The following is a 255,215-nucleotide window of genomic DNA, read 5'->3' on the forward strand; positions in this document are numbered from 1 at the left end:
ATTGTTGAAAAAGCTAATGTCCTTTACGATCTTCTATTATATTTTTAATACAGTACATCATTTGGAACGACTCAGTTTTTTCTTTTTCCTTTTTAATCTCTTTTTTTATTGCATATAGTCCAATTATTAAGCTGTTAAACTTTACTTTTTCTTGAAAGTTCATAGAAGAAACTTTTTGGAGGAATATCTTGCATAAACTAGGTCTTGATTCGAGCCGTTAAATTAGTCATAAATATTTATGTTAAAATAAATCGTTTAAGTTATAGTACATTAATATATGGTCTTTCTTGAATTCAAAATATTTCGTATATCTAGCTATTGAGAATTGTTTGGAATGAAATTGTTTTCTATAATGTGATTTTGTTCTTTTCATTGACCTAAATACACTAATGATTGCTTAAAAGAATTTTACCATTTAAAGTAGTGCTTGAATGGTATATTAGCACAAAAAATGGACACAACTCATGACTCGAATACTATGTTAAGATATTAAAAGAGATCTTAAGACTGACTTAACTCTGAAAATTGACTCGTGGTGTGAGATTATTCAAGATCATACAAGTATACGTACACAAATCATATTAATATGTTTTTTATAAAATTAATTAAAATAAACGCAAGCTCATTCAAACATCACAAACTCACAATTAAAAGCAAAAGTTTTTATTATTTAGATATGCCATTAATTACAATGCTTGATCCAATTATTTCTTGAATTAGAATTATGTGACTATATGAAATTGTTTACGCGGCACAAATTATTACTAACTTGACCAACTCCATCATCTAGAAGGGAAACAAATTAACACTCCAGTCGTTTCAATTTATTTGTCTTACTTTTCTTTTTAATTAGTTTTGAAAGATAATTACTTTTTTTTTTTACAATTCTTTAATTTTAATTCTTCACATGACATGCTTAAGACCAGACATTTTGATAGTATATCTTTAGTTTAACGTCATAAAATTTAAAATCTTCCATCAAATTAAAACAAACAGAGTGGTAGACAATAAATCATTTACCAACAAGGATTGTGGTGAAGTGAAAAATACTTATTCATTCTTAACCAAAAGTCTCAAGTTTGAGTCTCTTTAGGTACGAAATCGCCTTTATTAGGGAGCACTTTATCCTCAATATAAAATTTTCTAATGCGAATCTAGATTTAGTCGATTTCGAATATGAATATCGAATACTGAACGGAGAAAATAATAAATTCATTTTCTAAAAATGAATCCAATGTCCCAAAAGATAAGTTATGCATGGACCTAGTCTATAAGGCTGTAATATAATGGGGACGAATAGAAAGTAAAGTCCCTTTTGTAGTACAAAGCAAGCTCCTCTTTTGGGGTCCAATAAAAATGTAAGTTAGGATTAATATTAGGGATATGTGACTTATAGAGCTGGCAAATATTTTTAAAAAATGTTTTTCTTTTATATGACAATCAGACAAGAAATTGACAGGAATATCCTTCAATTTTTCCACCACAAACATAACAACCTTAGGTCACATACAATGACAATTAGGACCTAGGGAAACCACAGGAGGTTGTGATGGAACGGATATGATCCCTTCATTCTTTATTAGAGGTTTTCCGGATGAGTTGTAAGTAAGATTGGAGTCAAAATTTAATGCTTGTGGGTTTTAAAGTAGCGAATAGAAAGAAAGTCTTTGCTGGGCTGACAAAGATCACTAAGTCATCTATCTTTATATTTGATATTTTAGTATGAATATAGAGTCTATGCAAAAGCTATTGGATTCGTCGGAACCCCCATGTAATACAGTAGCTCTGCCCCTGGTGGTAAGTATGAAAAAAAAAATCCTGACAGAAAGGGATTCTCTCTCTGATTGATCTTATGTGATGTGAATTTCGAAAGAAGCTCATCTATTCTTAATGATGTTTGCGCTTTTACCCAATAAAATCTTTCATATTTGATCGATCAGTGAAAGGATAGCCGAACTCGATTTAGCTACTTTCTTTTTAGTTATTATATCTTTATTTTGAAGAAAGATGGATCTATAGGGATCAGACAAATTTTGTTAAAGTCTCGTCCCCTTATTGATCAAGCAAGGTCGTATTGATACGGAAAACATCAACTAAACACTTTCTTACTCCCACAGATTAGCTAGTGTGCAATAACAAACACCTATAACATTTTCCTTTAACGGGGATTTTTTAGGATCGGAGCTCCAAAACAAATACCAAAACAGATAGTATAAGAGGAGAAACAATGGAAAGGTTATTTACCCTTGTGTTTTGAAATAGTTGTTACTTATTAGGGATATTTATTAAAACCAACTTCTGTCATGGGTGATAGAGAATTTATTACAATATTACTTTATAGGGTTAATTACTACACCGAATTATTGAATTAAATGGCAATTAGTACAACCTACTCTTCATGATGAAAATTACACTTAATTAAAACTTCTTTTCTATTACTTTTTTTTGTCAAAGTATACATCACTCTATCTTTCTTCTTCACCTTTGCTCATAGCTGTCCATTCAATACTTTTTTTTTGTTTCCCACCCGGTGTCCGGAGCCCACATTGGAGCTTCGACTGAATTCGGATCGCGCTCTGCAGGGCCCATTCGGGGGTGGGCGCTCCCAACAGGATTTTCTCCATACCCAGGGCTCGAACCCGAGACTTCTGGTTAAGGGTGAAACACTCCCACCAATACACCACAACCCATGTTAGTGTCCATTCAATACCTTACTTAACATTAGAAATGATAGTCCCATGAAAAATATAGAGTCGTAGTAAAATGAATAAGATTAGATCAACTATAACTAGAAATTTTGATAAAGAGTGTTTCCCTGACTCTTTTACTATACCCTATCTTGACTTAGTCGAAACTTCAAATACAAATATTAGATACCGAGTGATGAAAGTAATCTCAATAGGTAAAGGGTGAACTGATACCACAAGTAATAAGATTTGATTTAAATATCGATACCGAGTAATCCAAGATTTGTTTGCATAATAATTACCTAAATAATTGATTTGGTTATTTTCAATTTTTCACAAACATTGACATGTTCATATGGGTACAGTCATACAGTTGAATTTATGTTCATCAAATTATATTATATGAAAAATATCATATTATATAACACCCCCCCCCCCCCCCCCAAAGGATTCCATAATTCATTAAGAATTTCACGTGAAAGCATCAAACACAAATCAGACAGACAGCAAGAAAAGCAACAAAAACATATCCCGTATTATTTTTTCCTCTCTCCAACATATTTTTTTGGTTGTTTCCTATAAAAATCATTCAAAACAAAAAACGACAATGATATAATTAATATTTATAACACTAAATTCACAAACAAATCCATTTATATTAATTTCCACAAGAAAAAAAAATGTACCCCCAACCCTCCAACAAAAAATAAAAAAAAGGTTCACACTTGGTGAGTCGAGTAGACTCACCACTCGACTCACCAAGTCATTATGGTTTACCACAACCATGCCGGGAGAAACCGATTCTCGATCGATCTCTATCGAATTCAAACATGAACCCTTGTTGCATTAGGTTTCCAATAACCGAAAACCCTGAAGACGCCGTCAACGGTTGCAATGCAAGACATTTAACGTCCTCCGCGGTATCGATAAAGTAGTTCCCGGATGGTGGGGAGAGGACCGAGTTTCCACTTAGTTTGAAACTCATTTTCGGGAAACTCGGTCGCGACTCCCCCGACACGTTGACGCATAAGTCGAACCCGACAGTCGGCTCATCGGCTTCCGGTAGCGTAACGAGCCGTTTAAACACTTGGACTATACGCCGATAAGCCGGCTCGGCGAGAAATGTCAATGTTGTCCCTGAATCCATAACAGTCCCTCCATTTCCTAGCTCATCAATTGCCCAAACGGAAGGGCGTATTGGTAATTTCACATCTTCAATATAAACACTTTCAATCCCAATATAGTAAAACGTTGAAGCAAACGGGTTACTTATAATCGGCGTGTAATTCATTTTCTTCGGATCGTTGACCGCCGTTGACCGGCCGATTAATAAATAACTCGTCGGAGTCGGCGATAATGTGTAATCCATTAAACAGTAAGAAAATTTGTTACCGAACCGGCGGCCGAGTTGACTCGATAACGAAATCGAACCGCGGCCTAAACCCATTACTCCCTGAGCTCCGTTGAAACTCGGACCGGCAATGCTTGGACCGGTAGCTTCAAAACTACAACCAAAAGCCAAATTCCTAAACTGCACCGGTCGACCGGAGCTGGCATTAAGCGTCGTCGTTTCAGTAGAGAAAAAACCTTTAGTTTCCGATCCATCGGAGTAAGAGTATTCGTATCTACAGGGGCTATGGAGGCGCGTGTGGTTACACGCGACGCCTGTAGGGTTAGGAACGAGCCTACATTTCTTGTCGTAGCAATGATAAGGGAAATAAGTTGAAGAATGCCGGGCGAGGAATGCGGAGTTTGGAGGGCGGGATGAGCAATTCCGGCAGGCGGAGCAACTGACCCAGACTAAATCACTACCGGTGTCGGCGACGAGGAGGAGGCGTTGCGGCGGAGTACCCAATCTGAGATCTACGAAGTACTGCCCACTGCCGGTAGTTGCACCGGAAGTTAATGGGAGTTTGGCGGAACGAGTAGTGCTGCGGTGGCCGAGGGAGGAGTAAAGGGTGTTTAAACGGCGGATATCGGAAGAGAGTGACTGTGAAGGAGTTGGGGGAAATGTGTCTTTGTGGAGTAATGGGAGTTTTAGGTATTCTAATTTTGTAGGGCGGTTGACAGCGGCGGCGGCGGAGATGAGGAGGAAGAAGAAGATTACTCCGGCGGCCCTTTCTGCCATTGAAGAAGATTAAATTAAGATGTGAGAAAAGAAAGAGAAATATGTAGGTATGGGGTTGGTTACATTTATACGTACGTGTTGCTCTCTCTATTGATTAGTATAAGATTCCATCACCAAGAAAACATAACATGCTCGACTTGGTGCTCTCTTAATCAGATGTTTCGAATTCAAGCTTTAGATATGAAAAAATTATTGATAGAGAATGCTTTTCTCTAAATGAAATCTACGTCGTGTGAATTTGTAATAGTTGAGCTTCAATACGAAAACCAAATATCAAGTGAAAATCCCAAAAAAACAACATAACATGCTTATTTTATATAGATATGTGATCTCAGTTTATTTATCGAATTTTTCCTTCAAATAAAATTTAAGAAAGTAAAAATAATAGAAAATTGAATTATTTGATCATCATATACTCCCTCTGTCCCATTTTATATGAGGTACTTTGACTCGGCACGAAGTTTAAGAAAGGAAGGAAGACTTTTAAAACTTGTGGTCCAAAATGAATGATAGAAATTTGTGTGGCTGTAAATCATTTCATTAAGGGTAAAATAGATATTTTATAGCTAAATTGTTACTTAAAATAGAAATGTGTCATTCTTTTTGGGACTGACTAAAAAGGAAAGTAAGTCATATAAATTGAGACAGAGGGAGTATTTATTTTTTTGGTTGGGGGTGGGGGGGTTTAGATGTGGTGTGATAAGGCATCATTCTGTTTTGCTAGGAACCAATTTCGATATGTCAGTTTAGATATCCTCATCAAACGTTTCTCAAATGGTCGAATGATTCTTCCAAAGAGCTAGAAGTGTAGAGTTATACTGATTTAATTCACTCACAAAATTCAAAAAGAAAAAAAATCAAGTAAAATGTATGTTTAAATAGAATTTCAAATTTCAAAAATCACAATTTAAAAAACTCAAATTTTCAACTTTAAAATCTATAACTATGAGACAAATTAAAAATGAATAGAACGGAGAGTATATATATTTTACATTAAACCATATTACTAATTAATACTTCATATGTAAAATTATTCCAAATTGTCATTTTATTATAAATAGTAAATTATGATCGAGTTAATACTTAATATATATGATGTTTGAATAAAGGTTTACCTTATACAGTCGAACTCCCTACAATAAATGTGTTTACTTTGATATTTATTATTTGCTTAACGAAATATTTTTATAGAGAATAAATTCAATAATTTAACATAAAATGAAACATCATTGCTACCTAAAATATGATTGTTATAGAGAATGAAATGTATTTGTTTATAGAGAATGGTTATTAAAAACATATATTTTTTTTAATCTATTAAAAACATATTTGACTATACTATAAGCAATTCATAAAATTTAAAATTAAATAAAAGTACGAACAAATTACTAAAAACAAGAGATGTCTATAGAAACATTAATTTAGTTAGTCGTTACCCAAAAGCCCAAAACAAACGAAAGCTGTCAAGGGAACAAAGCTAGGTCCTAACTATCGTACATATTATACTCGGTATCGAAGATTGAAATTCTTAATCAAAGATTTTAGGATCAAAGAAGTCTTAGGAATAAAAGCAAAATCTAGTAAGAAACACTTTCGTTATTATAAACTTTATATAATGCATATTTAAATTAGTTGAATTCTATATGAATATGAAGCTATTGAAATAAAGGTAAGATTACGGCATACAATAAATCCTTGTCCACAACTATAAGTTCACCAATGTCATGTATATTATATATACATGATCATAATTATAGTTTTTTTTTTACGTATACAGTGTATAGATACTGAATTTTCATGTATTTACTATTCATACTATGTTTTTTTTTAACGAAAATTTTGACTTCGCAGCTTTACGTACGACTAAGATGACATGTAAAACAAATGTCCCTACATTTACCGGCGTCTACTATTTGTCTGCCCTCTTACCCAGCTGTCACTCCCCGCATTTCATGGCTATATCTTCTCTGACGTTTGTGGTGTGTTAGGTTTCATATTATTACACTTTCAATTTCCAAAATAATTAAGAGAGAATTATTATTATTTGTTTATTTCCTTATTATTTTTAACATATTTTTGAAAAGGTAAAGTAATCGATAGTCATATCAATTATTTTTACTTATCACTTTTAACGTATCAAGAAAATATAAAATAGTCAATGGTCTGCTAAGTATAAATGTGTCAAGTAAAAGTGAATCTATTCAAACTACTCCCTCTGAAGGTTCTTCGTTTCATTTTAACTGTGTTTTAACTCCAAAAGAATTATAATAACAACAATATATTTAATATAATTCTATGCCCTCTATATTTTTGTAATTTTTTTTTATATTGTTTTGATATGTTATGATACTTTATTAGTTAAGGGTATTTTAGTAAATAACTTTTCTATCTTCTTACGCAGGAATGAGATTCACGTACATTTTATTTTTCTTAGACCTCACTTGTAAATATTTGTATGTTGTTATATATATATATATATAAAAAAAAAATTAAGTTGAATAATAACAAAGAAAATATTAATATAATCACCGTTGTGTAACACATCATGATGAGTGTTGATTCAAATTTATAAACTTGGATTACAATATTTCATTTTATAATTTAGTCTAATGTAAGAGTTGTGTATGAGTGAATATGACATGAACTTATCTTATAATTTTATACTTTAGTCTAAAGTCATTGATTAATTGGACATTTAATTTGTTCTCTCATTCACGTTACATTTCTTTATCTATTTTTTCCAACTCCTTTCCCATATCTCCCCTTATTTTGTATAATCAAGGAGATCAGATAAAGTTAATACACAATAATAATTGAATTAGAGATCAAATATTTATAGAAATTTGATAAATTTTTAAATATTTATAGAATATGATCACGTAAACTTCTAGATTATACTGAAGATCAGTCTCAAAATAATTATGCCCTCAATGATAATTGCTCTATTTCAAAAGTCAAATGGTTTTGGTATTTTCTTAACTACTACTTTATTAATATAAATAATGTAAAATTGTTTTCATAATTCTTTAGCCATATCTTTCTTGATTTGCATTATCTAGGAGACACATTCTCATATTCTACTGCACTAATTATGCACTCAATCACAACTACTCAATTTCAAAAGTCAAATTGTTTATGGTATTTATTAACTAATAATATAATATAATACTCTAACAAATAATTTAAAGTGGATACTTAGTGCTACATTTGGCCTCATGCATGTTATGTTTCATTATTTCATGAATTGTCAATTTTAATTTTGATCATTGTATTATGTAGTGCATTTTAAGTTTTTAACCTCCATTTATATATAAAATATGTTATATTTAGATTATGTTTAAAATTATATTACTCTCATATATGAAGTAACGATGCTGCTTAACATAATACATAAGTAATTAAAATGTAATGTATTACTAATTTATTGAATTTGTGATGATTCACATCACATATTTCAATTAAATAAATATTAAATATAATCAGTTAGATATTGCTAAAAGCTCAAATTCTCCCTTATTTAATGGCCAAATCATGTGTGAAGGAGAAATAATTTCTTTTAAATATACAATAAGTTTACATGTGCTCCTTGAATTAATAAATCCAATGGGCCTAATAGAGGCATACACATGGATATTACAAGATGAGCATTTAAAGTGATAGTTGATTTATTACACCCATTATTATACAAAAAAAAAAAAAAAGACATTTGAATAATCGGCTTGATTTTATCTCTTTTCATTTTGTTTGACTTATGAATCAAATACCATCATGACATGCGTATGCAATATCTAATCCTACTTGAAAGTATTTAAGGGAAAAATGACAAATATATCCCCGAACTATCATAAATAGTATGCAAATACCCTCCGTCATATTTTTGGGACATTGGTGCCCCTGTCGTCCAAAAACTAGAGCATATATACCCTTTATACTAACGAACATACAAGTGTCATAATCTTATCCATCGACCCAACATTTATTGAATATTAGATCAACGGGATAAGATTGCGCCACGTGTCCCTATGTAGTCTTCCGTTAGAGTGAAGGGCATATATATGCTCTAGTTTTTGGGTGGTAGAGACACCAATGTACCAAAAGTATGACGGAGGGTATCTGCATATCATTTACGATAGTTTAAGGGTATATTTATCCTTTTTCCAATATAGTATCTGATTTTAACTATATGTGTTATGTGTTTTTAAAGCAGCATTTGAATGTATATGAACGAGTGAAGAGGTTAATTGTATCATATGTATTATGACTAACTGGATTCAATATATGTGTTTCAAACTGCAAAGTAACTTCACTGCATATGAAGAATATGTAAAGTGTATGAGAAATTAAAATTAACACCTAAAAATATATGTTGTAAATATGTTATACGTGTATATCAAATATAATTTCTTGTTGTCTCTATTGAGTGTATTCACTACTAAGATTTTTTTATACACAAAATATATGTGCCTTATGGCTCATTGTTTAACCAATAGTGATCCAACATTTCTTAATCCAAATAACCTTTACAACCCTTTATTAAGTAAACTTAGTTTAATCTATTCAAATTCAATCTAATTCATTTATTTGACATCCCTTATACTAATTCATGATCTCATTAATTTTCCTACTTCTAGATAGTATGAAATATCAAATATTCATATATGTAAATGTTATGATTCGAAAATGAATATGATGACACTCATCTTATCTCACCAAGACACGTCAGCCTGAAACTCAATCATTACGATAAAGTGTGGAAATAAAATAAAATAAAAATAAAAATAAAATTTTAATAACAATTAATAATCGACTGATATTATGATTCAAAGGACTTGTCAAGCAAAAAAATAATACCTATACACAAGGTATTTTCTCCTTCAAAGATCTAAACCTAATTTTGGAAATATAAAGTTAATTTTGGACCCACTTATTTGTAAGCAATCACGTTGAACAAAGACAAGAGTGATTTTGGGATTTTGGTATACATGAATTAATTAAAGTACACACTAATTGGCATTAATTATGAGTCTTATACCTAAAAAGAAAAGGACAATAATAGTACTTTATATGTCTATTTTAGCTAACTATTTACATGAACATGTGATTGGGGAGGCAAGTTAGCACATGCACAGAGATTTAGGTTATAATATATATAGTCAAATCATTTTATAACGACGTTATTTGTCTAGATTCATAACATAAAAATTAATTGTTATAATAAGTGTTATTATATATAAAAGGTATATAAAAGATGATTGTTATAGAAAAGTCTAAGTATCATGACAATCTAATTTGCATAACTTGTATTTAATAATTTACCTATCAGTTATTGTGCATTACAAATCAACGTTTTTCTAAATAGATTTACCTGTCAGTATAGAACAATAACAAGAACTATATTTCAATTTCCAATAAAATGAGTCGATATATGCATCCTTATGTTTCTTCATTTAAGTTCATCTCATCAATATATTATACAAAACAATAAAATAAGTAGATCAATACATTCAAATAATTAAAAAAATTATATTTAAGAAACTAAATTTATTATAACCTGAATTTTCCAACAAACTCAACAATATCGTAGTTATAATGCATGAGAAAATTCACATGGCCAACTGCTGATATTAATCTTGTTTGTAGTGGCAAATGATTGGTGAATTGTTGACCTTTTCTGATTTTTAAAATTAAATATTTCAAATTTTATAATTTGAACTTTTCTGTGGGCTCAACTTTTCATGATCTCATCTTTTTGGCCACATAAATTATGTTCATGGAATAATATTTATTCATGAAACTATTGATCCAATTTTATGACATGATCTAACAATCAATTGCATGGTCATTCTATAAATTAATATTTTTATTCAATGGCCCCATGAAATTGATCTAATTATTAGTGAGGAGAATCTAGATATGAAGATGTAGGAAATAATACTCCTTCGTCTCAAATGATCTGTTGTAATCATTTTTACACATTACTAATTAATTAAAAGAGATTTTTTTTTAAATTACATTATCAATTTTCGAACAATAATAACATCAACTCTAGACAATTATTTTTTAAAAACACTATAGATAATTTGATACAAAAAATGTACCGACAAATTAGGTTTATTTTGGTCATGCAAATATATAAAGACTATTCTTAATAGAGAAAAATTTAAGTAACATAAAGTAGGTAAATGGATGGAACATTGATTACTTGATCTTTAAATTTTATGGAATTAAATTCATGTCTCCTTATTTATTATTAAATTCTGATAAGTCTATTCCTATCATTTAATGGTCACAGAGTTTCCTAATATTTATAATTGAAGCAACATCATTTTTTGTTTAATATGTGAAAGTACATATCTATTCATTCTTTGAGATGATTTGATTTTGCCAAATTCATGTAATTGACATCTTAAGTTTCACATGAAACATGAATTAGGCAATATTTAATGATAAAATTTACACCTAAATAAACACAAGAGGAGTGAATGAAATCATGAATTTCTAATAATTTTTACCTAACTTAAACTTTAACTAAGTTTTCTGATAAAATATTCATATTAATCACATGGTAATTTCACAATAAGTTATGTCTCGATTGCTAAGTAGTAGATAGTTTTGAATATTTGTCCTCGCTTACCTCATAGGCAAAGCAAAACTTTAAATTTAACAAGGCAAGCAAGAGTCAAGGGTAAAGTACCCTCACTAGATAAGAAGCAGAACACGCCATCACCTACAACCTTTTTCTCTATAGGATACTTTTGTGAAATACAAATGGACGGCATCGTTGTATTCTCCACTTTTGTTTCCCCAAGCATTATTAAATATTTTATAGTAACCTCATTAGATGGTATATCTAGATAATATGTAGGAACATAAACTGAAAAATTCTCAAACTACACATATAGTTATTAAATCGTTAGCACCACATAAAAGCATTCCCCGACCGCGTTATATTTGTGCAATTTTTTTCTATTTAACGGTGAATGGACAATCAAAATGGACTTGTGATCAATTCTAAACAAAGTTAATTTTGGGCCTCAAATAATCTGAAATAGCCTACGTGGGCTTGTAATGTACTGGGCCATGATGGGCCTTCATGATTATGAGCCTGCTTATCATTTGCAACCCATCTTTGCTATTATGGGCCATAACAAAATGACCTTAGTGGACTACCAATTTGATTCTTATTGGATCAAAGTATCGATTTGTGATATTTTTTTTATTTTCCACTCGGTATCCAGTATCCGTATTAAAGCTTGACTATTTCGAACTTATACCGCATAGAGCCCCATTCTAGGGAAAGCAATTCCAACCAAGGATTTTTCGCGTTGATTTGTGATATTACTTGTAAGAGTTTAACTTATACACATTAGGTTTCTAAAATCTACTCTATTATATGAGAGTACGTTCATTTCTCGCGTCATTTACAACATACACTTTATCACAACAACGATAACAAATCAAGTATAATCTCAAGAATAGCATTTAAAAATAACAGAATGTACTCTGACCTTACACCTATCTTTACAACGTAGACTATAGATAAATTACACCTCCATCGTTTTTAGTACCTTTGAACGAATTGAACAATATGTTTATTTGTCGTTAAAGTAATATATCTTATTTATTTATATTATATTTATCTATTGCGATAAATATTTTTTTCTTTAATTTTTCCAACCATTTTCTACCCAAAATATTTTTAGTAATTGATGATTTATTTCCGTGGGTATAATTTGAACAGTATGGTAAAGAAACTTTATGGTCGGTCCAAATTAAAAGAGTATTATTGCTGCATTGAAGAGCAGAGAAAAATATATAATATATAATAATATGTGGTTATAAACAACTTATATTAAAAAAATTAATAATATTTTCATGTGGTCCCTTCTATTTTTTTTTTTCATTTAAGAAGCATCAATGTCTCTTAACTATCAAACAAACATTTTTGTCTCTGCAAAATTCTTTACCAATTAGGGAGATTCTTAGGTCCCATATAATTTTTGGAAATTTTTTTTTGTATTAAATCAAATCACATAATAAGAATTGTTAATCCCACGTTCAAATTTGCTTGGTACAATTTGACTTATCACAAAATTAGGAAAAAAAAGAAAACTTCTAATAGTATATTTGTCGTAAAAGAATGATTTGATGCGATGAAGTATTCTATATTCACATGATTCAAGAAAGAATAGGATATAATCCATGCAACTAATTGCTCTAACTTATGAAGCGTCAATGATTATTGATTCTATACTTCAAAACTCATGACTCATAAGCCATAAGGAAATTATAATTTTACCCGTTACTCCTAATCCGATAAAGAAAGGTTTTTGATAATATACTTATTAGAGGCAGATTACAAGATTAATAAGTATCTTGAATTCATAGACATATACACCTTCCTAGAAATTAAGTTTTATTACGTTTGTCTAACAATTAAAAATAGTTGTTTTCAACAATGATATTAGATATAAATGGTACTCCTCTCCCTCAAATTATTTATTGTGATTTGTAAAAACTGTTATCTCAAATTATTTATTATTTTATAAGTTTATAATACAATTAATTATTTTTCCCAATTTCACCCTTAATTAGATTATTCATGAACACTACCATCATGACCTCATTAGAGTAAATGTTTAATAAAGAAAAAAATATACTCTTAAGCATAAATTAAGATAAAATGCTAAAAAAATCCTCCTAATTAATATTTTTTTTAAAGGACATGCGTAAAAAAGAAAAACAGATAATTTGAGACGGACTCAATATAAAGAAAGAAAAAAAGTTAAAATTAAATTATGTCGACACAAGAATACATTCATTGTACTACACACAAATCAAGTCAAACGTGTAGCATATACTTTCTTGAGAAGTAATTGATATACATACTTTTTAGGTCCTACACATTAAAAAGTATATAAATTCCATATATTTTTGGGTCCTACACATTAAAAATATTTAAGTTCAATATTTAATAAAGTTTGACAAGGAGAAAACGAATTCTTATATATGAGGACAAATTCTTCAGTCTAACTGTCACAAACACTATTTATTGTTTCTGAATATATATAATAAAATAAATTATAACGAGGCAATTCAATAATGACCAATAAATTTCTAAGATATGTTGTCTTTTTTTTTTTTACACTAAAATTAAAACCCCAAATTTATCATCAATGTCACGTATATAGTAAGGCTAGGTGTAAACAAAATGTTATACTATTACAAATATTTAAGAAGATAAAACATGATTATAATTGGAAAAATGACACATTTCCTATTTTAACTGGTTAAAAATTATGGGAAAATTGTACTATATTGTATGATATACATAGAATATATATTTCTTAATACAAAATAGTGTATATATTTTTTGTATATTTGACTTCAGATGTAATTAGTTTGATCAACCAGCTAAACATGTAATTACTTCCCCTTAAAATTAAGATAGCATAAAAATTATAGTAAATGCTATTAGTACATATATTGAATTCATTTTCAAATACTATTGTTGTTGTTATTTGCTCATTTGATGGAACATGTAACATGTTCCTAGTAATTGAACCTATGGTCTTATCTCACTTAGGATCAAATACTTACTATCATGATTGTACGAGATCGATATCATATGATTTCTTACTTATATCCAATAAGCATATACCATGTTTGACTATGACTCCCATGTATATATCCAAACTATCTCCCCACTTGAATCTAACCAAAAGATTAATTAATAGCATGTGCACTAAGTCGCTGCTATAATATGTGGAGGAAACAATCAGACCATAAGGGCCCACTATACATAACATTATTCTGCATTTTAACTAGTGACAATTTTCATCGTTTGAATTTGTGACCTTCTAATCACATAACAATAACTTTACCAGTTACACTAATATACTCAAACCCCTTCCATACTTGGACATAATTAGCATTGCATATCCAACCCTAATAATCCATTACAACCAAATGTACAAGTGTTTATATAAGAGAAGCCATTACAACCATAACTTGAAATTTTTTCAAAACTTTTTATATAAAACATAACAAGTTTGATTTTAGAAAATTATTTACTTGTTGCATTGTCATTCCTTGTGGTTGTGGATTAATGTCTTAGTTACATTGCATGTCCATAAGAAACAAATAAAATGTAATATTTGGGAAAGTGACATATTAATAGACAGCCAGTCAAAGGTGTATGACTTTCAAAGTTGCATATGTGCTATAAAGCAAAACAAGTTTGATGTTGCCTGAAATAATTAGTCCTCCTTTTTAGCTTTCATAGCTACCAATAGGTTTGGGCAATATCTAACTTCTTTTTTTTAATACTTTTCTTCTATAATTTCAACTTTTCAGATATCACGTTTAAGATCATAAGATTAAATTACATTTTAATATAGTTGACATATTTTTGGTTTAAGATGGTCAAATTTGAAAACCTTTTTTGTTCTCTTAAACTTTATATCAATTCAAAACAAGACAAACAAATTGAAACGTTGAAAATATTTTTTAATTTTTTTAAATTAGAGCTCTACCAAAGCCCCACAAAGAAAAAAAATATCAATGTATCTTTCTTGCTCCCTTTACTCACCCCCATGACATGACCTATAAACTAGGTCCAGTTACTTCTATCTCTCACCTTCTGCCACGTCGCAGTGTCACATACTCACATTAATCTTTTTTTATACTGAGTTGTGAAATGTTTTTTACTATCGAGTCATCTAAATGATAATCGCAAATAAATGTTTGTAAAAGTAAATTGGTAATCTGAAAATAAGACAAGATTCGAATTTCATGAGTTCTAGTTTGAGATATTTTACCATGCCTTATTTGATTTATTGAGTTCGAAATATTCAATTATTTATACTTACTTACTAAGTTTTTAACACATATACAGTATCGAGTCAAAAGTATTTAATTTATCTAAATTCATACATGATCACCTTCTGCATTAGCTCAAGTATGTATATGTATGTACTGATAATGTAAAAATTATTTACATTATCCATATATACAAGTTAGATGCAAATTTAATTTCTTGACACAACTTTTAAATATAAATATGGGTACTATTTTATTTTTTTACTTGCAATAATATTTCCTATTCTAGGATTCCACCATCATATAGTTTCTTCTTTTCCTCCTCCTTCTTCATTCAAATATATTAGTCAAGCCCTAGTCTCTACCCTAGTATACCCACTCCCAAAGCTTCATCTTTTCCTTTTCTTTATTCCTCTCATCAAAGATATGTTTTTTTATGGAATAAAGCAACATAACACCTAAGGTTCTTGATATCTATTATCTTTGAAAGATTTATAATAACCAAAACCCTAGTTTGATTGGCTAACTTTTGGAGATTTGTCTTTTTTATTCTTACAAAACCCTATTTATGTTTCCTAAAAGCAACATCATCCATGACCCTTTTTCCTTCACCTCACAAGAATTGCTTAAACAATCTTATAATACACATGATCAAAACCCTAATTCACCTTCAAAAGTAGTAGAAGATGAAGATCATCCATTTTTCTTGAATAACTTCTTCCCATCTCCATTTCTTGATGACCATGAACTCCCACTAAGCCAAATATTTTCTCAAAAGCATCATCAAAAGCAAGAGGTTAGTGATAATAACCATGACATTAATCTAGACAACACCATCAAAGATATTGACAATTCAAGATCTACCCTACTCAACATGAAAATCATGGGAGATCAGAGTTCAAATCCGGCCATATTATCATCACCATCATCAAAGAAGAGAAAACAAAGTGCAAAACCACGAAGGAGAACAGGAAAAAAGGATAGACATAGCAAGATTTGCACAGCTCAGGGTGTGAGAGATCGAAGGATGAGATTATCCCTTCAAATAGCACGTAAGTTCTTCGATCTCCAAGACATGTTAGGGTTTGATAAAGCAAGTAATACCATAGAATGGTTGTTTTCCAAGTCCAAGAATGCCATCAAAGAGCTCTCAAGAAACATCCCACAAGAGAATAATTGTAGTGATCAAAACAATGATGATGATGATGATGATGATCATAGAAAATTGAGAAAAATTGGTTCAAGTGACAAGCCAATAAGAGAAAAGACAAGGGAGAAAATGATGATCAAATTAGGTCACAACAAAATGTGTAATCAAGAATTGGATGAAACAAACCCTATAAGTAGTACTATTGATCATAAATTAGGGTCAAATTCAAAATCTCTTGAACATCAATTTGCTAATGTTGGGATCATGGAAAGGTACTTAGGTGGAGCAAGTTATTCCTCTATTACTTCTATATTTGATTATGACAACAATGGAGTAATCAAAGGAGACATAGATATTTCTAACAATATGGGGATTCTTGAAAATTGTTCAATGACAAATGAGGTTCAAATCCCATTTTCAGGTAATAACCCTAGCTCAATTTATTTGGACAATTCAAGGTTTCATCAATTTTAGATTTTTGGACCAAGAAAATCATTTCATCTGCAGGTGTTAAGACTAAAAAGGATAACTCGATACACTAGGCTTCAGCTATGTGCGAGATTTCAAGAAGGGCTGGACCACAAGGATATTAAGACTTTTTTTTTTGTTTGGTTGTTGATTTATGGAATATGGCAAAGTTTGGTATTTTTGAACTTTGCTACTTGATTGTAGAAAGGTTGAGAATTAATAATAAAAAATATCTTTGTATTACTATTTGGTTTTTTGTTGATTTGGGATTCAGGTATATATATAGTTATTAACTGCTATGCAATTGTTTAAACTCTTCAAAAATATTGTGATGTTCGAGTAAGATCTTTATGAAATGCACTATTTTTAAAAAATCTGATCAACACATACAACACACCAATTAATCGCGACATTTTTAAAGATCTCGAGCAACCTTATACTACAGAGTTGTACATGCTTCTTAGAATTACTTCCAGAATCCATATACTAACATTAAGTAGTTAGTCAATTTTTTATACAAAGAATAGTGTTTGTATTAAGGTCAAGCACAGTTTTCGAAGTTGGAGGTTTTATTATTATTTTTAAAATTGTTGTAGTTATTTTTGTTTTTATGTTTTTGAATTTTGTCAGAAGAGGATATTATAACTGAGCTGCAGAAAATTATTGTATACTTTAAACTAGTTGTGCTCAATCATATGAATATTCCATTTTATATGTTTAAGACAATTTTTATTATTTAGAAGATTCATTAATGTTAGACTATAATTATATTAGTTGTCAACTTAATGCAACCCACATCTTCTATCTAGATTTAGAATCTATGGCATAGCCACATGTATGATAAAATGCGATCTTGAACACTTTTTATCGAAAAATTATCTATATATATAATTAAAAAAAGTCACTCATCTTCCATTCTTATCAGTATTCAAAAGCTAAATTAAGTTATGGATTTTTTTTATGTATGCACGACACTTAAAAAGATAACATGTTGGATTTCTTTTTTCTCTCAACATAAATAAAATATCTACAACTTTTATCAATATTTTACCATTACTTCAGAATTATCCCTTCATATAGTACAATGGAAATGTCCAGGTATAGCACGAAGCGATGCTTCAATAATTCAATTTGTGTTTGATCTTTAATTTTTCCAAACTAACACTAATCTATCTCAACAAAAAAAAAAGTGTTTTTCATACATAGCTTATTATTTCATAATCACTTCTTAATTACTTAATTAACTCTTAATAATAAATAGAATTAATTGAAACAAAAAGTGTTTTTTTATGCATGACTTATATTATTTCAACAAGTCAAATGAATTTTTTTCTCTACCTACAAATTTAAGAGACATTAATTTCCTTGTGGTATATTTATTGCAAGTGTCAGATGCCCCACATTATTTAACATTGACTTTTGTTTTTGTATCCTCAAATTCATAGTCGTTATATAATATAGTCAAAGTAAAAGAAAAGTCACGTTCAAAATAATAAATATCAGTACATACAATTGAATGAAACATTAATTTGCAGACAATATTCATTTGTTTGTTTTTACGCTATCAATATAATTTAACATGTATAACAAATTATTCGTCATATCAATTTATTATAAACAATTATATTTGTTATTGTAGGTGAAAAGTAACCTGATACGTAAAAATATTATATTAATTATCTGTCAATGTCAATGTATATAACTTAATTTGAAATTTAAATATCAACCACAGATGCAACTTTCCAATTTGTACATAAAATTTTAGTAGTCAAAAGCAATAAATTGCAAATAATTAATGGTGCATTAAATGAGGAAATATAGAGGAAAAATAGTCGAATCCAATTTCCATCTTATTCTATTCTGTCTAAATTATTCTCATTTTCTGCTATTCTAGTTATTATACCTCTGAATAATATAAACTGTTCGAATTTTATGGTAAATCTTTCAAAAATGCATAGCTGTTGAAGCATTCATACCCAATAATATTATTGGAGAGCACAAAAATCAAATTGTTACTATGGATGCAAACGGGGTCGGGGTGGGAGTGGGGGTGGGTTTGAAATATTTTTTAGGCAAGGTGGGGCGGATTGTAAGCAAATTTTCTTGATAGGTTGAAATCTTCACGAGTTTACGTGGATTTGCCTTGCAATCAATCACCCCTCCTCACACCATTTGCCAGTAATGAGTTAATAACTTTGATGGTCACTCAATTATCAACCCAGAGACTATAATGAAAGATAATTTCTAAATCTAGATAAAAGGAAAGGAGGAATCCATTATAAATTCCTACTTAATAGAGATATTGAAATTGAGAAATTAAAAAAAGAAGATGTTTAGGAGAAAGAAGGAGACAAAAGAGAATGATTTGGGGAAACTAATGGTAAAATAAAAAGTTCAATATCATATTTTTAACGGGTCGGGTTAAATGGGGCGGATCATTAAATGGTTTAAATGGATATGTATTTGGTTTTTAAAATTTTGGTTAAAAATAAAAATTTCACGTTAGCAAATTTTAGTGAAAAAAATAATTAAATAGTCTGAGTGACTTTCTATGCAAAGAAGTCATAGTTGAGTGACTTTTGAGTTTGAAAATGAAAGTTCAGTGACTTTCTGTGAAAATAGTTGATAGTTGAGTGACCATCAAAGTTATTAACTCATTTGCCATCCCTAATGGTTACTACATAGATTTTGCCTTAGTATCCGCAATGTGAATATTTTTTCTTTTCCACCTCGATATAAAGGATTCGATTAAATTTGTGTTTGAATCGAAAAGTTTTTTATTAAAGATGAAGGATGTTTCCTAATAAAACACAACTCCATATCCAGAAATCAAATTCGAAATCTTCGACATAAACTTGAGTGTGTGCTAAAGTTCCTCAATAGTACTAAATTATTGGCAGTCATGTACAACAAAGAAAAAAGACAACAATATTTCATGGATCTAATTACATTTGTTGCAATATTTTTAAAAAATTGTACTATAGAAAAGAATAAAAAGAATTTACATATTACAAGTCAATCTTTTGGGTTGACTATAGTAAATTCATGGGGTAACCAACTCAATAAATTCATTAAATAGAGTCAAAGACATCTCATTTAAGTTATTTCTCCATGACTTTCACATTCAAATATCATGTTACATATTATTAGCTTTGACTCAACAAATCTCATAAATTTATTTCTTAATAAGCTATATATACTATATATTAACAATCTAAAAGTGTGTACTAACCTAGAAAAGTCTGTCAATTATTCTTTGTGATTTACTCTCATCGATCCGTCCTCTGTCATGGACATTACAATGAACCAAACCAATATTATGTCACCTAATTATATCAACAATTGATTCAATAGGTAATATTTGAAATTTTGCACAATGGCAAATAATTGGATTCTGTTTTATCGATATCACATTTACTATGACTAGAATATATACACACATTATTTTAGGTTTAATACATCAATAATTAACTCCTTAAATTTGTCAGTAGAATATTCCATTTAAAACATTCAAACTACGACTTGATTCAATTAAACACCTAAATACACAATAAAATAGTTTGATAATTAAATTAACCACACAAAATGCGTCACATCTTTTCTAATTGACTGAAACCATTTGTATGGACCACGAAAAAGAAATATCTCTTTCAAACTTTACCTACCATTAATTTCACTTTCATTTTAATTCAACTTCATGAAAATTTGTGCCTCTTTTCTTCAATAATTTTTTCACTATTCTGACACTTTGGACTCAGATCAGTAGTAGTATATAACAAGAAAAAAGTGATACCAATAATTTATGCTTTGATATGTAGTATTAAAAAAAAAATATATCATACAATTAGATCACTTATAAAATAATTAAGGATAAAACTCTTGATTATAAGCATTATAATTGGTAAACTAGTTACCTTGTGATATATTTTCATTTTTAATTAGCACACTCCAAAAAGAAATGCTCACTTCTATATATGACATGTTCTAAAACAAAATATTTTAGATGAAATTATTTCTTTCTTAAATTCCGTACCAATTCTAACGGTAAAAATGATAACTAACCAACTACCATAGGTTATTTATAGATGGTCCCTTTATATATATATATATCGATGTGTAAAAAATCTTTATACTGTCAGTGTACATTTGATAGAATTATTGAGCATTTATTGCCTTTTTCACCAAATTGGGTTCTGCTAGAAAAAGCACTATCCTATTCTTAAAATTGATTTTTGGAAGAAATCAGAAGCAGAACATTGATAGATGCAACATGTTATGTCAAAGGTTGTTACTTCAGTTGGAGAGACAAAAGTCTGTTTTTGTGTGTGTTTTAATATAGAATGCTCCTTAAGTTCCATAATATTGTGTCACATATTGATTCTTCATGTTCTTTTAAGTAACCCGTGGATCCGATTACATTCAAATTCGTAAAAAGTAATTTTACATTAGAAGGTAAAATGCTCTTTAAAAAAGCAATTCCATTACTCTAAGAGAACTCGAATCTGAGAGTTTTAATTAAGGATGAAAACTTATTTACTACTTCACCATGACTCTTAATGGTTGAATCACATATTGATTCTTTGTGTTCTTTTTCTTGATTTCCGATCCCATCTTGTGTTTAGTTTTTGTATTGGAGTCTGACTAAATTTAGATTCAAGTCATACACTAGGGTAAAATGCTTCTTAACAAAAACAACTTTGTTACGCTATATAACTCAAACCTAAAATCTCTGATTAAAATAACAAAGTACTTACACCTCTACCGCGACTCAGATGAATAGTGTCACTTATTGGTTCTAAATGTGTCTTTTTTTTTAAAGGAAAGTAACTTTCTATTTTTATCTTTACCCTAGTGACACTGTCAGAATTGAGGGACATTATTATTGATGGGGCCAGCCGGCCAGATAACTATCTACTCTGCACATGATTTCTTTTCTTCCTTTTTTGAGAAAAAAAATAATTGAACAACTTTTCGAATACTCCCTCCGTCCACAATTATTTGACAGGTATACTAAAAATAGATGTCCAAGATTAATTGTCAATTTAAACAATCAAAAAATAATTAGTCACGTTTTTCCAATTCTGCCCTTAATGATAGTGTAGTTCAATTGAAAAGTTATGTGGACTTTTGGTATTCTTGGTATAGTAGGGTTATATTAGTCAAATTACACTTTGTATTAAATTTTCCTTGAGGGGTGTGCATGACCTTACCCTGACAAACAATTGTGGACGGAGGGAGTACTTTTTTTTCCTGGAGATGAATTTTGACAAGCTTTGAATTGAATTTTCTTTCCACTCATACATTTTTACTTTTGCATATTTCGAACACAACTTCAACTTTTAAATATATTTTTTTTCCCTTCAAATATCATATTTTAAAACAATTTAGTTGATGATATTGAAACTAATCTGATAAATAAACAATTACGTCTTTAGATAAAAGCGTACAATCATTTTATACCCATTATATTTTGTAAAAGATATAACGGTTGCGTGGTGAATTTGAAGTGTCAGGTGGCATAGACTTTTTAGGTTAAATTTTGGAATTTAGTATAGGGTAATAGTAAGAACATAATAGGTTAAAACACAATCAACACGAGATTTTTTTTAGAGTTGTAGAGATGGGTAGAAAGCTAAGTTGTTCGAACTCGGGTGCGAGTGTCTGATATGAGTGTAAATTTAGAGGTCGGATTCAAAGGTACGTATCCTACACCCACATTGTGTCCACTGAAGAGTCCGAGCTACGTAGGAAGAAAGTAACTTCTTGCATCTTCCACAGCTACACAATTTATCTGGCACTTACCTAAACGAGTACATTTCTTTCAATCAACATATACTTTGTACTGTTCTAACTTTGCTGTGATGGATATAAACTCTTTTATTCAAAGAAAATACAAACACAGTAAAAAACGGAACAAAAATCACTCGACGAACATCAAATCTGTACAAGCAAACTCAACAGCCTACCCGAACGATTAATAAGCAGGGAGTCAACAAATCTCCAACTCAATTTTCGACTGGTAGGTTAACAAATCTATCGGCAGGAATGGATCATATTGTTAAATTCTCCTTTGTTTCTTCGATGGAACAGTAGCTTCAGACCATGACGAGGGCTTAAATCCTCCGACCAACAGCTTTGATGCAGCAGAAGCGTTGATTTTTCTCCTCTTAGATTCCAATTCTGAATGCTTAGAAGAGCCAGACGATCCAAAGATTGAACCAGAGTAAATGATGGCTCGTTTATCTCTTCTGTTCTTATCGAACTTATGAGCAAATTTAACTGTTGCAGCAGTTGCAGCATCCTCTGTAGAAGGTGGTAGTAACCTAATACCAAGTCCTATTTTCTTAGCAGCAGCCTCTTCTTCGGCAACTCTTTTCTTTTGACCCTGTGTACATGCCAGAGGATGATAAGGACTATTTTAAGTGTCGGGTATAAAGGAATAAAGGAGAGAGAGTGCAGAAAACCAGTAATAAATAAAAAACATACCCTAAGCGTGGCTCGAAGAGCCTTGTTCATCGCATAATCATCTGAATGTCTAGTATCAGATACTCGCTGAAGACGAACAAGTAAAGGCTCAGCTTTTTTCTTCTTCTTCAAGTCCTCCTCCTGGTGCTCAAGGCGATAAAAAGGATCCACCAACTTACTTTTATCTGGATAGGAGAAAAGTAGATCAGTTATGAACAAAGTGTAATCCTCCTAATAATTACAGTTCAGTACGATAAATACTGTATGGTAAATTGCAGAGAGACTTCTATGCATCTGTAAATGCAATAGCTTCCCTAAGTGTAATAGCAACATGAATTCATCTAGAAATGCACCAAACAGTTCTTCAATACAACTATAGTACTTACCTTCATCTACTGGGAGTACCAAGGTTTCAGCATCTTCAGCGTCATAGTCTTCAGTCTTCTTTTGAGCTCCACTAATAATAACATACGCACAGTTTTTTGGATCTGTTTGAATGACAATCTCATGCTTGCAGCATGCAGATTTCATAGAAAAGCTCCATATCTATCACAAGGAATTACAATTAGCAAACAAAAAACAAAGAGTCACTTGAGTTGGCAAATTTTGGCGTACAAGTGAAAATTTTCCGTTTCATTAACTGCATCATGAAAAAAACTTACCTTTGTGGAGTAATAATTCCCTACTTGCTTTTTCTCAGCATTGAACCTCACACCCTTGGCAATCATCGACTCACATCCCCCACACCAGATATTGAATGGCATCTCAAACCTATAACAAAAGGATATTGGGTAGTGAGTAACGATGCTCATAACAGCAGAGATAGAAAATAAATAATGCATGAGACTACTAAGTAAAAAAAATGATGCATGAGCAAGACACTTCATTTTCCTTCTTTTGTAACTGCACAGATACCTACAATCATCATTTCCGAGATACTAAACTCAGTTTACTAACAATGTTATCAAGCAGGTACTTTCAAAAGTTTTCGGTTTCAAGTATGCATTTCGAATCATCATATGCTTACCAATGTCAACTGAGGCGAGACACAGCCTCAAGCTAAAGTTCCAACGCGTTAGGTGATTCGTAATATTTAATTTAACTCTGTTAAAAAATAAAATCATGCTAATAAATTCTACTCCAGGTTAAGCAATTAAAAACCCAAGGAAGCAAGTCCGACTAAGCCTCTTTCTTTCTTCCTTTCTTTCTATTTAAATAAGTACTAATATGCATTACAATGTTTTAAGACGTACATGAACGCTTCCCTGAAAAATAAGGAAGGTTTTATGAGATGTTCATTGAAGTTAAAGTTAACATCATGGTAAATCCCCCCTTCTATTTTTTATTTTTTTTTGGGGGGTAGGGGATAAAATTGGATAAAGAGAATAAAGGCAACAGATATCAGATGCAATGCAATGGTAAACATCACTTAAAATTCTTCTACCCAAAAATACACGTCTGTTTTGTTTTTCTCCTCATCCAGATTATTGGTTACTGTTCAAAATGTTTGCTTGGTCTTGGCATCCCAATGGACAAGTAAAAATACAGAATTTCATAGTTCAGTACCTTATAATTAAAATGCCCTGGTCTATCTTTCTTGCTCTCTCTCGGAGAGCATGTTGACCATGGAACTTGTTCAGTGAACCCTGAAAAGAAGCATGAATTAGTAACTAGAACTCTTTTTTGAATCCAATACTCCACCAGATACAGAAATGTAAGAATAAAAAAAAAGTTGATATCTATTTACCTTCTTGGGAGACCATTCTGGAGGATAGTAAAAGTTGTCTGCCCTAGCAGCTGCAAGTGAAGACTGCAAAACACATAAAAATAACAAACAACAGTTTAGCACCAGAATTTCGACAGTTCAAAAAAAACAAGCGATGGAAACTCAAACCAAAAGTTTAATAGGTGCTAAGGCAGAGTTGCGCTGTAAATTGTGTTACTGCCTACCATACAGGTAGTTAAAGTTAAGTCTTTCGCACACTTATTTAACACACAACAATTGCTAAGATAGACGAATACAAGAAAATTACAGAGCTCACTGGTGAATTATAAAGCATTTCACAATGTTGATGGGTGAAAAAATAAAAAGATAACTAAAAAGGTAAGAAGGGCAAGAATAAAAAACGGAGAGATACATGTCATATCTGCTAGGAAGAAATGACTGGAAGGCCTTACACATATAAGCTTTCTCAACCTCTCAAAAAAGGACCAAAAAATAGAAGAGTACAACTTCCCCACACCTTTTACAATCTTAGAAAAAAAAAGTGGACGCAATAAAATAGTTCTCAAGAGGATCAAATGCAGGCCTTACATGAACCGAATATATAGTAGAAGGAAGGGATCACAATTTCAGACAGCCTCATAGAGTTTGATATTGAAACATATGAACTAAATACTACTGCCTAAATTAGTAATCAATTGGAAGATAGAAACCATGATCAAATAAATCAACCATGAAGCAGCAACTAACCGCATCTCAATCTCAAACTAGTTGCAGGAATCCCATCTATACAACTCCATTAGACCCTTTAACAAATGCAGACGATTCCTAAAAATTAACTATTCCTATGCCGACTGTTAATAAACCATAACCCTCATCCTTTTATCTAGATTTGAGGCCAGCTATGCATTGTGTAACTTACATAGCCAGAGCTAGATACCCTAATCAAACATGACCAGCAAAGAAATTATGTTTAATTAGCTCTGTAAAGCAACTTTTATGAAAAAAAAAAACTTAACTTTTAAGATATAGTATATTTTTTTTTACAACCATGCTGTCCAGGCCACCTTGCGCGCACATAAACTAATTTCACGGATACCTCCAACGTCCCACCAGCACCTAGACTCATGGTTCTCAACAGACTTCATAGACCACTATGCCACACCCTCAGTAACTTCTAATATTCACTAATACCCAAACTGGAACCATTAATCATAAATCAGCTCAAAAACTCTTCCTAAGGTAAATTCATAACAGTGTAATTCAAAATCTTCCCAACACCTTCTATCATATTCAATTATAGATAACTCTCAACAAATAACAACTCAAAATCCAAAAAATAACAATCAAACATTGATATAAACCCTAGATGTTGAACAAAAACTGGAAAAATCACGAATTAATCATAATTAACCAAACATATCATGATCTACGTACCATTTTTTGACCTTCAAAGCTTCGTTTATCTGATCGATCGTTTGGATCCTTGAAGATTCAGTTTAGGGATTTCGCGTTTTGATTGTAGTTTGGGGATTGTTTGATGATTTTATATGTGAACAAGACGACACCGTTTAGTTAATGGATTCAGGCGGCAAAAAGCCCGTAGGCGGCGGTCAGTTTTATTGATGGGCCTGGACCAACATTGGGCCGTAATTGATGTATTGTACAAATAGCCGATATAGAGGTTGATTTACGTAAATGTCCTTTTTTTAAGGTTATTATTTAAAGAGCAACTTTCATATATAGCAAACACAAAATTCATTTATATGATATAGCAAAGTTTGCATAATTCCGCTCCATAGCAAACATATATATATAATTCACTATACATATACAAAAAAAAACAGTTGTATAATTCGCTATACATATACAAAGAAAGCAGTTGTATAATTCGCTATACATATACAAAAGAAAACAATTTTATACAAAAGATCAATTGTATAATCTGTGTATGTATAAAACGAGAAAGACAGAAAGGCAAAAGAAAACTGGGCAGGGAAATATTTGTATTGTATAATTATAAGTGTATAGGACGAAGATATATATATTTGCATGTGTATATATACAATTTTCTCTCGCTTTATACAAACAAAAGCGCAATTTATACATTTCGTTTCTGTTTGTATAAGCGAGAGAGGCGAGGGTGGCGAGCGAGATCTGGGAGAAGGGAGAGAGGGGAACGAAAATGTATGTATACATACAATTTCCTCTCGCTTTATACAAACACAAACGCATTTTATACATTTGTGTTTGTATAAAAGCGAGAGAGGCGAGTGAGATTGCCACCAAACGAGAGTGGCGAGTGAGATTCCACCAGGGAGAGTGGCGAAAATAGCAATAGTTTGCTATAGGGTACAATTAAATCAAAGTATATTTATAGCATTTAATTTGAATTAACAGTTTGCTATTATGTACAATTATCCCTTATTTAAATTTGTCCCTTTTTAAAAAAAGTTGTGTGAATATAATCTTCGAGAAATAATCATTGCGTACAATATTAGACTAGGGGTGTCAAATGGGCTGGTTGGGTTGAAATTGGAGATATTAAAATGGTGGGTTGCAATAGAAATCGGGTTGGGTCTTGACCCGTCCAAGTTTACTTTGGGCTAAAAAATGGGTTGGGTCTTGACCCGCTTAATCTCAATTATTTTAACATAGTGATATTTAACTTTTATAATCACAATTTGAATTTTAACTCTTTTTTTTTTTAAAAAAAAGTAACAAATGGATAGATAAATCCTAAAAGATATTAAATAGATAATAATTCATACCCTCAATATAGGAACATATATTAAAAAAGAGTTTTAAAACGGGTTGAAATTGGAGATTGAATTGGGCTCAATTGAGGATTCTCTTAAAATGGATTAGGCTTGAATGAGTTGAGATTGAACCCAATTCAAATTATCTTGAGCCCAACCCTTAAAATTTTGGACGGGTTGGACGGGTTACCTATGTTTGAGTTCATTTTTGACACCCTATATTAGACTATTGTTCTCATGTATTGCTTAATTTTACAGATAAAATATTAAATTGTCGTATAACATTCATGACAAGATATAAATTTTCTGATAGTAATATTTTCTTAGGTTTTCGGTTTTCTCTGAATAAATTTTTAGATTGTTGTCTAAAAGGTTCTAGATTGCAAGAAAAATAAAATGGGGTCATTTACTAAATAGAGGTTACAAATAGGGACGGGTGATAAGATTTTATGGTTTTCATTTTTTCAAGACTCATGTTAAGGCATAATCGTAGTATATAAATTTTTGTAAGTTTAATCAATTTGAAATCAACTTTGGAGTTTCGACGTACATGATCAAAGTTGCAAAAATTTGTGTGCTAGATTATAAATTATTTCCGAAGTTTGACACGTTACTTGTCCAAACAAAACTTTGAATATTTTTGTCTAGAGTTTAATAAATACGTTAAAAAATTGACTCGTCAAAACCTAACTTCAATCGATTGGAACATAAGTAAAACTTAATTTTATTTTGAATTTGGCTTGATAGTCTCAAAATTTCACACATGCACTTCTTGGTTGATCTTCTTTTGTCATAGTCACATAACAAATATTTCTTTTTTGTTTTCTTTTCTTCAATATCATAATGAAGATTTTGGGTGGTATAGAAATGTGAAAACCATTTTAGATAAATACCACTAAAAGTGCACTTATATTATTGCTTATTATTTGTTTCCCATATATATTATACCCCTATACGACACCATCAATACATTATAACTAGCTTCACTTTTTCCAAATAGTGTGTAGAAGATTGCTTGGTAGAATGATAATATGGAGTACACTTGTTCCCCCACCATAGAGCAAAAGGATTTAGCAATTTAGTTGAAACCTATAGATGCATGTTCTCCTTATAGAAAGAGAAAAGAGAGAGTTGACTTTTATAAAATATTATTGTTGTGGTCGGTCCTTTTATATTTTTTTAGTTCGAGCAATAATTATTGAAAAAATAGATACCAGTAAAACTGATTTTTAACATGAAACAGTTGGTGTTCATATCGATCTATATATATATATAATACACCTCATACAATAATACCTCTTGATTTCAAAATCTATATGGTATAATTCAGGGGATTTTGAATTTTACATAATGACCACTTTTATTATTCCTTGAAATCTAAGTAACATTTATTGGGAAAAGGGTCTACCTCTCCCATTTCCTTTAATTTCCACCCAACTACTCACACAATATCTCCACCTTTCCTTATTATACACAACATTAAATTTTTAGCTTATTCACAAGTCTCACATGTAAGCAAAAATCCATTAGATTCAAGCTGTCAATCTTCAAAGTTTCTCAATCTCCAAGAAGTGAAAATAAATAAAATAAATTGATCCTTTATTATTTCATTGATGATCAATATTATTATCCATGTTTCCTCTTGTGATCACTATTTTCTTTCAACATGGGCTTAAAGGTTCCTCATGTAATATGTTTTGTTCTTTGGTTTTCTATACTTGTTCTCTTATTTCAAGAATTCAAATTCTTGAAAAACAACAACAAAGTCATTATATATAATGATCATGATCACCACTCTTTGTTTGGTCAAAGAAAAACACTTATAGCAAGTAATTTTGACTTCACACCTTTTGTGAAACATGTTCACCACCACCACCACCACCACCATCACCATCACCGGGACGATGTCTACGAGCAACCGGAGGCTGAGCCAGCCGGAAGTCATGAGATTGATCAACGATATGGTGTCGAAAAACGACTCGTCCCGACCGGACCGAACCCTTTGCATCATTAGGGTTTTGGAGGAGGGTTTTATACAAAAATAATGAAATCAAGCTTCCTATTGTTTTATTCTTGATCAAGAACATGGTGTATGATCTAGTAAGTCTTTTTTTTTTTTGGTGTTTTGTGTACATTTACTAATGAAAATGCTTTGATGTTATAACATTTAGCTTATTTCTTTAGTTATATTTATTGTTAACTTGAAAACATCTATATAAGAATGTCATGATCATTTTAATATTAATCTTATAAAACTATGATGTATAATAAAACACTTGCTTGAACAAAAAATAAATTGTTCGAAAATCATATCAAATTTAGGTTTTTCTTTTGTTTTCTATTTGGTTTAGTATATGAAAGTTACATTTTAGAAATAAACACATTCTAACAAAGGCGACTCTATTAATTTCAAAATTTGAATCTGAAATCTCTGATTAAGGAACGCGGAGGGAGGGGGCAAAATTAGGTTTGGTGAATGTTGTTGCATGGGTGAGTTGTGAAAGAAAATTGTCAAGGGAGCAGATGAGTAGCTGTAACGGCACGGCAAATAGAGAGGAATATTAGACTACTTATTAGCTATCATAATAATTATTATGAAATTAATTAATGTTGTTTGTTAGTATAGTTGAAGGCTAAATGTGCAATGCACGTGAAAAGTTGGGTAATTAAATATATATACTAGCAAAATTAAAGTCCCATAACTATACCTAAAGGTTTGTCTCCAAAAACGTCCTAACTTTTTTTATTGTAATGCAGTAGATTTTAATTAGAGGCGAAATTAAAATTTTGAATAAATGGTGATATTATTAATTCTGTTGAATTTTATAAGCATTATGATATCTCACCACCTCTAATTTTATAAATGTTTAACACAACAATTTCACAAATATCATATATCAAACATAAAAACATTCATCTCAAAGACTTACACAAAAACATTTGATAAGAGTTAGTGGTGCTTTTTTTTTTTCCTATTCGATATTTAAAATATGTATTGAAATTTGATTAAAGTTAGATTTACTCATTACATGATCCGTTTCTGAACGCGACACTCTCAAACTAGCGGTGCTTTAATTTCTCTTAAACAAAACTCATGATTGTAATATTTCTGAATGGAAAAGAACATGAAAAAGTTAAAACATGATGAAAATTAATTGCTTGAGAATGCATAAACCATCAACTGCAAAAAAATATATGCAATTATGCTGAATCTTATAAAAGTTAGAAATGTGACATTGAAGTTTAGACAACAATTTACTTTTGTGCTAGTAATTTTTTTATTATTCATGATGGTGATGTTTGTCCAGAAAAAAACTTACTTTCCTGCGTGAAAATATTAAATGATTAGCGGCACGTTATATACTACTTTGTTCATTTTTAATTGTCATATTGTACTTTTTAAAAATTAATTTGATTAATTTTCAAAGTGAAATTAGAATACATTAATTCAATAATTTAAACAAAAAATTTAGATATTCAAAAATAATATGAAAAGTATTACAAATTGCAATTTTTTGCATATCAATATGATGAAAAAATACATCATAAAATATATCGTGTTCACGTAGGATTCATACCTTCGAGGAAGGGTCACATTTTAAAGGTGTGTGACGTAGACAACGTGTCTATTCTAATGTACATAAGCATTAGACGTGGTTGCTTTCACCATTCAAACTCGTGATTTATAAAATTTAGTTACTCTTCCTTCGTCCCAAATTAACAGTTACTTTAGCTCAAAAAATTATCCAATAAAGCAAGAATAATCATGATTAAGTCATAAAAAGTTATATACATGTAAAACATACACATATCTATTCATGAGTCCTTAAAATGATTTTTTTAATTGAAAATAGACTTTACAATATTGCATCTAACCTTAGATCTTATCATTCAATATACTTGAAGCAAAAGCACCAAACATACTCTTTGCATTTAATTCTTACGTAGCGTTTAATTTATACCTCATTTGATTTTTCTCTCCCATTTACAAGACAAAATAATTGGGTTTTTTTTTTTTTTTTTTTGCAGATGGAACTGTGGAAAGAACATGGAAATTTTGATTTTTTTATAAGGGGAAATTGTATATAATAGCAAACTATTAATTCAAATTAAATGCTATAAATATAGTTTGATTTAATTGTACCCCATAGTAAACTGTTGCTATTTCACCTCTCTCCCGGTGAATCTCGCTCGCCACTCTTGTTCTCTCCCTCGCCTCTCTCGCTTTTTATACAAACGCAAATGTATAAAATGCATTTGTGTTTGTATAAAGCGAGAGAAAATTGTATATATACATATATTTCCGTTCCCCTCTTCCAAATCTCGCTCACCACTCTCCCAGATCTCGCTCGCTCACTTGCCTCTCTCGCTTTATACAAAAACGCAAATGTATAAAATGTGTTTGTGTTTGTATAAAGCGAGAGAAAATTGTATATATATACATATATTTTCGTTCCCTTCTGTCCCCTCTCCCAGATCTCGCTCGCTCACTCACCTCTCTCACTTTATACAAACACAAATGTATACATTGTGTTTGTGTTTGTATAAAGCGAGAGAAAATTGTATATACAAACATAAATGCATATATTTTCGTCTTATACACTTATGATTATACAAATACGATCTCCCCCTACCCAGTTTTCTTTTGTCTTTCTTTTTATAATGGTTGAGTTCTAACCACTTTGTCGCCCCTCAATTAATTTTACGAAATATATGTCATCTTTCGCCAGCACAAATATCAAGTAAAGAAAAGATATTTATAGGTGTCATTTTAGTTTGTTAGCTAAAAAAAGGTATAATAAACTATATATTGCAAGGAACAAAAAGAAGATGATGTCTTTCTGTCCCACCTTTCCTCCTCATGATGGTTAAGGTAGAAAGTTAATTAATTGATTCTTAATTAACCTTCTCATTGGTGGAACAAAATAATTAAAGTGAAATGTCATTTTCTGTGTGTTGTTAATTACCCAACAAATTATACTCTCTAGAAGATGCAGACCATTTTTTCTTTTCTTTTTTTCTTTTGGTTTCTCCTATCGAATGTTGTATTAAGATTTCATTAAATTTGAATTTGTATTGAAAAGTCTCATATTTAAAAGTAAAAAGCTTCCTAGCTAACAAAGGTGCCTCTAGTATATGAGGTTTCGGGTTCGAATCCAATCCCCTGAGTATGAGGTTACCTATGTTAGGAAGCACTTTATTCTCTAATGTGAGACTTTCTCGCACAAATTTAAATTTGTTCTAGCTCCAACGTGAGTATCAGATAATGGACGGAAAAAAAAACTACTAGTACTACCATAAAACTTTCCAATTTCTTATCATGGAAAGCACGTAGAATCACATGAAATTTGTATCAATTATAATAATACATGCATCATGATTAGCAAAACAAAAGTCCACTAAGACTAGTGTCTATATATATATTATTCTTAAGTTCGAGCTTTTTACGAAATGAAAATAAAATATGATTGAAAGTTTGCATTAAGAAATTTTATAATGTGCAAATTTAAATTTAATTAGGTTTTAATACGAGTATCAAACACCAAACAAAAAATTAATAAATAAGGATTTCTCGGTGAAATCACAATTAGGGGTGTTCACGGGTTGGTTTGGATCGGTTATTGGTCAAAATCAAAACCAAACCAACTTAATCGGTTTTAAAATTATCAAAACCAAACCAAACCAAATATAATATACATTTATCGGTTTTGTGATTAGCGGTTTCAGTTTGGTTCGGTTATTCGGTTATTAACCATACACAAAAATAAAAGAAACAATTCATTTAAAATGTGAAAAAAGTGACAACAATCCATTCAAAACGGAAAATAGTTAGAATGACTTAAATTACTGAACTTTCGATCACTAAATTTACTATCAATAAAGCTTTAAAATTCACTATATTGGCCTAGAAGGAAGAAACAATAACATTTTCAGTCCGACAAAGAATTGTCATAGACACTCATATACATGAAATCAATAAGATAAATGTTTCATCTTGGGCATTTTTGCTTTCAATAAGTAAATTATAAAGAAATTTTAATGAAAATATGTATAAGATCTTTAAAATTGTTTATAAAAACAATATATTAAGTATGTATATTAATAAAATATATGTGTATAATTCATCGGTTCGGTTCAGTTATTTCTTTGATTTTTTAAAAATAAAACCATAACCAAACCAAATACTATCGGTTTTCAAAAATCTAAAACTAAACCAAACCAAACCCAAATAAAATCGGTTTTATTTTATCGGTTTGGTTTGGTTTTTCGGTTTGGATCGGTTTTTATCCAAACCGTGAACACCCCTAATCACAATTATATTCAAATGATCTTATTATATAGGCGGAATGACCTGAAAGACCCTTGTACTTGGCTCCGTTTGTCAGTTGAACCTTCATACTCATCACTTTGCCAACTAGACCCTTAAACCCATCAGAATACAACATTTTAAGCCCTTTTCTCCTCCAGTCAATGTGATTGTAATGGACGCGATTACACGTGGAATTCCACATCATTTTTTAGTGCCACATGCGAAATTAAGTACTAAAAAAAATAAAATCAAATAGATCAATTTTTTAATTTAATTTCTTAAACTTTTCAAATAGTCATCTTCTTCATATTTGGTCACAAATTGAGCACTAGATTCATACCCATTAGATCAAATTCTTCTTGATTTAACTTGTAAATTCAATTACAAGTTCACCAACACAAACTCAATGAACCCCAATCAAAAAAATTAATTAATTTTACAAATTCACAAGACCCATTTATTATTTTTTAAGCTCTTTCAAGTTTATCAATGGAGTTTTAAAATTTTCAATAGTCACAATCATCCTTCACATTATCCACATCTCCTCGTTGAAACCATCTAATAAAAGAATGATACTAATATTTTTCAACCTAAAAAACAAAAATTTTAGAAGAAGTTGAGGCTACTGATTTGTATAAAAGAAGAAGAAGAAGAAGAAGAAGAAGAGGCGGAGAAGTGTGAATGTGGGGATGGAGAAAGAAGAATGGGCTGGAGAAAGAAGAAGGTTGAGGGTTGTGGTGAGGGGTGGAGGAGAGAGGGCTGGTGGAGAAGAAGAAAGGGTGGGTGTGGGTGAAGGAGGGTTGAAGAAGATGAATCTTATTTTTTAATTTTGTTAAATTGATTTTTTAAAAAGTAAAATATTGTTTTAACTCGCTTTCAAACGCGTGTAATCACGCATATTTCCAACTCACCAATATTAATGTCACATAAGCTCGGTCAATGATCAGAAGGGTTTAAAATATTGTGTTCTGGTGAGTTTAAGGGTTTGGTTGGCAAACCTCATATCGAAAATTTGAATTTAGAACCTCTCCATTGGATACAAATTGTTATACCAACAATATTTATTTGCAATGCAATTTTATTTTTTCCTTTATACGCTATAAAGTCCGCGAAATTTATTGATTAAGTTAATAAATGTTTGATTAGATTAATATAAAAACTTAATCAAGAAGAAATTATAATATAATAAGTAGTTCCTTTTTGCGTGATGGTTGTTAATTATTTAGTAATCACATTATAAGATTTAATTTAGGTAACATAGTTTAAATAATTTTTATACTATTAGATTATTTATTTACCTGTATACAAGTAAAATATCATATTTTAGGAAGGTTTTATACAAGTAAAATATCATATATATTCTAAGAAAGTTACTCTGAATATCATTTGAATGGTTTGACAAATTAATAGATTATTTACCTTGATTTGACAATATAAAAGATTATTTACCTTAACGGTGATAAAAATTAAACTCAATATATTCTAGAATAATTTTTTTGTCATAAGAGTAGGTGATTTTTAATTTAATGTATTTGGAATATTGTTCACTTAATAATGAACAAACCTACATATAATTAATATTGACCTAATCCAAACTTAAATAATTGATACACACGTCTTCAATGATTTCAAAAATGAAAAAAGTGCTTGAATTAGTCAAAGCATAAATTTGCAATTAAATATAATACCATTAATAAAGCATGAGTTAGTAAAGACTTGGTAAAAATTCATTAGTTGTTAAGCTTTACTAGTAAAAGTCTTCAAAGAAACAAACCATGAATTAATTTCTTAAACAAAAGTGATTTTTCTTTTCGTCTTGAAATTTTTTTAATTGACTTACTTAATCATAAAATAAGAAAAGTATATATAAATCCTCATAAGTTTAATGATTGAGTCATTAAAATAATTCCAACGCAAAATTAAAAGTTGAAATTTTTTTCCTACCTTGCAACTACTACAATTATAGTGTTGAAATCACTACACCATAAAATAAAATATCGTTTTAAGGTATATACACTGATGATATAAAAGTTCAATTATACTATCAATATATCTTAACCTATTGTAAAAGATTGCTTTCCATTAATTATTAAGGTTATTAATTAACGTTTGTACCAAAGACTTATCTGCAATTATCTTTTAAGTGATCTGTAAATATTTGTACGTAATATCGATCTAAATAAAAAACCCCTCCCCACCCCACCCCCACCCCTATTTATATACTCCTTACTCTTCAAGACTTTAATTTAACCATTTCTTTAATTAGTTTCTTCTTCATCTAATCATTTCCTAGCTTCTTCTCCCAACTTGAAATTTATCAAAATACCCTAATTTTGTTTAAAATGGTTCGTTCAATATTATTACCAAGAATTAATGGTGATAATTTATGTACTTCTATGCCATTAGCAATTGGTTTGTTTTTTTCAATAATAGCCATTGTAGCACTATGTGCTAAACATGCAAAAAAATCTTCAAACAAATCCAAAACTAATATTATAAGTGAATCCAAAATTGTTCCAAGGTTTTCATCACCACAACAATTTAGCCCTAACATGACCAAAAAAGGCGGTGAATTTTCCTATGAAGTTTCCGGTGAAGTGGCCGGAGAAGTGGCCGGAGATAAAAAAGGTTTGTGGCAAAAGACAATTATTATGGGTGAAAAATGTAAACCACCACAATTTTCTGGTGTGATTTATTATGATTGTTCTGGAAATAGGGTTTCTCAACTTCCAAGATCACCAAGAGCTAGTCCATTACTAAAATATGCTTGTTAATTATTTTAGATTTAATTATCTATATAAAATTTTGTTTTATATAATATGTTCATGTTCTCTCCATTTGAAAATTATTGCAAAATGTATGGTGCACTCGTGCTTTTATGAGATAGTGATAGAGTCTGCGTACATTATATCTTTTTCAGTATTCATTTGTAGGATTATACTGAGTATGATGATATATGATGCACCTATATGATAATTTTTCCTTCTTTTATGAGATAGTGATAGAATCTGCGAACATTATATCATTTTCAGTTTTTATTTGTAGGATTATACTGAATATGATGGTATATGATGCACCTAAATGATTTTTCCTTCTTCAGATTTCATGTGTGGCCGTTGAACTTTTGCAACATTAGAATAATTGAATTTTACACTATGATAATAGTATTCCAAAACAATAGTCTAATGCTAAAATGCTATTGCAATGTAAATGGTTAAACATCATATTATCGACAAAAAAATCTTGTACTTTCATGAGGTAGGGATTTAGTTTGCATACATTATATCCTTGTACGTATTTATTTGTAGAATTGCACCAAGTATCTTGGTATATGATGCACCCTATATGAGTTTTCCTTCATTCTCCATATGTTTCCTTGAATGTTGTTAGTTTCACGTATGATCATTGAACTTTACTCGTTATAATTTTTACCCTATAATAATAGTATTTCAAAACTATATTGTCGTGTTAAGGTAACTAATTTTTATCAATTAAGTAAATAGTATTTCAAAACTATATTGTCGTGTGAAGGTAACTAATTTTTATCAATTATTAGAGTTATTTAATGTGGTTATGAATAATTTTTTGATTTTATTGTTATAATAATTGGTAAAACTCAATAACCATATATGCAATTAACTTGGGATTCTCTCTCTCAAGTTTGTTTGCTTGTTATTTTATTTAGGTTCTAAAAATTAATTAATTCATTTAATTTATTATTCACTTTTGAGAAAAGCTAAGAGGAGTTTAATATAACTTTTCATACAATATAAAAAGATATTAGACTCAATCCCTTTTCTTTTAGTATAAATAAAATAAAAAAAGGTGACACCTTTTTGGGAATTGATTAGGAGCATTATAACTTTTTGATCACAAATTCCAACAATTATAAGAATATAAAAAAATATGAAGACGTAATGCATAAATATAAGTATCGGAATTAATTTTAATATCAAGAGTGTTATATTATATCTTGACAATTTTGATGAATTTAGCTTCAATGTTTTTAAGAATCAGTTTGATAATTATATTATTGATGTATGTGATACTGATAACGGATTCTCCAATTAGATGAATTTGGTGAGCTTTTTAAAAAAAATATAGTTGAACAAGAAAATATTTTTAATTATTCTCTTGGTATTTTGATTTGTGAAAGACTTGTTGGCAACAAGGTATATTAAAAAATGACTAAATATTTCATATTAATTCTAATGAGTTTGTGAGACCAAATAATCCATGTGACTTGTGAGTAATATTATTGAGATTCTAAAGTTCATTATATTATAATTTTTATGATGAATGTGTAATTATATAAGGATAAATAAGATTAGAAATGACGATTCTTAATAATGTTCGCAAATAAATATAACACACATTCTCTCTTCTTCTTTTTTTCATGCACCAATCATATGTAAGAAATAGTAATTAGCTGTCAAAAATATTTATATATATTTAGAGAACTTCTAATTCTAAATAAATAATCTCTAATTTACCTTAACATAATAATTGTTATTATTATAAGTGATAAAGTGAAATAAGTCCAACAAAAGCATCCATAAAGTTCACATGGTTAACTCCAACTAGTCAATTGAGGCAAGTTATTTAATTAATTACTAGTAACTAATAGTTTTTTTTTAATAATCAAATTCAAATGCTACTATATATCTTTCTTGTTGACATTTATTTGAAAGGAAAAAAAATTAAGTGGGGGTAATGTTAAATTTTACTTCAAGGAGCAAAGTAAACAATTTGACTTTTTTACTCAATCAATGTTTAGAATCAGTCAAATCTACCTAAATTTTTGTATACAGAGATCTCGGATTTGATTCCTAAAAATAAGTAAAAAATAATTTTCTTTTAATGAATTTTATGTAATATATATACAAATAAATCAATGTTTCAAAATATAGTTTACGTGAATAAAAAATAAAAATATATAAATAACTATAATACAGAGTTGCTAGAAATTTCTCGTGTAAGTATAAAGACAAATCTATGAATTTTGAAGAAAAAAATTTGATTAAACACCTTATATTTTAAAATAAGTGTTGTTTAAAAAAGCAATAAACACATTTAGCCTTCTAAAATTTTTGCCCAAAATTGTTTATGCACATAAAGGGATTATTTTGCACCTAATCTCAAATAGTAAACTATTTTGTTATTAGTTCTGTCTCAACTTACACGATACTATTTCTATTTTAATTTATTTTAAAAAGAATATTATTATTTTTATATTTAAAAACAATTTACTTTTATGAAATTATTTATAATCAAATAAATATTAATTTATTTTAAATTTCTTCTCAAATTTTATGTCTAGTCAAATGTGGCACACATCAATTAATACGAAGTGACTAGTAACATAAAGATAACCATATGGTGCAATAGATGGGGGCATGGGGCTAATAATCTCTTAACCCGAGATCTCGAATCATGAATATGGAAAAATCCGAAAGCCCTACTCAGGTTTATCATAGCGAATTTGAATTAGTCGGGCTTCGGTAAAAAAAGAAAAGAAAAAAGAGCCTATTCACTCATCTCCTTCATCTTTCAAAACTCTCAATTCAATTGCCATCTGCAACTCTCTGATTAAACATCTTTCACCCATAGAAAAAAATGTGGAGTTCCAGTATGCAAATCTTAACAGCATCTTCATTATTCTCCACCAAAAAGAACCAATATTCTGAATTTTTCAACCAGTCAGTGCAAAAGATAGAATCTTCAGCTAAAACTAGAAGAAGAAGGGGAGCAAGAATGGAGATTTTGGGCATGGCTAGTGATGATTCAGCTAAAAATGAAAAACCCACTAAGCTAATTACCTTTTTGGGTAAAGGGGGTTCTGGGAAAACTACTTCTGCCATTTTTGCTGCTCAGGTTTGTCGATTAAGTGGTCAATTTTGCTGTAAAGATTCTAACTTTATGTTCTGTTCAGTCTTTTATAAGCAGTTGATGGATGTTTTTGTTGTTTTGGTTGGAAACTTGGGGTTGTGTTATTTGGGTGTGTGTTGATGATTCTTTAGTCATTTTTGGATTTCCCACTGATGTCCGGAACCTGCATTGGAGTCAATTGATTTCAGATTTGCGCTGGAAAGTCCACGTTGGGTAAAGCATTCCCTAACAAAGGTGATACTGTAACCAGGGAGACTTGAACATGAGACTTTAGTTAAGGATGAAGGAGTACTTATAGTCCACGACAACCTTTGTTGGTGCTTCTTTAATCATGTGGGACTGAATTGAAGTTGAAAATTTTTCTATCCCTGGTTTCTGTGAGAGGATAAGATCTGTTTGTTTGTTGGATATGTAAAAAAAAATGGATTGCTTTCATTTGCTCTATGTAGAACTTGTATATTAGTATTGAATTTTGCTTGTAGAAGGCATATGGTTAGTATTGAGGAAGGTTAGATGAGAACAGAAGATTCTCAATCTGTATGGTGTACTCGACGTAGAAAAGTAGTTGAGTGAACTGTAAACTTGAATTTTAAGGTCAACATTCATACACTTAAATTCTGAGTATAGAAATCAAGAAAAGATGATAACTTTCTGTTAGTAAGAAATAAAGTTGTTAAATGCTATATAGTCTCACTGTTGAAAGAATATATAGTTTTGGAGTTGAATAATTTTGTCCATTTCTTGTTTTATATAGTGAGCAATTGAATGTTAGCCAAAACTAAGCAAAGATTGAGTTTTTCTGTTGACTGGAGTATGTGCTTTTAAATGAGTCAAACTATGCTTTATGAGGTTTATGTCAAGACAAAATATATTCAACAAACCTCAGAATAGAAGAATGTCATGATATTTCATCGCAGTTACTTTCATGATTTTTAGTTCATTTGTCTTCAACTGTCTTTTCTTTACAAACTGTTGACTTCAAGGCTTAGTTGCGTAGACTCTTCACTTTTGATACTGCATCCGTGTCGGATTCTCCAAAAATATACTACTTTTGGCGAATCCGACACGCATCAGTTGACATTTTTGAAGAGTCTAAGCAACATAGCTTCAAGGAGGTATACCAATTTTTAGGCCCCCAAGGCCTAGCTCAAGTGGCAAAAGGTGGAGGATTTGTGGCTTAGGTCGCAGGTTCAAGCCCCACACCATGCAAAGCAAATCCTGGTATTTAAGTGGAGAAGGGTAGAGGGGCGGGCCCATTATCCACCGAGTTTAGAAGGCTGTAATTGGTCCAAAGGGCGGGTCACAGATGGATTTCTCGGTTATAAAAAAAAAAAAAAAAGGTATACCAATTTTTAGTTACATATTCAAAATCAAAACAGCATAGTTTCCAACTTTAATACTTTTATTCATGAAACTGCAAGGAAAGCACGAGCAAAACCACATTCTCTCTTGTCACGAGTTGATTCTCTTGCTTGTCGGAAGGAGAACTCATTACACTTTGTCTTCCCTTTTCTTTTCCTTTAGACTCTGTGGGCAGTGGAGCAAAGAATTGAAAAACGTCCAGGAGTGCAAGGGAGGGGGTAGGAAATGAACAAACCTCATGAATTGTTTAGAAGTTTGTTTCCGAGGGATCACCATAAGGTTGTTCTTTTAGGTGAATTTATTTTCTATAAGATATCTTGACAAAAGCTGTGTTCTGTATGTGATGATGACACATACATTCAGTGCTCACGCATAATATTAACACTATTCATTGATCACTGCATCTCTGGCTTCATTTTCCCCTATAAATTTTAACAGCATGTTCTTCATTTAGTGGTTTATTATCTTGGCACTATCGCCTTGTTTTCTTTGTTTTTCGCCTTTCATTTTCAGTGTATGTCTCTGATATTATTACATGTTCATCTAGTACTTGCACATATAAATAAACCAACATTCTGCATCAACCTTGAATCTGCTTATCTTTTCCCCTTTAAACCTTAACTAATGCTGTATCATATCAGGAATTACAGTCTCTCCTGCATATGATAAAGTTAGGTAGACTAACTAGCAAGTTTCTTTTCTTACCAGCATTATGCAATGGCAGGGCTCAAAACCTGTTTGGTGATACATTCTCAAGATCCGACAGCTGAATATCTTCTGAATTGTAAGATCGGGACATCTCTAATTATATGCAACAACAATCTTTCAGCCATTAGATTGGAAACTACAAAAGTCTGTTCCTGTTTGACTCCTACTTCACCTATCTTCCTGCAATATTGAGATATACATTTGGTTGCAATTCATTTAGGCTGAACAATTATCAGTAATTGCAGATGCTCCTTGAACCTCTCAATAAACTGAAGCAAGCAGATGCTCGTCTTAATATGACTCAAGGAGTTCTTGAAGGGGTGGGTATGTAACTTAGTGGTGCGTTTATCTGGCATTCTTTTGCCAGAAAATGGATGTGTCGCTCTTTGAGTAACTTTCTTCATGTAGTAGGTATTCGGAGAAGAGCTTGGAGTGCTTCCTGGAATGGACTCCATATTTTCATCCCTAGCACTTGAGCGGCTTGTAGGATTTTTTGAAAATGTGGTTCAACAGAACAGCAAAAAAGAGAAATTTGACATTATTATATATGATGGCATGAGTACTGAAGAAACAATTAGGATGATTGGTGCGACCAGCAAAGCAAGGTTAGATCTTCTCCAAGACTTGTCAAATGTCTTATGTCTCTATGCCAAAACTGATGTGGAGTATCATATCACTATTTCCACGTGCAGATTATACTTAAAATATCTCCGCAATTTTGCTGAAAAAACTGATTTAGGAAGGCTGGCAAGTCCCTCACTTTTGAGACTTGCGGAAGAAGCCATGACTCTAAGCGGTAGAAATCCTAATCTGAATGGGAAAATGAATTCAGAAATTTGGGACCTTCTAGACCAAGTATTGGAGGTACACCAGCTGCTAATCTGTTTTCAAGATGCCACTCTATTTTGAACTAAAGGTTCTAATGATTTTGCATGCTGCAGAGAGGGTCTACAATATTTGCAGAACCAAAAAGGTTTGGTTGCTATATTGTGGTGGATAGAAACAGCCCCATGTCTATGGCTTCTGCTTTACGTTACTGGGGTTGCATAATCCAGGCTGGTGCACAGGTTTCTGGTGCATTTGCACTTGCAAAGCCAAATTCGAGTGGAGAAGTAGGGGAAACGATTGAGGACTTTTCACCTTTGCCTTCTGCTTTTGTTCCACATATCTCAGTCGGAGCCCATTTAGATTGGGACAAAATTATGCAGGATAGTCATAGCCAGAGTGCACGGAATCTTCTGACTGTAACAGCTCATAAGGCCAGCATTCCTCCAGTTATCTTTGATCCAACCAACAAAATCGTCACACTTCTCATGCCCGGTTTTGACAAATCAGAAATCAAGCTATATCAAGTATGTAGTATGGTTTGTTTCACCTTTCTGCATTATCTGTCTGCTATGATGCTAAAAATCGATCCTTTTGTGAACTTCAATGCAATGAAATTCTTCACTAGATAATAGATATTATTTTGGTAATAGACAGAATAAGCATTTACTAATCGATAATTTCTGTGGCATTTGCCATAGAAATTATCAAAAAGTGGTCGGCTTCTTCGGGGTGTAAGACTCTCTTAACTGCAATGAACACTGACTATGAAACATTAAACAAATGCTTACATTTACATGAAGCACTATAATATGTAGTTGAGTGATTAAGAGCATTCTTTGCTTGCTGTTCTACGATGTGATAAGATTTTTGCTGTTAATATAGCACGTGAAAAGTTCTACTGACATCTAACTTGCTTTGGTTATCCAAGTTGAGATCGTTTGACATCTAACGATGACCAAAGGCTCATTGTTGTTGTTTTTCTCACCATGTTCTTACTATTCATGCTACTGAAAACCAAATTATGGTGAAATTAATTAGAATTTCTGGCAATTTGCAGTTTAGAGGAGGGTCTGAGTTGTTGGTGGAGGCTGGTGATCAGAGACGTGTGATTCGTCTACCATCTCAACTTCAAGGGAAGGTTGGAGGTGCTAAATTTACAGATAGAAGTCTTGTCATCACAATGCGATAGCAGATGAAATCAAGAAACCTCACCTACATATTTAGCTACAAGCATGCAGAAAGAGTCACTTCACAGCAAATGTTGTAACATCATTGATTGTATTAGTTTTTACATGAACAAGTATTGGAGGTTGTCCATGTCCATGCCCATGTGATGATTGAGTCACCACAGATTAAATTCTCAAGTTTCTTGTAGATCATTTGTATGGTCATATTCACAAGTCGTTGGGGATAAGTTAATTTCGAATAAATTCTCGAATTGCTTTATATTCAATAGTTATATCAACTAGAAAACTTGCAGGACTAGAGTGTGTAAGGTATCCAAGTGTTTGACACTAATTGTTGCCAGGGTAATATACTCAAATTTCACAGAAATGAGGATTTTTGCCTTGTGCCCTGAAGGAGAACGCGTTTCCGCTTTTGTTTCTGAAGCAGAACAAAGAACATAACATCTTCTTGGAAAGTTACTGCATTTTATTTCTTTCTCATGAATTGATGAATATGGAGGTCCAAATTTCACTTATTGTTTAGTGAAGTTTTCAAAGTGTTTTACCCTACAATGTTTACTTCTTTTAAACTAATCTGTGTTATCTGATATTCTCCTTGAGTTGAACCTTTTGAATTGTACAAATGTCCAAGATAGAATATGTTTTGCTATACTTGGAGAAAATGATGAAATATACAATGACCAAAACCAAAATACAAATATTCTCACGGTTCTTGTGTATTCTCTCCTCCTGTTTGTGACTGAACACGACTCCTTAGTTCTTCAAACGCCTTCATGCTTTCAGCATCAAATCCTCCAGCAAACTGAAAAGGGAAAAAAAAAGACGAAAAAGAAGGATTTTCAAAGTCAAACTTATGAATTCTTCAATCTGTATCTTTACTAAAACAAGTGAACTAAATGCAGGTGTGGTGTATATACCTGATGAACTCTGAAAGCAAAACGAACTCCTTGTAGAATCAAAAATTCTCTGTTTGGTTCCTTCTCGGGTCCATCCATGGCATCAAGCTCTGATGCTACACGTTTCATGTACTTCCTCGCCAATTGTACTGATGAAAGCTTGATCTGCAGAAGAGAAATAACATAATGGATCATTTCTCTGCACACTTTTGTTATTTCTTTTGGATGTACCATGAAGTGAAATCGTATTGTATGTTAGTTATAGAGGTTCTTGATATTTGTGAAAATATGTTATGGAAACTTCACATTCTAAGGTTTTCTTGCAGCATGGTTCTTGGTGGAAAAGTTTGCGCTTTTATGTTAAAAAGCCTTGAGAAAGGACACCACAGTGACGTTTCTAGATGAGAACGTACCTTGCCAACAACACCTGAATCTTGCAACCAATCAGTAGGAATACCAAATTCTCTGTATCGTGATGCAGCCATTTCGCGAGTACGCAATAGTGCATAAACACTCTGTTCCACCCTGGCATCCAGAATAAAAAACTGAGTTAGCTATAGATAAATCTAAAATGAAAAAACAAAAAAGAACAACTGCACATGAAAGGATACTACTTCCAATTAAGTTGAAGTTTCAATATGGTCTGGAATAACTTGTTTAAAATCTCAACCATTTTCACATCCTACCGGTGGTGGAGCTAGGATTTTCACTAAGGGGTTCAAAATACGAAGAAGCCATAGGGGGTTCAACATCGACTATATATACATAAAAATAATTTTAAGCATTTATAAACAGTGTAATTTCCACCGAAGGCTGATCAGATGAACTCCTCGTCCCTACCTGGATTCCCCGCCCCTGCATCCTACCAAACCTAAATTCTCTAGTTTAAAGACAAGAGACATAGATATCATTGGAGACTTACTTTTCAAGCAACCTGTACATCTTTTTCAAAGCCGCATCACATTGAAGATTTGGGTCATCCACAAAGGTGGTTACTTGCTTTTCTAGTTTCATTAGATCTTGATATTCGAAAGCAGCCTCTCTCAACGCATCCGCTTTTCCCTCAGGCCAGTCAAAGTGCTTGAGGACAGCTCGTTCGTCAACCTTGAAAAGAATCAGTGAGATACACAGTTAACAGATGCTGCAGGTACATAATGCAGAAAGTGCATGGTCCTTGTCGCTTGATAGAGATAAATTAACCAATATTTTTCATATCCACCATACAAAAGTATGATTAATAAGTCTTATTTAAGGAATAGGGAATTTGAAGGTATAATGTCAAAGAGGCAATACCAAGAAAGAGAGTTCTTCATCTAGCCAGTTCACAAATGCCACTAGATCCTCAATATTGGTAAAAGAAGCAGCACGAACTTCAGTTGCCAATGACTCGACAAATTCACCTTGACTTTCCACATCAGCTTTCACCTGGTTTTGCACAATTATCATTTGAGTCAGAATGGGGTAATAGGAACATGCATTTCATCAAAGAAGTGAAAGAGAAGTTCTACATACAGCTAAGAGGAATGTGGATCTGTTCTCTATCTCCCCGATCATGTTATTTCTTGCATCTGATGTGTTTGAAGTAGCAGTTATCAAAGCTGATGATGTGTCCTTCTTTGACTCGCGTTTCATCAATGATTGGTAGAATTCAACTAATTCAGGAGCACGATGGACCTTGTCACCTCCAGCTCCTCCTTTCATTAAAGATCCAGGAGGAGGTGGTGGTCTAGGAGGTCCTCCGCCAGGTGGAGGTGGCGGTGGTGGAGCACCAGGTGGAGGAGGTGGTGGGGGTGGACCTCCAGGTGCTCCACCTGTAACAGTATTACTAGCTGGAGCTGAACCACCTCCTGATCGTTTAGGAGGTGGACGAGGAGTCCTGGTAGGTCTTTTCTCAATATTAACAAGTTTCATTTTGCTCACAGCTTGAGGGTCGGTTTTGCTATCACCGGACTGCTCTGCTGAGTCACCAGAGGCGGAGACCACCGGCAAAACTGGTACTGACCCTGGCAGTGATACCGGCTTCTCTTTCAATTGAGCAAGTTTTGGAGGCAAGGACTTCTCAAACCTTGCTGCTCTTGCCTGCTCAGCTTTAACCTTAATTGTCTTCTCTCGTTCTACTGCCAGCTTATGCCTGTCTTTGAATGCCGGATACTTCTCATCTAGAACTCCTTCCACTGATTTTGACATTAGAGTAAACGATGATGCAACTGAATTCAGTGTCTCAGCAGAAGATTCTTGTGTCCTAATCGGTGGAAGCTTTGGTGTTTCTGGGGAACCATATTCCTCAGCTGTTCCAAAACTAGTGATGGCTACACCATCACCCGCGTTCCTAAGCATTAGAGATTCCAGAGGACCCCTTGGTCTTACACTCATACTCATCCTACCAGGAGATGCTCCTCCAAGAGATCTTGCTGGTGAAGACATAACACTAGAATCGTCTTTACCACCTCTGCTGCCCCATTTCTTCAACTTCTGGATTAAGTTGGGCTTTTTACTGAAACTACTAAATCTGCTAGTGGAACTGTCTATAGAAGCATTATCAAAGTCTTCACTACCGGGAGAAGATGGCTGAGAAAAATTGCTTTCGAGATCTGTATCTCCTTGGCCTCGTTCGGATCCTGCATATTCTAACATCAACTGTTTGGCCTTCTGCTGAGATTTTGGGCTCAGATTTTTACTGAGATCACGAGCGGAGACTTTTCCTTGAGGTGTTTGGTAGTTCCGAAGTTCAAATCTTAAGCATGCATTGACCCAACGAAGATACACTAGCTCTTCAACTTCACTGAATCTGTTCATTTGAAGTCCTTCTACTTGCTTTAGAAGATCATCATTTGTATGCTTCAAATTAATTACTTCTTCCCTCACCTGGGCAACCATTTCATTCTGCAGAAGCATGCCAAACAGGAATTGTCAAAAACATCACACAATCTTTCTCATTAGAAGCTGTGAATCTCCAATAATTCAGTGGTGGGAGTGAACCACAATTGTCAAAATTAGGGGCGGAGCTACAAGCCCGTCTAAAGGTTTAGCAGAACCTAACTTTGGTTCAAGACATTGTATTTGTGCTTCACAATTTACTTAATATATATAAATAGTTTATCCAGAACTAGTAAGCTAATCTTTTCTAGAAATCAGAACCCATAAAGTCAAAATCTTAGCTCCGTCTCTGGTCAAAATAGAAGAAACTAAAGAGCATGAGAAACAGCAAAAGAATTCTCATAATTACAAGAAATCAGAATATGACTATAGTTCCAAAATATTTTTACAAACTTGAGAATAGAAAGTAAATGCATAAAGAAAGAAGAGCTATAAGCTATAAAGACACACAGATTGTCCTAAACTTGATCAGTGACATGAAAATACTGGTATCAGGAATTAAAATTTACCTCCGTCATATTAGACAACTTTGCTATTGTAGATTCAGCAGCATCCAATTTAATAACCAACTCTCTCTTTTCGTGCTGAAGTTCTTTGTTCTTCCTCTTAAGCTCCATAACCTCCACTTCCAACTCCTTCACAAGTTTAAGCTTCTTGTCAACCTCGGAATCTCTCTTGAAAGCTTCCTCTTCCTTTTCTTGAAGTCCAGTAACATGTTGTTTTAGCAACAACAACTGAGCTTTCGTTTGGTTAGCTTCGAGTTGCATCTGCCTTTGCAGCTCCTTAATCTTGCTTCTAGCAGCTTCTAGATCTTTCCTAGCAGTAGTTCCATGAAAAACCTCCTCTTGAAGCTTTTGTTTCTCAGCCTGTAACGTATTTATCGTGATGTTGAGCATGTCAATCTCAACAGACTTAATCTTGAGCTGCTTTTGTAACTCGAGAATATCCGATTCTTGTTCCTTCAAACCATAATACTCGAGCAACTCCCCTTCAAGCTTCACCTCCCTTTCCTCAAGTTCCTTAACAAGGTTTCGCAATCTTTCAAGTTCGTTCGCGTTGTAGGCCATCTCAGTTTGGTAAACCCTCTCTCTCTCTTCTCTTCCTGTATCATACTTGTCACTTGGTAACGGAAATTCAATCTCCCCGGATAAAAGATCTTCAAATTCAGGGAAAAGATCATCATCAAGATCAATCTGGTTACCCTGTGCTGGATTTATAATTCCATTGATTAATTTAACTTCTTCTTTCTCTTCTTCCTCATCCTACAATTCGCCAAACGAAAAAACAAAAGACAAATTTCCAAACACAATCAGACCTCTTCATAACAACATTTCACTATAACAATCACATTTTCTGCTGAATCGATCTTTCATGTTATGTTATATTATATTTTCTCTATAACACCATTTCACTATAACATCCAAAAAATGTTCGAAACAAACATTGTTAACTCAGTATCAAATTGTTCCTAAAGAAGATATCAACACTATGAAGCAACAAAAGAGTACACAAATTTCTCCATACTTACAACCACTTCTTTGAGGCCATCCGTCGAATACAAGAGCTGCTCCTTTTCATCCCCTTCGTCACCTCGTTGTTCAAGCAACGGTTCACCATTTTCTATTCACCAAGTTCATAAAACAACAACACAAACACAAATTAGCCTCAAAAAAAAACTCTAATCACCCATTTGGATGAATTTTTTCATTAAAAATTGAATCTTTACAACAACTGTTCTATCAATATATAAAACCAAATAGTACTTATTAGCAACCAAATTGAAAATTACCTAATGATGGCTTTGAGGGTTTTACATTTATCTGCTTAACTGCATAAGCAGCTATAGAAGCAGCAACCAAGAAACCTACCCTAACTATCATGTAAGTATTTTCAATGGAAAAAATTGAAGCTTCAACTCATTTAATAATAAAAAATAATCCCCACCCATTTTTTATGAAACCCCATAGCTCAAGAATCAATCCATGGCCTCATCAAAAATGAAAAGAAATGAGAACCCAACAATTGGAAATTAGTCTAATGGTGCAGTTCTTGAAGGGGAAGCGTTATAATCTTATCAAGAAAGAAAAAAGATTGGATTTTTTTGTGCAGAACTGTCAAAAACAAACACATAGAGCTACAGGGAACCACCAATTTCTTGAGTGGCCAATGTTTGGCCAAAGAAGATTGACATTTTTTTGGATATAGGGCAGGGGTCAAAAACTTGTTGATATGAAGAAGAATATTTAAGAAGAAAGGGACTTGAGTACAGTAAAAATATGAACTTGGGAACAGATGACACCCTAGATTTCTGCATTCTCACTCGAAGTGGTAAAGTAATCTTTTTATCATTAATTAGACGTTTCAAATTTGAATGTGAATATGAATTTGTTTGTATTAGAGGTTAGAATATAACTACGGAATTGCATTTGTAAGAGAGTTTATCCCTTAATTAGATATCTTAGATTTGAATCTGGATATAAGACCGTCTTTGTTAGAGGTTAGAACCTGAACATGAAGTCACGTTTGTTAGAGAATATTTTACCATCTCGAATATGAATAGAAACCAAATGATGTGTGACTTTCAAATTAATTTGATGTTTAAGTATAGAAGAACATAAAGACTCATTATTTATCGAGTCTCAGATTTGAACATGGATATGAACTCGTCTTTGTTAGAGGTTAAAATCGAATGGAGTCGCATTTTCTAGAGAGTTTATTCTTAATTTGAACATGGATATGGAGTCGCATTTGCTAGAGAGTTTATTCTTAATCCGAACATGGATATAAAGTCGTATTTATTAGAGGTTAGAACCTGAATATGAAATTGTATTTGTTAGAGAGCATTTTACCGTTGCAAATACAAATAAAAATCAAATGATGTGTGATTTTCAAATTAATTTAATATTTAATTAAATATGGAAGAATATGAAGACTCATTATTTATGGAGTATTAAATTGTGTACCATTAGACAAACCCTTTAAGATTTCTCAATTATAAAAAGTAAAAATAAATGAAATTTATTAGTTAAAATCTTTTAAGATAAAGAATTGGAGTAAAAATTTGTCTTTAATTGCATGAATGGTGTCCAATTATTCTTTGTCATTGTGCAGCTAATAAGTTGTGACTTTTTGTCCATTTATGGGTTCTCCAATTATGCAGGTGGAACTTAGATTACAATTTACAACCACAAGAGTCAATTTTTAACTATCTTCTTCTTTCCCTCGGATTCAGGTAAAAAAGTTTCACATTAGAGGTAAAATATCTCATTAGAGGTAAAATATCTTTTTATCAAAAGCAATTTTATATTCGAGACTCACACTGAAACACGTTATTTAAAAATGAATGAATACTTTTCACTCTATCGCAATCTTTGATAGCCAAATTTTAACTATCAGAATGAAGGAACTTAATAAATTAGTACCTAATTCATCTAATCCCTAATTAAAATAATTTTTAGAGCTAACTTAATTATATGTAACTAAAGTTTTTTTACTTATTTATCAATGTTCTATATGGCGCGACTGAAATTAAAAAAAAAATCGGTCAAGGGTGCAAACATACCTCAATTAGGATCGATTATATGAATTTTCATTATTCATATCGCTTTCATTTAAAATCTGTTTATATCTACTATTATTACTTAAATGTACCAACTAGAACTTTGATTAGGTCAATTATATGTACCTGATTAGTGTATCTTGCTTGATATGTCCAATAATTAGTTTATTGTTGCCAACTAATCAAGATACTAAGATTTCCCTCTATTTTTTAATACTAGAGATCATTCTCAGAATTAAAGATATTAATTTGAATAAATAAAGATCAAGAAAATATTGTGATATTAAAGGTGGGGTCCAAATGTAGCTGTTGGCATAACAATAAAGAAGAAAAAAAGAGCAAAATTGGCATTTAATTTGTGCCTTAGCTTGTATGGATGGATTTTTATGTATGGACTATATTAATCTACACATAAAGCATATTAGTGATAACTTTACACAATTTTGACAAATATTTTTTTTTGGATGAGAAGGGAAATTCGCGGCCACTATTCTTTGAGTGTGCATATGGTAAAACTTATGCAATAGCTCGCAAACCACATAGGAGAGGTAACCTACACTAGGCAAGCCCGATGCGACGAGCTTGGCAAATCTCTTGCTTTCGCTGGCAAGGAGTTTCAAACTTGAGACCTCCAACATGGAAGTCCCAAGCCCAACCCACTGGGCCACCCCGAAGGGTCAATTTTGAAAAATATCGACCAAAGCACAAGTTCCTTTTTGGCATAATTTGTGGGGTCTTTTGTCTCTTCTGTTATATTGGATAGGTATGGATTTATGGATAATGTGATAGGATAGATAAGATTTCTTCGTTGGTAACAATAATATAATTAGTGTAATCTTTTTTTTTTTTTTTTTTTTTTTTTGATAAAAATATAATTAGTGTAATCTTATAAACTATAATCTGAGAGGTGTAAGATGTATAGAGATTTACCCTCATCTCAAAGACAAAGATTGTTGCCGATATATCATCGACTTAAGGAAAAAGGACCAAGAAGTCCAGAAAAAATAATAATGGAAGTGTGAAAAAAGATCACGCCGGGATGCGCTACATATCAGAATTAGTCGAGACTCCAATAGAGATAACAACAGACACCGAATAGAAAACCGAAAAAATAAGTTTAGATGTAAAGCTATTAGGTCCCTGCAATTAGATTGGAACTCAAGAGATTCACTTTCTTAATAAAGCAATTCATTCTTCAAAATACAACAAAAAAGTTACTCTTCAATTGCTTTCTGCTTATGACAGAGATCAACAACTCTTATATAGTTTACAAGATGCTACCAAGAAAAATTTTAACAAGAAAATTGATCATGACAATGACAAAATGTACATCAAAACAGATGGATTATTTAACTTATAGGAAAACTTTTTTCCTATTGCTCCTCCCATTTCCACCTTCGTTCAACCTCCTCGAGAACTTTAGCGCGAGCTTGACTTCTTCTCGCTTCATCCTCGACCCATGATCTGTTTCAACAAAACATGCATTGTCAACTACCTAAACATTATCTGGAGTCGAAATTTCTACAGTTTCAGGATGCTTAAGTTCCTTCTACTGATACAAGTGTAAATTGAAACAGAAACTGCAACCATCACCGAACATATCCTGGAGTTAACAATTTCAAGATTCACAAAAGAGTTGAAACCGAGAAATGAATGGAAGTTCTATGTGAAGACATGGAAACTAGTGTAAACTACATATGCAGTATGCATCAGTCCTCACCAGAATGTATAACGGTTTGCATCTTAGTTACATTCTTGCCATTATCCTCATCTCAAGATTACTCAGCTACAGAAGTATTAGAAGTATTAGAAGTATAGATACCCAAGATTAGCATATTCATGGTTCAGTCAGACTATAGCACTCCCATCTTAAGTCCACAATCATCCTTAGAACGTTGATAATCTTTTTTTGGGATTGGCAATTTGACCGAATTTGGTGAAGTGCCCTTCTATTCTGTAATTAATCTTTGCATCCAAGGGATAAGTTGTCTAGCAAGGGGAACATTATGATCCCCTATCATGAGATGCATATTATATCATTCTTTCCCATTTTTTGCAGTGCTTTTTGCAGTGCCACCCCAACCTTATTGCTCCACCATTTCCCACTCAGGCAACCTCACCAAAAGAAAAAGTATATTTTTGGTTTTTATTGCATAATTTCATGCCAATTACAGACTACGAGTGTTAATGAATTATCAACCTCTCTGGTAATACCATCCTTAATTCAGATATCATGTTTGTTTGATTGTTATCGAGATTAGTCAAACTTCCTAAAGCTATTTAACATTCACTGAACTTCTACATGTTGAAACTCCATAAAGCTATTAAAGGCTACAACAAGACAAATTAAACAACAGTTACCATTTCAGAAAAAGACAGAAATAAACAAAAGCTACAATTAAGTGATTAACACATATTTGTACCTCAGTTTTCGCAAAGCTTCAATCTTAGCTTCCAACATAGATTTTTTGTCAAGCAAAGCTTCATGCTTAACCTGCAATTCATGAATCGTACCACTTAAATCACACTGCTCATCCACATGCTTAAACTTCTCACGTTCAAGCTTATTGGACATCTCATCGACCTCTTCCTTGAGACTAGAAAGTAGCTGTTTCTGACAGTCTAGAGCTGCCTTCTGCCTCAGAAGCTCAGCTCGAGCATTCTCTTGTACAATTCTTTCCTGTTCTAAATCTCTAATCGACGCCAAATACGCACTATCTACCTCTAAACCACGACTTTTTTCTACTTCCATTTTACTCTCCCAAATCCTTTGTATTTCTCCTCTATCAAGTAGGTCAGACTTTATTTCTTCCATTGTCATTAGTCTCGATAAATTTTCTGCTTCAAGTTTTGCCAGCTCACTTTGTATATATTCTTCCATTCTCCCACTTGTCAGCGAAACAGCTGCCTGAGCCTTCGTGGATGGTTTATCAGGCTGGAATCGTTTCGCCTGTCCTGTAAATGATACATAGGCGATCAACAAACTTCTCAATCTAAAGCTTCGGTGTACTTAACTGTCTTGCATTCACTAAATTCCTCCTATATCTTTTAATCCCAAATGATTTGAGTGAATTAAGTAATTTACTAAGATGTTTGTACATGTCAAAGAATGCATGGGTGCCATGCAAGTATTTTTTGCATAGAAGTGGTGACATTTTTGCCACGGGGATCTCATAAATCTAATTCTTTGTGCATTAACGCAAAACAGAGAAAGAAAGAGACCAAAAACTCTCCGAAGAATGCTCTGTTCACCAGCCCGTAAATCCACAAAAAGTTCCACCAAAGCTTCAGAATTGATGTCCCTTACATCCAGAAAGCCTATGTTCTTCCTTGATATCTGAACTGTACACAGAGTCAGATATTCAGGCAGATAAAGGGCATCAAAATCTCATTAAAGTTGGAACAAGCGCTGGAGCGCGGTTTTTCCCCTACCTCTTTGTCTATCCCTGGCATGACTCCATACTCTATTTTGGCTTTCCAACTAAATAGATCTTGGCGAGACAAAAATCTGAAACAACAAAACAGACATTAACTTAAGTAGAAGCATAGACGAAGGTAACAAAGGGATAAATGACATGAAGTGGCAAAAACAACAAAAGGGATAGGAAAGGAGGGAGATATAAACATCATAGTACCTATCGGGGAAGAAACAGACACCCTGATCTTCTGAAACATTTGGACTGGAAGCTAACTCCTTATCTGACAGCTTGCTAGGAATAATACCAGCCTCAGCTAGGGCTGGATAACATTTTTTAAGCAAGAACTGAAAATATTAGCTCCTTCGACAATGACATATATTATGTTTGGGTAACAACATGTCAAGCTTACATTGAATGGTCGCAAAATCAGGGTCTTCAACACTCACATCATCAAAGGCGGCAATTGTAGAACCAGAAAGCACAACTGATGGAACTATCCGATACTTTCTACTCCTAGAAGTCAAAAAAGAAAATGGTTAGAAAAACTAGTCAGTGGTACTAACATTTTCGTCTTCTTCCAACAAAAGAACTGACCAAGCAAATGTTGTTGACCAAAAGTACCTTTCCAGTTGTGTATTTTCTTTAACTAACCATCTTGCATATTCCCTCCTTGAACATAGTTCATCTGCTTTAACATCATCTTCAATCATCTGTATACTTTAGATTATAATGGTGAAACTATGCTTGGAACCAAATCTAAACGATCGAGTGAAGTCAGAGTGGCACAGATAGTGCTACAAGCGTAACGTCACAATAGTTGACGATAAAACTATAATATGGTAGTCTAATTTCCAATTATACCTCACAGCATAATGCCAAAGCCATGCTTAGAACCAAACCTAAATAATTGAGTGAAGGTTGAAAAAGGAGCAAATAACATTATCAAGTAAAATCACAATAAACAATAAAGACTACAAAATGTAACAGGCTACGTTTCACAACTAAAAAATACATTATCCGTAGTCATATACTAAAAAGGAGAGATAAGGAAGGAACTACAGTCTAGTTTGAATGTGCAACCTACTAGCTTAATTACATTTCGTTTTCTAACAGAAGTATCTAGCCAACGTCACTTCTCTGGGCTGCCTTCCCAAGGATGTTACTGTACTTCCCAAAGCCTCCCATCTCACAGTCATCACAAAGAAACATGAAATACTCATGATTCCACATGCACAGCAAAAGGTTCTCTCTGAAGCTGGTCATTAAAGTTTTGACCAAAAATAACTTTAAAACATCAGAGCCATCCAATAACTAAGCTACACCACATATCTTGGAAAATATGCTGCTTTTGGTTTGATGTACTAGTGCAAGTACAGCAGGAAATCTTATTTCTCTCAAATGGAATAAAGGTCAGGCAACTATACCTTGAGTTTCTTCAACATAAAAAGAGCTTCTTCTTGAGTAGAATCTACAGCAAAGGGAATTGTAATACGTCCAAGTACTCCTCTAGTTACTCCTTTAGTTGAAACATGGCTTGTCTCTTCAAAATGACAATGAACCGGAAGTTTTGGCCAGTGAGGAATAAAACTAAAATCAGAGCTAATGAACAGAACTGCTATCATTCTAAAGTAATTCAAAGAAAGAGAAAATGGTACAAACTATTACTGCAAGTACATTTTTAAAAAAAAAATACTACTATTAGCACCAAATCAAGCTCAAAATAAAATGAGATAACATGGGTGAATACTGACAACAATTGAATGAGGATTCAATTGTCTTCACATATCATTACTATTTCAACTTTCAGATGTGAATAAAATGAAAAATGAAATTTGTAAACTTTAACTTGCATGTTAGAACTAGCCATACGAGTTTCTTTTACTGAAATGAAGAAAAGAACAGAAGAAATCTGAATATTGTTGGTGTACACTTCCTAGGAGAATCAGGTGTTATTACTGACTTGTCTATCTGTTCTCAATTGTTTCAGGGGTTCTTTTATTTATCAGCTTCCTGGAAAATGCACCAAGCCTAACAAAGTAGGAGCATATGGAAAAAATAAAAAGAGAAGAATGGAATCAGAGAACAAGCTTCTGAACAGGAAATTACAAGTTTGACCGCAAAAATGAAAAGGCTAAACAGCTGCTTCTTTTTTTATGGATGATGGTGATGTTGCACCTCGACTATTTCATCAAGTGCCAGCACAGAAGCCAGGTAATTCTGCAAACCAATGCTAGAGCAGATGGGACTCTAGTGATTTTTCCTTCCCTGAGATTTGAACCTGAGTCCTCGTGATTTTCCACCCATTTAATTGACAACTAGCCCACACCCTTGGGTGCTAAACAACTTAAATTAGCACATTGGTAAATAATCATACATCAAGGATGGAAAGGGAGCAGGCAAACCATATTTTCCAAGGAAGAAAGAGACTCTAGAGAGGTACCATAACATAATAAACAAATTACTCTGATAGGTAAGTTACATGATTCAGATATTTTATGCAAATATTAGCATTTCTCATGAGACTACACCAAAGGAAGAAAGAAACAAGAGAATTCCCTTTACAAGCATTTTATCTAGACTATTGTATGCACAACTTATTTAAACAATCAAACAACATAACAAAGTTTAGTTAAACTCGAAAACCTTACCCAAGACAAGATTTTTATCATCGAAATCAGAACCTCCCTCCACCATTTCAGAAATCTGAGCACTTTCCATGGACAAATCAACCGTTTCACCATCTTCTCCCTTATTAGCAGCCTCATTAGATACTAAACTATCACGTGACTCATGGAATGGCCCAGTAAATTGAATTTTGAATCCTATAAGAAGCACAAAGTACACCAAAAATTAAATTACACTTCTACAAAGCACAGTAGTAGCACTATAAACTACCCAACTAACAAAAGCAATCCCAAAAATCTCACCTTTCTGGTATAGTGAAAAGTAGGAAGCAACACCAAGTCCAGCAGCAAGAGACACTGACATACCAATAACCAAAAATTTCGACAAACCTGCAAAAAAATCCATCTTTTAATTCCCTCAATTCTCAAAAAATCTCAAGATTAATTTTTTATTCACCCGACCACCAACAACAACAACATATCCAGTGAAATTCCACAAAGCGGGGTCTGGGGACAATAGAGTTACACAAACCTTACCCCTACCTCATGGAGATAGAGAAACCATTTCCAAAAGACTCTCAACTCAAGAGAAGCAATACATGGCAACTAATAGGAAAGCAGTGCAAAGCAAGGAACAGTAACAATCAACAACAAACAGATGCTAACAGATAACAAAAGCAATAAACTACATCCTCAAAAAGTCAATCAATCAGCTTAAAACTTAATCTCAAATTAGTTGAGGTGGACAATAAAAATACCCTTTTTCTTCTTCTTTTCAACTGGAGGTTCAACAAAGTCCCAACCATTATACTCATCAAAAACATTTGGATCAGAAATACCCCAAGAAACTTCTGCAACTTTTTCTGAAACTGAAGCAGAAAGGGGAAACTTAGGAATTCTAGTCCTTAGGAGAAATGGGTATGAGGTAAAAACCAAATCTTGACTGTAAATGAAAGGGGATTTAGGTGAAAAGGTAAGAGAAGATGGGATTACAGAAGAACACATTTCTTGAATTTTTTTTTGTTAGGGTTTTAGGGTTGTAATTGTAATGTATTGTAGGGTTTAAGATTCAAAGGGGTAATGGAAAAAGGGAAATTTTAGAGTTGAAGTTCATCTTCATCCTTTGAGCATCAATGGAAAACCTAACTTTTGATGCTCTTATAATCAATGGACTCCCAAAAGAGTGCATCCATTAAATTGGGTATTTCTTTTTGTTGGTACAACTTTAAAAATGATTTTTATGCAAATTTAAATTAGTGATTTTTTTGATAGTTTTGGTGTTCGGATTAGTTTGCACGATTTAGTTAATTTTATGAAGATGAAAAAATTGTTTGTATTCACATCAAATCATATAAATTTATTGTTGTTAATTAACTATAGTTTAGAACCTAAATGATAAATTGTTATCTTATGTGTAAGAGGTTACGAGTTTAAGTTGTGAAAATATTTTTTTACATTATAGGGAATAATATTGCGAACAATAAATCTTTGTGGTTTGATTCTTCCTCGAATCATGGACATAGAGGAAGTTTGATGCACTTAGCTGTCCTTTTTGGTTCATTAATAAAAGGGAAAATTACATTTCAAGTCATGTGTAGCGTGAATATAAAATGTCGGGATAAGTTTTTACCTTTCGGATATTATTGTCTTTCATCAACACATGTAATGTTCTGACGGATAATTCTATCCATCAAAAACTTACATAGATGAAAGAAATCAACCACAAAGTACTTCAGATAAAATTTGAACTCAAAATTTCATGATTGGATTAGTGTATTTTGATATGAGATGATTAAATGAAAAAAAAAAATGAGCTTTGAAAATAAAATTTGTTGACATGGTTTAATTGTCTATTCAATGCAAATTAATTGTCCAATAATTTAAATGGTGTATACTAGCGTATATTGTAGGTCACAACACAAAACTTCTCCATTGTGAATCTATCACATGGTGAAATGTAAAAGATGGCACTCACAAGAATGATAATCAAGGTTCTTGAGTTGCAGGTATCTCGTGGAATTAGTTGAGGTGCGTGAAAGCTGATCCCGACACGCAAATTGACTCACACATCATGTCACAGTTATCAAGAAGTGTGCCAAGAACACTGAAGAAGAACCAGCAAGACTGGCATACCAAATTGCAACAAAGATTTTGAAAAAAAGGAACTTGTTGGACCTTCTTCATTTTATAAACACCACCGATAAATAGCGTATTTACATGAGAATTATCGCGGTATATTCATGTATGAAGAACTTAAGAATGTAGCTTATTACTAGAGTAAACACTCTTCGAATGTGGTGTTTGATGCTTTGGTAACACAGCAGCAAAGATCACCATGCCACTGAGGAGAGCTAAACTGAGTCCCATACCATTTACGATCATGGACTCTGTGCAACGTTTCTGTACAGCTCCGTTTGTTTGCAAGAAAGTTAACTTCTCTAGAAGTCCTGTTTCTGCTGTTGCCACTGCCAAGCCATATGTGTAAAGACCGAGGAATACATGCCATGGGAGAATACGTATTCTTGTCATTCGGACTTCTCCTCTGTGCCAAAAGCTTAAGAAGCCCATCAGCCACTGCAGTTACATGAAACACCATTACAAGCAAGTAAACTTCTTGTCCGGTTACAAAAGGTGCCTTATAAATCAATCTAAATAAACAAGTTGAGATGCTAACAGAAACATTGTGCTCGGCTATTTCACTAGTTCTCGAATAGATCCAAAGTTTCTATGAAATTGATAGACAGTGGGAACGAGTTGGAGTGTTAAGTTGTCAGTTAAGACCAAATTGAGGAATCTTTATGTGCATACTTAAAGTTGGAGCGTTTACTTGCCTGCTTAGGCAAGTTTAGTGTCTGTTTTCGACTATTTTGTGTTGTACTTTAGTGCAAAGCCACTCAACTTCTACTTTACCTCATGGTGGACATTTTTACTTGCTAATCTCCTTGAGCAAAAAATGTAGCTTGTCGGAGTTGGATTTTGGCTAGGTGAAGGAGCAACACGAACAAGTATAATAGCAATTATAACCAATTGTTGTGTCAAGAATTTAAGTGTGCAATGCCTAATGAAAGATGACACTATTAACCCCCTCCCACTCTCACAATGCAGGTATATATAGTCTACAATATCTTTTCCCCGGCACATAGTGTAATGTGTGTGATTCCGCGATACATGTATCGGAACCATTTCTTTTAAAAGCGGATTAATGTACCTCATGAGTTCACTCCGTGATCCATTATTGCACTCTTTTTCAACTCTAGAGCAGAAGAAAGTTGTGCATCCCAGTAAGGTATGTGCTAAATTTGTTATTGTCTTGGCTAGTCAAAAAGGTTCTCAGTACTCTTAACCTGAAGCACGTCCTCATGACCTATGTTGCTCGACCTCCAAAAATACTACCACCCTCATGTCGGATCCTTCAAAATTGCATTTCTTTTGGAGGATCTGACCCACCTGGCAACATTCTCTAAGGATACGAGCATCATAGCTCATGAATGCTCTAACCTGAAGCATGTGTAGTCCATTGAAATATCAAGCCTCGACCAAATATATTTACTGGTACTACGAAGTTATAGAAGAGACACATATAAACATATCCCAAAAGCAAAAAACTGCTAGGCTAGAAAAATATCTACTGAAAAAACTATACTCTTGCACTCCAATTTTTCAAGACCCCATTTGTAGGACCAATTCTACGTCCCCTTAAATATCACCTTGCTCAAATTAACACGTAGTACATCTATCAAATCTCTAGGCCACGTTGAAGCTTCTCTATGCACAAATCACAATTATTGCACTAATAAGTGACTTTATCCTAATTACATAGATGTGACATGCCACCAAACTACTCCCTCCCTCCGTTCAATATGTTAAGTCTTACTTTCTTGTTTAGTCCGTTTAAAAGAGAACATGTCTTTCCTTTTATTTCCAACTTTCCACATTTTAGCACATTCTACATATCTTGAAGATTCAAAAGTATTATTTACTTTCGTAAATTTCATGTCAAGTTAAAACCAAACGAACAATTGAAACGGAGGGATTACTATAATAGGAAGTGAAACCAGACTACATGATAAGATACTCTATACTTCAAAAGGAATAAACAGTACTAATGGATAATAAATTTACACTTTATGCAGAATCATATTCAATGTCATGCTTGAAACTTTTTAATGTCATTTTTTTAAAATTTAAAGAAAATTCTGACCAAAAAGAGATGAGGGAACAAAATGTGCAGAAGAATACCTGAGCTCCAAATAGGGAAACACAAATGATACCCATCCAAGAATGCAAACTATAGAAATTAGCCACAATCCCATCTCTGCTATGAAATTTTGTCCATATCCCAAAAATCCCACAAGCCAAAGCCAGTCCTTGCAGACACAAATGCACTGATTTCTTCAAATTTCTTGAACCTGGCAACCATCTATGCACTAAAATGGCTACAATACCCAAAAAAAATAAAATTAGATCTTTAACAAGATATAGAAAGAAAGAAAAAACCCCACTTACTAAAATCCAAAATCACTTCCAACATAAGAAAAAAGAACAGATTTTTAACAAGATATACCAAGAAACAAAACTCCCACTTACCATAATCACTTCCAAGATAAGCAAAAAGACTGGATTTTTAACAAGACATAGCAAGAAAGAAACACCCCACTTTCTAAAATCAATGATCACTTCCAAGAAAACAAAAAAGAATGGATTTTTAACAAGATAAAGAAAAAACGAAAGAACCCCACTTTCCAAAATCACTTCCAAGATAAGCAAAAAGACTGGATTTTTAACAAGATATAGCAAGAAAGAAAAACCCCACTTCCCAAAATCAGTGATCACTTCCAAGAAAACAAAAAAGAATGGATTTTTAACAAAATTAAGAAAAAAAAAGAAAGAACCCCACTTTCCAAAATCACTTCCAAGAAAAGAAAAAAGAATGGATTTTTAACAAAATCAAGAAAGAAAAAAACACTTTCCAAAATCACTTCAAGAAATATAGAAGTTGAGCTCACCTTCTCCACTTATAAGAATGAACCCAATCACCATCAATAATGGATGAAGCACCTACAAAACCAAAACACAAAAGAAGTTAACTCAAAACCCCCAATTTTTTTAGCTGAACTGAAGTACATTGAAGGTTAAAGAATGTAACTTTACAGCATAAATAAGGTCTTCTTCTTGAGGAGAAGAAGAATGAGGGTAAAAGCTAGTTTGAAAGTAAAGAGCCCAAGTAAGAACAAGAAAAGCAACAATGGAAGCTGAAAGTCTTGCAAAGACAAGTAGTGAAAATGGTGAAAATGAGTGTGCAGCAGCCATGGCAAGTGAGTATAGTAGCTTAGTGGTAGTGTTCCAAGTATTATTTGAACTGTGGCACCGACACCTACAATTGATATTAAGTTGATCAATATTTATTTTCTAGTTCGGGATGACTCAGATGGTTTGGAGGGTGTTTATCTATACGGATAATTCGGGATCGATTCCTCCTCAATGCCTTCTGAGTCAAGTATGCCGCATAGGTCTTGTCTAGTGCGATTTACATTCCTTGTGGTTTGCATGCTATTACACAGTGGGGGTTTACCCAGTGCACACCCGAACGGCAGATGCTCTGTTATAGCGATTGCGGGTTATCCTGAGGTTCGAAAAAAAAAATATTTTCTATCGATAATATGTATATAGGTTAACTCAACATCAAGTTATGTCTTAATATAAAAAAAAGTGATAATTGATGTAAGAAACTCGCTAAAAATATTACTTGTTTAAATAAGTGTTGAGTGTCCCACATCAGCTAGGAATGAAAGATTTGAATAATAATTTCCTCGTAAGTTAACTTTTAAATATGAATCAAGTGATCTATTTCGTTATATAATATCAAAGTCAAGCTCGTTACATAGTCTCTCTACAAACTTGAACAATCCTCCATTAAAAAAAGGGTTAAAGATATGACTGAATTAAGGCCACACCGTTTCCTTTTTACTTTTTTCACGAGTATTATTATAAAGTATGTGGTCACCTTCTTTTTTAAAATGAGATATATACTTTTGATGATAGTTTCTTTGTATGTTGTTAGAAGACATTTTTTTTATGAAAGTCATTCTATACTAAATACATAAAATAAAGTAAAGAGGGTCCAAATTTAATCATATTATATGAATTTTCAGTTATTTTAATTTTATCATGAGTTAGAAATGGTTAATAAGATAGGCCATTTCATTGTGACTTTTAATTTATTTGTTTTAATAGCATTCGAAGTTTACTACAGCTCTCTTCTTCTTTATAGTGGGAGGTTTCAAACATCTTCTCTGCCGAAAATTGTAATGCAACATGATGTTATTTGAGTAATTATTGATTGGTTGATTAAGTCGGTTCATGGCCTCTGATGATCAGTATGACCTACCTTATGAACAAATTACCCCGAATATATAGTGATGAGAAAATCCTCTTTAAAGCCTATATTGCATTGTTTAAGACATAGTAACTATCTTCAATGTTAGATTTATAAAGTTGTCCATTCATTTATTGAAGATCAAAGTTTGGTCGATCTTAAGCTATCACCAAATTAAAAAGAAGGTGATACTACTTTGATTTCGATTCGAGTCCAAAGAAATACTATATCTCTTAAATATATCATTTATGTCGAAAAGATACGAAATTGAACTAATTTGGATACAATTTTTTAAGAGAAAAAATACAAATAGGCGAAAAAACTACAATTAAACATTGAACAGTATTTTGCGGAGTAATTTAATTTGCATTAATGAAGATATTAACTTCTTGCAAATTAATGTCACTTCTTATTTACGTTTTTGTGCCAAGTAGCCAAATTGAGTTTTTATAATAATTTGTTGAATTAAAAAAATACCTTAGGGGTCCACTTTCTTCTTAACAATAGTTGTTTTCCTAATTACTTTCTCCGTTCATTTTTATTTTGTGACTTAGCACACTTATTTAAGAAAACAATTATTTTCTCTGCCCAACAATAGTTATCTACGCCCTCTGTCCCTAATTACTTGTTCATTTTTGAATTGGCACACCTATTAAGAAATCAATGATTGACATAGTGAGTTTACCATTTTATCCCTATTAATTATGAAGTGGATAAATTAAAAACTTAAAATTTTCAAATCCTACCTTTTTCAAACTAATTAATTGAGGGTATAATAGGTTAAAAAAATTGTTATTTCTTGATTTGTCAAAATGGGCAAGTAAGTAGTGACAACTAAAAAGGGAAAAGTGGACAAGTAATTAGGGACAGAAGGAGTACTATACTAAAAATAGTTGTCCAACAATACTTGCCAATTTAGAAAATTAAGAGCTATTAAATATTATGAATCATCTAACATATTTTTCAAAGCATTAAATTTAATAAAGTTAAAGGTTAATATAGTAATACTACCCCTATTATTTATCGTTTCTTAAGGGATATGTCAAATCAATAGTGCACAACTATTGTTGAATAGAGAAAGTATTGATATAAGTATTTTACTACACTATCCTTATTAATTGATGTTTAGTATTAGGACTTGAAAGATAAATTGGAGAATAAGTATTTAATGATAAGGGCAAAACATGAAGAAAACTAAAAAATAATACAATTTCTTACATGTTTCACAATTGACCTCTAAAAAATAAAATTTTAAGTCATTATCTATTAAATTAATACAACTTAAATGAAAAAATGAATTTTATTTTTATTATCAAACTTAACTAGAAAAAGAAAATATAAAGGTCTATGCACGGTGGGGTAGAGAGGAATGAAAATGAAAAAAATTGTTATGCGGAGCGGATTAAAAATTTTACTAGTTAAAATCACCCCACCCCACTCCCGCCCCACACCACCCCATTGGCATCCCTAATTTTGTAGCATATGCAGCCCTGCCCCCCCCCCCCCCCCACCCTCACCCTCACCCCACTTAGTAATTTATAATCATATCGTTTTTATTTTGTATATCATTAAAGAGAAAGATAAAATGAAAACATTAAGATTAAAGAATTTTATCGATAAAAATAGGAAAGTGTATCAATTCTTTTCGAAATAGATTAAAATGTTAATAGTACTATATAAATCCTAAGGTATAATTCTCTTAATACATCATACTTATTATTATTCATAATCACAATTTTCTTGTAGGTCCATTATTAATTATTAATATTTCTTAGGCTTTCCTGAAAAATTCCTTAGTTATTCTTTCTTCAATCTACATATAATATTAGGATTAAGTAGGAGCACTTAATTCCATAAGTTAATTAATAAATTAATCACATATATGTTTCCTTGTTACAGTTTGATGCCAACAATGTTACTGATTTTTTTTCAGGTAAAAATTAAAGCTAAGTACAAATTGGACCTCAGTTTCTTATGTCTTAGAGACAGCTATATATATTCATAAGCTAATAATTTAATTTACTTAAAGGACATCAATAAAGTTGACATGATGTTTTATCTCAGATCATTTTTACTTGTTCAATTTATTTTTTATATTTCTTAGAGAACATCAATTAAGTATTATTTTTATTTAAGGATTTTCTTTAACATAATACATCTTTTCTTGCTACGAAGCATGCAAAGGAGTTGTGGATACTATTCTACTGATGCTAGATATTTCACTCACGAACTTATGAAAGTACGTAGTTCAACACATTTTTGCACATCGAATGAATAGTAGCACCATCCGATGGTCCGAGGTATATATTTCTATGAGTTCTCGGAATGAGATAATGTCGGGAAAGACTTTTAGTCAAACATTAATTGACCGTGTATTAGATGATGTGTGTGTTGGCACTAGTAAAATTCTAAGTTTGATTATTAATGTTCTCCAATTAATATTAGGTTGGAAAATTGTATAATTAGGGAATGGATGGAGTTTTAAGAATATATAATTAGCAAGATTATACCTCTTTTTATTTTTCCCCTTTTTGTCATTAAATAATCTTGTAGTTGTTTACCAAGCAAAACAAGAAAACTTAGTTATATTAATAAAAACAAAATGACACAAACAAATACACCAAACCATAGTTTAAAAATAACTAATCACACAAAGACAAATGAAGAACCCAAAGACCAACATTGTCCATCACCACCAAATCATTATTTTGATTCCTTTTTTTCTTCTATAAATACCATAAATCCCTTCAATTGCAATTCAACAATCCATTGCCAAAAAATCAAGTTTTTATTTTATTTTATCAATTTACAAAAAGAAAAAAAAATGGAATACAACTGCAAGGATTTTAAAGTGGGAAAATGTGAAGGAGAAAAAATTGTTGATGGTGAAATTATGCCATTAGTTCTAAATCCTATTGAACCAAATAACAAGAATGATATCAATTCATTACTTGAATATTTGGAAAATAATAAGGATTGGTTTGATAATATGATTACAAAAAATAGTGCTGTTCTTTTAAGAGGATTTGATGTGAAAAATGCACAAAATTTTAATGATATTGTTGAAGTATTTGGTTGGGAAGATATTAGATATGTTGGACCAGCACCAAGAACACATATTTACAAGAGAGTTTGGACTGCTAATGAAGGACCCCTTTCTGAATTTATATATTATCATCATGAAATGGTCCTTGTAAGTATATCGTATTATCTGTCTTTTAAGATTTTTGCATATCCATTACTGAAAAGTCACTATTTTTTCCATTGAAATTTTTCAATGAAAAATGTTCACTGACTATTTCTAGTGAGAAAAAAAACCAATAGTATTTTCACACTGAAAAATTAGAAAAAAAATTCACTATTTCAATGAGAATCATATTGTCACTTAGCTTGGGCATGGTCTTCAATTTTATTTTAATTTTATATGAAGATGGCTAGACGGCCTAAAAGGGAATTATATTATATTAAACTTGATTAATGATTGGAGGAGTACTAAATGAATAATACTAATAATACTTTGTGTTGTCAGCTTCCGCATGACACATAATTATTTCGGTCCAAACAGGTTAAACCATAAAACTTGGCAAACTTTTTCGCAACTAAACACTCCAGCTCGTTCTCACTATGTCTCGTGGACATTCGATGCTATTGTGACGCATAAATTTTGAAAAGTGTTTAGATGATCATTTTGTAAGTTGGAGTTATTCAACTGACACAGTAAAGACGAGTTGATGTGTTTGGATGATCATTTTTTCTATGACATACTTATTTGTTATATATGTAGATAAAGGAATTTCCAAAGAAAGTGATATTGTATTGTGAAATACCACCACCAGAAGGAGGGGAAACACCATTTGTTCCAAGTTTTAGAGTAACAGAAAGAATGATAGAGGAATTTCCAGAAGCTGTTGAAGAAATTGAGAAAAAAGGACTTAAATACACATTTAGTGCTCCAAGTAAGAATGATCAAGGTTCAATGAGAGGTAGAGGATGGGAGGATGCTTTTGGTACTTCTGATCCTATTGAAGCTGAAAAAAGGTAATTTAATCATTTATTATTACAACTTTTTGGATTTTTATACGGTGTTCGATATCTACTTTGAAGCTCGATGAATTTGTGTCTAGAAGTAATAGAAAGGGGTAAAGCGCTAGCTCCTTATCAAAAGAGATCTACTTCGTGATACTAAAGGCTTGAACTTGAAATTATTGCTTATGACAAATTATTTTACCCAATATTGGTAAACGTATAATACTGAATATATACAATCATAAAAGTTTGCGAAATTGCCTAAGGTTTGGGCAAAGAGTTGCTCGATATTTGTGTTAGTGGAAGGTGATAGATATCTGATAGAATGATCGACATGTTTGGGATGGAAACACTACTATTATCACAAAAAAAAAAAAAGACTTTTAACCTTTTGGTTATTCTGTATGATTCACATATAAGTTAGTTGGTCTCTAATGTTACGACAAGTAGTTCTATGACTTTACTTTATAATGAGTAAAACTCAGTAATCATACGTGGAATTAATTATCCTTCGAAATAACTACCTTATTAAAAAAATTCTTGATTATAGGGCAAAAGCACTTGGAATGGAAATGGAATGGCTACCAAATGGTGGTGTAAAGACAATCTTAGGACCAAGATGTTTAACAAAAGTGTTTGATGGAAGAAAAGGAAGAAGAATGTGGTTCAACACATTGGTTGGAATGTATGGCAAAGACATAAGCTCAGCCATGATGTTTGATGGAACAGAAATACCACAAAACATAGTAAAAAGATGTGAAGAAATAATTGAAGAAGAAAGCATACAATTCAAATGGCAAAAGGGTGATGTTCTTTTCCTTGATAATTTGGCTACACTTCATGGTAGAAGGCCTTCTCTTCCACCTAGGAAGGTCCTTGTTGCTACTTGCAAGTAAATTAAAGTTTCCGAGCTGAGCTGAGAATTTTCACATGTTCAATCCATGAAAAGTAATAAGATCGTCTGATGAAGGTGTGTCGAAAAATGAATTGATCATTTCAAGTTGATATTATTAGAATATCAAAATAAGGAATGTAAAAGACTTTGGAGATGTATGATTATTCTTCAAGAGTTTATGTATTACAAAGCTTTTGTTTGTGAGTTTGAAATAAAATGTATTACTAAATTTTTATAATAAATGAAATATACTTTGAAGATGTGTCATTTTGTTATCTCAACCAATATGCACACCTACTTTTAATTAACTAGTATAAAATCCATTTAAATTTAAAGACTTGTAATAGGATGATGCATTTTTTTGGCAATCTATTATCAAAGTAGTCAACCAATTAATTTGTACAAGTGATCTTATGTAAGGCAATCCTTCCGTCTGAAGTTTCGAATTTGAGTTCTGAAAATCGAAAAAATTCTAAAGGAAAGCGTTTACCACTTAATATTTCTTAAATCATACAAATTTGAATTATTCACGTTAGTATAGTTAGAACACCATATTATATAACAAAAATATAGAAAATGGAATATAATTTACGACTCAATTGAAGATTTACAGATAAACAAAAAAAGAATAAGCAACAAAGAGTTGTATTCTATAGATATCCAAATTTGAATTAATTAGATTAGTGAATTTGAATACGAGATGATTAAAAAAATATATAAGAAAATAACATAACCATAATTAACTTGAAGATTTAGAGATCACCAAAAACAAGAAGAAATAAAAAACTTTTTTGTTAAAAAAGGAAAATGTACTCTATAAATATCCAAACGCAGCCTTAATTTTTTGGCGCTTTAAATCTTTCAATTCAGTTTATACAGTTTTTTCAACAGAGAAATGCAAAACGAACTTTCAATTTCTGTTGATTCTCACTTAGCCATGCTCCGCCTCAGCTCCGCCGCTGACGCCACTACCGGAAAATTCTCCGGCGACCAATCTCCTCTTCAGCAATGCCATTCTTATCGTTCCGTCAAGAAAATCCCACATTTCTCACCTGAAATTTCCACCACCACCATCGCCGCCGCCATTGAGACACCTGCCACGTCATGTAAGAAAACTACCCTTTACGGCGGCGCCACCACCACTACCAAGGGAAAGAGACACTCAAACTGTCGTTTCTCTTCTTCTCTGGAAGAGCCCTTTCCAAAAAGAACTGTCACCGTTCTACCACCCATTTCCACCGCCGCAGACGGCGGCGCCGTCGTTGCCGCCGACCCCTACAACAACAATAACAGTAACCATTTCCAAGGTTTCATAAAAATCCCACTTCAAAATAACCAAGAATCTCCGGTGACTCCATCGCCTACACCATCTCCGGCGAAACCACCATTAGCGCCGCCATTTCCTCGACCCCTTTATCGGACTACCTCAGATCCCACTGGAAAATCCCCTAAACCCCCATCTCACCGTACCCTCACAAGAACATCTAGCTGGTCACCAAATGAGCTCAATTTCAACAATGGAGAATCTCCTACTACAATGGTTTGTTTGTTTCTAAATCTCGTTTTTTTTCGAGTTTTCTTTCAATTTGTTCCTAAATTTTAACAATTTCTGTTTCTTCATTTTGATTTTCCAGAAATCCCCAACTCACTCTGCTGTTGCAAGAACAGCTAGCTGGTCACCAAATGTTCAAGTATTAGGTGGTTCAGTTAACAATGGAGAATCTCCTACTACAATGGTTATACTCCTAAATCTTGGCTTTTCAGTTTCAGTTTCTTTTTCTCAATGTTGGGTGTTTTTTATTGAAAAAAAAAGCCGAGGGTCTTTTGAAAACAATCAAGGTAGTGGTAAGGCGCGTACACTCTACCCTCTCCATACCCAACTTTGTGGGATTTCACGGAGTTTGTTGTTGTTGATTTCAATGGAGATCTTACGTTTTGTTTGTTGTGATATGCAGAGGTTAAAGAGAATGAAAGATGGAATGAGAGAAATGAGACAATGGTGTGACCTTATGATTCAAGAAGAAGAAGAAACTTCCCATGAAGAAAACAAGATTGTAAAGGTATATTGAATTTTTCATTTTCTATGTTTACTGGTGTTGTTGCTCATCTGTTTAATGTAATAGTGCAAAAAAAAATTGACCTTTTAATCACTTAAAATTAGTTGTGTTTACTGTGATTAGGGGTTCTTGCTGTTTTGGTTAATGTTCATTATAGAGCAGAAAAGATCTACCTTTTAAGCATTTAGAACTAGTCTTGTTTACTATGATGTGGTTCTGCATTTGAGTCGAGGGTCTTTCGGAAACATGTCTCTCTACCTCCACTCTACCCTCCCCAGACCCCACTTTTTCGTTTACTAATGGGTGTTTTTTTCTTGGTTTCGACTAGGATGATGAGACAGATAGTGGTGGAGGAGAAGCATTGTGTGAGGAGGCTGTATGGGTGGAAAGAATGGGGAACTGTCTGATCCTTCATTTCAAGTGTCCTTGTGGTAAAGGATATCAGATTCTGCTATGTGGAAATAACTGCTACTATAAACTCACCAATTTCTGAAACTTTGTTTCACTAAAGAAAGGGACTAAATGGGATCAGATTCACTTAATGATCATACAAGTCTACTCTAGCTGCGTATCATTTTAGTCAATGTGTAAACTTTGTTTCATTCCTTTTGGATTTGTGTATATGTATGCATATAATGAAGGAAATGAAGTATACTTTGGAACCACAAGAATATCAAAAAACTTGTTCAAAGCTGGAGTTGTACAAGAAAATTACTGAAGGAAAATGGGAAATATGTCAAATTTTCACATTGCAATCGACAAGCAAATTACATCCAATGACTACAGCCATTGTGATTGTGAAATTTGCAGCTAGAAAAATGAGCTCTATAGCCCAAGGAAAGAAAACTGAACATACGTTTACAGCCTGAATTTATTCTTCGGAAACGCAGACAAAAGATGCACAAAAGTTACAGGATTAGATAGTACTAACAATATCCTTGCCTAAAAGAGGCAGATATTTGCTTCTAGCTCAACCTTGATAATACACCTATGCTTTTACAAAGTACGGGATGGCACACCACGGCCTCTGCCCCTACCACCACCATAACCATAACCATATCCATTTCCATTCCCGTTTCCATTTCCGTTTCCATATCCATATCCACCTCCATATCCACCTCCACCTCTTCCATAATATGAACCTCGAGAACGTCCACCACGTCCAGGACCACGACCACCCCGGCCGCCCCTGTATCTTGAGAAATCTCCGAATGTCTGCACCCATCAAACAAGATTAGTTTCTTGAAGAAGAACCATACTTGGGAAAGTAGAGCATAAGAATCAGATATACCTCAACATCTATCTTCCTTTGCTCGGAGAACCTGGTCCTTCCATGATTTGAGTCATGGTCAAGTGCATTACTTGACAAAGAGTCGAAAAAGTCGTCCTTATTGTAAACAGGCTGCAGGAAAGAAAAGGTAGATTAAACACAACACACAAAACTAGTACCAAAATTCATGGTCAAGGGTATGCATTAGAATTGGGTTCGAAGAGAATTTAAGTAAATACCTGGACATCAATCTTAGGAAGATCATCCTCATATTCGTTGTAAGAGATATCCTCATCACTGCCATTTCCATCTCCTTCTCTGTTACTTTTGCCAAGATGACCCCATACTTCATCTTTCTTGAACTTCTCATTCATGGCCATAAAATCAAAATCTTCTTCGAACTTTGTTACTGGTCTAGAAACCTGGCAAGGAAGATAATCAACCTATCTCATTAACTACACCAAGCAAAGGCCAAATCCACTATAAATCACAAGCCCGACCAAAGCAATTCAAAAGTCAATTAACTAAAGGACTGCTCTAATGCATTAAGATTAACCTTAGTAAATCCATTTAAGCAGCGAGTCAAATGATGGAATGCACAAATTATGGACTTAAGATTCATTCTTCAATGTAAGACTACATGAAAATATTGTACGGTAGAGTCAAAATACTGATAGCAAATCCTAGAAAAAAAGAGAACATATAAATATATATATATCGCTAGCTGTCATGTTCATATAGCAGAAACCCGAACAAACATACTAGTTTAGCCAGTATAACAACCATCACAACTGCAAAACAGGGTAAACGACAATGAAACTCGAGCGATCAGACAAAAGTGGGGATCATGTACCAGTCTACTACTTGTAATCAAACCTACCCACATAACTTGTATCGCCATGCACACTCAAATGCTTGGTGATGCCACCAGAACTAACAACAACTACTAGCAAATCAGTGTTCTAAGAAATACTCCGCCTACAGAGTTCCCTACAATGCATGGATATATTGTGTTAGTGTTTGAATTAACTCAACTAGTTTAAATTGAATGCAAGAATCTTGGACTAATCCCCCTTTGGCCATTCATCAAAGAAAAAGTTCTCATTGAAAGGGGCAGATTTGGAATTTGTGACCTCCATTAAAGGACTTGTAACTCCAGACTGAAACTATTTACAAAGAACAAAATAGATTAAAATATAAGACATCAGATGCAGTTATGACTACAATGCCATAAAAATGTATGGGCTGATAATGGCCGCTTAAATATGCACATAATTCATTACCCCCATTCCTCTTCCACCACGCCCTCTGTAGTTGACATAACGCGGCTGATATGGAGCTCCATTTGTCTAGAAGAAAAGAAAATGAAAGAAGATTATTAGCTTCACAAACAATATCATATGATTTTGCCACCACATCATTGTGAAGAACATCACCAGTCTTGCCCTTTTTATTCTGGACGGGTCTAATTTTCTTGCTAATGATCCATGATGAAGAAATGGAAGCAATAAAGGGAAAAGAATAGAGGCATTCAGAGCAGTGCAATGTTAAGAATGATTAAAAAATTGGTCACTAAAAGTATTTTTCATAACCAAGCAGCTCCTAAATATTCAACACGCTCCGGCATAAGTGTGAGCATCAAATACAGTCAAGGTAGACAAGAATTATTACTATGTCACTCAAGTGAATCCTCACCAGAATTCTTTCTCTTAATGAACTTCCTTCATGAGTCTAATTTTATTCTTTAAAATAGATTCTTTTTTTTGTTTTTTGTTTTTGAGAAATGTAACAGATAGTCTATATTTATCCACCGGTATACTACCTCAAAAGTGTAGTTCCCCTCCAAAAACAGATTCTTGATAAAGAGATAGCAGCAATAAAACAGAAGTAGAAGTAAATGTACCAAGAGGACTACAAGTAAAGATTGACAGGAAACTGGACACCATATTAAATACAATAACCATGGTTATTGTCTAGAGCAGACTGCATAACAACCTTATAGAGGCATCTAGCCAAATTCACCCGATGTTTTATAGAATTATCTCCTTCTCTCACTATGATAAATAAACAAACTATCAAATCAAAAGACTTCATTAATATTTGCCAGAAAAGGCAGTTAAAAAGTATGCTAACTGAGAACTTAGTCAAGTATTCCAGCTTAATTACAGATAGCCCCTTAAGTCGCAAGCATCCGCTATTGATTTTTTTCAAATTAAAAGTTCAAAAAAGATAACAATACCTTGGGAAATAGGATTTGATTAGCCTAATACTGTCCACACAGGGAAGATCAAGAATGCAAAATAAATGAATTAAGTAGATAAAATAACACTTGGTAATAGAATGAATAATCGTAAAAGAGCACCTTCTGCACACGTGTCTGGGATGGTAATGGTAATATTGGTGGCTGAGCTTCTGTTTTAGCAGGGGCTGGAGGTTCTGAAGATGGTGCAGGCAATACTTGAACCACTTCTACATCTCTTTGAGATGTCTGCATAGATTGAGTTGATGGAACATCAATTGGTCCAGATTGCAGTAGCTGCCCTGGAGTTATCAGCGACGGTGTGGGTGTCTCCACAATAGTAGATACCGATTGAGACAAAGCTGGGCTAGGTACTGGATTAGGTTTATTAGATACTGGCAGAACAACGGGATTTACATCAGGACTTGTTGACAAAGGAGGCAAAGTCGGTAAACTAGCACTTAATGTCGAAGTGGGGTTAGCAGAAACAGAAGCCTTCTTTGAAATTGCGCTGGATATTGTTTCAGTCACAGGTACCACAGGTTGCAGCGATGGCACAGTTGAAGGCAAAGTAGCAGCGGGTAAAGAACTAGAGGTTAAACTAGTAGTTGTTGGCATCAATGAAGAAGGGTATTCTGGGAAGTTTGGAGCCTGTAGGCTTGATCCTCCAGTTGGCAAAGACGAATTGAAACCAGAAAACTGCATCTGCGGCATGGAAGGAGGCATGGCAAGTCCAGGAGGACGAAGCAAAGATTGTTGCTGCATTTGTGGTAATCCATTGGGTGCACCATAAAAACCTTGCCAATACATTGGCATAGCAAGTCCACCAGCACCGGCATTTGGAGGAGGAGGAGATGGACCCCAAGATCCCATATTACCTCCAGGTTGATACAAAGGCAGGCCACTTTGGAATGTTGAGCCAGGATGTCCCGGCTGTGCAGAATGGGAACTTAGATCAGTCAAAGATCCACCAACAGCAGCAGGTAAACTTGCCGATGTGGTAGGTGGTCGAGGATAGTGAGACTGGAAGGTTGGTTAAGAGGAATTAGAATTCAATCAAAACATAATAATAAGCATTTGTGCAATTTCTTTTTACTTACCTGTATAATAGCTGGGTCGTTATTTATAGGTGGTGTAGGTTGAAGAGGTGGCGAAGACTTAACTTGTAAATCCTGCAACAAGCAAAACACTTAATTGAAAAGCTGGGCCAATGCAACTCATCTATGAAACACTAATTGTGCAAATATAAAGTCTGCATTTAAAGATACTGACCTGACATGCAAATATATCCAATATGATGCACGGTATGATTAATAATTTTTCTCTCAGCCTCTCACCCTTTCTGAAAAAACTAAAACTTTTTCCCACCCTTTCCTTGAGTATTCTTACTTTCATCCACGAAAATCCTCTACCTACCTCTCATGTTTCTCAATTATTAGGTACCACTTTAAGTAGGGAGACCAAGTTTTATACTTTAAATTCTCAGGTTGCTGAACAAGTATATCTAGCTCTACATTTTGACCAACAAGATTCCTCAACTAATGCCAACTCAAAATGCTACAAAGGAAATGACTTATAATGAATATCAGTGCACGTGGCCTCTTCTTCACTTCTCCATAGAATTGCTAATCCGATGATCACATCAAAAGGATATCGGCACTATCATATTACCTAAGGACCACGCTAAAAAACAAAAACTCGGACTTAAGGGTCATTTAACCAAATGTAGCGGCTACATAGTGTAATGAACTTGTGTCTTGACCACAAAGATCAAAAGAAAGGTAAGAGCTAAGAAGAAAAACAAGTCTAGGCTTTTATTTAATGCCTTTTGTCTTTCCAACATCAACCCCGAAGTTAGGTTCTTCATGTAATGGAGAAAATTGCATATCTCAGAGTACCATAAAACTGAAGAGAAGCTTGCTCCAACTTTTGAAATAAGCTTTTGAACAATTAAAACACTAGAAACTCTTTGAAGATATAAATGGACTTAAAACATCTACAGAACTATTAACTAATAAATAAAAGGAGAGAGATCTCATAGAACCAACAAAACAATGCCAGGAACTAAATGAAGGCATTTCAGTATAACAAGCAACCAAAAAACATAAAATCCCATAGCAGACTAAGGTCAGAGCATATTACCTTGATATCACTTCCACGAAAAAGTATGTATTCATAAGTCTTGTCACTTGGAGGTACTTGAGGCCCATCCTTTTTTCTTCCCTCTGTTCCAAATGATCTTACTGCAATGACAAATCATAACCAATTGCCAATCCTTTAAGTCACTTTATACTTTCATTGAACACATTGTTAATAACAAAAGTTCAACCTAGAAAACACTATGTTGAGTGCAATAAAACTCAAATTTGCTAAATTTTCCAATCTTTCTCCTCCTTTAGTTGGAGTGTTGGACAAAGCTTAACCTTTTTGCTTGACTTTCAAAATAGCTTTACCCCATCGTCATATCAATATCATGATAGTTCAGAAAGTAGGGCTATAGACATGATTCAATGTAGGGATTGATTTCACAATGCCGCTTTGAATTTGTGAAACAACAAATACACATAAAAATTAACTTAGTTCCAATTTTTCTCTGCAATAAATTATATTAACTGACCATCACAAGTTCAATTTTGTTACAAAGAAAGCAACCGCCTCCCTGATACAACTTTGCAGCAATCATGTTAATTCTTACTAAGGTCCCAACTTTATATGCTCTCAATTCTACATGCATGAGCACATCCTTACACGAACACACTCAAAAAAATACAAGAGAACAATTCTCAAAAACTCATCAAAACGCCTAATTTAGATCAAAGCTCATAATTCAATTCAAGCTTCCTATTAAACAGAAAAAAAAAACTAAAAAGGAAAAATCTCAACTTTCAATAGCTTTGAAAACAAAGCACATAATTTAACTCAATTTTTCTCCTAAAACAGAAATAGAGAAAAAGCTTTAAAACTTCATTTTTCAACCAGCTTTGAGGTAAGCAAGTAACATCACCTAAAAACACAAAATCAGCTAGATAAATCAATCATCAATCAAATCAACAAGGATCTAACTTCAAAAAATGATAAAATCACCAAAATTAATAGGAAAAATCTCATTATTTAAAATCAGCTTTGAACAAAGCACATAATTCAACTCATTTCCTCTCTTCAAAGCTAAAAATTCTCAATTTTCAACTAGCTTTGCCCTAACTCCTAAGCAAGCAACATCACCAAAAACATCAAAATAGCTGGATAAATCAATCATCAATCAAATCAACAAGCATCTAACTCCATAAAAATCACCAAAACTACACTAAAATCAACAGATAATTCAAAAAAAAAATCCGGATAACAAATAAACAAATGAAATACCATTGCGTAGACCGATACTGGACTCATCAGTGTTGATGTTATAGAGAATGCCTTCATACCGGATCTCACTCTTCGAAGTCAAGCTAATCAAACTACCGATATACGAATCCGCCGACGATCCACTAGATCTGGCCGATGAACTCTCCGCCGCCATAACTGTTACTAAATCTCCACTGAAAAACTCATATACCTGGAAAAAATCTAGAGAGAGAAAGAGAACGGAGGATGAGAGAGAAAGAGTTGACTAGTTGAAGATGATTATTGTGTGTAGGGTTTTTTCGTATTTCTAATTTTCTACGGCGTTTTATATTTCTTTTTTTTCATGTAATTATCGAATTTTTTTAAAGAGCTATCAAGTCTTGTACATTGTGTAAGGTGGATTGTACCTTCTGCTGCTTTTAAAATTGGATTTTTTTCTAATTTTGGAGTAAAAATCCGATATGATACATAGGTGAATTAAGAACTGATACGTGGAAGAAAGAATAGATCGAAAATTACTCAATCATAATATATGGATGAATCATGAATCGATACGTGACAGAAAAAATAAATCGTAAAGACTCAATCAGGATACAGGAATCATGAATCGATACGTGGCAGAAAGAATAAATTAAAAAAAAATACATGGGTGAATCACAAATCGATACGTGGCAGAAAGGATTAAATTGCAGAAACTCAACCATGATATATGAGTATGAATGATACGTGGAAGAAAGGAAAAATCGAAAAAAACTCAACCACGATACATGGATGAATCACGAACTGATACGTGGCAGAAAGAACAAAACCAAAAAGGCTCAACAAAGATGATTTCAAATGTTATTATCAAAGTGTGATCGAAAAAGGGTAGATAGTGTCATCTCAAGAAAATTTGTCTAACTTCGAAAGTATAGGGATCGAACATTAGATTGTGATTGATTAAAATAGGGTCAAAGTCCTAATCAGATATCATATCCGGATGAATCACGAACCGATATGTAACAAAAAGAAGAGATTAAAAGTGAAATAATAAAGATAATATCAAATGGCATTCTAAAAACATGATTTAGAAGAATAATTATATTCATGAAAAGATCAGAAGTTTAGACAATATTAATCATGATTAATGTTATTTCAATATAACTCGTATGACTCTAAAAGAACAGGGTCAAACATCAAATTGTGATCGATCAAGATAAGGTAAAAAAATATACTTAGTTATTAGTATGAGATCTTCGCCGTCTGTGTAATCATTTAATAACTCAACATTATCACATAATATTTATTTAGTTATTTATCTACTAGTCAATTTCAGTGTAATCATTTAGCTTATGCATGTGTTACAATGTTAAAAGAGACAAATAATGTCTAATAAGTGATTTCTTTTCATTCATTCAAGTTTTAGTGAACAGAATTATTTAGTACATGTTACTAACAAAAGATGACAAATGTCTTATGAAGCTAGTTGAGATATGTGCAAGGAGGTCCTAAATATCATAATTATCAAAACAAAAAAACTTGTGAATTTTTCATGTTTCAATTGATAACAGAGATCTTTTACTAATATAAGTGTTATTTAGTGTCCGAATTTAATTTTGCAATATATATTGAGATTTTCCCCTTAAAATACATAATATTTGCGCGCAACCAAATATCTAATCCTAATTGAAATCACGCGAATACAATGTCTGATTTTAACGATATGTGTATGTATGTGTTTTCAAAGCAAAAGTTATTAAATGTATACGTATGAATATGAAAACATCAAATGTATGTGAAGGAGCACTGTTCTGGGCTACATAAAGATTTCTTAATGGGCCACAATATTAGGCCCTTACATATATACATGAACCCAATGAATGATAATTTGAAAACAAAAGCCCAATAATGGTAACAAAAGCCTCTTTCTGTTCAAAAGAAGGTTTTATGGGATAAATTCATAAAATAGTCATGATATCTCGCTCTCGGTAACAAGATTGAAACCTATTGCGATAAAAACTTCACTAGTCTAGTAATAATATTCTTGAGTTATTCTCGCCAGAATACAAAGCTACTACATTATGTCGAACCCACAATTACCATTGTGGCTCCGCCCCTGATTGGAGTGCTTAGGTTTCTATATGGTAAATATAAATACCTATACACACATGCCACTTGATGTTGATACCGATAACCATGTTAACTCACCATGGTTAACAAGATGATAGTATATATTAACTAACCATAATTAAAGTAATTGAATTTTATGTATAGACACATGTCATATATTAATTGATTTAATATAAGCATAGACACCGCACGGAGAAGTTTTACCCTAGGGAGGTAGTTGAGGGTGTTTTTTAATTGATTTTTGTACAAATGAAGGGTTTTGAACCCTAGCAACCTTTTTTTTTAAAAAAAATTCTTACTCAATGTTCAGTATTCATATTAGAGTCCGATTAAATTTGAATTCGCATCAAGAAATCCCACATTGGGGGATAAAATGCTCCCTAACAAAGACGACTCCATACCCAAGGGGACTCGAATGTGACACTTCTGATTAAGAATGAAAGAATACTTACCACTTCGCTATAACTTTTGTTGATAACACTAACAACATTCATGTCCAAAGCATGATGTCTACTATGTGAGGCCAAAATTGAGAGGGGGGAAAGAGAGAAAATGACTTATCAACTAAATAGGCCTGACTTGCAAAAATTAGTGTGGGCTACTCCCCTTTGTATAGCCATTAGCCTGTCCCTCTTCACAATATTTGTGGTCCTAACCATACAAGTTCCTTTCCTACATTAATATATCACCCTTCATCTATAAAGACATAATAACCCCTAAAAAACATAAAAATCAAGTTTGTAATATCTAATTAATAGTAGTTATATCCCCCCCCCCCCCCTTCTAGATAATAATTTCTAAAGTATTGTGATTATTGTCATTAGGATTTGACTAGATGATGTATGGTCAGTAGATAAGAATTGAATTTTTAGCTAAATATTATTACACCAGCTTTAGTTGCTTCCCTTTCAATAGTTACCTATCATTCTAGATCCCGTTCGATCTTCTGAAGGAACGATAGAAATTATGAGATCGCCTCACATGTTTTTGATCTTCTGAGTATGAACTTCTTTTTCTTATTTTTTGTTTTATTCTTCTAAATTAGAATTTGATGGATCAGTTGTGTTTTTGGTGAAGTAATTTTTCAATTTTAACGATTTTTATTTTTTTTCAAATTACAAGTAAAAGAAAGATCTATGTTAAAGAAAATATTTGGGTTTCTAGGTCTTTAATCACTATAATTAGTGTCGTTTCTACAGTCCATGCTCAAAGTAAAAAGTGTTAATCACTTTTCAAAAGATTAAGAGAAAAAAATTGAAAACAAGAAAATTATTGGGGACTATACTGTAAATAGTACTGGGCCCATGTAGGCAAAATTATAAGGACTCTATGTTCATACTACTTCCCTACTCTTACATAATGCTAGTAATATAATGAAATGAATTTATATTCATATATTTATCTTCATATTTTTTTTCATATGATGACAAGTGTATGTATTGAGTCTTCGACTAAATTCATATTTATTCATTGTATAATTCATTTTTGAGATTGATACTTTCAATAAGATTTTTTTTATTTTGAAAATTTGAATTTAAAATCCTTAATTAAGGATAGATGGATCTTAGCTACCGCACCGATCACCACAAGCCAGATTGGTACATCTATTTTCTTGAATAATTGAAGATCATTATTTATCGTCTTGCCCTACTTTCATTTAAGGAGGGAAAATGAATACTCATAGGTCATAAAAAGGACTTTATTGCAATCATTGCATCAACTTTAAATATATACCAAGTTTTATACACGAAAAAAATAAGTGGAAATGTAAAAATCATTAGTATTTGTAAAACGGTAATAAATATTGGTTTGATTATAGTTATCCCCTTACGAGTAAATAAAAACTTTAAAATTATTTAGAGTGTATCATTTTTAAAAAAAACATTAAGAAAAATCACTCTTAAACTTGATGCGAATTATTAGTTTCATTTCCGAAGTATTGATTGCTTTAAAACACCCATTACTTGACTAACTGAATTAAATACACCCTCGATTTTGCAACATGAGTGAAATACACCTTAAATTCTCACCTAGTTTAAAAGTGTTTTCAACACTTTTCACGGCTTTTTATTAATGGTCACATGCTTCTACGTACAAGAGTTTGAGAACACTTGCTATTTATGTAGCAGATTGGTGGTGTATCAAAGTTTAGTTTGTCAAGTAGAGAGTGTTTTTAAAGCTATCAATAGTTCGAAGACGAAATTAATAATTTACGTCAAATTCTTGAGCGTTTTCAATACTTCACTTTTAAAGAAAATGTCACACAAACTATGACTAAGAGATTAGTAACAAAAAAGATGTCAAATTTAATAAGTCAAATTTTAACTGTATTTTTGAGTTAAATAAAATTAAATTTTTTAGACTTGGGAAAGTAATGTAAAATATTAAATTAGTCTGAATATTTTGGAATATATTTTTACTAAATCTAAAGCTATGTCAAAGCAAGATCAAGTTCCAAAAAAAAGTAATGAAGCACTTTCTAAAGATTATTGAATTATGTATTGTCTTTTCAATCTGTTAAAAATGTAAATCCAACAACACAAAGGCATTCACCCAAAGACAAAAACTACTTTTGTCTTTCATGCATTTACATGCACCTTCCCTAACATCATGGTCCCCCTAACCTCCAACAAAATCAAGAAAGGTGAAAAAAAGAGTGAAATCCTACCTACTTACTATGTTAGGTAAATTCAGAGGCGGATTTATAATTTAAATTTTATGTGTTCGAATTTCAAGCTTGACAAGAGAAGAAGGTTGTCGAGAGTCAATCAATAAGGATAAGACTGTGTATGTTTACCCTCCTAAGACATCACTTATAGAATTACACTGAATTACATGTTGAATTCTTCGTTGAAGTATATGATCATCTTATCAAAATGTTTATGTTGTTAGAGAGAATACACTTTTATTAGTTAATTATATTCTCAACACGCCCCTCACATTCAAGCCTGATTCTCTTTCACGGGCCAAACACGTAAAAATTCTTTTTGATATGCATGATTGTGTGATTCATCTCAGAAACTCTGTCTGTTTTGATATTATGTTGAAGTGTGTGACCATCTCATTTTAAAGTTTAAGTCAGAATTAAAGAGCACATTATTATCAGTTAATTATATTCTCTACATTCTTTAGATCTTTCCATACGTTTACTCCTTTATATTTTAACCATTACTTTCAACATTCTTCACTAGTACAGTCGTACTACTAGTTACTAATGCCACACTTCAAAAGTTCAAATATGACACAGTTGGAATCGATACGAATTTTTCACTAAAACACCTTAATTAAGCCCTGAAAATCACGCAAATTGCTAAGTCAATAAAAAGGTACAATTCAATGAAATCTTACAATTTTTTATTCTGCTATGTTCAACTTTATGTATTCCTTTATCCGTAGAGTACATTGAAGGAACAACTACTCTATGAGAAATGTTTTTATGCGATGCTAATGACTTATGACTTAATTAAAGTGTCTAAGCGTAAATTTGTGTCAATTTTTGAATCTCACCACATATATTCAATCATAAATTTTTGTTTTATGAAAACTTTAAAAAATCACAACTGTTTTAGTTGAGATTCCCTTAATTGCTTTTAATGTGGAGCATTGAGAAGTGTGCAATAATAGGCTTTTTTTAGGTGCAAAGATCCTAGACTTGTGTTATGTCCTCTGTGTTTCCCTTCTGGCTTTCTGCCACTCTACTCTTCTCTTTTTCTACCTTAGCTTTCTATAAACATTTTTAACAAGCACCTTCCTTCTTTACTTCTTTGTTCCCTCCATTTCCCTGTTTGATTGGATACTTTTACCATTTTCCACCACAGCCCCAATAAAACAAAAAAGTACATTTTTTTTTATATTTATGAAATGAAAGCATTTTAAGATACCCCTCTTGGAGTTTCTTCAATGTTTTAAGTTCTAGTTTGGCTTTAAACACTTTTCTTGCATAGTTGACAAAGTTTATTACTTTCAAGATTTTGTCAACTCAACTCATTTTCAAGCATTTTTTTGGGTTTGAAAGGGTGATGGGGGTCTTCAAGAACTTGTTTGTGTGATAAAGTTGTTTTATTTGTACACTTTGTTAACTCATTTTCAAGATTTTAGTTTGTTTATGTGATAAAGTTGTTATCTTTGATCACTTTGTGTACTCATTTTCAAGAAATTTTAGCTTCAAAAGAGTGATGGGGGTCTTCAAGAACTTGTTTGTGTGACAAAGTTGTTTTCTTTTAACACTTTGTGAACTCATTGTGTGATAAAGTTGTTATCTTTGAGCACTTTGTGTACTCATTTTCAAGAAAATTTAGCTAAGATAGGGGTCTTCAAGAATTCTAACTAGTTTGTCTATGTGACAAAGTTCTAAACTTCCAAGAATTTGTCAACTCATTTTCAAGAAACTTTTTTGTCTACAAAAAGTGATGAAGGGTTTCAAGAATTCAAGATTGTGTGTGTTAGTTATCTTCTTTCTCCTCCATTTTGGTGTTTGGTGCAATGGTGATACTGAAAACATGGGAGCTCAAATGGAGAAAAATGAGATAAATTCTCTTTACTCAACCATTCAAGGCTTTGTTGGTAAATGGTGGAATGGTTCAGATCTTTATCCAGATCCTTGTGGTTGGACTCCTATACAGGTAACACAATTTTTTCACTTTTTAGTTACTTTTCTGCTTTATGGATTCTGTTTAGTAAAAGGTAAAAAAATAAATAAAAAAAAACTAACTTTTTTGTGCATATGGTTCTAATTGTCCTTTTTAATATTTTGTGGTATACATGACAAGATATGACTTCTCATTGTATATAGATTGTTTGAAAGCTTTGAGTGGAGATTTTATACTATGACAGATAATCAAAGAAATTGATAAGTTCTTTTTTTTCTTTCAGATTTAGTATATTTGGAATGATAGCTAATTAGCCATAGAAGTTTGATGAACCAAACTTCAATAATGAACATCAGTACAATCTTGGCTTGTTTTGTTTAGCAGTTTTGACAGACCAACAGAGACAGAATATGTTTTAAAACACAATGATAATACAGGACAGGACAGAGCTTATACGAAATATAATCCGTTCGTTTCAATTTGTTTGTCTGGTTTTAACTTGACACGTAGTTAAAGAATGTACCATAGTTTTCTTTAATCTTGTGGCTTTAAACATATCATGTAGAAAGTAAGACGAACAAATTGAAACGGAAAAGTAGTATAGTTGATGCATTATACTCATATTTCTGATTTGTTTTGTTTCTATTTCCTCTGTCCAGGGTGTATCTTGTGACCTGTTTGATGGTTTTTGGTATGTTACTGACTTAAACATTGGACCTATACATGATAATTCTCTAAGTTGTGCACCAAATGTGGAATTCAGCTCCAATCTATTCACATTAAAGCACCTAAAATCTCTCACATTTTTCAATTGTTTCGTGTTGCCTCGCCATCATCCAACTTCAATCCCAACAGAGAGGTGGGAGTTTCTTGCTAGTAGTTTGGAGTCACTCGAGTTTCGATCAAATCCCGGTCTCATTGGCCAAATCCCAAGTACATTTGGTAGACTCATAAAGCTCCAATCTTTAGTACTGGTAGAAAATGGACTCTCTGGTGAAATGCCACAAAGTCTTGGGAATTTAGTGAACTTGAAAAGACTAGTTCTTGCTGGAAACAAACTCAACGGCGAAATCCCGGATACTTTTGGAAGGTTCACTCAACTTTTGATATGTGATTTAAGCAGAAACAAACTATCTGGTGTCTTGCCTAAATCATTATTTGGAGGGTTGATCTCACTTTTGAAACTTGATTTGAGTTGCAACAACTTACAAGGCAAAATCCCACAAGAGATCTCACAAATGAAGAATTTAACACTTTTAGACCTTAGTAACAACAAGTTATCAAGTGGATTACCCAAGTCAATTCAAGAAATGACATGTTTGGAGGAGTTAGTCTTGTCAAACAACCCAATGGGTGGATTCTTGGATGTTCTTGATTGGTATAACATGATAAAGTTAACAACTTTGGATTTGTCAAACATGAATTTGACAGGTGAGATACCTAAGTCTATAGTAGAGTTAAAAAAGTTAAGATTTTTGGGACTTAATGACAATAAACTCATTGGTAAAATCCCAAAAAATCTTGAAAATTTGCCTAATGTAAGTGCTATTTACCTATATGGTAACAATCTGACAGGTGAACTTCAATTCTCTCAATGGTTTTATAGGAAAATGGGAAGGAGATTTGGGGCATGGGGGAATCAAAATTTATGTTACACTTTTGGTTTGGTGTCAAGTGATGTTCCATTTGGGGTAAAACAATGTCAACAAGAACTCAAGTTTGTTATTGATGTTGAGATGAACTCAAGTTTTGTGGATTTTCAATCTTCAATGGGATATTTGAATGATTGTGGGATTTGGAGATGTTTTGTAGTTGAACTATTTATGGTTATTCTACTATTGTTGAAATGAAAAGAAGGAATTTGACAATAGTGATTTACCTTTTCTTTTTTTTTGATATTTTGTTGTTGTTTTACTTGAAATGTACCACACATTTTGGTTTGTCTTTTAACATATGAATGAATGAATGTACATATTTTACCCTTGTTGGACTTTGGAAGAAATTTCATTGAATTGTGATGGATTTTTCAATAAGTGAAGAACAATAGAGGTATATTTCCTCCGTCTCAAATTATATGTCGTGATTAAGGGTGCTCACGGGTTGGTTATTGGTCAAAACCGAATCAAATCAATTTAATTGATTGTTAAATTATTGAAACCAAACCAAATCATATATAATATACATTTATCAATTTGGTTGTTATTGATTTTGGTTTTGAATTGGTTTGATTATTTGATTATTAACGATACACGAAAATTTAAAAAATGCATGTTATGTAATGAGATTGTTATAGTGAAATGTCGTTATAATGAGTGTTATATGATTTTGCTCAAGGTGGAGGTCAATTAGCTCAGTATTGTCACCAAACTGATAAATGCATAATATGTATTTGCATCTTAACCGTAGTAAATTGAATTAATTTGATATAACTACCTGATACATGTAAGTATTTTCCACTCTTACACCTCTATTATTATATAGTGTTGAAATGAATTCAACTAATATTATAAAAGATGTGAAAAATTATATATTTCCAATTGCTTCTAAATATTTAGTCTTCCTTTATTTCTTACTTATCTCTAAATTTATACTCTCTCCATCTCAAATTATTATCGAGGTTTCCAAAAATAGTTTTTATTGGTACGGTAAATAAAACATAACGGACCAAGGTAACTAGTAACTGTTCATTTTTCTTACTCTAGGAACTATATAGTTTTTTACTTTTTACATTAGTTACCAAAGCAGAATGTCATAAAGCTCCAAAATAAATAAATTATGTACACTTTTCTGCCACATAAATGAATTGAGTCAAAAAATTTAACTTCAGTTTTTGGCATCTTTTTTTCTTACCTACCCTATTGAAACACGATCAATAATGTTTCCACTTATTCTCTAATTGTATTTAAAGTTTGATTTGTCAAGTTCAAACTTCAAACACGATTTTGTTGGCTGGTGGAATGTCTATTTTTTCTAGCTTCACCTCCCTTCATTTTTGAAGGATAAAGTTGTCTATCTTTGCGTTATAATCGGAAGCTAAGGTCAAGTCTTCTTATAACTTTCTTCCTGATTTATAACACCCCAGACGATCTGGAAAAATTTATATCAAAAAAAAAGTTTGAATACTAATCTTCATTCCTGCCGATATTTTCAAGTTTTTCCAACAACATCTACCTATTTCATACTCAATTTTCACATTCAAAATTCAAAACTCACTACTTCAACTTGTAACAACAATAATTTTATCTGGCTACACAATATGAATCTGAATTAATCAGGTCAATAGATTTTCGAACCTTAAATACTAGTAGCTAGAAGATGCTATATTATAAGTTAGATGTGGCAGTACTATTTTGTTGGTGTTTAGCAAATACAAATCATTCTTGTTTATATTGAGTAGATTTTCAACAGTCTACACACACACACACTATATAATATAATGCATGCTGCATATATGGTACAATTTTTTTGAATTGTGGTCCTAACTAGATGATGATGATGAAAGGGAAGGACTATATCTATATAATGTACACTTTTTTCAAGATTAGATGAATTTAAAGATGTGTCAGCTTAGCTACCACACTGCTTCTTTGATCCAGGCTTATCTTGTTCTATAGTTTGTTTAGTGTTTGATTGTATATATTTCGGATTTCGATTGATTTGAATTTGTATCATATAAATTTCATTAAAGAAATAAGCGTTCAGGTCTTTTTCATTTTCATTATTTGAGTTTGATATTTTTTATGACGTACCCGTGATGATTATTATTTTTTCTATATTATTTTTATGTGTTAGACTTCCGAATTTGATGTTTCTAGCTAAAGATAACGAGATTTAATTATCTATTCAATCACGACTCGTGATGATTATTACTCTCTCTAATTCAATTTGTGTGGTACTTTCCTTTTTATTAGGTCACTTTAAAAATATATATACTATATATCATATTTTCTTATTTAGAAATTATTTAATTTCAAATGGTATATTTTGCATATTATGAGATGAATGTAGTCATATTAATATGTATGTCTTGGTTTATATTGCAAGTACATATTTTTTTTCTTTCTTCATTAAACTTTATGTATAGTTAAATATTGATATTCAGCTAGAAATGTGTATATATATATTAAGTAGGGATATCAAATAAGCTAAGTGAATTGAATTTGATCATATGAAAACCGATTGAATTTAATAAATAAGAGGAGATATTAATCCGTCCAAAAGTTATATGAGCTAAAAGGATTTAAAATTTGGCTATAACTTAATTCGTCCAATTTTTACTAAATTTTAAATTCCTTGTTTGTTTTCTTATAATTTGTTTGAGTACCCAATAATACTTATTTTCTTATATTATACAATATATAACAGATCAAATAAAAAAAAAAGATTTTTAAAAAATTTGTAAATAAAATTTCTTGTATGTCAACCCTATTTTTATATATAAAAAAATATATTGAATTAAGTGGATCAAATGGAGCGAAGCTAGTAAAATAAGTAGGTCATTGGCTAATTCAAACTTAAACAAATTAGACGAACCATGATTTCATATGCTGATTTTTCCACCCCTAATTTGAAGCTACATTTCACACCCTACTTTGAATGTTTTAATTGTGTTTGAGTTTGACTATGAACATTTAATGCTTAATATGTGTGTTTTATTGTGTAAGATATAATATAATTTCATTCAAAGGAAATAATTTGAAACAAAAACGGATGAAATGGAGCTTCAATGTCTCAAAAGTATTGAAAACACTTTTAATTTAAACTTAACGTAAATTATTAGTTTTATTCCTGAACACTATTGATAGTTTTAAAAATATCCATCCACTTGACTAACTAAACTTAGATACACCCTCGATCTGCCACATGATATAGCAAATGGTCTCAAACTCTTATAGGAGCATGAAACTCTTAATAAAAAATCGATAGAAGTGTTGAAAACACCCCTAAATTTGGTCAGAATTTAGGAGTGTATTCACTGATATTGCAAGATCGGGGATGCATTTATGTCCAGTTAACCAAGTAAAATGGTGTTTTTAAGACTGTCAATAGTTTAAAAATGAAATTAATAATTCACACCAAATTTATAAGTGTTTTCGAAAAATACACTAGCACGACGTGCCAAGATATTTTTGAGTCTGTCTAGTTTGAATTGACCATAAATATATACTATGGTCCGACTAATATTATGATTACCATTGAATTGCTCCGTTGATACATTCAAATTTTGGTTTGGGGTAAGAATTCCTACGACCAAAAATAATTATTGCATTTATATTAAGACTTGGTAAAAAATGATAATATAATTCCAACGATTTCTTTATTTTTAACGCCTTCTAATCTACTTTGCGATCGAAATATTTTTTAATGAAAACTTTGACAAACAAAGGTGTTAATTAAGTAGTAGTTTAGAAGTCTAACTCATTTTTATTCTTAATTAATTAAAATATTTAGTGGAGTGGTTAATTAAGTAATTGACTTATGATCATTATATTGAAGAATTGTCCAAAATTAGGAAGCAACTATATGGTTGGTCTTAAGGGACCACCATCAACCTCTTTGAATTCTTCTAATTAATCCTTTTCAATTTTACCTTCTTTTTTTGTTTTCTAAAGTCTAAGTCTAAGTCCATGTGAATGGATTTTCCTCTTCTATTGGTCAGGGATAATGATGTTCAATTAAATTTAAACGATTTAAAATGAGTTGAGTTAAAATAAATGTTGGATCTAACTGAATTCGAAAAGTTAACTTAGGCATCTTAAAATAAACAACTTCATCTGATATCACTTCATCGATTTTTTAAAAACTAAATTGACATTATAAGAATTTGAAAACATAAAAGTAAGTATAAAATGAAGAAAAAATAAGTATAAATGATATACACGTATTTCATCATGTATGGATGAAATAATTGACTAAGTTTTTTTTTTTTTTTTTTTTTCTTGGGTTGGTAGAGCTTGATGAACTTTTGTATATGACCAAGAGAAATAATTAAGCATCTAAATTAAATTGTCAAGCAATATCTTCATTCAATTACTGAATTAAAAAGATTTATCAGATATAATTTTTTTCTTTTGAGTTTAACGATATGATATCTATAGACCACAAATTCCAAGTTCTATCTCATTTAAGGTTACTAACAAGGTGAATCAAGAAGGGTCGAAGAGCTCATTCGAATCAATGAATCTCGATAATCTAAATATCTATTTATGTATTTAATCCAATCTCTTTCAAACATTATCGTTTGTTCAGTTACTTTTGATTGTTATAGCAAAATGTTGTTATAGAGAACATATTATCTAAAATAACATGAAAGTTTATTCTAAAAAGAACTTATCCGTTATAATGAAATGTTGTTGTAGAAAGAATGATTGTTACAAAAATGTTTATGGTATATAGTAAATGTTAAAATTTCATGGATGAGAATCTTATCTTCGCCATTATCCACTAAAGGGTACTTATTTCCTTCTTTTACCAAAAAAAAGGAATTTAAGATCTCTAATTAAACGTGTGTAAAAATTCCGATCATCCGACCACATCGTTCAGTACTACTGGATATGAAATTTCTCATAAATCATAATCAAGAAAGACCAAAATAGGTTTTTATTATAGTCCAAAGTTTACTATTTTATTAAACATCATTATCCAATGTCGGTCTAATTCCGTTCAACTCTTAATTAACGGTCCAGATTTTAAACAAAATCGTTGACTTTTGACTTCTTAACACCTATCATGGCCCCACAAACCTACTTATCAAATTCATGACGTGACACATTATTTAAATTATTTTTTTCCTTTTTTTTTTCTTTCCAAATTTCAACTTTTCTACTAAATAGAAGTTTTTTTTTTCTATACAGATCACAATATTTTTTACTTAATAAAGACCTTTTTGATTAATTTATTAAATTATTTTGTTATTATAGAGTTTTGTATTGATACTCTATTGAGGACTTGGTCTATTTTTATTTTTCAATATCGTATGGCATCATCTGAGTTGAGAGAGTTGAACATATTTTATTAATTAAAAAATGTTGGTGAATAATATAAAGATTACGTTCGAAATACAAATGTCAATCATTGACGTAATGTTTGAAAAAGTAATTAAAGAAATGGAACACTAATTGGTTTTCTTAGTGTAGTTTCCCACGCAAAAGATACACAATATAAGTGGAAAAATTATTGGTGATGTGTATGAGGAAACAAGTAATTATCTTGATTAGGCCATTAATAATTGATCACATTAGGTATCAAAAATAAAGTGTTGATAATAACAAGCATAAGTTTCAGCCGGTAATTACTTTTAATTCTTAACGAGAGGTCTTAGGTTTGATCTCGATATATGGAGTTACTTTTAAAAGGAGATGCTTTACCTCACGTCCAAGGTGAGACTTTTCGGTAAAAAAACAAATTAATCGGACTATAAAATAAGTACTGAACGCCAAAGGAGAGACTCATGTTTTTAAAAATTATTATTTATAATTGTTGTCCGATATTAGTAGCAGGGTCCGACTAAAATGATTGTTAGTTTGATTTTTCATTCGATATTTGATATATGCATTAGAAACCGACTAAATTCATATTTTCTTATTGCAAAGTCTATTTCTGAGAACAGTGCTACCAACAAAGGTTTTTCCATTTCGAAAAACTCAAATATAAAATCTAATTAAAGATTGAGGGAGTGTCGGAGCGATACAAACCATCCCACTGTAATGAATGTTGGTGATTTTACAATGTTAATTTTTTATTTTCTGTAACTAACTTAGAATTTTTGTTAACAAACTAATATCCAAATTGGAATATTAAATTTTGCAGACCCCAATGTATATATTTCAACATCAAGTGCACCTAACACAATTAAACATAGTATTCTCCATGTTAGTTCAAAACCTTTTTTTTTTTTTTTTACTTAATGGACAAGAATTCAATGTGTAATTTTCTAATATTTGACAAATTCTAAGTACACCATGTGGCATCATATATATAAATAATATAAATAACTACTAATTAATGCTTGCAAATTCTGAATTCCTCTATTTTTTCAAACCAAACCACACACAGACAAATTTCTAACGTAAGGGAAACTCATGAGAAAATCCCTAATTTCATTGACTTGAAAAAGAAGTGAAAAAAACAATATTCAAACAAGAGATATAACTAATCTACCTATACTCACTCGATGTTTACATCAAATTATATCATTTTACCACGATTAATGAATTCAAATTTTAAAGTTTATTTTTTACATCGCGATCTCAAGTTAATGAATTCAGAATCGATACTCTAGGCTAGCCAAATCGTAATCAATACCTAAAGGCATTTAGATCCTCCCCTTTAGGTGACGATATATATTAGTTAATTACGATTAAGCAATAAATAAATTTTATACCAAAACATATATACATCATGTATTATCACTATAAATATCAAATGTGAGTAATTTCCGGCCCATTTTATTTATAAAAACATAAAAGAAAGAAAATTTTCTATGCCGGCACTTTCAAATCTTTTTTTATTTTTTAAATTTACCAGTTGACATTTTATTTAAGAAATAATTTAATTTTAGTCAATTGCCGTGTATATCACTTAATACCCCACCCCACCCTACTCCCTCTTTCTCAACATTTTACAAAATTCAAACTCTCTCATTTCCCCATGCATATATAAATAAACCTACTAACATATACTCAAAATTATAAAAATCAATTTCAAGAATCCCTTTAGAAAATTCAAGAAAATATAATCCTTTCATCAATGGCTTTCTCTTTTTCTTCTTCAAAAACCCTTTATTTATCAAGCAAATTAATTTGTTTGATACTTGTTATTTCTCTACTTGTTAGTTATGATCATAATATTGTTGAAGCATCAAGATTTGGGAGAATGGTGATTATGGAGGAAAATCAAGAAAAATCAAGAATATTTTCATCACAACATATGAAGGTATACAAAAAAGAAAATGCATACAAAGTTGATAATTTGTTATATACTATGTTACCAAAAGGGATTCCAATTCCTCCTTCTGCTCCATCAAAGAGACATAATGCTATTGAAGACTCTACACCTCAAAATTGAAAGAAATTTATATATTGGTATACTTTTTTCTTTTCAAATATTGATCAAAAAGGGTTTTGCAAAGGATAGTTTTTTTTTTTCTTTTTACATTAGTATAGGTTGTTTGGTTTGTGATTTTTTGGTTTGAAATGTATATAAACATTGATTTATTGATATATATATATATATATATATAATATGTTACTATAAAGAATGGTGATTCATGGAGCATGATGTGGAAGTTTATTTTTCTTTTGTATTTGGTTGTGGGGTTTGATTATGTTCAATCATAGCTAGCCCTTTGATTGAACCATCTTTCCCAATAGGCAAATGAAGATCGATCTACATAATACTGGTTTATGTGAATTCAATAGCTTTTGTTTGAATTATGTATATCTTTTAAGAAATTTACAATATATATATATTTGATTGCGAACTAAGTTATTACTGTATATAAACTTAAGATAGCAAGCCGTAGGAATCCATGTTATACTTCAAATTCTGAATTCGTCTCATCGATGATGGGAGATTCACTTAATCTTCTTGATTTAGAGTACTATTGTGTGCGTGTTGACTTTTTCATGTCATCGTTGAGTGTAAAAGGTCTTATATAATATGGTTCATCATTTTTCTTTTTGATGAAAGAGACATGAAAAAAGCAACCAAAAAAACTACTCTTTCCATCTCAATTTATATGACATATAGTTTGATTTGTCACACGTTTCAAACATTTTTTTTCTTAAATTTTATATCAAATTAAATTACATCACATAAATTGAAACTAAAGAATAATTTATGTAACAAGTCATAAAAACTGCCTTAGTTTGTGGTCATGCTTGGCTTGAGATAAAGGCAATTAGGTATTGACTCTGACTACTAAAAATCAATCTTTTGGCTGTCTCTTCTTTACTTGCAAGATTTTTCTACTTTCCAAATTCCTAACTTTTTTAGAACTATTTTTATATATACACATTTTATTAGTGGGAACTTTTAATTTTGTTGGCCAAGTTCAAAGGCGTTAGCGTCTTAAAACAAAATGATCGAAAAATCGGAAAAATGATTCATTCACCCTTTTAAGAGAAGGAAAATCTTTGGTTGATTTGTCGTTTTTTATTTGTGATTAAAAGTTAAAGGTGACTGAATAGGCATGTCACACTATTAGAAATAACATATTTTTCCGCCATAAATTAATGAGAAAATTGTGTTATATAAAACATGATTTTTCTATCGAACCAGTTCACTAGGAAAGCGGATGGTGGAAAATAGTTTGTCATTAAAATACTTGGAAGCCTCCTAGTCTCTCCGTGTGAAAACAATCCTATTTTTTCTTTACTCGCTGATTCAATCAAAATATATGTGGAATTAGCGACTAAACATATTATAGTAATTTTTTTAGTAATGCAAAAAATGATAAAATTATCGGTCCCTTATGTTTGGGAATTTGTTCAAAATGATACTTTAAATATATTTCTGAGAAGTTTGTAAATATCAACATCTTATTCAAATATTCTATAAAACTTTAAATATATTTTTGAAAAGTCTGTAAATATCAACATCTTATTCAAATATTATATAAAACTTTAAATATATTTCTGAGTAGTTTGTAAATATCAACATCTTATGATACTATTGTTCGAATTATGACAAATTACATTAACAATATTCTCCTATTAATCAAGAATTGCCCACAATTACATAGTGATGTTTTTCTCATAAAGAAAATTAAAAGACTTAATAACACCAAACAATTGGAAAGTAGAAAAGACTTCTTGCTAATTAAGTGGTTCAAGAAAATGGAAAAAGAAAAGGTACCTATATACCATGTTACTAAAATAATATGGAATATCAATATTTAGTAAGATTAATTAGCTTACTTAGTTTAGTTCTAACTTTCTTAAGGTCACTCAATACATGAATGTCGTTGTACAATGAATTTAGATGCATGCACGCGTTGTAGGATAAATCTGTCTATTTATTCAACTTTATGATTGTTTAAGTGTATACTTATACATATTCAAAGTTTGACGGAAAAATGTGAATCACATGGTCCATATTTTGCATCTTTTGTCTTCGACACAACATACACGAATAACCACACCCCAAAAACTAACAATTGAAATGAAAGAACGTAAAACTATACAAACCAGAGTACATTAGCTCCTTATTAAATCGATGTGAGAAACCAAAATACAAATATTTGTTTGAAATATAGTTTATGAATTTTTTAATTAATCCCCCAATGTGAAAACCTACCACATGCTTTTACAGGATTTGGTTTTTTCATGTTTTCCACATAATTGGTCAAATATTCCTTGAATTTACAGATATTTGCTTGAAATATAGTTTATGATATATATATATTTTTTCTTGTTAAGAATATAAATAAAATTATTGAATCACGCGTGTCGGCAAATATTTAAAGAGCATGTTGATGGAAAATGTCAACCTTAAATCTAGGAATTTGTCCACAAATTATGTGCTCACTTCAACCTGAAAAAAGATAAACATGTAATTTAATTTTCTTGAAAAAAAAATTGTTTGTAAATTACTTGTAATTTTGAGAAAGTCAATGTGTAAGAAAAAACGTTATGGAATTAAGAATTTCTATTTCCAAACACACCGATAAAATCATCCATTATAGCACATATACCTGTTACATAGGAGAGTGACAAGCAAAATGGGAGGGAAATACAGTGTAACTAAAATAAATTATACATAACTTTTGTCATACATGTATCTAAATATAGGTGGACGCATCAAAATCTGATAAAATTCATAACATGAAAGAGATTATATATAGGTTATATCTGAACATGCATATACATATCTAAATGGTGAATGATCTTCATGCTTTCACCATTCCCTGTCTACTTGACTTCCGTTACCATGATATTTCAATATCATTTGTATCACACGACATTTTCCCTCTTCAAGTAGTGATTTGAGGCTAATGTCATGTCCCGTCACTTTGTCAGTCAAATTTTGCATCGGAATAGGGGAGAAAGAATCTAGAGTTGTGGAGAGGTTAATAGAATACTTTAGAACTCCCTAGATATTTTCATGAATGCTTTAAAATTTCCCAAAATTTGTAGAATTTTTTTAGAATATAGGCTAAAGTGTAAATATATAGAAACTTGTAAAGTAAATATTATTTATACTTAGCCCCTAGAAAGTAGTATATATAGAGGGTAAAGTCTTCCTTAGTTGCCTGCAATCACAAACCAAATAATGTTAACAATGCTATATTTTATTAACAAGGGTAGAAGTCAATATGAAAGTAGTGAAAAATAATAAGACGAGAGGGCAGAATATAAAAGAATTCTTGACAAAATAATTAAAGTTCTAGTAGCCGAAACTAAATAAATAATGGTAGGCGAAATTTGCATCAAACTCTTTAATTTCTTTACAAATTTGATGTGCATCAATCTCTTTAATTTCTTTACAAATCCGATGTGCATCAATCTCTTTAATTTCTTTCGATCAAACTTTCCGTATAAACAAAACCATCCATAAAAAATGAACGTGGATCAATATCATCAGAATCAAAAGACCATATTCGATCCTCACATGTTGTATAAATAACGTTTGTTACAAGAACTTTTCTATCAATATCATCTCGGTTGGTATTGATATCGAAGTAGCACTTTACCATCAAAAAAACTATACATGGGTATAATTGAAAACACAAAGCATATTTGCCAATATAAATACACCCATTTCAATAGTCACGTCCCATTTAGGTTGTTTAGGGAATAAATTCACATTTTTTGGTAAGGATATTCTCCTATATGTATCATCTAAAATATTTAAAGAACTCATGGAGTTCTAAGGACAAATATTCCTCACCATGCAATATGGTAGCATCATTCCCAAACCTCACAAATAAATTTTTCTCGAAGAACCACTTTTTAGTGTGAGAATTTCATCTTGTGTATCGCCCTCGTTGTCAACCCTAAGGACTATATAATCATCGCTAGTTGAGTCATATCCCAATCCATAAGTAGAACGTCGTTCTAGCAATTCTAAAGGGGAAATTGTATTGATTCTGACGTGGTGTGGTTCCATAGCAATAACATTGAAGGCTTGCCCCGAGAAGGTCCAGGTCCAGTCCAAATCCCGATGAGAAACAAGGCATCGCAACAACAATAGACTTTAGAACTACTGGTTCGTTCAAAAATAGTTGGCCAAAATACTTTATGTATATGTCGGCCAAAATACTTTATGTATATCATTAACAACTAGTCGATGATTTTGGGATAAACAAGTGGAATAGAAATTAAAATCCCTTTTAGCCAGAGAGGACCCCCAATAAGCAATTTTTGGGAATCACGTCGATTTTTGGCATGATTGTGATGCTTCTTCTTAAAGTAAGGCTCACACATAAAGTATTCCAAGATTTTGAAACACATTTGAAACGAAAAAGAGACTTAACAAGAAGTTTAGTGAGAATCTCCATAAGTATTCCCTCTGGAATATTGTGAGTTGCCATTGCCATAAGTATGATTTAATCCTGCTATGTTGTTTAGGGTTAATCTATTTATAACTTGGTAGATCGATACAGATAAACCTAAAAGGATTCAAGTACTAATTAGGGTTTTTGACCTTCATTATAATTAGGGTTACTCTTGTTTCAACTTTTTGACCTTTATATTAATAAAATAACTTGGAAACCTAAAAGGATTCAAGTAGTACTAATTAGGGTTTGTGAACTTTTTGACCTTCATTTTAATTAGGGTTTTTGACCTTTATTAAAGTATCTTCTTTAAACCAATAGGGTTTGACTATTTTCAAACACTTAGCTTAGAAAACTAATAGGGTTAACACAAGCATTAAAGATCATATATATATATATATATTTGATGATCCTTCTTCTTAAAACAGGAAATGTCACACTCAACTCAAACACAAATACTAGCAAAACTAGAAAGATCATACTCTAGTTAATTTGATAATCCTTCTTCTTAATTAAAAGAGGAAATGTCATACTCAACTCAAACACAAATACTAGCAAAAGAAAGATAAGCACTCAAGAAATAGGGCTGACTTAGCTTAATATATATAGAGAGTAAATAACACTATTTGTCTTATGTATCCCGAGATACATGTAACTGGATGCCTAATCTGGTAAAATTTAGTATAATATTATCAATTAGAGTGTAACTAAGCAATTAACTCATAAACTAGTGAGATTTTTGTAAATTCTTTCCTAAAAACAAAAATAACATTAATTTAATTACATACATAAACAAATGATACCTTAAGGACATTATACTATAGTCCCACAGAACACATTATGCTTGTCGCACTTTTGGGCCCATTTGGGCCTTTCTTTACATTGGTTGTAGCCTTGGGCCTTATATGGTTGGCATACAGCATTAATGGGCTGCAAGCCCAGTATCCTTACAAGCCTTTTATCCTTTCTGAAAGTTATTGCTTTACTAGTAGTAATATTTTGGGAAAATTTCATAAGTAGCGCTATTACTTATTAGTACTTATTTTGGTAAAACGTAGCGTAATATATTGTATCCACGCGCATATAAAATCTAGTCCTAACGGATATAGTATATCATTTTTTTTTTTCTATATATATGTGGCCAACTGTATATGGATATAACCGTTTTGAAAGCAAATTCCAGATGTTGTGATCAACTATATGTGTATGTATGTGTTTTCAAAGCATATTTATTGTCAAAAATAGAAGAACGTGAATGTACGTGAAGACATCATGGTATGTGTGGCCAACTGGATCAATATATGTGTTTTCTAGTAACCTTCAAAATTAGTGACTTCAATGAAGCATATCGATTTTCCAACGAATATCGATATTATTATTTTTAGAAACCGCGACAAATAATTTGAAAAGGAGAGATTAATTCATTGTTTTCTCCAATTTGTGGTTATGTACTTATCATTATGTCTAATCTTGCTTCGAGCTAGCTGATTTCTCATTAATTGTTGAGATTATGGAATTCAAGGGTGATTATTACAAGGAAAAGGTTCCCATCAATCAAGGTCACAATAAGACATGCACAAGAAACAATAAACATCATTTTACCCATGCATTTGGTAGAAATGTTATAGCTTTACATGAAAAAATTGTAATCCCTCCGTTTTAAAAAAGAATGACCTAGTTTAACTTAAAACGAAATTTAAAAAAAGAAAGAAGATTTTTAATCTTGTGGTTCTAAATTAAAGTTATGTCAAATGTACCAAAATGTCCTTTAATCTTGTGGCCTTAAACATGTTACGTGGAAAGTTAAAGTTAAAGTGTTGCCAAAAAAGAAAATGGGTCATTCTTTTTTAAACACACTAAAAAGGAAATTGGGTTTTTTTTTAAAAACAGAGAGTACAAATTTTAATAGAATAAAGTTAATAATCAGTTTGATACCCTTATCACTAATAAACACATCTATAGAGTAAAGAGATATAGTCAAATCGCTCAAATCAACAGACGATATATCACACTATATTAAAATCAACAATTTTGCAAATTTAAAGAAAAAAGAGTTATGATGTGGGGATTGACTTAATGTCTTTGCCTATCTACAAGTCTTACATTTTTTTTTTCTTGTCATGCAAAATATAAAAAGGTCATTGAACTTTGATAGTCATAAATATTTGATTGACATGAGTAGCGCATAGTTAATATCAAATACACCCATAAGATGATATGTCATATGAAGCACTCTTTTTATTTTCATAAAACTCGAAATTTCTGATTAAACGTAGAGGGATGGTCATAAATTTTACCTCATCCTTGCTTGGTTATGTATTGAAAGGACATTAGTTGGATATTTTTCCATAGTGAGAAAGAGAGAAATTATAGATAAGCAACAAAAATAGAGAGACAATGACAAATAAGAAAGCTAAACAAAACAAGATCAAGTGGTATACCCTAAGTTGAACCCTATAAAGGAGACCAATTGATTGTGAGTATTCATCTACTTTTTCCCACTCATAAAACTATGTTTCCATTGTGTATATAACACTGACATGATGTTTACTTGATATAAATTTGTCATTTCATTAGTCAAACTATAATTATTTTTTTATAAAAAAAAAAGTAGTATGCCAATGAATAGAGGAAAGGAAAACAAAAAGAAGTTAAAAGTCATTTACAACCACAACAATAGTATTATAGGATTTTTTTAATTAAAAAAATAGGGTATACATTAACGTTACTTTAACTTTATCGAACAGAAAATTATTTTTAATAGACAATCAATTTTTAAAAAATTACCAAACTAATCGAGTTGGTAATTTTTAGTAGTTTCTTTGTATAACTAACTCGGTATCTAGCTTGATTATTAATCTGGATTTATGTTGTGTAAAATTTATTTAGGAAGAAAGTGTTTTCTATTGGAAATTTGTTCATTTCAGAACTTGATATCTCAAATATTTCAAATAGTTACATACATTTGAAAGTTGGTTCATTTATTGTTTTGAAATATGTATAATAAGGATTTGATTGATACGATCATAACAATCGACATAACACGATACAAAAGTCTATTATTTATTATATCTCTTATAATCGATTGATTAGTTATCCATTTAGTTTATCCTATAGCAAAGTTGAAATATTCTATGTTTGACAATAAATAGTAAAGTTATAAACTTAAATTAGACAAAAAAAAAAAGAAAAAAAAAAGGAGAAGACAAAAGTGAGATAAATAGATATAACCCTTTAAGTTTGTAAGACAAACTTTTGATTCAGCCTAACAAACGTGAACATATTATATTGAAATCAAATCACCCCAATTATAAAGAGAACAATAAAAGTAAAAAAGAAAAAGCGAATAGGGAAACCATGGATTATGGTGTAGTAGTAAGTCTGTTTCATTCTTAATCACAGATCTCGAGTTTGAGCCCTAAGTATGGAAAAAATTATATTGGTAGCGCCACTTCCAAATAAATCTTGCAGTGTGTGATCTGAATTTAATCGGAGCTTTAATGCATACTTCAAACACCGAATGAAAGAAAAAGAAAAGTCAATTATCAACTATAGGCTTCTAATTCAAGAAAAGCACACATCAACACACGTGTTGGAGATAATTGGAAGTGAATTATTTGGTTCATATAATCATGTTGCTATATTTGTTTTTATCAAAATCCATGGCACTATCATATCTAATGGAGTAATCAAATATGGTTCTCCTTTTTGCAAGAAATTAATTACTTTATCTCCATCACTTTCCTTATTAAAATTATAATTAGAGTCTTCTAGTTTTCTTAATTCCCTTCCAAACAAGTTATTAGTGGATTATTATATTTGGATGTGTTACATTGTAATTGTCTTGATGGTGAAAGGAGATCGTTGTGGTAATCACTAGAAGGCCCTCGTTTAGGTATATGTTCTTGTAAATCTTTTTTTCTTTGGCGGAATAGTTGCATAATTTATACTCAATTTTGAAATCACCATTCAAGCCATATTTGCACGTCATATAAATTTTCAAGTCTCGTTTCAGACGTTATATCTGAAGTTTCACATGACTGGAGCTCAAGCGCTTATGACAAAATAACACTAATTGACTAGGGTTGATATACCTTTTGATCATGGTAACTCTATCCTAGTGATGAGAAGTTTGTGACATTAACTTAAATAGTCGCCCACTCAAAAGATAGTCGACTTATATATAATATATAAGTATATTAACCAGTGATTATAAATATTTTTGATCGAATAACGGAGTAGCTTCTCCAAAGAACAATAAGGCAACAATGAAATTCATCACCTAGATTTACTTCATTGGTGTAATCTTGTAGAAAAAAGTTCAATTCCACCTTATCTCATAAATATAAAAAATATAAACAATAGACTAGATCAAAATGAAAAAAAGTACAACTCACTTAACAAAATCTAAATGAAAATAAGATTCATAAACTTCTTATAGGAAAAAGAGAGTACCAAAGTTTACTTCATCATCTTTCACTTCAACAAAACTAGAAAAACATAATCTATACATATATAGTTCACACCCCCCTCCATATCTTTAATTTGTCTTCCCCATACCCTGATAGTACATTAAAAGTTTAAAACAAACCAAAAATACATAATTATACCATATTCCCTCCCTCCAAACTCATCATAAAAAACTAACTTCTTATGTCTTCATAAGAACTTATGATCATATACTAATACATATATAATTCAACCCGAACATAACAAGGTACTCAGTGAAATAGTCGAGACAACACAAGTTGACTAGAACGCCACGGTTTAAACCCTAAGCAAGTAAAGGCTAAGTTCAGGACCACCATGACCATCAGGATTCATCATGTAAAAGGCCTCAGAATCTTTTGACCCAACAACTCTTTCAAATTTAGCCCTCATATACATTAATTCACCTTCTAACCCAATTCCATCACCATCACTTGGTAAAACTCCAGCACCCATTGAAACAGGCCCAATAGAGTTCAAAATCTTCCATTCATCAGGCCCACATTCTCTTTTCATTGCATAGCCACATTTTCTACCATTACAATATGTCCTCCAAATTGGCTCTTCTAGCAATTTTACCCCTTTTTTCCCTGTCCTCTTATCTGATTCTAATGCAATTCTAACCAATCCTGATGCCATTTCTCTAACTAAATGACTTGTAGGAGTGGCCATTTCTACAAAGAATGCTGGGCCCAATTTAGGATCTTCTTGAAATGCAAAATGAACATGTCCTCTTCTATAACCAAATAAAGTACCAACAACTTTACTCCCAAGCCCTATTTGTGTTCGGCTCTTACCAAAAGTAAGAGCCGAACGAAGCTTAGAAACTGTCGAACGCGACAGTTTCTTGCTTACTGTGGATGCATTCGCTGTAGAATGCATCCCAAAATACTCTTCCTCGCCTCTAAGCGAGGAAGAGTGGAAATCATTTAAGTAAACTTCATCATCATACTCTTCATCTTCAACTTTTTTCTTGAAATTGAAGTACCTTCTTGAAAAAGAGAAGGACTCATGTTGGTTTTTAGCCATTATTGTTCTCATTTGTTTTGAAATTTGAAGTAAAACAAAAGAGACAAAGAGAAGTTGAGGAAGTTAGGAAAATATGAGAAGTTGTTTTTGACTCTTTTATGTTTTTTTGGGGGGTCTAATATTGTGGTTTTTATGGGGTTTGAAAGTGATTTTGTTTTTTTTTTTTAAAATATATTTTTTGAATCAATTTGTTGGACTTTGGGAAATAAATGAATTTTAGTAGCAGAGAGAATCCTGACAAAAGAAGGTGAGCAGCCCTACCTAACTGTATCAAGAAAAATGGAGCACAGAGAACAAGAGAATGTGAAATTGGGAAAAGATAAATAGTAGTGGTGGAAGGTAAAGATTGAGAGATAAAAGGATCTTGTTTCGTAGTTTTAATTTGTTTGTCTTATTCTGACTTGATACGGGACCAGAAAAGTCATAAAGAAGGTCATAAACTAAAAATATGCCAAATGTATAGATATTCGACAATTTGATGGTTTTAAACATGTCATATGTCAAGTGGAAATTGAAATTAAAGAGTTGGCAGATAAAAGAGGCATTCTCTTTAATACAGACTAAAAAGGAAAGTATGATAAATAAATTGTAACGAAAGGAGTATAAGACAAGATTTTTTTATTTTTCATTCGGTTCATTGAAGCTCGACTAACTAGATTCATGTTGCGTATGACCTATTCGAGAGAAATGCTTCCTACAAAAAATTATTCATATTCAAGACTCTAATTTAAAATCTCTGATTAAAGAAGGATACACGTTATCTATTGCACCAAATCTCGGTGGTGTTATCTTTTGTTTTTATCAAATGGTGTTGTAGGTTGTATTAGTGATGGTGTTTAAATTAGTTTGTATGCATCTGATCTATTCGATTTTGAACCGCCCTATATAGTAGGAATGTTTGTTAATTAGACACTTCATTACTTAGTGTAATTCTTAAACTTAATGGTGTCTATAAATATACCATTATGAATATTGAAAGACATGTACTAAAGTCCTAAAAGCAGCTAAATTTACGATTAAATATTTTCTTCAATTAGAAGGATTTTTAGGTTGTGAATAATGAAAATAAATTTATTTTATATGAATTTCTGATTATCAATAATACGTATTGTGTTTATAATTTAAATACTACGAGAGCTTAGTACATCGAACGAACGTTATCAAGTGACATATACATTGAAAACAACTAAACGACAGGTGAAAGGCCAAAACCAAACACACCCACTAGGGACTTTTGCAATTCAAGATTTAGTAATTAAAATTCAAAGATAGAAAAAGAAAAACTCAAATAATGTTTGCACATAAATCTATGAAATTATATAGGGACCATTTAGCCACCATTGTGTTGTGTAATTTTCTTTGCTTTTAATTTTATCAGAATTACTCCATTAAATTATTTGAATTTTATTCTATATACATGCACTGTGTACTATACTATATGCAGTCTGTATGTGCAGATACAGAAGCAGTAGGCGTGGTCTAGGAGGCACAATATAGTACTACTAAATTGACAATAGCTTAATCGAGCTAGATTCAGAATATAAATTTCACAGGTTCAATTTTATAATAAATTCATTATGCCATTAAAATTTTGAGTTCATATATATTTCATATATCAAAAGTTATAAATTTAGATGAACCTATAATCGAAAGGCTCATTCTAGTAAAAAATGATGTTTCATGACAAGTTAGAATTTTAATATATATAAATTGGTCCTATTGCTACAAATAGGAGTAAAATCTAGTATGTTTTATCATATTCAAACTTCATTTATAAGATTATATTGAATATATTAATATATTATCGTTATTATTATGTTTTTATATCATAGGGATCTCTTATACAAATAGTTATATGACTAAAACAACATTTATGAGCCACAATGGGTTCTGTTCCAATATGTGGTACATTTACCCTATTAGTTTGTTCTAAAAAAATGTCACTTTTTTTTAATAATTAGAAAGACTTTAACTTAAAATTTATTGTTTATTTTTATCAAAATATTTTATAGTCATATAAATATTCGAGATTTATTTTAAACAATAAATTTTAAAAGATATTTTTTTTCTTTCAAAAAAATGTTTTCTTATATCAAGTCAAACAATATTACGTAAATTAAGACATAAAAGAGCACTAATATGGAGACTGCTTCACCCTTAATAAAAAAATTTGAATTTAAGCCATGAATATAAAAAAAATTTATTAGAAGTATCACCATTAAATAGACTCGGTAATGCGTAATTTAAATTTAATCAAAACTCTAATATAAATTCCGAACGAAAATATGAGCTTTCAAAAAATATCAAGTCATGTCAATAAGAATGGTAGGTATTATAGAGTGTGAAATTGCAATTAATAAGATGAAACATTAGTGTCAGCAATGTTATCAAAAAGAAGCCAACAATGTCAAAAAGTAATGTAGTAATCATGCTTGTTAACATTGAGCCAATAAAATATTGGAAATGGCTTATCAATTAAAGATTATGGTAGACAGGTCATAATGGTTAATACAAAGTCTTCCCTATTGTTGAAAATTATAAATAATATAAATATAACATATGGTTTAAAAGTCAATAAGATTCTTGTATTATTTCCTCCACCGACTGTTCAATTTACACCACATGTGAGGTAGCCAGTAAATAAACATATATATAGATAGGGTCAAAAACTTTGTTGAATTTCTAGTTACACCACTAATCTATCAACAAGTGATTGGTTATTATAATTTTTAAAAAATATATGTAACGATGATGTTCAGGCCAATTTATGCGTATTTTAATTTAGATTATAAAGTTTTTGCTATCTTTCAATAGTAGATATCGACTGAAGTGGAACAAAGATTTGAACTTTCACTAAAAAAACAGGAATTAGCGACAAACAATTTTATGTAGTCGCTAATTCTATTTAGCAATACATTGTCAAAAAGTATGTTAGCTACGAGCAATATCAGCAACACATTAGCGATGAATTTCATAGTTAATTTTAATTTTGCGAAGTGTTTACGAATTCTAAATTCAAAAAATAGTTATATCAGATGTTAGTGACTTGATTCTGCATTTAATTACTTTACATATTTAATGAATTTATATATACAAATATAGGGGTTGAAATATAGCTCGATCAAACCCATATGTCAGCTTCTACCTCCGCTTCTTGTATCGTATAACTCTATTCGTCAAAACTTGGACATATAAAAAGAAATTACTAGTGGTTTATTCAATAAATATTTTAGTATTAGGAAGGGAGAGGGGTGTGATTATGGACCTAAATGTCACGGACCAACTAATTTTCATCTACAATCAACAACTAGGAGATTAATTAAGGACAAAAGTATATATTATGTTGAATAAGCTAGAGATGTCAAAATCAAGATCTAAAACCAAAGAGCTTAAAATCCAATTAACAATCTTGAAAACATCTTATAATTGATAATAGTTAGGTGATGAGTAAGCATGATATTGCTTTATATGAACGATTAAGAATTAATTTTTTAAAGATGGCGTGTTTAAGATATAACTACTTTTTAAATATTATTAACCCATCATCCCCTTGATGATGTACAAACAAATATTGATCCTAATTGGAAAAATTACATGATATTGCAAATATTTAGATTGTATTTTATGATATACAATTACAATTTCAAAAAATTGGATACATAGTTTTATTTTGGGTTTTGTAATAAAAATGCAATACACACTTGTACATATACAATGTGTTGTTCTTCCTGATACAACTGGTACCTATCGCCTAAATACAACTCGTTCGCTGATACAATTAATATCTATTTGATATAACTCTTCCGCTTGATATAATAACTATAGCTATATTTTATAATTACGCTCTAAACTAAAGTTATTTATGAATATTTTTCTTCCTGATTTTGACAAGTATTTTCAAAGTTGTGAGTTTCAATAACTTTTCTTAGTTTAGTCAAGATCAAATAAATAGAATTGGGAAGTCTTGTCCTTCTTTATAATGACTTGGATCAATTGTTTGTTAGAAATAATAGCCCCTTTTTAGAAAGAAAATTAGGTTAAAAAAACAGAAAGAAAACATATAGTAAGACAACCTAAATTTTGCAAAGTTCACCCAATATAAAACAAATTTTAATCTAAAATAAGTTTCACAGTGAATCTCCCTTACATTCTTCGGGACTAAACGTCTTCGTTGAGATTTGGCCTGGCTACACAATAAGTATCTCGTTGAATCTTGAATTTGTCCTTACACGACCCCCAACCTACTCCTCCTATTATGATACCATTTTTTCACGGCCCAAACCCAATTGCAAGGTATTGTCTACTTTAGCCGGACTTTTCTAAGCAACCTCAAGGCCTTTGAACCTCGCAATCTTGGAGTTTTAATCGACTCAAGATACCTCATGTTATCAGAAATTTACACACCAAAAGGATGTTGCAGAGGGGCATAACATCATAAATCATCAACATTTCATATTAAATAGATATTATATTACTACAAATAACACAGCATATTCAAGAATCACTTGCCATTACAAAACCAAAAACACTAGTGTTGGGATAGTTAGATGCTCAAAGCATTCCGCTATTATGTAGAGTCCGTGGAAGGACTGTACCACTAGAGGGTGTAATGTAGACAAACTACTCTAACACAAACATCAAGGATTGATTCCACCGCTCGAACTAGTGATCAATCCTAGCAACATCGAATCCTAAATACTTAGCAAAACAGTTAACTATCAAGTAGTTGGAAAAGGATTGAAGCCACTTTGGACCATATCTTCTAAAGGACCAAAGAGTGGTTTAGGGAGATTGTTCCATTCATACCAATCCCAACCAGCACATTTCTCAGGTTCAAGTGTTTCAGGCTGCTGGTTAACATCAGCAGGGACTGCTCTGATGAATACGCAAACGATGTGCACTTTCTCTGAGATGACATTGTTAGTTACCGTTAGAAACTCGGTTTTATCAATTATCAATCCTGTTTCCTCCTTCACCTCCCTTGTTGCACACTCTTCAAAACTTTCCCCTGTAACAAATACATGATCAATGTAAATAGACATGTTCCACATGTTTTGAGCCTCACTTCAGAGCTTAAACGCACTTTAAGCGCGCCTTTAACAACACTGGACAACTATTGCCTCAAAACCATGAGGCTTCTATCAAATCAAAGTTGCAGCAGCATCAGTTAGGCTAGGCTATGGACATGATTACTTATTTGATCATATTGCTGAACTCAAATATGAATACATTGTGTTTTCAAATATGTCTTGAATTAAACAGAACCAAGTAATCCTTCCGTTTCAATTTGTTTGTCTGACTTTCCTTTTAGTTAGTTTAAAAAAGGGTGTCTTTATTCTTTTCAGACAACTCTTTAGTTCTAACTTTCTGCGTAGCATGTTTAAGACAACATGATTAAATGACGTTTTGGTATCTTCTACCTTTCTTTAATTAAAGACCACAAGACTCAAAAGTTTTCTTTACTATCTTAAACTTCGTATCAAGTCAAAATCAGAAAAACAAACTGATACCGCTTGTGATAAGCAACAACTAGAGGACGTACAACTTATGCATACTTTCTAGGTGAAATGGTCTGCTATTACTCCATAGGTCCCAATTTACGCGGCACAACTGAAATTTTGAAATTCAAACTTCTAAACTTAGATTTGTGAATTCAAACATAAAAGTTTTAAGTTTTCTGAAATAAAATCTAGTATAAATTTAGAAACAACGTAAAATCACACTAATTAACCACGAAACTATATTGCAATCAGGCAAGATATTTTTTCAAATAAAGGTGATTGTTTAAGTTTTTGCAAAAAAATAAGTTTTTTTTCATACTCCAATTTTTCTTCTTTTCAGTTTAATAATCTAGCAATAAATCACTATAAATCTTAGATCATATAGCAAATAAATCATATCATAAATCATAACTAATATATGAATTTAAGCTTCGATAAACAACGGGAAGATATTTCTAAGTACTCACCGAACTCCAGATGGCCGCCGGGAAGTGCAAAGGTGCTGTGGCCGACGGCGGAGAGGCGTTTCCCCAACAGAACTTTACTTCCTTTCAAAAGGAACACCGCTACGCCTACTTTTGGCATCGGAGGTGACGGTGGCTTTGTGGTGTCCGCCGTTTTCCATTTCTCCGGCACCGGAATAAATTTAACGGGAAGGCGGAGACTCCGTGTGGAGTATTATGTATTTGAAAAGGGAAAAGGGTCATTTATGCCCCTAAACTATTCGAAAAAGTCTAGATATATTCCGTTTAGAGCTTGCGCTCACTCATGGCCTTACCGTCCAACTTTTGATCTAGATATGCCCTTATGGCGTTAGTTGGCCTGCTGGAAATTGCCACGTCATCTTTAAATGTCAAATGAAATTCTCAGGTCATTTTTACATTACCACGTGACATTTATATTAAAAGGGAAAAGGGTCGCTTATGCCCCTAAACTATCCGATCCACTTTTAAAACACCTACCCGACCCATAAATCACCCCTCTTTTAAATAACCTATCTGACCCGTTTTCAATAATTTTGTTTAATTTTTATTTTATATTTGGTAAATCTCGAAAATGAGTAATTGATTAATAAAAAATAGGAAAAATATGAAAAAAAATATAAAATTAACACAAAAAATTTACAAATAAATATAGTAACCTTAAATTCAACAATTTCAATAATTTTTTAAAATTTTTATTTTTTTTAGTAAATCCAAAAAATTAGTAATTGATTAATAAAAAATATGAAAAGTACGAAAAAAGATATAAAATTAACGCAAAAAATTCACAAATAAATATAGTAACCTTAAATTCAAATTTTTTTTATAATTTTTATTTTTTTCGGCAAATCTCGAAAATGAGTAATTTATTAATAAAAAAGGAAAAATATGAAAAAAAATATACAATTTACGCCAAAAATTCACAAATAAATATAATAACCTTAAATTCAACAATTTTTTTAATTTTTAATTTTTTTGGTGCTGATGTTGAGGCTGGAACTGATTTTTGGGATTTACCAAACGTGGGTTTATAATTAAAAATCAGTTCCAGCCTCAACATCAGGACCAAAAAAATTAAAAATTAAAAAAATTATTGAATTTAAGGTTACTATATTTATTTGTGAATTTTTTGGCGTAAATTTTATATTTTTTTCATATTTTTCCTTTTTTTATTAATAAATTGCTTATTTTTGGGATTTGCCCAAAAAAAAGAAGAATTAAAAAAAAAAACTATTGAAATTGTTGAATTTAAGGTTACTATATTTATTTGTGAATTTTTGGCGTTAATTTTATATTTTTTATTAATCAATTACTCATTTTCGGGATTTACCGAAAAAAAATTTAAATTTTTTTTTATTGAAATTGTTGAATTTAGGGTTACTATATTTATTTGTAAATTTTTGGCGTTAATTTTATATTTTTTTCATATTTTTCCTATGTTTCATTAATCAATTACTCATTTTCGGGATTTACCGAAAAAAATAAAAATTAAACAAAATTGGTGAAAACGGATCGGATAGGTTATTTAAAAGAGGGGTGATTTATGGGTCGGATAGGTGTTTTAAAAGTGGTCGGATAGTTTAGGGGCATAGGCGACCCCTTTCCCTTTTGATATAATGTCACATGGTAATGTAAAAATGACGTGACAATTCCATTTGACATTTAAAGATGACATGGCAATTTCCAGCAGGCCAACTAACGCCATAAGGGCATATCTAGACCAAAAGTTGGACGACGAGGGCATGAGTGAGCCAAACTTTAAACGGGAGGTATATCTAGACCTTTTCTAATAGTTTAGGGGCATATTTTGACCCTTATCCCATTTGAAAATTTTGTAATTGGGTCCCGCCAGTAGTAAAGTAGGCCCAATAGTAAGAAGCTCTTGGGCTTTTTTTGACTGACCAGCCCATTCAAACTTGTGTGGATGGGAGGTTTGCACAAATAGACTATTTTGTGTCATTGTTTAAATTTTAACCTCATTTAATTTATTCGTATAACCTAAATAAACAACTTATTTTACCATATTCTTAAAAATTTCCTATCATTTGAAAAAATTACAAAAATCCTACTCTCTTCTATTCTCGGATACATCACTTTACGCGATGTATCGAGATGTTGAGTGATGTATACGAAATCGAGACGCGATGTATCATGACGTTGAGTGATGTATCGAAACCGGCACACGATGTGTCAGGACGATTTGGGATGTATTCGGATTCCACCAAATTGAAGGAATTTTTGTAATTTGAAAAAGAGTAGAGATAAAATATAATTAGCTCTTAACACTACGAGATTTGTGTAAAATTCCCCAAAAAGAAACTTTTGGATCATCTTACGAGTCTTAACGGATCGTCACAAGTTCGAATGGATACAACAAAAATAAAGAAAAAGATGTTCGATGGCATGTGCATGCCTTGAGCACGAAATTTGTTAAGTATTTTCTTGCCTCTTCAAAAGCTATTGACTCAATCAGAACAAATCGTAGTTAAGATATCGTCTAAATAAATTTACTAACAAATTTAAGAAACAATCGATGAATGTATTTAACCATTTAACAAATTTACATTCTTTATTCCTCATAATTTGGGAACTTTAAGTACTGGAAAAAAAAAAGGATAGAAAAAAAGGGGATGGAGGAATAAAATTTTAAATGGCCTTGATATAAATATATACCATTCAATATTATTACATAAACTTTCACTGAATAATTTTGGAAACAGATAATCTTGAACTTTGTTAACTCTGGCTTATCGTGAATCTAATAACTAATTAAACGAGTTATAAAATTCAGTAATACATTCAGTATTCTTTAAATTTCAAATTCTAACTTCGACTTGCTACTGTTATAATTTTAATTTAGGGTACTGTGGTGCGAACACATCTCTCACCAGAATTGCAGCGTCTGACTGCTGGAGGGTAGCTTATACAATTGCCATACACCTTCTCATTGCATACGGTCACTGTTTTTTGCATTGAACGATAGATTATATGTTGTTGTGCTGCAATTTTAATTTTTAAAAAAACGATTATTATTTTTCGGAATCAAACAAAATGACACTTTTCTATTTCTAAAAATAAATTATAAGTTTCTCATTCGACGTTTTATGACAAGTTTTTATAATCATAAGTTCATAACTCATAAATATCTTATCATGTGATTCATAGTCATTACCACAAAGTATAAGAAATCATTAAAAAAAAATATTAAAAATTGTGTCTAATCAAACATTGTTACGTAAATTAAAAAGGTCATTTGCATTTTTCCTTCTATTCTGTGCCGGTCTTTAATCGTTGTCCCTCAAGGTAAAAAAATAAATAAAAAATCACAAGATATAAATTCATATTTGTACATAATAATAGTTTATAAGTTATGTTTCGCGCTCTTAAATAACTTTTATTATGTTACAAATGCAAAAATTAAGATTCAACTTATTCAAATGATAAAAAATAAAAATCGACTCAGACTACCACATATGCATGAACTAATTTGCCGCGCATATTAATAGTAGTCCGCATTAGGGGGTGCGAAGTTTAAAAAATTAAAATTAAAATATTTGATTCTCAAATTTTGAATTGTGACACGTAAATTGAGAGAAGATTCGAGCAAAAATTTACCAGGCGGTGGTTGGGTAGTTGCTGATCCAGCTGGTTTAGGTCGGTGAGGTTGTATTGGCATTTTACTATTTCCCGAACCTGTTATTCAAATAGTTTATATATATTATGCTATCAAATAATCAATTTATCTCGAATATAAATAATTTGATTGTATAAATACATAGAATTTATATTCAATTCAAACAAAGAACAAGCACTTTTGGGTAGAAAATTGTTTTTTTTGTTTGGGGGGTGGGGGATAGTGGTACTACCTACTTGTCTTTGTATTTTCTTCCCATTTGGTCAAATTGATAAATAAAAAATTAATTTTTTAACCTGTCCAAATTTGGTATCCACTTTATTTTCAATAGCCTTATTATTTATACTTTTATAATCTGTTTGATCAAATTTGGAAGATTATTTATTTTTAAAAGTATTTTTATTGAAAGTGTTTGTTAATTTTATATATATATATATAATAGCAATTTGTATTAGACTAATTAATTTAAAAAGACTTGATCTAGAGTAATAGTTTATGCTTGACTATATTCTCAAAAGTGTTTTTGGAAAAAATTAAATTCGTATCGTACATGACTTATTTAAGGAGAAAATGCTTTCTGGAGGCATTTTTTCATATTGAAAATTGAAACTCGATACCTCAAATTAAAAGTAAAACCCTTTACAATAAACGAAATAAGAAAACAAGAATATAGAAAAAAAGGAAATGAAAAAGAAAATTGTTATAAAATGTTACATAACAATATTTCTATTACTTTCATCTTCTAAATCTCTTGTTTTATTTTGCTTTAGTTTTTTTAAAAAAAGTTTATTAGTCCAAATTAAATGTCATCGTACTAATTAGAATTCTCAACATGGTATATCTTAAACTAATGAATTTGTTTACTTCCTTCAACTGAAAATTTAGGGGAAAAAATTTAAAATACATTAAAATGAAGGGATAAATATATAATTTTTTAAAAGAGTTCTATTTATGCAAATAGGTCGATTGGAAAAATCAAACTCTCCATCTTATAATAGAAATGATCTTTATGCTTTTATCAATAAAAAAGAATTATTATTCTATAAACAATAATTAATTTTTTTTCTAATTATCTTATTTAATATATCAATTAGAAAAGCAAAGAGATAAAACCTGGTAATATTCTTAGAGAGGCCATCGTTGACGATAGACAAAAAATTAATACAAACAATATCAAAGAGAATGCTTTGTAATTCATGGTTTCAAAAAGCTATGGAGGAAGAGAGAAATAATATGTTGTGTTTTTTTGTTTAATCAATAATAATCTTATATAAAATTTTCCTCAAGAGAAAAATAAATAATTCAAACGTGTTAACTAAATCCTTTAGAATATTAGAAAATTCTCACTTCGTTTATAACCCATTTTATGGTTCTTGACTTTTGAAGTCTTCCTTGGACTAAACATTTATGACACTTTAGCTTTTGTTTTTTCATTCACGATTCAGTATCTATATTGAAATTCGATTAATTTAAATTTGTATTCTCATTCAGAAAAAACACATTCTATCAAGAATTTTTTTTATATTGGAAATTTAAAATAAAAATTTCTGATTAAGAAAAAAACAATCTCATCTCATGCCCCGCAACCTTTGTGATTCATGACACTTAGTTGGTCCACTCTTAAGTCTTCTCATGCTGATATGTTGAACGAGTCATTACTCAATTAGCCTTTTTTTACTTAGTTTAGAGAGTTGAGTTTTTTTTTTTAAAATAATTTCTACACAACAGCAGAAATTATTTTTCATAAGTAGAGCAATTTTTTTTTTTGAATTTTATGATCTTAAATTAAAAATATATCAAATTATCATATTCATAAAAAAATAATATAATAAAAATTATTAGTTTATTGACAAATAAAAAAGAAGTACTCCTGAGTCCTATGGAGTCTTCATGACAGTTGATTTGGTCAACTTATAGCGGTCTTCTCAAGTTGTGTAGTTTGGCTCCAATTATATTACAATTGGGCCCACAAAGATACCATGGTTTTTGATTCCCGCGGTTAACAATTATTTTTTTATCGGAGACTTTATAATAACAAAACTTTTATCTTTCCATCTTCGTCTGTTTAGTTCAAGTTTTTATTAATGTGCTCGTCTGCGAGCTATACTAATTCTGTAGAGTAATGGCTCGCATCGGCATGTCTTGTACTTGTTCGTAAATGTGACATTTCCATATTTCAAAATGCAAATAAGTTTGTTTGTGAAATTTGTTAAGTATTTTCTTGCCTTTTCAAAATCTATTGACTCAATCAGAACAAATCGTAGTTAGGATATCGTCTAAATAAAATTTACTAATAAATTTTAAAAAACAATCGATGAATGTATACTCAAGCAATTAAGAAATTTACATTCTTTATTCCTCATAATTTGGGAACTTTAAGTACTGCAAAAAAATAAAAATAAAAAGGGATAGCAAAAAGGGGATGGAGGAAGAAGATTTTAAATGGCCTTGATATAAATATATACCGTTCATTATTATTACATGAACTTTCAATGAATAATGAGGTTTATTGTTTACAATTTACCGTCAATCCAATAACTAATTAAACGAGTTATAAAATTCAGTAATACATTTAGAATTCATAAATTTTCAAATTCTAACTACGACTTGCTCTGCTGTTATAGCTTCAATTTAGGGTACTATGGTGCGTTTACACCTTTCACCTAAATTGCAGCGTGTGTTGGATACTGTTGGAGGGGAGCGTATACAATTGATATGCGCCGTCTCGTTGCATACCGGTACCTGATTTCTTTTTAATGTACCATAGGATACATATCGTTTTGCTGCAACTTTAATTTTAAAAAAACGATTATTGTTTTTCGAAATCAAACAGAATGACACTTTTCTATTTCTAAAAATAAATTATAAGTTTCTCATTAGACGTTTAATGACAAGTTTTTATAATCATAATTCACAAATATCTCATCATGTGATTCATACTCACGACCACAAAGTATTTGATATCATTTAAAAAAATTCTTTAAAAATTGTGTCTAATCAAATATCATTACGTAAATTAAAAAGGGTCATTTGCACTTTTCTTTGTATTTTGTGCTAGTCTTTAATCGTTGTCCCTCAAGGTAAAATAAATAAATAATCGCAAGATATAAATTCATATTTGTACATAATAATAGTTTATAAGTTATGTTTCATGCTCTTAAATAACTTTTATCATGTTATAAATGCAAAAATTAAAATTCAACTTATTTAAATGATAAAAAATAAAAATCTACTCATTTGAAAGAAAAATCATGCAATTAAATGAAAACAAGACTATACATATGCATGAACTAATTTGCCACACATATTAATATATAGTAGTTCGCATTAGGGGTTGCGAAGTTTTAAAAATTAAAATATTTGATTCTCAAATTTTGAATTGTGACACGTAAACTGAGAAAAGGTCTGAGCAAAAATTTACCAGGAGGTGGTTGGGTAGTTGCTGATCCATCTGCTTTAGGTCGGTGAGGTAGTGATGGCATTTTACTATTTCCCGGACCTGTTATTAAAATAGAGTTTATATATATTATGCTATCATAATAATCAATTTATCTTGAATATAAATAATTTAATGGTATGAATACATAGAATTTAAATTCAATTCAAACAAAGAACAAGCACTTTTGGGTAGAAAATATCCTTTTTGTCAACCTACTTGTCTTTGAATTTTCTTCCCATTTGGTCAAATTGATAAATAAAAAATTATTTTTTTTAATCTGTCCAAATTTGGTATCTACTTTATTTTAAATAGCCTAATTATTTATTGTCTATTTGATTAAGTTTGAAAAATTATTTATTTTAATTTTATTTTTTTTGAAAGTGTTTGTTAAAGTTTATATATATATATATATATATATATATATATAATAGCAATTTGTATTAGACTAATTAATTTAAAAAGACTTGTTGATCTAGGGTAATAGTTTATGCTTGATTATAATTTCAAAAGTGTTTTTGGAAAAAATTGAATTTGTGTCGTACATGACTTATTTACAGAAAAAATGTTTTCCGAAGAATTTTTTCATATTGAAAACTGAAATACGATACCTCAAATTAAAAGTAAAACCCATTACAATAATAAACGAAATAAGAAAACAAGAATAAAGCAAAAAAGGAAATGAAACAGAAAATTGTTATAAAATATTATATAATAATATTTCTATTGCTTTCATCTTCTATATTTCTTGTTTTATTTTACTTTAGTATTACAACAAAAAACTGTTTATTAGTCCAAATTAAATGCCATCGTACTAATTAGAATTCTCAACATGGTATATTTGTTTACTTCCTTCAACTGAAAATTTGGGACGCGGGGGGAATAAAAGACATTAAAGTGAAGGGATAAATATATAATTTTTTAAAAGAGTTTTATTTATGCGAATAGATCGGTTGAAAAAATCAAACTCTCCATCTTATAATAGAAATGATATTTATGTTTTTATCAATAAAAAAGGATTATTATTCTATAAATAATAAATAATTTTTTTTTTAATTATCATATTTAATATATCAACCAGAAAAGCAAAGAGATAAAACCTGATAATATTCTTCGAGAGGTCATTGTTGACGATAGACAAAAAATTAATACAAACAATATCAAAGTGAATGCTTTGTAATTCATGGTTTCAAAAAGCTATGGAGGAAGAGAGAAATAATATGTTGTGTTTTTTGTTTAATCTTATATAAAAATTTCCTCAAGAGAAAAATAAATAATTCAAACGTGTTGACTAAATTCTTAAGAAAATTCTCACTTCGTTTATAACCCATTTTATGGTTCTTGACTTTTGAAGTCTTCCTTGGACTAATAAACATTTCTGACACTTAGTTTTTGTTTTTCATTCACGGTTCGGTATGTGTATTGAAGCTCGACTAATTTAAATTCGTATTGTGTAAGTCGGCACATTCGGAAGAAAATGTTTTTTATCAAAGTTTTTTCTATATCTGAATTTCGAAATCAAAATTACCTCGAAATAATCTCATTCGCTACATCGCAACTTTTGTGCTTCATGACACTTTGGTCTACTTTTAAGTCTTCTCATGCTGATATGTTGAACGAGTCATTACTCAATTAGCCTTTTTTGCAAGAACATGTACAATATACTCCCTCCGTCCCTTTTTAGTTGTCCACTTTAGAAATGACACACAGATTAAGGCAACAATGATTAGCACAGTGAAGTTACAATTTTACCCTTATGACAACTTTTCACTTCAAAATTACAACCACTTATTTGAATTAAAGTGAAATAAATTGGAGGGAAACAACATACACTTTTACAATTTTCAAGAAGTGTAAATAAGGGTATAATAGGAAAAAATTTGTTGTCCTTTCTTGATTTGTCAAAATGGACAACTAAATAGGGACAACTAAAAAAGGAAATATGGACAAGTAAATAGGGACGGAGGGAGTATCAAAGTAAAGTGACTTTATAATTTGTTTGGCCAATTTTTTAGAAATTAATAATGTTTTTTTCTTTCAATTTTTTTACTTAGTTTAGAGAGTTGAGTTTTTTTTTAAAAATAAAATAAAAATTTCTAAACAACAGTAGAAATTATTTTTCATAAGCAGAGCAAATTATTTTTTTGAAATTTATATCAAATGTATCCTATTCATAAAAAACAATATAATAAAACTTATTATTTTATTGACAAATAAAAAAAGAAGTACTCCTAAGTCCTGTAGAGTCTTCATGACAGTTGATTTGGTCAACTTATAGCGTCTTCTCAAGTTGGGTAGTTAATAGTTTAGCTCCAATAATATTACAATTGGGCCCACCCACGGAAAGATACAATAGTTTCCGATTCCCGCGAGTTAATAATCATTCTTTTTATCGGAGACTTTGTAATAACAAAATTTTGATCTTTCCATCTTCATCTATTAGTCCAAGTTTTTATTGATGTGCTCGTCTGCGAGCTATAATAATTTTGTAGAGTAATGGCTCGCATGGGCATGTCTTGTACTTCTTCGCAGTAGCGGAATCAGAACTTTTAATGAGGGGTTCAAAATCTGAAAAAATAGAGACACGAAGTAATCGAAGGGGTTCGACATCTACTAGATATACCTAAAATTATTTTAACCATACATAAATAATATAATTTTTCGCCACCATTGTGTTGTGTAATTTTCTTTGCTTTTAATTTTATCAGAATTATTAAATTATTTGAATTTTATTCTATATACATGTACTGTGTACTATACTATATGCAGTCCGTTTGTGCAGATACAGAAGCAGTAGGCGTGGTCTAGGAGGCACAATATAGTACTACTCCCTCCTACCACAATTGTTTGGCAGGTATACTAAAAATAGATGTCCAAGATAAATTGTCAATTTAAACAATTAAGAAATAATTAGTCACTTTTTTCCAATTCTGCCCTTAATAATAGTGGAGTTCAATTGAAAAGTTATGTGGACTTTTGGTATTCTTGGTATAGTAGGGTTATATTAGTCAAATTACAGCTTGTATTAAATTTTCCTTGAGGGGTGTGCATGACCTTACCAGACAAACAATTGTGGACGGAGGGAGTACTAAATTGACAATAGCGTAATCGAGTTGGATTCAAAATTTAAATTTAACAGGTTCAATTTTATAATAAATTCATTATACCATTAAAATTTGAGAAATTTTTATGAAATAGCAAACTATTAATTCAAATTAAATGTTATAGCCATAGTTTATTTTAATTGTAATTCGCAGCAAACATCTCATTTTTTTGCCATATGATTCGGTAAACAATTAGTCATTTTATACATTTCGGTATAAAGTGCGTTTGTGTTTGTATAAAGCGAGAGAAAAGTGTATATATAAGTACAAATACATATGTTTTCGTCATATACACTTATAATTATACAAATACAGATCTCATTATACAAATTACAATGTATAAATGACTTTATAAAAAACAGAACAATTTGTATAAAACTGGATGTTTCTAGCGAATTATACAAATCAAAAGCTCCATAGCAAACAAAAAATTTGCTATGGAGCGCAATTATTCAAATTATAGCTATAACATACAAATATGATTTTTATGTTTGCTATATGTGAGAGTTGCTCTTAAAATTTTGAGTTCATATATATTTCATATCAAAAGTTATAAATTTAGATGAACCTATAATCGAAAGACTCGTTCTAGTAAAAAATGATGTTTCATGACAAGTTAGAATTTTAATATATATAGAAATTGGTCCTATTGCTACAAATAGGAGTAAAATCTAGTATGTTTTATCATATTAAAACTTCATTTATAAGATTATATTTGAATATATTATCGTTATTATTATGTTTTTATATCATAGTGATCTCTTATACAAATAGTCATATGACTAAAACAACATTTGTGAGCCACAATAGGTTCTGTTTCAATATGTGGTACATTTACCCTTTTAGTTTGTTCTTAAAAAAAAGTCACTTTTTAAAAATAATTAGAAAGACTTTAACTTAAAATTTATTGTTTATTTTTATCGAAATAATTTATAGTCATAAAAATATTCGAGATTTATTTTAAACTATAAATTTCAAAAGATATTTTTTTTCTTTCAAAAACACGTTTTCTTATATCAAGTCAAATAATATTACATAAATTAAGACATAAAAGAGCACTAATATGGAGACAGCTTCATCCTTAATCAGAAATGTTGAATTTAAGCCATGAATATAAAAAAATTTATTAGAAGTGTTACCATTAAATAGACTTTGTAATGCATGATTTAAATTTAATCGCAACTCTAATATGAATTCCGAACGAAAATATGAGCTCTCAGAAAATATCAAGTCATGTCAATAAGAATGGTAGGTATTATAGTGTGAAATTGCCATTAATAAGATGAAACATTAGTGTCAGCAATATTATCAAAAAGAAGCTAACAATGTCAAAAAGTAATGTAATAATCATGCTTGTTAACATTGAGCCAATAAAATCTTGGAAATGGCTTATCAATTAGGGGTCGTTTGGTGTGAAGGATAGGTACAAATAATTTTGAGATAATTATTTTGTGGCACTTAATTTAGTGTTTGGTTGGGAAGTTTGGGATAACTTATCCTGGAATTAATAATTAGTATCGGAATAAGTTATTCTTTCCCATGGGTGGTATAGTAATCTCGGGATAACTTATCCCGGAATAAAAAGACTAAATGACAAAAATGTCCCTTTAAACACTTTTTATACATTAATTTTCACATCCATGAAGGATATTTTAGTAAACTTATATGTTGTTCTTAAGATTTATTATTTTGAATAGCGACAAACAATTTTATGTAGTCACTAATTGTATTTAGCAATAAATTGTCAAAAAAGTATGTTAGCTACGAGCAATATCAGCAACACACTAGTGATGAAATTCATAGCTAATTTTAATTTTGCATAGTGTTTATAAATTCTAAATTCGAGAATAGTTATATCAGATGTGAATGACTTGATCCTGCATTTAATTATTGTATATATTTAGTGAATTTATATATACAAATATAGGGTTTGAAAAATAGCTCGACTGAACCCATATGTCTGCTTCTACCTCCACTTCTTGTATCGTATAATTCTGTCTGTCAAAACTTGAACGTATAAAAAGAAATCACTAGTGATTTTTAAAATAAATTTATTATTAAGGGGAGAGGGGTGTGATTATGGTACCTAAATGTCACGGACCAACTAATTTTCATCTACAATCAACAACTAGGAGATTAATTAAGGACAAAAGTATATATTATGTTGAATAAGCTAGAGATGTCAAAATCAAGATCTAAAACCAAAGAGCTTAAAATCCAATTAACAATCTTGAAAACATCTTATAATTGATAATAGTTAGGTGATGAGTAAGCATGATATTGCTTTATATGAACGATTAAGAATTAATTTTTTAAAGATGGCGTGTTTAAGATATAACTACTTTTTAAATATTATTAACCTACCATCCCATTGATGATGCACAAACTAATATTGATCCTAATTGGAAAAATTACATGATATTGCAAATATTTAGATTGTATTTATGATATACAATTACAATTTCAAAGAATTCGATACATAGTTATATTTTGGTTTTGTAGTAAAAATGCAATACACACTTGTACATATACAATGTGTTGTTCTTCTTGATACAACTGGTACCTATCGCCTGAATACAACTCGTTGGCTGATACAATTAATATATATTCGATATAACTCTTCCGCTGGATATAATAACTATAGCTATATTTTATAATTATGCTCTAAACTAAAGTTATTTATGAATTTTTTTTCTTCCTAATTTTGACAAGTATTTTAAAAGTTGTGAGTTTCAATAACTTTCTTAGTTTAGTCAAAGATCAAATAAATAGAATTGGGAAGTCTTGTCCTTCTTTATAATGACTTGGATCAATTGTTTGTTAGAAATAATAGCCCCTTTTTAGAAAATAATCGGACTAGCCCAAACAGAAAATTAGGTTAAAAAAAACAGAAAGAAAACATATAGTAAGACAATCTAAATTTTGCAAAGTTCACCCAATATAAAACAAATTTTAATCTAAAACAAGTTTCACAGTGAATCTCCCTTACATTCTTAGGGACTTAACGTCTTCGTTGAGATTTGGCCTGGCTACACAATAAGTATCTCGTTGAATCTTGAATTCGTCCTTACACGACCCCCAACCTTCTCCTCCTATTATGATACCATTTTTTCACGGCCCAAGCCCAATTGCAAGGTATTGTCTACTTTAGCCCGACTTTTCTAAGCAACCCTCAAGGCCTTTGAACCTTGCGATCTTGGAGTTTTAATCGACTCAAGACACCTCGTGGTATCAGAAATTTACACACCAAAGGATGTTGCAGAGGTGCATAACATCAGAAATCATCAACATTTCATATTAAATAGCTATTATATTACTACAAATAACATAGCATATTCAAGAATCACTTGCCATTACAAAACCAAAACACTAGTGTTGGGATAGTTAGATGCTCAAAGCATTCCGCTATTATGTAGAGTCCGTGGAAGGACTGTACCACTAGAGGGTGTAATGTAGACAAACTACTCTAACACAAACATCAAGGATTGATTCCACCGCTCGAACTAGTGATCAATCCTAGCAACATCGAATCCTACATACTTAGCAAAACAGTTAACTATCAAGTAGTTGGAAAAGGATTGAAGCCACTTTGGACCATATCTTCTAAAGGACCAAAGAGTGGTTTAGGGAGATTGTTCCATTCATACCAATCCCAACCAGCACATTTATCAGGTTCAAGTGTTTCAGGCTTCTGGTTAATATCAGCAGGGACTGCTCTGATGAATACGCAAACGGTGTGAACTTTCTCTGAGATGACATTGTTAGTCACCGTTAGATACTCGGTTTTATCAATTATCAATCTTGTTTCCTCCTTCACCTCCCTCGTTGCGCACTCTTCAAAACTTTCCCCTGTAACAAATACATGATCAATGTAAATAGACATGTTCAACATGTTTTGAGCCTCACTTCAGAGCTTAAACGCACTTTAAGCGCGCCTTTAACAACACTGGGCAACTATTGCCTCAAAACCATGAGGCTTCTATCAAATCAAAGTTGCAGCAGCATCAGTTAGGCTAGGCTATGAACATGATTACTTATTTGATCATATTGCTGAACTCAAATATGAATATATACATATTGTGTTATCAAATATGTCTTGAATTAAACAGAACCAAATACTCCATCCGTTTCAATTTGTTTGTCTTACATTTTGAAATTCAAACTTCTAAACTTAGATTGTGAATTCAAACATAGAAGTTTTAAGTTTTTTGAAATAAAATCAAGTATATATTTGGAAACAACGTAAAACGTACTACAAATCACACTAATTAACCACGAAAGTTATATTGCAATCTTGCAAGATATTTTTCCAAATAAAGGTGATTGTTTAAGTTTTTGCAAAAAAATAAGTTTTTTCATACTCCAATTTTTCTGCTTTCCAGTTTAATAATCTAGAAAAAAATCACTATAAATTTTAGATCATCTAGCAAAGAAATCATATCATAAATCATACCTAATATATGAATTTAAGCTTCGATAAACAACGGGAAGATATTTGAAGTTACTCACCGAACTCCAGATGGCCGCCGGGAAGTGCAAAGGTGCTATGGCCGACGGCGGAGAGGCGTTTCCCCAACAGAACTTTACTTCCATTCAAAAGGAACACCGCTACGCCAACTTTTGGCATCGGAGGTGATGGTGGCGTTGTGGTGGCCTGTGTTTGCTGAACGCCGTTTTCCATTTCTCCGGCACCGGAGTAAATTTAACGGGAAGGCGGAGATTGCGTGTGGAGTATTCCCACTTGAAAATTTTGTAATTGGGTCCCGCCACTAGTAAAGTAGGCTCAATAGTAAGAAGCTCTTGGGCTTTTTTAGACAGACCAGCCCATTCAAACTTGTGTGGATGGGAGGTTTGCACAAATAGACTATTTTGTATCATTATTTAAATTGTAACCTCATTTAAATTATTCGTATAACCTAAAACACAACTTATTTTATCATATTCTTAAAAACTTCTATCATTTGAAAAAATTACAAAAATCTATACTCTCTCCTATTATCGAATTCATCACTTTCCGCGATGTATCTGTCGAATACATCACTTTACACGATGTTATCGAGAAGTTGAGTGATGTATATGAAACTAATACGCGATGTATCGAGACGTTGAGCGATGTATCCAAAATCGAGACTAAATGTATCGGGACGATTTGGGATGTATCCAGATTCCATCAATTTAAGGAATTCTTGTAATTTGAAGAGGAGTAGGGATATGATAAAATAAGCTCTTAACAATATGTGCTTTGTGTAAAATTCCTAAAAGGAAACTTTTGGGATCATCTTACAAGTCTTAACGGATCGTCACAAGTTCGAATGGATACAGCAAAACTAAAGAAAAAAATGTTCGATGGCATGTGCATGCCTTGAGCACGAAAGTTATATTGCAATCCTAGCAACATCGAATCCTACATACTTAGCAAAACAGTTAACTATCAAGTAGTTGGAAAAGGATTGAAGCCACTTTGGACCATATCTTCTAAAGGACCAAAGAGTGGTTTAGGGAGATTGTTCCATTCATACCAATCCCAACCAGCACATTTATCAGGTTCAAGTGTTTCAGGCTTCTGGTTAATATCAGCAGGGACTGCTCTGATGAATACGCAAACGGTGTGAACTTTCTCTGAGATGACATTGTTAGTCACTGTTAGATACTCGGTTTTATCAATTATCAATCCTGTTTCCTCCTTCACCTCCCTCGTTGCGCACTCTTCAAAACTTTCCCCTGTAACAAATACATGATCAATGTAAATAGACATGTTCAACATGTTTTGAGCCTCACTTCAGAGCTTAAACGCACTTTAAGCGTGCCTTTAACAACACTGGACAACTATTGCCTCAAAACCATGAGGCTTCTATCAAATCAAAGTTGCAGCAGCATCAGTTAGGCTAGGCTATGAATATGATTACTTAATTGATCATATTGCTGAACTCAAATATGAATATATACATATTATGTTTTCAAATATGTCTTGAATTAAACATAACCAAGTAATCCTTCCGTTTCAATTTGTTTGCCTGACTTTCCTTTTAGTTAGTTTAAAAAAGGATGTCTTTTTTCTTTACAGACAACTCTTTAGTTCTAACTTTCTACGTAGCATGTTTAAGACAACACGATTAAATGACGTTTTGGTACATTCTACATTTCTTTAATTAAACACCACAAGATTCAGAAGTCTTTTCAACCGTCTTAATCTTCGTATCAAGTCAAAATCAGAAAAACAAACTGCTACCGCTTGTGATAAGAAACAACTAGAGGACATTCAACTTATGCATACTTTCTAGGTGAAATGTGCAGCTATCACTCCCTCGGTCCCAATTTACGTGACACAACTGAAATTTTGAAATTCAAACTTAGATTGTGAATTCAAACATAGAAGTTTTAAGTTTTTTGAAATAAAATCAAGTATATATTTGGAAACAACATGAAAAGTACTATAAATCACACTAATTAACCACGAAAGTTATATTGCAATCTTGCAAGATATTTTACCAAATAAAGGTGATTGTTTAACTTTTTGCAAAAAAATAAGATTTTTCCTACTCCAATTTTTCTTCTTTACAGTTTAATAATCTAGCAAATAAATCATAACAAATAGATGAATTTAAGCCTCGATAAACAACGGGAAGATAGTTTTAGGTACTCACCGAACTCCAGGTGGCCGCCGGGAAGTGCAAAGGTGCTATGGCCGACGGCGGAGAGGCGTTTCCCCAACAGAACTTTACTTCCTTTCAAAAGGAACACCGCAACGCCAACTTTTGGCATCGGAGGTGATGGTGGCGTTGTGGTGGCCGGTGTTTGCTGAGCGCCGTTTTCCATTTCTCCGGCACCGGAATAAACTTAACGGGAAGGCGGAAATTGCGTGTGGAGTATTTCTATATTTGAAAATTTTGTAATTGGGTCCCGCCACTAGTAAAGTAGGCTCAATAGTAAGAAGCTCTTGGGCTTTTTTAGACAGACCAGCCCATTCAAACTTGTGTGGATGGGAGGTTTGCACAAATAGACTATTTTGTATCATTATTTAAATTGTAACCTCATTTAAATTATTCGTATAACCTAAACACAACTTATTTTATCATATTCTTAAAAACTTCCTATCATTTGAAAAAACTACAAAAATCTCTACTCTCTCCTATTATCGGATTCATCACTTTCCGCGATGTTTTGGTCGAATACATCACTTTACGCAATGTTATCGAGATGTTGAGTGATGTATATGAAACTAATACGTGATGTATCGAGACGTTGAGCGATGTATCCGAAATTGAGACTGAATGTATCAGGACGATTTGGGATGTATCCAGATTCCATCAAATTTAAGGAATTCTTGTAATTTGAAGAGGAGTAGGGATAAGATAAAATAAGCTCTTAACAATATGTGATTTGTGTAAAATTCCTAAAAGGAAACTTTTGGGATCATCTTACAAGTCTTAACGGATCGTCACAAGTTCGAATGGATACAACTAAAAAAGAAAAAGATGTTCGATGGCATGTGCATGCCCTGAGCACGATATTTGTCAAGTATTTTCTTGCCTCTTTAAAATTTATTGACGCAATCAGGACAAATCGTAGTTAAGATATTGTCTAAATAAAATTTACGAACAAATTTAAGATACAATTAATGAATGTATTTAACCATTTAGGAAATCTACCTTCTTTATTCCTCATAATTTGGGAACTTTAAGTACTGAAAAAAAAAGGGATAGCAAAAAGGGGATGGAGGAAGAAGATTTTAAATGGCCTTCATATAAATAAATAACATTCAATATTATTACATGAACTTTCACTGAATAATGAAGTTTATTGTTTACAATTTACCGTCAATCCAATAACTAATTAAACGAGCTATAAATAATTCAGTAATACATTTAGATTTCATAAATTTTAAATTCCAACTGCAACTTACTTTGTTATAACTTCAATTTAAGGTACTATTGTTGCGTTTACATCTATTACCAAAATTGCAGGGTGTGACTGTTGGAGTGGCGCGTTTACATCTACTATAATAATTGCAGGATTTGGCTGTTGAATACAGTCGCTGATTTTTACCAGGAGGTGGTTGGGTAGTTGCTGATCCATCGGCTTTAGGTTGGTGAGATCGTGATGGCATTTTACTACCTCCCGGATCTGTTATTAAAATAGAGTTTATATATATTATGCTATCATAATAATCAATATATCTTGAATATAAATAATTTGATGGTATGAATACATAGAATTTAAATTCAATTCAAACAAAGAACAAGAACTTTTGGGTAGAAAATATCTTTTTTGTCAACCTACTTGTCTTTGAATTTTCTTCCCATTTGGTCAAATTGATAAATAAAAAATTAATTTTTTAATCTGTCCAAATTTGGTATCTACTTTATTTTCAATAGCCTAATTATTTATAGTCTATTTGATTAAGTTTGAAAAATTATTTATTTTAAAAAGTATTTTTGTTGAAAGTGTTTGTTAAAGTTTTTTTTATACATATATATGATAGTAATTTGTATTAGACTAATAAATTTAAAAAGACTTGTTGATCTAGGGTAATAGTTTATGCTTGATTATAATTTCAAAAGTGTTTTTGGAAAAAAATGAATTTGTGTCGTACATGACTTATTTAAAGAAAAAATGCTTTCTGAAGACATTTTTTTCATATCGAAAACTGAAACGCGATACCTCAAATTAAAAGTAAAATCCATTACAATAAACGGAGCAAGAAATCAAGAATAAAGCAAAAAAGGAAATGACAAAAGAAAATTGTTATAAATTATTATATAACAATATTTCTATTGCTTTCATCTTCTATATTTTTTTGTCTTATTTTGCTTTACTTTTACAACAAAAACTGTTTATTAGTCCAAATTAAATGCCATCGTACTAATTAGAATTCTCAACATGGTATATCTTAAACTAATGAATTTGTTTACTTCCTTCAACTGAAAATTTAGGGGGAAAAAAATTAAAATATATTAAAGTGAAGGGATAAATATATAATTTTTAAAATAGTTTTATTTATGCGAATAGGTTGATTGGAAAAATCAAACTCTCCACCTTATAATAGAAATGATCTTTATGATTTTATCAATAAACAAGAATTATTATTCTATAAACAATAAATATTTTTTTTCTAATTATCATATTTAATATATCAATCAGAAAAGCAAAGAGATAAAACCTGTTAATATTCTTCGAGAGGCCATTATTGACGATAGACAAAAAATTAATACAAACAATATCAAAGTGAATGCTTTGTAATTCATGGTTTCAAAAGGCTATGGAGGAAGAGAGAAATAATATGATGTGTTTTTTTGTTTAATCAATAATAATCTTATATAAAAATTTCCTCAAGATAAAAATAAATACTTCAAACGTGTAGACTAAATCCTTTAGAAAATTCTCACTTCGTTTATAACCCATTTTATGGTTCTTGACTTTTGAAGTCTTCCTTGGACTAAACATTTATGACACTTTAGTTTTTGTTTTTTCATTCATGATTCAGTATCTATATTAAAGTTCGACTGATTTTAAGTTCGTATTGTGAAGGCATACTTATTCGAAAAAAAGTATTTTTTATCAAATTTTTTTCTATATTTAAATCTCTAAATCAAAACCTCGAGACAATCTCATTTATTACGCCGCAACCTTTGTGATTCATGACACTTTGGTCTACTCTTAAGTCCTCTCATGCTAATATGTTGAACAAGTCAATACTCAATTAGCCTTTTTTTTTTTTTGCAAGAACATGTACAATATATAAAGTGATTTTATAATTTGTTTGGCCAATTTTTTAGAAATTAATAATGTTTTTTTTCTTTCATTTTTTTTACTTAGTTTAGAGAGTTGAGATTTTTTTTAAAAAATAATTTCTACACAACAACAGAAATTATTTTTCATAAGCAGAGTTAGGGGTGTTCACGGGTCGGTTTGGATCGGTTATTGGTCAAAACCAAAACCAAAACCAAACCAACTTAATCGATTTTAAAATTATCAAAATCAAATATAATATACATTTATCGGTTTGGTGGTTATCAGTTTCAGTTTGGTTTGGTTCGGTAATTAATCATACACAAAAATAAAAGAAACAATTCATTCAAAATGTGAAAAAAGTGACAACAATCCATTCAAAACAAAAAATAGTTAGAATGACTTAAATTACTGAACTTTCGATCACTAAATTTACTATCAATAAAGCTTTAAAATTCACTATATTGGCCTAGAAGGAAGAGACAATAACATTTTCAGTTCCACAAAGAATTGTCATAAGCACTCATATACATGAAATCAATAAGATAAATGTTTTCATATTGGACATTTTTGCTTTCAATAAGTATATTATAAAGAAATTTTAATGAAAATATATATAAGATCTTTAAAGTTGTTTATAAGAACAATATATTAAGTATGTATATTAATAAAATATATGTATATAATTCATTGTTTCGGTTATTTCTTCGGTTTTTAGAATAAAACCATAACCAAACCAAATACTATCGGTTTTCAAAAAATCTAAAGCCAAACCAAACCCAAATAAAATCGATTTTATTTTATCGGTTTGATTCAATTTTTCGGTTTGGATCAGTTTTTATCCAAACCGTGAATACCCCTAAGTAGAGCAAATTATTTTTTAAAATTTTGTGATCATAAATTAAAAATGTATAAAATATATCATATTTATAAAACATAATATAATAATAATTATTATTTTATTGACAAATAAAAAAAAAAGTACTCCCAAGTCCTATGGAGTCTTCATGACAGTTGATTTGGTCAACTTATAGCGGTCTTCTCAAGTTATGTAGTTTAGCTCCAATTATATTACAATTGGGTCACAAAGATACCATTGTTTAACGATCATTTTTTTTATCGGAGACTTTATAATAACAAAACTTTAATCTTTCCATCTTTGTGTATTTAGTTCAAGTTTTTATTAATGTGCTCGTCTGCGAGCTATACTAATTCTATAGAGTAATGGCTTGCATTGGCATGTCTTGTACTTGTTCGTATATGTGACATTTCCATATTTCAAAATGCAAATAAGTTTGTTTTTTTTTTCGTAATATTTTTTATATATTTTTAAAAATATTTTAAATTATCAATTATTTAATTTATAATATATTTTATATAATTCAAAAATATAAAATTTATTTTAAATAATTTTTTTTTTCATATTCAAATTCACGTAATTTGGAACAAAGGGGGTACTAATTTTTGCATTTTAATTCTTTTTTTTTGTTCATATTTGATACAACTGAAATTCCTACCTCTTTTGTTATTGTATTTATATAGCTAAATTAAATATGTATATTAAAACTAATAATAAAGTAGATGAGGTAGGAGATTATGAATATATTGAATTGATTCTAGTATTTTTCAGTACAAAGTATATATATATATATATATTCAAAAGTACAACATGTTCAACGAAAAGAATAAAAAGAAACTAAAAATTGAATTCGTCGATTTTTTTTTTAACTCAACTTCACCGTCAAAATACATTCTCCAAAGATAAAGGGAAGTTTGTCTTGAATTGAATACGTCTCTAGAGTCTCATAAATTTTTTATATTTATGTAATATTTTGAAATAGTCGCTCTGTCATAAAATTTTTTTTTATCATTTTTTTAATATACACACCTCATAAAGTAAAACATCAATTAGGAGAACGTTTAACTATTTTATTCTTATTATATTCTAAAATATAGTCTTTCTTCATTGAATATATTTACTTTATTTATATGTCATAATTTATGTATTTATAGTTTTTAAGAATAATTACAATTAAAGACAATTAACCTGAGAAAAAAATCTTTATTTTATTTTAAACTTCTAAAATATCAATATTTTAAATAAGTACAACAAGTATTTTGAGCGAAAAGAGTATAAAAAGGACCATTCACAATAGAAAAAATTGAAATATTTTGTGTGGTATCCTCTTTTGGGAGATAATTTAATGAAATAAAATGTACCCATCCAGTACAAAGTGGAGTTCTAAAGTTTATAAACCATCTATTTAATTGATTAATTAATTATCTAAAGCATTGGTAATAATAATACTACATAATTTATGGATCATTTTAACATATGTTATAATTCTTGCAGAGATCCCTATTTACTTGACGACGTATACAATTTTCTAATTCTTGTCGATTCATTCCACTGCATCCCGTTGGGGTTGCTGCAAAATAACAATAACAATAATAATAATAATAATAATAATAATAATAATAATAATAATAATAATAATATAATTTTTGTTGATAGTAGGGTTCAAACCCACAACTCTAGCGTGAAAAATGTTTCCACGATCTTTTTTTGCCATCGAACTGTCTTTATTTAATTTTCTAATACAAATATAGGGTCAACGAACCCCCACTTAATTCCACCCTGCTCATATGTGATATATCTTTCTCACAAAAAAAAATTACTTATAAAATATTGTGATTTTTAATTAGTAGTTTTATATTTAAATTAATATATATATATATTTATTTATTTATTTTTATTTTTTTATTTTTATTTTTTTCTTTATTTTTTTTTTAAAAAAAAATTATTTTTAAGAATATTCCACTAAGGTCCCGTTCCGTCCGGTCCGGTCCTTTCAGTTATTGGAGAGCCATACGAAAAGAATGAGACTATAAATGCACGAATTCATATTTAGTTGGATATTAATATAAACACGAGATATTGAGTGAAAAATTGAAATTGGAGAGAATTTTACCAGGGGGTGGGTGTATAACAGCAGGTGGTGGGTGTTGATCAGTTGCTGAATGATCTGGTTTAGAGGAATGAGGTCGCATTGGAGATCCAACATACTCTGTTATCATAGAAAATTAAATTAAATTCAATCATATAAAATTAATTTATCTAACTTGATAAGTAATTTAAATTTATTATATAGATTCTCGAAATATTGAAAAGCTTCCTAAATTTTCTGTATGAAAAAATTATCAATGTTTTTCTCACTAATTCAATTAAAATATTTATAAAAATAGCACTGAATATTTCTTGGTGAGAAATTATTAAGTTGTGCAGAAATTCATATTGATATAATATGGTTATAAAATAATAATTTTGATACTTTAAATAGTTAAGGAGGATAATAAGACCCATATATAGAATAAATATATAGTTAATTATTCTCAATTATAAAACAAGAAAATAGATTTTATCATAACACATAGCTAATCGAATAATTCAATACTTAAGAATTTATTAAATTTATAAATATCATAATAAAAAGAATCAAAATTGTACATATAATTTGAATTAAAGATTAAATATATTTAATCAGAAATCACAACGATAAAAATAACAAAGCTTATATTTTAAACAAGCTAAAAAATTGAGATGGGAGAAGTTTACCAGGTGGTATTGCTGGTGAGCTAGCATCATTATAATCATTATTATTATTATCCTGATAATCACCATTATCATCATCAGCCATAATAGCCCTACGTGCTGTAACAAAGAAAATTTATGTGACTTGATTTAAAGTATTAGGAAGTCAAACTAAACATAGAAATAAAAAAAAATATATATATCCAATGTAAGTTTAGTGTAATCTCATAAAGTAGGGTTTGATGATGGTGAAATATATACAGAGTTTACCCCTAGACCCGTATCATAGAGATAGAAATGTCGTTTCTGATAGACCCTCGACTCAAGGAAAAATAGTATGGAAAAATAAGTACTTAACAAAGGTAAAGAAGTACTCAAGGCAAAATACTATAAAAACATGTGATAATTAATCATTTCGAACAGTAACTACTACAAAATAATATAATAATCGAAGTACATAAAACAACAAATAGTAATAGAAATTGGAGGACGAAAATTACAGATGCCATGCTACAAATACTAGTATGGAAGAATAAGTAAGACTATACTCAACTATCTACTAACATTCTACCTTAATTTGTGTCCCTCCACGAAAATAAAATTTACATGCATATCTAAACATTATATAAGAATTATGTAATATAAATCATTATAGTTAACAATTCAAAGTATTTGAAAAAAAAATCATGGTTAAAACACAGGGAGTTAGAACAACAATTAATAATAAAATGAATAGTAATAATTTAGGGGAAAAAACAATTATATTATAGAGTGAAGGGATTAATAAACCTTGTGATAATCTTGTAGAGGATGTTCTTGAGGATAGACAAAAAATTAAGAAAAAAATAGCTATGAATAAAAAAGAAAATGTTTTGTGAATCATGGCTTTTAAAATCTAAATGATTGAGGTGTTTATTTAATCAAATAATAAGCTTATTAGTTGACCCATTTATACAATTTTCTTAAAGATTGCAATATTGAGAAGGAATTTGAAAATGTATGGACAACCATTTATTAGAAAAATCTTATTTTCTTTGCCCAAATTATGTGGCTTGACTTTGGAGTCTTTTGCTATAAGTTAAAATTTTAATTCATATGTTAAGTTTCCTCAAGTTGATGGGAACTAGTCAATAAATAAATCTAAAGTATCACTATAACAACAATGTAAGGTCACAAAATTAGTTACGAGCTTCATCGCTTATCTGTTATTAGATATTTTATATAGCTCACAATTTTGTTTTTATTCCATGTTTCCAGTCTGTCGTTTAATATGATTGATAATAAATTTGTCTTGCTTAGAGATAAAAGTTATTTATCGTGCTAATTTCTATTTTTATTATAGTGTATTAAGGGTGTGTTTGGTATGAAAGGAAAATGTTTTCCAATTTTCTCATGTTTGGTTGGGTTAAATGTTTTGAAAAATGTTTTCCAAATCAACTCATTTTCCTAAAATTTAAGGAAAATGACTTCCCTTCAAAACTTAAGAAAAACATTTTCCAAAACTCTCTTCCAACTTCAAATTACAATTACTTTTTTGTTGAAAAAATTAATTTATTTTGTCCCTACCCTCAAACTAGCCCCCCAACCCCCCCCCCCCCCCCCCCAAAAAAAAATAGTAATTTTAAAGCTTGTTTTTAAATTCAATTTTTTACCCCACCCTCACCCCTACCCCCACCCCCTCCAAAAAAATATTAAAAATTGTTTTTAAAAGATATTTCTAATTTCAATTTTTTATTATTTTACCCACTACCCTCCCCCCCCCCCCCTAATCAGCCCCCCAACCTTCTTCAAAAAGAAAAAAAATTAAATTTGTTTTTAAAAAATATTTTCAACTTCAAATTTTTATCTTTTCATCCCGATCCTCGATCACCCACCCCCCTTCCCCAGCCAGCCTCCCCCCCCCCCAAAAAAAAAAAAAAAAGAATTTCATTTTTTTCACCCCCTACCCATCCCCCACCCACCCCCCTACCAGCACCCATCCACCTCCAAAAAAAAATTTAAGTTCGTTTTTAAAAAATATTTTCAACTTCAAAATTTTATTTTTTCACCTCAACCCTCGACCACCCCCCCCTACCAGCCCCCACCCCCAAAAAAAAATTTAAGTTTGTTTTTAAAAAATATTTTCAACTTCAAAATTTCAATTTTTCACCCCTACCCTTGACCCCCCTCACCCACCCCCTACCACTCCCCCACCCCCAAAAAAAATTTAAGTTTGTTTTTAAAAATATTTTCAATTTCAAATTATTTTCTACTCTGGTAAAAATAAAAGATATTTCTCAAAAATATTTTTCATTCATAAATCAAATACTAAAAATATTTTCTACTCACCAACCAAACCTGAAAAAATAAGTTAAAAATCAACTTGTTTCCAAAAACATTTTCTAGAAAAACATTTTCCTTCGTACCAAACACACCCTAAGGTAAAATTCAAGTAGGACCATGAGGTTGTTTGTAAATCTACATCTTACATAAAATAATACATCATTTGGTTGGCAATATGTATAAAATAATATTTGTATTAAGTTATGGAAAAAAAAATGTATTTTCTTATGCGATGGGATGTGGAATAAGAATTGTGTGTTAGCAAATGAGGGGATTTAAATTAATATTTAAAGACAAATATAATCTTTTGATAATGTTATTTTAGGTTGGTAAAATAGGAACATTTTGATGGATATGATATAGTGAGTATGACTCACTCATTAGTGGTATATAAGAGGCTTTATACATTGGGTAATTTATAGAAATCTCACTAGTTTAGGGGCTAATTACTTAGATTCATGCTAGTTTGCAATATTATGAGTCTTAACAAATTTTGTTCTTCTGATACATATATATGGTTCATCCAGATGATCAAAATTAGGTGTAATTTGTTTTAGATACAATGTATCCAAGTGACTCTCTCAATCGCCTCTCGTATCTCGCTCGCTACTCTCCTCTCTCCTTATATCTAATATTCCAGATATATATATTTGGTGTGATTTGTATATATATGAGAATCTTACTTGCGTCTCTCCTTCTCTCACCCAACTCAATACATGAGCATAGGGCTTAAACTCAATATACATTAAATATTGGTGATTCGAATTGAATGATTGTAGTTATATTACATGGAGCTAATTGTCCATTGGACATTATTTGGTTTAGCTAGTGTTCTTATTCTTGTGGGAAGGATAAGTCCGTATTTTTTTTCTTAAGCTGAGCGACTATCATAAATAGCCTTTAATTTTTTATATCTCACGTAAATAGGAGTAAGGTTTGTATATAACCAATCCTGTTCAGATCTTACTTGTGGGATTTGACAAGATTTGTTAGCTGAAGTCGGTACTATGTGGTTGGAATATATAAAATAGGATTAACTAAAACTTGTGTTATTAATATTTTGTCAAGCGCATTATAACTTTCAGTTAACTAATTAAAATGTGTGCTGTCGGTCCCACTAATTAATGATTCAACATTAAATAATTTGTTAAACTCACAACCGGAGGGATCAAAAGTGTGCAATACCATTAAATTGAAGACTAAACATGCTTATACCAAAAATCAAAAGGTCCAAAATCAAAATTTACGTATTATTTGAAGGACTAAAAGTGCTAAATATCCCTAATTAACATAAGTATTAATTCCTTATTAATTACAAAGTGCAAAGCATAATTCAACTTAATTAACTTAGTATTCTTTAATGGGAAGAATGCACATGCTGAACTATTTAGGATCATTGTAGCTGGTACCGTGCATACGATATGGCAGGAAAGGAACAATTGAGTCTTTTAGATCAAGAAGAGAAATTTTGCGGTTCTCTCAAGGTAAATTATTCAGATGGTGATGATGTGAGGTAATTTGAAGGTCAAGTTAGCTAGTCGGACCGCAAAATTTAATTACTATCCTGGAACTATAACTCCTGTGTAGTTGCTTAGTTGTTGATATGTTGGCACTATGTCCAACAACGAGATACTCGATTCATAAATTCCCTACTTTGATATATATAAAATGTCTTTATTACCAAAAAAACAAACATAAGTATTCTTTATTATTACCTTAACTCCATTGAAGATCTATCATGGAGATCCAAACATACAATTGTCCATCTCAAAAAACATATATAAATATAATATAAAGTTCTTGCTCAATAAAACTTTTTTGTTACTCAATCTCTGTTCATGCTCCAGGAGCCGCAAACATGTAAAGAAGAAATGGTGTAAATAATGGATCTGTAATCTCGAAAAAAACATAAATTATATAAATCGTTAATGTATATAATTTTTAGGTATAATACCTAAATAAACATATAAAGTTGATTACAATTGTCAGTTGATAAGTAAACACTTCAAATTTTGATAGTGTACATCAAGACACCATTTGTTAGTGATTCCTTGTGTGATGCATATTCGATAAATAAAGTAATTTACTTAAAAAAAATAAAAAAACTCTATGAGAAATACTTTTGAGAAAATATATACAAAAACACCTTTTAGAAATTTGATCAAATACTAATTGGCCAAAACAAATAGCTCCTCACCAAAAATGCTTGTTCAAAAATAATTTTTTCACATAAAAATACATTTCAAAATAAGTTTATTTTAAAAATTAGATCAAACAGATTAAATTATGTATTTCAAAACCAACAAAGATTACCATCTCTCATCGATCATACCATGTTTTTTGCAATTTGAAATATATAACCCTTCCAACTCGTCCAAAATTTAATGGGTTGGGCAACTAGATATATCAACTAATCAATCCGTGATGTAACATACACAATAACTTATTTTTTCTCCTTTAACCTTTGCATATAATAAACTATGCCAAATAAATTGAGACGGATAAAATAATATATTTTGTGTAAAACTTTACCAGGTGACGATATTGAATCTGGGGAATGAATTTCTAGTATCTGAGGATCGATAAAGTAGAGGGAACTACATGGTGGATACGATTCTTCTTGAGATTTATAGCCATTGCAACTATAACCTACATTCAAAGAGGAATTAAGTTATACATCACAAATTTTTACGTAGGACACATTTTTTTTTTAAATGTTTAGTATGTATTCAAAGTTTGAGGACATATATGTTAGTTGAGGCCAAGTTAAAGAGCATGTTAATATATTATGTCTTTCGAGAAGCTAGTAAAATCACCCAACTTGATTAATTTATCTGAAACATATAAAAGAGTAAAATCTAAAAATAGATAGTATTAGATCTTATATACGAGCTACTACGTATTATTGCAAATACTTTTCACTTTATTTGAAACTTTTTAAGTTGAAGATGAAGCTATGTTTAATTTTATTTTCGGAGAAGGGTCTAAAATACCCTTAAAGTATTGAAATTGGTACAAATATACCCTTTGTTTACCTTTTGGCCACAAAATGCCCTTGGGGTTAACCTTTGTGGCCCTATAATACCCTTTTCACAAACAGAATAAATAGTCCATTTAATTAGCATTTTCATTTAATACGTGGCACTGTCTGATTTGTTGTAAAAATTAATTAACTAAAACTAAATTAACCCAATCCAAACTCGGATCCACCAAAAAAAACCCGACCCATCTTCTAAAACCCAATTATTCTAGAGTAAAGTCTCCACCTACTCTTGTTTAATCTGCATATGTTGAGTTGATATAAGTAAATTTGAAAAGATTGGCATCAATCAAGAATTAGGGAGTTGAGGCTTTGCTCAAGTACTGAAACACCAGCAATTGCTCTAGCAGCATTTCAAGAGTTAGCAGAACCGGCAGGGGTAGAACCTATGAAACAAAATTGATAAAAAAGGGATGCTGCAGATATGGAGGCAGTGCTTAAATTCGGAGTGTAACTTTATTCAAGGCTAGAAATCGTGAAAATCAAAGAAGTTTCAGTGCAGAACTAGATGTTAGTGATAGGATGAAGATGCGCTTAGATAGTATAGATATCTCTAAGGAATGTATTTGATGTTCTGTTGCACAGTATGCATTATGTTGTAGTTTTAACTATATTTGTAGTTGATTTCGTGATTTGATAAGTACCTTATTTGCTAATTTTATTAATGACATTCAAGGGAGACAAAGTCATGCTCTTGGGGGTGCTATGTATAACACTTTGAGTATGAGAATGTTGGATGGTTGGAAATGCCTTGTCCAGATTTATAATACATCTCTTCTTGAATCTGTATAGCTCATGGATTGTTACATTTTTGAATGTTAGAAATGCATTTGAATAATTCAGTTTCAGCAGTTTGAAGAAAATAATTTGGGTTTTTTCCTTTTAGAATAATTGAGTTTTAGAAGATTGATCTGGGTTTGGATTGGGTTAATTTAATTTTAGTTAATTAATTTTTACAATGAATCAGATAGTGCCACGTATTAAATAAAAATGCTAATTAAATGGACTAATTATTCCGTTTGTGAAAAGGGTATTATAGGGCCACAAAGGTTAACCTCAAGGGCATTTTGTGGCCAAAAGGTAAACAAAGGGTATATTTGTACCAATTCCAATACATTAGGGGTATTTTAGACCCTTCTCCGTTTTATTTTTTATAAATAATATTTAGCTTGTTTTATTATACTTTTCCTACAAAACAAAAAATGATTTAAACATGAAATATGTTTTAAATGAAGTTATTGTTATAAAAATAAAAAATTTAGTATAAAATAAGAAACTAATGGTACAATTACATTACGAATGATGAAGTCAGAATTTTCATTAATATAAAGAAATAGACACACAAAATAAGAAGTCAATGAAGGTTTAACATCTTCTATATATACGTAAAAAGTAATAAGTTAAACTATATATAAAAAATATAATTTTCTACTAAAAAACCTCCTCGATTTTATGTAGCTCCGTCCCTATACAACATTACAATAAAGGGATTAATACTACACCTGCCAATCTTCTAGAGGTTGCTGAGAATAAACAGAGGATTATGACAAAAAAAAGCTAAGAATAATGCTTTGTGATTCATCGAGATCAAATTGGAGCAAAAAGGAATTAATTTTATTATCTTGGGAAGTCTTGTCCTTCTTTATAATGACTTGGATCAATTGCTTGTTAGAAATAATAGCCCCTTTTTAGAAAATAATTGGACTAGCCCAAACAGAAAATTAGGTTAAAATAACAGAAAGAAAACATATAGTAAGACATTCTAAATTTTGCAAAGTTCTCCCAATATAATACAATTTTTATTCAAAATCCCTTACATTCTTAGGGACTTAACGTCTTCGTTGAGATTTGGCCTCGCTACACAAAAAGTGTCTCGTTGAATCTTGAATTCATCCTTACACGACCCCCAACCTTCTCCTCCTATTCTGATACCATTTTTTCACGGCCCAAGCCCAATTGCAAGGTATTGTCTACTTTAGCCCGACTTTTCTAAGCAACCTCATGTTATCAGAAATTTACACACCAAAGGATGTTGCAGAGGTGCATTACATCAGAATTCATCAACTTTTCATATTAAATAGATAATTATATAAATATTACTACAAATAACATAGCATATTCAAGAATCACTTGCCATTACAAAACCAAAACACCAGTGTTGGTACAGTCTGGTGCTCAATACATTCCGCTATTATGTAGAGTCCGTGGAAGGACTGTACCACTAGATGGTGTAATGTAGACAAACTACTCCAACACAAACATCAAGGGTTGATTCCACCGCTCGAACTAGTGATCAATCCTAGCAACATCGAATCCGAAATACTTAGCAAAACAGTTAACTATCAAGTAGTTGGAAAAGGATTGAAGCCACTTTGGACCATATCTTCTAAAGGACCAAAGAGTGGTTTAGGGAGATTGTTCCATTCATACCAATCCCAACCAGCACATTTCTCAGGTTCAAGTGTTTCAGGCTTCTGGTTAACATCAGCAGGGACTGCTCTGATGAATATGCAAACGATGTGAACTTTCTCTGAGATGACATTGTTAGTCACCGTTAGATACTCGGTTTTATCAATTATCAATCCTGTTTCCTCCTTCACCTCCCTCGTTGCACACTCTTCAAAACTTTCCCCTGTAACAAATACATGATCAATGTAAATAGACATGTTCAACATGTTTTGGGCCTCACTTCAGAGCTTAAACGCACTTTAAGCGCGCCTTTAACAACACTGGACAACTATTGCCTCAAAACCATGAGGCTTCTATCAAATCAAAGTTGCAGCAGCATCAGTTAGGCTAGGCTATGAATATGATTACTTATTTGATCATATTGCTGAACTCAAATATGAATATATACATATTATGTTTTCAAATATGTCTTGAATTAAACAGAACCAAGTAATCCTTCTGTTTCAATTTGTTTGCCTGACTTTCCTTTTAGTTAGTTTAAAAAAGGATGTCTTTTTTCTTTACAGACAACTCTTTAGTTCTAACTTTCTACGTAGCATGTTTAAGACAACATGATTAAATGACATTTTAGTACATTCAACATTTCTTTAATTAAACACCACAAGATTCAGAAGTCTTTTCTACCGTCTTAATCTTCGTATCAAGTCAAAATCAGAAAAATAAACTGCTACCGCTTGTGATAAGAAACAACTAGAGGACATTCAACTTATGCATACTTTCTAGGTGAAATGGGCAGCTATCACTCCCTCGGTCCCAATTTACGTGACACAACTGAAATTTTGAAATTCAAACTTCTAAACTTAGATTGTGAATTCAAGCATAGAAGTTTTTAAGTTTTTTGAAATAAAATCAAGTATATATTTGGAAACAACGTGAAAAGTACTATAAATCACACTAATTAACCACGAAAGTTATATTGCAATCTTGCAAGATATTTTACCAAATAAAGGTGATTGTTTAACTTTTTGCAAAAAAATAAGTTTTTTCCTACTCCAATTTTTCTTCTTTTCAGTTTAATAATCTAGCAAAAAATCACTATAAAATTTAGATCATCTAGCAAATAAATCATAACAAATAGATGAATTTAAGCCTCGATAAACAACGGGAAGATAGTTTTAGGTACTCACCGAACTCCAGGTGGCCGCCGGGAAGTGCAAAGGTGCTATGGCCGACGGCGGAGAGGCGTTTCCCCAACAGAACTTTACTTCCTTTCAAAAGGAACACCGCAACGCCAACTTTTGGCATCGGAGGTGATGGTGGCGTTGTGGTGGCCGGTGTTTGCTGAGCGCCGTTTTCCATTTCTCCGGCACCGGAATAAACTTAACGGGAAGGCGGAAATTGCGTGTGGAGTATTTCTATATTTGAAAATTTTGTAATTGGGTCCCGCCACTAGTAAAGTAGGCTCAATAGTAAGAAGCTCTTGGGCTTTTTTAGACAGACCAGCCCATTCAAACTTGTGTGGATGGGAGGTTTTCACAAATAGACTATTTTGTATCATTATTTAAATTGTAACCTCATTTAAATTATTCGTATAACCTAAACACAACTTATTTTATCATATTCTTAAAACCTTCCTATCATTTGAAAAAATTACAAAAATCTCTACTCTCTCATATTATAGGATTCATCACTTTCCGCGATGTATCGGTCGAATACATCACTTTACCCGATGTTATCGAGATGTTGAGTGATGTATATGAAACTAATACGCGATGTATCGAGACGTTGAGCGATGTATCCGAAATTGAGACTGAATGTATCAGGACGATTTGGGATGTATCCAGATTCCATCAAATTTAAGGAATTCTTGTAATTTGAAGAGGAGTAGGGATAAGATAAAATAAGCTCTTAACAATATGTGATTTGTGTAAAATTCCTAAAAGGAAACTTTTGGGATCATCTTACAAGTCTTAACGGATCGTCACAAGTTCGAATGGATACAAATAAAAAAAGAAAAAGATGTTCGATGGCATGTGCATGCCTTGAGCACGATATTTGTCAAGTATTTTCTTGCCTCTTCAAAATTTATTGACTCAATCAGGACAAATCGTAGTTAAGATATTGTCTAAATAAAATTTACTAACAAATTTAAGATACAATTAATGAATGTATTTAACCATTGAGGAAATTCACCTTCTTTATTCCTCATAATTTGGGAACTTTAAGTACTGAAAAAAAAAGGGATAGCAAAATGGGGATGGAGGAAGAAGATTTTAAATGGCCTTGATATAAATATACACCATTCAATATTATATGAACTTTCACTGAATAATGAAGTTTATTGTTTACAATTTAGCGTCAATCTAATAATAATTAAACGAGTTATAAAATTCAGTAATACATTCAAAATTCATAAATTTCAAATTCTAACTGCGACTTGCTCTGCTGTTATAACTTCAAGTTAAGGTAACATCTTTCAGCTGAATTGCAGCGTCGGACTGTTGGACGAGAGCCTATACAATTGCCATACACCTTCTCGTTGCATATATTCGCTGTTTTTTGATTAAAAAAAAAAACATTGATTATTATTTTTTGAAATCAAACAGAATAACACTTTTCTATTCTAAAAATAAATTATAAATTTCTCATTAGACATTTTATAACAAGTTTTATAATCATAATTCACAAATATCTCATCATATAATTCATACTCACGACCACAAAGTATTAGAAATCATCAAAAAAAAGTTCTTTAAACATTGTATCTAATCAAATATCTTTACCCAAATTAAAAAGGGTCCCTGTATTTTGTATCGGTCTTTAATGGTTGTCCCTCGAGGTAAAAAAATCATAAGATATAAATTTATATTTTTACATAGTAATAGTTTATAAGTTATGTTTCGCACTGTTAAATAACTTTTATTATGTTATAAATGCAAAAATTAAAATTCAACTTATTTAAATGATAAATTTTTTTTGACTCATTTGAAAGAAAAATCATGCAATTAAATGAAAACAAGATTATACATATGCATGAACTAATTTGACACACATATTAATAGTAGTTTGCATTAGGCGGTGTGAAGTTTAAAAAATTAAAATTAAAATATTTGATTCTCAGAATTTTGAATTGTGACACGTAAATTGAGAAAGGATTCAAGCAAAAATTTAACACACATATTAATAGTAGTTTGCATTAGGCGGTGTGAAGTTTAAAAAATTAAAATTAAAATATTTGATTCTCAGAATTTTGAATTGTGACACGTAAATTGAGAAAGGATTCAAGCAAAAATTTACCAGGTGGTTGTTGGATAGTTGCTGATTTATCTCCTCGAGGGTGGCGAGATCGTGATTGCATTTTACTACTTCTTCCCGGACCTGTTATTAAAATAGAGTTTATATATATTATGCTATCATAATAATCAATTTATCCCAAATATAAATAATTTGATCGTATAAATACAAAGAACAAGCACTTTTGGGTAGAAATTTTTTATTTTTTGTTTGGGGGGTTAGTGGCACTACCTACTTGTCTTTGAATTTTCTTCCCATTTGGTCAAATTGATAAATAAAAAATTAATTTTTAAATCTTTCCAAATTTGGTATCCACTTTATTTTCGATAGACTAATTACTAAGAGTCTGTTTGATCAAATTTTGAAAAAATATTTATTTTAAAAAGTGTTTTTATTGGAAGTGTTTGTTAAATTTATGATAGCAATTTGTATTAGACTAATTAATTTAAAAAGACTTGTTGATCTAGGGTAATATATAGTTTATGCTTGATTGTAATTTCAAAAGTGTTTTTGGAAAAAAAATTGAATTTGTGTCGTACATGACTTATTTAAAGAAAAAATGTTTTTCAAAGACAATTTTTTCATATTGAAAACTGAAACACGATACCTCAAATTAAAAGTAAAACCCATTACAATAAACGGAATAAGAAAACAAGAATAAAGCAAAAAAGGAAATGAAAAAGAAAATTGTTATAAAATATTATATAACAATATTTCTATTGCTTTCATCTTCTATTGTCTCCCTATTTTTATTGCTTTCATCTTCTATATTTCTTGTCTTATTTTGCTTTAATTTTACAACAAAAAACTGTTTATTAGTCCAAGTTAAATGCCATCGTACTAATTAGAATTCTCAACATGGTATATCTTAAACTAATGAATTTGTTTACTTCCTTCAACTGAAAATTTAGGGGGAAAAATTAAAATACATTAAAGTGAAGGGATAAATATATAATTTTTGAAAAGAGTTTTATTTATGCGAATAGGTTGATTGGAAAAATCAAACTCTCCACCTTATAATAGAAATGATCTTTATGCTTTTATCAATAAACAAGAATTATTATTCTATAAACAATAAATATTTTTTTTCTAATTATCATATTTAATATATCAATCAGAAAAGCAAAATGATAAAACCTGATAATATTCTTCGAGAGGCCATTGTTGACGATAGACAAAAAATTAATACAAACAATATCAAAGTGAATGCTTTGTAATTCATGGTTTCAAAAAGCTATGGAGGAAGAGAGAAATAATACGATGTGTTTTTTTGTTTAATCAATAATAATCTTATATAAAAATTTCCTCAAGAGAAAATTAAATACTTCAAACGGGTAGACTAAATCCTTTAGAAAATTCTCACTTCGTTTATAACCCATTTTATGGTTCTTGACTTTTGAAGTCTTCCTTGGACTAAACATTTATGACACTTTAGTATCTATATTAAAGTTCGACTGATTTTAAATTCGTATTGTGTAGGTATACTTATTCGGGCAAAAAATATTTTTTATCAAATTTTTTTCTATATTTAAATTTCTAAATCAAAACCTCGAGACAATCTCATTTATTACACCGCAACCTTTGTGATTCATGACACTTTGGTCTACTCTTAAGTCCTCTCATGCTAATATGTTGAACAAGTCAATACTCAATTAGCCTTTTTTTTTTTTTTGCAAGAACATGTACAATATATAAAGTGATTTTATAATTTGTTTGGCCAATTTTTTAGAAATTAATAATGTTTTTTTTCTTTCATTTTTTTACTTAGTTTAAAGAGTTGAGATTTTTTTTTAAAAATAATTTCTACACAACAGCAGAAATTATTTTTCATAAGCAGAGTTAAGGGGTGTTCACGGGTCGATTTGGATCGGTTATTGGTCAAAATCAAAATCAAACCAACTTAATTGGTTTTAAAATTATCAAAATCAAATATAATATACATTTATCGGTTTGGTGGTTATCAGTTTCGGTTTGGTTTGGTTCAGTAATTAATCATACACAAAAATAAAAGAAACAATTCATTCAAAATGTGAAAAAAGTGAGAACAATCCATTCACAAAACGAAAAAATAGTTAGAATGACTTAAATTACTGAACTTTCAATCACTAAATTTACGATCAATAAAGCTTTAAAATTCACTATATTAGCCTAGAAGGAAGAGACAATAACATTTTCAGTTCTACAAAGAATTGTTATAAGCACTCGTATACATGAAATCAATAAGATAAATGTTTTCATATTGGACATTTTTGCTTTCAATAAGTATATTATAAAGAAATTTTAATGAAAATATATATAAGATCTTTAAAGTTGTTTATAAAAACAATATATTAAGTATGTATATTAATAAAATATATGTATATAATCCATTGGTTCGGTTATTTCTTCGATTTTTCAAATAAAATCATAACAAAACCAAATACTATCGGTTTTCGAAAAATCTATAGCCAAACCAAACCCAAATAAAATTAGTTTTATTTTATCGGTTTGGTTCGATTTTTCGGTTTGGATCAGTTTTTATCCAAACCGTGAATACCCCTAAGCAGAGTAAATTATTTTTAAAATTTTTGTGATCTTAAATTAAAAATGTATAAAATATATCATATTTGTAAAACATAATATTGTTGACACCCAATTTTGGCCCTCCACAATATGTATTGATCATCGAGCTTTTTCAATTTCAAACGATTTGAAATAATTAGTTTTTAATAAAAGTTGCAATGTATTTCAAGTTTTAAAAAAAATAATATAGTTTTGTCACTATTTTTAAATTTTCAAATAATACACATATTTTATAAAATTATATTTAGTACATTTTATGGGTATTCAAAAATCATCTAAAAAATAATAATAACAATTTAGTTTTTCCTAAATATTTGGTTAATTTAGTTTAGTTAATTAATAGCTTATATTTTTGAGTTAATCAATTTATAATTAAGTTAATCATTTTATTTTGTTAAAATTAAGAAGCTCGTTAATTAATTAGTAACAATTCATCTTATTTGATCTTTAGCCGAATTCATCAATCATCGAATTGGCTATGTGTTAAAATTCCATTGGTTAAATTTGGTAATGCAATGAGCCATTTCGGCTAAAATTGCAATACTTTGGTCAAATCCTAAAGACCAAATGGTTTTATAATAAACCCTTTTCCCAAATCTTGGCCCAATCTCATACAACCCATCAGCTACATACAACAATACACACAATCAGCAACACCAAACGAGTACCCGACCGACCCAGAACTCAAGCGCGACCCCTGCTGCGTCTTCTCCCTCGCGTGACCAGACGAGCAGAAACCCAGAAATTCCAGCAGTACGCGACACAACTCTCCAAAATCGCGCGTAGCCCGTGTCGTCCCCTCCCTATCTTCGTACAAGAATATTCTCGATCGAGCCAGGTGTTTGCATCTCGCGCCTCGATCGTCCTTCACTCAAAATCAACGCCTCTCCATTCAAACTCGTACACTAACCAGTTGGCAACCCTTATATGTTAAGGGATTTTTCAAAAATCCCACATCGAAAATCTTTCCAATTTTTAGAGATTTTAGGCCCTATAAATAGGCCTTCTTCTCACTGTTCAAGGACGGTTTTGGAGACATGAGAGTACCCATAAAAAGCTTGGGAATTCTCGGTTCAATAGTTTAAAATTTTGTGGTCATTTGAGTTGAAAGAGGTGGAATCGCCTCCGTCGAACTTGTCGTTCCGATTCGCTGCCCAGAACCAGGTAATATTTCTTTCTTTCTATAATTTTCGTTATGTGTATTTATAAATTCCGTTTAGAGTAGTTTGTAGCAATATGTTAGCATAGTTAGTTTTTTTTATCTGCTCGTTTAAGCCGAGTCTAAATTGATTGTGTCGTTGCTTATAGTCATTGTTTGTTCTTAATTTTGCTACAATTGATCAGATTGGCTGTATATTTTTCCTTCGCCTTGCTTAATAAAATTTAGCCATGGATTTGCCTAAATATAAAGGAGCCCTGAATTTTCTTTTGTTATACTTCCGAGTTTGAGCAACTAAGTTGTTAGGTTTTGAGATTAACTGTTGTTTCTTCCTTTACTGTATAAGTTGTGCACCTAAGCTAGTTTTTTTATTTTTTTTATTTTTTTTATGATCTGGTGTCTATTAACATTTAGTAAAATGTATTTCTTGAGCATGCTGCCTGTTTGGATTCTCTGTTAAGATCCTTAGTCTTGCAATCGGTGTTTCTCTAGCGTTTTGCTTCGGTTTGATGGTTCTTTGCTCATGTTTCTTTGTAGCTACTGTTCATACGAGTTGTATTTTTTCTAGATCTCTGTTTTATATAGTTTTGAGTCCATTTTAATAATTGTTCGCGTTTTAGTTTGATTTTCTTCTCATCTAAGTCGGGTTACTGCTTCTCCATAAGCATAAGAGAGCTTGTTTTAGTTTAAACTTAATTCCATGAGCTGTTTAGATTCTTATAATCTCTAGTCCCTAATTTCATACTTGTTGTATTGATGTCTCTAACATTTGTTTCTCCACAAGGAGTGTTGCTTTGATTTTAAAAAATGGAATTAGTTTGTTGGTTTGCCTTTTCACTTATTTTCCAAGATGTTTTCCAGTAGTCTTATAAATATGTCTTTGCTTTCTTCATGTTTCACTCATGTGTTCCTTGATTAAGTGTAGACTTTATAGTTAGTAATAAAAGATGATTTATTAAGTTAGTCTTGCCTTATACACATATATCCGACTACAGTTTTGAATGTATGAAATTTATCTTCTTCTTTTTTTTGTAAAAAATCCCCTTAGTGTTACTGCTAGTGCTTTATCATTTCATATTAATGAGGTTAGTTTTAACTTGTTAATATTCATGTTCCTTAAAATTACTAGTTGATTATTTTATTAAGATTGCCTATTTGTATTGTTATTTATCTATATTCTTTGTTATAATACACTTCTGTAGTGCATATATTAAGATTTTTACTTAATGCATAGTAATTTGTCTCTTCTCTTAGGCGTGTGTTTAGGCTTTGTGATTGGATTTTAGATGTTGTGTACCTATTTAAATTGTTGTGATCAAAATATGAAATTTAGTATATAATGTCTAATCCATGCTATTCTTTGAAAGTTTTCGTGCTTGTTCGGAAGTTTGCCCGTGAGGTTTAGTTTATTATTATAAATAATTTGAGTGTCTAGATTTATTATTAAGATGAAAGGATTCATTGGTGCATCCAAGTGATTTGTTTTAATATTTTTGTAAAGTCTTATCACGTTAAGTTATTAATTTTTATCTCATTTTTGCGCATGAACTTTCTCCGAATGAGTCCAACGGACTCCCCTCTCTTGCATTTCATCTTCTTGAGTCAACCTCATCGGAATCATGAAAAGGAAGCTAATATTAATGGGTTAAATTCCAAATCAGTGGCAGCAGCTAAGTAGCAGTGTAATGACAATCCCAAATGGCCGAAAAATTGAATTTTGGATTTTAGAATCCAATTCAATTGCATCAGTAGCAGCAGTCCCAAATGGACTAAAATTGGAAAATTTTGGACTTTAATTAGTCCAATTTGCAGCAGTAGCAGCAGCCCGCAAAGGGCTAAAGATTTTGGGATTTAAGACTTAGAGGTCCAATCTGAGCATAAGCGACAAAAGTGGTCCGAGCATTAAGTCCAATGGCTTGATTTGGAGACATGCTTTACTTCCTTTATTTGTCTTATTAACTGTTTATTGATTGATCGCGAATTAACTCTTTATCTAATTTAGATGAATCCTTGGGAGTTTTTAAAATAACTCTTCTATTTCGTTAGTTATTTACTTCAAATATCTAAGTTTTCAAAACCCGTTTTAGTTAAGTCACTCTAAGCTTCAAGACTAACTTGAGAATTATCTATATTCTTTCATAGTTAGCATTTAGCCTTCAAATCCACGCTTAAGTTATTGTGTTGACTTTTCGACTCAAAAACTTGACTCGGATAAAATGTTAAATTAATTTATTATTTTGGCACTTCAACATTTGAATTATTTCATTAATTGGGATAATATGAATGTACAAGTATCAAAGATTTCTCATTTATCAAAATAAAAAATAATAATAAAAATAAAAAATATATATATAAAATAAGATTTTTCAAGTAATTTAAGTTTTCTTTTAAAATTAGCCAACCTTTAAATCCGTCGGTTAACCGCGTGTTAGCGGATTCTCTAAGATGCCTAAACCCTTCCTTAGAGAATTATTTGAACCCTTACCTGACTCTGGTTTTATTTAAAATATTTTCTTTCAAAAATTTCATTTTTAAATGGTTTTCTTAATTTTTCCTAAAGAATTAAGTGGCGACTCCAAATTATAATTTTCCCAAAACTCAACAAAATTGCCAAAGTTGCGAAATTGGTTTCGAAACCTTAGTTTTTCGAAATCGGGTCGTAACAAATATAATAATAATTATTATTTTATTGACAAATAAAAAAAAAGTACTCCCAAGTCCTATGGAGTCTTCATTACAGTTGATTTGGTCACCTTATAGCGGTCTTCTCAAGTTGTGTAGTTTAGCTCCAATTATATTACAAAACAATTGGGCCACAAAGATGGAAAAATTTAAGAAATCCCAACTTTTAGTGTACTTATTATCATTATCTCCTATAAGTTTTATAAATCTCTAAAATTCCTTATTTTTGTGCATCAGATTAGTGTATCTCGCGCATCAGATTAGTGTATCATGTATAATATGTACATCAGATTAGTGTATCATGTATAAAATGTAATGTATCTTACTTAACGATTAATGTATCTCGCGCATCAGATTAATGTATCAGCGCTTATATTATTGTATCTCGCGCATCAAATTAATGTATTAGCGCTTATATTATTGTATCCGTTTGAGGGATTTCTGTAATTATAAACTTTTAAGGGATAGATTGTAATTTTGCCTTAAAAGTATGTGATTTTTGTAATTTGCCCCACAAAGATACCATTGTTTAACGATCATTCTTTTTATCGGAGATTTTATAATAACAAAACTTTAATCTTTCCATCTTTGTCTATTTAGTTCAAGTTTTTATTAATGTGCTTGTCTGTGAGCTATACTAATTCTGTAGAGTAATGGCTTGCATAGGCATGTCTTGTACTTGTTCGTATATGTGACATTTCCATATTTCAAAATGCAAATAAGTTTGTTTGTTTTTTTGTAATTTTTTTAATATATTTTAAAAAATATTTTAAATTATCAATTATTTAATTTATAATATATTTTATATAATTCAAAAATATAAAATTTATTTTAAATAATTTTTTTTTTCATATTCAAATTCACGTAATTTGGAACAAAGGGGGTACTAATTTTTGCATTTTAATTCTTTTTTTCTTCTTCATATTTGATACAACTGAAATTCCTACCCTCTTTTGTTATTGTATTTATATAGCTAAATTAAATATGTATATTAAAACTAATAATAAAGTAGATGAGGTAGGATATTATGAATATATTGAATTGATTCTAGTATTTTTCTGTACAAAGTATATATATATATAAATCTATGATTTCAAAAGTACAACATGTTCAACGAAAAGAATAAAAAGAACCTAAAAATTGAATTCGTCAAGTTTTTTTTTTAACTCAACTTCACCGTCAAAATACATTCTCCAAAGATAAAGGGATGTTTGTCTTGAATTGAATACGTCTCTAGAGTCTCATAAAATTTTGATATCTATGTAATATTTTGAAATAAGCGCTCTGTCATAAAAAAAAAATTATCATTTTTTTTATTTACACACCTCATAAAGTAATACATCAATTAGGAGAACGTTTAACTGTTTTATTCTTATTTATATTCTAAAATATAGTCTTTCTTCATTGAATATATTTACTTTATTTATATGTCATAATTTATGTATTTATAGTTTTTAAGAATAATTACAATTGAAGACAATTAACCTGAGAAAAAAATCTTAATTTTATTTTAAACTTCTAAAATATCAATATTTTAAATAAGTACAACAAGTTTTTTGAGCGAAAAGAGTATAAAAAGGACCATTCACAATAGAAAAAATTGAAATATTTTGTGTGGTGTCCTCTTTTGGGAGATAATTTAATGAAATAAAATGTACCCATCCAGTACAAAGTGGAGTTCTAAAGTTTATAAACCATCTATTTAATTGATTAATTAATTATCTAAAGCATTGGTAATAATAATACTACATAATTTATGGATCATTTTAACATATGTTATAATTCTTGCAGAGATCCCTGTTTACTTGACGACGTATACAATTTTCTAATTCTTGTCGATTCATTCCACTGCATGCCGTCGGGGTTGCTGCAAAATAACAATAATAATAATAATAATAATAATAATAATAATAATAATAATAATAATAATAATAATAATAATATAATTTTTGTTGATAGTAGGGTTTAAACCCACAACTCTAGCGTGAAAAATGTTTTCACGATCTTTTTTTGCCATCGAACTGTCTTTATTTAATTTTCTAATACAAATATAGGGTCAACGAACCCCCACTTAATTCCACCCCTGCTCATATGTTATATATCTTTCTCACAAAAAAAAAATTACTTATAAAATATTGTGATTTTTAATTAGTAGTTTTATATTTAAATTAATATATATATATTATTTTTTTAAAACTTTTTTTTGTAATTTTATTTTTTTAATTTTTTTTTAAAGAATATTCCACTAAAGTCCCGTCCCGTCCTGTCCGGGCCTTTCAGTTATTGGAGAGCCATACGAAAAGAATGAGACTATAAATGCATGAATTCATATTTAGTTGGATATTAATATAAACACGAGATATCGAGTGAAAAATTGAAATTGGAGAGAATTTTACCAGGGGGTGGGTGTATAACAACAGGTGGTGGGTGTTGTTCAGTTGCTGAATGATCTGGTTTAGAGGAATGAGGTCGCATTGGACCTCCATCATACTCTGTTATCATAGAAAATTAAATTAAATTCAATCATATAAAATTAATTTATCTAACTTGATAAGTAATTTAAATTTATTATATAGATTCTCGAAATATTGAAAAGCTTCCTAAATTTTCGGTATGACAAAATTATCAATGTTTTTCTCACTAATTCAATTAAAATATTTATAAAAATAGCACTAAATATTTCTTGGTGAGAAATTATTAAGTTGTGCAGAAATTCATATTGATATAATATGGTTATAAAATAATAATTTTGATATTTTAAATAGTTAAGGAGGATAATAAGACCTGTGTATAGAATAAATATATAGTTAATTATTCTCAATTATGAAACAAGAAAATAGATTTTATCATAACACATAGCTAATTGAATAATTCAATACTTAAGAATTTATTAAATTTATAAATATCATAATAAAAAGAATCAAAATTGTACATATAATTTGAATTAAAGATTAAATATATTTAATCAGAAATCACAATGATAAAAATAACAAATCTTATATTTTAAACAAGCTAAAAAATTGAGATGGGAGAAGTTTACCAGGTGGTATTGCTGGTGAGCTAGCATCATTATAATCATTATTATTATTATCCTGATAATCACCATTATCATCATCAGCCATAATAGCCCTACGTGCTGTAACAAAGAAAATTTATGTTATAAATATATAATTTTTTTGTTTTAATTTATGTGACTTGATTTAAAGTATTAGGAAGTCAAACTAAACATAGAAATAAAAAAAATATATATCCAATGTAAGTTTAGTGTAATCTCATAAAGTAGGGTTTGATGATGGTGAAATGTATACAGAGTTTACCCCTAGACCCCTACCATAGAGATAGAAATGTCGTTTCTGATAGACCCTCGACTCAAGGAAAAATAGTATGGAAAAATAAGTACTTAACAAAGGTAAAGAAGTACTCAAGGCAAAATACTATAAAAACATATGATAATTAATCATTTCGAACAGTAACTACAACAAAATAATATAATAATCGAAGTACAAAAAACAACAAATAGTAATAGAAATTGGAGGACGAAAATTACAGATGCCATGCTACAAATACTAGTATGGAAGAATAAGTAAGACTACACTCAACTATCTACTAACATTCTACCTTAATTTGTGTCCCTCCACGAAAATAAAATTTACATGCATATCCAAACATTATATAAGAATTATGTAATATAAATCATTATAGTTAACAATTCAAAGTATTTGAAAAAAAAATCATGGTTAAAACACAGGGAGTTAGAACAACAATTAATAATAAAATGAATAGTAATAATTTAGGGGATAAAACAATTATATTATAGAGTGAAGGGATTAATAAACCTTGTGATAATCTTGTAGAGGATGTTCTTGAGGATAGACAAAAAATTAAGAAAAAAATAGCTATGAATAAAAAAGAAAATGTTTTGTGAATCATGGCTTTTAAAATCTAAAAGATTGAGGTGTTTATTTAATCAAATAATAAGCTTATTAGTTGACCCATTTATACAATTTTCTTAAAGATTGCAATATTGAGAAGGAATTTGAAAATGTATGGACAACCATTTATTAGAAAAATCTTATTTTCTTTGCCCAAATTATGTGGCTTGACTTTGGAGTCTTTTGCTATAAGTTAAAATTTTAATTCATATGTTAAGTTTCCTCAAGTTGATGACTATGGTGGGAACTAGTCAATATATAAATCTAAAGTATCACTATAACAACAATGTAAGGTCACAAAATTAGTTACGAGCTTCATCCCTTATCTGTTATTAGATATTTTATATAGCTCACAATTTTGTTTTTATTCCATGTTTCCAGTTTGTCGTTTAATATGATTGATAATAAATTTGTATTGCTTAGAGATAAAAGTTATTTATCGCGCTAATTTCTATTTTTATTATAGTGTATTAAGGGTGTGTTTGGTATGAAAGGAAAATGTTTTCCAATTTTCTCATGTTTGGTTGGGTTAAATGTTTTGAAAAATGTTTTCCAAATCAACTCATTTTCCTAAAATTTAAGGAAAATGACTTCCCTTCAAAAGTTAAGGAAAACATTTTCCAAAACTCTCTTCCAACTTCAAATTACAATTACTTTTTTGTTGAAAAAATCAATTTATTTTGTCCCTACCCTCAAACTAGCCCCCCAACCCCCTCCCCCCCCCCCCCCCCCCAAAAAAAAAAAATAATAGTAATTTTAAAGCTTGTTTTTAAATTCATTTTTTTACCCCACCCTCACCCCTACCCCCACCCCCTCCAAAAAAATATTAAAAATTGTTTTTAAAAGATATTTCTAATTTCAATTTTTTATTATTTTACCCACTACCCTCGCCCCCCCCCCCTCCCCCTAATCAGCCCCCCAACCCTCTTCAAAAAGAAAAAAAATTAAATTTGTTTTTAAAAAATATTTTCAACTTCAAATTTTTATTTTTTCATCCCGATCCTCGATCACCCACCCCCTTCCCCAGCCAGCCCCCCCCTCCCAAAAAAAAAAATTCATTTTTTTCACCCCCTACCCATCCACCCCCATAAAAAATTTTAAGTTCGTTTTTAAAAAATATTTTCAACTTCAAAATTTTATTTTTTCACCTCAACCCTCGACCCCCCCCCCCCCCCCCTCTCTACCTGCCCCCACCCCCAAAAAAAAAATTAAGTTTGTTTTTTAAAAAATATTTTCAACTTCAAAATTTCAATTTTTCACCCCTACCCTTGACCCCCCCTCACCCACCCCCTACCACTCCCCCATCCCCAAAAAAAATTTAAGTTTGTTTTTAAAAAATATTTTCAATTTCAAAAATTATTTTCTACTTTGGTAAAAATAAAAGATATTTCTCAAAAATATTTTTCATTCATAAATCAAATACTAAAAATATTTTCTACTCACCAACCAAACATGAGAAAATAAGTTAAAAATCAACTTGTTTCCAAAAACATTTTCTAGGAAAACATTTTCCTTCATACCAAACACACCCTAAGGTAAAATTCAAGTAGGACCATGAGTTTGTTAGTAAATCTACATCTTACATAAAATAATACATCATTTGGTTGGCAATATGTATAAAATAATATTTGTATTAAGTTATGGAAAAAAAAATGTATTTTCTTATGCGATGGGATGTGGAATAAGAATTGTGTGTTAGCAAATGAGGGGATTTAAATTAATATTTAAAGACAAATATAATCTTTTGATAATTTTATTTTAGGTTGATAAAATAGGAACATTTTGATGGATATGATATAGTGAGTATGACTCACTCATTAGTGGTATATAAGAGGCTTTATACATTGGGTAATTTATAGAAATCTCACTAGTTTAGGGGCTAATTACTTAGATTCATGCTAGTTTGCAATATTATGAGTTTTACCAAATTTTGTTCTTCAGATACATATATATGGTTCATCCAGATGGTCAAAATTAGGTGTAATTTGTTTTAGATACAATGTATCCAAGTGACTCTCTCACTCGCCTCTCGTATCTCGCTCGCTATTCTCCTCTCTCCTTATATCTAATATTCCAGATATATATATTTAGTGTGATTTGTATATATATGAGAATCTTACTCGTGTCTCTCCTTCTCTCACCCAACTCAATACATGAGCATAGGGCTTAAACTCAATAGACATTAAATATTGGTGATTCGAATTGAATGATTGTAGTTATATTACATGGAGCTAATTGTCCACTGGACATTATTTGGTTTAGCTAGTGTTCTTATTCTTGTGGGAAGGATAAGTCCGTATTTTTTTTCTTCAGCTGAGCGACTATCATAAATAGCCTTTAATTTTTTATATCTCACGTAAATAGGAGTAAGGTTTGTGTATAACCAATCCTGTTCAGATCTTACTCGTGGGATTTGACAAGATTTGTTAGCTGAAGTCGGTAATATGTGGTTGGAATATATAAAATAGGATTAACTAAAACTTGTGTTAGTAATATTTTGTCAAGCGCATTAAAACTTTCAATTAATTAATTAAAATGTGTGCTGTCGGTCCCACTAATTGAATGATTCAACATTAAATAATTTGTTAAACTCACAACCGGAGGGATCAAAAATGTGCAATACCATTAAATTGAAGGCTAAACATGCTTATACCAAAAATCACAAGGTCCTAAATCAAAATTTACCAATTAATTGAAGGACTAAAAGTGCTAAATATCCTTAATTAACATAAGTATTAATTCCTTATTAATTACAAAGTGCAAGCATAATTCAACTTAATTAACATAAGTATTCTTTAATGGGAAGAGTGCACATGCTGAACTATTTAGAATCACTGTAGCTGGTACAATGTATACGATATGGCAGGAAATGAGCAATCGAGTCTTTTAGACCAAAAAAAGAAATTTTTCGGTTGTCTTAAGGCAAATTATTCAGATGGTGGTGATGCGAGGTAATTTTAAGGTCAAGTTAGCTAGTTGCACTACGAAACTTAATTACTATCCTTGAACTATAACTCTTGTATAGTTGCTTAGCTGCTGATATGTTGAGACTATGTCCATCCAACAACCAGATACTCGGTTCATAAATTCCCTACTTTGATATATATAAAATGTCTTTATTAAAATAAAATAAAATTGTCCAACTCAAACAACATATATAATTGTATATAAATATAATATAAAGTTCTTGCTCAATATAACTTTTTTGTTACTCAATCTCTGTTCATGCTCCAGGAGCTGCAAACATGTAAAGAAGAAATGGTGTAAATAATGGATCTGTAATCTTGAAATTTTTTTTTTTTTATATAAATCGTTAATGTAAATAATTTTTAGGTATAATACATAAATAAATATATAAAGTTGATTACAGTTGTCAGTTGATAAGTAAACACTTTAAACTTTGACAGTGTACATTTGGACACCTTTGTTAGTGACTCCTTGTGCAAGGCATATTCACTCTGATAAATGAAGTATTTTATTTACCCAAAAAAAGTGTATGAGAAATATTTTTGAGAAAATATATAACAAAAACACCCTTTAGAAATTTGATCAAATACTAATTGGCCAAAACAAACAGCCCCTCACAAAAAATGCTTGTTCAAAAATAATTTGTTTTTACAAAAAAAATATGTTCAAAATAAATTTATTTTAAAAGTTAGGTCAAACAGATTAAATTATGTATATTAAAGTAAAACCAACAAAGATTACAATCTCTCATCACACCATGTTCTTTGCAATTTGAATTATATAACCGTTCCAGCTCTTCCAAAATTTAATGGGTTGGGCCACTAGATATGTCAACTAATCAATCCGTGAAGTAACATACACAATAACTTAATTTTTTTCCCTTTAACCTTTGCATATAATAAACTATACCAAATAAACTGAGACAAATAAAATAATATATTTTGTGTAAAACTTTACCAGGTGACGATATTGAATCTGGGGATTGAATTTCTAGTATCTGAGGATCGATAAAGTAGAGGGAACTACATGGTGGATACGATTCTTCTTGAGATTTATAGCCATTGCAACTATAACCTACATTCAAAGAGGTATTAAGTTATACATCGCAAGTTTTTAAGTAGGACACATTTTTAAAAAATGTTTAGTATGTATATTCAAAGTTTGAGGACATAAATGTTAGTTGAGGTCAAGTTAAAGAGAATGTTAATATATTATGCCTTTCTAGAAGCTAGCAAAATCTTCCAATTTGATTAATTTATCTGAAACATATAAAAGAGTAAAATCTCAAAATAGATAGTATTAGATCTTATATACGAGCTACTACGTATTATTGCAAATACTTTTCACTTTATTTGTAACTTTTTAAGTTGAAGATGAAGCTATGTTTAATTTTAATTTTTATAAATAATATTTAGCTTGTTTTATTATACTTTTCCTACAAAACAAAAAATGATTTAAACATGAAATATAATTTAAATGAAGTCGTTTTTATAAAAATAAAAAATTTAGTATAAAATAAGAAATTAATGGTACAATTACATTACGAATGATGAAGTCAGAATTTTCATTAATATAAAGAAATAGACACACGAAATAAGAAGATTTAACATCTTCTATATATACATAAAAAGTAACAAGTTAAACTATATATAAAAAATATAATTTTCTACTAAAAACCCCCCCTCGATTTTATCTAGCTCCGTCCCTATATAACATTACAATAAAGGGATTAATACTACACCTGTCAATCTTCTAGAGGTTGCTGAGAATAGACAGAGGATTATGACAAAAAAAGCTAAGAATAATGCTTTGTGATTCATGGAGATCAAATTGGAGCAAAAAGGAATTAATTTTACTATCTTATATGAGGTGATTATATTTTAATCAATAAGCTTATATGCTAGTCCTTTTATAATATTTCTCAAGGGATCATTGATAAGGAATTTATAAATGTGTGGACCCTTTATTGTTGGGAAAAAAAAATCTATGACCAAAAAAAAAGAAAAAAAATTACGCATTCTTCGGCTAATTAGTTTATCAATATAATCCAAGTATATAGTATTTATATATTTTTGTTGTATAAGTACTACATATATTATATAAATTAGATGACTGAATGATATTTGATTATAATTTTCTGAACATTTGATTTATAATATTTTAGTTGGTCAAGTCCTCTCAAGTTGATGACTGATGTTTTCAGTCTTGAGTAAGCTTGCTTCATTAAAAATTTTAAAATTAACTTATTTTGAAAAGTATTTATTTTTGGTGAGAAGTTATATTTGTGTTTGGCTAATCATTTACAAAAACACTTTTAAGTAGCAAATCAACCGAGCTATTAAAATCTCTATATGTTAAGAAATGGAACTTGTGTCTGACTCAAATGATCTTTAATAGTGATAGATTAATTGCCGCTAAATATGTATTGTTAAAGGCAATTATTAACACTTTTTGTAAATGTCCCTAAAGCTTATAGTGACATTTAATCCAATGGCGATTAACTTATGTCAGTAAAAGTTTTAGCTTTCTTTATTAATGCGCATATTTATTGCCGCTAAAGATTATTTTTATGATTTTTATGATTTTTTTTCATAGGGCTTGAATTGGATTGACATAAATGATACTTCATATGGTCCACTTTTCATGTGCTAAGTTTTTTCCAAGTCGAGAAGTAGCTAATTTATTTTTATTATATATAGAATAGTCTCACCAGTCCGTAGATTAGTCTATACGCGCATAAAATGTTCACATCAATTTTAATAATTTATCATAGTTAAATAATAAATCAAGGTAATGTATGTAATTGACTATTTGTGAAGATATATGACATATATTTATTAGATGATATAAGTAAATTTTATCTACTAAATTTTGTATGGACTTTATTTGCCATGATATTAAGGGCCCGTTTGGCCATGCGATATGGTATCATGATAAGGAATCATGATATGGTATCATGATATGGAATAATGAGATGAAATTGAAGGTTTGTTTGGACATGCGATATGAAATTTTTGTGTTGTATATTTTCTCATAAACATAAAAATTCCATAAGTTGTAAAACTATTAAAATAGCCCCAATTGTTTATTCAATCTTATAAAATAAACAAAAATTATAAAATCGCATAATAAATTATTACAAAGTTATTTGCTCTTCAGTTAAATAATTGTTTCATCTAACTTTAATTTAATTAAAAAAATTGAACATAAATTGTACTTGATATGCTCATATCTCTCAACTACTCTTACAAATAACCTATAAAGTAGAAAAAAACATACATTAGTGAGTAATTATTAACTTAGAAGTTAAATGCACTGAGATAAAAATTAACAAACATCACTAGCTTCTAACTATTTACAAGAAAAATCAATAGTTAAATATTATTGAATAACGAAATTTTAAAAAGTTACCACAAGTTTGAGTCAAAAACACTTCTATAAAATTTAATCAAAAAAATTATAACTAGTCCACTTGACTAAATATTAATAACTAATTGATCAAATTTTTTCAAGTCCTCAATCAATTAGACTTGATATCCTTCAGTCATGTGAACGAACATTTTGCAAATACTAAGATTAAGAAAGTGCGGCACCGCCAATGAAAATTGTCTTTTATCAATATTATGCTTAGTCATAAGATTAAGACGTTTTTTTTATTATGAAAAATCAAAAAAGTATTACTCCCTTCGTTCTCATTTATATTCACCAAATGAATTTCTACTTTATCATTTATATTCACCAAATTTAAAGTGATAATAAATTTTATATTGGTGAGAATAATAAATTTTAAAAAGTAATGATGTGATTATAAATTTTATTTACATATGAAACAAATAGTTAGTAGATATAAATGTGGGGTTGTTTTAACAAAATATAAACTCATGGATCAATTATTGTATTAAAATATCTCAAATCATGATATGAAATCACATGGTGATTCCATATCATGGTTTTTGGAGAATATGGTATCACCTCTCATGATATGGAATCATGAGATGGAATCAGCGTAAAATCACATGTCCAAACGCTGATTCCATCTCATGACACCATATCATGATATGGTATCGCATGGCCAAACGCCTACTAATTAAATGTGCTGAATTTTGCAATCTGAAAAGTTTAAAAGATCAGGCATGATGGTAATAAAGCACGTGCTAATACGAGTCGATGATAAAAATCAATATATTTGGATGAAAGAAAATATACCTATTTGAAATAGGAACACACACATAGGTAATAGAAAAATACTTAGAAGTATATTACAATAAGAATAATTGAATGAAGGGTTTTTTTCCTTCCAAGAATAACCTATTTGTATGGCTACTTTTGTTAGTAAGTCCACTTTAAATTTACACACCAAAGGATGTTGCAGAGGTGCATAACATCAGAAATCATCAACATTTCATATTAAATAGCTATTATATTACTACAAATAACATAGCATATTCAAGAATCACTTGCCATTACAAAACCAAAACACCAGTGGTGGTACAGTCTGGTGCTCAAAACATTCCGCTATTATGTAGAGTCCGTGGAAGGACTGTACCACTAGAGGGTGTAATTTAGACAAACTACTCTAATACAAACATCAAGGATTGATTCCACCGCTCGAACTAGTGATCAATCCTAGCAACATCGAATCCTAAATACTTAGCAAAACAGTTAACTATCAAGTAGTTGGAAAAGGATTGAAGCCACTTTGGACCATATCTTCTAAAGGACCAAAGAGTGGTTTAGGGAGATTGTTCCATTCATACCAATCCCAACCAGCACATTTCTCAGGTTCAAGTGTTTCAGGCTTCTGGTTAACATCAGCAGGGACTGCTCTGATGAATATGCAAACGGTGTGAACTTTCTCTGAGATGACATTGTTAGTCACCGTTAGATACTCGGTTTTATCAATTATCAATCTTGTTTCCTCCTTCACCTCCCTCGTTGCGCACTCTTCAAAACTTTCCCCTGTAACAAATACATGATCAATGTAAATAGGCGTATTCAACATGTTTTGAGCCTCACTTCAGAGCTTAAAAACATGCCTTTAACAACACTGGGCAACTATTGCCTCAACCTCTTGTTCAGAACCATAGGCTTCTAGGCTATGAACATGATTACTTATTTGATCCTATTGCTGAACTCAAATATGAATATATTGTGTTTTCAAATATGTCTTGAATTAAACAGAACCAAGTAATCCTTCTGTTTCAATTTATTTGTCTGACTTTCCTTTTTAGTTAGTTTAAAAAGGGATGTCTTTTTTCTTTCCAGACAACTCTTTAGTTCTAACTTTATATGTAGCATGTTTAAGACAACACGATTAAATGACGTTTTGGTACATTCTACATTTCTTTAATTAAACACCACAAGATTCAAAAGTCTTCTTGACTATCTTAAACTTCGTATCAAGTCAAAATCAAAAAAACAAACTGCTATTACTCCCTCGGTCCCAATTTACGTGGCATTCAACTTATGCATACTTTCTAGGTGAAATGGGCAGCTATTACTCCCTCGGTCCCAATTTAAGTGGCACAACTGAAATTTTGAAATTCAAACTTCTAAACTTAGATTGTGAATTCAAACATAGAAGTTCTAAGTTTTTTTGAAATAAAATCTAGTATATATTTGGAAACAGAGTAAAAAGTACTATAAATCACACTAATTAACCACAAAAGTTATATTGCAATCTTGCAAGATATTTTACCAAATAAAGGTGATTGTTTAACTTTTTGCAAAAAAAATAAGTTATTTCCTACTCCAATTTTTCTTCTTTTCAGTTTAATAATCTAGCAAAAAATCACTATAAAATTTAGATCATCTAGCAAATAAATCATAACTAATAGATGAATTTAAGCCTCGATAAACAACGGGAAGATATTTTTAGGTACTCACCGAACTCCAGGTGCCCGCCGGGAAGTGCAAAGGTGCTATGGCCGACGGCGGAGAGGCGTTTCCCCAACAGAACTTTACTTCCTTTTAAAAGGAACACCGCTACGCCAACTTTTGGCATCGGAGGTGACGGTAGCGTTGTGGTGGCCGGTGTTTGCTGAGCACCGTTTTCCATTTCTCCGGCACCGGAATAAACTTAGCGGGAAGGCGGAAATTGCGTGTGGAGTATTTCTATATTTGAAAATTTTGTAATTGGGTCCCGCCACTAGTAAAGTAGGCCCAATAGTAAGAAGCTCTTGGGCTTTTTTAGACAGACCAGCCCATTCAAACTTGTGTGGATGGGAGGTTTTCACAAATAGACTAGTTTGTGTCATTATTTAAATTGTAACCTCATTTAAATTATTCGTATAACCTAAATACACAACTTATTTAACCATATTCTTAATAATTTTCTATCATTTGGAAAAATTACAAAATCTCTACTCTCTCCTATTTCCGGATTCATCACTTTACACGATGTATCGGTCGGATACATCACTTTATGCGATGTTATCGAGATGTATACAAAACCGAGATGCGATATATCGGGACGTTGAGCGATGTATCCGAAATCGAGACGTGATGTATCAAGACATTTTGGAATGTATTTTGATTCCACCAAATTTTAGGGATTGTTGTAATTTGGAAGAGAATAGAAATAGGATATAATCAGCTCTTAACACTACGGAATTTGTGTAAAATTCCCAAAAAAGAAACTTTTGGGATCATCCTACGAGTCTTAACGAATCGTCACAAGTTCGAATGGATACAACAACAACAACAAAAAAAGATGTTTGATGGTATCTGCATGCCCTGATCACGATATTTATCAAGTATTTTCTTGCCTCTTCAAAATCTATTGACTCAATCAGAACAAATCATAGTTAAGATATTGTTTAAATAAAATTTACTAACAAATTTAAAAAACAATCATGAATGTATTTAACCATTTAGGCAGTCTACATTCTTCATTCCTCGTAATTTGGGAACTTTAAGTACTGAAAAAAAAAACAATTGGAAAAAAGGGATGGAGGAATTGAAGATTTTAAATAGCCTTGATATAAATATATACCATTCAATATTATTACATCAACTTTCACTGAATAATGAAGTTTATTGTTTACAATTTACCGTCAATCCAATAACTAATTAAACGAGATATAAAATTAAGTAATACATTCAAATTTTATAAATTTCAAATTCAAACTACAACTTACTCAGTTATAATTTTAATTTAGGGCCTATGATCAATGCCCTATGGTGCTTTTACATCTCTGACTGTTGGAGGGGAGTTTATACAATTGGCATACACCTTCTCGTTGCATACAGGCTCTCTACTCTGAATTGCACGATAGGTTAAACTTTGACGTGGTGCTGCAATTTTAATTTTAAAAAAAACATCAATTATTATTTTTCGAAATCAAACAGAATGACACTTTTCTATTTCTAAAAATAAATTATAAGTTTCTCATTACACGTTTAATGACAAGTTTTTATAATCATAATTCGCAAATATTTGACTGTGTGATTCATACTCGCGACCACAAAGTATTACTTATAACTTATCAAAAAAAAGTTCTTTAAACATTGTGTCTAATCAAATATCTTTACGTAAATTTAAAAGGGTCATTTGCATTTTTCCCTGTATTTTGTGCCGGTCTTTAATGGTTGTCCTTCGAGGCAAACAAATAAATAAATCGTAAGATATACATTTATATTTTTACATAGTAATAGTTTATAAGTTATGTTTCACGCTCTTAAATAACTTTTATTATGTTATAAATGCAAAAATTAAAATTCAACTTATTCAAATGATACAGATTAAAAATGGACTCCTTTGAAAGTAAAATGATGCAATTAAATGAAAACAACACTACACATATGCCACACATATTAATATTTAATAGTAGTTCGCATTAAGCGTTGCGAAGTTTAAAAAATTAAAATTAAAAAAATTAATTTTCGAATTTTGAATTGTGACACATAAATTGAGAAAGGATTCAAGCAAAAATTTACCTGGCGGTGGTTGGGTAGTTGCTGATCCATCTGGTTTAGGGTGGCGAGGTCGTGTTGGCATTTCACTAATTCCCGGACCTGTTATTAAAATAGAGTTTATATATATTATGCTATCATAATAATCAATTTATCCCAAATATAAATAATTTAATCGTATAAATACATAGAATTTAAATTCAATTCAAACAAAGAACAAGCACTTTTGGGTAGAAAATATTTTTTTTTTGTTTGGCGGGTTAGTGGCACTACCTACTTGTCTTTGAATTTTCTTCCCATTTGGTCAAATTGATAAATAAAAAATTAATTTTTAAATCTGTCCAAATTTGGTATCCACTTTATTTTCAATAGACTAATTACTAAGAGTCTGTTTGATCAAATTTTGAAAAAATATTTATTTTAAAAAGTGTTTTTATTGGAAGTGTTTGTTAAATTTATGATAGCAATTTGTATTAGACTAATTAATTTTAAAAGACTTGTTGATCTAGGGTAATATATAGTTTATGCTTGATTATAATTTCAAAAGTGTTTTTGGAAAAAATTGAATTTGTGTCGTACATGACTTATTTAAAGAAAAAATGTTTTCCAAAGACATTTTTTCATATTGAAAACTGAAACATGATACCTCAAATTAAAAGTAAAACCCATTACAATAAACGGAATAAGAAAACAAGAATAAAGAAAAAAAGGAAATGAAAAAGAAAATTGTTATAAAATATTATATAACAATATTTCTATTGCTTTCATCTTCTATTGTCTCCCTATTTTTATTGCTTTCATCTTCTATATTTCTTGTCATATTTTGCTTTAGTTTTACAACAAAAATTGTTTATTAGTCCAAATTAAATGCCATCGTACTAATTAGAATTCTAAAGTTTATAAACCATCTATTTTGTGTGGTATCCTCTTTTGGGAGATAATTTAATGAAATAAAATGTACCCATCCAGTACAAAGTGGAGTTCTAAAGTTTATAAACCATCTATTTATTTAATTAATTAATTATCTAAAGCATTGGTAATAATAATACTACATAATTTATTGATCATTTTAACATATCTTATAATTCTTGCAGAGATCCCTGTTTACTTAACGACCTATACAATTTTCTAATTCTTGTCGATCCATTCCACTGCATGCCGTTGGGGTTGCTGCAAAATAATAATAATAATAATAATAATAATAATAATAATAATAATATAATTTTTGTTGATGGTAGGGTTCAAACCCACAACTCAAGCATTTTCACGGTCCTTTTTTGCCATCGAATTGTCAATCAGTTTTGTTAAGAGGTTCACAAGATAATATAGTCAATAGATATATATTTTATTTAATTTTCTAATACAAATACAGGGTCAACAAACCCCCACTTAATTCCGCCCCTGCTCATATATGATATATCTTCTCACAAAAAAATTACTTATAAAATCTTGTGATTTTTTAATTAGTAGTTTTATATTTAAATTAATATATATATTTTTATTTTTTTTAAGAATATTCCACTAAGATCCTGTCCCATCCGTCCGGTCCTTTCAGTTATTGGAGAGCCATACGAAAAGAATGAGACTATAAATGCGTGAATTCATATTTAGTCGAATTTAAATATAAACACAAGATATCGAGTGAAAAATAAAAAAAAATTAGAAAGATATTGGAGAGAATTTTACCAGGGGGTGGGTGTATAACAACATGTTATGGGTGTGGATCAGTTGTTGAATGATCTGGTTTAGAGGAGTGAGGTCGCATTGGAATTCCAACATGCTCTGTTATAAAAGAAAATTAAATTAAATTCAATCATATAAAATTAATTTATCTAACTTGATAAGTAATTTAAATTTATTATATAGATTCTCGATTATTGAATAGCTTCCTAAATTTTCGGTATCAGATCCCGTCCCGTCTGTCCGATCCTTTCAGTTATTGGAGAGCCATACGAAAAGAATGAGACTATAAATGTGTGAATTCATATTTAGTCGAATTTAAATATAAACACAAGATATCGAGTGAAAAATTTTAAAAAATTTAGAAAGATACTGGAGAGAATTTTACCGTGGGGTGGGTGTATAACAACAGGTGATGGGTGTTGATCAGTTGTTGAATGATCTGGTTTAGAGGAGTGAGGTCGCATTGGAATTCCAACATGCTCTGTTATAAAATTAAATTAAATTAAATTCAATCATATAAAATTAATTTATCTAACTTGATAAGTAATTTAAATTTATTATATAGATTCTCGAATATTGAATAGCTTCCTAAATTTTTGGTATCAATTTTTGTTACTCAATTGCTACAAGCAATTGTTAAAAAGGAATAGTGACAACAAATGTGAGTTGAAAATAAAAGATTTGGTGGTTGGCAAATTGGTAAGATTTGCAACCTACCTTTGAAATTGGTTACATTTGTATATGCCATTAGTGCCATAGACATAGTTTTCTCCTTCTATAAATAGAGCATTCTTGCTCATTTGTAGAACACACCAAGTTAGAGAGAAAAAATCATTTTGAGAGCAAAGTGAGGTATTCCATAGACTATACAAGTAAAATAGAGTGTGAGCGATATTTTAGTAAGGTGAAAATCAAAAGAATGTTATTCATTTTGAGTGTGTAGTAGTCACTTTGAGTATTGTATTCGTGATTACACAGTGCAAAATTCCTTAGTATAGTGATATCAGTTGCTCCTCTTGGTCCGTGGTTTTTCCCTTATTTAGAAGGGTTTTCACGTAAAATTTTTGGTGTCATTATTTTCCCACTTTATTTCTATCATTTGACCATATATATTTTTGTGTTAGTCCGCGTTTTCCCAACAAACTGGTATTAAAGCCAAGGTTGTATCTGAGTATGCTCTGTGGTTGTAGCACAGTCTGAACTTCCACATCAGAAAAGATTTACTTTGGTGCAATAACTATTTTTTTGGGGGAAAAACGATGGAAGCCAACACAAGTAGAATGATTACTTTGAATGATGTTAATTATGTCATTTGGAAGGGGAAAATGGAAGATTTGCTTTATGTCAAGAATTTTTATCAACCAGTCTTTACCGCTGTAAAGCATGATAATAAAATAGATGAAGAGTGGAATATGTTGCATAGACAGGTTTGTGGATTCATTAGGCAATGGGTTGACGATAATGTGTTGAACCATATTTCTGGGGAGACACATGCTCGATCCCTATGGGAGCATCTTGAAAGTTTGTATGCTCGGAAAACTGGCAACAATAAAATGTTCTTAATAAAGCAGATGTTGAGTTTAAAGTATCATGATGGTTCTCCGATGACAGACCATCTGAATAATTTTCAGGGAATCATGAACCAGTTATTTGCTATGGGCATTAAATTTGATAAATAAATTCAAGGCTTGCTTCTACTTGGTTCCCTACCAGACTCTTGGGAACCATTTAGAACTTTATTGTTAAATTCTGCTCCGGATGGTGTAATCTCAATGGATTCAGCCAAGAGTAGTGTCTTTAACGAAGAGATGAGAAGAAAATCCCAAGGCTCTTCTTTGCCAGCTGTCCTGATAACTGGCTCCAGGGGGAGAAACAAAACTCGTGGTTCTCAGAATAGAGAACAAAATAGGAGCAAATCTAGAGGCAGGCTTAAGGATATTGAGTGCTATCATTGTGGTATGAAAGGGCACGCAAAGAAGTTTTGCAGAAAATTGAAGAGGGAGAACAAAAACAAAGAGGAAACTAAAGAAGATGACAATGAAAATTGCCTAGCCACCGTCACCATCGAAGATCTTATTACCGTCCTTGATGCGGATATGATAAATATTGCTTGTGATGAGTCAAGTTGGGTTGTGGACACTGGTGCCGCATCTCACGTGACATCAAGGAAGGATTTTTTCTCTTCCTATACTCGTGGTGATTTTGGAACTTTGAGTATGGGTAATAAGATTGTTTCTAGGGTGGTTAGTATTGCTACAATTTGTTTGGAAACTAGTGTTGGAACTAAACTAGTTTTGAACAATGTAAAACATGTTCCTGATGTTCGTCTGCACCTAATTTATGTTGGTGTTTTGGATGATGAAGGATATGTTAGTACCAACGGTGATGGAAAATGGAAACTCATTAAGGGTTCCTTGGTTGTGGCTCGTGGTAACAAACGTCGTGGTCTATACTGGACTACGACTTCTGCTTGTGTCGATATGGTAAATGCGGTTGAGAGTAATGACTCTTCAACATTATAGCACAAGAGGCTTAGCCACATCAGCGAAAAATGACTTAATGTTCTAGCCAAGAAGAAATTATTGTCAAATTTCAAAAGTGCTAAATTAGAAAAGTGTGAGTACTACTTGGCTGGTAAACAAAATAGAGTTTTATTTAAGTCTTACCCACCTTAAAGAAAGACAGAGTTGCTTGAATTGGTGCACTCTGATTTATGCGGTCCAATAAAGACAAGGACATTGGGTGGTGTACTCTACTTTGTCACTTTTATTGACGACTGCTCGAGAAAATTTTGGGTCTATGTCTTGAAGACTAAAGACCAAGTGTTAGGTGTCTTCAAGCAGTTTCAGGCCTTAGTTGAAAGAGAAACTGGAAAGAAACTGAAATGTATTCGTACTGATAATGGTGGTGAATATTGTGGACCATTTGACGAATACTGCAAGCATCAAAGTATTAGACACCAGAAGACTCCTCCCAAGACTCCTCAGCTTAATGGTTTGGCTGAGAGGATGAACAGGACCTTGATGGAAAGAGTTAGATGTTTGCTTTCTGAAGCAAAGTTTTCGAACTCATTTTGGGGTGAGGCGTTATTGACTGCTGCACATGTTATTAATCTATCTCCTGTTGTTGCTTTGCAAAGTGATGTCCCAAATAGAGTTTGGTATGGGAAATATGTTTCCTATGACCATTTGAGAGTATTTGGTTGCAAAGCTTTTGTACATATGCCGAAAGATGAGAGGTCAAAGTTGGATGCCAAGACAAGACAGTGCGTCTTCATTAGATATGACCTTGATGAATTTGGTTACAGGCTATATGATCCAATTGAGAAGAAACTTGTGAGAAGTTGTGATATTATTTTCATGGAGAATCAAACAATTTAAGATATTGACAAAGCAGAGAAGCTAGAATCTTCAAGTTTTGATGGCATAATTCATCTAGATGAAGTTCCTTACGCAAGTATGCATGATGTTGTTGGGCTTGATAATCACGGTGACGCCCATAATCATCTATCGAATCAACATGTTGATGTTGATAATAACAATGATATTGTTATTAATAATGCTCATGCTCATGAAGTTGTGGACGAATCAAATAATTCGCTTAGGAAGTCCACAAGACAGCGAGTTCCTTCATCTCGTTATTCACCCAATGAGTATGTGTTACTCACTGACATGGGCGAACCTGAATGTTATAAGGAGGCCATGAAAGATGACCACAAGGATCAATGGATTGAAGCCATGCAAGATGAGATGATGTCTCTGCATGAGAACCACACTTATGAATTGGTAAAATTGCCCAAGGGCATGAGAGCTTTGAAGAACAAGTGGGTGTTCAAAGTTAAAATTGAAGAACACAACTTGAAGCCAATGTACAAAGCTAGATTGGTTGTTAAGGGATTGTGAATTCAAACATAGAAGTTCTAAATTTTTTGAAATAAAATCAAGTATATATTTGGAAACAATGTACTCTAAATCACACTAATTAACCACGAGGCAATCTTGCAAGATATTTTTCCAAATAAAGGTGATTGTTTAACTTTTTGCAAAAAAATAAGTTTTTTCATACTCCAAAAAAATACTCCTTCCGTCACATTTTATGTGGCACCATTTCTTTTTTTGTCAGTCCCAAAAAGAATATCACATTTCCTAATATGATAAGTATTTAAAGGTATAATTCCTCTTTTATCCTTGTTGGTTCCATTTAATCATAAAATAATATTCCAATACATTTATAAAGAAAGAAAAGTCAGTCTACTTTTTAAAAGACAATTTGGTAAATATTTCAAAGTCTTCATTTATTTTTTAAACTCCGTGTCCAATCAAATGTTGTCACATAAAATGGGACGGAGGGAGTAACTTTTTGCAAAAAATCACTATAAAATTTGGATCATCTATCAAATAAATCATAACTAATATATGAATTTAAGCTTCGATAGACAACGGGAAGATATTTTTAGGTACTCACCGAACTCCAGGTGCCCGCCGGGAAGTGCAAAGGTGCTATGGCCGACGGCGGAGAGGCGTTTCCCCAACAGAACTTTACTTCCTTTTAAAAGAAACACCGCTACGCCGACTTTTGGCACCGGAGGTGATGGTGGCGTAGTGGTGGCCGGTGTTTGCTGAGCGCAGTTTTCCATTTCTCCGGCACCGGAATAAATTCAACGGGAAGGCGGAGATTGCGTGTGGAGTATTTTATATATTTGAAAATTTTGTAATTGGGTCCCGCCACTAGTAAAGAAGGCCCAATAGTAAGAAGCTCTTGGGCTTTTTTAGACAGACCAGCCCATTCAAACTTGTGTGGATGGGAGGTTTGCACAAATAGACTATTGTGGTGTCATTATTTAAATCTTAACCTCATTTTAATAATTCGTATATAGGGAAAATTACTTCAATATACAACTTATTTTATCATATTCTTTAAAATTTCCTACCATTTGAAAAATCACAAAAATTCCTACTCTCTCCTATTATCGGATACATCAGTTTACGCAATGTATTGTGATGTATACGAAACTGAGATGCAATGTATCAGGAGGTTGAGCGATGTATCCGAAACTGGGACACGATGTATCTGGACATTTTGGAATGTATTCGGATTTCACCAAATTTAAGGAATTTTTGTAACTTAGAAAAGAGTATAGATATGATATAATTAGCTCTTAACACTATGAGATTTGTGTAAAATTTCTGAAAAAGAAACTTTTGGATCATCTTACGAGTCTTAACGGATTGTCACAAGTTCAAATGGATACAACAAAAATAAAGAAAAACATGTTCGATGGCATGTGTGCATGCCCTGAGCACGATATTTGTCAAGTATTTTCTTGCCTCTTTAAAATCTATTGACTCAATCAAAATTCATCTAAATAAAATTTACTAACAAATTTAAGAAAAAATCGATGAATGTAGTTAACCGTTTAGGAAATCTACATTCTTTATTCCTCATAATTTGGGAACTTTAAGTAGTGGAAAAAAAAAAGGGATAGCAAAAAGGGGATGGAGGAAGAAGATTTTAAATGGCCTTGATATAAATATATACCATTCAATATTATTACATGAACTTTCACTGAATAATGAAGTTTATTGTTTACAATTTAGCGTCAATCTAATAACTAATTAAACGTGTTATAAAATTCAGTAATACATTCAAAATTCATAAATTTCAAATTCTAACTGCGACTTGCTCTACTGTTATAACTTCAAGTTAGGGTACTACGGTGCGTTTACATCTTTCACCTAAATTGCAGCGTGGGACTGTTGGAGTAGAGTTTATACAATTGCCATACACATCATCGTTGCATACCAAATTTCTTTTTAATTCACTATACATACGTGGTTTTGCTGCAATTTTAACTTTTTAAAAAATGATTTTTATTTTTCGAAATCAAACAAAATAACACTTTTCTATTTCTAAAAATAAATTATAAGTTTCTCTTTAGACGTTTTATGACAAGTTTTATAATCATAATTCACAAATATCTCATCATATGATTCGCACTCACAACCACAAAGTATTAGAAATCATCGAAAAAAAGTTCTTTAAACATTGTGTCTAATCAAATATCTTTACGCAAATTAAAAAGGATCCCTGTATTTTGTGTTGGTCTTTAATGGTTGTCCCTCGAGGTAAAAAAAAATCGTAAGATATAAATTTATATTTTTACATAATAATAGTTTATAAGTTATGTTTCATGCTCTTAAATAACTTTTATTATGTTATAAATGCAAAAATTAAAATTCAACTTATTTAAATGATAAAAAATAAAAATCTACTCATTTGAAAGAAAAATCACGTAATTAAATGAAAACAAGACTACCACATATGCATGAACTTATTTGCCACACATATTAATAGTAGTTCGCATTAGGGGATGCAAAGTTTTAAAAATTCAAATTAAAATATTTGATTCTCAAATTTTAAATTGTGACACGTAAATTGAGAAAAAGTTGGAGCAAAAATTTACCAGGTGGTGGTTGGGTAGTTGCCGATCCATCTGCTTTAGGTTGGTGAGGTAGTGATGGCATTTTACTATTTCCCGGACCTGTTATTAAAATAGAGTTTATATATATTATGCTATCATAATAATCAATTTATCTTGAATATAAATAATTTGATGGTATGAATACATAGAATTTAAATTCAATTCAAACAAAGAACAAGCACTTTTGGGTAGAAAATATCTTTTTTGTTTGGGGGGGGGGGTTGGGGTGTGCGGGGGGGGGGGATAGTGGCACTACCTACTTGTCTTTGAATTTTCTTCCCATTTGGTCAAATTGATAAATAAAAAATTAATTTTTTAATCTGTCCAAATTTGGTATCTACTGGTAATAAATTACCAGCATTATTTTAAAATAATTTTGGTTTTAAATTTTTGGTGTTAAAACATTTACCAGCATTAATTAATTGTTATTAGATCCAATATTGCTATAAACTTTAGAATCATTTATAAAAAGTGTTAATTGCTTTTAAAAAGTAATGATAATTAAGCAATTGTCATACATATATTCCACCAAACGAGTCTTAAATGTTAGCCACAAGACTCCAAGTCAAGCACCAAAAAGAAAAAATTAAAGTGAAATTTATTTTATTTTTCAACATTAAAGGGTCCACACGTTTATGAATGTTCCCTTGAGAAATATTATAAAAGGACTAGAATATAAGCTTATTGATTCATATAATATAACATAAATCACCTCATATAAGAGAATTAATTCCCCTTTGATCTCCATGAATCACAAAGCATTATTTTTAGCTTGTTTTGTCATAATCCTCTGTCTATCTTCAACAACCTCTAGGAGATTGCCAGGTGTAGTATTAATCCCTTTATTGTAATGTAATCTAAGGGGCGGAGCTAGATAAGGTCGAGACTCGAGAGAGTTCGTCCTAATCCTCTTCAGTAATTTTTTTTTACTATTTATATATATATATATATCTTTTTATTTGATCAATCGGTTTAAATTTATGCTCTCCAATTTTCAATATAAAAAATTAATTTATATTGATATATTTTGGTTATAAAATAATAATTTTGATTTTAAATAGTTAAAGAGGATAATAAGACTCATGTATAAAATAAATATATTGTTAATTATTCTCAATTATGAAACAAGAAAATAGATTTTATCATAACATATAGCTAATTGAATAATTCAATACTTAATAATTTATTAAATTTAAAAATATCATACTAAAAAGAATCAAAATTGTACATATAATTTGAATTGAAGATTAAATATGCTTAATCAGAAATCACAACGATAATAATAATAAAACTTATATTTTACATAAGCTAAAAATTTGAGATAGGAGAAGTTTACCTGGTGGTTTTATTGATGAGCTAACATCATTATAACCATCATTAGGCATAATAGCCCTACGTGCTGTAACAAAGAAAATTTATGTTATAAATATATAATCTTTCCATTTTAATTTATGTGACAAGTATTAGTAGGTCAAACTAAAAACATATAAATATATATATATATATATATATATATATATATTTAGTGTAAATTTTGTGTAATCTCACAAAGTAGGGTTTGATGAGGATGAAATATATACAGACTTTACCCCTAGTCCCTTACCATAGAGATAGAGATATCATTTCTGATAGACCCTCGACTCAAGGAAAAACAGTATGGGAAAAGAAATAACAAAGGTAAAGAAGTACTCAAGGCAAAATACTATAAAAAAAATATATGAAAATTAATCATTCCGAACAGTAACTACAAAAAATAATACAATAATCAAAGTACAAAAAACAACAAATAGTAATATAATTTTCTACTAAAAAAAAACCCTCAATTTTATCTATCTCCGTCCCTATACATTACAATAAAGGGATTAATACTACACCTGTCAATCTTCTAGAGGTTGCTGAGAATAGACAGAGGATTATGACAAAAAAAACTAGGAATAATGCTTTGTGATTCATGGAGATCAAATTGGAGCAAAAAGGAATTAATTTCATTATCTTATATGAGGTGATTATATTTTAATCAATTAGCTTATATGCTAGTCCTTTTATAATATTTCTCAAGGGATCATTGACAAGGAATTTATAAATGTGTGCACCCTTTATCGTTGGGAAAAAAAATTTATGACCAAAAAAAAAAAAGAAAAAAAAATCACTTCCATTTTTCCTTTTTGAGGGCTTGACTCTTGGGCTAACATTTATAGGAAACTTACGCATTCTTCGGCTAATTAGTTTATCAATATGATCAAAGTATATATTATTTATATATTTTTGTTGTATATGTACTATATATATTATATAAATTAGATGACGGAATGATATTTGATTATAATTTTCCGAACATTTGATTTATATTATTTTAGTTGGTTAAGTCCTCTCAAGTTGATGCCTATGATGTTTTCAGTCTTGAGTAAGCTTGCTTCGTTAAATTTCTAAAATTAACTTATTTTGAAAAGTATTTACTTTTGGTGAGAAGTTATATTTGTGTTTGGCTAATCATTTGCAAAAAACACTTTTAAGTAGCAAATCAACCGAACTATTAAAATATTTGTATGTTAAGAAATGGAACTTGTGTCTGACTCAAATGATCTTTAACAGTAATAACTTAATTGTCGCTAAATATATACTTTTAAAAACAATTATACACTCTTTATAAATGTCCTTAAAGCTTATAGCGACATTTGATCCAATAACATTTAACTAATGTCAGTAAAAGTTTTACCTCTGTTGACACCCAATTTTGACCGACCTATAATCATTTTCTTGAATTTTTATTCGATTAAATATGTATTTTAATACTTGTTTCTTGTAAAGTTTTATATTTAGTTTTACCCATGTTTCAATTATGATGTTTTATACTTTAGTATGTATAATTTACAAAATTATTATTATTATCCCCTCCTTATATATGTGCATTTGTTTATTTAATTTTTAGTTATAAACACTTGAATGATTTTTTCAATGTTATTGTTCATATTATCGTAAATGTTGGTAGTTTATTTTTTTACAATACTATAATTATTGATTTAATAATATTTCTTTTACTTAGTAATTTGATACCCACTTATATATTTTTGGTAGATTTTTATTTAAATTCAATTATCCATATTTGGTACATATTTTAAATTTTAAAATTTGAAATTTTAGTTAAAAACTTTTCATACCCATAGAATCCTCCTACAAATCATAAAATTTTCTCTTTTATGGGAAAGAATATTATTTCCTCACCCAAAATACTTCCGTGAGATCAGCCTTTTTTCTTTTTTTTTTTACTTCCCTTCTTCCAACGTCTCTTTTTTTTCCTCCATAAAAGGTCAAATCTTTATCCTTTTCTTGTTCCATCAATACTTCATATACTATGCTTTAATCATTTTTTGTCAATATCATGTTGTTATCGATTTTGTTTATTTTCATGCTATTTTTTGTTTGCTCGTTTATTATTCTAATGAACAATTGACGATAATGAATATCTTATTATTTACAATTTGTGTTCAGTTTGGATTAAGATATTATTAAAAATACATCATGTTTTAAATTGGATTAATTACTTGAATAAGTCCCTTTTAATTAATAATTACTATTTTTAAACATATTTTTTAATTATTACCATTTATAGCAATATATAATAATATTATGTATACTTATTTTATTAGATCTATTATTTTCTCTTGCGCTCTTTTTCCATTTTTTTTCTATCTCTCGCTATTTTTTTATTTTCCTCCCTGGCCCTGCAGCCTCTCTGCACCCCCTCTCTCTCTCTATGCTTTTATTTCTTTCTTTTTCTCCCTGTACCTCCTCTATCTATGATTTTTCAATATTATAAAAAAAAAGTTAGACTTTTATCAAAGGCAAAAGACCTATAGAAAAGTTAGGGAAATTTTCAGAAATCGAAGAATTGGGGCTGCTTAGTTTATAGAAGAAGTCGATTAGTTTTTTATTTGTTGCTTTGGCGTTGTCGACGATTTTCATTCTAATGAAGGTTATATAAATAATTGTATTCATACCTGATGAAAATTTGAAGATTTGAATATTTGTATATATGAAGATTTGAAGATCGAATATTTGAATATATGAAGATATGAATGTTTGAAGATATGAAAGTTTGAATAAATGACGATATGATGTCATATTTGTGCCCCATACTTCCTCATTTCTAAAGGTGAATTCGCATGAGAAAGTTAGATTTAAGGATATGATGTTATCTTTGTAACAAATAAGAGACATAATAAACTGCAAAATGACTTAAACTTGAATTAAATATGTATTACACACATATTAAAGTTGAATTAAAAGAGAATTAAACATGAGTACAAAATGTAGCAAACGAAAGAACATTCTATGATTAGTAAACTGAATAAAATTTGTATCAATAATGAATTAAACAAGTAATCCAATCGTAACAAATCAACCAATAAACTGCAAAATGAATTAAACTTGTATTAAAAGTGTATTACACAAATAGTAAAGTTGAATTAGAAGAGAGAATTAAACATAAATAAAAGACGTAACTAATGAAGACCAGACATTGATCTATAGAGTGAATTAAACTTGTATCAATAATGAATTAAACAAGTAATTCAATCGTAACAAATCAATCAATAAACTGCAAAATGAATTAAATTTGCATTAAAAGTGTATTACACAATATTAAAGTTGTATTAGAAGAGAGAATTAAGAATTAATGAAAAACGTTACTAACGAAAGACGAGAGAATTATCTATAGACTGAATTCAACTTGTATTATTTATGAATAAAACATGTATTATATGTGTCTTATAAATTATTTTGATTGTATCACTAAGAACATGAATGATGTTTGTAATATGAATTATAAATGTATTATAAGTATGTTACCTAAATTATTTGGTTGGTATCAATAAGAAGAGAGTGAAGTTTGCAAATTATAAATGTATTGTTCACGATAAAACTTATGTTATATGTGTCTTGTAAATTATTTTGATTTGTGTCACTAAAAAAATGAGTAACGGTTGCAATATGTATTTAAAATGTATTGTGCATGTCTTAAAAATGTATTATTAATGTGTTACCTAAATTATTGTTGTTGGTATCACTGAGAAAGGAGTGAAGTGTGCAATATGTATTAAAAATGTATAATTCATGAATAAAACATGTATTAGATGTGTCTTATAAATTATTTTGATTTACTAAGAAAAAGAGCGTAGTTTGCAATATGTATTACAAATGTATTGTGTCTATATTGTAATGTATTACAACTGTGTTACCTAAATTATTTTAGTTGATATCACTAAAAAGGAAGTGAAATTTGCAATATGTATTATAAATGTATTATTCATGATTTAATTCAATTTTAATACAATTATGAAACATATATAATACAACTTTAATACAATTGAGATACAGTTCCGTAAACTTCATATTTTTCGAGCTTCAATCTAATATTTCTCCTAAAATCAATTCTAAACTTAACCAAACCCTGTTAAACTTGAGAAATAAACTCCAAATGATATTTTCAATTATTTGTAGGAACAACCTATTTAAACTAATCACAAATTCATAAAATTTAAATAATGAATTCAAAATTTGAAGTTTTATAATGACCATCAATGGTGAACTCTTGATGTTGTGATTTTAGAGATTTGAAATTCCTACTTGAGCACATGATTCTTATCGTATTTTTGGGTGAAATTGCGATATATGGGCAAAAACCAATTTGAAGATATTTCTTTAAATGAAAATTTCAAAGAAAAAGAAGAAGATAAGCAAGAGAAAAAATGGCAGAGAAAGAGGGAAAGAAGCGGGATAGAAAGGCTTTCACTGTACAATTTTTTAATTCCAAATAATTGCTATATCAAGTTAGAAATATTATATTGCCATAGATGGTAAATATTTTCTTATTATTGCATAGTTATGTGATTTACCCAATTTAAATTTAGAATCTAGTGCTATGTATCATTAATTCTTATGAGGATTTTTTTTGTAGTTTTGTAGTCACCGATCCTAATCACATTTAGTCAACTCTGTAGGATAGATCTCGACAATAGTGTGAATTACATTGCAAATAATTTGTAATGAAAATGTTCTTATAAGTGCAAGAATTTATTTAAAGTTACATTACAGTAACTCATGACTATTTGTTACCATGTAGTTTATTCATTCTTAGTAAAAATGTTATATTTTATTATATGTGATCTAGGTGAGAAAGAATTATATTTTTTCCACCGTATTTAGCTCATTTTTCAATTTGGTTCTAAGTATCATTTCTCATCTTGTGTGTAGTGCACTATCCTTTTAAGGACTTGATATGATTTCTTCTTAGTAATCCTTTTAAGTATAGTAAATTGTTAGGGAGATATGTGTTAATTTATTAATTACTCTCAAGCTTAAACTCACTGCTTGCATCAATTGCTCACTATTAAATAGCCGTATTTGCTTTGGTGTTTGTAAGTACGTTGTGATGGGGTTTAGACTATATTAAGTCAAGGTCAATTAGTTTAATCATAAGAAGAGGGGATGAAATGCAAATTTATGTCAAATCATGTGGTCCGAGAAAAGAGCTGAAAAGTTCTCCTCTTTTTTCATGTGCTTACTGTAATTAAGAGTTTTTTTTTAGTACTCTTATCAATTTATAATTTTTGTTTGATTAGTTAAGCTTTAAGAACATACCTACTCTCACCTCTTTAAATATTATTACATGTACGTCGGTTGGAATGCAATCACAACGAGTGGAGAATTCAACGCATGAAGACGAGTTCAAGTTGAATCATCACCTCGAAAGGGGGCATCAGGTATGCCTTGGGAGATGATGAAACAAGACATGCTATAGCTGACTTCTCATATGAAGCACATTACCACTTTATAAGAATAAAACTCATTGTTACTCCATTATTATTCTCATTTTATATGTCACCCTTTTAAAAATCTCAAAGACTTGACAACTTTTATATTTTTTGTTAAATTATCAACAAAGTTTCACTAAATAAAAAAAAATCAAGTATAAACATTTTTAACTTTTACATGACTTCTGAAATATCAAAATATTTTATTTAGTTCTCCCGAATAACCTCTTTAAGAACTCTTTTCGTCTTGTCTTAAGACGTTTAAGAAGGTTGATCATAAAAGTAGAATAGAGGGAGTAACATCGCATTGGGCCCATTTTTAGCCTTGTCATATCTGATCCCGTCTCTCTCTCTCTCAACTTTAACTTTATGTATTATTGCTTTATTTAAATTTCTATGTTGAGCGATATATATTAAGCATTTAGTTTGGAAGCAACAAGGTTAGTTTCTCAATTCAGAATCTTCTAATTTTCAATTATGTTTCTCCTTTTATTTATGTTACTTTAAGTATTCTATTGGAAGCAATCAAATTAGTCTCTTTCCTCTTTTATTAAATTGAATTCGTGAATTTGGTGGCGTTACTAGTTTGTATGTATCATTGATTGTAATCCTTGTCTATAGTTGCATGCTAAATAAATTCATTTTGTCTTATAATGTTATGTGTTTGGGGATAGCTAGAATTACGATATCTTTAGAATATGATGATTTTTGCCCCCGTAATAAATTCATAGATTAGTTTAACCTATTTTTAGCATGTTATAAGTATAATTTCTCTTATTTGATTAGTTGACTATTTCAAACCTCTTTAATTAAATTGAGAATTTGGTTCCTTACTTTATAACTTAGTCTAGATAGCTTAGTTAATAAACCAATAAATGAAGTGACCTTATTTGCTACTTGTAACCCCACATATTGCATGAGATACGGCCGGGACCCACATTTGTAACTTGAACCCTCTTACCTTGATCTCTGGTTCGTTGACCTTAGCTAGACTTAGTTAGGTTAGATAGGTGCCCTAACGCGCCTTAATTCGTTAGGTGGCGACTCTTCATTTCCCAAAGCCCAAAAGAATTGTTAGGTCGTGCATCTGAAAGGAAAGTCCATTTTGAGAAAAACGGGGCGCGACAACCTCTCTTTATTAATGTGCATATTTATTGTTGTTAAAGACTATTTTTATGATTTTTGTTTTTTTCTTAGGGCTTGAATTGGATTGACATAAATGAAACTTCTTGTGGTCCACTTTTCATGTGCTAAGTTTTTTCAAAGTCGAGAAGTAGCTAATTTATTTTTATTATATATAGAATAGTCTCACCAGTCCGTAGATTAGTCTATACGCGCATAAAATGTTCACATCAATTTAAATAATTTATCATGATTAAATAATAAATTAAGGTAATAATATGTATGTAATTGACTATTTGTGAAGATATATGACATATATTTATTAGATGATATAAGTAAATTTTATCTACTAAATTTTGTGGACTTTATTTACCATGATATTAATTAAGTGTGCTGAATTTTGCAATCTGAAAAGTTTAAAAGATCGGGCATGATGGTAATAAAGCACGTGCTAATACGAGTCGATGATAAAAATCAATATATTTGGATGAAAGAAAATATACCTATTTGAAATAGGAACACACACATAGGTAATAGAAAAATACTCAGAAGTATATTACAATAAGAATAATTGAATGAAGGTTTTTTTTCCTTCCAAGAATAACCTATTTGTATGGCTACTTTTGTTAGCAAGTCCACTTTAAACTAACTAAAACAAGGAATAAGAGGATCAAAGTTAATCTAATCGAAAGCTCTGGCGATTCATCGAGCTCAAAATGATCCAATTGAACACAATGGATTATGGTACAGTAGTAGAATGATCGTTAAAAGGGGCTAACACTTCGAGCCATCTTCAACATGAACTCAGGTACAAGTCATTTTCTTGGAGTCGAATTTGCTCTGATGGTTTCAGAGCTATCACCATGAATCAGCGTAATTAGATCATCTAACATATCATCTATTCCACTTCTCATTGGATCCTAAACGTTAGCAAAGCAAGAATCAGAAGGGAAATAATCAAACGCGAATAAAGGAAGGACTATAATGTGTATAAGAACTTTTCGCGATATAAGAAAATGAGGCATCAGTTACCTGAAGAAACAAATTTGTATGTGTCTTTCCTTCATAGAGGATACATTCTGCTTTGACACCGAGAGCTTTAAGAGTATCAGCAAAACTCTTGCTGGATTGAGTGAAATAGCAAACTTTGCAAAAGATGTTTCGATCTACACAGTATATATACTATTTGAAAAGAATAACTGTGTTACTCTGTTAGAATAGCGTAAAACAAGCACATGGCATTTCGAAAGAAAGTCCTCCTAATTGAAGGTCAAATGTCTACTGTTCATCTCATCGATACATTATCCAACTAGTTTGGACCTTGTGGAGATCATTTTACCGGCTACCTTTGCATACTACATGCAACCACTAGCTTCTTGAATATGCAAGCTAAAAGCTAGCCCACCAACTATAATGGCATCACTAGAATCTTATCTTCAATCATTAGAAGTTAACCCCTTTCTTTGTTCTGTATGACTGTATTGCGTGTAAGTTCAGGTATAATCGGTTGCCTTCTCATTTCACTTCTCATTCATCTTACACTACTTCCAATAACACATTAAACAACATGAAAGGTGAAATAAGACAGGTGACTTACTCATTAGTATGATTGGTCTTTACTATCACCTGAAGTATAATTGATCGTAAACTCTATAAGGAAACAAACTCCCAACTAGTGTTGTCTCCAAAGCTGCCAAAACCATGGTTACATGTAATGCTAGACCACTTATAAATTTTGAGCTGGTATAAACTGTCTAATTTTACTCTCACTATTAGGAAAAAGTCTCATTATTTCCCTTGCCCCCTAACGGCGCTCCAACCGGTAATTATAACCCATAGACAAAAGTTGAGGAATAAATTTGAACCTATTTTTTCTTGAAGAGTTTAGCATGTGCATATTAGATCTCTGTTAATGGTAAAGGACAAATGCATAAAATAGTCGCCACTAATAGTACCTTTTAGTCGCCACTAATATTTAAAATAGTCGACACTAATAGTACATTTTAATGGCAACATTAGTCGCCGCTAAAACTTAAAATGGTCGCCACTAATAGTCTCTTTTAATCGCTGCTAAAACTTCAAATAGTCGCCACTAATAGTCTCTTTTAGTGGCAACATATGTCGCCGCTAATACTTATAATAGTCGCTACTAAAAGTATCTTTTAGTGGCAACATCTGTCGCCGCTAATACTTATAATAGTCGCTACTAAAAATATATTTTAGTTGCAACATTAGTCGCCACTAATAGTACCTTTTAGTGGCAACATTAGTCGCTTCTAATAGTACCATTTAGTGGCAACATTAATCGCCGCTAATACTTAAAATTGTCACGCCCCGAGCTACCCCCGAGACGCGTACATGGGACCTAGGACCACAAATGATCCCAAGCTAACCCTACTGGCATGATCATGAGCATACTCAGGATAATAAACTGATGCGGAAGCTAAATCATAAATAAAATGAAAAGATGGGGAATAACCATATAATATAACTGAGATAAATGATAACTGATGAGTTTAATACAAAGAAAATATTAACTCAATACTAAGCTAAATCTAACTATGTCTGAAATAAGCCTCTAAACTGACTAGAAATGTTGGGACATGCCCCAACTAGATCTAGCAAAACTGAAACTAAAGACTAAAAGCGATAAAGATAAACATATCACTAGTCCTCGAAGAATGATGACTCACCACTGATGCTGCTGAACTGAAGATCGGGAATCTATCTAAGCGTGATCTGAATTCTGAGAACCTGAACCTTCATCACGAGAAGATGTAGCACACGTTTGCGTCAATACTTGAAAGGTACTGAGCATGCAAGATAGGGTAAAACTGAAAGAACATATAACTGAACAAAACAATAAAGCAATGAAATAATCTTGACATAATATATATACTGAATACCGAGCTAACTGAATGCAATGACCAATTTATGACATGCTGACTGAATACTGAATGAACTGTAAATGTGGTCAATGCAATAGAGTTTGACTGAACTGTGGGAGTTACTAATAACCGACAATAAAACCACATAAGTTAAATGTGGAGTCCGATGTATACGCCTCATCGAGAGGACCCAATATACCCGGCCAAAGGTATAAAGGCATGGTTGGCGTGATCACTAAACTGATGTTGCCCACAGAAGGGACTTACACCTATGTGGCTCGTAGTTCTGGGACTATATGGGTACGCTGAACCCTAGTCCAACTCAGTATTATGCTACTCCCAATGAATTAAGTGGTTAACTCGTTATGACTGAATTTCTGTAAATACTGGATAGCTCAAAACTGAACATGCAAACTGAGAACGCAACAATTAATCTGATAATGATGCATTAATAACTGAGGCATGTATAATTGAATAACTGAGATATCTGACCTAGCATGTGTAATTCAAGAACTAAAGAAATACATAACTAGGGTTCTGAAATTCATGCAATAAACTGAGTAATAACGTGATAATCTAATTTGGAACATTTAAATAACTAATTCATGATGATCTGTTGAAATTCTAGAAACCCTAGGTTTGGTCATAATCATGGAATCAAGAATCTGACTGAATTCTAGGGACCTAATGGGCGAAAGGAAGCCACTAGTGAAGTCCCACATACCTGGTGACGAATTCCATGGAGAAATTCTTAGATTTTGGGGCTGGAACTGATGGAACCTTGCTGCGTTCTTGAACTAGGGTTCTTGACCTTTTTCTCCTCTCTTGCATATATTTTTCTAAGTTTTGATTAATGATTTGACTTGGATAAGTTCTAGTTATGTTTCTAAGCTTAAACTGACTAAAACATCATGATTTAGGGTCTAAACGACGTACTTTATAGGTTAAACGAAATAGGAAAAGACCAAAAGACCCCTAACTTAATTGTTGGCGGAGTGATTGACGGATTGGACTGACGGGCCGTAGGTCAATTAACGGTCCGTCAATTGGAATCATCGGTCGAGTCTACCCTACAAGGCTTCAATAAAACCAGCATAACGTTTTACTCGGATGTCGAATTTTAGCAAACTCGGTGGCGTTGGAAAGAGGATTCAATTATATATCATATCATAGGTCATGTGACACATAATTCCTTTTATGCTAAGAGTGATTACCATCTGAAGTTGACCAACACAATAATTTTCCTCTAACTGGTTGCTGACCCAGACCTACGGACCGTAGGTCAAACGACGGTCCGTGTTGGTCGAATGTAGTTCGTGTCAGAGGCTGGATAAAAGAGTCTTGATCCACGGACACAATCCACGGACCGTGGTCTGTCCTACAGACCGTGGGTCTATCCGTGACTCGATACTTAGCTGATTTTCTGAACTGGGTTTAGGGAAGGGTTGCAGTGGTGAACCACGGACCACCAGCACGAGCCACAGTCTGACCTACGATCCATGGATGGCAACCGTGGGTTGCACCTGGAACTTCTCAAAATCTGCATTTTTTGGTCTGTTTCGAATACGGGGTGTTACAAAAATAGTCACCACTACTAGTACCTTTTAGCCGCTGCTAATATTTAAAATAGTCGCCACTAATAATATCTTTTAGTGGCAACACTAGTCACCGCAAATATCTATAATAGTTGCCACTAATAGTGGCAACACTAATCACCAAAAATCTATAGACCGTATCACCAAAAATCCATCGGTAAAATTTAGGTTTTCCCTATCTCGGTCTCGTTTGAACTTTAAAATGTAGACGTTTGCCCTTTCGGACAAACTCACGCCATTAATAAGGTTTTAACGTATTGCCACAAAAAATTTCAACCAGAATCCCGTCTCACCAAAAGTCCATGGACTATATAGCACATGAAAAAGGATAAAATTTGGGTTTTCCCGCTCTAGGCCTAGTTTAAACTTGAAAATGTAAATGTTTGCCCCTCTGGACCAACTCACGCCATTAATAAGTACTTAACGGACGCCTACAAAAAATTTCGATGAAAAACTCATCGGAATTTCGTATCACCAAAAATTCCCAGATTATAGCACACGAAAAACTGTAAAATTCATGTTCTCCCTCTCTGGGCCTCATTTCAACTTGAAAATGCAGACATTTGTCACTCCGGACCAACTCAAACATTAATAAGGTTTTAACGAACGCCTACAAAAAATTTCGATCAAAAACTCGTTGGAATTTCGTATCACCAAAAATTCTCAGACTATAGCACACGAAAAACTGTAAAATTAAGGTTTTCCCGCTCTGGACCTCGTTTGAACTTGAAAATGCAGACATTTGCCCCTCCAGACCAACTTACACCATTAATAAGGTCTTAATGAACGCCTACAAAAACCCACCGGAATCATGTTTCACCAAAAATTCATGGAATATAGCACACAAAAAGTGGTAAAATTTGGATTCTTTCGCTCTAGGCCTCGTTTGAACTTGAAAATGCAGACGTTTGCCCCCTGCGCACCAACTCACGCCATTAATAAGGTCTTAACGGACGCCTACAAATAATTCGGCCAAAAACCCGTCTGAATTCCATATCACCAAAAATTCATGGACTATAGCACACGATAAATGGTAAAATTCAGATTTTCCCGTACTACACTTCATTTGAACTTGAAAATGCAGACGTTTACCCCTCCGGACCAACTCACGCCATTAATCACCTCCATTTTTTCTTTTTCTTTTTTCTGGGGTGGGGGTGGGGGGAGGCTTGGGCTAACATTTATAGGAAACTTACATATCCTTCGATAACTAGTTTATCGATATGATTTAAATATGTATTATTTAAATATTTTTGTTGTATATGTACTATATATATATTATGTATATGATATATATACTATATATATACTTTGATATATGAATATGTATACATGTTTAGTATAAAATAAATACCATACGTTATATATTGTATATATATTTTATAAATTAGATGACCGAATGATAGTTGGTTGTAATTTTCTGTATATTTAATTATAATATTTTACTTGGTCAAGTCCTCTCAAGTTGATGACTATGATGTTTTCAGTCTTGAATAAGTTTGTTTGGTCAAATTTCTAAAATTAACTTATTTTGAAAAGTGTTTTATTTTTTGTGAGAGGTTATTTTTGTGTATGACTAATCAATTTATAAAAATACTTGTAAGTAGCAAATCAATCGAGCTACTAAAATCTCTGTATGTTAAGAAATGAAACTTGGGTCCGACTCAAATGGTCTTTAACAACAATTAATTAACAGTAATAGCTAATTGCCGCTAAATATGTACTTTTAAAGGCAATTATTAACACTCATTATAAATGTCCCTAAAACTTATAGCGACATTTGATCCAATGACAATTAACTAATGTCAGTAAAAGTTTTACCTCTCTTTATTAATGTGCATATTTATTGTTGTTAAAGACTATTTTTATGATTTTTGTTTTTTTCTTAGGGCTTGAATTGGATTGACATAAATGAAACTTCTTGTGGTCCACTTTTCATGTGCTAAGTTTTTTCAAAGTCGAGAAGTAGCTAATTTATTTTTTTTATATATAGAATAGTTTCACCAGTCCGTAGATTAGTCTATACGCGCATAAAATGTTCACATCAATTTAAATAATTTATCATGATTAAATAATAAATTAAGGTAATAATATGTATGTAATTGACTATTTGTGAAGATATGTGACATATTTATTAGATGATATAAAAGTAAATTTTATCTACTAAATTTTGTATGGACTTTATTTGCCATGATATTAATTAAGTGTGCGGAATTTTGCAATCTGAAAAGTTTAAAGGGTCGGGCGTGATTGTAATAAAGCACGTGCTAATACAAGTCGATGATAAAAATCAATATATTTGGATGAAAGAAAATATACCTATTTGAAATAGGAACACACACATAGGTAATAAAAAAAATACTCAGAAGTATATTACAATAAGAATAATTGAATGAAGGTTTTTTTTCCTTCCAAGAATAACCTATTTGTATGGCTACTTTTGTTAGGAAGTCCACTTTAAACTAACTAAAACAAGGAATAAGAGGATCAAAGTTAATCTAATCGAAAGCTCTGGCGATTCATCGAGCTCAAAATGATCCAAGTGAACACAATGGATTATGGTACAGTAGTAGAATGGTCGTTAAAAGAGGCTTACACTTCGACCCATCTTCAACATGAACTCAGGTACAAGTCGTTTTCTTGGAGTCGAATTTGCTCTAATGGTTTCAGAGCTATCACCATGAATCAGCGTAATTAGATCATCTAACATATCATCTATTCCACCTCTCATTGGATCCTAAACGTTACCAAAGCAAGAATCAGAAGAGAAAAAATCAAGCGCGGATAAAGGAAGGACTATAATGTGTATAAGAACTTCAAGCAAATGAGGCATCAGTTACCTGAAGAAACAAATCTGTATGTGTCTTTCCTTCATAGAGGATACATTCTGCTTTGACACCGAGAGCTTTAAGAGTATCAGCAAAACTCTTGCTGGATTGAGTGAAATACGTACATCAGCAAACTTTGCAACAGATGTTTGGATCTATACAGTATATATACTATTTGAAAAGAATAACCGTGTTACTCTGTTAGAATAGCACAAAACAAGCACATGGCATTTCGAAAGAAAGTCCTCCTAATTGAAGGTCAAATGTCTACTGTTCATCTCAACGATACATTATCCAACTAGTTTGGACCTTTTGGAGATCATTTTATGTACTACATTTCCATAAAAAATGTAGCCACTATGTTCTACGATTAATTAACCAGTTTTGCTCTGCTCCATAGTTTATGTATCTAAGTTCTAACAACTTATATCCTAGTGACATAGGCTGGCTGCATCCAGTGGAAATGCCTCAAAATGGAGAATTTATGCATCAAGGGAGAACTTATGATCTAAGACACAATAACCTGGCATGGAAAATGTTGGAATCTTTTGGTGGCAACATTAGTCGCCACTAATAGTCACTTTTAGTGGCAACATCTGTCGCCGCTAATACCTATAATAGTCGCTACTAAAAGTATATTTTAGTTGCAACATTAGTCGCCACTAATAGTACATTTTAGTAGCAACATTAGTCGCTAATAATAGTACCATTTAGTGGCAACATTAGTTGCCGCTAATACTTAAAATTGTCACACCCCGAGCTACCCCCGAGACGCGGACATGGGACCTAGGACCACAAATGATCTCAAGCTAACCCTACTGGCATGATCATGAGCATACTAAAGATAATAAACTGATGCGGAAGTTAAATCATAAATAAAATGAAAAGATGGGGAATACTCATATAATATAACTGAGATAAATGATAACTGATGAGTTTCATACAAAGAAAATATTAACTCAATACTAAGCTAAATCTAACTATGTCTGAAATAAGCCTCTAAACTGACTAGAAATGTTGGGACATGCCCCAACTAGATCTAGCAAAACTGAAACTAAAGACTAAAAGCGATAAAGATAAACATGTCACTAGTCCTCAAAGAATGAGGACGCACCACTGATGCTGCTGAACTGAAGATCGGGAATCGATCTAAGCGTGATCTGAATTCTGAGAACCTGAACCTACATCATGAGAAGATGTAGCGCACGTATGCGTCAATACTTGAAAGGTACTGAGCATGCATGATAGGGTAAATCTGAAAGAACATATAACTGAACAAAACAATAAAGCAATGAAATAATCTGGACATGATAGAGATACTGAATACTGAGCTAACTGAATGCAATGACCAATTTATGACATATTGATTGAATACTGAATGAACTGTAAATGTGGTCAATACAATAGAGTCTGAGTGAACTGTGGGAGCTACTAATAACCGACAATAAAACCACATGAGCTAAATGTGGAGTCTGATGTATACGCCCCATCGAGAGGACCCAATATACCCGGCCAAAGGTATAAAGGCATGGTTGGCGTGATCACTAAACTGATGTTGCCCACAAAGGGGACTTACACCTACGTGGCTCATAGTTCTGAGACTAGAAGGGTACGCTGAACCCTAGTCCAACTCGGTATTATGCTACTCCCAATGAATTAAGTGGTTAACTCGTTATGACTGAATTTCTGTAAATACTGGATAGCTCAAAACTGAACATGCAAACTGAGAATGCAACAATTAATCTAATAATGATGCATTAATAACTTAGGCATGTATAATTGAATAATTGAGATATCTGACCTAGCATGTGTAATTCAAGAACTAAAGAAATACATAGCTAGGGTTCTGTAATTCATGCAATAAACTGAGTAATAACGTGATAATCTGATTGGAACATTTAAATAACTAATTCATGATGATCTGTTGAAATTCTAGAAACCCTAGGTTTGTTCATAATCATGGAATCAAGAATCTGACTGAATTCTAGGAACCTAATGGGCGAAAGGAATCCACTAGTGAAATCCCACATATATGGTGACGAATTCCACGGAGAAATTATTAGATTTTGGGGATGGAACTGATTGAACCTTGTTGCGTTCTTGAACTAGGGTTCTTGACCTTTTTCTCCTCTTTTTGCTTCTAATTTCCTAAGTTTTGATTAATGATTTGAGTTGGATAAGTTCTAGTTATGTTTCTAGGCTTAAACTGACTAAAACCTCATGATTTAGGTTCTAAATGACGTACCTTATGCGTTAAATGAAATAGGAAAAGACCAAAAGACCCCTAACTTAATTGTTGTTGGAATGACCGCCGGATTAGACTGACAGGCCGTAGGTCAATCGACGGTCCGTCGATTAGAGTCATCGGTTGAGTCTACCCAACAGGGCTTCACTAAAACCAACCTAACGTTTTACTCGGATGTGGGATTTTAGCAAACTCGGTGGCGTTGGAAAGAGGATTCAATTATATATCATATCATAGGTCATGGGACACATAATTCCTTTTGTGCTAAGAGTTATTACCATCTGATGTTGACTCACTCAATAATTTTCCTCTAATTGGTTGTTGACCCTCACCACGGTCAGACCTACGAACCGTAGATCAAATGACGGTCCGTGCTGGTCGACCGTAGTTCGTGTCAGAGGCTGGATAAATGAGTCTTGATCCACGAACACAAACCACAGACCGTGGGTCTATCCACGACTCGAGACTTAGCCGATTTTCTGAGCTGGGTTTAGGGAAGGGTTGTAATGGTGAACCACGGACCACCAGCATGGGCCATGGTCTGACCTACGGTTCGTGAATGGCAACCGTGGGTTGCACCTAGAACTTCTCAAAATCTGCATTTTTTTGTCTGTTTCGGATACGGGGTGTTACAAATATAGTAGCCACTAATAGTACCTTTTAGTCGCTGCTAATATTTAAAATAGTCGCCACTAATAGTATCTTTTAGTCGCTGCTAATATTTAAAATAGTCGTCACTAATAATATCTTTTAGTGGCAACACTAGTCGCCAAAAATATCTATAATAGTTGCCACTAATAGTTTTTTCTGTGGCAACACTAATCACCAAAAATCTATAGACCGTATCACCAAAAATCCATCGGTAAAATTTGGGTTTTCCCGATCTGGGCCTCGTTTGAACTTTAAAATGTAGACGTTTTCCCTTTCGGATAAACTAACGCCATTAATAAGGTTTTAACGTATTGCCACAAAAAATTTTGGCCAGAATCCCGTCTCACCAAAAGTCCATGGACTATATAGCACATGAAAAACGATAAAATTTGGGTTTTCCCGCCCTAGGCCTCGTTTAAACTTGAAAATGTAGATATTTGCCCCTCTAGACCAACTCATGCCATTAATAAGGTCTTAACGGACGCCTACAAAAAAATTCGATCAAAAACTCGTGAGAATTTCGTATCACCGAAAATTCTCAGACTATAGCACACGAAAAACTGTAAAATTCATGTTCTCCTGCTCTGGGCCTCATTTCAACTTGAAAATGCAAACATTTGTCGCTCCGGACCAACTCACAACATTAATAAGGTTTTAACGGACGCCCACAAATTTTTTTTAGCCAAAAACCAGCTGAAATACCGAATCACCAAGAATTCATAGACTATAGCACACGAAAAAAGGTAAAATTAAGGTTTTCCCGCTCTGGACCTCGTTTGAACTTGAAAATGCAGATGTTTGCCCCTCCAAACCAACTCACACCATTAATAAGATCTTAAGGAACGCCTACAAAAACCCGTCGGAATCATGTATCACCAAAAATTCATGGACTATAGCACACAAAAAATGGTAAATTTTGGATTCTCCCGCTCTAGGCCTCGTTTGAACTTGAAAATGCAGACGTTTGCCCCCTGCGCACCAACTCACGCCATTAATAAGGTCTTAACGAACGCCTACAAAATAATTCGGCCAAAAACCCGTCTGAATTCCATATCACCAAAAATTCATGGACTATAGCACACGAAAAATAGTAAAATTCAGATTTTCCTGCTCTACACTTCGTTTGAACTTGAAAATGCAGACGTTTACCCCTCCGAACCAACTCACACCATTAATCACCTCCATTTTTTCTTTTTTCTATTTTCTGGGGTGGGGGTGTGGGGGAGGCTTGGGCTAACATTTATAGGAAACTTACATATCCTTCGCTAACTAATATATCGATATGATTAATATATGTATTATTTAAATATTTTCGTTGTATATGTACTATATATATTATGTATATGATATGTATAATATATATATATATATACTTTGATATATGAATATGTATACATGTTTAGTATAAAATAAATACCATACGCTATATATTGTATATATATTTTATAAATTAGATGACCGAATGATATTTGGTTGTAATTTTCTGTATATTTAATTTATAATATTTTACTTGGTCAAGTCCTCTCAAGTTGATGACTATGATGTTTTCAATCTTGAATAAGTTTGTTTGGTCAAATTTCTAAAATTAACTTATTTTGAAAAGTGTTTTATTTTTTGTGAGAGGTTATTTTTGTGTATGACTAATCAATTTATAAAAATACTTGTAAGTAGCAAATCAATCAAGCTACTAAAATCTCTGTATGTTAAGAAATGAAACTTGTGTCCAACTCAAATGGTCTTTAACAACAATTAATTAACAGTAATAGCTTAATTGTCGCTAAATATGTACTTCTAAAGGCAATTATTAACACTCTTTATAAATGTCCCTCAAGCTTATAGCGACATTTGATCCAATGACAATTAACTAATGTCAGTAAAAGTTTTACCTCTCTTTATTAATGTGCATATTTATTGTTGTTAAAGACTATTTTTATGATTTTTGTTTTTTTTTCTTAGGGCTTGAATTGGATTGACATAAATGAAACTTCTTGTGGTCCACTTTTCATGTGCTAAGTTTTTTCTAAGTTGAGAAGTACCTATACGCGCATAAAATATTCATACGCGCATAAAATATTCATAAAATATGTACCCAGAAAAGGCATAGATTAGTCTATACGCGCATAAAATGTTCACATCAATTTAAATAATTTATCATGATTAAATAATAAATTAAGGTAATAATATGTATGTAATTGACTATTTGTGAAGATATATGACATATATATTTTAGATGATATAAAAGTAAATTTTATCTACTAAATTTTGTATGGACTTTATTTACCATGTTATTAATAAAGTGTGCTGAATTTTGCAATCTGAAAAGTTTAAAAGATCGGGCATGATGGTAATAAAGCACGTGCTAATACGAGTCGATGATAAAAATCAATATATTTGGATGAAAGAAAATATACCTATTTGAAATAGGAACACACACATAGGTAATAGAAAAATACTCAGAAGTATATTACAATAAGAATAATTGAATGAAGGGTTGTTTTCCTTCCAAGAATAACCTATTTATATGGCTACTTTTGTTAGTAAGTCCACTTTAAACTAACTAAAACAAGGTAAAAGAGGATCAAAGTTAATCTAATCGAAAGCTCTGGCAATTCATCGAGCTCAAAATGATCCAATTGAACACAATGGATTATGGTACAGTAGTAGAATGGTCATTAAAAGGGGCTAACACTTTTGAGCCATCTTCAACATGAACTCAGGTACAAGTCGTTTTCTTGGAGTCGAATTTTCTCTAATGGTTTCAGAGCTATCACCATGAATCAGCGTAATTAGATCATCTAACATATCTATTCCACCACTCATTGGATCCTAAACGTTACCAAAGCAAGAATCAGAAGAGAAAAAATCAAGCGCGGATAAAGGAAGGACTATAATGTGTATAAGAACTTCAAGCAAATGAGGCATCAGTTACCTGAAGAAACAAATCTGTATGTGTCTTTCCTTCATAGAGGATACTATACATTCTGCTTTGACACCGAGACCTTTAAGAGTATCAGCAAAACTCTTGCTGGATTGAGTGAAATAGCAAACTTTGCAAAAGATGTTTCGATCTACACAGTATATATACTATTTGAAAAGAATGATTGTGTTACTCTGTTAGAATAGCACAAAACAAGCACATGGCATTTCGAAAGAAAGTCCTCCTAATTGAAGGTCAAATGTCTACTGTTCATCTCATCGATACATTATCCAACTAGTTTGAAAGTGATCAATAAGCTCAAGGATATTATACCTGCTCATGTGTTGAAAAATGGTGTATTGGTTCAATCAACTCCACTTACCAAAATCAAGAAAAGAGATGCTTCATTAATCATTTTGCCCGTGACCTTATTAAGCAACTTATAGCTTCTATAGCAACAATTGCTAAATTTTGGACATATAATTTTAAAATTGTAAGTAACTGTTTTCAACGATAAGAAACTAAATGTCAAACCGATTAAATTTATATCTTAGATCCACCTTTTCATTCAACATCTTGAAATTCTGTATATGCATACGTTTGTATATATACTATCACTTAATTATAGTTTATTGATATAAATATATTTACTCGATTAAATTGCTTAATTATAGTAAGTTATATTATTTGACGTTGTAATGACCCGGAAGGTCATTTTTGAAAATTTTCACAAAATTACCATTTTACCCCTCTCGATAGTTGTCTCGAGTTATTTTTGACTTGTTGGTGAAGTGGGTTTGAGAATTTTATACTATTCGATAATTTCGATTATTTAGTTGGTGGTATTTATTAAATAATGAAGTTTTATTAGTGGGTGATTAATGGGCCAAGTCCAGAATATAAGTAATATCCTATACCACTTAGCCCATGTAAAAAAATTAAATAAATCAGAGTTAAAGGTAATTAATATTATATTTTTAGTCGAGCACGAAAGGGCAAAAAAAAAATCAGTTTGCGGCTAAAATCTGTAACCGAAGGAGACGAAGAGAACATTAAGCGACCTTCTGTTCAGGTAATGTAATCATCATCATTGCCTGAATTTTTGTATTTGTATATATGGGTAAGAACATATCATTGTTATTGTGAATTAAAGTGGGGTCGTAAGTGGAAAGTATGTATAATTGAATTGCAAGTGAGAATGGATATACCTATTCTAATGTGTATTTTTTTTACTTGGAGGAACAAATACCTTCATTGCCATATGGATGTAATCATTAGATAATGATTGGATGATCCTATACTTACTAATGATTTAATAATTACAAGTATTTTGACATTGAATTCACAATCTGCAAATTGAGTTTCTTAGACTTAAGTTACTGATATAGTAACTTGACGTTGGGATCTATTTTAATTAATTATTTATTATTATTATTATTAAATATTGAGTGTATTATATTATATGAAAACTATTAGGGTTGTTATGTTTAGAGAAATTATGATTTAACCCTAGACTTGAAATTCAGGAAATATGAGATTTGACCTATTGGTTGGAATCAAGATTTAGAAATTTTATTATAAACTTGGGTGAATTTTTGGGTCAAGGCTAAACACATAGCAATATGAGTGTTGTTAGTATATATTCAGAATCTTATCGTGGTTACTTATTTGAATAGATTGCTTTGAGTTGGAAGTTCAACGAGATGGGAAGACTCGAGACCCGGAGTGATTGTTCAATTAATTAAGGCAAGTGGATTTCTAAACCCTTGTTAAGTGTATGGAATTCGTGTATTTCCTTGTGATATGTGTTTGGGGGTAATGAGACTCGGTGATGTGTTGACTTGTACATATTGATTATTTTCTAATGATGAAAAAGGGGTTAATAAAAGGCAATGTGGTTAATTGTTGATGTGTGATGTTTGAGACTGGGTTGAAAGGCTTGTTGAATCGTTGTTGATGTTGTATCCTGATTGTCTTGTTGTGAATTGTGCAATGTTATGAAAATGGTCATCTCCTCATTATTTGTGTGAACATGTCATTTGCATTGTTCTGAGACATGGTTCTGACAAGTGTTATGTGCATTGAGAAAGAATAAGAAAATAAAGAGGATGTACCATTTCGAGGGACGTATCGCGCGCCGCGATGGATACTATAATTCGAGGGACGTGTCGCGCGCCGTGACGGATACTATATTTCGAGGGACGTATCGTGCGCCGCGATGGCTACTATTATCGAGGGTCGTATCGCGCGCCGCGATGGATACATGGACAGATATGTCCCCCATGGGTCCCGGACTGAGAGACAGCGGGTGTGTATCATTAGGTCAGACATGCATCACTAGACTTGACATTACATTTCATTGCATTGCACTTCTTTATTACTGGTGAACTTGATCTTGTGTGTTGCTGATCTTGTGAGTGCCTTTCTATGGAACTTGTGACTGATGAATTATTGAGCTTGTTGTTGAAGATATGCAATTGTTAGAGTGTTGCTGTTGAGGATATGAAACTATTATTGTTGTTGAGGATATGAAATTGTTAGAGAATTGTGTTGAGCTATGTGCTTTGTAAACTTTGAACTGTTAGGTTGGGCTGGTTTTATACAGATTGTAGTTGTGAAGGTTCGGTTGGGTGTAAGGAGTACTCGTATTCTATCCCCTTAGCTCGTGTTTAGAGGTTTACTTGTTGAGTACCGTGTGGTTTGGTACTCACCCCTTGCTTCTACAATTTTTTGTAGGTTACGAGCCTGAATTTTTGTGGTACTTGTTATTCTTTTCTTTTTCGAGGCTTCTGGGAGATTTGTAAGGTAGCTGTTTATCTTCTTAGCAATCCTTCTTACTCCTGTTTATGATTTTGTTCTACTCTAGCAACAATGTCATATGAGACTTGTATTCTTCTTTTGATTCAATTGTAATACTTTAGAGGCTTGTGCACGTGACAACCAGATTTTGGGGCTATTTTTGAGTTAATTATGAAATTTCCACATTTTATTGTAATGGGTGAGTGTTAGGCTGACTTGTCTTGGTGGGATAAGACGAGTGCCATCACGTCCATTTTTGGATCGTGACAGACGTATGCGAATAAATATATTTAAAAATAACAGAAATAATAACATATAAAAGAGTCGTGTGGGGGTATTAAATATGCCTTTCTTTTTCCATTTTTTGTTTCTTTCTAAGGCTTGACTTGTCCTTGTGAAGTTGATGGATATTATTTCTATGAAAAATAGTTATGGAAAGATATTTTTAACAGGCTAATAAAAAAATAATGTAATAAAAATTGATTCAAAGTTATTAGATTATGTTGGAATCATAACAATCATTCTGACAATTTGCTCTATATATGTGTATCGAGCTAGTGTTTACATTAATTTTGATAATTTATTACGATTAAATAATAAATTAAGGTAATAAGTATATATGTATTTGACTATAATTTAGTAATAATTATTATATTCATGTATTTATTAGATGAATTTTACCTAATAAATTTTGTATGGACTTTATTTCCCATGACATTATGCGTGCTGAATTTCGCTATCGTAGGGGTGTGCTCTGAAAAGTCTAAAGGATCGGTAACAAAACACATGCTAAGACGAGTCGACCATAATAATCAATACCTAAATGAATGAAAAGATACCTTTTTTATTTTTATTTTTTATATTTATATAGGAACAAGTTTCTAAACTATTTTTTAAAATACTACAAGATAACTAAGATTTTTTTCCAAAAAAAAAAAAAGACAGGAAAAGATTCCATTAATAAATAAAGTAGTCTTATGTTCGAATCTGACAATATTATACTATAATCAAAAGGTACAACGGCTAGAACGGTCAGAATTAACATAAATGTGAGTTATCATATAAAGGGGAGAAGTTAGCACTATTTGGTGAAATAGGTTGAAGTATTTTGTTATCTGGATCAATCAACCTATTCTAGTTCGCTTTGTGTCATTTGATTTTAGAAAATTCATTGGATAGTATAGTTGATTTACATCTAACTATATCAAGGGAATAACTTTAACACTAGAACCCACAGGAACATGACCCTTTTTTGTGAAAATTATCTTCTGAATTATCATCACATCATCGATAGACACAAAAAGCAAATTTTGATATCGACTATATGAAAAACTCAAAAATATTGCTTAGATAAATTTTTTTTAGTGAGATGTACACAGTCTTCCTAGATAAAAGAGCACCTTGCATCTTGCATCTACCTTTTCACATTCCTCCCTATTGCTCGTTTATCCACAGCTCTCTCATCTTAATGAAACTTTCTATGCTTTGAATTTTTTTCTTTCTTTTGAATGTTAAAAAATCGGCTAGAAAAAACGTCTTGTAACAGTAACACACAGAGGTAGTAAAAAAAGACTTAGAAGTATATTACAATATGAATAATTGAGTGAAGGGTTTATTCCTTCCAAGGGATTTAAATTACAATATTTAAAGGCAAATATAATCTTTTGATAATGTTATTTATTGAGGACATGACATAGTGAGTGCGATACACTCATTAGTGGCAAATACAAGGCTTTATATATTGAGTAAGTATAGAAATCACACTTGTTTAAGAGCTAATTACTTATATTCGGGTTAGTTTATAATATTATGAATTTTACCAGATTTTGGACTTCGGATACATGTATCTTACACGTCCTGATACATCACGATACATATGTATCTCTTGTGCACGCATCTAGATACATGTATCTCGGATATATTATGTCAAAATTAGGTGTAATTTATTTTAGATACACTGTATTCAAATGAAATTGCAAGTATTTGGCTCTTTCACTCGCCTATGATCTTCTATCTTGCTCTCCCCTCTCCTTGTATTTGGTATCCCAGTGTGCAGTACCATTGAGTTTAATTCAATTGAAGGTTAAACATGCATATAACATGAATCTAAAGGTCCTAAATAAAAAATTTACCAATTATTTGAAGGACAAAGTGCTAATTTCCCTTAATTAACATAAGTATTAATTCCTTATTAATTACATAGTGTAAGCATAATTCAACTTAATTAACATAAGTATTGGAGTATTTATTACTAGCTTAACTCCATTGAAGATCTATCATGGACTAAGCAATTCTAGAGTATCCAAATTCCAAACATACAATTGTCCAACTCCAACACCATATTTAACTAAACATAAATATAATATTAAGTTCTTGCTCAATATAATTTTTGTTGTTACTCAATTGATCTTCTGTTCATGATCCACCATCTGCAAACATGTAAAGAAGAAAGGGTGTAAATAATGGATCTGTAATCTTGAAAAAAAAACATAAGCTATATAAATTGTCAATGTAAATAAATTTTTGATATAATACATAAATAAACATATAAAATTGACTGCACCTGACTAATAAACACTTTTAACTTTGATAGTGTACATCTGGACACTATTTGTAAGTGACTCTTTATGTAATGCATATTAATTCTGATAAATAAAGTAATTTATTTACCAAAAAAAAGTGTATGAGAAATACTTTTTCCAAAAACACTTTTTAGAAATTTGACGAAACATCAATTGTTGCTCAAAAATATTAATTGACGTAAACAAATAGCTCCTCACTCAAAGTGCTTGTTCAAAAAGAAACTTTACATAAAAATACTTTTCAAAATAAGTTAATTTTAAAAATTTGGCCAAACAGATTAAATTGTGTATCTCAAATCCAATAAAGATTACCATCTCTCATCATACCGTGTTCTTCGCCAATTGAAATATGTAATCCTTTCAACTCGTCCACAATTTGATGGGTTGGACCACTAGATAGGTCAACTAATCAACTCGTGAAGTAATAACACACACAATAACTTTTTATAAAATATTGTGATTTTTAATTAGTAGTTTTATATTTAAATTAATATATATCTTTTTTTTTTTTTTAGAATATTCCACTAAGGTCCCGTCCAGTCCTGTCCTTTTAGTTATTGGAGAGCCATACGAAAAGAATGAGACTATAAATGCGTGAATACATATTTAATCGAATTTTAGTATAAACACGAGATATCGAGTGAAAAAAAAAATAAAAATTACAAAGATATTGGAGAGAATTTTACCAGGGAGTGGGTGTATAACAACAGGTGGTGGGTGGTTATCAATTGCTGAATGATCTAGTTTAGAAGAATGAGGTTGCATTGGAATTCCACCATAATCTGTTATCATAGAAAATTAAATTAAATTCAATCATATAAAATTAATTTATCTGATTTGATAAGTAATTTAAATTTATCATATAGATTTTCACTAAAATATTGAAAAGCTTTCATAATTTTCAGTATGAGAAAATTATAAAAAAAATTTACTAATTTAATTAAAATATCTATAAAAATAGCATTGAGCATTTTTCCATGAGAATATATTTTTTAATGAAAAAAATAGTGATAAGATAATACATCATTTGACTGACAACATTGTGTTTGGTTGACCGTACATATAGAATTATATCTACATTAAGTTGTGCATAAATTTATATTGATATATTATGGTTATAGATTAATAATTTTGATTTTAAATAGTTAAGGAGGATAATAAGACTCATGTATAAAATAAATATATTGTTAATTATTCTCAATTATGAAACAAGAAAATAGATTTTATCATAACATATAGCTAATTGAATAATTCAATACTTAATAATTTATTAAATTTATAAATATCATACTAAAAAAATCAAAATTGTACATATCATTTGAATTGAAGATTAAATATGCTTAATCAGAAATCACAACGATAATAATAATAAAACTTATATTTTACATAAGCTAAAAATTTGAGATAGGAGAAGTTTACCTGGTGGTTTTATTGGTGTGCTAACATCATTATAACCATCATTAGGCATAATAGCCCTACGTGCTGTAACAAAGAAAATTTATGTTATAAATATATAATTTTCCCATTTTAATTTATGTGACAAGTATTAGTAGGTCAAACTAAATATATATATATATATATATATATATATATATATATATATTCAGTGTAAATTTTGTGTAATCTCACAAAGTAGTGTTTGATGAGGATGAAATATGTACAGACTTTACCCCTAGTCCCTTACCACAGAGATAGAGATGTCGTTTCTGATAGACCCTCGACTCAAGGAAAAACAGTATGGAAAAAGAAATAACAAAGGTAAAGAAGTACTCAAGGCAAAATACTATTAAAAAAAATGATAATTAATCATTCCGAACAGTAACTACAACAAAATAATACAATAATCGAAGTACAAAAAAAACAAATAGTAATATAATTTTCTACTAAAAAAAACCGCTCAATTTTACCTAGCTCCATCCCTATACATTACAATAAAGGGATTAATACTACACCTGTCAATCTTCTAGAGGTTGCTGAGAATAGACAGAGGATTATGACAAAAAAAGCTAGGAATAATGCTTTGTGATTCATGGAGATCAAATTGGAGCAAAAAGGAATTAATTTTATTATCTTATATGAGGTGATTATATTTTAATCAATAAGCTTATATGCTAGTCCTTTTATAATATTTCTCAAGGGATCATTGACAAGGAATTTATAAATGTGTGCACCCTTTATTGTTGGAAAAAAAAATCTATGACCAAAAAAATAAAGAAAAAAAAATCACTTCCATTTTTCCTTTTTGAGGGCTTGACTCTTGGGCTAACATTTATAGGAAACTTACGTATTCTTTGGCTAATTAGTTTATCAATATGATCAAAGTATATATATTTATATATATATTATATAAATTAGATGACCAAATGATATTTGATTATAATTTTTCGAACATTTGATTTATAATATTTTAGTTGGTCAAGTCCTCTTAAGTTGATGACTATGATGTTTTCAGTCTTGAGTAAGCTTTGCTTCGTTAAATTTCTAAAACTAACTTATTTTGAAAAGTATTTACTTTTGGTGAGAAGTTATATTTGTGTTTGGCTAATCATTTGCAAAAACACTTTTAAGTAGCAAATCAACCGAGCTATTAAAATCTCTGTATGTTAAGAAATGGAACTTGTGTCTGACTCAAATGATCTTTAACAGTAATAGCTTAATTGCCGCTAAATATGTACTTTTAAAAGCAATTATACACTCTTTATAAATGTCCCTAAAGCTTATAGCGATATTTGATCCAATAGCAATTAACTAATGTCAGTAAAAGTTTTACCTCTCTTTATTAATGTGCATATTTATTGTTGTTAAAGACTATTTTTATGATTTTTGTTTTTTTCTTAGGGCTTGAATTGGATTGACATAAATGAAACTTCTTGTGGTCCACTTTTCATGTGCTAAGTTTTTTCCAAGTCGAGAAGTAGCTAATTTATTTTTATTATATATAGAATAGTCTCACCAGTCCGTAGATTAGTCTATACGCGCATAAAATGTTCACATCAATTTAAATAATTTATCATGATTAAATAATAAATTAAGGTAATAATATGTATGTAATTGACTATTTGTGAAGATATATGACATATATTTATTAGATGATATAAAAGTAAATTTTATCTACTAAATTTTGTATGGACTTTATTTGCCATGATATTAATTAAGTGTGCTGAATTTTGCAATCTGAAAAGTTTAAAGGGTCGGGCATGATTGTAATAAAGCACGTGCTAATACAAGTCCATGATAAAAATCAATATATTTGGATGAAAGAAAATATACCTATTTGAAATAGGAACACACACATAGGTAATAGAAAAATACTCAGAAGTATATTACAATAAGAATAATTGAATGAAGGGTTTTTTTCCTTCCAAGAATAACCTATTTGTATGGCTACTTTTGTTAGCAAGTCCACTTTAAACTAACTAAAACAAGGAATAAGAGGATCAAAATTAATCTAATTGAAAGCTTTGGCGATTCATCGAGCTCAAAATGATCCAATTGAACACAATGGATTATGGTACAATAGTAGAATGATCGTTAAAAGGGGCTTACACTTCGAGCCATCTTCAACATGAACTCAGGTACAAGTCGTTTTCTTGGAGTCGAATTTGCTCTAATGGTTTCAGAGCTATCACCATGAATCAGCGTAATTAGATCATCTAACATATCATCTATTCCACCTCTCATTGGATCCTAAACGTTACCAAAGCAAGAATCAGAAGAGAAAAAATCAAGCGCGGATAAGGGAAGGACTATAATGTGTATAAGAACTTTTCGCGATATAAGCAAATGAGGCATCAGTTACCTGAAGAAACAAATCTGTATGTGTCTTTCCTTCATAGAGGATACATTCTGCTTTGACACCGAGAGCTTTAAGAGTATCAGCAAAACTCTTGCTGGATTGAGTGAAATACGTACATTAGCAAACTTTGCAAAAGATGTTTCGATCTACACAGTATATATACTATTTGAAAAGAATAACCGTGTTACTCTGTTAGAATAGCACAAAACAAGCACATGGCATTTCAAAAGAAAGTCCTCCTAATTGAAGGTCAAATGTCTACTGTTCATCTCATCGATACATTATCCAACTAGTTTGGACCTTGTGGAGATCACTTTATGGGCTACCTTTCCATACTACATGCAGCCACTAGGTTCTACGGTTAACTAACCAGTTTTGCTCTGCTCCATAGTTTATGTATCTAACCTATACAGCTTATATCCTAGTGACATAGGCTGGCTGCATCCAGTGGAAATGCCTCAAAATGGAGGATTTTTAGCAATCGAAACCATCTATCCTCATTCTTGGTTATATTGGTTCCGCCTGTGACTTGCGTTGATGCAATGATAGGTTTTGCAACGGAAATTCTGATATATGATGGGTAGAGGGCCACAGACAAACATGAAAAGTCCCAATGAATTGGATATATAGGGTTGGCGGTGGCAGGTAATTGAGGACAACGAGGTGTTCATACAAAAAGTAAGACAGATATTGGACCTCGGAGCCTGAGTTAACCTCAAAAATTAGCTCACGACTCTTGACTTCGGTACCTTGTTAAGAAATGAACTATGGGCCTAACTCAACCTCAAAAGCTAGTTCAGAAAGCGATGATTGATATAACAACTCATTCCTCAACCAATGTTGGACACTTAGCAAGTATTAAGGGTCTACATGAAATGCTATTAGTAATTACCATTTACTAAGGAAATCTTCAACCAGTCAAATTAGTTTAACTAAAATGAATGGCAATGGCCTGAATATCTAGTTCAGATAAACTCATTCCAACTTAGTATATCGAGCATACACTCATGGTGAACTTGAAACTATAACGCATAAAAGTTGCTCTTCCCCGTCCCGTTTTATGTGACACCCTTCCGTTTTTAGTCAATCCCAAAAAGGATGATACATTTCTATATTTAGTAACTGAATTGTATAGTAAATAAGTGCATGAAGAGGAGGTCTAGACCTGGAATCACACGGAATGGAATAATCTGCGGTACCATGGAAAAGGACCATAGGAGGAAGAAGAGAGACAGCATTTTTTGTGTTTGGATCCTGAGCCATTAATTCTGGTGAGTATTGTTTCAGACCTTGTTCCCCTTCCATTATACTGTGCAAGTACTAAAAACAATATCAGCGATATGTACTGGAAAAATTTAATAGCAGTATGCGTTTGTAAAAGCATTCATGTACCAGAAGTCAGTAACATATATACCTTAGAAAAATGGAACGGTACAAACCTCGGCTATGGAAGTGATCAACAAGCTTAAGGATATTATACCTGCCCATGTGTTAAAAAATGGTGTGTTAGTTCAATCAATTCCACTTACCAAAATCAAGAAAAGAGATACTTCATTAATCATTTTGCCCGTGACCTTATTAAGCAACTCATAGCTTCTATAGCAACAATTGCTAAGTACACGCTTTGAGCTCAAAGAGAAACAGAAATGACAGTGCTTGCAAGTTGATGGAAAATCATAAGGAAATATCATCAAATTAATTTAATGGAATCTAATGAACTTCGTATATCATTCAACAACAACAACATACCTAGTGTACACAGACCTTACCCCTACCTCATAGGTAGAGAGGAGTGTTTCCGATAGACCGTCAGTTTAAATACAACAAAATCTGGACTCAGTTCAATTGAAATTCTAACTTCATCTGGGAATTTAAGGTTTTTAGAAGACCTAAAGGAAGAAGTGGCAAAAAATTCTAAGCCTTGTAGTCCCAGAACTTGAACAAGAACTTACCCGCCAGATAGACCAAAATATGTCTTTATTTGGGAGACACTCCAAGAAGCTCTCGGTTCGGCACCAGTCTCCTTGATTGCCTGCTCCAAGAGAGCACATGTAGCAATATGTGCACCAGCGGATTGTCCCATTAAGTAAATTCTAGAAGAAGAATAAACCATGATATTTCATTCTTAATTAGAGGGAATTATTCATGAGAATGTAAGGAAAACAACTCGGCTACCTGTTCGGATCACCTCCATATTCAGCTATCTTGTTACAAACAAAGGAGATACCTTGAGAAGCATCCTTAACCATGTCACTAATTGTTCCCTGAGGAAAATTTCTGCAAACAATTAATGTAACGCCTTTAGTTATCAAAAACCAACTAGTGGCTGCATACAAGTACAATTTAAGCGTCCATCGAATGATCCAACATATAGTATATGCAACGTGAGAGAAACAACGGGAGAAAGTTTGACTTGGAATTTTTTCTTCCTCGGTTGCGCAAAGCTTACATCACATCTTGGACATTGTTCTTCTCTTAATCCTCTTCAACTTGTTAGATTAATATTTCCCAATCATATTAGCTGGCTCCTTTCGGATGAGTTGGGAGTTATATTGTGAGAAAGATCTTTGTGCTTGGATGCAAGAAAGATTATTTTATGAGGAAAAGAAAATAAGTAATGCTCTTTAGATGCATCATCACATATATGGTAAACCAACACTCTGCTTTCGCCTTTCTGATATTAGACCAGTTCGTTCTATTGTATCATTACACAGAACAAGATTGTTGTAGGTTGTGAAAGTTACAAGAAAGGTATTAGCGAAATCCTTTTTTTCTTTTTTTCAGATAACGTATCATGTGGTAAATAAGTTGAAATGCCTAAATCTTTCCTACGAAAGCAAAAAAACTAAAAACTAATAACTCAGAAATGTGCAAGAAATAGAGAACATGAACTACAAAACTCATACATCTAAACGATCCATCATGCAAATGTACATTGAGCCCAAAAAAGCACTGGTTTTCTCAGATGAAATAGTAATCACCTGTAATCAATGCATGCCACAATAATGTCTCTTTCTGACAATTGTTGTCCTAGAAGAGAACCCCAAGCTTTGTAGCTGTAACACAAAGAAGAAAGAATAACTAAGAACAAAATTTTATCAAACCGTCACTGGCTCGCTTAAACAAGAGAAGGAGTCACTATTTTAACTATGTGTTGATTAATGTTTACAATGTAAGAGTAAAAGCTTCTACGGTGTAGCCACGTAGCATAGTAAGCCGCAGGAATAATAATCCTCAAACATTCATGCTGAAAAGCTAATAGATCAGCTTTCGATGCTTATAATGTGAATGGTTTGAAGAAAATGTAACAGTTTCCACACTTAGCATACAGATAAAAACTGGCAGCTCATATTATCTCAGACTAGATTTTACAACATAGGATATTCCTCGGTTGTAAGGATAAATGGATGTAATTGAAGGAAATGACTTAATTACGCACCCAATGATCCATGCTCCACCTGTTACAAATGCAACAACTGGCTTTGGCCCGTTCATATTTTTCGGCAGGTATAGATCTAGCCTGCACCATGAAACTTTAACCAGGTATAAATCCATGAAGACATACAAAAGTATGCTCAAGCATCCTATGAAAATAAGGACTGAATTCCACAAAGTATACCTATTTCTCGGTTGATCACCATAAACAATGCCTCTAAGTACTTGACTGGAATAGAAATAGTAATATCCAACTGCATCAGACAAGCATGATTTATTTATGGGCGTTATATTCTAAAATATGAAGTCAACAAGATATTTAAAATCAGGTGTTCAGATGACATATCCGAGATGTTTCAGACCTTGAATAAAACCAGGTATAAGCAGCATAGCATAACAGCCAAGGGCAAGAAACCTGGCAATCCATCTGTACCCTACCCTGAACAAAGGTGGATAGCCAGAAAACATTTAGAAAGTGCCGTTTATATACATTAGACATTAAGATTTGAGATATGAATATATCCCTACAGCATAGAATATTCAAAGAGTTACTAAGAGAGGATTGCAGTGACGTTGATTGGCTAACTATAAAAGTTAATATTAAAAGAGTGCTAGGCATTCTAAAAGCTCCTCTTGAAAGGCTAGGGTGAAATGGAACATTTGGGTGATAAGCAATCAAGTGGTTTCTTTATAACATGTGGAGAAGCTGAATTTTACTAGTCTACTTCAATGGCTCTACTGATATGCAACAATAAAGAATATCTAAGAAGTTGTTGTGTAGTGTAAAATTTGATAGGGCGAAACCTTCAGATAGATGAACCGACCTATTCACAGGTGAGAATATTTGGCATAAACGGCATAGAGACAAATCATAGTTTTAACTTGACCATCTAAGATGGCAGGGTCACATATCTCTAGGAGGTGACTTGGACATGCTGATCTAAGACACAATAACCTGGCATGGAAAAGGTTGGAATCATCATGCATAACTCTTTTATGTAGATGGAGGAAAGAAGAAAATCAGTAGACACGTGTTCTCCCTCCTTAAGTTTGGTTAGCAGGAAAAGGAGGCCAGCAGAGAATTCATTCCTAGGAGGCCAGCAGGAAAAGCTTATTCCCTCCACTTCACTTCCAACTTGTCATTGTTGGTAAGCAGCTTCTTGAATATGCAAGCTAAAAGCCAGCCCACCAAATATAATAGCATCACTAGAAACTTATCCTCAAATCATTAGAAGTGAAAGTGAACAACATACTCTTACTGCCAGTTATGGCATCTGTTCCTGTCCCTCAAGTTAACCCCTTCCTTTGTTCTGTATGACTGTATTCTGTGTAAGTTCAGGTGTAATCGGTTGCCTTCTCATTTCACTTTTCATTCATCTTATACTACTTCCAATAACACATTAAACTACATGAAAGGTGAAATAAGACGGGTGACTTACTCTTTAGTATGATTGGTCTTTCCTAACACCTGAAGTATAATTGATCGTGAACTCTATAAGGAAACATACTCCCAACTAGTGTTGTCTCCAAAGCTGGTAAAACCATGGTTACATGTAATGCTAGACCACTTATAAATTTTGAGCTGGTATAAACTTTGTCTAATTTTACTCTCACTAATCGGAAAAAGTCTCATTATTTCCCTTGACCCCTAACGGCGCTCCAACTGGTAATTGTAACCCATAGACAAGGGTTGAGGAACAAATTTGAACCTTTTTTTTCTCGAAGAGTTTAGCACGTGCATATTAGATCTCTGTTAATGGTAAAGGAAAAATACAAGACAAATGCATAGTTATTTTCTAATGGCCAAGGTATGAATGAACTAAAATTGTAACAAATCGCAAATATGAGCAATTCCGGATAGTATAGAGGCAAATTGGATCTTTTCCCTTAAAACAGTCAAAGTTCAAGACAATATTTCCCAGAAGACAAACCAATACACAAACTCAAATATAAACAAATCCAAACATGTAACCGATAAAATCATTATAACCAGAATACAACAACTACACCTCAACCCAAACAAGTTGGGATTGGCTATATGAATCTCCACTTCTTCATTTAAGCTGATTTCATATCATCATCATATTAAACAAACCATTATAACAAGAATTCAACAACTACACCTCAGTTCCAAGCAAGTTAAGGTCCACTATATGAATCCCCACTATTTCATTTAAGCTCACTCATATCATCATCATCATACTAAATAAAACACTATAACCAAAATACAACAACTACGCCTTAGTCCCAAACAAGTTGGGATGAACTATATGAATCCCCGCTACTTCATTTAAGCTCATTCATATCATTATCATCATCGTCATCATACTAAATAAAACATCCTAAACCAAAATACAACAACTACGCCTCAATCCCAAACAAGTTGATGTCACCTATATGAATCTCCACTTCTTCATTTAAGCTCATTCATATAATCATCATCATCATACTAAATAAAACATTCTAACCATAATACAACTAAACCTCAATCCTAAACAAGTTGGAGTCGCCTATATGAATCTTCAGTTCTTAATTTAAGCTCAATTCATATCATTGTCATCATACTAAATAAATCATTCCAACCAGAATACAACAACTACCCCTCAATCCCAAACAAGTTGGGCTCATCTATATGAACCTCCGCTTCTTCATTTAAGCTCATTCATATCATCATCATCATACTAAATAAATCATTCCAACAAAAATACAACAACTACGCCTCAATCCCAAACAAGTTGATGTCGCATATATGAATCTCCGCTTCTTCATTTAAGCTCATTGCATACCATCATCATCATCATACTAAACAAAAAATTATAACCAAAACACAGTTTTATAAAAGAGATTATTACCCGAGATATCGCAAGAGTCTAAAGCTAAGCCTAGTTACAACATAAGTATCAGAAGCAGCCCTTCCCATTTCTCTGCGACAACCCTCAACAGCTCCAGACAAAAGGGAATTTGCACTGGCAATCCGGCGCCTCCTCTGCTGCATAACTAAATTGGACGACGAAGACGACGAAGAAGAGTAACTAAAAGCTCTAGTAAGAAGGGGTTTTGTCTCAATCTTTGAATCATCGTCATCTTGAACAAGTAGTATGGTTGATGAAGAAGATGAGGGTATAATATGGGGTTCTGATCTGACTAACATTGTGTCAGCAGTAGCAGAGGATGTTGGAATCAACATTGAAGGTGGTGAATTGGGGTTAGAAATAGGAAGAAGATTTGAGGGTTGCATTGAGAAAACTACAAAAAAGATTTGATTTTTAACTAATAATCAAGAACAAGAAGACAAATTTATCTATGGAAAGTAAAAAAGATTTGATTTTTAAGGGAAAAAAACAAGAAAACAATGTTATCAAGAATTCAAGATTCAATTTTTATTGCTGAAAAGGTGAAAAAATGAGTTGGATTTTTGTTGGGTACTGTTAAAGTTAGTTCAATTGAAGGGATGGGAAGATGGAGGGATCAAGATTCTCTTATCTCATTGAATTATTGATTTGATTTCATAGAGATTTGAGAAAATTTTGTGTTCTTTTTCGTTGATAGTTTGAATTTTTACAGAGAAGAGGAGGAAGAAACAATAGTGGGGACAACGCTAAAGGTTTGGTTCCACATGTTGTGTAATCATATGTTAGTTTTTTTGTATTTGTTTTTAGCATATGTTTTTTTCTTTTAAGGGAAAAAGAACAAATATACCCCGAGGGTTCGAACTATCGTAAATGATATACAGATATTCTCCATCATAATTTTAGGGCATTGGTGCCCTTGTCGTTCAAAAAACTAGAGCATATATATCATTTATACTAACGGACATACACATGTCATAATCTTATCCGCCGACTCGATATTTATTAAATATTGGATCGACTATAAGATTGGGTCACGTGTCCCTATTTAGTCTTCCGTTAGAGTGAAGGGCATATATGCTCTAGTTTTTTGGACGGCAGGGGCACCAATGTCCCAAAAGTATGACGGAGGGCATCTGCATACCATTTACGATAATTTGGAGGTATATTTAATTTGTCCTTTTTCCCTTCTTTTTATAAAGGAATTTGAAATTGTGGAGATAAATTTTGTTTTAGTATAATAGTTTGGAAATAAGATACGAAAGATAATATACATTAGGTAAGTTCCGTGCAAGATTGATCGAGAATGCATGTAGGGAGTTTCGAATCTGAGAGTTTTGAGACTCATGAGAGATCATTGAATCCTTTATTGAAGGTAGGGTTAGGGATGGTATGGTATAATATGTTGAAACTTTGTAAGGTTGGGGATGATATGGTATGATATGTTGAAACTTCAGTTATAATAACTAGTCAAACAAGGTGTAAAGGATAAATTTATGAGATAGGTCAAACAAAGTGTAAAGGATAAATTTATGAGATAATACGAGTTATGGACTTGAAATATTACGATAATTAGTTTGTTGTATTCATAATTATTAATATCACAAGCCTAGCAAGTTTTCCTCACGCAATGAATTTAATTAGGCGCATCCAAGTATGTGTACTTATCTTGATTTGGTAGCAAATTAAGTGCAAATTTAGTTTGTCAATAGTATTAGGAAAACAAATACTGTTAATTATTATTATTATTATTATTATTATTATTATTATTATTATTAATATTATTATTATATATATCAACCTAAAATTACGATAAAGATCACCGCATAAATTTAAAATTTTGAATCTATCTTAACGTGATATCACATATCTAATTTTCCATGAATTAGCCACTATGATAAGTCAATGAAGTCCTCACTTCTTAGTAAGAAAATTCTAAGAAGGGACAAATTAAAGGAAAAAGAGACAATAATTGATTTAAATAAGGAATATCCGGATAAATTAAAGGATAAAATCCTTGATCAAGATTATATATACATTGCGGCTCAATATGCACTATGTATATATATATATTTTTTAAAAGGTGTGATATTAAGTGACAGAGGGTGGGTCGATGAGGACAGATAAATAGGATTATTGTCAAATTTTTGAAGATGAGGTACATATGATATTTTAGACAAATTTCACATCAAAATGAGAGAGAAAAGTAAAAAACGTGCTTTATAAAAATATTAAAGATGTCCATCAATTTTGACTCTCGATTTTTTATCTGCTTTTAATAGCACATCCATATCGACCCATAAAAAGAGGGATTCTAGAAAGCATTTTTGTTTGTGAATTAGATTCATGGACGAAGAGTTCTTCAAAGTTAGTAAAAGATCACCAAATATATGGAGACATCTTGTTTATCAAATATATATATTTGATGTCTTTTCAATTAGTTCTTCAATTGAAATTAAATATGATGGTGTTGAAGAATAAAAAAAATGTTCCACATCAATAGTTATAAGGTTAATGAGATGTGGCGATATTTTATATATTGAGCAAATCTCTTCTCTTCGAACTAGTTTTTAAAACGCGAGTTAGATCTTAAGATGAACAGTATTATCTCATCCAATGTTGAGCTTCCAAATTAAATAATTGTTCACGTTTTATATGTTCAATCCTAAAAGGTGAGATAGAGATGTTGAAGAATGAAAAAAAGTCTCGTATTGATAGTTAATTTAGGTCCAAGACCTAATTTTACTGTAGGATGAAACATAAGATTCCAAAAATGTGGTGGAATTTTTTTATGAAAAGTAATTGAATTAGATTCATGGATGAACAATTTTAGAATTATTGCCATTGGCCTAATTTTTAGTAGTGGATTTATAAAGTTAGTTTAAACTCACTACCTAAAATTGTATCAAAATATTCCTGGCTAATTGTAAATGGGTATAAAAGAAGATCCATTTTTTGCTACTAACCTTCAAACACAAGTAATTAAAAAAAGCATAATTGTGACACTAATATTTGCTAATTTTCGACTTTAGACACTCATCCTTTAATTTCCATTTAAGAAAAAAATATGACAAGAAAAATAAAAGACTTAAGGCTATGTTTGTTATCGAAGAAAAATATTTTTAATTTTATCATATTTAATTGGAAATTTTTTGAAAAATATAACCTTTTTGATCGGAGCATGAAAAAGAAGTTACATAAGTGAAACTCGATTGTCTCATTTCCATACCCTTCTCCTCCACCCCACAATATTTGCATAGATTATACATAAATAGATCTGAAATAATACATTTTGTTTACCTATGTAGCACACACTAAATAAGTAAAAAAAAATAAAAAAATTCTAAGTATATTTTTTTTAAAAAAAAAAAGCGGTAATAAGTTCATACTAATTGTCTTCTTCGCAGCCTCCAACACATTCTATTTTACTGGCATAGTCAGAATTTGAAAATTTATAAATTCAAAATTCTAGCTAGTCATTTTAAGCAATTGAGTTCTAAATTAATAATTGTATATATTCAATGAATTTTCAAGATAAACATAGAGTTTGGATCAAAGTTATTCTCGTTATCAAACTCTCCCCCTAACACTCCCACCTCGTCCTTAATGTTTGAATAGTTATGTATAAATATTTTTGAGATAATATACTAAATAAGTAACAAAAAATCATTTATCTTTTAAAGAAATATTTTCCTTTTCATGCCAAACACATCCTTATTTCCCTTTGAAAAAAAAAAGAAATTATATTGTAAGACAAAATAGATGAAGACAAATGGCAATGAACCCAACATCACAAATATTATAGAGAATAATATGTTCTTTTTCCTCATCCATAAACTTCCAGAAGATTATGATTCTTAATTGATGCATTTCAAGAATCAGAATTTTATTACCAGAAAATAAATTTTTATATATATATATAAAAAGATTTTATAGTACGACAATAAGATGAAATATCCTTCGACATTACAGCATTATATTATTCCAAATTATCGGACACTAGTAATTCATATTTATGGTGCCACATTTTAATTTCTTAGGGTCTAAGTATGTATTTTAAAAAAAGAAATGTCTATATGATAATTAGGTCACTTATAAAATAAAAATAATAGTTTTTCATCTATACATTTTATTTTTGTTTAGTATGTTTCAAAAAGAATATCGATTTTAATAAATTTCTTAATTGTATATAATATGACATGCGACATGTAAAGTCTTTTCTATGATAAAATTTAAAGGACATTTTGATACATTATTGTACCCCTTTAATTTAAAACTACTATATTTAAACATATATCATTATTTACATTAGACTTTGTAGACCCATCAAATAAATAACTTACCTTGCTATATTATTTTAAAATACATATATTGATAGTACCAAAAGAAATAATCTTTATATATATATATATATGCGATTAATACATTGACAGTTCTTTAAATTTGTTGGTAATTTTCATTTAAACACTCGAATTATGCCTTGTTTCAATTAACCAGTTGAGCACATAATAAATTGTTCCTATATCTGACACTTTCAGTTCAAATTTTGAAGATTCTTTTGTGCACATGCTTTCTCAAATATTTTATTGCATAGATAAGTTAACCATTTAATTAAAAGATGTGATCACCTCTTTTAATTATATATGAATTAACCTCAATTTTAAGTTGTAGAACTTTAGGTTTGTTAGTTATTGAGAATGATGTCTACAATATAAAAAAATAACATATTTTATGTGGTTAACTTATCTATATAATAAAACATGATGTCCAAACATGTGCTAAATTGTAACAAACCACAGTTCAAATTTCTATATAAAATTTACGATCAAATTTAAAAGTTTATCGATATATCGAACCATATATATATAATGTTTCTTTTCATGCAGACATGTAGCTGGCTAGGCACTAAAATTACCAAAGATTATTGTTCTTAAATACACGTGTATTCAAGAATCTAAATATTCTAATCCATAACCTTCCATGTTCTTTTTAAATTATGGGGTAGGCATACCAAAATTATGCAAAGATAAAAGCATATACTTAAAAAAATAAAATACATGGTAGCCATAAATTATGCTACTTTAAAAAAAAATAAAAAAATAAAGTTGTCGTGGAAATACATTAATGAAAAAAGCATATGCTATAAATGAATCATTTATCCATATATATCCATTTAATTTTGAAAATGAGAAAAAAAATCACTTTTTAAGTCAAGGGAAATATAATTAGGGATATTCTCTTTATTGATAAAATATGAATGGCATGTAATCACAATCCAAGAATCATATGCTTAAAGAATTTGGTTACTTTGAAGCTTAAGTAATACATTATATATTTGTGAATTTGTGAAGAATATAATTTATTTATTTTTTGAATTCATACTTTTTTTATATAAAAAAACACATCATGTTAGGGTATATAGACCCTTGGTGTGGGAGAACTTATCGTTAAACATAAGGAATCATTATTGTCATTTTCTCACATTCTGTGTGGTGCGTACCACATAAATTAAATTGTCATGTTTCATGATCGTAGACCTCTTAATTCAATCAATGTTAAGTTTGACTACGTCCGCAACTGATTACTTATTAAAATATCGAACAGAAAATGAAAAGTCGTACTATAACAATTATAAATATATCTTCATCACGAAGGTTAATCTAGTTAACTCCTCCTTCCGGGAATTCGGTCCGGGAAGGTATGCCTTACCCGTTCGTGACCATTTGGAACACAAACGGGAAAATCGAATGGGTTGGGGTTGCACTAAATTGAAAGACAATTTATAATGTTCCTTTAATTTCGACCTAAATGGATTCCACATAATATATATTATGTAAAAGTAATTTATTTTTTTCATAAAGTAATAAACTCAAAAAGACAGTCAATAACCAATTGAAAACTTTCACTAAAGGTACTGCCATCTTTTCTTCTAAAAATATTTTAGTGCACAAAATTAAATTTAACTCTCTTTATTGTATATATAAGGTCAAAATATAGCTTAAAGACATATTTACTTATCATTCAAATACCTTAACTTGTTTAAAATTACTTTATTTTTTCCAATTAATTATCTAAACTAGTTCAAAATACAAGAGTCAAAACACTTATAATTTTAACTATATGAGTTTGGAATATATACTCTTTAAATTTTAAAAACAAAATTTACATAATCGAAAACTACAAGAGAGATACTACATATCAACACAACTACTGATTCATGAATATTTTTGAAAATGTTGATCCTTTAAACAACAACACCTTTGCATAAAATGAGCTGGAAGGAATAGTATTTTAAACACCTCAAAGATCATGATTTTCTCTATTTTTTTTCTCAAGGCGTTGATGATACTGATGAAATCAATGGTGGATCTAATACGACTTCATGAATCATGACAATTCATTAGCTTTTGCTATATGAACTTAAGGCGTTGATGGTACTGATGAAATCAATGGTGGATCTAATATGACTTCATAAATTATGACAATTCAATAGCTTTTGCTATACGAATTCACAAACTTCAAAATTTTGAATCTGTTTCTAAATAAAACTTTATAAAATTGCGAACCAAAATATTAAAACGGAACAAGTAGAAATGTCTTTTAGGTTATAAATCCTATAGGTATAAACTTATCTCAACTAGGAGATATGCAATGATTACAATTTACATGCGTGGTAATTATTTGACAAGATATATAGAAAACGTACGTAAGAGGGCCTAGCAATAAACACCAAATTTAGAAATGCAATCCAACTCATGACCATGATTCTACTGGTCTGTCATTGGATTAAATTTTTTAACGAGTCGCTTGATACGCGGAATAATGTTAGATATTGTAAAATAAGTTTGGAATAACATTTATATTTATATTTAATTGACGGTTGATAAATTTATATTGTCAATTAAATGTAGTATAAATTTTATTTCAGACTTAATCATGTGATATTTCATCTTATTCCATTCAATTTAAGTGATTTTTGGCAATTTACTTTTATTCGTGTAGTTATTATTTTTCCGTGTTTGGCATTTGTTGCGTAACCTTTTTTTGGAGAACTTTTGTAATCCTCTTATTGTTATATGGGAGCTATTTGAAGGGTTTTCGCGTTAAATTTAGTGTGTGTTTTTTTTTCTGATTTTCTCTTTCCGTCATAACATTTTGGTACATGCATGGGATGAAGTGAGATACAACAGAATTAAGTTTGAGATAAACTTATACGATATTTGATTAACGATATAAATTTATATTGTCAATCAAATGCAGTATGAGTTTTATCTCAGACTTAATTATGAGATATTTCATCTTATTCCATTTAAATTGAAATAAATTAATGTCAAGATTGTAATCTCAAAACTATAATCTCAATTTAATTTAATCCGCGTACCAAGCGTACACTATACATGATAATTCAACCACGTGCCTATGTTCCTTCATTATAAACCCTTCACTTAGAATAGTATTTTATTGAACTGTTTTGTACTAATAAAGTCACAATATTTTGGAACCTCAACGTCAGCCAATATATTTTTCTACGTCGTCATATCATTTTTTTGACAATAGAGAAATTTCTGAGGGTTAAAGGTGTAAGATTCGAGACTCGTTAAATAATGAATCTATCCTTTTATCCTTTTCGATTTGTTGAAGCATATCACATATGATTATCTTATTAAAAAAATTTAATGATTAGTTAAAAAGAACATATGTGTATTTACTTAAATATATTCTTAACACGACTAAATGTTATAAATAATCATGTTGTTTTTCTGGGCATGATTTGATGAGTTAAATCTTGAGGCCATTTTAATAATTGGTGCATATAGTTTTTCGAAGTTAAAAGTGAAATCGATCATATGATTAATGGATGTGCTAAATTAATCACATCATTGAAAATTGGAGAGAATTAAGTGTAACTATATTGCATGTGCTAAATGGATATATATAAGTAAAAAAAGAAAAAGTTGGTTATTAATTCTTCATATGTTTAATTTTGTGTCCTAGATTGTTGTTATAATCTATTTTTATTTTTGGTATTCGGTGATCGTATTGGAGTCCACCTATTTTAAATTTGAATCGCGTAAGGCTCCATTTGGGGGCCAAAGCGCTCCCTCCGTTTTAATTTATTTGTCCTATTTTGACTTAGTGCGACATTTTGGAAAGTAAATAAGACTTTTGAATTTTGTGATCTTGAATTAAAGATATGTCAAATGTACCAAAATGTCCTTTAATCGTGTGGTAAGATATTTTTTAAATTATTTTAATTAATCACCCTGAAAAAAATTGAATTTTTTTTCTCCCTACTATAAAGTATGTCCCTAGCTCATTTAGGCTGTAGACTTTAATGTCAAGAGAATTTTCTGTCCCTTTTAAAACTTGAAAAAGAAAAAACTAATTGCTTCTTAAACCTAGAAGGTTAAGAATTTGGTGGAATAATTATAACCTTCTATAAGTATAATTATTTAGTAAACATATAGTTAATTTCATGAATGAAATGATGTATAAAAGATTTTCATGAATATGATGTTTGGCTTAAAATACTTATGATTTTAAAAGTTTCAATAGTTAAGTTATTTTCCTACTCAAGTCCAACAATCCTACAAGATACAAATATTCCACATTAGATAAGCAATATTTATCAATATGGGTCGTGAACTTGTGGCAGAATGGTTCGGAGTTTTTCCGTCTTTAATTAATCAGATATCTCAGTTTTAAATGGAAAAATGAAATTGTTGAGACTGCCATTCTAGAAACGGGACCTAGTAATAAGTGAATTTTGATTTAGTCAGACCACAATATAAGTATGAAACATCAGATAAATTAAATTTTAGCTACTAATTTTTTCCTTCTTAGATTGTACTACAAATACAACATGAAGTATATTATTCCTTTTCAAATATCCAATAATGGTATATATATATATATATATATTATTCTACACATTATAAGTGTCTACTTATTGAAATAGTTATTCTTTCTTTCACTTATAGAGAGGAACAAATTAAGTACTTGTTCCCTTGCTAGTTGTAACAACAACTTGACTATAAGTGTCTTGGTTCAATATTGTATACTTGTTTACATATCAACCTCAAATTAAACTCTCAAGAGATCACGAAAATGACTCGATTTGATGTTGTGTACATATATCTGGTATTCAAAATTCACTTGCCTGACTAGTTTTTACTTCACATTGTATATGACTGTTTTAAGAAAAAATGTGTTATCTGCTAGATATTTCTTGACCATAATTAAGCTTATTCTCCGTAGCTAATAATGCAAACTCAATTTTTACATATCAACCTCAAATTAAACTCTCAAGAGATCACAAAAATGACTTGATTTGATGTTGTGTACATATATCTGGTATTCAAAATTCACTTGCCTGACTAGTTTTTACTTCACATTGTATATGATTGTTTTAAGAAAAAATGTGTTATCTGCTAGATATTTCTTGACCATAATTAAGCTTATTCTCCGTAGCTAATAATGCAAACTCAATTATTTTGGTTCTTTTTCAGATTTTATCAAGTGTAACACTTAATAAAATATACATAAAATCATATTCCTTTCTAGTCATCCAATGGGATATTCCAATATTCCATTATTTTCTACGTATTTTCGAATAGTACTTATTCTTCAGCACTAATTCTTTATTTAAACATGACAACTTTTTTTTTAAATATTTTTTAATTGTCATCTAGTATTTGAAGTTGATTATCCAATTAGTTCACATTTGGGCTAGGAAGGAGAGATCTTATCTGTTCCACAATATTTTTAGGGGTCGATATGATAACTTAACATGACATTCGAGCTTAATTCAATTTCAAAAACTAATTCATAGTTAAAGAGAATGATTATCCAAGTCTGTATATATAAGCAGACCACCGATCCATTACTTAATTGATGTGGAATCCACTCTAACATTTTTCTTCACGTTTAGAGCCAAAGTAAAGTGCTGATCGGAAGCCCAAATAATATGGATTGACCTGAATCTAATACCATGTAAAGTACGACCAAATGAGCCTAACTTAACTCAAAAAATTAGTTTATAAAGGTGGATTGTGTTCAAGTCGTTATAAACAGACCATTAGTTCATTACCCAACTAATATGAAACTCCAACCTACTCTAACATGTGTTACATCTGAAAAATCCTAAGTAGAGGGAACAAAAATAACTCGACGTTGCATATTTATCTCAAACTCTAGAGCCACAGTAGCCTATACTCCATATAAGCTAATCAATCGTATAATATGATTTTGATTCATAATCGTACAAATATCTAAAATGTCACATAAATCGAAACAGACGAAACAAATTCTTAAATCGCCACATAAGCTAATGATACTTGTGAATAAGAACACGTAAGCGCCACGTGTAATTATCCCTCCACTAGTGCATCTGTCACTACTTATATGTGGGGAAACTATATTGGAATATAAACAAGAACATATCTTTGAGTCAGCCCACCTGAGAGATGGAGCTTTCAATTTTCCACATCGATACAATCGTCCGTTTGACCATGAATAATTTTTATTACGTTATAATTTTTTGAACTTTAATTTGAAAAATCCTAAATTATTTTTATATTTTTCCAAATTATAACCATGTTCAGATACAATTTTAATTTTTTTTTTTTTAATTTCACATTTTTTTATGTTCAAACGTTTTATACGTTGTTATCGGTTAAAACAGCAAAAACACGGCTACGGATCTGGAATATTTTTCTTTTGTTGTAACTTAGCATATTATATCATGCTGACAATTTGGTGGGAATTTCGTGGCATGTGATATATAATATTACTATACCACTACTTTTTTTTTCCTTTAACTTTTTATATATTTTTTAATAATCATGATATTCGAAACAATCTATTTTAGTAAAATGTACTACTTTTCATCCACACAAATAAATCTTTTATGAAGGGAAAGAAATTAATATGGATCGTTTATAACGTGTTTTTGGGTGTGTTTATTAGTAGGGAGAAAAATGTTTTCAATTAATTTGACTAATCGATCATGAAAAATTTGAAAAATATTTTTCTCATATCAAATATATATGTCTTTGATGATTCTCCATTTACATTTTTCTATAACCTTAAAATTTGAATAAGTTTGTGTATTTTGACTATTTTACTAGATATATGCTATATATATACCTTCGATCAATATGAAATTGGATAATCTTCTCCATCAAAATTTAGATGGGGAAGAAATTAATCACCTAAAGCGTATTTTGTCTCTGTTGGTCTCCATAACTTATTATATATTCTTTTTATAATAATGATAATCGAGTCAATTTACATGAATATTTGTTATTTTCTACCGACACAAAATTAATAATTCTCTCCGGCATATGAAATAAGTATAAGTTACCTAACATATTTTATGTCGGAATCTACGTCCCATTACATCACGTACTTTCTTTTTGGTAAATACTCCATTCGTTTATATTATTTGTTCATGTTTGATTTATCACACTTTTAAAAATTAATAAATAAAACAATAATTATATTATATCATTTTCAATTATTATAATTATCTAAATTTTGATAATGAATTGTTACTTAATAATGACGATAAAATAGATATAAAATAATAAATTATATCTTAATTTTTTAAAATTGAACAAGTAAAAATAAACTGAAGGAGCATATATAATAGTAAAAATTCCAGCATAATGGTTGTTTTATTTGATTCTCATGCATACTTGTATCCAACAAGATTTTATTCTTAAATATCAACATGTGTCCTTGTAATTAATTAAATAACTTATTATATGCTTGATTAAAGCTGTTAATTGTTAAATATAAATCGATTGCAAAAATTTCTACAATAATCATAGGGATCAAGGCTAAAGTCTTATTAAAATAAGACTACTTAAATATAGTTAGAGTATCTTTTTTATCAACCAAAACTTTCTCTTTAGAATGGTTTTATCACTTTATTATTTTATATAGGAAAAAGGGTTTGAAATACATTTGAACTTTGACCGAAATTGTTGTAACAATCCCAAATTTTGAGTAGGACCTATTACTCATCTGCTTTATTTAATAGTGTATTTTAAAGGTATATATGTGCTCACGTGGACACATTACTATTTATAATAATGCAATATTTATGATGTCCATGTGGGCATATATATACCTTTAAAATACACTATTAAATAGTGCAGGGATAAAAGGTCATTTTCAAAGTTCGATATTATTACAACAATTTCGGTCAAAGTTCGAATATATTTCAGACATTTTTCCCTTTTATACAAGAAAAACTAACAAAACACAAATTAAAGAAAAAGAAATATGACTTGAGAATCAAACCAAGAAATACAACCTAAAAAAAGCTTATGAGAAAAATAATAATCAAAACTTCATTTCAAGATACAATGACAAAATTGCATTAAAAAACATAAATAGATAAGATCTTTTGGAGAAGAAAGTGGAGAGAGATTTAGGGGATTCTTTTCTTTTTTTAAATATTTTTTAAAAAAATTATCTTCATTTCCTAAAATGTAGTTAAATAGTTATATTAATTATAGTTATTTAAAAAGAGAGAGAAGCAGTTCATGTTTAATACAAAATAATCTTAATATGTTAGAACTTGTAATTAAATTGATATTTTTAATAACTATTAAAGATTTATTTATAACTAGTAATATAAAGTCTTAAATACATATGTGGTGTGATTTTTTTATTTTTCAAAACAAAAAATAGGACAAACAAATTTTATAGCTAAATTAAAAAATTCATCGTTAATATTATTTAGAAATTGATTAACTATAGATTATCAAAAAAATATTATATTAGCTACGAATAATATTGCAAAAAATAAGAAATTTATAACTAATTCTTTCCGTTTTTTAGAAATGACGTACACTTGCATATCATATCACTCCATGTCTAAATAAATAAATATATCCCCCAAAAAAGGCAACAAAGTAAATAGTAATTTAAAGTAGTCATTGAGTGTATATATATTATATAAAGGTCCTTGCTTCGTTAAAAAAATATTTAGAGTATGTGTTGCATTAATTCAAATTGTAAGAAATGAATGATACATTTTTGTATCTCTTTAAAAAAATCGATGGAACTCACAATTCTCCACAGTATTTATGTATCTAGGGCAATCCTATCAAACATTTGTGAGAAATTAATAGTCGATATGTCACTTTTTCTTCCTTAGAAAATTAGGTTTTTTAGTCTAAAGTATATAAAGATAAAATAGTAGTCCTACTTACATTGGCAAATTTCACTTAAAAGAAACTTTTTCCAATTTATATACCAAATTATTGGATAGAAAGTTAGTAGGCCATTAAACATCGTTTAGTTCTTTTAGCAGTATTATTATTATTATTTACATAATTTCTTATTTTTTTTATTAATTTTATTATTATTTGTTGTTTCCTTTACCCTAATTATCATATTATTTAGGCTGAGGATTTATCGAAAATGATCTCTTTGCCAACACAATATACGAGTAATTAAAATTTTGCATTCTTCCCTAGACCCTATTTGTGAAATACATCGAATATATTATTGTTGTATCAATATGGGATGTGTTAGTCCAAATTGCATCAAATGAAACCAACATTGGTAAGTAATAAATTTGGATGGTCCATTATTAGAGGGTCAATAAAGAGGATGTCAAAAAAATAAAATAATTGATGAGCACTTATTTGAAAAAAATGGCCTAAAAAGTTCTAAACATTGAATTCCTACACTAACTTTTAATACAAAACAACAAAATCTTACATTTTTTTTGTTAGTTAAAGTAGGGAAAAGAGGGTAACATTACTAAAAATAAAGTATTTTTTTTAATTATCTTAGATGTAAGTGGAAATCAGTCTAGTCTAATTAGAGTTAAGCTATGTGTTTATGTTAATTTTATTTGGCCAGTAAACAACATACTCAATAAGAAACTCTTGAGATTAATTAACATAAACTTCATGTTCATGATCTTAATCTAGTTTCCTTCCTTTATCGAAAACAATTCAATCGAACATTTAGTATTATAGAAGCATAACGATTAGTGATAGACTAGTTTAACTTCTTTTTCTTCTTACCTGGTGTTCGGTATCTATATTGGAATCTGATTAAATCTAGATTCACGTCGGAAAGTTCCACATTGAGGGTTAAAGCGCTTGCTAACAAAGGCGACTCCATACCCAGGTGGACTTGAACTCGAGACCTCTGGTTAAGGATAAGTAACTAACAACAAACTTTTGAATTAAAAAAAATTGTAATTCAAAGTTTGTCCACCACTTATTGGATCTCTCTTTCTCTTTTTTTCATCTAACCATCTGATATTCGAAATTCACTGATCTGATAAAAAAAGGAAAACACTATGTTATTAGGAGAGTCGAACCAAGTCGAGACCTCTAATTAAGAGTGAAGGGATCACATCCATCACACCACATCCGATAACACTCATTTGATTTCTTCGTGACTAGTTAAGTGTGAATTACGTGATGTACTTTAAACGTTATGAAAAGTTGTAAAACAAAAAAACTGAAATTTTACTAAAGAAAAGAAGATATAAAGGGAAGTAAAGTTAGTACCATGTTTGTTTGTTTTTACATTATAGTATAAAATGTAAAATCACTAATATAAAATGTATTATCACAAGTGGAATAAGCATAGTATAACCATTGGATATTATTTGAATTGTGCTATTTAGAATCTTGTACCATTCAAAAATAATAATAATTAAATTCCCTTTTCCCTCTCCTTAAATATTTCAATATTTTCCTTCATTCCAAACACACTTCACTTGCATTTTTTGCCATTTTCTTTGCAAAAAAATATGGTGAAATTTTCTAAACAATTTGAAGGACAATTAGTTCCTGAATGGAAAGAAGCTTTTGTTGATTATTGGCAATTGAAAAAAGACCTCAAGAAAATTCATCTTCTTAACAATAATGTTAATAACGCAAACAAAAAGAGCTCTTTTTCGCGTAACATTTATACCTCTCTTAGGAAATTACCTTTGTTTGGACCTCAACGTCGCGAAAATGGGATCATTCAAGTACTTGATCAACCTTTGTGCTTTTTTTGTTCTGTTTCTTAAGTTGTTAACTTGATTTTAACGTGGATTTTGATCGATTTTAGGTTCATACGAAGCTTGGACAAACTTTGAGTAAAGGAGATTTGTATGAGACTGAATTGTTGGAGCAATTTGCTGATACTGAATCTGCTGCTGAGTTTTTCGCGCTTTTAGACCTTCAACTTAACAAGGTGAACCAGTTTTTTCGAACTAAGGAGAAGGAGTTTATCGAAAGAGGGGAGTGTTTGAAGAAGCAAATGGAGATTCTTATTGAGCTCAAAGATGCATTGATCAAACAACAATATGATAAAGGAACTTCTTCAGGCCAAAATATCAAAGATGATGAGTCAATCTCAGCCACCATTTCTTGTGGTAACAGAGCTTCCCCTGTTTTCACTCTGTTTTCATGTTTTTTTTAGTCTCCGTGACTTCGTCCACGTTGCTCAGATTCTTCAAAAATATCGTTGCATGTGTGTCGGATCCTTCCAAAAATATGCATGTTTTAAAGATATGACACGTGTGTGACAACATTTTCCAAGGGTCTTGAACATCTTTTTTGGTTTGGAACTCACATTGGGGCAAGACTAATCAGATCACTGCTAGGATTTTTTCAATACTCAGGACTTGAACTGATACCTCTGGTTAAGGATGGTGGGATATTATTTATCTAATCGCAATCCTTGGTAGTTTATTTACATTTTCATAATTGAATATAGGGAGTAATACTTTTTTTTTCCTTTTTCTTGAGATTTTTTTACTTTGCATTGAAATATTCTTAGCATTTATTCATACTTTCTAAGTTGTTACATGATTGATTGATTTTATATATCATATGTATAGAGGACATAGGAATCTAGAAATCAATTTCATGATATATATGTTATTCCTCCAAGTTGAAGCAAAATGTTTATTTAAGCGCATTTATACCACTAGACAGACTTTCTACCGACTTTTTATTAAGGAGGGCTAGGACTTAGCTTACGAATTGTAATGAAGCAAAATGTTTGAACTAAAACATTTTTTGTTTTTGTTTTTTGGCAATAGATGAAGAGTCCAACAAAGACAGAACAGAACAAGAACAGGACATTGAGAACTCAATAGATCAAGTGATACTAGACTCTCCAAGATCAAGTGAGCTAGGCAATCCAACTAACATCAATACAGAAGACAATAAATCGAAGAGTTCATCTGAACGAGTGATCAATAACCAGGGAAAAAGCTTAAAGATTCACATTCCTCTAACGAATCCAACACGAACATTCTCAGCTATAACTTACTTGTTTAGGGATGATATGATCAATCAATCCTCCAAGAAATGTGGTCCTAATGGACAGAAAAAATTGCACATCAATAGAACAAAGCTAAAACACGCGGAGAAGATGATTAGAGGAGCCTTCATTGAACTCTACAAGGGACTAGGATACCTTAAAACTTATCGGTATGCTACTCAAGTAACTACTCGTTCGATTAACAATTAGTTTTCTTTTTACAAAACAATTTAACATGTTGAAATCTTTATAGGAACTTGAACATGCTTGCTTTTGTAAAGATCTTGAAGAAATTTGACAAAGTAAGTAATTTTTTTTCTTCTAGCTCTCCATACTTAACTTTTACTATGTCTTAAGTTAACTTTTTTCATGTGTTTTTTCCTTTTTTCATAGGTTACAAACAAACAAGTTCTTCCTATTTATCTAAGAGTTGTGGAGAGCTCTTACTTCAACAGCTCAGACAAGGTAAATTTAACTTTTTGGAGATGAAAATGTAGCAACATGACATTGTTTGTGTTAGTGTTGTTTGGTACTAAATTCCAAATAGATATCCCATCAAAGAAACATCATAAGATTATTCTTAGACAGTACTAAGTGGTCATATATTAAAGAGGGAAATTCTACAAAAGTTATAGCTTTATAGTATTTGATAAGATATTGTTGTCTCACACATTATACATTTTTGTTACATAGGCTTTGAAGTTGGCTGATGATGTTGAGGAGATTTTCATCAAACACTTTGCTGAAGATGATAAAAAGAAGGCTATGAAGTACTTAAAGCCAACTCAGAAAAAAGAATCTCATGCTGTTACCTTTTTCATCGGTGAGTTTCATTGAAAAATCACACTGTATATTCATATACAGTAAATGATGAACCCTCTTGATGAAAATTGTCTCCGACACAGATTGGAAGGACCTAAAAGGAAACATCCAAGATATAATATAACATAAGTGGCTTCTTTTTTGAGTTACCACTTCTTTTATTGGATAGCCAAATAAAAACAAAGAGTCTATCAACATAAAAAGGGCCATGTGATGCAAAAGTAGACTTAAGGGTCCACTTTTTTTCAGCAGTGGAGGACAATGAAATCTCCATTTTAGGTCATTATCATGTAATTGACCAAAAAAATGTTCAAACTTTTAAAGAACTTTCTAAGTGTTCAAAAGACAATAGTGTTTAGTTTTTCTAAGGTTTGTTGTACCTCTCATGTTCGCAAAAATCTATGTTGCTCAGACTCTTCAAAAATGTTGTAGGGTGTGTGACGAATCCTCCAAAAGTTACATATTTTTGGAGGATCTGACACTGGTGTGACAGGATGTGTGTAGAGTCTGAGCAACATAGGCCAAAATGAAACTTGTAACACTGGCCTAATGTTGAAAGAACAATGGAAAATGGAACAAGATTTGACATTAACAAGATGATGTTGATCTAATTTGAACTTCTAAATAGTGACTGAGATTGGCTTCATGATTGGCTTTCGAAAACAGGTTTATTCGGAGGATGTTTCATAGCACTTTTAGTTGGATATGTGATCATGGCTCATATAACAGGACTGTATAGACCTAAATCTGATACAATCTACATGGAAACTGTCTATCCTGTTCTCAGGCAAGCGTTCGATTATGGTTCAAACAATTCAAATGCTATTTAACTCGTAAAGTCTTAGGAATTTCTTCGAAACATCTAATGGAAAGTACACTGATGATTGTGCAGCATGTTCAGCTTAATGTTCTTGCACTTCTTTCTGTATGGATGCAACATATTTATGTGGCGAAAGACTCGTGTAAACTATAGCTTCATCTTTGAGCTAGCTCAAACTAAGGAACTCAAGTACAGAGATGTGTTCCTTATATGTACTACATCGATGACTGCTGTTATCGGAGTCCTGTTTCTTCATCTAACACTTGTAGCAAAAGGGTATTCCTATAATCAAATTCAAGCAATTCCTGCCCTCCTATTATTGGTAATTTTCTTACTATAAACAAAAAAAATCAATTTTTTTTGGCTATTTCGACTCAATATATGCATAAGTATAATCACAATTGTTTTTAACAGGTCTTTATTTTGCTGCTGGTGTGCCCATTCAACATCATATACAAATCTAGCCGTTATCGATTCATTCGTGTTATAAGGAACATCATGTTTTCACCTTTGTATAAGGTTGTCATGTTAGACTTCTTCATGGCTGATCAACTTTGTAGCCAGGTTAGCAAGAAACATCAGTACATTAAATAGGCATAATACATACACAAACGCTCAAATTTGACCTCAACTGACAAGTAAGCACTCCAACTTCGAGAGTGCACACTGTCAACTAAACACTCCAACTCGTCCACATTACATCTCAGGGACACACGATGCTTACATGGCATGTAAATTTTGGAGGTGTCTAGATGATCATTCTGTAAGTTGGAGTGTTCAACTGACACAGTGGGGACGAGTTGAGGTGCATGTCTAGATATGCATACTCAAAGTTAAGAGTGTTTACTTGCAAGCTGAGGCCAAGTTTGAATGTCTGTTTAAGTAGCATTCTTTCAGTACTATTAACATATCGAACATTTTCTGATGTTAGTTTTCCGTTACCTAAACAGGTTCCAATGCTAAGAAACCTTGAATATGTAGCATGCTATTACATAACTGGAAGTTACAAAACTCAAGATTATGGATACTGTATAAGGACAAAATATTATAGAGACCTTGCTTATGCAGTTTCTTTCTTGCCATATTACTGGAGAGCTATGCAGGTTTTTTTAACAACTTCCCTTTTTCAAGATTTAAACTTTTGAACTGATTTTCATAGAAAAAACTAAATCGAATACGATATCTTTGCAGTGTGCACGAAGATGGTTCGATGAAGGACACAAAAGCCACCTAGTCAACTTAGGAAAATATGTGTCTGCAATGTTGGCTGCTGGTGCAAAAGTTGCATTTGAAAAAGAAAAGAATATGGGATGGCTTTGTTTAGTTATAGTCATGTCAAGTGTTGCAACTGTATACCAATTATACTGGGATTTTGTTAAAGATTGGGGCTTGCTTCAATGTCATTCCAAGAATCCTTGGTTAAGGAATGAATTGATGCTACGACGAAAATTTATCTACTACTTCTCCATGGTACTAACTCCTAATACTATGTTGCTTAGACTTTACTAAAATGTTGTCGTACCTGTGTCAAATCCTCAAAAAATGCACTACTTTTGGAGGATTAGACGTATACTAGTTGTCGTTTTTTGAAATGTGTATGTTGTTGTAGGGATTGAACCTTGTACTGAGACTAGCATGGTTACAAACAGTACTTCATTACAATTTTGGAACTGTAGACTACAGGGTAACAGGGCTATTTTTAGCAGCCCTTGAAGTCATTAGAAGAGGACATTGGAACTATTACAGGTGATTTTTGGATTTCTCGATTTATACTGTCAGTGTATATAAGTTAAAATCGTGTTTTTTTTTTCTAATATGGACATTGTTTTCAATTGTTTAACAGGTTGGAGAATGAGCATCTAAATAATGCAGGGAAATTTAGAGCTGTTAAGACAGTGCCACTTCCTTTTCATGAAGTAGATGAACAAGATTGAATTATTCCAATTTGCAACAAAAAAATGTTATCATATTGAACAAGTTGATAAATTGTCAAATTGTTCTCTATTCCCTCTCTCTTTTTTTTTTCTTTTTTTTTTTTGATATTTTGGTTGGCCTGTGTAATATGTGCTATTTCTATCTAGGAAATAATCACACTTGTAAAATATATAAATTCTTCTAATGTGAATGAAAATGACGTTCTCTTTTTTGCGTCAATCTGGAATTATCTTATCGCGCACTGTAACACAGCAACATAAAAATGATAGTTTCGTATCCAAGTAGAAATTAGTTTGTTTTTTTTCAATTCATATACATGAAAATTCAAATATATTTTTATTTTGTAAAGAGGATGGTATTTAAGAGATGAAATGAAAAAAATCAAAATAAAATCTATTTTTCCTTTAAATTCCTTTTCTCAATTCTTGAAAAAAAAATAAAAAAAATAAAAAAACATATATATATATATATATATATATATATAAAGTTACACATAATTCCAATTAAGCCGCAGCTTCAGCTTTCTCTGTTCTTGATTCTTCTTTCAATGGCTATATCCATAACAGGAAACAGCAAAATCTTCCATAATTTCAATTCTTGTAGTTCTTTATCTGTTAGCAGCACCAAAACCCATGTGCCCATTTGTTCTCTTCAGTTCCCTTCTTCCTCCAGACCTAATTCCTATCATTTCTGTATCAAATCCACAAGGTGAGCTTCTATTCATCATGTTTTTTTCCTAATTTCATTCTTTTATTTCATGGGGTTTGTCTTTTTGGTTCTTTTTTTATGCCCCAGTTTGAAGTTTGGTAGAAAGATCTTAGCTTTACTGGTTTATCTTTTAAAAAAACTGAACTTTAATATGTAGAGTTGATGAGTAGTTAAAGTGATAGTTACCTGATACCTGTTGTTGGTGGGAGGTGGCAGGTATCCGATGGAATTAGTCGAGGTAAGCGCAATCCCATGGTTATCATGAAAAAAAAAAGAGTTGAGTGGTGGAAGAAACGGGTTCACATTGAGTGGAATGGATATAAAGGATTCATATAGTCGACCTCAACTAGTTTGAGATAGAGGATTATCATCTTTTTTTATTTCCCCAGTTTGTTGTTTGGTATAAAAATCTTAACTTTACTAGTTATCTAAAAAAAACTGAACTTTAATATGTAGAGTTCAGTAGTGGAAGTTAAGAGTAACCTGGTGCATGTTGTTGGTGGGAGGTGACAATGGAATTAGTTGAGGTGAGTGCAATCTGGCTCGAACACCAGGATTATCAAGAAAAAGGAAGAGTTGAGTAGTTGAAGAAACGGGTTCACATTAAGTAAAATGGATATAGAGGATTCATATAGTCAATCTCAACTACTTTGAGATAGAAGTGTATTATCTTTTTTGATTCCCTTGTTTGTTGTTTGGTATAAAAATCTTAACTTTACTAGTTATCCCCAAAAAATTGAACTTTATTATGTAGAGTTGAGTAGTGGAAGAAACGGGTTCACATAAAGTAGAATGGATATAGAGGATTCATATATCCGACCTCAACTAGTTTGAGATTGAGGCATATTAGTTGATATGGTTGTAGTATGTAGAACGCAGTAAAACTGTGAGTGGAATGGAACAGGCCCTAATGGGATGGAATGATATAGATAATTTGTATAGCCAACCCCAAGTGTAGTAGTAATAGTAGTATTTGAAGCTTATGGGTTCGGGATTTTAGTCCTTTTGAGTTATTGCGTTCTAAATTAATAATTTGTACATAATAAATGAATTTCTTAGAACAAATACAGGGTTTGAACCAAAACTAATGGGTTCTGCCAAATCCGCTTCCTACACTCTAGCTCCGCCCTGTCTGCAGTACTATGTAAAAACTAATTAAGCTGGGTCATGTGGATGAAACAGGTCCAATTGGAGCTAAGTGTCTATGAGGATATGTATAGCTGACCACAATTATATTGTGATTAAGGCGTAGTAGTTTTTTTCATACTAGGTAGAGTGCATGAGGATTGTGTTGGTTAAAACTATGTTTATGTTTTATTTTATGTAACAGGTCAAGTACTATTTATGGGAAGAGGAGAGCATCAGAACATTTGTCCCGGCTTCCAATTATTTCTTGTGTAGTGGAAGATAGTTCTGAAACACAACCAGAATCTGTGAATTCATCTGCTTCAAGTGATTCTTCAAAGGTACTTTTTTGCCGTTCTTTGCATGCATTGTGAGTGTTTGCCTAACGATTTTGGATATCTAGACCACCAGCTGGGGGAAGTGCCACCGTGAGCCTCTAGAGTCTAGACACTTGGGTACACCTTAGTAGTGGAGCACCAATTAGTTAGTTACAAAAACACTTTGATGGGTTTTGAAGTTGAGACATCTTTGTCTCTGCATCTCAACTGATTAAAGCTAACCTTGGTTTATGCACTTTGCAAAAGAGTAGTTTTGTCTCTCTGTTGGCTAGTTTTCTGTAATGTAAGTTTTCCCCTCCTCCTTTACTAGATTTTTCTGGAAAGATTGGCTCTTGATGGGTGGTTTTCAGTTATCACCTTGACTCGGTACCTTTTTTTACTTCAGATTCAGAAAAGAGTAACTTAACTTCAATGGGAAGAAGTGACATGTACACCCCTTATTTAACGAAGAATGAATTAGATGTTCTAATTTGCAGTTACATGGAAAAAGAATTTCTACTTGCCCTTTGGCCACTCAAGTATCATTTTTTGGGCCAAGAGAATGACTACAAAATCTCCTTTAGCTTCCTTCTCCTGAGGAAAGAAGCCATAAACAATAATGAATTGCTTATTCTAGTATTCTACCATAATTCCCTTGTGCTCTCGCAACAGAATGTGGAAATAGAGTAAGAACTCAGACAGTTCAACTTGCATGTAAAAGGAGCACTAAACAATACCCAAAACATAAGGAAGATGAAAAATGAAAGTTGGACAACATAATGGGAGGAAAACAAATACCTGCGCAAGAAAAGCAAAATAAAAAAAGAAATAGAGATTGAATGGAGGCTTCATGCCTTATTATAGAGTACTAGAATTGTATAGGTATGAAAGGAATTCTATAGAGGTAGAAAGAGTGTAGTCTCCCACTTACGTAGGGAAGTACAACATATCCAGTGAGGTTTTGTAATGGAATTACAAGAAACAATAGATAGTAACATAAGGAAGGAATACTCACCTTCATTAATTGGTCCCTATTGACATTTTCCTCTCAGATTTCCTTCTTAATCTCTCTTACATCATAGAAGAAATCTTTTCTGTTTCTATTATTTTCTCTTTCTTTTTGTTTCTTCTTTACCTCTTACCATTGGTATTGATGTGTTTATTAGCTTTTCAATTGTCCTAGTTCAGTTCCCTTTTTGGATTTCTTTTGTTTCTTTTAACATTTTCTTTGTGTATTCTTAATGAGCGGGTACCTTCTTGCAGGAAGCAGTATTTGACATGAAATTACCAAGAAGAAGTCTGTTAGCAACATTCACATGTAATGCTTGTGGTGCTCGATCTCAAAGACTGATAAACAGATTAGCATATGAAAGAGGGACTGTGTTTATACAGGTACATAGAATTGAGCGTCTGGTCATGCTGTTAAAGCCTTTGATAATTGCAAGCAAAACTAATTTCTTATGAGATAGCAAAGTCAAAATAATCTCTTTTAATTATATATGTTCACCAAGATATTTTAGGCTAGAAGTGTTAGATGGATGATTTAACCATTGAAGGTATTAATGTGTAATCTTCTTAGTAGCACTTGTATTATACGGTGCTGTCATATGTTCTCCTCAATTTAAACTATTTTTCCGAAAAACATTTGGCTAAACATATAAGTTTTCTGGTAGTGGTTGCCATATCTGAGCCATTCAATTGTGGGGGACATATGGGATCTTTTATCCCTACCTTAATGCATGTACAAAAAAAAAAATTGCTCTTGCGCTTTTGTTCATAAATGGGGTAGCCAACCCTTTGGACTGTTGGAACTTTCGTAAGTAGTATGAGGGATTCTAATATCGACTATTCTTAACATGTATGATTCAGAGTTTAACAACTATAGTTCTGGATTAGATATTTGGCATCTTGTTTGCATGAATACTTCTATTACCTTACTGAAATCTAATATTAAAATTTTTCATCTTTTGAGTCTTTGGTATTTACGTCAAATAATGGTGTGACATAGCTGTCTTATTTGCCTCTGTTTTCTTTAAATTTTCTTTATTATTATAGAATATTTAAATCGACTGGGTATAGAGTGTCAACTGAAGATTCTCATTTCAGTGTTCAGGCTGCTCTCAGTATCACAAATTAGTTGACAATCTTGGACTTGTGGTTGAGTACAACTTCAAGGACGAAATTAGTATGGATCCAGATGCTGATCAAGATTGATTGAAGCTTATGTTTACCTTTAGGCTCTAGCAAGAGAGTAATAGTATTGACAGTGCAATTTTGTAGGTGAAAGAAAATCAATTACATTCAATGTTAATGTCTGGATGAAAAGAATATCAATGAGATAACAACAATGACAATCATATTCCACATTATTTTTCCTCTAAACACATAAATAGTTCCCATCTCATTTCAAAAAAAATCTTTCTGGTAATGAAACATATAGCTTTTCGTGTAATATCTGTGGGAATCTCAGATTATGATGGCCAAAAGAATAGTCATCGCCAAACCAGCATTCGTCCACATTCTAGATGCGCTTCCTTGCAGTAAAAAGGTTGCTCCATTCTGCATTCAAGCGAGAGAGAGTAAGTGATTTTATCATATTAGAGCTGTTCCTGTCTATGTACTACGTTATTTTCGAAAAATTACAGTTACCAGATGGGCAAAAACAATGGAAACGTTACCAAATTCAGAGTAGGGGATGGCGCTGGTGTCACATCCACAGAATCTTGGACGGTTGGTGGTGCTGGCGGGCTTGGCACAGTTGGTGCAGGTGCTGGCGCGTGATGGTGCTTATGCTTGTGCTTCTTTCTTTTGTGCTTGCCATGAGCTGGTGCTGGTGCTGGTGCTAACTCTGGTGCTGCTACTGGTGATACCACAGCTGGTGGAGGAGTGACTGGTGTCGGTGCTGATACTGGTGACGCCTTAGGTGGAGAGACTGGTGGTGGTACAGGTGCTGGTGATGGTGGCGTTTGTGCTGGAGCTATCTGAGGTGGAGAAGCAACTGGAGCGGGTGGTGGTTGTGATGGACTTGAGACGGGTGGAATTGGTGGTGGGGTTGTTGGAGCAGAGATGGGGGCAACTTTAGGCGGAGGTACTATTGGAGGTGGTGCTGAAGTTGCTGGTGGCTGTGATGGTGCAACAGGCGTAGTGGAAGGCGGGGGTGCTGCTGCAACGGGGGTGGTAGTAGGTGGAGGCGTTGTGGTTGGTGTAGATGGTGATGCAGCTGGTGCTTGTGCATTAGCCATCACAAGCCAAATGCAAAAACTTGAAAGGTAAACCAACTTAGAAGAAGCCATTTTGTGCAGGATTTTGATTGTCAAGAGCTCTCTACTTATATACATCAACAATACTATTTTAACTTCTAAATAAGAAAAAGAGTTTGGTAGAAATGTTTCTAGGGTAACTTAGTTTTATGTGAATGCTACAGCATGTCTAATCATTTGTCAAAATTGGCACCAAAATATTGTGCTTAATGTCCTTTATGTTTCTTCATCACAAGATTTATAATCCATAGAAAATATAGTATTGGTCATCAATTGCTATCAACTACCATCTCAAGCATCAAAAAGACCATTGTAGGTCATTTTTTTAGTTAGCCTATTATTTTCAATCTCTACATTGTTATAAATGATCCAATTTATGTAGTAAATAAACTTGGGATCTTCTCGTAGTTCATTTAAGTCAACAATAACAATATATCCGGTGTAATCCCACAGGTAGGGGTATGGGGAGGGTGGAGCGTACACAAACCTTATCTTTATCTCATAGAGAGATAGAGGGGGGTTGTTTTCGAGTTCATTCTAGTGAGATTTACTTCATTGCAAAGAAACACAGTACAAGAATCTGTAGCTTAGTTGATTGACTATTTGAACTTCCACCCTGTAATCTTACTCCGTAAAAAATAAACAAAAAAATACAGTACAAGAAGTTGAGTAGTAGAAATTTTCTTCCCTTTTTTTAGCAAATTTTATTCTTCCAGGAAAAGCAAAGGAAAGTATGATAATACCAAATGTCATAATGGTGATCAATTTTGTATTCTTTTTTTGTGGGGGAAATGATCTATGGCATGTTTATTACTTGGCAATGCAGCAAAGGCAAAGTGGTTAGATATTTTAATAATGCTTATTTTACCAGAATTATTGTTAATCATTTATTAATCTGTGGTGTTAATACACATGGCAAATTGAAACTAAGTAAACAAATGAAAATACAATTTTATTATATTTTTTTAGGGGGTGGGGGTATTATGGTACTAGAGTTAAGGTTAACTAATATCACCAAACTTTCTTGATTTTGATTTGACACTTAAGCTATGCCTTGGTACCTAGTCCCAATCCAAAAATAATAATCTGCCAAACAGGTTGCTGTCTTTCTTTCATGTCATTCAACTATAAATGTGGCAATTTCAAAACTATTAAGCTAGCTCTTTCAATGAACCTTTTCAGATTATCACAAGGATTTGAAATTAATCAATAAAAATAAGCCATAAGACTTTCATTTCAAAACACAATTGATAATCATTTATTAGTAACTTGGTAGGTGAGGAGATATCTATTTCACTTCCCTTTTCCAAACTGCTTTTGAGATACTTTACTTGTGCCGGGATTTATCAAAAACAACCTCTCTACCTTTACGAGGAATCATTTAGTAAAAGTTGACATGTGAAAATAAGTCATAAAATAATGCACCAAGCAGTACAAAGTTAGTTGTAACTGACTCTAATCTTGAAATGACAATAACTTTGCTGATTAATTCAGATGTTTAAAGGACATAAGCTGATGACAAAATCATGAACTTGAATACCACAAAAAAGAGCGTTTTATCAAATACAATTTTGCAGAACAAAAAATCACAGGCAGAACATGATATGAAACGCGTCGTGAATCTTGCTGAGAAATTTAGGATGGTGGTGTCTTGAAATGGGAAGACATGAAGGTGGTGGTGGTGGAGAATCAGACTCCTTTTCCTTTTCCTTCTTCTTCCTTCTTAGTTGAAAGAACTGCTGCATAGCATCTGCACAGTCCGATGCCAGCACTCCACGTCGGATTGTTATGTTTGGGTGGAAAGGATGAACTGGAGCAGGAGGCTTATTTGTTGGTTCCAAGCTCTTTTCTCCATCTCCATCAGGGAAAAGCCTGAAACATTATGAATAACAAACCCTTTATCTCAAAAACCAAAAGTAGTTTCTTCTGGAGCAAACTACACTGGTGTATGGAGAAGTTTTCGTAAGCGATGTCATTATTTGAAGAAATGAACAAATGAAAAGACTACTATAATGACAAGCAGTGTCATTTTTATATTTATATCCACTATTTTAGTTTTTAAAATATCAACGAAAGTGGTGTCATGTGACATCACTCGAGGCAAGGTGTACCGCCCCAGGTGAGCTATGACTAATAACATACATATCGAGCAAAGGTAGCAAGATAGGAGATCCAATTTGTGATCACATAGAGATATCAATGTTTAACCTTGCTTGATGCAAGGGAAGCAGCAGAAAAATAAGAATAATTAACAATGCACGGAGAAACATACAGGAGAGGAATCACAATAGGTACTTATGTTAGGAGTCGAAGCACTTGTGTATCTAGAGGAAGATAAATTTAGTAGCTACAAGAGTGATATTTTGCTGACGATTTAGAACAATCAATAAAAGGCATCAGCGTCATGGACAGGTATGCAAAAAAGTAATCTTCAAGCACAAATTGCAAGCAGCATGAATCAAACGGAGAGGTGTTAATCTTCACTCTTCAGCAAGCTATGGAACTTGAGAATAAGATAAAAAAGATTCAACAAGGCACACCACGTTGTTAAGACCAAATTATCTGATTTACATTCTCATCTACAGCATAACATTCAGAATCTGCTATTTATCCTTTGTATTGAACAGAAACCTACATAATTCATGAATCAAAAGATTCAGCAACAATGATTTAAGATGAACAGATACGAAAGCATCACTATACTACATGTGGATCAGTTTTTAAGTTCACCAACAGAGCCCTTAGAAAGGACAAAATAACTAGCAGACCCGTGTGCTCCAGAAAAAGCCCGTTCGGATTAGCTGATAGTAAAATCATTATTGTAATGATTCCGAAAAGCTGTAAAATGGCTAAATTACTGTAGATGCTAGACCATGAAACTGGAAAACTGTTGCAGCATGTGACAGCATAGGAAACAGTAAATATTCATCATATCTAAAGCAAACTATGGTCCTGCCATAAAATAAAGGCAAAAAACTTGTTTAATTTGAGCCCTTGACTAATATATAATGTGAAATCCTAAGCTTAAGAAATATGAATATCCTAAAGACTTGTAATTTGTGAAAGTTCAAAAAAGTTAACTTGTGCAACAACAAGAGATTTCTCGTAGGATATTATCTCAAGTACGCATCGGTTTACTGAAAGATTCCACCTTTCTAACTTTGGTGGGTCTAATAAGATTTGTTTACTGTAGTGAGTTTCAAAGGAAAAGGCTCCTATGGTGTACTGCTAGTTCCAAACAGGAATCAATTTCAAAGGTTTTTATATTAAAACCTAAGAACTACGTGTTCCATTTCTTACTTTTCGAAGACCTACCAGAGTAGATGATAAATCACTTACCGGCGACGGTTTAAGCAATCAAATGAATAAATACGTATGATCTTTCTTACCTAATCCAGCTGCCATCAGCCCCCAGGAGCTTATTTGGTGCACCCCATACAACAGTATCAACTCTAGCTTGAAGTATTGCTCCAGCACACATAGGACATGGCTCAAGTGTTACATAAAGTGTGGTATCCTGTACGGAAAAAAGAATCAGAAGTTATACCAAAAGAAGAGATCCACAACCTTGCTGGAATAGCATTACATTTATTGATCAAAGAAAAGTATGATGTTCAGGAAAAGAATATCCAACTGTAGCACATTTTCTCCTTTTCTGAGTTACTTCATTTACCGGAGGCATATTCGTACTAAGGTGTCAATTAAATCATGTACTGCATCATAACACAAAGAAGCCAAAGCATGCAAAGAAGAAAAGACAAAATAGTAATATGGTAACCTTAAGTTGAAATCTACTTATCATATTTAACTCATACTTTCCCCATGTACATCGCATTTGACAAGCATTATTAATTATTGAATATCTGGCAAATATAACATAGTAAAGAAGTGTTTGATCTATAGCATACAGGAGAAAGAAAGTGGTGTTAAGGATAGTAGAGGTCGCTTCCAAATTAGGTAATTGGCTACTAAATCATAGCTGAAAGCATTAATCTATTTTTAGTTTCATAGACGAGTACAGAAAATTTTGGTAGTGCTTCTTCCTACTTTCCTACCTATAACAGTGCATGTTATGTGACATATGATATTCCATATAATAGAATTACCCCACGCTGTGTAAAATTCACACTGTGCTAGTGCTAATTGAAGTTTCAAGTACAGTAGCCATAAAAATTTGGAGGTATCTTCACTTAATCTTTAAGAGAGTACAAAAGTGTAAAGAATTACCGAAAGTCTCCATGTCCGAAGTGTGCTTGAAGCCTCACGTATGCACAGCATTTCTGCATGGGCAGTAGAGTCACGCAGTTCTTCTACACTGAAACATGCATCTTTATTTGTAAACCAAAGTCTATGGAGGAGGAAAAAAAAGAAACAGGAAAAAGCATAAGCTACCGTGACTTACAGGTTGTATCCACGAGCAACTATTCTTCCATCATGAACCAGCACTGCCCCAACAGGTACTTCCCAATTGTCAGCAGCCTTTTTGGCTTCCATTAGTGCTTCCCTCATAAACATTTCATCAATTTTCCGCTGATCGCTTTCAAGCTTGAATGCGTCTTCCCACTCATCAAACCTGTCTTTTTCGAATTGATGGGACCTCTGAAACTTTCCGTGTCTCATTTCAGCATCTTTAACCTTAGACCCTGACACCTCACCAGAGACGGTGGAAACTGCTTGCCCTTTGCTACTGCTGGATGGAACAGCTTGTCCAATTTCTGCTATTTCTTCTACAACAGGTGATGTTCTCATCGGAATTGAAGAAATTGGAAGCCCCCCTTCTGGGACAATTGCACCATAGATACCTTGCAAGTCTTTCCCAGTAGTTTCGTCAGCAGAAGGCAATTGAATAGTTTTGGATGGTGAACTGCTCTGTAAAACGATTGGCGAAGATGATGTTTCCACCAATGCGTGCTTCATATGTTCCCTTGTACTTGATGAGCTGGATGCTTCTCCAGGACTATGAGAGCGAACCATTTTCTGCCGATTCCAGTCCAAAGATGCAGATTCTTGGTTCGACCTTCTGATGTTTTTTGCATTCTCACTATTATTATCTTCTGCACCAGAAAACCACGTTTCGCTACTTGTGGATTGATTAGATGAGCTCCTTCGACCAGATTTAGAGGTCAAAGTATGGCGATCAGAACGAGACCATCGCAAATGAACAATATCTCCAATAATATTCCACAAGGACCTACCACTTCTCTTGACAATAGCTGTTTTGTCTTTGTCTGTATCCTCTGATATTTGTATCTCAGGAGGCTCCTGGACAGAGGGCTCAGTTACGTCCCACATTTCATCTGAAGGTCCCTTAGACCTTGAAACCAAAGAGGATTGCCTTGATTCATGCTCATTTGATTGAGAATCACCACGAACACGTAGGCCAACAACTTTTTGAGTATGCTGCTCTCCCTCGTTAATTAACTTTGTCTCAGACGTCTTAATCTCCTTCAGAATCTCAGTGTTTGAAATCTCATGCCTAACCTTCTCTACAAATTCGCCAACATAATGTGTCGAGGATTTCTGCAATCGATCAGCTGAACCAAGTGCATCCTCATGGGATGTGAAATTTGAAGACGAACCAAGAACCTCATCCCTTCTGGCTTCACCGTGTGTTTTGTGCTGAGGTTGTGGAGGCCTATCTGAGGTAAGTTCGTGCTGTAGTGAAAAACCTCTTTCAATGCCTGAATCAGAAACTGCTTGAGTTGAAAACCCAGTCTTTGACTCCATAATTGATGAGCGTCCTGATAATACTTGGGAAGATGCTTTCGCCTCTCTTTTGTTTGCCTGTGTTACTTCAACACTGCTAGTGTCACTAGAATGAGTAGTTGACGTACTCGACGCACCTAGTAGAGTTTTTTTCTCATGTGATTCCATCACTGATTTTGTGTTTCTTGCGTCACTTATTCTGGCTTGGGAGGAGTGCTCTTTGAATTCTACTGATGACTTGTTGAGAAGGTTTGTATAATCTTCCTGGTTTTTCATCCTTGTCTCTGATTTCCTATGTGAAACATGAGTTCTTGTTTCATCAGCTTTAATTAGTCGTTCAGCTTTTTCTCTCGACTCAACTAACTCAGTGATCTGACTAGATTGGTGGTGCTCATTTGAGACCTTCTTCCTGAGTTCAGTATCAGAGACTCCCTGAATTGCTGACTCCATCCTAATGTCATTTTTCTGGATATTAGACTCTTGATTGAACCTACGAGATCTTCTCCTATATTCATCTTCCCTTATGATGCTCCCGATTTTTTTACTATATTCTTCTCTAGCTTGCTGAATTTGAATCAGAGCCTCATTGGAGGTTTCTTCCGTTTCATGATAAGATTTTCTTGTGCTATAATCAGTTTTAGATTTAACGCCATGACTCTCAGATGTATCAACAAATTGTTTATACTTTATATTTGTATTAGATTGTCCTGCTTGCTCATGTTGTCCAGTTGTTTTCCCCTCAAACTTTGTAATAGAGGCTGATTCTTGTTTTGTGTCATCATATTTTGTGGAGGAACCAGCAACCTGTTCAGAACTACTTCCATGAATCTGAGATATCCTCGAATGCCTCTGCATTGATTCCTTTCTTGATGCAATCTCCTCAACTGATATGTCAGTAAGCCTCTTCTCCGACTTCTTTCTCCAGTCACCAGTCGAACTATACAATCCCACTGCAGAATCGTCCTTCCGTGAAACAACCCCTTGTTTAGCAGTGTAATTCCGATCTCTTTCCTCCAATGCAACACCTTTACTCCTCAAATCTCCTTCATGCTTCCTTGATGATTCTTCTTCAAAGTGCTCATCCTCAATCTGCAGTTCACTGTCAAAATCAAGGTCACCTGTTGAAGAAGCAGAATAGTATGAAGAACAGCTAGAACCATTTTTCCTCAGTCTCTGCCTGTGGTCCTCCCTTCTTGAAAAACTTTCCCTCCCTTCTTCTCTTGTTCTTTCGTTGTGACTCGTCCTCAACAAGGAAGCTCTTTCTTCCTCCGTGTGCCTTGTTCCTCGGTTCTCCCTCCTAACCAATGCTTCCTTCTCTTCTTCTCTTGCTCGATCTTTATGACTCTCTCTCAACAAGGAAGCTCTTTCTTCCTCCGTATGCCTTGTTCCTCGATTCTCTCTCATAAAACTCTCTTCTTCTCTTGCTCTATCTCTCTGACTCTCCCTCAATAAAGAAGCTCTTTCGTCCTCCTTATGGTTTGTCCTTCGCCTCTCTCTCCTTAACAATGATGGCCTCTCTTCTTCCCATCTCTTCTCCTCCTTCCTCGACGGAATCACTTCATATTCATACTTATACTTCGACGTACTCCCTATAGCACCCGATTCATCCCTTTTCTTCTTACCAACATAATTACTCACACCCCCATTTTTCCTTTTCTCCGCATCTATCCTCTTAGACGACCTTCCATTCCTCTCTCTCACACCAAACAACTCCTCATCCACATCCTCAGTCAACAAGCTAAGCATAACCTCAGCCTCATCAAACTCCGAAACACCACTTCCTTCACTACTTTCCTCAAACACCAAACACCTATATCTCCCCTTCCCCCATTTCCCCCCTCTTCTACTAACACCATTTCCTTTCAAAGAACAAACTTTTTCATAACTACACTCCCTATCAACATCATAAACTGGAAATCTTGAATAATATCTATCTAAACCACCCAAGATCAGTTTTTTACATTGAATTAAAGTAGATTGTCTCAACCCATATAAGGAATTAGGGCAAATAGGCACTCTGTACAACATAGAAGCATTTGAAGAACAAGAACAACATGATGGAGATGATAATGAGGAAGAATAAGCTAATGGGTATCTACCAAATCTATCATTAGAGCAATATGAATGATCATAATATGAAAATGAAGATGACCCTTTACACTTTAGTGTAAGAGTTGAACTTACACAAGTGTTATACATGGCTAAAGAGGAAAAAAGATTGTACCTTTGAGGGAAAAATCTCTTCTTTTTCAAGATTCTGTAGAATTATTTGGAGAAAATCCAACTGGGAATAGTGTTGGATCAGATTGGAGAAGAGAGAGATGAGGAATTTTTGTTACCAGAAAAAAAAATTAGAATTACGAGTTTTTTCTTTTGGGGAGGGGTTTTGAGGGGTGGGGGTGCGGGGATAAGTTATTGGTAATTTTTGAGTACTCGTGATATATGACTCGATATATTTAGGTGTTAATTAAGTAAATTGTATATTTTTTGTTGTTGTACGTAGAAAATATGTTAGATTTGAGTATTTTATAGAACTATGAAAAAAGTAGTTTGGTGTATTAAGTTCTCGTTATGTACGGGGTTGCCGGGTTGGAAGGGTTGGGATCATAAATGTATATTGTATGTAGTTTTAATTTTTACCTTACATCTTTGTTAAGTGGTTGTTTTCACAGCTCAATATAACTATCTTATGGTTACATGGCAATAATGTTGTCAGTTACGTTGAGGCTCCCTTCAAAGTATTTATAGAAGTATATCATCATCAAATATGACGTAACAGTTTAGATGTAACATAACGCATTTTGAGTAATCAAATGATGAAATGGTTAATAATTATGGTAAATTTATACATTTTTCACAAGCAAAAGATATATTTCGGTCATGTCTTTAAAAAGTAGCCATCTTTATCGAATTTCAAATTTCATAGGTGAAACTCCAGGAAATTATCTTTAAATTTTTCTTGTGGAATTTAATTTAAACTCAATATAAAATTGCAAAAAGGGTGAAAGATGTTAATTTTTTTAATTTTACCTCTTGAAATTCTTGTGTAGTGTGTAACCAAAATGAATGGGCTGTTATTAAGGTTTGATGCAATTAACCCAATAAATTGGGCTTCTGTTCAATAGGCTCTGGGCCCATTTTTCAGGTTTGTGGATTTATTTTTTATTGGCCCAAGATATTGGAAACGTGAAAAATTAAGCAATTTATAAAGAAAAAATTATCTAAATACACAACTTAATTTACTAAAAATTATCGCTTCACAAAAAAAAAGAGACGTGACATATAAAAAATAAAACCTTTAACTCAAAAAGCATGTGAATCTGAGCAACAACACTATTTTATAAGAATATTTTTTTACAAGTTTCTAAAGATTCGAATTCATCTACCTAATAAAAATTTAAATATATGATATATTACTAATTACTTTATCCACCACTATTTATGTGATATACACAATTAAACTAATACTTAAAACCTTAACCCCATATGTAGTCAAATAAGGTGATATATAACAAGTCAAAAGGGGCACCGCGACATTAACATACACCTTAGTTTTAGTTTGTTGAAAAAAGATATTATGATTACGTAGATGTCAGTTTGATGCACGAAGCATTTCGTGTTCATGCAGTAAATGGCAGTCATTCCGTGTTCAACTGAGATCAGAATAGGCTGCACCTCAAGAATTGTGATGTGGACAATTTACCTTAATGCAAGCATTAGTGACTGATTTCATAGCTCGAACATGTATCCTATAAGTCACACAGAGACAACTTTACCGTAACACTAATCAGAGGCTCCACTTCCTTTTGGATTATGTAGATGATTTCATACTTTTGGGAAAACATGTCAAGAGAAATATATATAAAAAAAAAACAATGTTTGCACAAAAAAAGAAACTTTGATTTTGTTAACTTTTTGTGTCATGTCACAAGTTCTCTTAAAATGTTTCGATTACTTTCACTGTTCTTTTTTAAAATGGATGACACAGTCACATTTTCTGATTTTTATGTAATAAAAGTAAGAATTTCTATTATAAAGTATATGCTTTTCATATTCTTTTTCAATAATATTGTACCACAAGGTGTCCTTATTTCTCACGAGGATAAACGTTATGTTGAATTATGGACTTCAAGTTTTTGTCCATCATGTTATAACTTCTTGCAAAAACGATTGAGATTCTCCGCCCTTTAATCAGAAACTTTGATTCAATTTTGAAAATGAACGACATTTCAGTTGAAAGCGTTTTATACTTTTAGTAGACCTACCCGCGATTTAGTTAATCAAGCCATTTAGATTCGAATATTGAATGGTTAAATTGGAACGAAAAAAGAAACTACATAGAATTTTTGATAAATTATTCTTTATTTAAAATATAATATCCAACTTTTGACAATTTATTATGGTTGACTTTTCTATTCAGAGATTTGACCCAATAATTAACTTCATTTCTAGACTTCCATTTTGAAAATTCAAACATGATCATGTGAACTCAAATCAAATTCTTTCTAGTTTATAATGAAGACTACAACTTGAAATTTCATAATTAGTATTAAATTGAGTTGAAAAGCAGCAAAGTCAATGTACAATTTCATATATAACATGCAATTTTGATTAGTATGCAATAATTCACGTAATGAGACAACCATATATATATATAGTTGCCAGTTGCCACATTAGCTATGAGTCCGACAAAATTCAATAATTTTGATTTAAATTGTATCTTTATAATAAAAATATGTTTAATATATATAAATAATCATCAAAATCTAATAAATTATTTGTATTGAAATCTAAAACCGTTAAACTTAAATTTTAGATCTATCTTTATTGCTTTTATGTCTTCTAGAGTAGATTTTGTTATATAACTTCTATAATGCAAAAATGCTTGACTAATATATAGCTCAAATTTCTTTTTCTTTTATTTTTAATTTTTTTAATTTTTTTTATTGTAAACTGTATATGATAATATCATAATAAGATGAAATTTCACATTAACTTTGCATGAGAAGAACTAGACCAAGTCAAACTTAAAACTTGAGCAAAGAATTATTCAAATTAAAGTATATTTTATTTTCAACAAACTTTAAACTAACTGAAAATGAAAGGAATAAAATAAATACTTTAATATTTTGATCAACAGTCAACTCACCAAAAAAATATAAAAAAATAAAGAGTGTGAGTTCTAGATCTTGTATGAGACGTAACCAGCAAACAATTTGTAAAAGCATACCTTAATTAGAACTTGCCAAGAAAAATAAGAGTTGATTATATATATAAGGATACTGAAAATTTCAAAGTCTATATATGTACTTGGAGGGTGAATTCATATTTTTAAGTTTATCGATTCAAGATTCTACGACAGGATAATGATTGTGTTTCGAAATAGATAATTCATTCATATACATTAAGTGAATTTTTTTAACATGATATATAAGAAGTTTAGTTGAATCCGTAACTTATAATGTAGACTACTGGTTAATTTATGCAAATGTTTCTTTCTATGCCATTGCCTCTATTTTAAGAACTTGATCAAATATAGTCATTGAGACTGATAATACATTAGATTATCGATTGTTTCACATAAATAATGAATGATAAATAAAATGGATTTTACTTTCAATTAGCTATGTTGCTTGTATTCTTTAAAAATATTGATGGATACATGTGAATCCTCCAAATGTAGTTTGTTTTTTGATAAATTCGATACAAATAAAATAATATTTTAAGAGAATTCGAGTAATATAACCAATTAGTATGTGATAAAACAAAGTTTGAAGTACAACAACTAGTATAATTTGACAGATAAAGTTAAGCCCATTTTTAGCATGACTAATCTTTTGTTTAATTTTTTTAAGAAAATCATCATTTGTATTTCATTGTCAATACATATAATAATATATGATGATTGAAATGGTTAACCAAAAAAATAAAAGTTTGACAAGTAAACGTTTTTTAAGTGCTGACGATCATAGTGGGACAAATTAATATTAACATATATTGCTAAAAGAAAAGCCATCATTTGTGGCGTAACGCATCAACAACTCACAAACATGGACCTACATCACCACTATTCCATAACTAGGGGTGTGCAAAAACCGATTTAACCAATAAACTGAACAAAAAAAAACACTATTAATTTATTGATATTGGGTTATTGGGCTAACGATTTTTAACGGTTTTGCAAAAAAAATTATTGGGTTATTGGTTCGATTTCTGGTTTTATGATTTTTGTTAATGGTTAAACCGATAACCCAATAAGACTATACTAAATTTACTAGTCTTATTGTTAATGCTTAAACGATTGTTACTTTCACACTTTTTCCTTTGAATGTGTCTAGTGTCTAAACTTGCCAGAAAAATGATTGTTACTTTTATGATTATTACTTTAAAGCCAGATGCTGGAAAAATCAAATGGTTTATATGAAAATTTTCTTATCATGTATATAATATATATGAGTATTTTCTTATTGGTTAAACCGAAAATCGAACCGTTAAGTACCATAAACCGATTTACCAAAAACCTATAAGAAATATGCTATTGGTTTGGTTATCGGTTTGACGTATTTACAAACCAAAAACCGATAAACCGAACCAATAACACATAAAATCGAACCGAACCGAACCGACCGATGCGCACCCCTATGACCATAACCGTCGAACATTTCGGTGGAGTGTTAAATACTGCTTCATATATTTAAATGAAATTTTTTGAGTTTGAATCTTGAATATGAAATCGCCTTTCGATATAAGTGGGACTCTCCTCATTCCCCTCACTAATCCAAACTAATGGAATCCTTAAACGGATATAGAACTGGATGAGAAATTTTAAAAAAAAAAACAATTGTCCCCGTAAAATACTTGTATTTATATATTAAATATAAATTGATGATTTTAACGGTAAGATCAGTTATATGTTAAAGTGAAAATATATATTTTTGTATCATGATTAAGTGATAAACACTAACTTGTATTTATTAATTCGACGTAAATATGGAGTGAAGTGTTTTCTCAAAGAATCTTCCATGTGTGAATTAACTCTTGACTTTATTTCCAAATTCTACTACATGACCATAGGTTTATTTCTAACGTAGTGAGTTTAATTTCCAAATTCTACTACTTGTCTTTATTACAATTTACAAAAAATAAAACTAATACTAGTCTTTAACTTAATAAACTATATATTCACGAATTAATATATTACACGAATATCGATAAGACTTTCTAGATTATATGCGTGTAATGTGGCTTTTATTTAATTTATTGAGTTCAAATCTTCCACAATATTATTATTACTTTTTTTTAAAAAAAATAGGAAAACGAAAAAGGATCAAATTTGAAAAATAAAAAGAGTACTAGTTCAAAAATATTAGAACAAAAATATAATTACTAACTATTAATAATTAATATTGATTCTGAAGTTTGTGATGGGATGGTATGAGATCTTTTTAGGTTTAGGATTTTTTTCATTCTTTAATCAAAAATAAATTCTATAATACATAAATTCAGATTTAATCGGCTTTAATTAATATAAATATTAGACACCGAGTGAAAAATTTTAAAAAATCGTTATAAGTATGGTAAAAGAGTTTAATCAAAGGGAGGCGAGTGCTTTGAATCATGACAAATTCAAATGTTTACTTTGGTTATTTTGGACCATTGCAATAAAATAATAAACTTTATCTCCTTTTTGTTTTTTAATTTATTTCTTTTTTACTTTTATATTGCTCAATAATGATATCAGTAAGTAAAATATATTTTTCCTTCAATTATTTAATCTAATATTTTATTTTATTAACTATATATACAACAGCTAGTCATTGTTGTCTGGCCAAAGATTCTATCGATATGTTCTATAATGCAAACAACCACATTAGTCGTGATTTTAATATATTATAATGTCATCAAACTTTACAAATATGTTATTTTAATTTATCGGGGACGGATCTACCATATATGATAAAAATTTAGTAGAATTCGATTAATCTTAATTCAAATTTAATATTATTTTTAAATATATAAATTAAAATCCTAAATCTGTCTTTCGATCACTATCAAAATACCACCATTGGAATTAGCACAACTATGACAGTACATATGCCAAGTTGGATTAGGTTTGTTTTGCTCGCCACGTATAAGAATATAATATAAAAATTAAATATATATTTTATTTGTTAGTTGTTTTAATTTGTTTCACGACTAATAAGAAAAATAATAAGTATAAAGTAATCATTTATTAAATTGCTCTTATTTATTAGATGTTTTTTTTTACAATCAAACATCATTTAAATAAAATAGTATTTTTAAAATAAAGATATAATCGAAAATAATTATTCATTATTGTCTTAAAATTTTAAAATGATAATAATTAAAATGAAGTATATATTAAAATGTTCTTAAACAATATATTATGATCTTCATATACTAAATAGTTTTCATATAAAATGAAAAGTTTAATATTAAAGAGTTTTCATATAAAGAGCGTCATTTAAAAGGCATCATAGGAATATATTTTCTAGAATAAGTCTAGAAAAATCAGAAACAAATATAGTTAATTAATATAATTAATAGTTTGTAGAGTCAAGGAGTATCAATTAATAAAGAAGGTTGAAGTCGTCTATATTAGGGAACATTTTATTTTTTAATATGATATTTTATTTTTTTTTTGTATCTTAGTACTGATATCGAACACTGAATAGAAAATATGGAGGAAAAAAAAGTACCAATTACTGGTGGGGCCGATATTGTGTGCAAAAGTGGTTACACGTTGAAATATAAGAAATTATTTTTAGTCACCAACAAATCATATCTATTTTTTAATTTCTTCGTATAAAAGATATCAATTTAAATTATATAATTTTCAATCTAAAAGTGGTCTTCGAGTTTAGTCACAATTGATAAAGACGTTAATTGTTTTCTGGATTGATTAGTGATTACTTCACTAATATTAAAAGGGATTATTCCGTTAATAGTTTTTTGGTCCCTTAATTAGTTATTGATAAAAAAAATTATTTTTAATCCCTATGGTATCATACCAATTACATTAAACTTTCAATTAATTAAATTATACGCTTTTGATTTCTTTGTCTGTGAATTAATATAACTATCAATTTAAAAGTTGTTTCTTGACTTAATATTTACCAATAAATTTAAATTTCTATAAATACAACAATACATACCTACTCTAATTCCATAAATAAGGAAAAAAAAAATATACATAAATTTTACCTCTATATCTTTTGGGGATAGATAGTAGTGGCGGAGTCAGAATTATATTATCACTAAGAGGGTGCAAAATATGAAGAAACAAACACACGAAGAAGTCAAAGGAAATTCAACATTTAGTATGTATATACATAAAAGTTAATTTTAACCATATATAAACAATGTAGTCTTCGGCTGAAGAAGATTTAAATGAATTCCGTCAGTCCTACTTGACTGCGCAACTAATAGAGAGATTATTTTTGATAAGACTCTTCATATTAGTGTCATTTTCGTGTAAGTTCAATTGTGCCCACTAATTAATTTCTCTGTAATTTATAGTAAGAAATAAGAATGATCACGAAGTTTAACTTTCATGCATTTAATTAAAGAAGTTTTAATTAATTAATTCATCTTAGTGCAATTAATATTAAACTGCATGCACTTTCTAAAATTTGGTACAATTTGACAACACATTAAATGAGTACATACAAGTTTCTTTAATTACCATATAAGTATGTTAGGCACGACGTTTACAAAGTATATTTTCAATAACTTTAGTGCCATTTATCATTTTATTTTGAGAGAAAAAATTTTGTGAACTAGGCACAAATTATTAGTTTCATTCTCGAATTATTAACAACTTTAAAAACATCTTTACTTGACTAACTAAACTTAGATACACCCCTGATATGCCACATGACATAGCAAGTGGTCTCAAACTCTTGTAGGAGCATGATGCTCTTAATAAAAAGCCGAGAGAAGTATTGAAACACCCCTAAATTTGACGAGAATTTAGAGGTGTATTTCACTCATGTTGCAGGATCGGAGGTGTATTTAAGTTTAGTTAGTCAAGTAAATGAGTGTTTTTAAGACAGTCGATAGTTTGGAGATGAAACTAATAATTTACATCGAATTTAGGGTGTTTTTAATACTTATCTTTTTTTTTTTGGATTTATCAAAGAATTAAAATTAATTAATAGGAAACTCTAATTAGAATATATACAATAAAAGTGTCCTCTCGTCTTGTATGGCTTTGATACTAATGAAAAATTTCACTGTCCACAATACTTATATTGATTACTATTTTTTGAAAAATGTACAATAAAATTTAAAATGGACAAATAAAAGGAAACGAATACAGATTCAGATATAATGATTTTGTGGTTGTAAGACAATCATATTAATGAGACACGACTTTTGGCTAATTGTTGGCACTAATTAATTATCTAATTACGTGATAAAAAGTTACAAATTAAATCTACAAGAATTATTACACAACACATAGTTTCTTACCTAGCCTAGTTGTAGCCACTATCCAATATAATAGTGTAGGTTTGACATTCAATCAATTAAATCATGTAAATTGGGTGTAATTCCACATAATAATATTAACGTGAGTTTAAATTCTACGTATTGACATCGTGTAATTTTTCACACCATTTGATAGGTTAGTATATAATTGTAATAAGTAACTTTTGACAATTATCATAATCTTGTATATAATAATAATAAATATAGAGCAACAACATATTGTAATCAATTTACATTGCACAAATAATATTAAAATTATTTTCTAGTATTGTAAATGTATAAAACTTAAATTACATAGAAAACGTGACACAATAATTAAAAGCATTATTTTATTTTGTTTTTTAAAATAAAAATCACTAAAAATTGTACGTAGTCATGTGATGAATATATCTCTTTATTTTTTATCAGATGATTCGATTGAAGCTTTAGATTCTTTTTTTAATAGGAAGTATTTTCCATTAATGAATTTTACACTATGTAAATTTATATCAATCAAGTCTCAATACGAAATATATCATATACCACAAACAAACAAAAAGTTAAAAGTGAAAAAGTTTGCCATTTTCTTTTATATCTTTGTCGATCTTAATCTATAGTACTTTTAATTTTGTGAGTGATGTGGCCAAAGCAAATATCATTTTCTTTAAAGCTTAATATTACCACTAGTAATATGCCACATATATACCAATAATTTATAGATACTTTTCTTCCTTACAAAAGAAAAAAAACATCAATTTAAAGAAAGGGTTGGACAACAATTTCAAAGGGAAATTAAAGTTTACAAGATAATATGTGACCACATCGATCAAAATCAGGATTTTTTGTTACTTTCTGATTTCATTTGCTTCGATTATCGTTTTATTTGTTGTTGATATTCTATATAACTTTTTAATTATTGTATTTGATATGCTTTTTTGAGTTGAGGGTGTATCAAAAACAACATATAAGATAGGAATTAGGTTGCACGCACACCCAGTAATAACAAAGCCAACACCACATCTTCAAACCTCACTTATGAAATTAGACGAGAAAATGTATTGTCATATGGATTAGTATTGCCATCACATCATGAAAGTCAAACTAAATGTTAAGAGTGAAGAAAAATAAGTCACAAAATTTGGCTGTAAAAGGTAAACATCTACCTAAAACTTGATGACTTGATTAGCCAAAAGTCAAAAAATATAGGACTAAGGGAATTAACAATATAGCCCCTCAAACTTAGATATGTTTTATTTTGGTCCTTGTGATTTTGGTTAATTAAACACATTCAACATTCAAGTAATTGAATATGTAAACTTTTAATCCCTCTAGTTGCGAATCTTCATAAATTTAGCGAATTATTAAATGTCAAATCATTTATATATAAAAATAATCTAAATATTGCATACGGAAAAAGGTCATATTTGCCCCTATATTCTTAGAAAAGGGTCATATTTATCCTTCGTTATACTTTTTTGATATATTTGCCCTTACCATCCAACTTTGAGGCCATATTTACCCTTCATCCGTTAAATCTCCATATTCCCACATAAATTACCTATGTCTACATGGATTTTATTTCCTCCTAAATATATCTAAAACATTATTTAAATTTTAATTGCCCACAATTTTGTTAAACTTCCATTGATTAATTTGGAAGTTTGGAGAGGAATACTAGAGAACATAGAAGTTTAGAGATGGTAATATGTTTCGTCTCTCCACCACCAAATAGGTCCGATCATCCCAAAAAAATAAATCTTAAATCACTGTTAATTCGCCAGAACTTCACCACTACCGAAAAAGCTGAAACACCATCCTTGAACAATCAAATCAGATCCACCAAATAAATATATTTCTGAACAACATTAAATAATCTAGATATATAGAAGTTTTCTAGTAGTTGCGTCGAATTTAGTCTCATATCATCCCCGTTTCTCCATCAATAACCACCGTGTAACAATCTTGTAGCCACCAGAAACCAACTTGAATCCTCCATCTCCATTGTTGAACTTAACCTCATCCTCTCCACCGTTTGAAACAATCGAAAAAACAGAGCACGTGTAGATTGTTTGTAAAAATTCTACCTATTTTTTAATCAAATCGAGATTAAAGATGAAAGTTGGATGTACTTAACAAAAAATTATTGGATTAAATGTTAAAAATTGTATTAGTTCTTAATCTTATTGGTGTATGATGTGAAAAAGGATATATATAATTTTCTATGTTTGTTGTATAAAACGCCCATGGAGAAAAAATAAGCAGAGGAATCAAAGTTGGATTTATTTTGGTCAGTGGAAAGGATTTAATCGTGTGGGCTGAGTTAAAACAATTTAAATAATGTTTAGATTTAATTAGGAGAAAATGAATTCCACGTAGGTGCCACATAGGTAAATTTATGTGGGAATAAGGAGATTTAATGAAGGGTAAATATGGCCTCAAAGTTGGATAGCGAGGGCAAATATATTAAAAAAGTGTAACGAAGGATAAATATGACCCTTTTCTAAAAGTACAAGGACAAATATGACCCTTTTCCGTTTTACATATAAAGGGAGCAATAACCCGCATTTTAATTAGTTAAAAATTAAATATACTAGTTACTAAATATTATAATAATGATCTTTTTAGAATTCATCATTAATCGAGGGTTTTATAATACAATTATCCCTAACTTAATTATCTATAATTTATAGTCAAACATGGTAAACGGACGTCTAATGAGATATGTGTTATCCTACCCTACATATGGAAATATAATTAACAACTATATGCATTAATCTCTATCTTCTTATTTTTTCCCTCAATGGTATTCGATATTTGCATTGAAACCCGATTATTTCGAGTTCGTATTACATAGAATCTCATTCAAAAAAAACACTTTCTATTAAAAAAATCATGCTTAAAACTCAAATTCAAAACCTCTAAATTAAGAAAGATAACCTCATCCACTGACCACATTCTTTGGTGGCCATTAATGTTTCTTCTAGATGCATTGATGGTTATAATTTATTTATAAATTAGTGGATTTATATATACAGGCAATTTTAATTCCTCGAGCCAAGATATATAGAAAGGACATATTGATTGTGTCTCTCAAGTCTCAACTATAGAAAGGAATTGTTTGGTAAGGAAGAAAATATTTATTTAAAAGTAGTTTTATCTATCTCTTTTATTTGTGTACTTATTATTTATCCTATGTAAATTTATAATAATATGTTAAAATTATTTGTATATAATCTAGACAAATAGTATGAGTGATAGCGATAAAAAAGTAGGATGTGGCGTGGTGAACATGACAGGGCCCGAACTATGGAAATGAGAATAAAGATGAAATGTGTTGAAAGTTGATGATAAATATGACATTAACTAAAACAATCAACAAAATCCTTATAAAAGAATACATAAAGTGAATCTAAGATTAAAAATTTGTGCGTTCTGAATTTGAAATTTATGAATTTTAAAAATAAATACTTAACATAATATTTTCTAAGCGACACATATTTTAACCTAATCGA

At 31.2% G+C, this 255,215-nt stretch overlaps 19 protein-coding genes and 2 long non-coding RNA genes across 35 annotated transcripts; 7 read left to right on the top strand and 14 right to left on the bottom strand.

Annotated features, from left to right (window-relative positions):
- Positions 1 to 3,297: 3,297 nt before the first annotated feature.
- LOC125829859 (aspartyl protease family protein 2) lies at positions 3,298 to 4,817 on the bottom strand. The gene has a single exon (XM_049509072.1). The coding sequence runs from the start codon at positions 4,813 to 4,815 to the stop codon at positions 3,454 to 3,456; it is 1,362 nt and encodes a 453-aa protein (XP_049365029.1). The 5' UTR covers positions 4,816 to 4,817; the 3' UTR covers positions 3,298 to 3,453.
- An 11,144-nt stretch (positions 4,818 to 15,961) lies between these two features.
- LOC125829869 (transcription factor TCP12-like) lies at positions 15,962 to 17,313 on the top strand. The gene has a single exon (XM_049509083.1). The coding sequence runs from the start codon at positions 16,205 to 16,207 to the stop codon at positions 17,258 to 17,260; it is 1,056 nt and encodes a 351-aa protein (XP_049365040.1). The 5' UTR covers positions 15,962 to 16,204; the 3' UTR covers positions 17,261 to 17,313.
- Positions 17,314 to 23,108: 5,795 nt separating this feature from the next.
- Positions 23,109 to 26,989, bottom strand: LOC125829873 (uncharacterized). The gene is made up of 7 exons (XM_049509087.1): positions 26,880 to 26,989; positions 25,467 to 25,529; positions 25,286 to 25,365; positions 24,382 to 24,490; positions 24,106 to 24,265; positions 23,741 to 23,904; positions 23,109 to 23,639 (listed from the first exon to the last, which is right to left on the bottom strand). The coding sequence occupies exons 1-7, from the start codon at positions 26,880 to 26,882 to the stop codon at positions 23,313 to 23,315; spliced, it is 906 nt and encodes a 301-aa protein (XP_049365044.1). The 5' UTR covers positions 26,883 to 26,989; the 3' UTR covers positions 23,109 to 23,312.
- A 12,941-nt stretch (positions 26,990 to 39,930) lies between these two features.
- Positions 39,931 to 44,703, top strand: LOC125829856 (uncharacterized protein At1g26090, chloroplastic). Of its 2 annotated transcripts, none has more exons than XM_049509067.1 (7): positions 39,931 to 40,385; positions 42,471 to 42,614; positions 42,716 to 42,790; positions 42,882 to 43,075; positions 43,163 to 43,334; positions 43,412 to 43,822; positions 44,356 to 44,703. In XM_049509067.1, exons 1-7 carry the CDS (start codon positions 40,128 to 40,130, stop codon positions 44,485 to 44,487), a joined length of 1,386 nt encoding a protein of 461 aa, XP_049365024.1. In that variant the 5' UTR covers positions 39,931 to 40,127; the 3' UTR covers positions 44,488 to 44,703. The 2 variants fall into 2 exon arrangements, with proteins under 2 accessions (XP_049365024.1, XP_049365025.1); XM_049509068.1 differs by having other exon boundaries at positions 40,044 to 40,385; positions 42,716 to 42,794; positions 42,886 to 43,075.
- Positions 44,704 to 45,080: 377 nt separating this feature from the next.
- On the bottom strand, positions 45,081 to 50,296 carry LOC125829840 (protein CHUP1, chloroplastic). The gene is made up of 9 exons (XM_049509046.1): positions 50,048 to 50,296; positions 49,787 to 49,878; positions 48,768 to 49,520; positions 46,894 to 48,264; positions 46,675 to 46,806; positions 46,304 to 46,485; positions 45,795 to 45,906; positions 45,403 to 45,546; positions 45,081 to 45,287 (listed from the first exon to the last, which is right to left on the bottom strand). Exons 1-9 carry the CDS (start codon positions 50,136 to 50,138, stop codon positions 45,189 to 45,191), a joined length of 2,976 nt encoding a protein of 991 aa, XP_049365003.1. The 5' UTR covers positions 50,139 to 50,296; the 3' UTR covers positions 45,081 to 45,188.
- Positions 50,297 to 52,968: 2,672 nt separating this feature from the next.
- Positions 52,969 to 59,036, bottom strand: LOC125829848 (uncharacterized). The gene is made up of 11 exons (XM_049509054.1): positions 58,619 to 59,036; positions 58,164 to 58,250; positions 57,885 to 58,058; positions 56,661 to 56,776; positions 55,858 to 55,946; positions 55,646 to 55,749; positions 55,453 to 55,555; positions 55,250 to 55,325; positions 55,040 to 55,154; positions 54,241 to 54,772; positions 52,969 to 53,281 (listed from the first exon to the last, which is right to left on the bottom strand). Exons 1-11 carry the CDS (start codon positions 58,863 to 58,865, stop codon positions 53,191 to 53,193), a joined length of 1,734 nt encoding a protein of 577 aa, XP_049365011.1. The 5' UTR covers positions 58,866 to 59,036; the 3' UTR covers positions 52,969 to 53,190.
- Positions 59,037 to 60,013: 977 nt separating this feature from the next.
- On the bottom strand, positions 60,014 to 63,232 carry LOC125829875 (probable transmembrane ascorbate ferrireductase 4). Its single transcript, XM_049509089.1, has 4 exons — positions 63,012 to 63,232; positions 62,867 to 62,918; positions 62,100 to 62,296; positions 60,014 to 60,434 (listed from the first exon to the last, which is right to left on the bottom strand). The coding sequence occupies exons 1-4, from the start codon at positions 63,168 to 63,170 to the stop codon at positions 60,114 to 60,116; spliced, it is 729 nt and encodes a 242-aa protein (XP_049365046.1). The 5' UTR covers positions 63,171 to 63,232; the 3' UTR covers positions 60,014 to 60,113.
- A 3,828-nt stretch (positions 63,233 to 67,060) lies between these two features.
- On the top strand, positions 67,061 to 69,158 carry LOC125829642 (clavaminate synthase-like protein At3g21360). Its single transcript, XM_049508834.1, has 3 exons — positions 67,061 to 67,429; positions 68,021 to 68,274; positions 68,813 to 69,158. Exons 1-3 carry the CDS (start codon positions 67,061 to 67,063, stop codon positions 69,156 to 69,158), a joined length of 969 nt encoding a protein of 322 aa, XP_049364791.1.
- An 894-nt stretch (positions 69,159 to 70,052) lies between these two features.
- On the top strand, positions 70,053 to 71,707 carry LOC125829871 (uncharacterized). The gene is made up of 4 exons (XM_049509085.1): positions 70,053 to 70,697; positions 70,792 to 70,893; positions 71,113 to 71,217; positions 71,543 to 71,707. The coding sequence occupies exons 1-4, from the start codon at positions 70,053 to 70,055 to the stop codon at positions 71,705 to 71,707; spliced, it is 1,017 nt and encodes a 338-aa protein (XP_049365042.1).
- Positions 71,708 to 71,947: 240 nt separating this feature from the next.
- On the bottom strand, positions 71,948 to 78,372 carry LOC125829846 (protein decapping 5). Its single transcript, XM_049509052.1, has 8 exons — positions 78,087 to 78,372; positions 76,866 to 76,966; positions 75,824 to 75,895; positions 74,847 to 75,746; positions 73,768 to 73,833; positions 72,724 to 72,906; positions 72,506 to 72,616; positions 71,948 to 72,429 (listed from the first exon to the last, which is right to left on the bottom strand). Exons 1-8 carry the CDS (start codon positions 78,238 to 78,240, stop codon positions 72,211 to 72,213), a joined length of 1,806 nt encoding a protein of 601 aa, XP_049365009.1. The 5' UTR covers positions 78,241 to 78,372; the 3' UTR covers positions 71,948 to 72,210.
- A 5,451-nt stretch (positions 78,373 to 83,823) lies between these two features.
- On the top strand, positions 83,824 to 86,619 carry LOC125829861 (piriformospora indica-insensitive protein 2). The gene is made up of 2 exons (XM_049509074.1): positions 83,824 to 84,796; positions 85,423 to 86,619. Exons 1-2 carry the CDS (start codon positions 84,584 to 84,586, stop codon positions 86,611 to 86,613), a joined length of 1,404 nt encoding a protein of 467 aa, XP_049365031.1. The 5' UTR covers positions 83,824 to 84,583; the 3' UTR covers positions 86,614 to 86,619.
- A 16,274-nt stretch (positions 86,620 to 102,893) lies between these two features.
- Positions 102,894 to 103,795, bottom strand: LOC125829874 (protein MIZU-KUSSEI 1). The gene has a single exon (XM_049509088.1). It carries the CDS (start codon positions 103,788 to 103,790, stop codon positions 103,029 to 103,031), a length of 762 nt encoding a protein of 253 aa, XP_049365045.1. The 5' UTR covers positions 103,791 to 103,795; the 3' UTR covers positions 102,894 to 103,028.
- Positions 103,796 to 108,386: 4,591 nt separating this feature from the next.
- LOC125829882 (nudix hydrolase 1) lies at positions 108,387 to 163,695 on the bottom strand. 8 transcript variants are annotated; one of them, XM_049509098.1, is made up of 3 exons: positions 142,215 to 142,397; positions 123,753 to 123,784; positions 108,387 to 108,754 (listed from the first exon to the last, which is right to left on the bottom strand). In XM_049509098.1, the coding sequence occupies exons 1-3, from the start codon at positions 142,384 to 142,386 to the stop codon at positions 108,497 to 108,499; spliced, it is 462 nt and encodes a 153-aa protein (XP_049365055.1). In that variant the 5' UTR covers positions 142,387 to 142,397; the 3' UTR covers positions 108,387 to 108,496. The 8 variants fall into 8 exon arrangements, with proteins under 8 accessions (XP_049365055.1, XP_049365054.1, XP_049365058.1 ...); XM_049509097.1 differs by lacking the exon at positions 142,215 to 142,397 and adding an exon at positions 126,580 to 126,762; XM_049509101.1 differs by lacking the exon at positions 142,215 to 142,397 and adding an exon at positions 124,445 to 124,664.
- On the bottom strand, positions 131,795 to 134,173 carry LOC125829886 (uncharacterized). Of its 2 annotated transcripts, XM_049509107.1 has the most exons (4): positions 134,046 to 134,173; positions 133,281 to 133,376; positions 132,637 to 132,732; positions 131,795 to 132,093 (listed from the first exon to the last, which is right to left on the bottom strand). In XM_049509107.1, exons 1-4 carry the CDS (start codon positions 134,137 to 134,139, stop codon positions 131,993 to 131,995), a joined length of 387 nt encoding a protein of 128 aa, XP_049365064.1. In that variant the 5' UTR covers positions 134,140 to 134,173; the 3' UTR covers positions 131,795 to 131,992. The 2 variants fall into 2 exon arrangements, 1 of the variants encoding a protein (XP_049365064.1); XR_007443111.1 differs by lacking the exon at positions 133,281 to 133,376 and having other exon boundaries at positions 134,046 to 134,128.
- LOC125829890 (uncharacterized) lies at positions 144,325 to 145,634 on the bottom strand. The gene is made up of 2 exons (XR_007443113.1): positions 145,459 to 145,634; positions 144,325 to 144,405 (listed from the first exon to the last, which is right to left on the bottom strand). It is a non-coding gene; the product is annotated as an uncharacterized LOC125829890 (long non-coding RNA).
- LOC125829889 (uncharacterized) lies at positions 152,406 to 153,217 on the bottom strand. Its single transcript, XR_007443112.1, has 2 exons — positions 153,121 to 153,217; positions 152,406 to 152,591 (listed from the first exon to the last, which is right to left on the bottom strand). It is a non-coding gene; the product is annotated as an uncharacterized LOC125829889 (long non-coding RNA).
- Positions 163,696 to 182,184: 18,489 nt separating the features above from the next.
- Positions 182,185 to 210,905, bottom strand: LOC125829854 (probable isoprenylcysteine alpha-carbonyl methylesterase ICMEL1). 6 transcript variants are annotated; one of them, XM_049509063.1, is made up of 12 exons: positions 210,224 to 210,905; positions 207,734 to 207,810; positions 207,556 to 207,625; positions 207,376 to 207,456; positions 206,918 to 206,992; positions 206,112 to 206,213; positions 205,889 to 206,029; positions 205,351 to 205,416; positions 205,102 to 205,245; positions 188,959 to 189,049; positions 188,744 to 188,855; positions 182,199 to 182,443 (listed from the first exon to the last, which is right to left on the bottom strand). In XM_049509063.1, exons 1-12 carry the CDS (start codon positions 210,607 to 210,609, stop codon positions 182,400 to 182,402), a joined length of 1,389 nt encoding a protein of 462 aa, XP_049365020.1. In that variant the 5' UTR covers positions 210,610 to 210,905; the 3' UTR covers positions 182,199 to 182,399. The 6 variants fall into 6 exon arrangements, with proteins under 6 accessions (XP_049365023.1, XP_049365020.1, XP_049365019.1 ...); XM_049509062.1 differs by lacking the exon at positions 188,959 to 189,049 and adding an exon at positions 203,940 to 204,030; XM_049509061.1 differs by lacking the exons at positions 188,744 to 188,855; positions 188,959 to 189,049 and adding exons at positions 203,716 to 203,827; positions 203,940 to 204,030.
- A 14,104-nt stretch (positions 210,906 to 225,009) lies between these two features.
- LOC125829724 (phosphate transporter PHO1 homolog 1) lies at positions 225,010 to 230,164 on the top strand. The gene is made up of 13 exons (XM_049508915.1): positions 225,010 to 225,233; positions 225,317 to 225,623; positions 226,296 to 226,689; positions 226,773 to 226,821; positions 226,913 to 226,984; positions 227,213 to 227,342; positions 228,008 to 228,128; positions 228,234 to 228,483; positions 228,576 to 228,725; positions 229,112 to 229,264; positions 229,353 to 229,631; positions 229,771 to 229,907; positions 230,005 to 230,164. The coding sequence occupies exons 1-13, from the start codon at positions 225,012 to 225,014 to the stop codon at positions 230,093 to 230,095; spliced, it is 2,355 nt and encodes a 784-aa protein (XP_049364872.1). The 5' UTR covers positions 225,010 to 225,011; the 3' UTR covers positions 230,096 to 230,164.
- Positions 230,165 to 230,609: 445 nt separating this feature from the next.
- LOC125829723 (uncharacterized protein C24H6.02c) lies at positions 230,610 to 234,563 on the top strand. The gene is made up of 4 exons (XM_049508914.1): positions 230,610 to 230,804; positions 232,135 to 232,270; positions 233,510 to 233,638; positions 234,353 to 234,563. Exons 1-4 carry the CDS (start codon positions 230,644 to 230,646, stop codon positions 234,458 to 234,460), a joined length of 534 nt encoding a protein of 177 aa, XP_049364871.1. The 5' UTR covers positions 230,610 to 230,643; the 3' UTR covers positions 234,461 to 234,563.
- On the bottom strand, positions 234,491 to 235,611 carry LOC125829722 (lysine-rich arabinogalactan protein 19). Its single transcript, XM_049508913.1, has 2 exons — positions 234,925 to 235,611; positions 234,491 to 234,805 (listed from the first exon to the last, which is right to left on the bottom strand). Exons 1-2 carry the CDS (start codon positions 235,582 to 235,584, stop codon positions 234,713 to 234,715), a joined length of 753 nt encoding a protein of 250 aa, XP_049364870.1. The 5' UTR covers positions 235,585 to 235,611; the 3' UTR covers positions 234,491 to 234,712.
- Positions 235,612 to 237,083: 1,472 nt separating this feature from the next.
- Positions 237,084 to 243,561, bottom strand: LOC125829686 (tRNA(adenine(34)) deaminase, chloroplastic). Its single transcript, XM_049508871.1, has 4 exons — positions 239,909 to 243,561; positions 239,734 to 239,821; positions 238,896 to 239,023; positions 237,084 to 237,378 (listed from the first exon to the last, which is right to left on the bottom strand). Exons 1-4 carry the CDS (start codon positions 243,409 to 243,411, stop codon positions 237,093 to 237,095), a joined length of 4,005 nt encoding a protein of 1,334 aa, XP_049364828.1. The 5' UTR covers positions 243,412 to 243,561; the 3' UTR covers positions 237,084 to 237,092.
- Positions 243,562 to 255,215: the final 11,654 nt, after the last annotated feature.

Source organism: Solanum verrucosum, unplaced genomic scaffold (assembly GCF_900185275.1).
Source record: "Solanum verrucosum unplaced genomic scaffold, falcon-dt-bn FXZP01000008.1, whole genome shotgun sequence".
NCBI classification, from domain to species: domain Eukaryota; kingdom Viridiplantae; phylum Streptophyta; class Magnoliopsida; order Solanales; family Solanaceae; genus Solanum; species Solanum verrucosum.

What these genes read in the sequence shown, in the direction of transcription:
- LOC125829859 (XM_049509072.1), bottom strand. Translation starts at nt 4,815, where the DNA reads ATGGCAGAAAGGGCCGCCGGAGTAATCTTCTTCTTCCTCCTCATCTCC.
- LOC125829869 (XM_049509083.1), top strand. Translation starts at nt 16,205, where the DNA reads ATGTTTCCTAAAAGCAACATCATCCATGACCCTTTTTCCTTCACCTCA.
- LOC125829873 (XM_049509087.1), bottom strand. An exon ending in CAGGGCATTTTAATTATAAG is followed by an intron (nt 24,491 to 25,285) that starts GTACTGAACTAT and finishes CTTTTGTTATAG; the next exon opens with GTTTGAGATGCCATTCAATA. An exon ending in GGAATTATTACTCCACAAAG is followed by an intron (nt 24,266 to 24,381) that starts GTAAGTTTTTTT and finishes TCCTTGTGATAG; the next exon opens with ATATGGAGCTTTTCTATGAA.
- LOC125829856 (XM_049509067.1), top strand. Translation starts at nt 40,128, where the DNA reads ATGTGGAGTTCCAGTATGCAAATCTTAACAGCATCTTCATTATTCTCC. An exon ending in TTAGATTGGAAACTACAAAA is followed by an intron (nt 42,615 to 42,715) that starts GTCTGTTCCTGT and finishes CAGTAATTGCAG; the next exon opens with ATGCTCCTTGAACCTCTCAA. An exon ending in CAGAAATCAAGCTATATCAA is followed by an intron (nt 43,823 to 44,355) that starts GTATGTAGTATG and finishes GGCAATTTGCAG; the next exon opens with TTTAGAGGAGGGTCTGAGTT.
- LOC125829840 (XM_049509046.1), bottom strand. Translation starts at nt 50,138, where the DNA reads ATGATAGTTAGGGTAGGTTTCTTGGTTGCTGCTTCTATAGCTGCTTAT. An exon ending in ACCCTCAAAGCCATCATTAG is followed by an intron (nt 49,879 to 50,047) that starts GTAATTTTCAAT and finishes CTTGGTGAATAG; the next exon opens with AAAATGGTGAACCGTTGCTT. An exon ending in ATTCAGGTGTTGTTGGCAAG is followed by an intron (nt 45,547 to 45,794) that starts GTACGTTCTCAT and finishes TCTCTTCTGCAG; the next exon opens with ATCAAGCTTTCATCAGTACA.
- LOC125829848 (XM_049509054.1), bottom strand. Translation starts at nt 58,865, where the DNA reads ATGTGTTCTTCTGTAATCCCATCTTCTCTTACCTTTTCACCTAAATCC. An exon ending in CTTTTCACTATACCAGAAAG is followed by an intron (nt 58,059 to 58,163) that starts GTGAGATTTTTG and finishes TGCTTCTTATAG; the next exon opens with GATTCAAAATTCAATTTACT. An exon ending in GTCTGTTTCTTCCCCGATAG is followed by an intron (nt 55,326 to 55,452) that starts GTACTATGATGT and finishes TTGTTGTTTCAG; the next exon opens with ATTTTTGTCTCGCCAAGATC.
- LOC125829875 (XM_049509089.1), bottom strand. Translation starts at nt 63,170, where the DNA reads ATGGCTGCTGCACACTCATTTTCACCATTTTCACTACTTGTCTTTGCA. An exon ending in AAGAAGACCTTATTTATGCT is followed by an intron (nt 62,919 to 63,011) that starts GTAAAGTTACAT and finishes TTGGTTTTGTAG; the next exon opens with GTGCTTCATCCATTATTGAT. An exon ending in TTTCCCTATTTGGAGCTCAG is followed by an intron (nt 60,435 to 62,099) that starts GTATTCTTCTGC and finishes ATGTAACTGCAG; the next exon opens with TGGCTGATGGGCTTCTTAAG.
- LOC125829642 (XM_049508834.1), top strand. Translation starts at nt 67,061, where the DNA reads ATGGAATACAACTGCAAGGATTTTAAAGTGGGAAAATGTGAAGGAGAA. An exon ending in ATCATCATGAAATGGTCCTT is followed by an intron (nt 67,430 to 68,020) that starts GTAAGTATATCG and finishes TTATATATGTAG; the next exon opens with ATAAAGGAATTTCCAAAGAA. An exon ending in CCTATTGAAGCTGAAAAAAG is followed by an intron (nt 68,275 to 68,812) that starts GTAATTTAATCA and finishes TCTTGATTATAG; the next exon opens with GGCAAAAGCACTTGGAATGG.
- LOC125829871 (XM_049509085.1), top strand. Translation starts at nt 70,053, where the DNA reads ATGCAAAACGAACTTTCAATTTCTGTTGATTCTCACTTAGCCATGCTC. An exon ending in GAGAATCTCCTACTACAATG is followed by an intron (nt 70,698 to 70,791) that starts GTTTGTTTGTTT and finishes TTGATTTTCCAG; the next exon opens with AAATCCCCAACTCACTCTGC. An exon ending in GAGAATCTCCTACTACAATG is followed by an intron (nt 70,894 to 71,112) that starts GTTATACTCCTA and finishes TGTGATATGCAG; the next exon opens with AGGTTAAAGAGAATGAAAGA.
- LOC125829846 (XM_049509052.1), bottom strand. Translation starts at nt 78,240, where the DNA reads ATGGCGGCGGAGAGTTCATCGGCCAGATCTAGTGGATCGTCGGCGGAT. An exon ending in TTCGTGGAAGTGATATCAAG is followed by an intron (nt 75,896 to 76,865) that starts GTAATATGCTCT and finishes TGCTTGTTGCAG; the next exon opens with GATTTACAAGTTAAGTCTTC. An exon ending in CCCAGACACGTGTGCAGAAG is followed by an intron (nt 73,834 to 74,846) that starts GTGCTCTTTTAC and finishes CTTTTCTTCTAG; the next exon opens with ACAAATGGAGCTCCATATCA.
- LOC125829861 (XM_049509074.1), top strand. Translation starts at nt 84,584, where the DNA reads ATGAAGGGTTTCAAGAATTCAAGATTGTGTGTGTTAGTTATCTTCTTT. An exon ending in GTGGTTGGACTCCTATACAG is followed by an intron (nt 84,797 to 85,422) that starts GTAACACAATTT and finishes TCCTCTGTCCAG; the next exon opens with GGTGTATCTTGTGACCTGTT.
- LOC125829874 (XM_049509088.1), bottom strand. Translation starts at nt 103,790, where the DNA reads ATGAGAACAATAATGGCTAAAAACCAACATGAGTCCTTCTCTTTTTCA.
- LOC125829886 (XM_049509107.1), bottom strand. Translation starts at nt 134,139, where the DNA reads ATGATTCACAAAACATTTTCTTTTTTATTCATAGCTATTTTTTTCTTA. An exon ending in CTCACCAGCAATACCACCTG is followed by an intron (nt 132,733 to 133,280) that starts GTAAACTTCTCC and finishes CTATGATAACAG; the next exon opens with AGTATGTTGGATCTCCAATG. An exon ending in TGTTATACACCCACCCCCTG is followed by an intron (nt 132,094 to 132,636) that starts GTAAAATTCTCT and finishes GTTATTTTGCAG; the next exon opens with CAACCCCAACGGGATGCAGT.
- LOC125829882 (XM_049509098.1), bottom strand. Translation starts at nt 142,386, where the DNA reads ATGGAAAACGGCGCTCAGCAAACACCGGCCACCACAACGCCACCATCA. An exon ending in CGGCGGCCACCTGGAGTTCG is followed by an intron (nt 123,785 to 142,214) that starts GTGAGTACCTAA and finishes TATTTGTTACAG; the next exon opens with GGGAAAGTTTTGAAGAGTGC. An exon ending in AAGAGTGCGCAACGAGGGAG is followed by an intron (nt 108,755 to 123,752) that starts GTGAAGGAGGAA and finishes GCAACAAGGGAG; the next exon opens with GTGAAGGAGGAAACAGGATT.
- LOC125829854 (XM_049509063.1), bottom strand. Translation starts at nt 210,609, where the DNA reads ATGCAACCCTCAAATCTTCTTCCTATTTCTAACCCCAATTCACCACCT. An exon ending in GGTGGAGCATGGATCATTGG is followed by an intron (nt 206,993 to 207,375) that starts GTGCGTAATTAA and finishes TTTGTGTTACAG; the next exon opens with CTACAAAGCTTGGGGTTCTC. An exon ending in TCCATTCCGTGTGATTCCAG is followed by an intron (nt 189,050 to 205,101) that starts GTCTAGACCTCC and finishes CACTCAATCCAG; the next exon opens with CAAGAGTTTTGCTGATACTC.
- LOC125829724 (XM_049508915.1), top strand. Translation starts at nt 225,012, where the DNA reads ATGGTGAAATTTTCTAAACAATTTGAAGGACAATTAGTTCCTGAATGG. An exon ending in CTGATCAACTTTGTAGCCAG is followed by an intron (nt 228,726 to 229,111) that starts GTTAGCAAGAAA and finishes TTACCTAAACAG; the next exon opens with GTTCCAATGCTAAGAAACCT. An exon ending in GGACATTGGAACTATTACAG is followed by an intron (nt 229,908 to 230,004) that starts GTGATTTTTGGA and finishes ATTGTTTAACAG; the next exon opens with GTTGGAGAATGAGCATCTAA.
- LOC125829723 (XM_049508914.1), top strand. Translation starts at nt 230,644, where the DNA reads ATGGCTATATCCATAACAGGAAACAGCAAAATCTTCCATAATTTCAAT. An exon ending in CTTCAAGTGATTCTTCAAAG is followed by an intron (nt 232,271 to 233,509) that starts GTACTTTTTTGC and finishes ACCTTCTTGCAG; the next exon opens with GAAGCAGTATTTGACATGAA. An exon ending in GAGGGACTGTGTTTATACAG is followed by an intron (nt 233,639 to 234,352) that starts GTACATAGAATT and finishes TTCTCATTTCAG; the next exon opens with TGTTCAGGCTGCTCTCAGTA.
- LOC125829722 (XM_049508913.1), bottom strand. Translation starts at nt 235,584, where the DNA reads ATGTATATAAGTAGAGAGCTCTTGACAATCAAAATCCTGCACAAAATG. An exon ending in CATCCCCTACTCTGAATTTG is followed by an intron (nt 234,806 to 234,924) that starts GTAACGTTTCCA and finishes GCTTGAATGCAG; the next exon opens with AATGGAGCAACCTTTTTACT.
- LOC125829686 (XM_049508871.1), bottom strand. Translation starts at nt 243,411, where the DNA reads ATGTATAACACTTGTGTAAGTTCAACTCTTACACTAAAGTGTAAAGGG. An exon ending in GTTGCTCGTGGATACAACCT is followed by an intron (nt 239,822 to 239,908) that starts GTAAGTCACGGT and finishes TGCATGTTTCAG; the next exon opens with TGTAGAAGAACTGCGTGACT. An exon ending in TTCGGACATGGAGACTTTCG is followed by an intron (nt 239,024 to 239,733) that starts GTAATTCTTTAC and finishes TTTTCCGTACAG; the next exon opens with GATACCACACTTTATGTAAC.